The sequence below is a fragment of the Callithrix jacchus genome, chromosome 1, assembly GCF_049354715.1.
Source record: "Callithrix jacchus isolate 240 chromosome 1, calJac240_pri, whole genome shotgun sequence".
NCBI lineage: Eukaryota > Metazoa > Chordata > Mammalia > Primates > Cebidae > Callithrix > Callithrix jacchus.
Genome location: NC_133502.1, coordinates 95,626,516 through 95,860,518, shown reverse-complemented (window position 1 = coordinate 95,860,518; position 234,003 = coordinate 95,626,516). Strand labels below are relative to the sequence as shown.

The following is a 234,003-nucleotide window of genomic DNA, read 5'->3' as shown; positions in this document are numbered from 1 at the left end:
TGCCTACAGAAAAATACTGAAATGCTGATCAATGATATACAAAACTGGATACATACAAAGAGGTGCATTTCATGTTAAAAAAAAAAAAAAGCAAAAAACTGGAAATAATCCAAATGGCCAACAATAGAATTGTCCACTTATGAAGCAGTCATGGAATATACTGTTCTGTGGTTGTGTGCACCAAGCTTTAACTACCTTGTGTGCCCAGTCATAACCACCTGAGAAATGTTGGTGATAGAATGCTAAACAGAAAAAAATAGGAAACAGAACTACAAACATAGTACACTCCAGGGATCATACACACAGACATCCACAAATACATCTTGGAGAAAATGCCCCCAAATTATCTGAGGGATGGGATTATGGGTAATTTTAATTTTCTTTTCCACATGTTTCACTTTTCTAATGTTCAACAAGAAGTATTCACACTTCTATGATTAGTAACTGAAATAAAAGTTGCATTTAAAAATAGGAAGGCATGTACAAATCCAACACAAAGAAAATTATGGATTGCAATATATTCCTTTTTATTAAATTATAAAACTGACTGCTGTCAACACAACAGTTGTATTGACAAAAACTTTCAATAGCAATTTTTTGGTCTTCAAACTATTATAGCCAAACTATCAAGTACAGTATGATATATACAGTCAGAATTTATGGAAACTATTACAAAGACAAATGCCTGGAAAAGATGACACAGTGCAGGGAAAGCTATAGCTATTAAGCTGGTGTAAAAACTTAGGCAAATGTTTTAGTCCATTATGGCTCTGCCTAAAGCTTCAAAGGAAGAAAATTTAAGACACTTCTCATCCAAGGCACTTAAGATAGTTGCAATAAAGTACTTCTTTGAATGTAGTTTGAGTCCAACAGTACTTTTTATTCCTTTTTCACATTCTGCCTCACATTGAAACAGTCCCTGAAGGCAGCTATTAATGAGGAAAAATAGTTATTGCTTAACATACATATTAAAAGTACGCATACAGAATACAGATTTTGGTCCTCTGAAGAAAGTAACAGGATCTGACTGTAATGTTCTGCTTAATTCTGAGCGAAAAGCCACAGACTCCTCTAACCCAGTCCTAAAAACAGAGCCTTCATTTCTGAATTTGCAGTGGCTATCCCCTGGGTTCTCCATGAGGACACATGAGCTGGAGTCCCACCACGTCTCCACGGTGCACTCTTAACTGGAGAAGATCCATCCCGGCGGCCTGGTGGGAGCAGCTACTCTTGATGCCGTGGCAGGCAGGCCCAGAGGAGTCCATGCTCAGACATCTATAATTCCGTGTCCCTATATCGGGCAGACTGCCCATAGTAACCACGCTTGGAGTGTTCCGACAGCTGCTGACGGTACTCCTCCTCCTCGGCGTCACTGCCATAACTTCCTCTGGTATCCTGATAAAGCCTGGAAGGAGCTTTCTGTGGCTCAGGGGGTCTGGAACTAATAAAGAAAGGGTGTTAAAGACATTCCAGAGCATGTCCATGTCCTCTGCTGCCCAGAGAGCATGGCTCTGTGCACAGCAGCTTAGCATCCTGAGCAGATCACTTACCTCTGAGCCATATTCTACTGAGCAGCCAGAGACATTCCTGGCCCTGCTCCATGTTCACAGAGTGGCGGAGGCAGGAACAGCAGTAATAGGTCAAATCCGCTGCCCACTTGGGTGGTGTGTGAGGAAGCCAGCCAGGTGCTCCCTGTTGGACAGGCGGCCTCCCAACCCCTAAGCTTCCTGGCTAGTCTCACCCAGCAGTGAGAGTTCTCTGCCAGTTTCAGTCCCTCATACTCTTTGTTGCTAGAGGCAACCTGGTTGACTGTGTTGCCATTCAACTGGTAAAAAAGAAATTTGTTTCCAATTTTCTATTGCTGTAAAACAGACTTCGGCTTCCAGCTAGAATGGCCACAAGAGGCCAGGTGCAGTGGCTCATACCTGTAATCCCAGCACTTTGGGAGGCCATGGCGAGCAGACCACCTGAGGTTAGGAGTTCGAGACAAGCCTGGCCAACATGGCGAAACCACATCTCTACTAAAAATGCAAAAATTAGCCAGGAGTGGAAGTACACAGCTGTAATCCCAGCTACCTGGGAGGCTGAGGCATGAGAATAGCTTGAACCTGGGAGATGGAGGTTGCAGTGAGCCAAGATTGTACCGCTGCAGCCTGGGCAACACTCTGTCTCAAAAAAAAAAAAAAAAAAAAAAGAATGGCCACAAGAAAATGTGACCTTTTTTTTCTTTCCTATTCTCAGAAGCAGTAAGCAATCCAGTATAAAACCTCAACAGGAAGACACTGTGATCATTCCTGCTGTTTGTGTGTGGCATTTACCAAGACTGCTCATTTGCTTGTCACAGTCCATTTAGACCTCAGGGCAGCACAAGTGGTCTGACTTTGCTGGGCGATGCAAAGGAATTAAGGAGTTTGGCTGAGAGTCAGCAAACAGCAACAAAACAGGTCTAAGCCCTAGGAATTCTGTTCACATGCCAACCATGTGCAGTGTAACATAACCAGGCTCCAACGTTCAAAGGGTACTGGCTTGAAACATCAATCACTACACTCTGTCAGAGTTTTCGCACATAAGCAAACTATGCTAAAGTTTTGATTCTGTAATCTTTATAATTAAATGTGATGGAATGAGTAAGGCAAACAGACAACCAGTGGAAAAAAGAAATCTTCCTGTTACTCTGAAATCTGGTTAAAGGAAATTCTTTCTTCAAGCCCCAGTCCTTGAGAAGTCCCCACCTTAAATCTATACCCACTGGGCAGCCCTTACCTCATGTGCTGGGGCAGGTCAGGGTCTGGTTTGTGTGTTTTGATTGGAACTGCATAGATATCAGGATGCTTCTGGGCAATTTCAATCTGTGGTAATTAAAAAAGGAAAGAACAAGAGCAAAAGAATGAACCACTGGGCACTCTGCTTGCTGATTTCCTGCTGGTCCCACCCTTTCCCTGTATCCTACTTATTTTCCCATCCCATTTCAAGAAGAGGAAACACAGAAGCAGCTTTCTCATTTCCATGGTTATGTGTGGTACCCATCAAACTGGAAAATTGTTTAAAAGAAATGAAACTCTGACACATGCTACAACCTGGATGAATCTTGAGGACATGATGCTAAGGGAAATAAGCCAATCACAAAAAGACAAATCATGTTTGATTCTACTTCTAGGAGGTTCCTATACTGTCCAATTCACAAGAAACAGAAAGTAGAAGGGTGGGTGCCAGGGGCTGCAAGGAGAGGAGAATGGTGAGTTAGTATTTACTGGGTACGGAGTTTCACATGGAAAGGATGAAAAAGTTCTGGGCATGGGTGGTGGTGATGGCTGAACAGCGATGTGAAGGTTCTTCATGCTGCTGAACTGAACACTTTAAAATGGTTGAGGCTGAGTGCACTGGCTCATGTCTGTAATCCCAGCACTTTGGGAGGCTGAGGAGGGTGGATTGCTTGAGCACAGGAGTTTGAGACCAGCCTGGCAACATGACAAAACCCTGTCTCTGCAAAAAAATAGGAAAAATTAGCTGGTTGTGGCAGTGTGTGCCTGTGGTCACAGCTATTCAGGAGGCTGAAGTGGGAGTATCTCCTGAGCCTGAGACGTCGAGGCTGTAGTGAGCTGTGATCATATCACTACACTCCAGCCCAGGTGACAGAGGGAGACTCTGTCTCAAACAAAACAAATAAAACAAAGTAAATAAAAGAAAAATGGTCAGCTGTACTGCTGTTGTGCTAGACTTGAAAGAAAACTCCCACATCTACCTGGCAAATATGCTCCACAGACCTTTAAATTCTTCTTAGACATTTGAAAGGTTCTATGTGCATATGGTATACAAATTCAAACAGCTTAAAAACTACAATCTATGGGCCTTACTGTTTTAACACCCATTTGGGCCTTACTGTTTTAACACCCAAAGTCTGCTTTGTTTCTATGGCAAATCTGGGAGCCAATGAAGACTCCGTTAAGAGAAAAAAAAAAAATCATGTTCTAATTAAAATGATTTCTGAGAGGCACCGATTCTCTCATCACCCTTCCTCCTTGCAGAACCCTATACAAAGTTCTGTGTATAGACGGCAGAATCTTCTTCCCCTATATTGTCAAGTTTTCTTCATCGGAAGAACAAGGGACATGCAGGGAGCTGGCAATCTGAAGTGACACACACAGCACATGCCTTTGTCACATCTGCAGCAGTGGAAAAGAAGCTATGTGCTGTTACACTGAAATCAAACTTATTTAAAACTCGGATTGATGACGTGTAGTTTAAAAACAATTACCCTTGCATTCTGTGCTTCTTGGAGCTCTTGCATTCTCTGTAATCTGGCCTTGTGATCCATCTTCTCAAATATTTTGACTTTGCCCAGGACTGATTTGGGAGCGTTATCTTGCTCCTCACTGCTCTCTTCCACCTCCTCACCCTCTGGGGGAGGGAGAGGAGTGGAGGGCTTCAGTATAGACCGCCCAAAGGCAGGTTTTGCTGCAACAGGAGGAGGATAACCTTTGGTAGATCCCCCAGGAATTTCATTACCAGCCATGGCAGAGGGGTTTGACTTATAATCATAGGATTTGGAGAAGTCAAAGGATTCTTCTTTGTTCTGGGTTTTGGCCTGCAGAGAGCAAGGACACGTTTTTATCTTGGGCTTTTAGTTTCTTTTCAAATCTATATTAGTGATTTAATACACTCCATTTCCTGATCAGTTTCCAAAGGCGGTCAACAAATACCATTCTGACAAGGAATATAATACAGCAGGGCAAACAGCCACTGGCCGGGCTTCCTGAGCCCTACCTCCCTTCCTGCACTAGAGTATTAGGAATACCAGAAAGCCAAAAAGGTGCAGGGAAAGAGCTTGGAGGGCTGTGATTGCCAGAGGTAAGATCAGACCTGGAGTGATTTTGTTCTAGAGGAGATTAGCATCTTGAAGATGATCTCAAACAATTTAGGCTTTGAGATTGGAAGAGTGGAACTCTGAGGTCAGATGCACCAAGGGTGCATGAGCCGGCCCAGAGGTGAGACCCAGGTCAAGCTGAGGAATGAGACTGGGGTGGGGAGCAAGGAGAGCACGGCTTCACACTAACAGCGACTTCTCCTTCATACTTCCAGTCTTGTCTGGCTTGTAAATTTTCACTGATGCATTTTATGAGGTCATATTATTATTACTCAGGTCACTTATTATTATTATTACTCAGAACCTATCATATTTACTACTTCTGACAGCTCACAAAATCAATTATTGCTTTCTTCTTATCTAAATTATTGAGTTAGGCCGGGCGTGGTGGCTCATGCCTGTAATCCCACCACTGTGGGAGGCCAAGATGAGTGGATCACCTGAGGAAAGGAGTTTGAGACCAGCCTGGCCAACATGTCAAAATCCATCTCTACTAAAAATACAAAAATTAGCTGAATGTAGTGGTGTATGCCTGCAAGTCCCAGGTACTTGGGAGGCTGATGCAGAATAATCACTTGAATCCAGGAGGTGGAGGCTGCAGTGAGCTGAGATTGTGCCACTGTACTCCAGCCTGGGCAACAGAGTGAGACTCTGTCTCAAAAAATAATAATAAATAATAAAATAAATTATTGAGTCAAATAGATTTTATTTGTTTATAAGGAAAAGCATAGAGTCATTGCTCTGATTCTGACTGAAGGTAAATAATATTTTGATTACATAAAGACATAATCTTTGTGTCTTTATATTGATTCTGTTCTTGGTAATAATTTATTAAACAAATAAGCAGCTCTCTTAACAAGAGGCATTGCAAGCAATGTTGATGATATTCTCTTTAGCAAATCACCAGTAAGAATTATCTGGTGCATCTAAATCAGTCTGTGGGCAGAAAACTTTAGCTGGACAGCAAAAGAAAAACAGATTCTGCAATTGGTGATTCTGGGCATGCAGCATTTTTAAAAATCTTTGTCTTTACAATCTTTTTTTTTTTTTTTAACAACAAAAAAAGTAGATTAAACAAACACTAACAGTCCTAAAAGTATGTGCTCTCCTAGTATTGCCTTTCCTTCCTTTTTTGCCCTTCCCTAATTTGAGGGTTCACCCAACAGGCCAAAAGACTGACTAATGAGTTACAACTGTAATTAAACACCATCTTATCAGGCATGCTCCTCCCTGGCTGTCCAGGACCCCAGAGGCACCTGCTTCCTCTTGCTTCCCATCCTCGGCTTCCCAGCCACGTACCTTGGGTGGCTCTGGCTTGAATGCTGGGGGCGGGCTATTGTCCCTAAGTTGATCGCTGCTAGCAGCCCTCCTCATCTGAGCTCGTGGCTCTGGGCTGGGTTTCCTTATGCTCTACAAGACATAAAGGTTTATTCACAACAAGAGCATACAAGCAGAGAGAACAGAGCACTCATCTGCTTTGCAGGAGTTCTGCAAACTTGAGTAAGTTCAGAAGCTGAGGTCCTGAGCCGGTACTTCTTTACTGAACAGGCAGACACCATCACCAAATGCTTCAGACACATTTTTAAAAAGTGGCTGCATCCAATGTAGAATCTTTTCCTTTAAAGCACATTTTTCAAAGAACCCTCCAAAAGCCTAAAATCTCTTGTGTCACTAACAACATCTAGTCTATAGACATCTGGGAGTTAATTTATTCTTTATAGTTTGTCTAGCATAAACTAATTTGTTGCTGTGGTGATGGTGTATTTTTCCCCCCCTTCAGTTTGTTGTTGTTGGGTCTTTTTTTTTTTTTTTTTTTTTTAAATAGTTCTATTTCAGAAAGAAAAAAAATCATTGACTGGAACGAGCTAAATTGGTAAAGAGAAATCCACAGCAATAATTATCCAAATATACGCCCAATCTCATCTACAAAGATCATTTTATTCCAACATTCTCTGAGGTGCAACTAATAATTGCTCTGGTCCTAACCTGGCGGTGACTTTACAGTGTCTCTCAATGTATAAGGATCCTGTAAACTGTTTAATCACAGTGGATGCACAGTACATGTGATCAGATGAATGTCTGATCATGAACTCAATTAAAAAACTGAAATATAAAAGAGAGAAGGAAACTGATAGGGAAATACTCAAGAGCTTTGGCAAGATTAGAAAGGTTAAAGGCAGGATGGGGAAGGAAAGCAAGGACATCTAAGAGTACAGAGAGAAACCTAATCAAAGGTTACAAGCACATACAACAATACTGCATGGGAAGGAATGTTCCTCTGGTAATTTGGACAGCTGACACATAAAGCCATTCTGTTTATCCATCACGCCTGAGGGCGTGGGTGTGAGGAGTGCTGACCACTCAAGCTCTTCTGAAACCCACCTGCCTGCCCCACTCTCCCACAGACTGCAACCATGCCAGTGTGGACTCAGAGCGAGATACCCTGGAAGTCATCTGCTCCATCCCTTAGGAACGCCTTCCACAGCACCCTGAACACACAGCTGTCCATGAGAGTGCAAGGAAAACACCAGGCTCTCCTGCTCCTGCCCGTGGCCTGCCTCGCCTCACCTCCTCGTGCTGCACCGGCTCGGAGGAGCGGGTGATGGACGACACCAGCGGCTCCTCGGCTGGCTCATCCAGCTCATTGTCAGTGTAGGCGCCTCCTTCGCCGTCCGTGTCTTCAAAGTCACTGATGAGGCGGCTGTCGCAACTCAGATAGTCCGCGCCCATGGCAGTTAAGTAGGACATGCGGTCTTCGGGGTCATCATCCATCCCTTCCATCTAGAGGAATTTGTGTCGGAGGGTCAGTGGGGTCTGACATGGCTCCAGGAGTGTGGCCTCAAGAAAATTCCCAAGGGCACAGCCAAGTGACTAAAACCCCAATGTGCTCGCCAGGGAAGGCATCTTTCATTTTTCTCCCTGAAATCACTTGGCGGCTTTGGTACTATGCTCATTTTTGTGCAGGAACTCGAATTAGGGGCCCGGTAGCCTGTCTGTGCTACCATCCATACTCCATACCACGGCTGAGCCATACTCTCTCAGACTGTCTTGCTTTTCTTCTGAATCCAGCTCCTCTGCAGCCTGTTCTTCTGGGACCACTCTCCTAGTAATATTAACACATGCACACTGCCTTGTGTACACCCCCATCCACGACTCTACAAGATTCTCAGCCCCTCAAAGGCAGAAGCTATGTCCTGCTCAACTTGCTCTCCCCAGGGAAGCTTGTGAAGAGTCATCCAAACTGGAAGCATTCCATAGATGCCCGATACTTTGACTAAACATCTAGTTCTCAAAGAGCAAGACTTAGTCAATTCTGCAACAAAACAGTCACTGTAAAGTCTCACCAAACTACCTCAGTTCAGCTGGTGTACAGGATACTAGCACCAAAAGCTTCTAGAATAAAAGGGGCCACAGGTAATAGAATCTCCCTCTTTCCTCCCTACAGCACAGCTGCATGTTTGAGCTATCTCCACCAGGAACAAGCGATCCAATTCTAGAGGCCTAGACAAATTCCCTAATGCTCCCACATCACCCTTTCAAACTCTCAGAACAATGGCACATTCCCAACACAACTCAACTTTTATTCTAAGTAATTCCGACTCTATTCGCTTTTCTTCTTTTTATTAATTTTTAGCCATATTCTCCAAGTTGCTCAACCTCACCTCTCATCTGCACTCTAAGTTTCCCACGTCCTTAGTAAGCTGTGGAGCTCAGCATGAGATCTTGTAAGCTCTGATTAGTGTACTTGGAATACAACACTAGTTACTACGTTAGAAGTAAAAGGGAAGTGAATGTAGGGCTGCACACATCACATTCTGCTCTTCTTTTAAAAGTCCCTTCATTTTTATTACTTGGTCAGAGAATTTATGAAATTTCAAACTTGATTAGGACACATGTGAGCATCACTTCAAATGGGAATGGCTTGACTACATTCACTGCCCTCTTGAGAAAGTTTCAGAACAGGGACTCTAACCTTATAGCAGCGTATCTATGCCACATACCTTTCCTTCAGAGACCCAAACTGCTTCTCCTTGCTGATGCTGAATAGTGTCCTTCAAGCTGCCAAACCAGCTATCATTGGCTGAATTTAGGTTGATTGTAGCTACAGAAATGTAAACAAAAATGTCTGCATTAACTTCCAAAGCCAAATTTATTAAGGATGTTATTTGACATATAACTTATACTCAGTTCTGTCATATTTGAATTAAGACTTGAGCAGACACAAGAAAATGTCTGCACAACTTTGACTACTAAACCCCTTTCAATGAATGCAATTAAAACTACTAACCATCTAGCTGTTTGAGTTCACATTATGGGTGGATGTGATAAAGCTAAAAATAGATTTTCAGAATGTTTATTTTCAGAAAAGCTAACTTTACGAAATGTTTTTTTACCAGGCGCAGTGGCTCATGCCTGTAATCCCAGTACTTTGGGAGGCCGAGGCGGGCAGATCACAAGGTCAGGAGTTCGAGACCATCCTGGCCAACAGGGTGAAACCTCATCTCTATTAAAAATACAAAAATTAGCTGGGCACCGTGGCATGTACCTGTAGTCCCAGATACTCGGGAGGCTGAGGCAGGAGAATTGCTTTAACCCAAGAGAGGAAGGTTGCAGTGAGCAAAAATCATGCCACTGCACTACAGCCTGAGTGACAGAGGGAGACTCCATCTTAAAAGTAAAAAAAAAAAAAAAAAAGTTTTTAAGAAGGGTGTTTTTGGCTGAGTGTGGTGGCTCACATCTGTAATCCCAGCACTTTGGGAGGCCAAGGCAGGCAGAAGACTTGAGGTCAGGAGTTCAAGACCAGCCTGGCCACATGGTGAAACCCTGTCTCTACAAAAATATAAAAATCAGCCGGGTGTGATGGCAGGCAGGTGCCTGTAATCCCAGCTACTAAGGGAGGCTGAGGCAGGAGAATTGCTTGAACGTGGGAGGCGGAGGTTGCAGTAAGCCAATACCATGCCATTTAACTCAGCCTAGGCAAAAGAGCAAGACTCCGTCTCAAAAAAAAAAAAAGAAAGAAAGAAAGCAAAAACAAAAAAAGCATGTTTTCAGGAAGAAGGATACATCTAAAACAAATATAGGCAAGGTGGCATGGCTTATGCCTGTAATCTCAGCACTCTGGGAGACCTGGGTAGGTAGATCACTTGCGGCTAGGAGTTTGAGACCAGCTTGACCAACCCAGTCTCTAAAAAAAAAAATACCAAAATTAGCTGGGTGTGGTGACGTACATCTGTGGTTCTAGCTACTCAGGAGGCTGAGGCATGTGAATTGCTTGAACCCGGTAGGCGCAGGTTACAGTGAGCCAAGATCACACCACTGCACTCCAGCCTGGGTGACAGAGCAAGACTCTAAAGATCATTTATATAGACATGTATATTATAAATAAGAAAAATGTACACTAATATACTGTTGGCTACTTCCAATAAAATATTAAAAGTAACACTTAAACCCTTTGTATCTGTAGAGGATTGATTCCAGGACACCCCCAACTTGGATACAAAAATCCACAGATGCTCAAGTCCCTGATACATAATGACATAGTATTTGCATATGACTTATGTACATCCTCTTATATACTTTAAATCATCTCTAGATTACTTATAATTCCTAATACAATGTAAATGCTATGCAAATTGTTGTTATACTATATTGTTAAGGGAATAATGACAAGAAAAAAGCCCTGCATATATTTAGATGTAACCATCCATTTTATCCCCCAAATATTTTCTATACATGATTAGCTGAATTCATGGATGTGGAAACCACAGACAGCATCATTTTGATAGACATACACATTTTAGAATATACATACAAATTAAACTCAACCAGTGTGTATTCAAAGAATAAACATTTTCTACTCAGAACGAAGTATATCTTACATAGTAGCACTTGCATCAGTTATTTCCAAGTACCTTACCTGGATTAGTTCATTTTATGATTACACAAACTTTGCAAGGTAGGTGCCCTTTGCAAGGTGATGCCCATCTTATAGATGAGAAACCAAGGCAGAGTAGTGAAATTAACTAGCCCAAGGTTGCACACCAAGCAAGTGTGAAGCTTGGATGCAAGCTCAGAAGTTTGCTCCCAGAGCCTATGGCCTCAGCCACCATACTACATGGCCCATTAAAAACAGAAATTGACAGCACAGATATAAAATACCAACAAAGTACAACATATGCCATTTCTTCAGCAATATGTATCATGGACCTAATGGAGATAAACTAGACAAGCAAGTCGGTCCAAAATAACAAGTTCAATTGTGCCTAAAATTATCAGACTGCAGGTAAATTATGATTTCCTTTAAAGTACATTGCCGTGGTGTTTTGTATTGTATTATCACATCTGAAGCAAAAAAGAACCATTAAGCAAATTTTGTAAGCAATGATGCTTCAGGTTTTCTTCCAAGTAACATAGCTTTCTTCCATTTAAGAAGTTCTAACAGTGACCTTGGAAAATCCTGAATGAGTTTACAATTTCCTTGGTTATTAATTATTTACAGCATTGAAATAAACTGATCCATAGGACAATCTGAAGCAAATTAACTTTGATTTCATGGACTTCTGTATTCTTATCATGGTATTCTGCAAAGATGACTGTGCTCATCTCATAGCTAAAATATGATACTTAAACATAGAAGTGAGATTTTGTACCCCAGTTACAAAATGAGTGATTTATATTAAATATACACAAAATATTAAGCAGTCTTTTAAAGCTTTATGTTGGAGCTAAGTACAGTCTGTATTCATCCTAAAGAAAATCTAAAGTTAAAAGGGCCATTTATGAGATACAGGAAATATGTTCTTGCCCCTTGATAAAGAAAATCACAAAACCTCTTACTGAATTCACATTAATAGTCAATTTTATGAATAAAAATTGAGAGCTTCACAGCAGCTAATTTCCTAAGCTGCATATAAAGGTAATATCCAACTCATGCACTTGACCTCTTTTTAACAGGCAAGTGCACAGACATGAGGCTGCCTTCCCTTGACTCTGCTGAATTAAGTACTTTTGGCTTATTATTGGAGTCTCTCATTTGGCTTCTCAGATTCTTTGCCTTGGGGCAACACTAGTTAATTATCTGTTGCTCCCAACCTCAGGGCTATGTCTATATCCCCTCGGATAGACTTCATCTATCTTTTGAGCTCACAAAAGTGAAATACTGAAAGGATGCTCACTCAGCCACTGCCTTAGTTGGGAGTACTGAGGTTCTGAGGGCCCAGCCCTGACATGTATGGTCAGTGCAACTTCCTCCTCCCAGCCAAGGGCGTTTGGAGTCAACAAAAGCAACTGTAAAAGGTAATATCTAAGACTAGAGGGTTTAGGGAAAGGGAAAAATGGGGAATGACTGCTAAGGTGGGGGCTATCTTTTGGGGATGATAAAAATGTCCTAAGATTGATTGTGATGACAGCTGTACAACTCTCAATATACTAAAACCTACTGAATTGCATCCTTTTTTTTTTTTTTTGGAGACAGGGTCTCCTTGTTTTCCAAGCTGGGGTGCCATGGCACAATCTTGGCTCACTGCAACCTCCAGCTCCCAGGCTCAAGTGATCCTCCCACCTCAGCCTCCTGAGTAGCTGAGACTATAGACATCCACCACCACACCTGGCTGATTTTTGTATTTTTAGTAGAGATAGGGTTTCACCATGTTGCTCAGGCTGGTCTCAAACTCCTGGGCTCGAGTGACCCGCTTGCCTTGGCCTCCCAAAGTGCTGTGATTACAGGTGTGAGCCAGTGTGCCCAGGCGAACTCTATACTTTTCAATGGGTAAATTATATGCTATGTAAGCTAAATCTCAATAAAGCTTTTCATATGCCTGGGTTAACAGTGGTGCACTAGACCCTCTCTTAACGGGTAAGCAACAGCCGAAGTACCCAGCTAGGAAGCTCAGCAACTTCCTTCTGTTTTCTGTGGTCAACTACCTAGTCTACATTCCCTTGAGAAATCAGGAATTAAAATTCCACAATGTAATATAAAAGGGTAGCCCCATTTGTAATTCAACTTGAATAATCTTCGAACCATGAACTAAGTGCTTTGAAGACTACATGAAAATATGTAATTCAAAGTTTGTTTAAAAAAAAATAATTATGTGATATTATACATGCAAATGTATTTTATAGTAAATTTTTAAAAATTGGTAGTGGGGGAGGCAAGCCTAACACTTAAACTTATTATGACAAGTCAACTTGCTTTTGGACAAATCTCAGAATAAAGCTTCTCTAGTTTAACTGAAAAGTACTGTAAGACGGTAAGGAGAACCATTTTCATATTGTCATAACTGAACGCTTGGGAGAAAGAGGGGCTTTCTTACTACTTTGCAAAAAGGAAAACAAAAGAGACTAAAGAGACTACATGTAACATAAAGCTTGACTTCAGATTACTTTGTTCATCAAAGCACTCTATTGTTCTCAATTATTAACTCATAAAAATGCCATACACTTAAAATCGTTTTAAAAGCCTATAAAATAGGCCAGGTATGGTGGCTCATGTCTGTAATCCCAGCACTTTAGGAAGCCAATGCGGGTGGACTGCTTGAAGCCCAGGGTGGGCTGCTTTGAGATCAGATTGGGCAACATGGTGAAAACCTGTCTCTACAAAAAATACAAAAATTAGCCAGGCGTGGTAGTGTGTGCCTGTAGTCCCAGCTATGCCAGAGGCTGAGGTGGGAGGCTTCCCTTGAGCTCAGGAAGCAGAGGTTGCAGTGAGCCGAGATAGTGCCACTGCACTCTAGGTTGGGCAACAGAGGGAGACTCTTGCCTCAAAAAGAAAAAAAAAAAGAAAAAGAAAACCTATAAAATATTAATTCTGCCTGAAGGTTCTACTGCTCAAATGTGAAGACCAGTGTTGGCCGGGCACGGTGGCTCATGCCTGTAATCCCAGCACTTTGGGAGGCCCAGGTGGGCGGATCATGAGGTCAAGAGATCGAGAACATCCTGGCTAACATGGTGAAACCTCGTCTCTACTAAAAATGCCAACATGGTGAAACCTCGTCTCTACTAAAAATACAAAAAAAATTAGCTGGGCATGGTGGCGCGCGCCTATAGTCCCAGGTGCTTGGGAAGCTGAGGCAAGAGAATTGCTTGAACCCGGGAGGTGGAGGTTTAGTGAGCCGAGGTCACGCCACTGCACTCCATCCTGGTGCCTGGTGACAGAGTGAGACTCTGTCTCAAAAAAAAAAAGACCAGTGTTTCTGGCCATGGCACACAACCTCGAGTCAAAACCTCATCAAGTTGAGTGGGACGAGAGTGAGATGGGGAATAACATCAATTAGTGCAGTCACCCATACTGCAATCTTGGCTCACTGCAACCTCTGCTTCCTGGGCTCAAGGAATCCTCCCACCTTGGCCTCCCAAGTAGCTGGGACTTACAAACACACACCACACAGCTGTAGGGAGTCAAACTTGAAGTCTGGAAGAGTACTGTAAAAGACCATTTAATAGAAAATTGGAGCTTGCTGGTCAAAGTTGATCGAGACCCTGCACCATCTATCATGAAGACTGCACAATTCTATATAAAAGATTGGCAATTTATGGTGAGGTAAGATCATCACTTCAGCATTCCAGATAAAACCCAATGCTCATAGTGTATGTTTCCATTCCAACCTCTGACCTGAGTTATTCTAAAACTTTCAAGTTCCTGATGAGTTTAGGCAAGAAATGGCTTGGTATACCAGAGGCAGTTCTAACATAAGTTACAAACATTTCTTTGTCCATGTGCTAGTCCTGATGCTGGCCTCAGGAACATAAACACTGGAAAATGTTCACGCTCTGCCTTCAAAGCTCTTGTAATCCATTTATGGAGCTAACTGAGGAGTTGCTAATCCCTTCCATACACATGGACCACTCCAGATCCTCACCCTGATTTAGTCAGCTACTGTGGCCTGTGCTCCCAAGAGCAAATGATGCTGATTCAAGGTTAGATCAAGGGAGAGCCCCAGTCACTGGCTGCCTTCTTCTACCCTGCTGCCCTCATCCAGCCACCTTCAGCCTAGTTCTTCCTCTACAATGCACTATATTTCCCTTCCTGATTTCATACATCCTCACATGAACCCCAAATTTGACTCTGAGAAAAGACCCTAGCTATTAAGTGTACTCAGACAAAGGCAGGAAGGAAAATAAAGTGGGAATAGTTTTAACTTCATTTATAATCACTTCAGCCTCGGTTTTTTTAATCTGTCAAAAGGAAAGGCTGCATTACGTGACTCCTTTGGACATTAGAATATGTCTGTGCTGTGTAACATATGCACAATATTGGACAGTGAGGGACATCATAGTTTAGTCTGGGCTCAGTCATACACCAGAATTGTGACTACGCAAAAGTGCAGGCCTTTCTTATGGCCTTAATAAAACAGCACACGTGAAAGGCTGTACCATTGTTCACTGTTGCTGTTAATAGTCAACAATAATAATAATTATAATAAATACTAGTAAATAGGACAGAAAAGACATTCATGAATATACCAAGTGTATGAGTACTTAAGACTCTATATTCACAGAAATATAGTTTATGATGGACCACTTCCTCCTCTGCATTTGGTTAAACTATCTCTCATTTGGCCAAGTGGTAAGCAGTGCATCTCTCTTTAACAAGAAAAACCAAGTTACACTAAAACGAGTGTCTAATGTGAACACAGTCATTCACCCGCTTCCTCCCCAGTATCAGAGATATGCTAAAAATGACACGGGTGGGTGATGACGGACAATAAACTCAATGAGCTGTCCTCACCCTGAGGATATCATATTCTTGCATTCTCCTCATGTTGCCCCCACAAAATAATGCCCTGCATGACCACAAATTTTATGTAACCCTTTCAGACTCTTAATAATCCCATATTAACAGAATTAATCATTTATATAGGTAGTGTATATATTGTTTCTAAAATATGTCATATTCTTAGACCATTTTACTTTCATGATTAATAGAAACAGGTTTTCATTTCATGGACTTAAAAAATATATTCTATTAGGTAAATCTTTTAACATGTACAAAAGAACAGATAGCAGTTTAATGAACTCCCATGTATATATCAACCAGTTCAACAACTAACAACTATTAAGTCTTGGCCAGTCTTGTCCTGTCTCTATCCCACCTACTCCCTTCACTGCAGACTATTTAGGCAAATTTCCAACATTGTATTTTATGTCAACCATAAATATTTTATTTAGTATGCATTCCTTAAAGAATTTCATTAAAAAATAAATCACAATATTATCACACCTAACAAAGAGTAATAAATCTTTAAGTCATCCAATATTTAGAATGTTCAAGTTTCTATTAAAAAAAAAATTTTTTTAAGAGACAGGGTCTCACTCAGTCACCCAGGCAGAAGTGCAGCAGCACCATCATGGAGCAACAAGGAGCAGCTTTGAACTCCTGGCTCAAGCGATCCTCCCACCTCAACCATAGGTATGCACCACCATGCTCAGCCACTTTTTTTTAAGTGGAGATGGTATCTCACTATGTTGCTCAGCTGGTCTCGAACTCCTGGGCTCAAGTGATCCTCCTGCCTTGACCTCCCAAACTATTGGGATAACAAATGTGACCCACCATCCTGGACAGGGATATTTTTAAATAATGAAACCAAATTCCTTTTACTTTGTAAGTTAGTGCATGTATTGAAGGGGAGTAGAGAACAATGACACAATCTCTAGAGAGATGAAGGTGTTCTGCCTGGCTCAATCACTAACTGTACAGTCTAACAGGAAAATCTGAATTTCATTGAAATGGCTAATTATTACTATATTATGGATCTTTATGATCATTTTCAAATAGATAAAATTACGAAGTTCAATATACAAATGCCATTGGCCTAATATTTTATTTTATAGGATTAACTATTTTTCAAGGAGTCATGAACACAATTTCAAATTCTCCATTCAGATTAATTTGTTATTTCTTTTATTCGTCAATTCTCTGTTTCTCATTTTTTAGCAAAGAGACTACATTTACATTTCACTTACCTGTAAAAAGGTGTGGACAAGTTTTTTTAAGCTTGTTGGCTTGATCAAATAACTTTCGAGAACTTTTGTTGGATGTTGGATTTAACCTTTGTCTCATGGTTTTGACACCTTGTCTGGAGTCTGGGTTGAAAAAAATCACAATTGGGAACCACTGGGTGTAATTCAACAGGTCCACAGCTTTCGGAGTCACATCCAGTAGTGCATGCTTATCCTGTTACAAACCAGGAAAAGTTATATAAATGGGTATATAAAGTAATATAGCATCAAATACTTTCTTTTAATAAGTAAAGGCTGAATGAGATATATCTTGTTCGTTTGTTTATTTCTTCATTTACTTATTTGAGATGGAGTCTCGCTCTGTTGCCCAGGCTGGAGCTCAGTGACGCGATCTCGGCTCACTGCAACCTCCACCTCCCAGTTCAAGCAATTCTCCTCTCTCAGCCTCCTGAGTAGCTGGGATTTCAGGCACCTGCCACCACCACGCCCAGCTAGGTTTTGTATTTTTAGTAGAGACGGAGTTTCACCAAGTTTGCCAGGCTTGTCTCAAACTCCTGACTTCAGTGATCCACCCACCTTGGCCTCCCGAAGTGCTGGGATTATAGACATGAGTTACCATGCCTGGACTACCTTGTATATTTAAATAAAGAAGCAGAAAACATTTCCTTTCACTTAATGCCCACTTCAATATTACCAATGTGTTAGAACTTCTGATCAAATGAATCAACACATTCTTTGGTATAATGCTGAGAACTCCGAAAAAAACAATGTTCCTGCCAGAGAACAGTGACTGATTTCCACACAGTGAAATGGTTTGCATTTACATTATTATTTTTTTTTTTTGAGATGCAGTTTCTCTCTTGTGGCCAATCTTGGCTCACTGCAACCTCCACCTCCTGGGTTCAAGCCATTCTCTTGCCTCAGCCTCCAGAGTAGCTAAGATTACAGGCAGCTGCCACCATGCCTGGCTATTTTTTTTATTTTTAGTAGAGGCAGGGTTTCACCATGTTGGCCAGGCTAGTCTCAAAGTCCTGACCTCAAGTGATCCACCTGCCTCAGTCTCCCAAAGTGCTGGGATTACAGGTGTAAGCCACAGCACCTAGCCAAATTTTTATTATAAACATTTAATGATTAAAGTACAGATACTGTTCTAAAAGTGACTGCAGCAAACCATGACCCAATCCTTTCTGAGAACATGGCTGGAGGATGAATTTTCTCACCTGTTCAATAATTTGCCTCACGGTATTTAACCGGACCACTCCCGTGGACTTCTCAGATCCTGCATCTTTTGGTTCCGTTTCTGCAAAAGCAAAAACAGGAGCTAAATAACTGTTGGGAAATGGTGACAACCAAATACTTCCACCTAGCATCAGCAATGATGGCACACCTGACATTAGGTGTCTCCTAACGAGATTCAGTGGGAAGAACCCACACAACGTGTTTAGCGGAAATATAACTGTGAAGAAACGGTTAGGCCAGCCCAACAGGAAACATTCTAGGAGAAAACTAGCTTGGAGTCTTCAAAATATCAGGGTAACAAAATAATTTAGAAAAAAAGAGGTGACTGGAAAGGCATAAAAATCACAAAAAGACATAAAAATCAAATGTCATGAATAACCCTTGGTTGTTATCTTGAATTTTTTTTTTAAAAAAAAGCTATGGAGGACATAACTGGGACAATTGAGAAAATGTGGCAAATGGACTATAGACGAAATCACGCTGTATCAATGTTACCTTTCTTGGCTGTGATAAAGGTATTGTGGTTATGTGGGAGAAAGTCTTTGTTCTTAGGAGATTCACACAAGTATTCAGGGATAAAGTGTTATAAATGATTGTGCAGAAATTTTTCTGTGTGTGTGTGTGTCTATGGTGCAAGCAGTGGGTGAGAGAAAGTGTGTGACAAAATGTTAACAACTGGTGATTCCAGGTGATTATTCTTCCAACTCCTCTATGTGTTACATATTTTTCAAAATAAAATTTGATGAGAAAAAAAGAAAACACTGACAGACTTACTAGCAGCTTGAAACAAGTCAGGTAACTCATTTGCCAATTTTTCCATTGCTATATCAGCTATGGGGCCGAATAAGACCACAGGTCTCTTGAAACCAGCTGAAATGACAAGAAAGGCCATTATAGCATACACACTTGTCTAGCTATTAAGATAAACAGCAAAAGTAGTGTATGAGCTTTTGATAACACAACTAAATGAAAGAAACTGAGGTTTCTCCCACCCCCAATTCAGCTTGGCTCTGTTCTGAAGACTATGCCTTCACTATCCTCACCATTTAAAACAGTCTTTTTCTTTTCATTCAACCCCATACTGATTTTTTTTTTTAAGAAATAAGATCTCACTATGCTGCCCAGACTAAACTCAAAACTCTCAGGCTCAACTGATCCCCCTACATCAAGCCTACTGAGTAGCTGGGACTACACTGCCTAGCTCCTCACAATTTTTTTTTTTTTTTTTTTTGAGATGGAGTTTCACTCTTGTTACCCAGGCCGGATTGCAATGGCGCAATCTCGGCTCACCGCAACCTCCGCCTCCTGGGTTCAGGCAATTCTCCTGCCTCAGCCTCCTGAGTAGCTCCTCACCATTTTTTAAACACAAACTTCGCCACTGGAAACTTTTTCTATTTTTTTATAGAGACAAGGTCTTACTATATTGCCCAGGCTAGTCTTGAATTTCTGTGCTCAAGTGATCGTCTCACCTTGGCCTCCCAAAGTGCTAGGATTATAGGCGTAAGATACAGTGCTCAACCAATATGCAAAAACTTCTGAACAGTGGCATTAAAATGTTTTTTAGGTTGCAGAAATATGCCTCAATTTAGGAACTGGAATAGCTCACTTTTTATAAATCATGCTCCTTGTTAGAATTTTATTTCAACTCTATAAACTCTTTTAATAACACAACTAAATGAAAGAAACTGTGGTTTCTCCCACCCCCTAATTCAGCTCGGCTTTGGCATAACTGAGATACATAAGTTAGAACTTGGCCAAAAGTCTAAAGATGAAGGTGAACAGGCTCAGAGCCTAATAGGATCCTTTCCAGGCTCCATGTGGCTTCCTCACCTTCTCGCAGCAAAACCCTCTCATAAGCCGGGAACTTGGTGCTGACAGACACAACGGCCGTTAGGTCTTCCCGACTTTTCCTCAGATTCTTCTTCGCCCCAGACCTCTGGCCACGGGTTCTCCAGAAATCTGCCCTGTCCCCAGCGTTGTCTCTCTGGGCATTCTGAACACTGGCCATTTGTTCAGCTCTGAGAAGAAACCATGGGAAATTAATCTCTAAAGCCAGGGAACACAGCAAACATGCATTTTGTTAATAAAATCTAGCCAATTTTACTTCTGAGCTCAGAGAAGACTCGGCTTGACAATGAAGAAGTTTCGGAGGGTGGGAAATGTGGAGACTTTGACTTCTAAATGGGAACAGTAAAAAGCTGGGTCTCTATGAAATCTACCAGAAGTGGCTCAGCAATAAATGTGAAATTTGGCTCATCCTGATATGCCGGTACACAGTACACACACCTGGAACTCCTGATCAAATGCAGGTCTCTTTTCTAGATTCCTGCACTGTCGGCCAAACACCAAGTGTTTACTGAGGTGCATAAGCTTTTCCAAGGATGAAGACTGGGCACCAGACAAGGGTACCTTGTCTCTAAGAGGTGTGCTGGTGTGCTACGGCCATTCAGTATCTCTCTTGTACACGGTGCAAGGCAGTGGATGCTCCTTAGGAAGTTGTTCAAACAGCCACATGTAACAACCAACGACATGATGCTAAATTTACTCACAACCAACCGGCTGGTGGCTATTTACAGTTCAGGCTGCTCCCCATAAACAAGAAATAGATGACAAGTAATGAACTCATGTGGGGTTTCCTTTTGAGTGTGTGTGTGGGGTTTCTGTAGTTTTCTGCAGGGGGAAGTATTAAAAGGGATGTGTGAAAACAATCTCTGTTACCTGCTCTTGTTAGGGATTAAGCCTTTCTCCAACTCGTTCCCAATCCTCACAGCCAGCCAGTGGCCCAGCTTGCCATCATACAGCGTGTCTACCACTCGGAAGACCTCCCCCCTGGTGAAGGCCAGGCTCTGTGGAGTTTCCTTCTCACATTCAAAGTGACTTCTTATAAAAAATGAATCCCCTCTGCCACATGCCAGGATGTCTCTATACACTGAAAGATAAAAGCATCGTTTGCTGCATTCAGCTTAGTAAAAGTATTAGATGCTCAACACAGCCTCTCCTATCTCTGATCTCCCTTTTACCTTCCTTCCATTCAGTACACAAGCCCTACGGGAGTCACAGCTCCAACAGGAACAAGGACGAATAACTAACTTCATGGCTTGCTGCAATGGTTAATTTTATTTTAACTTGATCAGGCCATGAAATGACCAGATATTTGGTCAGACATTATTCTAAGTCTTTCTCTGAGGGCGTTTTTGAATGAGAGTAACATGTAAATGGGTAGACTGAGCAAAGAAGAGCGCCCTCCCCAATGCAGGTGGGCTTCATCCAATCAGCTGAGGGCCTGAAGAGAATAACTATCAGACCCATTCTCAGTTAAGAGGGAACTACTCTTTCTGCCTGATGGCCTTCAAAAGGCGACATGAGCTCCTTTCCCTGCCTTTCTACTGGAACTACACACCATTGGCTCTCCTGGTTCTCAGGCCTTCGGACTGAGACTAGAACTAAATCACTGGCTCTATTGAGTCTCCACCTCGCCCGTTTTCACTGCAGATCTTGGCACTTGCCAGTCTCCATAATTATGTGAGCCAACTCTTTATAATAAACCTCTTTCTCTCCTATTGATTCCAGTATCTCCTACTGGTTCTGTTTCTCTGGAGATCGTTGATTAACACAGTTGCCAATCAAGCTCTGAAGCAAAGAAGATACAGTCAAATCCCCATTTCATAGATGGGAAAAGCCTGGAAAGGTGAAACAACTTGTCAGACTGGCCAGGGGTGACAGGGGCACCAGCCAGCAGCCACGGTCTTTGCACCTGGCATATGTTAAACTCCAGGCAGAACGTAAGGCTGCATCACTGCTCAGGAAGGCAGTTTTATTCCAAATAGACACACCTAATAAAATTATTTCAGCGCATGCACAGAAAACATTTTTGCGGAAAGTTAAATGGCACCCACATTTTCTTTACACATCTAGGACCCAAGGATTAGGTATTGAGATCCATCTCAACTTTTAAATACCCAGATTTGCCTATTCTAGTACCAAGGCACCTCTCTCATCCTTCCTACTCCCCACCCCAGCTGAACTAAAAGACCAAACATGCTCACCATCGGCTCGGCTCTGAGCTAAAATGGTCACCATTTCACCTTTAGGGATTTCTAACAGGTAGAGAACAGCATCCTCCCGCACTAGTCCTCTGAAATCCTGTGTGTTCACCTATTAGGAAGGAAAAACAGAAAAAGAAAAGAAAAAACAAGACATTTATCGTAAGGTACCACTGAGCCTTTTGTTTGTTTTCATCAGGGCCTGCCCAGAGCAAAACCAAGATGTAAATGAGTCCTTAATGTCATTATTCAAGCCCTCTGCCCAGCACCCTGCTATGGGCCTGGGTATGTGGGCATCACTAAACATTCCTTCCTCCCCACACTGCCAACCGCACCTTAGAGATACAACATTGAAGCAAGGATCTGTCACCAGATCAGATTAGAATTGCTTGTGGTTGTTTCTATCTTTCTCCCTTCTGTGAGTCTCTCACAGAGGTGGCTGGGAAAGTAATACACAAGTATGAAACCAATAACTATAGTACAATAGGGAGGGGCAGAGTCTGTGGCAAATGAGCATGCTGGCCCAGCATTCATGCTAATTTTAAACTGGTTCAAAGAAAAGTGTGCAAATAAAGATTCTGACCAATTCCACCTTTCCCCTACAGCTTCTATCACCTAAAAGTGTTTAACGTGTTTATAAAATTGAAAGGCCTTTATAAAATTAAAGAGCATCAGCCTTATAGTTAGAAAGCAAGTAAAATTGAAATGTAGCACAAAGAACAAGACATTTTGAAATCACAGTTCTACATCTTTAAACTTGTTTTAAAATAGAATTATAAATAAGCAAAATGCAAAAATATCTTAAAGTACCTGATATGTTAATAATATTTTGTAGAAATGAAAAGAAAATATAAAATTCCTATGAAATATTTTCTTCAGTCATTGACAATTACAGAATCCTTTTAATCACAAGAGTAATGCTTATTAAAGAAGAAACTTAGGCCTTAATTAAGGCCAAAATTTATGATTATGTGAAAGTAGGCATTAGACTAAAACTAATTTGGTGCTTTTAAAATAAAGTGATTTGCTAAAGCAATTGAGTTAACTTTTCCTTTGAAACATATTTAGTATTTAAGGTACCGTCATTTGTACCTCTCTGTCCCCTAATTAGGAATCAGCCCATTTTGGTATCCTTTTTGTGTCATTTGTTTGTCTACATCTGTATCTATATATGGCCATATGTCTATTTTTATATGTACTGTATATGCTTCTATTTATTTATTTAAATAACATGGGGCCACAAGGCTGGGGGAGGACCTTGGAAGTCCTTCAGTCCATCTCCCCGGACACGAGAGATTGATCTTCAATCAGTCTCGATCACAGTCTTCAACAGCCAAAAACTATAATGGGCAAAATCAAAGCACACATGGTAGCTACATTTTTAAAATCTGCATGGTTAATAACCAAACTTAGAAGGCTTTTTTTCTCTTTTCCATCCCATAAAAGTTTCTGAAAGAGAAATGACAGCTCTATCAGATAAATGATAAGCAAAGAGGTAGTTAAGCCAAGCAGGAATAAGCAAAAGCACATTATTGATAAGGAACATACATATCCTGCTTTTGCCTTCATTCCACACTTCAGGCTATCACCTTTGCAAGACAAAGAACCACACTTAAAACTCCACAACAGAAGAAAGCGATTAGCACATGTATAAGGCTCACTTTATATATTCAATTTGGCCAAGAAAAGGAGCATTGAAACAAATTAAAGTGAAAAAAGTCTAGGGCAGCACTTTTCTACTTGAAGGTTACATTGAACAGTCCTTTCCAATAAATATCCTCTTTGATTAGCTGTTTAGTAGTCTACAGGGTCTAGCTGTGTCTGCTGTGAGACTGAAGACAATCCTGTATCGCCACAGCTTAGTACTGTGCAGCAGCTCTCTGACCTGGTAGGCAAACTCAATCTTTTTCACCCCTTTCTAGAACTGAAAGCTTCTTTTGTAATCAACAGAAAATTTATTCACACCCAAGAAATGAGGACCATCTATTGCCTGACCTCCAAATGGGATGACTGCAGAAGAAATCAGTTCCCAGAGTTCCTTCCTTGTTGCCAGGGTGATAACAGGAAACAAAAACCTTAAGTGTATATGCTGATACCATGACTTTTTAATCCAACTGAAAGCGACTCTCCCCTTCTAACAACAACTTACAGAGAGGTCTGATGCCAAGGCTCTAGCTTAATTCACTACGCTTCTTCCCGGAAATTTAGAAAATCTCCCACCCTCTCAAAGTACAAAAATATTTTATCGTTGAACCTTAATGTATAAAAGCTCCAAGTTTCTAGCTGTCATTCTATGGCCTCACAGTAGTTGGGAAAAATATTTTTTCTTCATTAGCATATATGCCAAGAGTAAACTGGTATGAGCAGGCACTCAGATGGGGTTTTCATTGGTAACATTTGGTGAGTGGTATTTCCTAGGATCATGCAGCACCACGAGGTTGCACAGGTACATTTAGTCTTCTAGGATCCTAACCAGGGCCAAGGAGGGTCTAGAATTTCACTGGAAAGCTTTTGCAAACCTCATGATTAAGGTATGCCCTTCATCTCCTCCAGAAATGAAATCTGAACTCCTGCAATGGGGCCAAGAAGGAAGGGGACCACCTGTTTTTGTACTTTGCTGCCTGCATCCTTGAGAATTCTAAGAACTTTTTTCTCCCACCTCCCTGGAACCTGGAAGCCCCTGTCAGACCCTTCAGTTTACAACCTATGGACTTTTTACTAATATTAACAAGGAAAAAACAAAACAAAACTCATACATATATAAGAACTGCAATTTTGCAGAAGCAGAAAGAAATTCCAAGGAAGGCAGTTTCCAGCTCACCCCTGTAATCCCAGCACTTTGGGGCACCAGGGCGGGCGAATTTCTTGAGCTCAGGAGTTCAAGACCAGCCTGAGCAACATGGCTAAACCCTGTCTCTACAAAAAAAGACAAAAATTACGAGTGCACCTGTAATCTCAACTACTGGGGTGGCTAAGGATCAAGGAGGCAGAGGCTGCAATGATCTGAGATAGCACCACTGCATTCCAGCCTGGGTGACAGAGACTGTTAAAAAAGACAGTTCCCTAGTACTCTATATTTTTATTATAAGGAGATACTTGATGTTCTTGAAATTTATTCTGAAGTCAACAAAGAATGCCACACACACACACACACACACACACACACACACACACACATAAATGTCAAGTTGAGTTATTTTTTAATTCTTTAACAGTTACAAACACATAGTAACTAAAGTATCAATATTTGATTAACCAGGAATTCCCTTTCCTGGACAGTTCTAGATGTAAATAACATTGAGTAGCAGCTATTTGTTATCTTCCAATAAAAAAAAGAATAGACAATAACCTTCAGGTATTCTGTGCCAGGGAACTCTGCTAGGTGCCTTTTAAGTGTCACCTGGTCTAATCTTCCCAGGGTCCCTGTGAGGCAGGTATTCTCATCCCCATTAAACAGATATAGAAACTCAAGTCTCTGGGTGAACCAGAGTCACAAAACTAATGAGAGCTTGAGATGAAATTCAAATCACCCAGTCTGATGCCAACATCCACCTTTGTTCAATTACAGGACACTGTCTTAAGAGAGACAGCAGGCAGAGGGAACACAGTGAAAAAGCAAAAGTTAGAAAGACCTTTTTAAAAAATCTTTCCTGTAAGTGCTTACTTAGAGTCTCAGTGTTTTCACGTTAATCAAACTAAGTTTAAACACTATCAATTTTCACAGATACATGGATGAGTTCTGGTTTCCAGGACTGAGAAGACAGGACCCATCTGAGGAATATAGAGACTTTAATACTGGGCATCAACAAACTGGCAGCTGCTCTGTTTCACCAGCTGAACCACTTTCTCTTCCCTTACGGAAAGAAAACCCAGAAAAGCACACTCCTTACAAGTAACTTCTAGAAACGGAGCTGGGCTATTCTTACCTTCAGAATCTGGTCTCCTTCTTGAAGGCCCTCTTGCTCCGCCGAGGTCCCCTCTTGAATTCCAGCAACAAATATCCCAACGTCATTGCCACCAGCCAGCCGGAGGCCCACGCTGTCTCCCTTCTTGAACCTTATCATTTTGGTATTAGGGCTGTAATAAGTTTTGTTTCAGAAAAGAAAGATGGGAGGTATATTTTAAAAAGGAAAACAACATTAGTAAATGAGAGATTTAATTTATTCTAGCTACAGAGTGACTTACAGTTTACAAAGCCCTCTTGTTTTTCTCATATATCTCATATATCCTACCATTTTATCTCTCTTAGGACCATGAGATGAGTATCAGTAGGTCCCTGTTAATGGTGAAGGCACAGAATTATAGAATCTTTATAGCAACTCATTCAAGATGAGAAAGTAAATACAGGACAGTTAGGGCTAAAATTCTTTCAAAAGAAGGCCTGGTTGCACTGCATTCTTGTCAAATAAAGACATAGTCTGGGAACAAAGAAGCAGGATCCTAATCCATAAGCCTGCTGGCCTTAAACCCCGCTGAACCAGGAGTTCTGAATATCAAGTGTAGAGCACAGCGTCACTCCTCCTCCCTCCCCCACACAGACTGATCCTGGGACCATCACATCTGTGCAATCACAACTGGGCACCGTAGTTTAGCAATACTTCACCTATTTGGGAGTGAATTTATCTGGCAAACAAAAATATTCAGAGTATCACTCTGGAAAGGCAGCTAGACAGGCAGATAAACAGACATGAACATCACAAAATTCACCCACTTCCACAGTTTGCTGTTCCTACAAATGATTCCTTTTTCTCATCAGCACTAGCAATAGGGGTTGGTTAAAGGTGGCTGATAGTGTGCCAAATCACCATCTAGTCAAAAATCCACTCCTCTTCTGGATTTCAGTTAAGGAGGCAGAGCTATAAGGAAGAAGGGAAAGCAAAGAGAGACTGAAATACATACCCATAGATTGCTTCATCTTCAGGACTAGGACGAAGAAAAGTTCTCGGGGCTGCTTTTGGTTGAGGAACTGTGGATTAAGAAACATCTACTGTTATCAATCTGGACTAGCAGAAGTGTGTTTCTAAATATAAAAATCAAAAAATCCCCCAAAACTGTAAGTCTATGCCACATAGTTGTCATCACAAACAAAAAGAAGTCTCTAAGGTGCAGTTTAACTCTGAAGCATTAGCAGGTACCAACAGTTTCTCAAAACACAAGAGATAAAAAAAAATGAACCTCGAAAATGCAAGGTGTACAAGAACATAGAATTTTTAATTACTTAAAAAACATAGTAATGATAGTTTCCCCTTAAATATTTATGAATATAAAATTATGATGATAATTGTAGGGTGGGGAAGGGTTAGGTGAAGAGGTCAGGATTGAGAATGGGAGAAGAGAATGACCTCAACTTATCAAATACGACAACGTGTGACCACTTCTAACGGCATTTAGACAAGGCTATTATTTTTTATTTTTTCAACATCAAAAGAGGGAAAGGAAGGTCTTCCATATATAATTTTTTATTTCTCTCTTCCCTTTCAGCCACCCTCTGGAATTAAGTACAACCTTATTTATATGTGCCTATATACATGTATGCACATATGTGTATGCAAACACATATATACATATATATGCATACAGATAAACTACACATATGTATACTATATATGTGTTTACATATATATTTATAATTTCAACTTTTATTTTAGATTCAGGGCATACACATGCAGGTTTGTTACAGAGGTATACTGCATGACGCTGAGGTTTGGAGTACAACTGATCCTGTCACCCAGTTGTGAGAGTGGTACCTAATAGTTTTTGAACCCTTTCCATCTCCCCCTCTAGTTGTCTCCCCCTTCTAGTTGTCCCCAGTTTCTGTTATTGCCATCTTTATGTCCATATGTTCCCAGTGTTTAGCTCCCACTTAAAAGTGAGAACATGTGCTATGTGGTTTTCTATCCCTGTGTCAATTCGCAGAGGATAATGGCCTCCAGCTGCATATCCATGTGGCTGCAAAGAACATGATTTCACTCTTTGTTATGGCTATGCAAGCACACACTTCTGAACACAACTGGTGAAACTGAGTGGTCTTAAAGGCTGACCTGGGGAGTCCTCTTGGTATGTGGGTTCCTTCTTGGTCTCTGTGACAACTGCAGCTGCAATATCCCCTGTGGACTTAAAGGGAGTGGGTGTTGCACCCATCCTGGACAATCTGCTCGGTGTGTCCTCTCTGGAACTTAAGCATATGTCACATGTTAATGTCTTATGAGATAACAGTTTCATAAATACATACGTGTGTACATTCACAATGACATGTACAAGGGAAAACACATGTCACCTTACCTTGGCCTTTCCTTCAGCTTCTCACTTGAGGAATGATAATCATAATCAGAATACTGCTGGCGTCTCTCCTCTGGAGAAAATGATCGGTTTGACTCTATTTCTGATATATCTGGTTTCAAAAATAAGAAAAGACTTTCAAATAAAATATTTAAAATATTCTCCTACCCAGAGAAATTGCACTATTCTCTAGGTGGGAAACCTGGGAAATGGAAGTGAGGTAGGCAGGAAATGTGCTATTAGTCTAATAATCTTCTCCCAGTGAAAAATGTGCTCGTTTTAAGGGAAAGGTATTAATTAATAAAGGGGAAGGCAAAGTTAGAATTGTGTATTTCTCTTTTGTCTCATTTTCCATCAAAACTGCTATAGAAGAATCAAAATTCTATTATGAGATCACAGATGTATATGCTGATTCTTCCCAAGCAGCCCACTGCTTCTCAAACTTCAAGATGCACACAAATCACCCAGGGACCTTGTTAGTACGCAGTTATTGTGGGGCGGTGGGGGGAAGACTGAGATTTAGCAGTAGCATCCAGTTCCTCGATTATGCAGATGCAGCTGGGTTCAGGGATTGCGGGGAGGACCACATACTGAGTAGCAAGGAAATAAACGGTAAACCCCCTAATATGCTGGCATTACTCCTCATGATCTTTTTGTTTTTCTGCACTGCACCATAACAGTGATCAACAACTTTTGATACACTGGAAACTGAATTAAGTTTTAAGGTTTTATAAAGAAATTCCTTAAAAAATAAATGAACGAAAGCCTGTTTTACAACTTGGTTAACTTAATATTTTCTAAACTTTTCTGCATAAAAGCAACAGTAGATGGTTCAGTAGGATATATTGTAATTATTTTTATAAGGTTAAAATATTATCCTATGTAAAATTCATATTCAAAGAATGAATATAGCTCTTTACAAGGGAAAAGGTGATATAGACTGCTAACTAATGAATGCCACAATATTAGCCATTTTGGTTCTTTTTTAGCATCTACCTGCTTTAGCTATCCTCCAAATTGTCTTCTCTGTTAGAAATATTAATAGCCACTTTTAAGAATGAGCAATTAAGGCCGAGCCCGGTGGCTCATGCCTATAATCCCAGCACTTTGGGAGGATGAGGTCAGGAGTTTAAGACCAGCCTGGCCAACATGGCAAAATCCCATCTCTACAAAAAATACAAAAATTAGCTGGGTATGGTGTCACACGCCTGTAATCCCAGCTACTCAGGAGGCTGAGACAGAGAATCAGTTTAACCAAGGGAGGCAGAGGTTGCAGTGAGCCAAGATCGTGCCATTGCACTCCAGCCTGGGGAACAGAGCAAGACTCCATCTCATAAATAATAAATAAATAAAGAGCAATTAGCAAATATATAAATGATATGTTTAGTTCTTGGAACCACTCAAACACCCATTTTGTTTTTTTGCTGACCAGTTTTGCTTTCAGTGGCCTAATCAACAGTTCTCTGAGAGTTTGCAAGTGCACCAGAATTTTATATTGAAAACCTAATTTCAATAGGCACATTAATAAGCAAATAACAACAAACAGTGACCTTTGAGAGATAAGGTTTAAAGGGATGCTTTCCTTGGACATTTAACTTCCAGCTGGATAGCTACACTAAATAGAAGAATGAGGAAACAATGGTCTTCCTTACTTCCAGCTAAGCTTACAGCCTCTTCCTTTACCTTCTATTTCTGAGTCACTGTCATTTAATGGCGGGATGTTGATGAGGGTCTGCTGGCTATCTCTCAACACCACTAGCTGCAGTTTTCCTCTTGACTTTTCTATCAATTTTCGAGCATCCGTTAAAGACATGTTCTCAGTTACAGTCCCATTGATCTGTGGATATGAAGAAAGGTAAGTTAAATGCAATAAAATTACTCACAGTAGAAAATCTATATTTTCCCCTTCTAAAAATGTAAAGGCTTTGCTCAAATATTCAGATATTGGCTTTAGGATGAGTCAATAAAAATGAATTGTCCTTTAAATTAAATATAATCCTGCATGCCTGGATCCCAAACACAGGTACTCTGCTAATTTATTTAAGTTCCAAGCTCAAGATGATGGTTTCCTGACTGGAGAGGTTTGCAAGACCTATTAATTATTCAGCATTCATATACAACCAACTTGCCTTCTCCTCTTTCCTTAGTTTAGGGAATAAGGACCTAAATTTTAAATAAAGAAGAAAGAAAAAAATATTCATGGAGTTTTTTGTTTTTGTTTTCTAAACTGACATTCGACTGTTACAACCCTCCATGTCTGTTTTTTCTGAAAAAATAATCTCATTATGCTGTTCTTGCCAGCTCTGTCTTATCACTGACTCTCATCACAGCTAAGTCTCACTGTGTTGGTGCTTGAATGTGGAAATGTAGGCTATGAACGCCAGTATGTGCACTATTGTTCTCTGCCCTTATCTACCCACCTTGAGAATTATGTCTCCTTCGTGAAGGTTGCCATCTTTAGTTGCCAGACCTGTTCTGGTCATTTCCTTTATGAAGATCTGACTCCCAAGCCGGAGACCATACTCTAAGAAACAAACACATAAACATATACGTATGTCGTCAACTTGTTCAGAAAATTTAGTCTGGTTTATAAGACTATTTTAAAACAAGTAATAAAAAGTCAATTTTGTATCTAGGAAATTTTGTATGATGACCGAACTCTTCAAAAAAGACAATGCCATAAAAAACAAAAGACATAGAGGAACTGTTCTAGATTCAAAGAGACATAAAAACCAAATGCAATGTATGAACCATCACAGATCCCTAATCCAGTAGGGGGTAGGAGGAGGGGAATGAATTAGATGATTTTGGAGCAATCTGAAAATAAATTATAATATATGAAAGGGATATTAATGTTAACTTTCTTAACTGTGGTAATGGTATTACAGTGACTGATGTAGGAGAATATTCTTATCCTTGGAAGATACCTCTGAAATATGTATAGGTAATGGTGAGTTGCTGCAACTTACTTAAATAGTACCAAAAAACCCACGGAGAGAGATACAAGAAGGGTGATAGAGTAAAAGGAAAGAAAAAAAAAAAAAGGAGTAGAAAAAAAATGTGGCAGAATGTTAACAACTGGTAAAACGAGGTGAAGGTTATATGTGTATTTGCTAAAAATTACCATTTTTCTTTTCTTTCCTTTTTTTTCTTTTTGTAAGACAGAGTCTTGCTCTGTCAACCAGGCTGGAGTGCAGTGGCGTGATCTCAGCTTACTGCAACTTCCACCTCCTGGGTTCAAGCGATTCTCATGCCTCAGTCTCCAGAGTAGCTGGAGTTATAGGCACCCGCCACAATGTCCAGCTAGTTTTTGTATTTTAGCAGAGATGGGGTTTTACTATGTTGGTCAGGCTGGTCTCAAACTTCTGACCTCAGGTGATCCACCAGCCTCAGCCTCCCAAAGTGCTGGGATTATATTCACAGTGCCTGGCCAAATTAACACTTTTCAAATAAAATGTTCGGGAGAAAAAAAAAACAATTCAGCACACCTTAAAAGGCATGTTCTGATGGCAGTGAGGCTGTCTACAGGAAGGCACTGCAAATGGCATAATCTAGCATTTTAGATTATATGGAGTTTGGCACTGAAAGGAATCCAGTAGGCAAAGAAAAGGGGTAGGCTGGGCGTGGTGGCTCATGCCTGTAATCCAAGCACTTTGGAGACCAAGGCGGGCGGATCACCTGAGGTTGGGAGTTCAAGACCAGTCTGACCAACATGGTGAAACCCTGTCTTTAAAAAAAGAAAAAGAAAGAAAAGGGGTAAAGAAGTCAGGCAAAGCAATTAATAAAGCATTTAACTAAAACCAGCATAGCTTTGAGGGTTTATGGACTCTGAATTGCTATCAAAAGAAAAAACACTGTAATTACAAAGTATGCATATTTTTAAATACTTTCAATGCCATTTAGACTATTCTGGTTTTCCTTAACAAACTTGTAAAAATACAATATTTTAAGAATAAATTTTCAAATTTAAGAAACTACCACAACAGAGCAGGGTTTTTGTTGCTGTTGTTGTTTTTGAGACAGTCTTGCTCTGTCACCAGGCTGGAGTGCAATGGCGCAATCTTGGCTCACTGCAACCTCCGCCTCCTGGGTTCAAATGAGCCCCCTGCCTCAGCCTCCTGAGTAGCCACAACTACAGGTGTGTACCACCGTGTCCGGCTAATTTTTTGCATTTTTTAGTAGAGATGGGGTTTCACCATGTAGGCCAGGATGATCTTGATCTCCTGACCTCATGACAGAGCAGGTTTTAAAACATACACCTTCAAATTTTGTATTATTGTTCAGACTAAACATCTTGTAATTACAAAACAAAGTAACTTCTACAATTCAGGCAAGGTATGAAGTCGATTTTAAAATAAGTTTCAAATGATTTACGGTAAACTTGTCAGCCAGATCTTACCACAATGATTAGAAGTGTGTGGTCCATGCCTAGCCCTCAAGGAAGCAGATAGTCAAGAAAGGAATAAGGAAAAGGGCAAAGCTACTTTCATGAATGGTGACCCCCTAGTGGTCAAACAGCCTCAGAGCCCAGAACAGAAGGCTGGGTGAGACAAGCTTGGGTGATAACGTCTCTCTGGCATTTTCCTCTTAAAAAATGCACTCATTATAATTTTGAAAATACATCTACTGATGTGTATATGGGCATTTCACAAATGAAGATAAAAAAATCAGTTGACCAGCTTCTAAGAAAGACAACTGATGCTGTGAAATGTAATAGCTGGTCATATGAATGGATCATATTTTTTCTTAATCAAATGCAGGTCTCACTATCGGATTTCCTTAAAGATTAATTCTTATACAACCCTAGACAATCACAGCCAAATGATTGTGCAATCTTAACAAAAGGTAGAAAAAATTTTTCTTTTATAAAGTGGAACTGGCCGAGCACAGTGGCTCATGTCTGTAATCCTAGCACTTTGGGAGGCCGAGGTGAGCACATCACCTGAGATCAGAGTTTGAGACCAACCTGACCAACATGGCAAAACCTCATCTCCACTAAAAGCATAAAAAGTAGCCAGGCCTGGTGGCAGATGCCTGTAGTCCCAGCTACTTGGGAGGCTGAGACAGGAGAATGACTTGAACCCAGAAGATGGAGGTTGCAGTGAGCTGAGATGGTGCCACTATACTCCAGAAAAAAACACTGTGAAATTCTTACACTTCCTAAGATTCACATTCTTCAGGGAGATACTGCAATCTCAACATTCCCATTTATTTCCATGGACTGGACTCCAGGTATCTCACTATTCACATCTTTGCATTATTCTTCAGTTATTTCAATAGGCACCTAGCAACATAACTCAACTCTTCACAAAAAAACAAAGAAAACAAACTCTCTCATGTAATAGGCTATCAAAATCCAAATCCCAAACCTAAAACATCCTTTGCATCCTCAGGTGCTCTTTTTTTCCTCTTAGAATGAGAACAATTAAGAGAACAAAAGATTAAAAATGTTACATGCTACAAGGAATCTTAAAAGTCAGAAGACAAGTGGCCGGGCGAGGTGGCTCACACCTGTAACACCAACACTTTGGGAGGCCGAGGCGGGCAGATGACCTGAGGTTGGGAGTTCGAGACCAGCCTGGCAAATATGGAGAAACCCTGTCTGTACTAAAAATACAAAATTAGCTGCATGCCTGTAATCCCAGCTACTCGGGAGGCTGAGGCAGGAGAATTGCTTGAACCTGGGAGGTGTAGGTCACGGTAAGCTGAGATAATGCCATTGCATTCCAGCCTAAGCAACAAGAGCAAAACTCCATCTCGAAAAAAAAAAAAGTCAGAAGACAAGAAATGATGGTAGGACTATTTTAACAGTAGGCTCAAAAGCCCTGTTCACTCACCTACTTGTTTCCAATCACCTATTTCCAGAGGACGGAGTTTGGGTTTCAGCTCCACCCTTATTTACTGGCTTCCAGACATGGGCAAGTTATTTCCCCAGTCTGAGTTTCAGACTCCTCACCTATAAATGTTCCCTATAAACTCTGTATAGCTTGGCATGGTGGCTCACATCTATAAGCACTTTGTAATCCCAACCAAAGCATGTGGATCCCAGACTGGACAACATGGTAAAACCCCGTCTCTACCAAAAAAAACCCAAAAAATTACTTAAAGTATAATAATTATAATAATAACAATAAATTAGTGAGGCATGGTGGTGGTGCATACCTGTAATCCCAGCTAGCTACTGCAAGTGGGGGAAGCTGAGATGGGAGGACTGCTTGAGCCCAGGAGGTGGAGGTTGCAGTGAGCCAAGATCATGCCACTGCACTCCAGCCTGGGTGACAGAGTGAGACCCCCTATCAAAAATAAATAAATAACTTCCCTGTGTATCATGGTATTCCTCACTTGTAAAACAGGAAAGAAACCTCCTAACACAAAGGGTTCTTGTGAGGACTAAATAAGAGAATATTTAATATAGCCCCTGGCATAGAGCAGAAACTCACTCATGATTAGGCAAAGTACTGTCCTCCACTGTGGTTTTCCACTTGAGATACAGCAAGGCCACTGGGAGAGCTTATTAACACAGAAACTCTGGGGTTCCACCCCATGGTTTTGTTTTTTTTTAAGACAGAGTCTCTCTCTGTCAAACAGACTGAGTGCAGTGGCACAATCTCTGCTCACTGCAACCTCCACCTCCTGAGAAGCAAGGCTTATAGGCACCTGCCATCACGCCCAGCAATTTTTGTATTTTTAGTAGAGATGGGGTTTCATCATGTTGACCAGGCTGGTCTCAAACTCCTGACCTCAAGTGATGTGCCCAACTGAGCCTCCCATAGTGCATACCTCTAATCCCAGCTACAAGGGGAAGCTGAATCAGGAGAATTGCTTGAACCTGGGAGGTGGAGGTTGCAGTGAGCTGAGATTACGCCACTGCACTCCAGCCTGGGCGACAGAGTGAGACATGAGACTCTGTCACAAAACAAAACAAAACAAAACAAAACAAAACAAAACAAAACAAAAGAGCTAGCTATTCCTGGCCAGGCACGGTGGTTCAAGCCTATAATCCCAGCACTGTGAGAGACCAAGATGGATGGATCACTTGAACTCAGGGGTTCGAGACCGGCATGGCCAACATGTTGAAACCCCCCTCTACTAAAAATACAAAATTAGCTGGGCATGGTGGTGGGCATCTGTAGTCCCAGCTACTCAGGAGGTTGGGACACAAGATTCACTTGGACTTGGGAGACGGAGGTTGCAGTGAGCGCCACTGCACTCCAACCCGGGCGACAGAGTAAGACTCTATTAAGAAAAAAAAAGAAAGAAAAAAAAGTTGGCTATTCCTATTACAACGGTGCTTTTCTTCCTGCATCAAACATGCCTACCTTCGTTCGCTCTGCTTTTCATCAGAAGGACCCCGATGGGCCCCGGCTGCCCCCTTGGCTCGGTGCTGGGGCTGCGTGAGTGTGGGAGCTCGCGGCTACGGCTCCGGGGCCCCCGGGAGCCGACATCGTAAGGGGCCCCGCGCCTGTACTCTGGGCTGTAAGCCCGGTCATAGTCCGGGTCGTAGGCCTGGCGATAGGACCGCTCGTAGTCCTGGTCAATGCTCCGGCCGCGGCTGCGGTCACGGTCGCGGTCCTGGGATGGCCCAAAATCGTGGTCCAGGCCGCGCTCCAGGCTCCGGCCACGGTTGCGGTCTCGCGCGCGACCATGGTCGTGGTCCAGGCCCCGCTCCAGGCTTCGGCCGCGGCTCCAGTCTCGGCTGAGGTCCCGCTCCCGGCTCCGGCTCCGGGCCCGCTCATGGGGACGTCCCCTTTCCGGGCTGTCCTCCCAGCTGCGGCTGCGCTCCCCATGGCTGCTCAGCCGGCTTCTCTCGCTATACCCACTGCGGAAACTTCTGCCGTCAAACTCGTCCATCACTTCAAAAGCCCGATCATCCTGATCCACGGGAGGGCTGGCCTGCAGCGGGGCCACCTGGACCTTCCGGGGCCTCTTGACCACCTGTTATCAAAACAAACTCAGTGTGGACACAGGACAATCATAACTGAACGTGGAGAAGGCAGTGGTTAAGAGCCCTGGTTCTGCTTTCAGTGAAACTGTAATCCCTGCGGACTCACTAAGGTTCCGGTTCCTCATCTGGAAACGGAGAATAAAAATCTCACAGGTTAGAATAAGACAATGATGGTGAAGCTCTGAGTACAATGCCTTGAATTAAGGTAACAATAATTAGTACCTCCAAATCTGCTTCTACACAAGTTTGGAAAGCCTCAGAGGCCCAACCAAACCACTAAGTTATAAAACTCAAACAAAAATTCAGAAAGTGTGACATTCTATATATAGCTGCCTAGGGGGAGTGGGGGATGAAGAGACGTTGATTGATGGGTACAATACATGGTCTGACAGAAGAAATAAGACCTAATGTTAGCTCTGTAGGGTGACTACAGCTAACAGGAATCTGCTGTACATTCCAAAACAACTAGAAGAGAATAATCTGAATGTTTGTACCATAAAGAAAAGACAAATATTTAAGGTGATGAATATTCCAAATACATTGATTTGAATTTCACAAATCATATGAATTACTAATCACATCCACCTTGTAACTATGCATTACGCATAAATTTTAAAAACTGTAAGGAAGAGAAGTCAATGCCATTTTTATTTATTTAATTTTTTATTTTTTATTGAGACAGAGTCTCACTCTGTTGCCCAGGTTGGAGTGCACCAGCTCACTGCAACCTCGGCCTCCCAGGTTCAAGCCTCGTACCTCAGCCTCCCAAGTGGCTGAGACTACAGGCGCACACCACCATGCCTGGCTAATTTTTCTATTTTTAGTAGAGACAAGGTTTCACCATGTTGGCCAGGATGGTCTTGAACTCATGACCTCAGGTGATCTGCCCACCTCCATTTCCCAAAGTGCTGGCATGAACCACTGAGCCTGGCCCAATGCCATTTCCAAAGTGGGGAGTGGGGAAGAGAGGCAAGGGGAAAGAAGGACTCTTCTAGATTAAAAGAACTAAAGAGATAATGATTATATGCAATGAGTGAACTTTGGATCCTCGATAGGGAAGAAAACAACATCTATCAAAGACATTTTGATGGCTAGGTGTGGTGGCTCACACCTGTAATCCCAGCACTTTGGGAGGATGAGGTGGAAGGATTGCTCGAACCCAGGAGATCAAGACCAGCCTGGGAAACACAAAATCCCATCTGTAAAAATGAAAAGGACATGTTGAGCTATGGACTGCATATTAGATGACACTGTAAAGTTATTACTTTTCTTAGATCCAATAGTAGTATTATATAGATGAATGTCCTTATTCTTAGGAAATGCATGTGAAGTAAGTAGAAATGAACTGTCAGGCCTATAACTTTCCTTCAAAAGGTTGGCCAAAGAGATATGGGTGTTGGCTGGGTGTGGTGGTTCATGCCTGTAATTCTAGCACTTTGGGAGGCCAAGGCAAGTGGATCACCTGAGGTCAGGAATTTGAGACCAGCCTAACCAACATAGAGAAACCCTGTCTCTATTAAAAATATGAAAAATCAGCTGGGCATGGTGGCACATGTCTGTTATCCCAGCTACTTGGGAGGCTGAAGCAGGAGAATCACTTGAACCTGGGAGGTAGAGGTTGCGGTGAGCTGAGGTCTCGCCATTGCACTCCAGCCTAGGCAACAAAAGTGAAACTGTGTTTCAAAAAAAAAGGCATCAGTGTTTATATACATACAGAGACCAAGTAAAGACAGCAGAATAGTAATGTTTTAGAAGAGAAGTGCTTATTACACTGATCTTTCCACTTTCCTTTTTGTTTGACAATCTTCATAACATAAAGTTGAAAAACACTGAATACCATATATTTGGGTATATCCCTACTAGTATTGCCCCTAAGCAACTTTATTACCATTCTCATTTTGCATGTCTACCTGCCCCACTGGAGTGAACACACCTTGCAGCAAAGATTGGCCTCAGGGCCTAGTAGCATCCAGCTCATAGTTCTCAGCCGATGAATGAATGAGTGAATGAATAGATGAATGAAGACTACAGACTGTCTTCTAATGAAACTCTTAGTCTCTGAGGATATAACACACCTTCTTGTTGCCCAGGCTGGAGTACAAGGGTGCGGTATCGGCTCACTGCAACCTCCGCCTTGTGGGTTTAAGCCATTCTCCTGTCTCAGCCTCCCGAGTAGCTGGGATTACAGACATGCGCCACCGTGTCCGGCTAATTTTTGTCTTTTTAGTAGAGACAGAGTTTCTCCATGTCAGTCAGGCTGGTTTCAAGCTCCTGACCTCACGTGATCTGCCCGAATCGGCCTCCCAAAGTGCTGGGATTACAGGCGTGAGCCACCATGCCTGGCCAATTAATACTGTTTCACCGGTATTCTGAATCTAGCTAATCCTCTTAGGGAACAATTGCCTAACTTGGTTCCTAAGGAAAACTCACTTAGATCAGAGAATCACTGGCCTCAGGAGAAGACACAAGGAAAGGCAGGAAGGATAACTTACACACATCTTCACACCCTCCAAAAGTATTGAGGATCTAAGAACTGCAGTCCTTAGGTTACGTAATTCTGTCAAATGCTTAAAAGCAAGGGGTAATTTTCTTCTAGGCAAAAAACAAATGCTATTGAGGCGAGCTGAAAGCAAACCCAGTACTTACAATAGCAGCGACCTTCCCACTTTTTCTGAGCTGCTGAACTGCAAACGAATGAAGCACATCCTCCATGGGGGTGCCGTTGACCATGACCACTCTGTCATTTTCTCTGTAAACAAGAAATAAAAATAGGTCATGAAAAACCCCCATTTATTCATTGTAAATCATTTATCTAGGAACAAACAGAAACAGCAAATCGACCTGAAAGGCTTTCTAAGGGGCTCAGTGTTTGGTGGCGCCCAAGGCCCAGTCAACTTGGACTGAGATCATCCAAGAAAAGGAACTGGGAGCCACACAGTTTAATTTTGAGTGTCTAAATGGAAATCATCCGGGAAGAGACAGGCCTGATTTCCCGAACAACAGGGTCACACCAGGAGGTACTCGATGATGGTCTGAACATAAAAAAAAAAAAAAAAAAAAAGTCCCCTATTGCCTGGGGTGAACCATGGGCTTCAGAAAAATCTAAAAACACTTCCTCAAAGTAGGTGTATATCCATTTGTGCTTTTGTGCAGGAAAAGGGCCAAGAGCTTGTCTCAGACTCTTAAAGAAATTTTGAGATCATAGAATCCTATTGCTCCAGTTCATCCCAAACATTACTTTAAAATTTTGCATTTCTCCATATGAAAGACTACTAACTTTGATAAGACTATAGAGGCTTTCTTAATTATAATTTTATTTTTTAGGAGGCATGCTTTCCCTCTCTCCCCCAGGATGGAGTGCAGTAACATGACTGATCATAGCTCACTGCAACCTCAACTTCCTGAGCTCAAAGGATTCCCCACCTCAGCTTCCAGAGCAGCTGGGACCCGAGAAGGCGCATGCCATCACAACAGGGTCTCACTATGTTGCCCGGGATGGTCTTGAACACGTGGCCGCAAGTGTTCCTGGTACCTCAGCCTCCCAAAATGCAGGATTAGGCGTAAGCCACTGTGCTTAGCTCACAGAAGCTTTAAAATCAGTAGAACCTAAACTTTTGAGCTATTTAGCCAATGCAGCCATAAAGTTAGCTTTCAATTTTGTCCTAAGAAGTTATCCTGTGGGAATCAGGCATGCATCATTTAAAATGGCATTTACCAGCCAGTTGTGGTGGCTCATGCCTGTAATCCCAGCACTTTGGGAGGCTGAGGTGGGCAGATCACTTGAGGTCAGGAGTTAGAAACCAGCCTGGTCTTTTGGATTTTTAGTAGAGAAACCCTGTCTCTACTAAAACACAAAAATTAGCTGGGTGTGGTGGCAGGCACCTGTAATCCCAGCCACTTGGGTGGCTGACGCAGTAGAGAATCACTTGAACTCAGAAGGTGATGGTTGTATGAGCTGAGATTGCATCACTGCACTTGAGACTGGGCAACAGAGAGACTCTGTCTCAAAAAAAAAAAAAAATTAAATTAAATGGCATTACCTCTTCAGGCCAGAAAGCTGGCAGTTAGAAAACTTGTGGTTTTCCTATAGCAAAATTTCCCAACTTCCATATCCCTCTTACAAATAAGATAATCAATAAACCAAAGTCTCCTCATTACATTCTTAAAGAATATAAATTAAGGCTGGTCCGACGGTAGTGGGTTATCAGAACTTATTAACATTAGTGTCACTAAAGTTGGTATACAACCCTCACTGCTAAATTTGACTGGCTTTAAAATATATGTATATAAATTAAAACAAATATAAACAGTGTTGGGTAAACATTAGGGGTAAGAAGCATGCCAATTTAAAACTCCATGTGCAGAAATGATTCCCAAACCTAGGAGGGATGTTAGGAACTATCTTCCTATGGAAACAACCGCCCTCCTTGCTCCAAAGCTGGCGTATTCCCAAGGTTTGGATATTGTTCAAACATGGTATGTGATGGCTTCCATTCCAGCTTGAAGACTTTTCAAATATTATATAAAAGTGTGTTGCTTTCTCTTTTTTTTTATAAAGTGCATACCAACGAAACATCCTGTCTAGGGCCAACCAGAGGGGCTGGCAGGGGCAAGGGCAGACACTCACTGGAGCAGCCCATCGGCAGGCCCACCCGGCAGTACATCAGAAATGACAATTGACGTCTCTCCATTTTCAAAGTGGGGGTTGTCTCTGCCTCCAGACACTGCAATTCCAAATCCTCTTTTGGAATCCTGTACATCAGAAAGGAGAAATATTAAAAATCCTTCAATAACTGGCTTTCAGGATTTATTACAAGCACTCAATAAAATAAAGGTCAAATCAATAAGCAGAGACTGTTCAGGAACAGATGGGCTTACAGAAACAAATGAGAAACAAAATAGAGCATAGTCAGAGTCAGCTCACAAGTTTATAAAGGGAAATTCCTTATCTGAAAGAAACAGCCTGTGGAGGCTGGAAAGGATAGATAGTGCAAACTGGAGTTATCACTAGGAGCTGGCAGGGATAGGAAACAATGTCTTTGGTCCAAATAGGGATGTACTGTTTGAAGTGTCAACTGTACTTCTTCGCATCATTGCTGGCCTGAGCTGGAACAACTTCAGTAAAAACGAAATCTGTACTAAAACTGTATGTTTTTTAACTTTCAGATTTTCTTATTGCCTTTTTTTTAAGAGACAGAGTTTGTATCTGTTACTAGGCTGGAGTGCAGTGGTTTGATCACTGCTCACTGCAGACTCAAATTTCTAGGCTCAAATGAGCCTCTTGCCTCAACCTTCCAAAGCCCTGGGATTACAACAGGGAGCCACTGTGCCTGGCCTGTACTATAAAGATTTTTACTTCTTCTGTATGTTATGATGGTTTGACATCTTAAAAATAAAACTTTCTGCCTAGGCACATGGCTCATGCCTATAATCCCAGCATTTTGGGAGGCCAAGGCGGGCAAATTATTTGAGTCCAAGAGTTTGAGACCAGTCTGGGCAACATGGTAAAACCCTGTCTTTACTAGAAATACAAAAAATTAGCTGGTCATGTGCCCACTAAAAAATTAGTGGTGTGTCCCAGCACACCTCATGGGAAGAAAAGAAAGGCCTTGCCAGCACCTAAAAAAGAAGAAAAAGAAAAAAAAATTCGTGGTGTGCACCTGTAGTCCCAGATATTGGAGAGGCTGAGGTGGGAGAATCACCTGAGCCTGTGAGGTCCAGGCTGCAACAAGCCAAGACAGCTTCTGCACTCCAAACTGGGCAACTGGAGTTGTCTCTAAAAAACGAAAATACCCACAACTTTCTAGCTGGAAAGAGACTACTCTTCCCAGTGCTAGCCAATCCTTTTTAATTTTATTTTTATTTTAGATGTGGGGTGCAGGTGCAGGTATACTGTCCGATGCTGAGGTTTGGGTTTCTAATGATTCTGTCAACCAAGTACTGAACACACAGTACCCAAGAAGTAGTTTGTCAATCTTTGCTCCTTTCCCTCCCTCCCTACTTTTGGAATTCCCAGTGTTTATTGTTCTATCTTTGTGTCCCTGTGTACGCAATGTTTAGCTCCCACTTCTAAGTGAGAACATGCGGTATTTAGTTTTCTACTTCTGCATTAATTTGCTTAGGATAATTGCCTCCAGGTGCATCTGTGTTGCTGCAAAGGACATGATTTCATTCTTTCTTATAGCCGTGTAAAATTGTGTTTTTCAAGTACACCTTTAACTTTAAAGTAGATAGATGAGTTTAGTTTCATTTCAACATACAATGAAAAAAAAGTAAATGGAATTTTTTTTTATTTTTTGAGACAGAGTCCAGCTCTGTTACCAGGCTGGAGTACAGTGGCTCGATCTTGATTCACTGCAACCTCTGCCTACTGGGTTAAATTCTCCTGCCTCAGCCTCCTGAGTAGCTGGGACTACAGACATGTGCCACCACGTCCACCTAATTTTTGTATTTTTAGTAGAGAGACGGGGTTTTACCATATTGGCCAGATTTTTAGTAGAGACAGGGTTTTACCATATTGGCCAGGATGGTCTCGATCTCCTGGCTTTGTGATACATCTGCCTCAGCCTCCCAAAGTGTGGGGATTACAGGTGTGAGCCACCGCACCCAACCCGTAAATGGATTTTAAAGATAAAATTTGAACATAAAATATGTGTTGAGATCTCATGAGAAAGCAAAGCATTATACCTTTTTCTACATGCATGGAAGACGGAAAATACAGATTTATTACAACCATGATTGGTGCACACAATGGTGAGCAGAGATAATACATAATCCTAATTCATTTGTGTTTTAAAAGGCTAAGCCTGGGCCAGGCGAAGTGGCTCACACCTGTAATCCCTGCATTTTGGGAGACCAAAGCAGGTGAATTGCTTGAGTCCAGGAGTTCGAGAGCAGCCTGGCCAACATGTCAAAACACCAAAAATTAGCCAGGCATAGTGGCAGGAACCTGTAATCCCAGCTACTCAGGAGGCTGGGGCAGGAGAATCGCTTGAACCAGAGAGGCGAAGGTTGCAGTAAGCTGAGATCGTGCCACTACACTCCAGCCTGGGCAATGAAGTGAGACTTGGTTTCAAGAAAAAAATCTAAGCCCAGTTTTATCCAGATGATATGGATATATGTGACTGAATATTCTTAAGTTTGGGTTCGATTATATAAAAATTTACTCCAAGGCTAAAAGAAAATCTTTCCTCTTAAGAAAAGTTTCCCATGTGGGGCCCACTCTGCTGACTAATTATAAACAATTACTAACTCAAAACAGGTTGGGGGTGTTGTCTATTAATCACATGGCTTTGAAGTTGGCAGCACCACTAGCTGGCACCTGGTTTTAGACAGAGGCAGCTCCATCCTCTATGCCAAGCACAAAAAAAATCCCTGACCTCTGCCAATTTGGGGTCCACAACTCAAGGAATGTATGAAGTGCTCAGGGAAAGGGCAGAGGAGAGTGAGAAAGATGAGAAGAGTTGAAAAATAAGACCTATACAGAAAAAACCTCTCAACTGAAGAAATCGTGATTACTGATCTGGAAGTTTGGGCACCTGGGCATTGAACCAGAGACATTTTTTTCTACCTGGATTAATTTGATAAACATTAATTTCAGGAATGCCTTTAATATTCATAGAAGACAAAACTCGAAGTTCACAGTTCTGAGGATCAAAGGAAAACTCTCCTTATGAGGAACATAACAGTCCCTCTATGAGATAACAGACCCTGGGGAATTCACAGCCAAAAGAAGCTCCCTGCAGAATCCAGGAAAATCACAGTGATGATGACTGGAAGGCAGCTTGATGGAATAAAAATACAGAAATATGAGTGCAGCTCTCCAGCTCAGCCTTACACAAATGAGGATCTACACTTTTTAAGAGTTGAAAGATATGTATAATATGTCATAATTAAAATTACAGGGCCAGGTGTGGTGGCTCATGCCTATAAAGGAGGCCAAGGCGGGCGAATCACCCGAGGGCAGGAGTTCGAGACCAGCCTGGCCAAAATGGTGAAACCCTATCTCTACCAAAAATACAAAAATTAGCCAGGTGTGGTGGTGCATGCCTGTAATCCCAGCTACTCTGGAGGCTGAGGCAAGAAAATTGCTTGAACCTGGGAGATGGAGGTGGAAGTGAGCCAAGATCAGGCTACTGCACTCCAGCCTGGGCGACAGAGTAAGACTCTGTCTCAAAAAAAAAAAGAAATTTCAGAAGTTGTAAAAAGTTCCCTCAACATTCAAACAGTACAGGTCATTTTCATTCTTCCCTTTCTTTTCTCTCTTTCATAACCTGTTCCATCTGGAGGTAAGTGTATGCACTAAATAACCTCTAAAATGTTCCAAATTAAACAGTTCTTAACCAAAAAATATAATAGCATGCAAATCTTTGTTAACATAGTAATTATTGCCAGTTAGTATCTACAATGGATTATGCACCTCAAGGGTAAAAAAAAAGGCCAAAACTGTGTGTAGGCAAAAATAAGTAAGATCCATGATCTGTAAAATCAAGAGCATGACTGTAGAATACATGAAATGTGCAGAACTCACCTTTTGCAGGGTCACAGTGTACTGTTCCCATATCAGCTCTTCCATGCCTGGGGCCTGTTTTAAAACAGCAAAACCAATCTGATGAAAACCACGACTTTTTCAATGCCGGAAATGAAATTGTATTTCAAAATGCCTCAACATAATGTCCAGTTCACACTTTCTATACCGAAGAGTTAATATTTGTTCATTATGCTACCTATTTTCAAACACACTCTCCTTCAATGAAATGAAACTAGAAACAAAACTTGAAAGGTAAGTGAAATATACAGCGAGAGATAGACCCTAAAAAGAATAGAATGTTAAGTGCTGAGTCCTTTTATTATCACTATTCCAAAACATTGTCATCATAAAACCCCTTCAAAAATATCTAGTTTTAAATAGATTCTTTTTTTTAAAATCATTCTCCCCCTTCTTCCTGTCAAAGGTGACCTTGTAGGCAAGTTTTCTGCATGTTTATGTCTAAAAATAGCCTTATCATAGGGTATTGCCCAATTGGGTGATCTGTGAGAGCTTTTGGCTTTTTCTCCATCTGTATTGCTGGGTATGAAAGATGAAAATATTTTCATAAATGGACCACTGGGCCTTCCATCTCTGATAATGTTCCAAAGTAGGTATCCAGAAAAAACTAAAACTGGTGGTATCATTTTAAAAATAATAATCCATTAAATGCGGGCTGCCTGTGAGAAAGCAAGAAATGCCAAGAACGCTGAGAACTACAGAGATAAGCCACACTGAAGCAGGCATGTAGAGGAGGCTGGGGATCCAAACACGGGAGAGAGCAGGTCTGGGTGGATGTATTAGGGGACAAAAATACCAGCACACAGACTGCAGGGACTGTCTCATCCACAGCTACAGGTAGAGTGGAAATAACTAGAAATAAAACCCTGGAGAATTTCTATCAACAGACACGTATTCACACAGGTTTGGGCATTCATATTACAGATGTGACCATACCCTGCCAAACACTCATGCCTACAGTGGTTCTGCACTGGCCAAACCACCAGGTACACAGAGGCAGATGTGAATCCTCTCCAGAGATCACATTCAAACACAGCCTTCAAAGACTCTCCAGATAGTATGTATCCGAGGAAAGGAGTCCAAAATTTCAACATCTGTATCACCATGAGTGAGAGGTAAAAGAAAACATAAACTGAAGAATCAAAGACTTTAAATATTTGAAATACCAGCCACAGACAAAAATGGAGTATCTACAATATGTGCATGTTTTAAGAAATTAGAAGAAGAGCTGGTGCAGCGGCTCACGTCTGTATTCCCAGCACTCAGACAGGCTGAAGCAGGAGGACTGCTTGAGCCTAGGAGTTCACAACCAGCCTGTGCAACATAGTGAGAGACCCCCTGTCTACAAAAAATTTCTTAAAGTTAGCCAGGCATGGTGGCACACGCCATAGTCCCATCTATGCAGGAGGCTGCAGCGGGGTAATCAGTTGAGTGCAGGAGTTTGAGACCGACCTGGGCAACATAGTAAGACCCCATCTGTATACTAAAAAAAAAAAAAATCAGCCGGTTGCAGTGGCTCAAGCCTGTAATCCCAGCACTTTGGGAGGCTGAGGTGGGTGGATCACGAGGTCAAGAGATCGAGACCATCCTGGTCAACATGGTGAAACCGTCTCTACTAAAAATACAAAAAATTAGCTGGGCATGGTGGCTCGTGCCTACTCAGGAGGCTGAGGCAGGAGAATTGCCTGAACCCAGGAGGCGGAGGTTGCGGTGAGCTGAGATGGCGCCATTGCACTCCAGCCTGGGTAACAAGAGTGAAACTCCGTCTAAAAAAAAAAAAAATCAAAATACTTGAGAAAGGACAGAATGAGAGATCTCTACTACTAGCAATCCTGGGACTCGGTAGTGAATGGTGCCCGGGGTGCCAGGGACACAAGCATCCCCAGAGTGCAAGATTTAGGTTAAATGAAGGCCCATCAACACAAGGAAATATGTAAACATTCCATAAGATTATCTAAATTATGTAAAATTCCCAAATTACTTAAAATCTGTTCACTGTGACAACTGTTCTTCAATTTAAAAAAATAAAAGTGAATTTTCAGGTGAGATTTTTATATCCTACTCATCTTTGTCCCATTATCTGCTAGAACAGTGTCCGGCACACAAAGTAGGCACTCAAAGTTTTTTCTTTTTAATACATCAAGAGATGGATACACTATTCATTCATCATTCAATTAGTAAGAGTGAAGCACTGATTACTGTTACTTACAAATTTTATTTTTTTGAGACAGGGTCTCACTCTGTTACCCAGGCTGGAGTGCAGGGGTATGATCTAGGGTCCACCTACTGGGTTCAAGAGATTCTTATGCCTCAGCCTCCCGAGTAGCTGGGATTACAGGTGTGCGCCACCGGGCCCAGTTCATTTTCTTGTATTTGTGGTAGAGAGAGGCTTCGTCATGTTTGCCGGGCTCGTCTCGAACTCCTGACCTCAAATGATCTACCTGCCTTAGCCTTCCAAAGTGCTGGGATTACAGGTGTGAGCTACCATGCCTGGCCTATAAATTTTCTTAAAGGAAGTTTCTAGGGAATTTGTGGCTCTCTGCTTCTTTGATAGCACACGTGAGGTGGGTGGGCTAAAAACTCAGGTGCCCATGGTCTGACTTTCTAGATGTACTCTACAGCCATTTCTCTCTGGAATTTTGTCTGTTATCTAAAACAGCATTTTTCAATATGTGGCAGTATAACAAATTTCCCAAGATTTTAATGAAGTTATTCATATACTTTTAAAAGTTTTCTTAAAGGGAAACAGAAAGCAAAAACCTGACCGGGCACAGTGGTTCATGCCTGTAATCTTAACACTTTGGGAGGCTGAGGCAGGTGGATAACTTGAGGCCAGAAGTTCAAAACCAGACTGGCCAACATGATGAAACCCTGTGTCTACAGACACACAAAAAATTAACCAGGTGTGGTGGTGCATGTCTGTAGTCTCAGCTCCTTGGGAGGCTGAAGCAAAAGAATCACTTGAACCTGGGAGGTAGAGGTTGCAGTGAATAGAGATTTCGCCACTGTACTCCAGAGCGAGACTGTCTCAAAAAAAAAAAAAAAGAAAGAAGAAAGAAAGAAAGAAAGAAAGAAAGAAAGAAAGAAAGAAAGAAAGAAAGAAAGAAAGAAAAAGCAGCAGCAGAAACTCAACTGAACTCCTGCAGTAAATCTGAATTGGTTGCCCTTTTCCATTTCCATGGAACACTGTACTAACTCCCTGCCAACTTCAATTTTAGATGTGGCCTTAGTAAAACCAAGCCACTACCACCCAGAAATGACCTTAGGAGCATGCGCACTTCTCCAAGCTCATCTTCTCAATGCTTTCTTATACCTTCAAGCTGTCAAATTTCAACAAAGTGAATTAATCTAGAATTTGCGGCAAAATAAATATATTTGCTAACTCTTCTTTGGATATAGTCATAACCCCATGAATTAAGGGGGAAAAAAAATCACATGGGACCCTCCCCACAAAATTTATTTTAAAATTATCAGGAAAAAACTAACTAGAACTATGACAATCATCTCCAGGATTGGGCAATGATACATAGCAAAAAATGTTAAATATCCCAAGGAGCTGTGGTATTATAGAGAATATTTTCATAAGTATATTACTTTTAGAATACATTTCTATTTTACAATTTAAAACTACAAACTCTTCTTTTTGAAGTTTTGGATTTAAATTTGTTTATCATTTAGCCAAATAAATTAGTTCCTGCAAAATGTTATTTTTTAAATGTGGCTCGAGTAGAATGAATCTGGCTTTTGAAATTCACAGCCCTTCAATAATGAGATGATACGATCTTTAAGTGCTCCTGTGCTGCCTGCAAGGGTAATTTAAATTAAATTTGTCAGAGAGAGGATTAATCTCCTACCGCTACCACCACCAATCAGACTTTGCTATAAACTTGCCTGGTGCCTGAAACCAGTCAGACTCTGCAAGGCTTCTTCTTACCTATTGTTAACAGGTAGTAAAATTAACCATTAGCTACTTAATGTAATATTCAAAGAATACATGCTCTGCTAAGCCAACTGATAAATAGAAAATCTTAATTTTAAAGGGAGGGAACCATAGTAAAAATAATTTTTAGTAGCTCTATTGAGCATTAAAAATATACCATAACTATGTATATTTGGCCTACAGAATTGTGACTTTGGGGGAAAGTCTCACAGAAAACCTTTCATTATTCACTCTTTTGTTCATTTATTCAAAAACATTTATAAGCATCCACTTTCTGGCAAGCATGTGGTTTGTGGCACTTCGGACCCACCGGTGAATAGAATTGCCAAAGCCTTTGGGCAGCTTACCAACTAACTACAAGTGTACCCAAAGAGCAAACCGCAAACCACTGAGTACCTTTCCTGCCTCATTTACGCATTTTTTTTTTAGAAACACAGAGCACCCTACCTAATCATCCTGATTCCATCAGCTCTGGGAACATCCCTGGGCACAGGCTGCCAGGGTACAGCAGCTTAGCTGAGAGCTGTGGTCATTACATTCAAACTGGGCCACTGGGCTCTGGTCCCACCCAACTTGTGCTTGGTTAGGCGCAGATGAGACTTGCTAGCAATATCCGACCTTTCTCTGAATGACAGCAGGCACCCACTTACACTGGGGCTGGTGGGGCGCAGGGAGCTTTACAGGGAGCCCCTTAGAAAGAGCACACAGATATCAGAGTTAAAGGTATGCACATTCCACAACACAGTGATTCCTCTACCCCAGCAGAGGCCCTACAGAACGGTGTGACTATGTGCACAAGGATATGTGTATAGAGTATTCATAGCAGCACTGTTCTCAAGAGCCAAAACCTGGAAAATATCTGAGTATCTATCAAGGGCAGGATGGACAAATGGATACATTATTAAAATACAATATTATCCTGCAGAACAAACCACAGTCACACAGACTGCCACAAAAGGGATGCATCTCAAATAGAAAGTTGAGTGAAAAACACCCCAGAAGGATCTGTAGAGTGTGATACCATTTTTACATGGCTCAAAAACACCAGTGTTTAAAAACAACTTGAATATACTTAACACTAATGAACTGTACACTTAAATATGGTAAAGACAGTAAATTTTACATTACACATTTTTTACTGCAGTAAAAAAATTGCCAACAAAATTAATCTATTGTTTAGTGATATATGTATGTATGTATGTGCATGTGTGTGTGTGTGTGTGTGTGTGTGTGTGTGTGTGTGTATGCAATGCACGCAGTGAAAATATAAAGAAAAAGCAAGGGAATACAAAATACAACATTCAGGATGAGGTGACCTGGGCAGGAGGCAGAGCATGGTAGGAGGCATACAAATTTCCCTCGTGTTTTGTCTTGGTGAGGGTCTGCAGACATGTGTGATGGGCACGTGGTATTTGTTTAATTATTATGCTTCAAGATTTAGATATTTAATTCTTTTATGGTACCAAACATTTCATAAGTTTAAAAACAAGGAGACAAGTGGGTGAACATCAAAATGAATACTGATTCCTGGTGAAGGATCTAATATCAAGTGGTACAGGTGTATTTAATAGCAAATTTTTCAATGCACTTCAGGTTTTGCAAAGTGCAGAAAAGGGTATAATCATTCCAACTAGAGGGAGGGCGAGTTGAGAGATGGTAGTAATTTGAAAGAGGTAAGGGAGGCAAAGCAAGGCAGGTGCCATGAGCAGGGTGGGGATACAGGTTAGGTCTGGAGAGTTGGGGGGGGGTGTGTACAGAAAATGCCAAGTCACCTTTTTAATCCAAGTGTCAACATTCTATCTATCAGGGGGATCCTCAATGTGATTTCATCATCTTTCCCTATCACTTTCACTTTTCCTGTAAGTAGTGTTCATGACAACTCCCTTTATATCATAACAGGTTATTCTTAGAACGCATGGAAAGTTAAAAGTGAACTAATTTTCCTACCATAAAAATTCGTTAACAGTAAGGTTTTTGTGTGACAAAAGAAGAGAAAGGAACTAAGGCAAATAGTTATTTGTTATTGTTCTTTAATCTTCTACTTTTTATAAAGCTTCTTTCCTTTGAAGAATCTAGGCCAGATAGGTAAAAATCCCATATATTTTACATAAAGAATGTAGAAACATGTTAAAAACCAACCCCAAAACAGATACCGAAGTGTTCATTGCCCAAAGTCCCCCTGAACAGGTGGCTTTTAGATTCTCTATCCACAGGCTGCTGCTGCCCAGTGACGGAGGTCAAAGCTAAAAACCGAAGATTAATCAAAAGCTGTCCACATAAGGGACAGGCTTCATAAAATCTCAAGCCATTAGGGTAAACCCTCACACATGTTCACACTGTAAGAGGAAAAAAAGAACATGTGAAAACATTTTTTCTTCTAAGTTAGGAGCCTAGACATAATAAGGATGTAGATTTCTGCAGCGTAAGAAAGCGAAGTTTTATCTCAAAGCAAGAAATTCTCAAACATGAGCAAATACAAAAGGCAGTAGGTTAAGCTCTACCCAGGAAGCAAAACCATTACAGATTCCTAGCACATGGAAAACAGCAGTCTCTGATCCACACATCCAGTAAGAGGCTATCAGTTTCACACAGATCTGCTAAAAATAATACGAGTATTTTTTTAAAACCCACCATTGACTACAGCCTACAATCACAATTTGTCACTGGAAGCTGCCAGAAACAAATAAATCTGAGAATAAAGGAGTCACTGTGAGTGGTTTTGCTTCCCTCCCCTTCCCACAAAAGGTTGGGGAAAACAAGGGGAGAGCTTGCAGAGGGACTCACGTGGCCTTTCCATCTCCCCAACTTTTTAACAGCCTGGATCCACATCCTATGAAGGACTTGAGCAGTCTTCATGGTCTCTGGAGATGCATGGGCCAGGCCACCGCCTACATCCTAGGCTGCTCACCCATTTCCATCACTCCACGTGGTTACGTAAGGCGGATACAATAGTGGCCCACATTCCCAGCAAATCCTGTTGTCATCTCACACAGTAACACATCCATACGGCAGGGATGCCAAACGCTTTGAAAAGCACTACTTATGAGGAAAAAGAAAGCAGTTTGGATCTGCACCACTTTAACAGCTTTCTTTTTCTCCCTCTCTTTCCCTTGCCAGAGAACTAGAGCATCAAAACAGATATTTCTTTTCAGCACGTAAAATGATTCAGCATCTAAGTTGAAAGTATTAAGTAAATGAGACATTTTAGAGCAACGCTATGGAAAAGAATATTTCGAGAAGTACTTATTTTTACAGTATTGACCCCTGTTACACAAACACACACACACACACACACACACACACACACGTATTAGCCAGCTAGAAATAAAGTAGCAATGTTTTAGGTCAACTGAATGGCTAATGTTACACAGAAATTAAAAGGCATGAAGAGAAAATGTTCTAAGTTCTTGGAGATAACAAGAGGAAGATAAGACTTAGTCATTTGGTGCTGCTCAGAGACAACTCAGGGACAGAATGCTTGTTCAGCAAAGTTTCACTTTCTAACCTTTTTGAAAACTTAGCAGATAAAAGAATAACAAAGAGCCCTGCCGTCTGTTTCTTTGTCTTTACCACGTGGAGAGAAGGGAGGGGTGGAGAAGCAAATTTTAGGTTGCTGAACATCTACCAGAGATTTTATGGGATGCCTGGGGCTTGGAAGCTGGGGTTGGGATTTCAGAAGCCTGGTCTTGGGGAGCCTCTGGCCAACGCTCGCTACCATAGTGTATGTTATATGCCAATGGGCTGCGCCAAGCAGCTTGCAAATGGAAAGTGCGCCATTTGATTTGAGGCTGAGCTGTGTATCAATCTGGACCATGAGATGGCCACCATCTAGGAAACAAGGCGAAGCAGAGCCAAGAAAGTGATTTTTAAAGTCACAAGATCTGGAGTGGGATCCTTGTCCTGTCACTTAGCTGTGGGGCCTTGGATACACTATACCTTCTTTATACAGTGGAGATAAAACCATCTACACCTCAGAAGGGCAATCTCGGCAAGAAAAGAGGCAATCTCTACAAAGCATTCATGCTGGTACTGGATAGGCACAGGGAAATGTGTGTGTCCTTCCCTAAGAGTCTCTGAGAGTAAGTTCTCAGTTGAGTTCTTCCAGAGTATTATAACAACTAAACGAGATCAAAAGTGAATGAAAGTTTATGCTTCAAATCCTACACTTTGCCAGGTGCAGTGGCTCATGTCTATAATCCTAGCACTTTGGGAGGCCAAGATGGGCAGATCGCTTGAGCCCAGGAGTTAGAGACCAGCCTGGCCAACATGGTAAAACCCCATTTCTACTAAAAATAGAAAAATTAGCTGGGCATGGTAGTACACACCTGTAGTCCCAGCTACTTGGGAGGCTGAGGTAGGAGGATCACTTGAGCCCAGGAGGTGGAGGTTGCAGTAACCTGAGATCAAGCCATTGCACTTTAGCCTGGGCGATAAGAGCGAAACTCCACCTCAAAAAAAAAAAAAAAAAAAAAAATCCTACACGTGAAGAGGGCAATAGGTACAAAGGAGGACCCTTGGAATCTGAGCAAGCATCCAAACCTCAACCTAGGCTGTGTAGACATGTGCAGGCTCTTACACACCAGCCCCAGGTTCAGCCCATGGCCTGGCTCACCAGGCCCCAGGTGCAGAGGAGCATGAGAACCTAGGCAACTCAGGGAGGGTTCAGGTCAGCTCACTCCTTCACTCTGACAGTCCTAAGGAAAACACCAGAGCTTACCATGATGCAGAAATAAATACTTCTTTGCCTTAAGTTCATGCATACTACCCAGAAATCAGAGGTGTCCTAGAATTTAAGAATTCCAGATTCATCTACAATGATTTCCAGAAGTCATAGTTTCTAGAAGCACTCATTTTATTTTAATTGTGCTAAAAAGCATATAACCTAAAATTTACTATCTTAACCATTTCTAAGTACAGTTAACCCTTGAACAACAAGATCTGAACTTTCCTGGGTTTTTTTTCAATAAAGTTGTACATTGTGTGCCTGCCTCCCATGCCTCCCCTTTATCTCCTCCACCTCCTCTTCCACCTCTGCTGCTCAGGCACAGCAAGACCAAACCCTTCTCTTCCTCAGCCTACTCATACTCAACATGAAGACAATGAGGATGAAGTCCTTTAGGGTGATCCACTTCCACTTAGTGAGTAGTAAATGTATTTGGTCTTCCCTAGCTTACTATTGTGAGAATACAGTATATAATACATATAACATATAAAGTATGTGTTAATTGAACGTTTAAGTTATGGTAAGGTTTCTGGTAAATAGCAGGCTATTAGTAGGTAAGTTTTGGGGGAGTCATGGATGTTTTTACTGTGTGAGGGTCGGCATTCCTAACCTCTCATTTTTCGAGGGCATACAGCGTAATAGTTGCTAAGCTTGAATGTATGTGTCCCACCAAAACTTATATGCTGGAACCTAAGACCCAATATGATAGTGTTAAGGGGTGGGGCTTTTCAGAGGTGATTAAGTTAAGAGGGTTCCACCCTCATGAATGGGATTCCTGTTCTTACAACAGGGCTGGAGGGACCCAGCTAAGCCCCCTTGCTCTTCCATCTCTTCTGCCATGTGAGGATACAGCGACAAGGCGCCATCTTGGAAGCAGAGAGCTGCCCTCACCAGATGCCAATTCTGCTGTTGCCTTGATCTTCAACTTCCCAGCCAAAACTGTGGGCAAAGAAATTTCTGTTTTTTATAAATTTCTCAGTTTCAGGTATTTGTTACAGGAGTAGGAATGGACAAAGACAGCAGTATATTCACACTTCAGAATATACTAAACTTAACTCTTCATCTTGGCCAGGCAACTCTTCATCTTGGCCTGACACCTGTAATCCCAGCACTTTGGGAGGCCAAGGTGGGTGGGCAGATCACAAGGTCAGGAGTTCGAGACAACCCTGGCCAATTTGGTGAAACCCCGTCTCTACTAAAAAATACAAAAATTAGCCAGGTGTGGTGGCAGGCACCGGTAATCTCAGCTACTCAGTAGGCTCAGGCAGAAAAATCGGTTGAACTAGGGAGGCAGAGGTTGCGGTGAGCAGTGATCATGTCATTGCACTCCTGCCTGGGCGACAGAGAGAAACTCCATCTCAAAAAAAAAAAAAAAAAAAAAAGAAGAAGAAGAAGAAAGTCTTCATCTTGCAAAACTGAAACTCTTACCTATCAAACAACTCACCATTTCCCTCTCCCCACAGCCCCTAGCAACCACCATTCTGTTTTGTGATTCTACAAATTTAACTACATTAGACACATCATACACATGGACTCAGGCAGGATTTGTCTTCCTGTGGCTTTACTTCACATAGCATAATGTCCTCAAGGTTTGTCTATGTAGTGGCATGTGTCAGGAGTTCCTCCCTTTTTAAGGCTGAATAATATTCTAATGGATGTATATGACACATTTCATTTACCCACTCATCTGTCAACAGACACTTGGGTTACTTTCACCTCTTAGCTATTATAAAAAATGGTGCCATGAACATGGGCATGCAAATATGCCATCACCAATTCTTTTTTTTTAAATTTATTGCATTTTAGGTTTTGGGGTACATGTGAAGAACATGCAAGATAGTTGCATAGGTACACACGTGGCAGTGTGATTTGCTGCCTTCCTCCCCTTCACCTATATCTGGCATTTCTCCCCATGCTATCTCTCGCAACTCCCCACCCACCGTTGTCCCTCCCCTATTCCCCCCAACAGACCCCAGTGTGTAGTGCTCCCCTCCCTGTGTCCATGCGTTCTCATTGTTCAACACCTGCCTATGAGTGAGAACATGCAGGCCATCACCAATTCTTTACTCATTCATTCCACAAATGTCGATGAAGTGCAGAGTGCTCTGAGGATCAAATGAAGGGCAAAAAAAAAATACAGCACTGCCCTCAGGAAGCTTTGCAGGAGCCAGCATCTGATCAAGGCAGGTTGGCCAGGGATGGTTTCCAAGAGCCAGGGACACTGAGATGAAGTCTGAAGGAAAGAGGATTGGGGTGTGGGGAGAAGAGTTTGTTCAGGGTCCAAAGAACAGCACAGGGCCTGACAAAGAAAAGGGGGAGGGGACAGTAGAGGATGGCCATCAGAATGTAAGAACAAACACAGCCTGCTCCAATCAGCACATCTTCTACCACTGGCATCAGAAGGATGTTTTGTGGTGGACAGCTGCCTCCATGAGAAGAGCTTATGGGTTTAAGGGTGTGCCTTCTCAAAGATTCCTAGCTTCCATACTCATAGATCCAAAAGCAACCATGCACCTGGCCCTGTGGAAGGAAAAACAAATCACCCCAAGTCCTGATGCTAAGGAAGTCACACAGCCCCGGGGGGAGGTGGGATGCAGCAATTACAACTCACTGTAAGTACAAGAGCCGACCAAGAGGCTCATTCATTCAACATAAACTCCCTGAGTATTTACGCCGAGCCAGTCACTGCCAGGGGATATGTGCCAAAGTCCTTTCCTCACAGGGAGGATTTTAACAGTGGAAGCAGACAAGAGTCAATATATATCATCATTTCAGGAAGTAACAAGTGCCATGGGATGGGAGACTGAGAAGAATTAATCCTAGGAAAATCTGAACAGCTCTCCAGATTGCTGATGGAACAGCAAATGCAAAGGCCCTGTGGTGGGAAACAAACATAGCACATTTAGGAATGAGAAAAGGCCACATGGGCTGGAGCAAGGTGAGTGATGGGGTTATAGCAATTACATGAAACATGAAGCGAGGCCAGCATGGTGGCTCAAGCCTATAATCCCAGCACTTTAGGAGGCTGAAGTGGGAGCATCAGTTGAGCTCAGGAGTTCAGGACCAGGCTGGACAACAAAGCAAGATACTATCTCTACAAAAAGAAAAAATTTTAAATCTAGTCATGTGCAATGGCCTGTGCCTATAGTCCTCGCTGCTCAGGAGACTGAGGTAGGAGGATCACTTGAGCCCAGGAGTTGGAGGCTGCAATGAGCTATGATTATGCCACCGCACTCCAGCCTTGGCAATACGGTGAGATCCTGTCTCTAGAAAATTAGTTAAAAAAAACACAGAACAGTGAAACTGATGGCACAGGCAGGTTGTTAACTGGGGATGAGAGGCCTTGGGTGGAGGGAGGTATGTCCCAACCACAGGGAGGCTCCCTCTTCCACAGCTTCACGCTGAAGGATGACTAACTGGTCAGGTGGGTGGGCATTCTACATAGAGGGAACAGCACATGTGGCGCCAGGAAAGATAATCTGCAAGGTGTGTTCAAGACATTGCGAGTACTCAGTGTGGCTGGGCAGTAAACTGTTTAATAACACACACAGGATTTTATGTTCTCAGCAGGGACAGACATGTCAAAACAGCTTGATCTACCGTTTGGGAACCTTAAAATGCATACTCACCCCAGAAATAGGAGACAAGATGAGTGTGAAAACTGGAAAGAAGTCATTAACTTTTGGCAGGGCACCACACCAAGTACTCAATATACAATTTTTCACTGAATGTCTACAACCCTATGAGTTATCAACCACCATCCCCATTTTGCAGATAGCAGAGCTAAGACCAGAGAGTGTACACAGCCCACCACTGTCGGAGATGGGATCTGAACTGCTGCTGACTCCAGACCCAATTCCTCTTCTCCATGAAGAATGTGATGTGAAACCTTGGGAGGGCACCATCTAGTAAGTGGGCCAACAGTTTTCTGCATAATGTTTCCCTCTGATGTGTGAGGTGTGTGTGTATTTGACACAGGTTCTTGTTCTGTTTGGATATGTGTGTGTGTATCTGCGACAGGCTCTTGTTCTGTCGCCCAAATGGGAGTGCAGTGGCGCAATCAGGGCTCGCTGCAGTTTCAACCTTCTGGGCTCAAGCAGTCCTCCCACCTCAGCCCCAGAGCAGCTGGGACTTAAAAGCACATGCCACCACACCTGGCTAATATTTTTTAATTTTCGTAGAGAGGAAGTCTTGCTACATTGCCTAGGCTGGTCTCAAACTCCTGAGACTCCTCTCGCCTCGGCCCCCCAAAGTGCTGGGATTACAGATGTGAGCTGCCATGTTCAGCCCCCTCTCGTATCATTTTGTGTCTGCTATGTCATTTTAGAGGCCAACTCAAATACTTAGAAAGAGACAGTGTAAAGAGATGGCTAGCTAGCCTACCTCCAGATGAAAATAGGGCTTTTATAGTTCCCCATCTGATGCCAGGAAATTGGTTTTATTTTTAGCTATTGTGAAGAATTTAGTCAAAATTCTGCTCACTGGACAAAACTTTGAAACAGACATCTAATAATAAAACAGAAAATGCTTTTTCCCAGAGAAGGCAGAAAATGAGTTCGATTCTTGTTCTTCCAAAAATGGATAATTTTTAACATCATAAACCAAGTCCTTTTCAGGGCACTTACCTGTGGTCTATTCAAACTTAAACCCCTTCTGGTACCCATAAACTAGTCGCATGGAATCCGACAATCCCTTACATAGTGTTTGTTTTACAAATAAAACTCTTTCATTATTTATTCTACATTTCACTTTTAGATGTGACTTCACCAGCTCCTTACCCTCCCTTCACAAGGCGCTAAGGTGAGTGCTAACAGTGGATGCTTACATCTAGTGTACACACTGTGCTCACAACACACACTTCACAATGGACACAGCCTGGTTATGACCAAATTGTATGACCTCAACCAACTTGCTTTACTTCTGACACTGTGCTAAAAGCTACATAAATAAGCTTAGAGAGGGGTTTGTGATAGGTCATTAGAATTAATACAACTGGATCCCAGACCTACTGCTGAAGAGTACCAGATTTACTGAGTTGTGTTTTTTAACCATATTGTCCTTTATTTACCTAAGGTAAATTTTTAGAATGCATTTAAAAAATAATAAAGAATTGGGAAAGGTGGCTGGGTGTGGTGGCTCAGGCCTCTAATCACAGCACCTTGGAAGGCCGAAGCACGCGGATCACCTGAGGTCAAGAGTTCAAAACCAGTCTGGCCAACATGGTGAAACCCCATCTCTACTGAAAAAATACAAAAATTAGCTGAGCGTGGTGGCAGGTGCCTGTAATTCCAGCTACTTGGGAGGCAGAGGCTGCAATGAGCTGAGATTGCACCACTGCACTCCAACAGGGGTGACAGAGCAAAACTCAGTCTCAAAAAAAAAAAAGACTTGAGAAAGGATGATAGGGTGCCAGAGGCAACCTGTAGCTTTCAAAGCAGTTGTGCTGAAATGCAAATGTCAATAAACTTAAACTCCAAAAACAGACGTCCTGCCAAGACTGCACCTCAACTCACCGGTGAGCTTGGGCGCTCATTAAATTCCACTGCCACTTCATCGAATAATGCCATCATCACCCATTTCACAGTGTGAAACCATGCAAACCCCATGAAAGCGCTCTGTAAAATCCAGGCTGGTAAACCTTCAAGTGGGAGGTGGACAATGGTGTCCACATAACACAGCGGTAGTAGCTCTGGAGACCATCACACACAACTGGGTCTAAGCTCAGCCCCTACACACTCTCCAAGCTCTGTTATCTGAACAGTTCACTTGGTAAGGCTCAGTTGCCTCATTTGCAAAATGGGGTCAAGATCCTTACCCTGTAAGAATTGTGAGGACTGAATAAAGTAATGCTTGTGGAGTATTCCTCAGTGCCCATCACAGGATAAGCACTCTTGATCAGGGTTTTCCATCATTAATACTGCAGTAGCAAGTAAGCTGACCACTCCCAAGTAAGAAAAGTCTGTTTTCTTCCTCTCAGAAGAGGATTAGCACATGGTAGAAAAAAGAAAAAGAAAAACAAAACCAACAGGTACATTACAGAACCCAAGATAATTGAAAATACATGTGTACACAACTTGTATACTAATGTTCATAGCAGTATTATTTAAAATAGCAAACAAGTGGAAACAGCCCAAAGGTCCATCAACTGATGACTGAATAAACAAATGTGGTATATCCATACAATAAACTGTTACTCAACCATAAACTGGACCAAAGTATCTACACACGCTACAACATGGATGATCCTTTAAAATAATATAAGCAGGGCCAGGCCCAATAGCTTACACCTGTAATCCCGGCACCGTGAGAGGTCAAGGTGGGTAGATCACTTGAGTGGAGCAGTTTGATACCAGCCTGGCCAACATGGTGAAACCCTGTCTCTACTAAAAATACAAAAAATTAACTAGGTGTGGTATCAAGCGCCTGTAATCCCAGCCACGGGGGAGGCTGAGGCAGAAGAATCACTTGAACCAGGGAGGTGGAGGTTGCAATGATCCAAGATCGTACCACTGCACTCCAGCCTGGGCAACAGAGTAAGATTCTGTCTCCAGAAAAAAATGTCTGTGTGTGTGTGTGTGTGTGTATGTGTGTGTGTATATGTGTGTGTGTGTGTGTGTGTGTGTGTGTGTGTGTGTGTGTATATATATACATATATGAAGCAAAAGAAGCCAGAAATAAAATGGCAAATATTATATGATGGCATTTATGTGAAATGTCAAGGAGGGGCAAATCCACAGAGGCTGAATGATCACTGGCTGCCTAAGGCTATGGGAGTTTGGGAGAAATGAGGAGTACTACTAATGGGTATAGAGCTTCCTTCTGGGGTGAAGAAAATGTTCTAAAATGAATTGTGGTGATGGCTGCACAACTCTGTGAATATACAGTACTAAAAACCATTGGTTGCATACTTTTACTTACAGTATATGAATTATATCTCAATAAAGCTGTTTTTTAAAAAAAGATTGCATCATAGACTCTGTAGTCAGAAAGTGTAGATTCAAATCCACGCTCTACCATTTACCTTGGGCAAACTGCTTAATTTCTCCTTGCCTCAGTTTCCTCCATCTGTAAAGCAGAGGCAGTAGCAGTAACAAGACCCACCTCTTTAGGGTTATTGTGAGAATTTAATCAGACAATGCATGTACAGAAATCAAGGTAATGCCTGGCACATAGCACATGCTCAATTTTAGCTATTATCAATATCATTAATAGACTCATTTTACAGAAAGGACACTAAAGTCAAAAATAAAGTAAGCTGGCTGAGGTCATAAAGTTAAAAAGTGGCAGAGGACAGATTCTAACAAAAAGTGGCAGTGCTGTGGCTAGAAATCTTATATCCTTTCCATCAAAGAACCCTGCTTCACCACTACACACCTCTTGTGCCTTCCAAAACCTACTAGTGACTGGTCACTGGCCTTTAAACCAGAAGAAATCCCAGCTGGGTTCAGTGGCTCATGCCTGAAATCCCAGCACATTGGGAGGCAGTGGAGAGAGCATTGCCTGAGCCCAGGAGTTTGGGACGGCAGTGAGCTATGATGGCACCACTGCACTCTAGCCTGGGTGACAGACTGAGACCCTGTCTCTTAAAAAACAAACAAACACACAAACAAAAACATGATTGTTGGTGCTTGGGCACCAGACCAATCATGGATCCAGTCACTCTGACAACTCAGAACATCTTCACAAGCATGACAGCTATTTCCACGCCATTGGCCTGGGTCTGGCTGACTCAGCTCAGTAACTCTTCTGCAGTGAGTTGGTAAGAAGATGGTGTAGGAAGGGAGTCGGGTCAGATTTTATTTCTGGCTCGTTCAGTAGTCAGTTTTGGTATATACACGCAAGTTGCCTAATGCCTGTGCCTTTGTGAACACCATGGAAAAGGGGGTCTGAAACACATCACCACTGATTGGATGTTAACAATACACCAGACACTGTGCTAAGTACTTTATGGCTATTGCCTATTAATCCTCCAAAAACCCTATACCCTACTCCTGCCTTTTCACATACAAAAATAGAAGGCGTGATATCTCAAGGAACTCACCCATGGCAAGGCCCCACAGCTAATAGGTGCCTGGTCACAATTGGAATGCAAACTTGCATAAGTCCATTTTTGATAAGATATGAGGCAAAAAGAAAAAAAAAAATCAGCAGATAATTACATTTAAGACCTCTATCTCTATTCCTAGTTCTGATACATTAAGCTATAAACAGACTATTCTTATTTGTAATTACAAAGAAGCCATTAATAAGCCAAAAGGAAGGTGCTAACTTGGCAACACAGACACAGCCCTGTCTACCCCATGATTTTAAACCTGACTAAGCTCATATAACACTAAAACATAGCTTCACTTTAAGAAAACAAACATATATACAAACTACCACCCCCATAATAGGCACCAAGATAAAGATAATTATAAATGGCTTTGTCAAAAGGCAGGTTGGAAAAACAATTATTAGAGCTGCTCAGCTAAATGCCACCATCAGGGTTGGCCCCATATGAAACATACAAGGTCAACTGTTCCCTCCCAGACCTCAGGCACCATCAAAGGATGGTTCCCACAGAAAAGAGGGACACATTAGTGCCATACAGCAATGAGCCTGGTTAATCCCATAAAGTCAATGAGCCTACATACGGAGTCCTGAGCTTCAAACACATGCCTTTCCTATTAGAATTGGAGAATAAATGCAAGAACCTCACCCTTTGGGTATTAGGTAGCCAACCCCTGGGAGCTTGTTAGAAATGCAGAATCTCAAGCCCTAACTTGGACCTTCTGATAAGAATATGGATTCTAACTAGCGCCCCTATGTGATTAATATGCACATTAAAGTTTGAGAGGCACCTCTCACCAGGGAAGTGGAGGGAAAAAAATAAAGTTTGCGAAGCACCTGTCTAGCATACTCTCCAACAGAAGTTTCTGCCACGGCAACAATGTTCTGTGGTCGTGCTGTCCGACACAGCAACCACTAGCCATATGTGGCTACTGCAACTGAAGAATGCAGTGTTTAACTTTCATTTTAGTTAATTTAAATTTGTAAATAGCCACATTTACTATATAATTACCCATATCCTAGCAGTCATTTAAGCCATTTCAAATATTTTGCTAGTATGACTAATGCTATGGCAGACACTGTGTGCATATAGCTCCCCCTCCATATTTTGTAGTTAATTGTGGATTCAAGGATGTAAACATTTTTAAGCCTCTTCATGTGTAATGACCTGTAACTTTTAGCAATTTACTGTGCTGCAACCATGAGCATAATGCCAGGTTTTCAGAAGAAAAAATAGTACTTATTTTTAAAAACAGTGAAACTCATTTGTATACTTTAAGAATCCTTTTGGTAATCTTTAAAATTTTTCCTGGAAGGGGAAAAAAAAAGGTTGTGGGAGCACATGGGAAGAGTGTGAATTCCTGATAGGGGCACATGACAAAACTTAGCAAATTGATACTTTGAAAATACTGATTTAACCAACTGTCAATAAGAGATAGATATAATAATTTTATTTTAAACCATTAATCTATGGATAAAGCTAAAACTCTTAGAATTTATGGTTTCCACTGCATGTTACATATTTAAAACATCATAAAGGTGATAACTGAATGTGTTCTTGTGTGGTACACTTAGCACAATGACCAGTGCCCACTGCACCTAATGGAAATCAACCAAGAAAACAAGCAATTACGCCATCATACTTGAACCCACTCCATCCAGGCAGTGGGCAGCAAAGACAAGAGACAGGAAGGGGGAGGGGGAGGTTTCTTGTATCAAATGTGGAGCCAAAGCCAAGCTACTAAAAATAATGAAAATGCAAATCAACAAGCTCTCCTAATTCTTTTGACTTAATAATGAAACAGAGTAGATGAAATTGAAGCAAGTTATATGCTCCCCAAAAAAATTCACGTGTTTGAAATAGCCTTGTTTCTAAACTTAGAAAAAGAAAGACCTTGTTCTTCGATCTAGTATCTTGTATGCCATTATATAAACTGAGTGAAACTGACAGTCTGAATCGTTATCCTTTACCAGTGACATTGGAAACTTCAGCTATGGACTAACATTTTTTAAAATTCTGAATTAAACATTTATATTAAGCTCCCCTGAAAAGTCCATACTTGTCTAGTAACAAAAATTACTGGCAGAAACTGTATGTGATTTAAAAGCTATAAAAGGCACCCAACTTTCCTTTTTGTACAATTTGTTGTTATCAGGAAATCATCAGAGGCCCCTGCCTGGTAACAGATGTATTATCCACTAGGTGGTGCAGTGATACAGAAATAAAAAGGGAGAGGCTGCTGGTTCCCCACAAATTGAACATTTCAAAACATAACTTAGAGGAAATTAGAAATAGACTTTTAAAATTACAATAAAAGCCAGGTGCGGTGGGTCATGCCTGTAATCTCAGTACTTTGGAAGCTGAGGTGGGTGAATCATCTGAGCTCAGGAGTTCAAGACCACCCTGGGCAACATGGTAAAACCCCGTCTCTCCTAAAAATACAAAAATTAGCCAGGCATAGTGGCGTGTGCTGTAGTCCCAGCTACATGGGAGATTGGGGTGGGAGGATACCTTGAGCCCAGGAGGCTCAAGTGAGCTGAGATTGTGCCACTGGACTCTAGTCTGGGTGACAGAGTGAGACTACATCTCAAAAAAAAAAAGAGAGAGAGAGAAGGAAGAAAGGGAGACCCTGGCACTGATTGTCCCTGCGATGATGGCTCTCTCAAAGTTACTGAAGCCAAGGGAACCAGCTAAGGACTTGGCACCAATCAAGATTCCCTTGTCACTGTGATGAGTGAATAAAGCAACCTATAATATCTACACCAGTTCCCAAAGCCATTGCTGCAGCACATTACTGAGGAGTAGGTAAGAAACTGGCATTAGGGTATGCAAGAGAAATGTTTACTAAACATTCTGAGAAATGGATGTACACAGTGAAATAAGAATATATTGAGGGAAGAAACTGCACTATCAAGAAATGTTTATCTGAAGGACAGCAATAAACTACCACCAAAAACTGTCTATTAAAAGAAAATCCAAGCAAGAACTTCCACTGCATTTGCCAAGATGAATTAGGTTTTTGCTTCCCCTTGGGGCCTGGGGACCAAGAGGTAGACAATTTCAAACACATCAAGCTTTCTCCAACTGCTCCAGCTTACAGGTAGTTCAAGTTCCTGGTATGTACTAGCCAGCTGTATGATCTCTAGGTTCTCTGAACATCCAGTGGATAACACTCATTTCACAGGGTTCTTGGTGAGGATCAAGTGAGAATTTTATATGAAAGTTTGTTTTCTTTTTTTGCTATGTTCTTGCTTTTTTTGCTAAGTTCTTGCTATGTTTTCTAGGCTGGTCTCAAACTCCTGGGCTCCAGCAATCCTCCTGATTCAGCCTCCTAAGCAGCTGGAATTACAGGCATGTGCTACCATACCCAGCTTTATGTAGAATTTGCTACAAACTGTAAAGTACTATTTAAATGAGGGGTGTTTCTAATATTAATATAAACCCCACTCTAGCAAGGGCAATCAACAGTGGTATAAGTTTAATATAAGATTTTAAAAACACGGTCATGGTCACTCACTCCTGCAATCCCAGCATTTTGGTGAGACAGAGGCGGGTGGATCACCTGAGATTAGGAGTTTGAGACCAGCCTGGCCAACATGGCAAAACCCCATCTCTACTAAATATATAAAAATTAGCTGGGCATGGTAGCACATGCCTATAATCCCAGGTATTCAGGAGACTGAGGCAGGAAAATCACTCCAACCTGGAAGGTAGAGCTTGCAAACCACTAGCCAAGATCATGCCACTGCACTCCAGCCTGGACAAGAGTGAGACTGTCACAAAAAAAAACAAAAAAAAAACAACAACAACAAAAAAAAAAAACCACGCTGGGCATGGTGGCTCATGCCTGTAATCCCAGCACTTTGGGAAGCTGAGATGGGATCACCTGAGGTCAGGAGTTTGAGACCAGCCTGGCCAACATGGCAAAACCCCGTCTCTACTAAGAGTACAAAAATTAGCCGGGCATGGTGGCACGTGCCTGTGGTCCCAGCTACTTGGGAGGCAGGAGAATCACTTAAACCTGGCAGGCGGAGGCTGCAGTGAGCCGAGATCATACCACTGCACTCCAGACTGGGTGACAGAGCGAGATTCTGTCTCTGAGAGAGAGAGAGAGAGAGAGAGAGAGAGAGATTTAAAAACAAACTGCATTCAGTCATTGACCATTAAAGTCCCTACTGTACATCAGGCTTTGAAAACAAAGACCTGTCAACACAGGACACAGTCCCACCAGCAAAATGATGTTGGTTTTCAGGACACAGAAAAGCCTAGATACAGCTAATGGACCTGAGGTAGCAGTGACTGATAGGTACATTCATTCACTCAAAGCCTTTCTGAATCTTCTAAGCCAAAGTAATCTCACAAAATTTCTCCACTGCTTTTCTTTTCTCCAAGCCTTTGAACCCACACCAGCACTTTATTGTTACTCCACATTTCCTCTGACAGGAAATAAGGAACTGTCTGGAACTGAAATAGTCAACAACTCAGAAATACAACAGCACATGTTGCAAAGTTGAAATCCTGCAATCCGGAGAAATAAGAACATCCAAAACATCCTAAACGCAGACAGAAATGTTTGATGATAGAAGGACATTTCAGCTTTATGGCCCTTCTATATCCTAAAAACAAAATGTGTTTTTTCAGTCACCACCTAACCCACAGGAAATCTGCACTTATAATTTCTCAAGCAGCCCTTGTGATCAGGTCACCTTCGTACATTGAAACCAGAAGCAAACCTTCCTGTCAGTGCTCAGATCTAATTCCTTTTTCTTTTTGCTTTTCCAAGCTACGAGTGACCACAGGCAGGGGCATCTCATGCAGCCCACATCTTCCCACAAGTCAGCATCCTGATCTACTATTCCCAGATTGCAGAACAGGAGACATCGAGCCAACACCCAGTTTCTGGGAGGTCTGAGGCAGGAGCCGGGAAATATTTTCTCAAAAGGCCTGATAATAAATATTTTAGGCTTTCCACTACAAGAGGCAAAATCAAGGAGATCATATAGATACTTATATAACCATTTAAAATGCAAGAACAGTTCTTAGCTATTAGGCAGAAAAAAAAAAACAACAAACAGGCAGCTGGGTGTATGTAGCTTGCAAACCACTAGACTCAGTTTATGCAAAAGTTAGTAACAGAAGACTGATGTGCAGGGGCCACGGGTCCTTACCTGCAAGAGGCTCACACGCATGCTGGTGCAGGCAAACACACATCTCAGCTCCTGGTTTCTTTTGCCTCATTTTTCACTTCTATCCTCAACAAATTTTTGAGGTCTGTCCTTAGCATCCAGTACACCATTTGGGGATAAACTTGTTTTAAGTGTTTTTATTTGGTTATTTCTTTCCTCGTATTTGTTTAATTCATAAGAGATAAGATCTTAGTGAGTACATAATCCAAAAGTTAGGTCAACTCAAAGTGAACTATGCTTGGTAGCAACTTCTCTGGTTATATGTTTACCTAAACTAAAATCTGAACTTGTTCGCAGTTTCCAATGACATACTGCAGGGGAAGCTGATCTAAGGTCAAAATCTTGCTTCAGATAATCTTCAAAGAAAAGAATTAGCTATATCTGTCAGTTTTTTCAACACATGCATTGAGCAAGACACTGCGTAGAAGAATTGCGTTGGATACAGATAAGTAAAAACTTTGGTTCCCAATCTCAACTGTTACTTGGAGCTTACTGCTAGGATGCACCCACAACTCAAGGCAAACTGCTATAGGAGAAGTTTTTTAAAGGGAGGGGATAGGCAATGGAAGTTTCCCTTGCCCACCATGAAGTCCCCTTTAGAATCCGGTCAGAATCATATATCCACCATTTGTCACAACTGAGTTAGAATCAAGAATCAACTTTTCTTTTTCTTTATTTCTTCTTTTCTTTTTTTTTAAGGTGGAGTCTCCACTGTGGTGCCCAGGCTGGACAGCAATGGCTATCCACGAGAGCAATCAGAACTCCCCGTAGCCCCCAACTCCTGGGCTCAAGTGATCCTCTTGCCTGCCTCCATTTCTGAGTAGTTGAGACTACAGGTGTATGCCACCACATGCAGCAAGAATCTGAGAGAATCTAAAAATGTTACTAACATTTTAAACAGTAACAGAGCCTTAGACTGACCACAGAAACTCAACTAACCTATCAATTCTGGGTCCTGGGGGAAGACAGTGATGAAAAGAAATAAGCACTCTTCCTAGGGTTCCGTGGAGAAACAGGAGAGAAGGAAAGTATGTGGAGACTTCCTAGGTCTTTCTACCCCTTGCCCTGGTTGCTCTGGTTGCTCTGGTTTTCAGTGCCCTCCTCCTCCACCCTGTCCCAAGGCCAACATCTCTGCATTATCTGCTCCACCATCACCAGAATGTTCTGGCTTCAAAATTCCCTATCTTCATACCCTAACAAAATGATCTCTTTAGCAATGCGTATGGTCTCAGCTAGATAGTAGAAGAAAACTGACTGGTCTACTCCACACTGAAGTGTGACTATCTGATAGCCTAAAACCTCTCAGAGGTATTTGTAGGAGATGTACTTTGACCCTAAGGACACTTGCAGTGGAATTCCAGTCCTCAAAAGGCAAGTTCCCAAACACAGCATATCTAAGTTGTTCTTTTTAATTCTATAATCCTGGTGTTTGAAACCACAAGCTTTTCCTGACATTAATAATAGTTTTTGAGGGAAGGGGTTGATGGGACAACATAGTCACTTCTAACTAGAGGCTATGGACTTGAAGAAAGAACACTTTCACATGATAAAACGTATTCTATAATAAAGCTGTGTATGTAATCTATTAATACTTCCCTGTAAGGCTGTGTCTTACAAGTAACTTAGAGTCTTTGGGGTCTCATACAGTAACGAACACACAGAAGTCCCCTTGAATGAATGAAGACATGTCTTGACAACATTCATATGTTACTGTTACTCAAGATTCCCTGGGGGTACAAATATTTCCATGCACTTTCAGCAATGATGTTTAAACTCCTAATAATCAATACAGGGCCTTGAGCTTCTCTTATTTTCTTGCCACTCAGTGTGATGCTAAAAAGCAGAGACTGGTAAAGTTGACAGAATCTACAGATTTCAAACTAGTCAAATGGACGTTGGCTCAAATCCCCTCCCTGTCACACGAGCAGTGAGACACTGGGCAAGTCACTTAAAGTTTCTGAGTCTCCGTTTTCTCACCTATAAAATAGGGTTATCACTTACCCCTAGTCGACTGGGAGAAGTCAGTGAGATCTACACCAAGAGCCTAATTCTACATCAGCTCTGTGAACTCCTTCCCCAGCTTTGCTAGAGAAAAGCTAACCAAACATGGTCTTACAGCAAAACAAATCACACCTTGCTTTGTCTCATGGGCTCCCCTATGGTTAGGCATTTCACAGATCAGGAGTTCCACTTAACACATGGGAACTGAGCGGGAGTGAGTCAGTCCCCAACACACCTCATCATATTTGTAGAACTAAAGAACACATTCTCAGAGCAGTTCTATAGGCTCCATTAATGCATATTTTGGACTTGTCGGTACAATAACACAAAGCCACAGGTTCAAAAGACCTCCACATTTCCTGCAAAGCACTTTTTTCGGGAGGCAAGGAATACTCTAAGAAAGGGGAGAGAATACACACCCAGTGTGATAAACATGTGCTTATCACACTGCAGTCCTTTGAGACTCAGCTTCACCCTTCTCTTCCTTTAACCTTCCCATATTTACTAAGCAACTCAACACCATGCCTACCTGGGAATGCAAAGAACCAGCCCTGCCCTCAAGAGCTCACAATCAACACCCCCTAATGTTAAAACCGATTACCCATCCAACAAGAGGGGGAATCCAGGCCAGTGGGTTTAGACCCTCAATGAAAACACATTGATCTTCTGAAAAGATAAACACATCCACTGAAGGCTGTATCTAACTGAGGACATTTTTTAACAGCTCACTGTTTCCAAGCATTTCCTTTGATTACGCTAATCTCAATCAAAAAGCTTATGTTGCTGAATGATAATGGACTATCCATGTAGCAGACAACACTAACATAGCCAGTATATTTCAAATTGGAACAGATGAAAGAGACAGAGAAACAGAAATGACAGCATCCCAGTTTCCACGACACTTAAATATAAAGCCAACCGAGTAAGTCTGGTAACTGTCTGGAGTGGTATGTTACAGCTCTTTTTTTAGGACATGTTCATTGCTGTGATATAATCCAATCAGGTCAACATTTATATTTAATCATCCAATCACACTCAAAGACAATGCAGAACAACAATGCAATTTTTACTTGGAGCTTACTACTAAGCTAAATGAGATGTTTTTCCCCCACATAGACATGTGTACGTTCCTCCTGTTCTATTAATAGGCGAGAGATATTCTTTCAGGCTGTGCATGCTGACTGCAAATATTCTCTCTCTGTGGTAATAAAAAGGAGCAAAAATATTGCCAATTTATGTTTCCTGGAAAAGCAAATCACAAACATGATACTTAGAGGTTTAGCAATGCCTGAACTGATTTTATTTTTAGCCCAGTCCTGTTTCCCCACATTTTTCAGCAGAAACGCCCACAGAGAAATTTATCTTTAAAAAGCAGGTGACTAACCAATTCCTAATTGCAGGGAGGTTCCAGGGACTAAGGAGGAAACTGATGGAATGTCAGCTGCCTCTCTTAACTTTCCCTAACTTTTGTGGAATATTAATTCACTTGACAATTTATTTCTAAAGAATATTGTCAAATAAAAATAAAGGCTATACTTTATAAAAATACACAAAGCAACACCACAGGTCCCTTCCATCAGCTGTAACACTACTAGCTGAACAATTTATAGATATTTGGGTTAGAAATATGTATATTGATTTAAAACCAAGTATTTTTGTCAAAAGGAGTGAACTAGGTCAATGCCCATAAGAAGCTCCCCTCTGGCTCTATTTTCCAGTCTCCAAACAGTCAAACCCTTTGTTCATTGTATATCAGCCCTGTAAACTGTTTAGACATCCATTGTTAGCCCTGGCCGACTAAAAGTCTGGAGAAAAAGAGATAAAACCAAATTCTGTCAATATATTTCTAGCACATTCATTCACTAAGCAAGCTTTAAAAACAGCCAGCTCACTTGAACTGCTAAACCAGTGGCTGAAATAGTCACTGGTTATACTTATCTTTGCACTTAGAATATTTGCTTTCCTTATCACTTGAAATTTCTCTGCAAGGAGCCTTCACAAGTAGTACTACAGGAGTAAGCCTAAATGTTATGTTAATCAACACATCTTGACCACTCTGTTTCTAGCAAGTCACCTTAGGGCAGTAATAGTAGAGTCCCTGGAAAGTAAAATAGGTCTGGGTTATAGAAAAAATTATTTGAAGGAGGAAAATACTCACATTCTAAAGTTAAGAAAAACTCAGTTCTTTCCACGTGTGACATCATTACAGACAGATGTTGCCAACACTGATTCAAGACTTTTAAATGTCTTAAAAGCACTACATTATAGCTTATGTCACATAAAATAAGCTCGTAACAGGACAGACACTTCTGTTTTGGTAGACTACAGTGCTCCCTCTGCAAGACATTTGAGGTACGAAATATGATAAAAATCTAATCTCTTTCCATCTCATTTATCAAAAGACAAAGGAAGTTAAAGACAGAGAAAAATGTAACCCCATCTATAAGCAAGATTTATATATTACCTTTTACTTTATTAATAATAAATTGGAATAACTTCAAAAAGAAAACACTGATTAGGTTCCACAAAATTATACATCAAAGCAGCAGCTCTTAGAATTAAGTCACCTTACAGTTCTACATTAACTTATAGGCTTGAAAACTCATTTTTCAAACTTATTCCCATAGAAAAGTACCTGGAATCACAGAGTAATAGATGCAGAATCTGAGGCCCTTCCAGAAAAACCATACCTTATGTGGCAGGGAGCTCTTAAGAGTGGCATCCCTATGACTATACAGTGAAAAGACGGACTGTGAACATGCGTTACAGAAATCAGTCCGGGTGACCCAGTATGGTGACTCACGCCTATAATCCCAGCACTTCGGGATGCTGAGGTAGGAGGATCACTTGAGCCTAGGAGTTCAAGACCAGCCTGAGCAACGCAGACCTCATCTCTACAAAAGATTTAAAAATTAGCCAGGTGTGGTGGCATGTGCTCGCGGTCCCAGCTAATCAGGAGGCTGAGGTTGGAGGATCACTTCAGCCAGAGAAATCAAGGCTGCAAAGAGCCATGATGGCACCACTGCACTCCACCCTGGGTGACAGAGCAAGCCCCTATCTCGGGGGGAATAAAAAAGGAAAAAGAGAAAAAGTCTGAACTGCAGCCGCAGCAGTTCTTAAGGAATAATTATGAAAATAATAAGTTATAACCACTGCCATTTACTGATCACCTCAAAGCAACACCAGGTGGTATCTATGCTATTTCTTCCTTGTTGGCACTGAGTTTCTGTTTCTACCAGAGGGCCCCCCAACTCTGTTGCCAACTGGGTTCTGCCAGCAAGGTACATGTGTTTAAGATCTGGAAGGGTGAAGGAAAGCAGAAGCCATTTGTTTTTCTTCTTCCTACAGTCAGCAGGAGTAGCAGGCAAAAGCTGGATTCCTCAGACATGAGCTTTGCAGCATGCCCAGGTTCCCTGCCCTTTCTCGAGCCTCAGGCTGGAGAGGGTGAGAAGGTAAAAGGTCTTGGCTCTGGGTTGCAGCAGCTTTCTAAGTTTCTTTGGGGCAAATCAGAAAGCTAGCAGTGGGCTTCCATTTTTTTTGCGCCTCTCACCTTTTCTTTGTTCTGAAGGCAACTATTGAATCCCCTTCTCCTTGAAATAGCTAGAATGACATGTTTTCTTGACTGAACCATGACTGATAGGGTATGCCCATTTTACAGCTCAGAAAACAGAACATGAGAAAAAGGTAAATTGCTCAAGGTCAAGCAAGCACGTGGCAGGACAAAAAAAAAAAAATCACACCCAGGTCTATCTGACTTCAGAGGTAAAGAATCAAAATTAAACATCTGTAACACTTTGGGTGCGGTGGCTCATGCTTGTAATCCCAGCATTTTGGGAGGCCAAGGCGGGCAAACTGCTTGAACTCAGGAGTTCAAGAGAAACTTGTCTCTACTAAAAATACAAAAATTAGCACAGTGTGGTGGCACATGCCTGTAATCCCAGCTATTCAGGAGGCTGAGGCAGGAAAATCGCTTAAATCTGGGAGGCAGAGGTTGCAGTGAGCCGAGATCACACTATCACACTCCAGCCTGGGCGACAGAGCGAGACTGTGCCTCAAAAAAAAATTTTTTTCAATTTAAATTAAAAAAAAATTTTTTTTTAATTCCTAACCTATGGTGCTAGGAATTCACCCAAGAAAAATAGGGGCACATGTCCACAAAGCAATGTTTAGGTGCTTTTCATGGCAGCTTTATTCATAATAGCAAAAACACTGAAAATAACCTAAATACCTATCAACAGAAGAGATAAGCCAATTGTGGCAAATACACATAAATGGAATACAACTCAGCAGCAAAAAAGAACTACTGAATCTCACGCAACAAACATGGATGAATTTCACAGAGATTAGGTTGAGTGAGAGATGACAGACACAAAAAGTTGAATTTATTTATATGGGTCCTCTCTCGAGTTCAAGCAAAAGTATTCCACAGTAAGAAAAGTCACAAGAGAAGTTCCCTTGTGGGTAGGTATGGTAATCATTGAAAAAGTAACAAGAGAGAACTTTCTATAGTGATGGAATATTCTAGTTTTTCATCTAGGTGATAATCACACAGATGAATATATTCATGTAAAAATTCATCCACCTCTGGAACTAGAGCGTGATGATGGTGTTTACAAAACACTGTGAGTGTATTAAATGCCATTGAATTTTATACTTCAAAATGGTCAAAGTAATAGACTTAATGTGATATGTACTTTAACACAATAAATAAAGTTCATCAAGCTCTCTACTTAAGATTTGTGTATTTTATTATACATATTATACTTCAATGAAATTGATAACACAGAAAAATCTTCATTATCAACAAGCAGGCTCGTAACAGATGACATGCTACTGCTTCTACAGGAAAATTTTCTCCATGGAAACATACCAGGCAAATTGAGTCTATCTGTTCTGCCTCTTCCTGGTCCTTCACTCCCCAAAGTCATCTGCCAAACTGTGCCCTTAAACAATATTAAGTAGACTAAATATTTCTCTCAGACCTTCGATTAAAATTCAATCGAGGCTCAAAAAGAACTTGGGGCCTCTTCCTTTCAATGTGCTGCCACTGGCCCATGTTTTTAGGCTTCAACAATAGCACCAGAATGAAAAGCACAAATGTTTCCCGTTATATTTCTGGAAAATTTCAGTTAGGGTCTAAGATGCCACAATCTCTCTGTCCTCTTAAAACTCACCCAGACACTAAACAGACCAGCCCAAGGAAGGCAAAGTGCTCTGCCTGAGGTTATGTTGAAAAACTCCAACATGCCTGAAGTTATGCTGAAACTCAGATGACAGCAGTGATTTTACACCAGTGAACAATGCGGTTTTGCAACAGTGACCAGTAGGCTCATCTTCAACACTTTTGTGAAGAGCACATCAGAAAGGGCTCCCAGCTGCAGGCCTGCCTCTTCTTCCAAGTGTATGCCCCAGGCAATGTGGCCCTGGGGAGAAGTCCATGGTGAAAAGAGGGGCATGTTGGAAGCTCCAGTATGCTACTTTTACTGGGAAGAGTGGAGAGGAAGAGGAAAAGGAAGAAGGATTCTCAAGAAGCTCTGCAAGATGGTTGCAGTTGCTGGCTGAGGCTGCAGAGTAAGGAAGAGAATCCAGCACACTGTGTGGTACATAATTTAAGCTGCAACTGAATAATAGATCTTTCGATCACTTCATGAGCAAAACAACTAGCAGCCACTCTTGGGCTCCCAGTTTGTCTTTTTAAAAAAATGCCTTTCAGAGAGAATTCATTAGATCTGTTTTTAACAGGAAAAAAAAAAAAAAAAAATTGAAGAAAACAAAAACATAGCTTAAGGAGCACAGAAACATTTTAAGATGCTAAGAACCAATAGAAATCATTTAAAATGTTCTCCAGGCTTTATACACTAACACTTACAACCCTCGGAATCTTAGGCACAAAAGACTTGAAGACGATCAACTGTAACGACTCATTTTCCGATAAAGAAATTGAGAACTAGAGTTACAAGACAGCAAAAGTCACTCAGCTAATCAATGGTACAGCTGATGCTGCTTCCATGCCATAACAAAAAGGGTCTGGATGAAATTCTGTAATTTTTTTGAATAAAATTTTCTCTTATTCCTATCCAACAAGCCTTCCCCAAATCAAGTCAGTACACCATTTAGTGGATATGGTTGGTGCTCTGTCAGCTTCTGGGGTTACCAAAATGACTCAGACCAAGGAGGGGCTCAGGGCTGATGGGAAGTGATAAGGGCTAGAATAAATACTAGCATGTGTATCCTTACCAATCATAGGCAAAAATGCAATTGATTCAGCCAGACTGCAGAAGGGTAAGGGAGGAACCAGGCTGCTAAAACTGAGCTCACCAGGAAGTTCCTTCCAAATGATTCATTCTTTTCAAAAACAGAAATGTTTAGTTTTGCTAATTAATTCCCTCAAATAATTTCATCGGCTTTGCCAGATACACTTAGGAACTGTCTTCCAAGGACTGAAAGCGGAATGGTTGTCTCTCTCGAAACCTACGTTACTTACGACCTTGTTCCCATTGCAGAGCTCCACCCAGGGTCTCAGGTGCGCTCCCCTCTATAAGGCATCAAAGAATAAACACATCCTAGAACTCAGAACACTTCCCTTAATACTCTGATAACAAATGACTCTCAACAAATGGAAACAAACAGCTCCAAGGGGAACATTATTTCCCCCTCAGAAGAACCTAGAAAATACTTGAAGCTACATGTCCTGGAAGTGTTCATTAACTCCTTTGGATGACTAAAAAGTACTGTTGTCTCTGTTTACCTTCAACTCAAGTGACAAAATCCAAAGTATCTACAATGTTCTCACATATCTCCATCAAAGCTGTTAATATGATGGTAAAGGCGTAAGTGGATTTTAGTCACAATCTATTCATTACAGTCATAACTGTTACCTACCAGTAAGAATAACTATTCTAATAACTCTCTCCCACAATGGGTTACAAACATTCCCTCCAAATGCCTGACTTGTCACTACCTCATATATTTAGTCCCATAGTTATATCGGGTGTCTATAATATGAGGCATACTATAATTAAAGTTTCCAAAGATGATACCATGTTTTCTCTGTGAACATAATACATATATTTAATGTGGCTGATTAAAACCTACAATAGAAATAGTAATTATCACACAAATTAATTCTGCAGTCCATGTTCACATACACATACAGGTAAAATTTTGTAAAGATGTATATTCAAGGATGTGACATAAGATATTTGCCATGATTCATGGTATGATTTGAAATCTTTTGGTCAGCCTAACTTCCTAAAACACAAATATTTGATTCATGGAAGATCCATCAAGAAATTCACTTTCACCACCACTGCTGTTACTGCACCCCCATATAGTAACTAGAGGAAGAGAAATAAAATAGAAACCATAACACTGATATTCTAATTTGGCTAAAAGTTAAACATTCATTATTACAGAGTGTATCTGACCATGGTCTGCAATACACAATGGTGTGTAAACGGTTAAGGAAAGCTACATTATGTTTTTCAGGTTTAAAAACCTGATTTAACTTTAACCATCTGGCAGAGGCACTAAACAAATATCTGTGCTGATTTTAAATGACTAAAGTACAAGTTACTAATTGAAAGCTTGGGATTTCTCATAAATGCTGTGAACACACATATCACTAGAGATTCTGGTGACTGAAACAGTATTTTCTCTTCTCCTTGTTTTATTCACCTGCCATGAGCATGCATGCTCTAGGTCAAAGCAGGGCTACTTTTTTACCTCAAGGCTTCCAGTTCCTACGAAAATGTGAAAGCCTATTTTACAGACCAATATGAGCTTCATATATAGATGTATAGACATATTAAAAAAAATCACCTTATCCAGTTGGCATTTTTTAGAAAGACTTTGATAAATGTATTAAGGTAAGGCTGTTTTGCTGTCCACATTCTTTGGCAATGGATCATGAGTAAGAGTCACTTGACAATAGAGTTATGTCCTTCATCAATGCCAAAATATTTCCTCCCCATCACTCATATCAAAAATGTCACACTGACAGACCTTTAAAAACTGCAGAATGGCTTGTGGGAGCAGAGAAAGGAATGAGAACTGGGCCAGACATTAAAACAGCTCCACAACTGTTTTAATAGCTCCACAATACTGTCTGCCACCACACCTAAGAGATCTGAGTGGATAAGAGGAAGATGCACATGCTTAAGACAGAAAGTCCATCTTTCCTTCCTTCCTTCCTTCCTTCCTTCCTTCCTTCCTTCCTTCCTTCCTTCCTTCCTTCCTTCCTTCCTTCCTTCCTTCTTCTCCTCCTCCTCCTCCTCCTCCTCCTCCTCCTTCTTCTTCCTTTCTTTCCTTCCTTCCTTCTTTCCTTCCTTCCTTCTTTCTTTCCTTCTCTCTCTCTCTCTCTCTCTCTCTCTCTCCCCTAAGAGATCTGGGTGGATAAGAGGAAGATGCACATGCTTAAGACAGAAAGTCCATCGTAGGCCATTCCGTGTTTGACTTTCTCGAAGGTATGGTCGAGGTATGCCAGGCTCTCTGTAAGTAAGGGATACACTCATTTTAAGCAGTATTGTGCACACCTCAGATGTCAAGGGCTATCTTTACCATTTTTGCCTTAGCCTCATGTTACTCATTCCCAGAGTTGATAATTTTTCTTAATGCAAACTCACTGCTTTATTGAATGCTTATTTTTCTCTCATTCTAAGCAATCTAGCCATGAAATAAATGAATGTGGTAGCTGGCTTTATGTGTTTTATTCCTAACATATAATATTCATGCATCATAATTGAAAAATAGAATATGTGTCTCTCTGCACCACCTGTAGGTCTGTCTGTATACCAGACTTTGGAAAGCAGTGTTTTGGGGATAGCATAAAAGGTAGAGAAAATGCTTAATTAAATGATTAGGTATTTGGGGGGTATGACAGCCCTTAGTCTGTCTCTTCTGAGAGTTCACAGGTTATCCAGAATGATGAAGCTTTAGTTGTTTAATGCCCAGCTGGATGATGGAGACACTAATCCCTTTAAAAAAATAGAATGGAGCTGTTACTGTTATGGGTAGCCATTGCCCCAGTTTGTGCGGGCCTTCTGGGGCTCTAGCTGTCAGTTACCAAATTCTAAGAAGTGCTTCTCCTAATCAAATGGAAAAAGTGGGAGCAGACACTCTCCAACTTGGAACTCTGCCTCTCATAGTACAATTTATGCAGCTTACTAGCTCAATCAACTGCTTTCCTAGGTACCATCCAAAATTAAAACCAGTGGCTGGGCATGGTGGCTCACTTCTAATAATCCCAACTACTTGGAAGGCTGAGGCAGAAGAATCACTTGAACCTTGGAGGCAGAGGCTGCAGTGAGCCAAGATCATGCCATCACACTCCAGCCTGTGAAGCAGCAAGACTCCATGTCAAAAAATAAGAAAGAAAGAAAGAAAGAAAGAAAGAAAGAAAGAAAGGGAGAGAGAGAGAAAGAAAGAAAGAAAGAAAATTAAAACTAGCTATTGCAATACTGCATACTGGAGTTCCATGCCTTAATTTTTTCCCACTGCTATTACATAGTCTTTTCAAAAAGTTTAATAGTAAGTAACACCACCTTAGACCCTCCCAAATTTACTTTCTATATGGGCATCTACTAAAAAGACTGATGGCAAAAACAACCCACTAAATGTAGGTGAGGGTGAAATAGGCCCTAGTTTTTTAAACCTTAACAAAGTTCATATAACCGTTGATGGGTTTAACCCACTAAATGGGTATTAAATCTAACCTCTGAGTCTATGTTTCTGACCCTGACCCTTGGATTTAGGATCAAGATTTTGGATTTACAAACTCAGTAAAACACCAGAGAAAATTGTTCTGCTTCCCCCCACTCCCATCTGGGGCAATCTCACCCTCAGACACTACCATATCCCAAGTCATGTTCTCTGGGAAATCAAGGCTGGTTGGTCCAAGGCCACTCTAGTCAGCAACTGTTGGACCCCTGATTACTGCTTAGAGTCAAATCAATGAGGCATGTTATTGGGAATCAGCTCTCAACCTAGATAAATTCATCTGCAGCCATGACTGGTTAATGGGATTCGTTCTAGAGATTAGGCAAGGAATTCCCTGGTGGCTCATATTCTTGGTAGAGTATACTGAAAGTTTCAGCAGTGGCCAGGTGCAGTGGCTCACGCCTATAATCCTAGCACTTTGGGAGGCCGAGGTGGGTGGATCACCTGAGGTCAGGAGTTCAAGACCAGCCTGGCCATTATGGTGAAACCCCATATTAAATAAATAAATAAATAAATAAGAAAGTTTCAGCAGTGACTGGGAACCCTTCTACCTCTTCACCCCGCCCCCACCACACCCACACCTCATGCCACACCCCAACCAAATCTGCATGACTTTTTAAATTACTATTTATATTACTAAACACATTATTGTAAACAGGACTAAAGTGGCCCCACCTAGTTTCAAGAACTGTGTCTCCTAAAAGGATAACCTTCTTAAGGAGAGAAAACCTTGCTAACCTCAAAATCTCCCTTGCCTTCAGTAGCATGCAGAAAGTTCTCACAGTTGTCCTGAAGAGAAACGGTTGGCTGTGAACTTTTGTCGATGTACAAAGAACTAGATCAAAAGTTAAATGTAGGCAGAAGTCATTGCAAATGCAATTCCCTGGGGCATGATATAAAAATTCATTGGTCTTAAGCCTATGAATGTCTCAAAAATAGTTATGGGGTGGAATGTTTACTGGGAAACTGGTTCACTTCTTTTATAGGGAAAGTCAAGTTATTAATACATTAGGGATTTCTATGACTTCCCCTCACCCAAAGTTTTGTTGTGGCATTCAAGGCCTTTCAACAGAGTATGAATGAGAGCTCTTTCAGTTTTTTCCTGGACACCTACCTGGCATCTCCTACTTGTACCTCTAGATCTCCTCTCCCTTATCAACCCAGGACCCAGCACTTAAGAGTTTTCAGTCCCCGTTTTGGTTCATATTACTAGCTACCATTTTCTTGGCATCCACTACACGCCTTGTAGTCTATGTCATTTCACTCAGACCTCGCTCAGCTCCGTGAGGTGGGCACATTACTGGCCCCCTTTTCTACAGTGGTTTGCACGGTGAACCACTGTAGAAAGTGCCCTTCATTCCCAGCAAGAGTCCCTGAAGGGAGTGCATATAGGACCAATCCCACCCTTTGCTGAATTTCCCTATTGCAGAGTGTGCATCGGTATCAGTATCGCACGTTCCCCTCCCTCAGCCTCAGGAATCCCGACAGAGATAGCAGAGTAAAGTCTGTTTCAGGTCCACTAGACTCTTAAATGCAGAAACTGCGTCTTGTTCCTCTTTGTATCCCCCCACAGTGACTGGCACGGGTAGGTCTCATTCAGGATTATAATAGCTAGATGGTACTGAAAAAGTTACACCAGCATTTCAGGGGGGTAAAGTTCCCCTTCATCAATCTGCAGAAGTAGCTCTGAAAAACCACAAGAAACACCTCAAAAGTCACCGTTGCCTTAGTAATGCACACCCACTTCTGCCGTCTCCCCACAGTGAGGAAGCTCCAGCACCCTGTCCATATTTCTAAATTGCACTCATCGGATTCTTAATTGCTTCCAGGCTTTCCCAACGGGACTGTGTAGCAGAGGCACGCTCTTGCCCATCTCCGTAATCCCCACATTGAAGTGGAGTTGTTCATGAAAACTTACTGAATAATCCAATTTCATTCTCTCAAGCAGGATATAATGTGGTACTTTGCTACTAATACCTTTACCACTACGAATTTCTCACCTCAAGAGATCTCCCGCCCAGGTGTGCTCTCTCAAAAAATTACATCTCTCTCTGAATTATGCTGACAAAAGTGGACGTGTTTTCTCAGAAGGACCGTCAGCACACCCAGCATGGACCACCTGGGGAGCTGATGCCAAGGGCCTGCCTCCTCCCCTCTGGGATTCCCCGGGCTGAGCTGGAGTGAGCAGCGCGAGGCAGTTTCTATCATGGGATGACTCTCCTCTGGGAAGTTCAGGGAAACCACAACCATCATTACTCAGGCCAGCCAGCTGCCAGAAAAGCAGCCCAGCCTAAGAACTGAAGCTGAAATAGAGGTGGGAGGCTGTATTCCCTTACTAAGCCCGGGAGTACTCACTCCCAAGTTTGTCCACATTTCAAGACTGTTAAAACCCTGTGGTAGAAACCCCTGATTACAACTTAAAACTACCGAGTAAGGGCGGAAATTCGACAAATGAAGACATAAAAGGAACTGGTGACAGGTAGGATAGTAATAGAATACAAAGCATTCATCACACTCCTTTTGTGGGTTCTTCCAAATTTCCATCCCCATTCCCTAATTAAAAAAAAAAAAAACCTTTTACTTTTTTCACGTACACAAGCCTGTAACTTTGCATCACTACAGAGAGTGGTTTGAAACAGAGAAGGAAACACAAAGGCATACAAGCGACACAACAAGCACAACGAGACGCCTCCAAGCCGGCAGAAATCAAGGACACCGGGTTCAAGACAGTGTCCCCTACTCGCGCCTTAATCTCCTGCCCAAGTAACTTCAGAGTAGAGTAAAGGTTCCAGGAGCCCCGGAGGCCACGAGCCATCAACCCGGCCGGTGAAACCTACCGCTCCCCTGCACCCCACATCCGGGTGGGAGAATCCCCGCTTCCTACTGCTCATCGGAGAACAACTTCAGAGCATCCCAAGAGCAGAGCCCACCCGCCCCCCGACGCTGACGCTCGCGACCCTCCTCCCAACCGCGCGGCGCAAGGAGGCACTTACGCGGAGCCAACCTGACAGCTCCCGCCGGGGCTGAAACCCGCGATCTCCTCGTACCGGCATCTCGGTCGCTGGTCCCGCGTAGGCGCGCGGCTCTGGGCCCAGCTTCTGCTCTTGCTCCTACACCTCCTGGGCACCAAGGGCCAGCGCCCTGACCCACAGCCCGGGCCGCCGAGGTGCCAACCCGCGGGGACCCACCCCTTTGTCCCTCCTCCCGCGGCTGCGGCGGCGTCGGCCCGCCCCCGCCCCAGCGTTGCGCCTCCGCGCCCGCCGCCCGGCCCGGGAAACTCTCAAATCGGCCTCTACCACTTACCCACCCGTCGGGGGAGGGCTCGCCGGCGCCGCGCCTCCAAGATCTTCACTGCGAACCGCGTCAAGCGCGACTCCCGGCCGTGGGGCGGCGGCAGGAGAAGTCCGAGGTCCGAGAAGGCAGCGGCCCCTACGCCTGCACCCCTCCACCCCCGCCAACCCGATGGTTCGCTCCTAGGCGCGCACTGGAGCAAGAAGGTCCCGCTCCGAGCGCGCGCGTCCCGGGAAGCGCTGCGAGTTTGGAGGGTTGGAGTGAGGTCGGGGTGTTGCTGGACAGAGTGTCCAACACAATCAATACATATGGCCTTGTGCCCCAGATTTCTCGGCCCAACAACTGCTTACTCGAATTCCGGGGGTATAAGATGTTCGTGTTAAATATTAAAACAGGACTTTCAGGACAACATACTCCAGGTTATCTCTTTGGCACATTTCCAACAACTCCAAAAGAGACTGGAACTCCTCTCCCATCATCAGCTTATAAAACGTTGCCAGTAGGTCACCAGTGCTTATCGGATAGGATTCATCTAATGCAACTCAGTGTACTTATTCGTTTCAAAGTCCTCTATGTGAAAAGAATTGTGCAGTTAGTTTAAGTCTATTTTAGGAGTATATAAATTAATTTGGAGAATCCAAACAAGTACCGATTTAAAATATAACTCTAGGTTTGAAATCTAAAAAAAAGGAAAAAAATCTTGTAGGAGAACAGTTTTGCCTACACTGCTCTTCCCTAAATTGGAAAGCAAAATTGGACCTAGGCTCACAAGCAGAAGGTAAAAGGTGTGGTCCGCCCCAGAGGAGATGTGGATGCTAGGCTCTCTCCCTGAAAAGTTGCTTCACTTCCTGCCTGATCAAAACAAGTCTAGCAGTTTAGTGGAAAAACAAGTCCAGCAGATGCGTCTCCAGAAGTGTTAAGCTTCTGGCCTTTGGAGTAACTAAGTCCACGCCTCTGAATAGAAAGCACTGTGAGTAACGTTTCCCATTTTGCCTCAAGTCTCCAGACTTAGACATTTTGGTTGTTTTCCTGATGTAAGGTGTTACTTTCCTGATCTAGGCACCTATTTATGAAATGTTTCTCAAATCTGGCCAGGCACAGTGGCTCATGCCTGTAATCCCAGCACTTTGGGAGGCCAAGGCAGGAGAATCACTTGAGCCCACAAGTTTGAGACCAGTCTGGACAACATAGCGAGACCCCATCTCTATTTTTAAAAAATTGTTTTAATTTTAAAAAGGAAAAAATAAAATAAAATGTTTCCCAAATTGGGTGGTGCTAACTAATAAAAATGATAGCACTTGACAGCTGGCCACACATTAATGAGGTAGGCTTAGACTCATTAGTATTTAAAAAATAATCCAGAATGTGGCAGTTACGTCTGCTAATTGATTTCCTTTTTTCTCTCTAGAGCTGCAGCGTTCAATAAGATGACCACTTGCCACTGGAGTGTTTACATTTACATGTAAAATAACTAAAATTAGGGGAAATGAGAAATTCAGTTCCCCAGTCACACTTGTCTCACTTCAAGGGCTCAGAAGCCACATGTGGCTAATAGCTACCCTATTGGACAGTGCAGATATAGAATATTTCCATCACTGAAGAAAGTTCTGTTGGACTGCGCTACTCAAAATAATGAAATATCTGAATTCCATTCTTCTGGCACAACACCTGAAAAATGATAAGCATCCAATAAATGGTTGTTAGAAACATGCTTCAATTGATATACTGGCTTTTTTGCTGGTGGCAGTGTAAATCAATACACCTCTTTGGAGAAGCAATTTATTAGTCATATTCTTCACATGTGGGTTTGCACATTTTAACCCCACTCCTAGAATGTGTTTATCCAGAGAACTTCTACCCAACAGGTACTTACTGAAGACCTCTGTCAACTCCTTGATAAAATAGTCAGGATCCTGCCTCAGGGAACCCTGTCTGTTGCAGTAGACAATCAACAAGTAATGAGAAACTGTGTAAGTACTGAGATTCCTGGCAGGCTCAGAGTGGTCTGGAGGGAGAGAGTTAGGGAAGGCTTTCCAGACATGGGGTTGCTTATGTATTCTAAAAGAGGGTGGAATGAGTTTTTGAGACACACAAAAGGAAAAAAGCCTTCCAGGTAAGGGGAATAAATAACACTGAGAGAAGTAAGGAATAAAGAGACAGTAGGTTTATTCTTGAGGTTCCAGGAGGTGAAGTTGCCCAGGCAAGTGTAAAGATGGATTTAACAGTTGGTGGGGGGTGGGGGTGGGAAGTGGAGGGAGGAGAGTGTTAGTAAGAATGACAAGACCGGCAAAAATGCATTCTTGTGGGAATGCAGGTGAGAGATGACGTGGCTATGAAGTTAGGCAGCATTAGACAAAAGGGAGTCAGATTCTAGAGAAACTAAGGAAGTACATCAGCAGGCTGGATGACTGCCTGACTAGACAGGGGGAGACACAGAGGGAAGTGAGCCTAGGGTGACTCTCAGGTTTCTGACTTACTTAAAGGAGATGACGGTGGCTTTTATCAAAACAAAGAACACAGGAGTGGGAGCAGACTTTGGGAGGAGCTTGAAGAAGGATGACAAGTTTATAGACTGATTTTCAAGTGCTATGGGTCATCCAGATGAAGATGTTCAGTCATTTAACAAACATGTATCAAGTGTCTACTATGTGCTAGGCACTAATGAGTATTTGAGTAGAGAGATTTGGGATGGAGGAAGTGATTTGGGTATCATCAATGTATCATAAAATTTGAAGTATTGGGAGGGGACAATCCCACATTCAGAGACGTGATATAGATTAAGGCAAGAGAGGACTAAGGACAGGACTCATCTCTGGGAATGCCAGTATTTAGGGGGCAGACTTAAGTCACAGGAAGAGAGACCAAAGAGAAACTGCCAGAAAGGGAAGAAAAAGCCTTCTGGAGGAGAGTGTCCTAAAAGCCAAGGAAAGAACAAACTTCAGGAAGGAGTGAGAGGCTAACAACATGGAATGTTGAGGAGGTCAATTAAGGTAAGAACTGATGATGTTCATTAAATAGAGGACCACTACTATCTTGGCCAGAGCTGTTTCAATAGAAAGATAGGACTGAAGGTTAGATTACAGTGAGTGACTAGGTGTTAGGCAGCACTTCATTGTATGCCTATATCTAATAATGAACGGTGGAAACCACCGATGTCCAATGATGGGTGGCTGGGCTATTAAATTACAGTAAATCAATTTAATTGGCATTGCAGACCATCATTTAAAATTGTAATAAGGAAATCTATATGACAAGTAGAATGACAATGCTATAATCATCAACAAAAAAAGAACACCAATTACATCTAACATAAGATGATGACAGTGACAGAATTATTTAAAAAATAAAACAACTTGCAAGTATGCAAAAACTGATTTCATGAAAAGATAGAATTGTGCATATATTTTTCTTTTTAAATTTAGTCATTGTGCAATAGACAATTTTTTTCAACACTTTTCATGTGCCTTACAATATATAAGGTCTCTGAAATAGGTTGGTCAGCTGGGTGCAGGGGCTAATGCTTGTAATGCCAGCACTTTGGGAGGCTAGACGGGAGGACTGCTTGAGCCTAGGGTTTTGAGTCCAGCCTGGGCAGCATAGTGAGACCCTGTCTCTACAAAAACTAATCATAAAATAAAATTAGCTGGGCATGGTAGCATGTGCTTGTAGTTCCAGCTACTTGAGAACTTAGTGGGAGGATTGCTTGAGTCCAGGAGTTTGAGGCTACAGTAAGTTATGATTGCACCGCTACACTCCAGCCTGAGTGAGAGAGCGAGACCCGGTCTCAAAAAATAAAATAAGAAATAAGGTGGTCAGAAGAACTCAAATTAATGTCATAAACTAAATGCCTTTTAGTCATATTTTCTCAAGAATGTAGAGATTCTTGAGAAAGACATATGTATACATGTGTGTATATATACATCTCTATGGGGAACTGATGATGTTCATTATGATGATGATGCATTTTTGTGGGAATGCAGGTGAGAGATGACATGGCTATGAAGCTAGGCAGCATTAGACAAAAGGGAGCCAGATTCTAGAGAACCTAAGGAAGTAGATAAGCAGGCTGGATGACTGCCTGACTACACAGGGGGAGATGCAGAGGGAAGTGAGCCTAGGGTGACTCTTAGGTTTCTGGCTTACTTACAGATGACATTGTGTATATGGAGATGTATACATATGCATACCTATACACATATATACATAGTATGTATACATCTGCAATATGGTTATAAAGTATCATCAACTGGGAGCAAAGAAAACTAACATTGAAAAGTTTATAGGTTCAGCCAGACATGGTGGCTCACACTTGTAATCCCAGCACTTTGGGAGGCCAAGGTGGGCTGATCACTTGAGGTCAGAAGTTCGAGACCAGCCTGACCAACATGGTGAAACCCCATCTCTACTAAAAATACAAAAAAATTAGCTGGTTGTGGTGGCGGGTGTCTGTAATCCGAGCTACTTGGGAGTCTGAGGCAAGAGAATCACTTGAACTCAGAAGATAGAGGTTGTGGTGAGCCGAGATCATGCCATTGCACTTCGGCCTGGGCAACAAGAGTGAAACTTCGTTTCAAAAAACAAAAGTTTACAGGTTCACCGAACAATTTAGTTAACATGGATACTGTAAGGTAGACTGGAATTATAACCTTTAACAAACCTTTCTTGAGTGCCTACCACATACCCTGGGGTAGCTATGGAGAAGATAAAGACTACTTATAAAAGGGAGCTTTTATAAATAGCTCACCGTGTGATGAAAACAAAGATATGTAAACACGTACTGACACATCAGGAGAATTGCTCAACTACATGTATGACCAAAGTGCTGAGGCAGCAGCCAAAACTCCGACCGAGAGACCTGCCGTTTTTTCAGTAAAGGCCTAGTGTCCTCTCCCTCTTCCCTGCACCTGCTTCCCACTAGCTTCATCTCTTCTCCCATTTTCCTCAGTCCAAACACCAGCACCCCAGTTCACCTGCAGGCTTCCTCCCACAATAACCATACCACTCCACGGCCCCTCAGATTACTTCTGGGAGAGCGACATCTAATGTTCCGCTTATCCCCTTATGCTTTCACTTTTAATTATTATAAATTATTCACTTTTTTTTTAGATGGAGTTTCTCTGTTGTTGCTCAGGCTGGAGTGCAATGGCATGATCTTGGCTCATTGCAACCTCTGCCTCCCAGGTTCAAGTGATTCTCCTGTCTCAACCTTCCAAGTAGCTGGGTCATCCCACCACCATGCCCAACTAATTTTTGTATTTTTAGTAGAGATGGGGCTTCACCGTGTTGCCAGGCTGGTCTTGAACTCCTGACCTTAGGTGATCCACCTGCCTCAGCCTCCCAAAGGGCTGGGATTATAGGCATGAGCCACTGTGCCCAGCCCTCATTCTCACTTTCAAAGTTTGTTAAAGTCCTCTTCTTTTTTGGGGTAGGGGTAGTTAACTTGTATGCTTCCCAGATCCTAAATGGCTACAAGACTGCTTTCAGTTGTATACAGAGCTGCTTCTAATGCCATATGCCCTCTGATGCCTACCCCCAAGAAAAGACAGACCTCTGAATTGAGATGCTCCTCATTCAAATATATGATGGTTCTAGAAATAGGGAACAAAGCTGACTTCATGGCATTCATAGATTTGTAAAGGCTACAAAGACAGTAGAGTATTTTCAAGCTATTTTCCAGCACAGATGAACACATTCTAAACCACTGTAAGAACTCTCAGGCCTCCTCCATCTTTTGGGCAACTGAAGAGTCTTGCTTTTCCTTTAGAAACATTCTGGGGATCACTCATAAGCAATTTTCAGACTACCTGTCTTCAAGATTGTTTCCATATTTTGATATTACATAGAAAGAGTAGTAAGCTGCTCGAAGTTGCTACTTTTCAATTATTTTAGGTTGGTACAAAAGTAATTGCAGTTTTTGCCATTAAAGCCAATATGCTGGTATCTACATTTCTAGTATCTCAAAGAACAGAACAAATTTTCACATAAACCTCCTCCTCCTCCTCCTCCTCCTTCTCCTCTTCCTCCTCTTTTTCCTTCTCCTTCTTCTTCTTCTTTCTTTTTTTGACAGACTCTCGCTCTGTTGCCCAAGCTGGGAGTGCAGTGGTGCAATCTTGTCTCATCACAACCTCTGCCTCCCAGGTCCAAGTGATTCTCGTGCCTTAACCTCCCAAGTAGCTGGGATTACAAGCATGTGCCACCATGCCTGGTTAATTTTTGTACTTTCAGTAGAGATGGAATTTCACCACGATGGCCAACCTGGTCTCAAACTCCTGGCCTCAGTTGATCTGCCTGCCTCAGCTTCCCGGCCTCCCAAAGTGCTGGGATTACAGGCATGAACCACCACACCAGACCAGGTAGACAGTCTTCTATTTAGTAAAAGCAGGTAACTTAAGGTGTAATGCTATTTACATTGTTCCACAGTTACTAAAAACTATGTTTATTTTTGTTAATTTTTAGACCACTAGGTTTATAAGTTGTTCATTATAAAGCATTTGAGCAGTTCATAAGAGTACAAAGAAATTTAATAACTAAAGTCCTAATATCTATCTTTAACATTAGGTGAACATTCCAGACATATATACAGACTACATGGATGACTACCAAGAGACCAAAAATGTTTACAAAAATGAGATCCTATTTTTGTACGTGTCCTGTAGGATGCGTCTTGGCTTTTTAGGACTGGAGCTGGGTTATGCTCGGCCTCGGCCGCAGGAGGAGCACCACCATGGCCTCTGCCCACCAGACTGAGCACACCCAGATCGGCCCTATAAGTCATCTAGGGGTCTGCATGTGGTCAGCCTAGATTATGGCCGTCTCCTTCCAACCCAGGACTCTCCCCGCACACCAGTCTAGAGCACCTCAGCTTCTTAATCCGTTCAGGCCACAGCTGACTCTGAATTGCACAGCTAATTCTTTTTAATTTTTTTTTTGAGACAGGTCTTGCTCTGTCACCCAGGCTGGAGTGCAGTGGTGTGATCTTGGCTAGGCAACCTCTGCCTCCCAGGCTCAAGCCATCCTCCTGCTTCAGCCTCCCAGAATAAATATTCTATTTATTTATTTACTTATTGGATTTTTTTTTTGCTTTTTGTTTTTTGAGATGGAGTCTTGCTGTCACCCAGGCTGGAGTGTAGTGTCGTGATCGCAACCTCCGCCTCAGTCTCCCAACTAGCTGGGATTACAGGCACCTGCCACCATACCTGGCTAATTTTTTTGTATTTTTCGTAAAGACGGGGTTTCACTATGTTGACCAGGCTGGTTTCAAACTCCTGACCTCAAGTGATCTGCCCTCCTCGGTCTCCCAAAGTGCTAGGATTACAGGCGTGAGCTACCATACCCAGCCTATTTTATTTATTTTTGGGAAAGGGTCTCACTCTTGCCCAGGCTGGAGTGCAGTGGCACAATCATAGCTCATAGAAACCTCCAACTCCTGGGCTCAAGCAATCCTTCCACCTCAGCCTCCCAAGTAGCTGGAACTACAAGCCCACACCATCAGACCTGGCTAATTTTTTTTTTTAATTATTTTTAAGGCTAGGTGCGGTTGCTTACGCCTGTAATCCCAGCACTTTGGGAGGTGAGCAGATCACTTGAGGTCAGGAATTCAAGACCGGCTCGGCCAACATGGTGAAACCCCATCTCTACTAAAAATACAAAATTTAGCTAGGCATGGTGGTGCATGCCTGTAATCCCAGCTAGTCAGAATATATATTTTATTTATTTATTTATTTTAATAGAGATGAGGTCTTGCTATGTTGCACAAGCTGGCCTCAAACTCCTGTCCTCTAGCTATCCTCCCACCTTGGTCTCCCAAAGTGCTGTGATTACAGGCATAAGCCTAGGTGCCTGGCTGTGTGTTATTTTTATTAAAAATAGTAAATAAGGTCAGGCATGTGGCTCACGCCTATACTCCCAGCACACTGGGAGGCCAAGATGGGAGGACTGCTTGAGCCCAAGAGTTCAAGACCAGCCTTGGGCAACAGAGCAAAATCTGATCTCTACAAAAGAAATTAGCTGGGTGTGGTGATGCATGCCTGTAGTCCCAGCTACTTCGGAGGCTGAGGCAGGAGGATGGCTTGAGCCTGGGAGGCAGAGGTTGCCTAGCCGAGATTGCACCTCTGCATTCTGGCCTGGGTGACAGAGCAAGACCTGTCTCAAAAAAAAAAAAAAAAAAAAAGCTGTGCAATTCAGAGTCAGCTGTGGCCTGAACTAATAATTAAGAAGCTGAGGTGCTCTAGTCTGGCGTTTGGGGAGAATCCTGCGTTGGAAGGAGATTGCTGCAGTCTAAGCTGACCACATGCAGACTCCTAGGTGACTTACAGGGCTGATCTGGGTGTGCTCAGGCTGGTGGGCAGAGGCCATGGTGGTGCTCTTCCTGGGGCTGAGGTAGAGCATAACCCAGCTCCAGTCCTGGAAAGCCAAGACACATCCTATGGTACACAGTCTAGTTTAGACGTACCTGCTGCGGAGAGTGCTCTGCAACATGGAGGAACACTTCTTCCTGGCAGGATACCCTGGTCCTCAGAGGCATTTCCAGGTGCTCTGAGGTATGACAGCTTTTATCATGTTACTGCTGTTTACACTGCAGAATATATGAAAGCCACATTCTCTTTTCAGGGATAGAGACCCCTATTAACCCTCCACTGAGAAACAAAAACACAGAAGCAAAAACGCTGATAAACAATGATTGATTAAATGCATATTATGCACCAAGAGCTTTTCACATACTATACTAAGTCATTTAATGTAGTGACTACATAGTTGGTATTATTGCCTCTGCTTTATACATAAAGAAACTATGCTTCAGAGAAAGCAGTTTGCCCAAGGTCATCTCCCCAAGTAGATGGTGAGTAGAGAATCCAAACCCACCAGGCATGGTGGCCACATCTGTAATCCCAGCACTTTGGGAGACCAAGGTGGGAGGATCACATGAGTCCAGGAGTTCAAGACCAGCTTGGGCAACATAGGAAGACCCTTCCTCTACAAAAAATAAAAGTAATAAAAATAAATTACACGGTATGATGGCACACCCCTGAAGTCCTGGCTACTCAGAAGGCTGAGGCAGAAGTAATACTTGAGTCCGGGAGGTTGAGGCTTCAGTGAGCCGTGACCGTGCCACTGAGCCCCAGCCTCAGTGACAGAGTGAGACCTTGTCTCAAAAAAAGAAAGAATCCAAGCCCAGTTCTGTCAGATTCAAAGCCCATTTACTTCCTGGCATTTTGACTCCTGTAATTCTTTGCCTCTACCGAGTAAAACAATTGCATGGGGTGGGAAGAGAGATGTGGTTGTTATTATTGCTTTCCTTTTAGCTCCTTTTAACAGAATACATGATAATTTTTGCTCTCGCAGCAACTGAGGCAAGTTTTATACAAGCAATGCTGGGGAATCAAGTTTGTGAAACTCTTCCTATGAAATAGTAAAAAGGTCAATGCCACAAATGCAATTTGACTCCCTTAAGCGAGAGAATCATTGATTCAAATGTTGTTCTGTTGTCTAACTGAATTTCAGCGCTCCCTTCACCCCCAAAATACTTTAAGAAAAACACTTCAATAAACAAAAATTTTCACTAAATAAAAAGGCGCTCCTCTCAGGGGCTCTAAGAGGGAATCCAAGGTGAGCAAGGCCCAGGGGACTGTCCAGTACTCTGGGGAAACCGGAGGGACCTCTGTACTCCTGAATTGCTTTAAAAACTTATCACTAGAATCCACTAGCTCTAAGAATTCAGGATCCCCGATCAATACAGATTGAAAGTTGCTGAAGAGTCTCCTAGATTCACAAAGAATTTTCAGATCTGAAAATGGCCTTAGAAAAAAGTAGCAAACAAATACCTTTCCAGGGTAGGGATGCAAGTTATCATGGGCTTTTTTTTTTTTAAAACGGAATTTCGCTCTTGTTGCCCAGGCTGGAATGTAGTGGTGCGATCTCGGCTCACTGCAACCTCCACCTCCTGAGTTCAAGCAATTCTCCTGCCTCAGCTTCCTGAGTAGCTGGGACTACAGGTGCCCACCACCACGCCCAGCTAATTTTTCTATTTTTAGTAGAGACAGGGTTTCGCCATGTTGGCTAGGCTGGTCTTGAACTCCTGACCTCAGTGATCCACCTGCCTCAGCCTCCCAAAGTGCTGGGATTACAGGTGCGAGCCACTGTGCCCAGCCAGGCCTCTTTATTTTTTTTATTTTTATTTTTTGAGACGGAGTTTCGTTGTTGTTACCCAGGCTGGAGTGCAATGGTGCGATCTCAGCTCACCGCAACCTCCGCCTCCTGGGTTCAAGCAATTCTCCTGCCTCAGCCTCCCAAGTAGCTGGTACTACAGGCACGTGCCACCATGCCCAGCTAATTTTTGTATTTTTAGTAGAGATGGGGTTTCACCATGTTGACCAGGATGGTCTCGATCTCTTGACCTTGTGATCTACCCACCTCGGCCTCCCAAAGTGCTGGGATTATAGGCATGAGCCACCGCGCCCGGCCAGCCAGGCCTCTTTAAACAAAGGAAACTGGCCTAGAAAAGGCACCTCCAGGAGATGTTCGCTAAAAATTGAAAATGTGGCTCATAAAATTTATGGTTCGATAGGACAGTGTCCTAAATTTCTCTGATGATAGGAATCACCAGAGGCACTTGTTAAAACCAGTGTCTTAGGTCCCTTCCTAGAGATTCCGATTCAGTGAGTCTATGAAGGGCATGTGAACTGACAATGTTCTCATCATGGGAGAGGGACATTTTTATAGTTCTCCGGCACAAGACAGATTACAATTTTGAAGCCAGGTAAAATATTTTGAAGTTTAGAAAATAATTATTTGCAGCTGGGTGCGGCAGCTCACGCACACTTGTAATCTCAGCACTTTGGGAGGGCCAAGGTGGATGGATTGCTGGAACTCAGGAGTTTGAGATCAGTCTGGGAACCACGGTGAAACCCCGTCTCTATCTATCATCTATCTATCTATCATCTATCTATCTATCGATCTATCTATCTATGTATTTATTGAGACAGGATCTCCCTGTCTCGTCCAGGCTGGTGTACAATGGCACAATCTCGGGTCACTGCAGCCTCCACCTCCAAGGCTCAAGTGATCCTCCTACCTCAGCCTCTCAAGCAGCTGGGAACATAGGCATGCACTACCACACCCAGCTAATTTTTGTATTTTGGGTACAGATGGAGTTTGCCATGTTGCCCAGGCTGGTCTTGAATTCCTGAACTGAAGCAATCCTTGCCTTGTCCTCGCAAAGTGCTGGGATTATAGGCCTGAGCCACCATACCTAGCTAAAAATGTTTTAAAATAAAGATACTTTTTAAAAAATAATTATTATTTGCAAAATGTTGTCTACACTTTTCAAAAGAAAAGGGTCTGGTCTCACAATTCTTTTTATGTTGTCTGCATATATGTTTGTACAAACACACACATATTTGGATTTCAATTTTTAATGTAAGTGATCGTTGTTCATTCACTCAAACTATACAAGCAGATCATCAAAAAGTGGTCAAGTGCAACTAAAATGTCACCATCCAGAGCCAACTATGGAGTACCTTTCCAGGGATCTCTCTGCACAGATAAGTAGGTACATATTGTACACAACTTAGATACCTGGAATATACACTTGTTGTATACCAGATATGCTCTTTTGCAACCTATTTCTACATAAGAATATAGTTTGACTACATGTTTCATGAAATAAATCTACATCGTCATTTTATCTAACTACATAATATTCCATTTGTATGAATATACCATAATTGGCTGAATAAATACCTTTTATAAAGTTCTCTTTCAAACTAGTATAGAGGACAATTTAAAAATCAGATGAATGAAACTCCTGAGATGTATTTATCATAGATAATGAGGAAATAAGTAGCTTGTCAGACTCATGCAGAATTCATATGATGTGTTAAGTGTAGACAGTAAGTTGTAAGACCTATAAGATAATAACCTGTGAGATATGTCAACAATAAACAGAATAGAATATTCGTGTGTTAAATATGGATTAAAAGAATGAAACAAATGAGAGTTTTACTTATAAATACAAAGGAATGGAGAATAAAATAAATGTTAAATCTTATAAGATTTACTTAATAGAATAGTGAATTTAAGGCTGTGCACGGTGGCTCACACCTGTAATCCCAGCACTTTGGGAGGCCGAGGTGGGCAGATCACGAGGTCAGGAGTTCAAGAACAGCCTGGCCAACAGAGTGAAACCCCATCTCTACTTAAAAAAAAAAAAAAAAAAAAAATTAGCTGGGCATGATGGTGCACACCTGTAGTCCCAGCTACTCAGGAGGCTGAGGCAGGAGAATCACTTGAACCCAGGAGGTGGAGGTTGCAGTGAGCCAAGATTATGCCATTGTACTCCAGCCTGGGCAACAGAGTAAGACTTCATCTCAAAATAAATAAGTAAATAAAAATAATGAATTTAATAAATATTTATAATTGTATTTTATATATAATATATAATATAAAATCATATATTTTATAATATATAAATCATATATGTTCATATATACTGTGAATACATTATATATAATATATAAAATTATAATACAATTTTATAAGGTATAAGTTATATAATTATATACTTTTTAAAACTTTTTTTTTTGAGGTAGAATTTTTGGTCTTGTCAAGCAGACAGGAGTACAATGACGTGATGTTGGTTCATTGCAAGCTCTGCCTCCTGGGTTCAAGCGATTCTCCTGCCTCAGCCTCCCAAGTAGCTGAAATTATAGGCATGTGCCACCACACCCCCGCTAATTTTGTATTTTTTAGTACAGACAGGGTTCTACCACATTGGCCAGGCTGGTCTTGAATTCTTGACCTCAGGTGATCCACCCACCTCGGCCTCCCAAAGTGCTGGGATTACAGGCCTGAGCCGCTGTACCCAGTCAATTGTATACTGTTTAAATAATTATATAATTATATATAAAATATTTTTCTAGATTATGATTTGCATTGTTAATAACACTTCATAAATATTAATAATACATAATAGCGCACAGCTCGTGTTACCTCAAGATTGACAGCTATGCCATTCCTAAATTGATCACCCATCAGTGACATCCATCATGTTCAGTTCTCGCCCCACATATACTCTGCCCCAAAATATAGATAAAATACAGATCACTAGTGGGGCATGGTGGCTCATGCCTGTAATCCCAGCACTTTGGGAGGCCAAGACAGATGAAGTCAGGAGTTCCAGACCAGCCTGGCCAAAATGGTGAAACCCTGTCTCTACTGAAAAAAAAAAATTAGCCGAGTGAATCGTTTGAACCCAGGAGGCGGAAGTTGCAGTGAGCCAAGATAGTGCCACTGCACCCCAGCCTGGGAGACAGAAGTGAGACTCTATGTCAAAAAACAAAAACACAGATCACTGATGAACTACAGCTATTGGCCAGGCATATTGCCTTGCATCCCTCCAGCAGAGCGAGCTGACTTCAAATACTTTCCATCTGTCAAGGCCTTGTTCAACCTTAATTTAGGTTTTTGTGACCACACCATCAGCAAGGAAAGCTGACACTGCAAGCACAGCGTTTTAGAAGTGTGGATCTTGGATCTCTCACCCACCTATATTAGTCTCCATGATATGTTTTGGCTGTGTCCCCACCCAAATCTTGAATTTCCACCTATTATGGGAGGGACCTAGTGGGAGGTAATTGAATCAAGAGGGCAGGTCCCTCCCATGCTGTTCTCCTGATCTGATGGTTTTCTGTTTTTTTTTTTTTTTTTTGAGACAGAGTCTCAATGATTCTATTCTGTTTATTGTTGACATATCTCACTGGAGTGCAATGGCATGATCTTGGCTCACTACAACCTCTGCCTCCTGGGTTCAAGTGATTCTCCTGCCTTAGCCTCCCGAATAGCTGGGATTACAAGTGCCTGCCACCATGTCCAGCTAATTTTTTGTATTTTTAGTAGAGACAGGTTTTTACTATGTTGGCCAGGCTGGTCTCAACCTCCTGACCTCATGATCTGCCCTTCTCGGCCTCCCATAGTGCTGGGATTACAGGTGTGAGCCACCATGCCCAGCTGAGATCTGATGGTTTTAAAAAAGGGAGTTTCCCTGCACAAGCGCAGTACTCTTGTCTGCTGCTATGTGAGACTTGCCTTTTACCTTCTGCCATGATTGTGAGGCCTCCCCAGCCATGTGGAACTGTAAGTCCAATTAAGCCTCTTTCTTTTGTAAATTGCCCAGTCTTGTTGATTATGTCTTTATCAGCAGTATAAAAATTGACTAATACATGATCTCTTTCCCCTTGCTTCTCACTATGTTTCCAAGTTGAGTGAATCGAGTGATTTTAACACCTGGCTTTGGTTTCTGAGCCTTTCTGTCCCATGATCTCTGGGAGAGTTTGCTGGTACCCAGGAATACATGCAGCTAAACTTTCCCAGACTCCTAGAGTAGTGAAGGAAAGCAAGTAGGGTGGGCAGTCATAATGAATAAAATCAGGTTTATCAAAGGTACATCCAATTATTTGCTAATGTAGGATGCAAGGGTCAGATTAAACACAAAAGTGAAATCTTTCATTTAATATCAGGAATGTATGGGGCTTTCAGCTTTTCCTACCTCCAATGTCATGATCTAAGTTTTTGTTTGTGTTTTGTTTGTTGAGGTCTCTCACTGAGACATGATCTAAGTTTTTAAACAATCAGGTTTATTTCCAAGAGATTCAGATGTCTTTCAGATTTACATTGTAAACACCAAATCACATAAGCAGAGTGTTTTTCTACTTATTTTTTCCAGAGCCAATCCTGGCTATTATTCCCAATGACACTTTATTTTTTACATAGCTTTTCCTTTTGATTAAGTTCTGCCTTTGCTTGAATCATCCTTCAGTTACTACATTATTTTGATTTCTTGTTCTAAGTCTTGGGAAACCATCCTTCTTTACTGCCATATTTATTCTGCTGAGTTACAGCTATCAGAAGAGACAAATTTAACTTTAACCATTTACAAAGCCTCCTTCAAAGTGTATTGACAGAGTTAATTATTTTAAGTAACCAGTCTTAAGATGTGAAGTCAAAATAATTTTATATATGCATAAATATTTTGATTACTTGAATATCAATAATTATATTTTAAATAATATCAAACAGCAATAATTATAATAAAAATTGTGTATATTTTTTCAAACATCACTTTTTTTGGTTTTTGTTTTTGGAGACAGGGTCTCACTTTGTCACCCAGACTGGAGTACGGAGGTGTAATCTAGGTTCACTACAACCTGGACCTCCTAGGCTAAAGTGATCCTCCTGCCTCACCACCCCCAAGTAGCAGGGACTACAGGCACCTGCCACCACACTCAGATATTTATTTTTTCGTGTTTTTTGTACAGACAGGGTTTCGCCATGTTGCCCAGGTTGGTCTTGAACTTCTGAGCTCAAGCTATCTACCCACCTTGGCCTCTGAAAGTGTTCAGATTACAGGTGTTATAGTGAACCTCAAGTTTCTCTTCAAAGAATCAGTATGTCAGTATGGTCAGCTCTCTTATTCTTTAATTCTCTATTTTAAAGTTTAACTTCCTTGAAATTCCAGTAAACAATCTTAACAGTTCTAATCAGTAGTTCACATCTGTTCCCCCAGACCCCAGCTCCATCCTGACTCATCCCGGTCACCTGCTCCAGTCACCCGCTCCCATCATCTTCTTTGACCTAGGTCACCGCTGGCTACCTGCTCTGACCCACCCATAACCACCCTTCCGCCAAAACATCCACCCTGCCACTGCAGCTCAGAACCCTGCTGCTCTATTTAAAATAGCCAATCAGGATTAGTCTAGCTTGTGCAGTCTAACCCTAGCCTATAGGGGAACTACACAGCAGTAGGGGTGACCTTCGTCAGGCATTAGTACCCCTTCCCCACCTTGTCCAAGCATGTGGCCACCATTGCTACACCCTTCTATAGAAAGAAGTAAACTGTCTTGCTGAGAGGATTTATCTTCAAGTGCTGTTTCTTTTGTAGCATCACAATTTTGCTTATAACACAGGCATAAACCACTGTGCCTAGCCTACTTTTTTCAAAAATAATTTTGACGGCAGTGGGTGGTGAATCTTGCCCAAGGGGATTGCCTAATTTTACTACACAGATTACCTCAAATGAATAAAAATTTCGACTGAACTGAAAAGTTCTGTCATCAACCATTCAACTGATGTGAGTGAAGAACCAAAATCAGAGCTTCAGTAATGCCCCCACCTACCCCCTATTCCAGCCAGAACTAGACACAAATTCTTCATCTCAATTTTATAAGATGAAATGGGAATCATAAGATCAGCTTCCAGCCCAGTGCAGTGGCTCACACCTATAATCCCAACACTTTGGGAGGCTGAAGTAAGAGGACTGCTTGAGGCTGCAGTGAGCTATGATCATGCCACTGCACTCCAGCCTAAGGAACAGAGTAAGACTTGAAATAATAATAATAATCTTCCTTAAACAGTAACGAGACTGGTGATTGCCAAGTAGACTACAGTTCCTCCTAAGGGAAGAGGTTTTATTTAGTGCTGTGCCCAGCCCACAGGACACCTAAAACCACTTACTGGGCCTCTAAGTGTCTGGCATAGGTAGAGGAGAAAGTGTCAGAAGGGCAGGTGATAGTGAGGAAAAGGAACAAAAAGCACAGATAAACCTTTTAAGAAATTTGGCTGTGAAAAGTTAAGGGATCTAGGGCTCTGGGTCAGCTTTCTTTTTTTTTTTGAGACAGAGTCTTGCTCTGTCCCCCAGGCTGGAGTGCTGTGGTGCAATCTCGGCTCACTGTAACTTCCGCCTCCCGGGTTCAAGTGATTCTTCTGCCTCAAGCTTCCCGAGTAGCTGGGATTACAGGTACGGCACCATCACGACCATTTTGTTTCTGTTTTTTAGTAGAGATGGGGTTTTGCCACGTTGTTCAGGCTGGCCTGGAACTCCTAACCTTTGGAGTTCTTGACCTCACCGCCTCACCTTCCCAAAGTGCTGGGATTACAGGAGTGAATCACCGCGCCCGGCCAGCCATCGCGCCTGGCTCTGGGTCAGCTTTTAATTGTTTGGTTCTGTATTCTTTTAAACATGCAGGAGTATAATTAATGTTTCAGAACCTGGCTTGAGTATTACTCATCTATATGCTATGCTTAAAATGTCCACACATTGCAGATTCCCAAGGATAGGCCAGATAACCAGCACTCTGTCTTGTTGGTTCATGAGTAAAGAAGCACACACTCTAATTTCTGTTTCGAAAACATGTTTAACTTTAAGGCATTAGAAAGTAAGAAAGAATAAGGACCAGGTGTGGTAGCTGACGCCTGTAATCCCAGCACTTTGGGAGGCCGAGGCAGATGGATCACATGAGGTCAGGAGTTCGAGACTAGCCTGGCCAAAATGGGGAAACCCATCTCCACTAAAAATACAAAAATTAGCTAGGCATGGTAGTGTATGCCTGTAATTCCAGCTATTCAGGAGGCTGAGGCAGGAGAATCACTTGAACCTGGGAGGTGAAGGTTGCAATGAGCCAAGATCAAGCCACTGTAATCCAGCCTGAGTGACAGAGTGAGAAAAGAAAAGAAAAGAAATCAACTCAGCAGACACCTTGAGTTCAGACTTCTAGCGTCTAGAACCATGAGACAATAATTTCTGTTAATTTCTGTTTAAGCCACCCAGTTTATGGTGCTTTGTTACTGTGGCTTCAGCAAACTACTAAAAATGGGGATTAGAGTTGGACCTCTACCCCATTGGATGAGTATCAGAATTAAATAAGATGATGCAAATAATATGTTTAGCACAGTGCCAACTACATAGTAAGCACCCACATGTCATCATTATCACCATACAGTTGCATCTTCATTTCATATCTATAAACCAAAAATAAAATTTGAAGGCCCTCTGTAATCATCTGAATGGACTTTGTGCTCGGCGAGGGCACCCTAAAATTTAACCTCAAAGACTGGTTCGGGCCATGAGGGGAAGTGGGGGTTGGACATGCCTCATCATACCCCTCCAATATTAACACCAACACAGACCTTAAGTCTGATAAGAAACATTTACTATTTATTCTCTAAAGCCTGCTACTTGGAGGCTTTAAAGTAGCAGTACTTATGACCTGGCAGCCCTTAAGTACCCCTAGAGTAGAGTGCCTATGACTTGGCAGCCTCTCCACCCCTTTTGAGTTGTCCTGCTCTGCCAGATGGAAACAATGTAGTAAATCTTACATGCATTGATTGATGTATTATGTCTCCCTAAAATTTATAAAAGCAAGCTATACTCTTACCATGTTGGGCACATGTCATCATGCCATGTTGGGCATATCCTGTAACCTTGGCAAAATAAACTTTCTAAATTGTTTTTGAGATGGAGTCTCACTCTGTCACCCAGGCTGGAGTCCAGTGGCAATCTCAGCTCACCGCAACCTCTGCCTCCCAGGTTCAAGCAATTCTGGTGCCTCAGCCTTCCAAGAAGCTGGATTACAGGTATACATCACTATGCCCAGCTAATTTTTTTTTTTTTTGAGACAGAGTTTCGCTCTTGTTGCTCAGGCTAGAGTGCAATGGCACCATCTCAGTTCACTGCTACCTCCTCTGCCTCCCAGGTTCAAGTGATTCTCCTGCCTCGGCCTCCCTAGTAGTTGGGATTACAGGCCTGTGCCACCACGCCTGGCTAATGTTGTATTTTCAGTAGGAATGGGGTTTCTTTATGTTGGTCAGGCTGGTCTCGAACTCCCAACCTCAGGTGATCTGCCCGCCTCAACCTCCCAAAGTGCTAAGATTACAGGCATGAGCCACCGCACCTGGCCTAACTTTTGTATTTTAGTAGAGATGGGGTTTTGCCATGTTGGCCAGGCTGGTCTCAAACTCCTGGCCTCAAGCAATCTGCCGGCCTCAGCCTCCCAAAGTGCTAGGATTACAGGGGTGAGCCACCCTGCCTGGCCAAACTCTCTAAGTTGATTGAGACTTGTCTTTGATACTTTTTGGTTTACATATCTGAATCACAGTGGAATTCTCGGGACAAACACAAATCTTTTCTTCTCACCTAGTGCAGCATCTCCAGACCGTTTACGGTACAGGCTCTGCTCCCTGAGTTTCTCTTCCCCTGTATGCTCACACAGCTAATAACTTTTTAATTCTCAGGTTTCCTTTCAAATATAACCTGCCCCAGGAAACCTGCCCTGACTAAGTCACTGCTTCAGGCCTTCTGCCGTATCCACTTAAGGGGGTGAGGGCCGTACTTTACACACAGCAATGCAATTTACTGATTCCAAATTAGGCTCCAAAATCTACCAGGGACGAGGTTAATATTCCTCTAAATTTCCCTCAGCAGTGCAGTGTGAGATGCTCATTAAATATTTGAGGAAAGGAGCCCTTCACCACAGATAGAGAAAGTGGCCACACATACCATCTGTAAACAAGCTCATGCTCTAAACTGGCCATTAAAAATACTCTCAAAGTCTGGTGTGGAAACCAGACATGCAAATTCCTGGGCCTCATCCCAGATTGCCTGAAGCAGAAACCCTGGGGGTGGGGCCCAGGAATCCATGTTTTAACACACCCTCCAGCTGGTGCCGATGTGCTGCAGCTCTAGGTCTGTCTATCTGAGTATGGAAGTTTAGCTGCTAAAGTGATTCCCCTGAGAATTCCTGTAAACTGAGGAGCCCCTAGGGAAGAGGGAAAGAAACTACAGAGGGGCTCCCAGGTGCACAGAAGTAAAAGTTTTGAGGTTTCACCTTCAACTCACTTTTCTTTTTTTCTGAGATGGAGTTTCACTTTTTTTTTTTTTTTGAGATGAAGCCTTACTCTGTCACCCAGGCTGGAATGCAGTGGTGCAATCTCGGCTCACTGCAACCTCTGCCGCCCGGTGCAAGCAATTCTCTTGCCTCAGCCTCCGGAGTAGCTGGGATTACAGGCACCTGACACCACGCCAAGCTAATTTTTGTATTTTTAGTTGAGACAGTTCACTATGTTGGCCAGACTGGTCTCGAACTCCTGACCTCAGGTGATCCACCCGACTCAGCCTCCCAAAGTGCTAGGATTACAGGTATGAGCCACCACACCCAGCCTCAACTCACTTTTCTAAGCCTATATGATGAGGTGAGTCAGTGATAACTTCAAGATATCTAAATTGCCTAACGAGATTCCATATCTGAGAAATGAACTGCTTCACCAGACTATTATCATCTTTTTATTCATTATTAATTTTTTACATAATTTTAAAATTGAAAGAGATAGAGACAGGCTTATATAGCCCAGGTTAGTCTTGAACTCCTGGGCTCAAGGGATTCTCCTGCCTTGGCCTCCCAAAGTGCTATGATTATAGGTGTGAACCACCAGGCTTGGCCTTCTTCTTCTTCTTCTTTTTTTTTTTTAATAGAGACAAGGTCTTGCTACATTGCCCATGCAGATCTTGAACTCCTGAGTTTAAGCGATCCTCCTGCCTCGGGCTCCTAAAGTCTTAGCATTATTTCTGAAGGCAAAGATTATTTTGCCAAGTCAGAAAGGTGATAATCAAAGCCCCTTAAAGTAGCAAAAATCCAGAGAGGATCCAAGATAGCTGATCACTAACAGTTTGGGATTGTAGCTCCCAGTGAAAGCACAGAGAACAAGAGGATGCCACACTTTCAGACGAATTTTCATCACTCATGGACCAGAAGATTCCCAGTGTAGGGGCCACACGGGTCGCCAGTGCGACTCTTGTGGCCGGCGCAGCGGTTTTGCCGGCGCCTCAGCGTGGAAGCTCTTGGTGCAGAGTAAACGGGAGGAGATTCCCGGGCAGAAGAGCACCATCAGTCTTATCGCTGCTGTTTTGGCCGGCGCAGTGGGTTGCTTGAATTCCAGCGCTGGGAATCAATAAACTGGGCATCCACTCAGAAACCCAACTAGAAAGGCAGTAATTGTAAAGATGACAGATGGATAAATTTATAACAAAGGGAAGAAACCAGCCTAAAAAGGCTGAGAATACCCAAAATCAGAACCCCTCTCCCTCTACAGGGGATTACAGTTCCTCATCAGCAACTGAACAAGCCCTGATGGAAAAGGATTCTGTGCCATTATCAGAAGGAGGCTTCAGAAGGTGGATGATAAAGAAACTTCTGTGAGTTAAAATCACTTGTTCTAACCCAATGTAAAGAAACTAAGAACTTTGAGGAGAATGATCCAAGATGGCCGATCGCTAACATCCCGGGATTGCAGCTCTCAGGAAAGGCGCAGAGAACTAGAGGACGCCACACTTTCAGACAAATTCTGGTCGCTCACGGAGCAGAAGATCCCCCAGTGGAGGAAACACACGGGTGGCCAGCGTGACTCTTGTGGCCGGCACAGCGGTTCCGCCGGCACCTCAGCGCGGCAGCTCTCAGAGCAGAGTAAACAGGTTTGGAGGACCCGCACGGGTCCCCAGCAGGACACTAGAGCCCGGCGCAGCGGCTGCAATGGCACCTCTACGCGGCAGCGCTCGGCGCAGAGTAAACGGAACCGGTTCCCCTTCTGACGGAGGTTTGGAGCCCTGGGAAGGCAGAGTCGCCTACTACGGACACAAGAAAGAAGCCATACAGGAGAATCCTGGGCAGAAAAGCACCGTCAGTTTTAACGCCGCTGCTCTGGCCCTGGGAACTAACAACTTGGACGTCCACTCAAGAGACCTAATCTGAAAGTTGGTAATTTCAAAGAGACAGGAGGATAAATTTACAATGACGGGAAGAAACCAGTGTAAAAAAGCTGAGAATAGTCAAAGTCAGAACGCCTCTCCCTCTAAAGATGATCACAGTTCCACATCAACAATGGAGCAAGGCTTGATGGAGAACAAGCGCATCCTGATGACAGAATCACTCTTCAAGGAATGGATAATAACAAACTTCGGTGAGTTAAAAGACCATGTTGTAGCCCAACGTAAAGAAACTAGGAACTTTGAAAAAAGGTTTGATGAAATCCTATTGAGAATAGACAACTTAGAGAGGAGTATGAGTGAATTAATGGAACTGAAGAATACAATACAGGAACTCTGAGAAGTATGCACAGGTTTAAACACTCGAATTGTTCAAGAAGAAGAAGGGATATCAGAGGTCAAAGTCCAACTTAATGAAATAAAACGTGAAGAAAAGATTAGAGAAAAAAGGATAAAAAGGAATGAGCAAAGTCTCCAAGAAATGTGGGACTATGTGAAAAGACCAAATTTACGTTTGATAGGTGTACCTGAATGCGACGGAGAGAATGAATCCAAGCTGGAAAATACCCTTCAGGATATTATTCAGGAAAATTTTCCTAAACTAGCAAAGCAGGTCAACATTCAACCCCAGGTAATACAGAGAACACAACAAAGATATTCCTCAAGAAGAGCAACCCCAAGGCACATAATCGTTAGACTCACCAGGGTTGAAACGAAGGAGAATATACTAAGGGCAGCCAGAGAGAAAGGTCAGGTTACCCACAAAGGCAAGCCTATCAGATTTACAGCAGATCTCTCAGCAGAAACTCTACAAGCCAGAAGAGAGTGGGGGCCAATATTCAACATTCTCAAAGAACAGAACCTTCAGCCCAGAATTTCATATCCAGCCAAACTAAACTTCACAACTGAAGGAAAAATAAAATCTTTTATGAACAAGCAAGAACTCAGAGATTTTATTACCACCAGGCCTGCTTTACAAGAGCTTCTGAAAGAAGCATTACACACAGAAAGAAACAACCAGTATTAGCCTTTCTAAAAATACACCAAAAAGTAAAGAGCACCAACATAAAGAAGAATTTACACCAACGAATGGATAAAACAGCCAGTCAACATCAAATGGCAGTAACCCTAAATTTAAATTGACTAAATCCCCCAATCAAAAGACACAGCCAAAACCCAATGGCATGTTACATCCAGACCTGTTTCACATGCAAGGATGCACAAAGACTCAAAGGGATGGAGAAAGATTTACCAACCATATGGAGAGCAAAAATAAATAATAAATAAATAAAAAGCAGGAGTTGCAATTCTCGTATCGGATAAAATAGATTTCAAAGCAACAAAGATATAGTGGTAAAAGGATCAATGCAACAACAAGAGCTAACGATCCTAACACCCAGATACGAGACTTAGATTCAATGAGACAGAAAATTAATAAGGATATCAAGGACTTGAACTCAGATCCGGAACAAGTAAACTTAATAAATATTTATAGAGCTCTCCACTTCAAATACACAAAATATACATTCTTGTCAATACCAAATCACACCTACCCATAAGCTTAAATGAAACATTGATTGGCCATCATTAATACCCAATTTTTTTCAAAATAAAGCAATATTTCCATTTACTCTCCCTCTTTCTCTTTCTCTTTCTTCCTCTCCTTTACTTACTATTTTTTTTTTCTTTCCTTCTCTCAAAAAAAAAGAAATCAACTTGTAAACCTCTAGATCCAGGTCAGCAATGTCTCTCTCATTGCTTGATTTCCTTCCTTCCCTTCCCTCCATCCCTCCCTCCCTCCCGCTTCCTCCTTTCCTTCCTTCCTTCCTTCCTTCCTTCCTTCCTTCCTTCCTTCCTTCCTCCCTTCCTTCCTCCCTACCGTCCTTCTTCCCTCCCTTCCTGCCTTCCTCCCACCCCAAAAAAAGAAAAAAAAAAAAAGAAACTAAGAACTTTGAAAAAAGATTTGATGAAATGCTAACAAGAATAGACAATATAGAGAGGAATAGAAATGAACTAATGGAGTTGAAAAACACAACACAAAAACTTAGCGAAATATGCACAAGTTTGAATAGCCGAATTATCAAGCAGAAGAAAGGATATCAGAGGTCGAAGACCTACTTAATGAAATAAAGCGAGAAAACAAGAATAGAGAAAAAGGGATAAAAAGGAATGAGCAAAGTCTCCAAGAAATATAGGACTATGTGAAAAGACCTAATTTATGTTTGATAGGGGTACCTGAATATGACGAAGAGAATGAATCCAAGCTGGAAAATACCCTTCAGGATATTATTCAGGAAAACTTTCTGAATCCAGCAAAGCAGCACAATATTCAACCCCAGGTAATACAGAGAACACCACAAAGATATTCCTTAAGAAGAGCAACCCCAAGGCACATAATCGTTAGATTCACCAGGGTTGAAACAAAGGAGAAAATACTAAGGGCAGCCAGAGAGAAAGGTCAGGTTACCCACAAAGGGAAGCCTATTAGACTTACAGCAGATCTCTCAGCAGAAACCCTACAAGCCAGAAGAGAGTGGGGGCCAATATTCAACATCCTTAAAGAACAGAACTTTCAGCCCAGAATTTCATATTCTGCCAAACTAAGCTTCACAACTGAAGGAAAAATAAAATCTTTTATGAACAAGCAAGTACTCAGAGATTTTAATACCACCAGGCCTGCTTTACAAGAGCTTCTGAAAGAAGCATTATACATAGAAAGGAACAACCAGTATTAACCTTTCTAAAAATATACCAAAAAGTAAAGAGCATCAACACAAAGAAGAATTTACATCAACGAATGGATAAAATAGCCAGTTAACATCAAATTGCAGTAATCCTAAATTTCAATCGACTAAATCCCCCAATCAAAAGATACAGCCAAAACCCAAAGGTATGCTACATCCAGACCCATTTCACATGCAAGGATACACAAAGACTCAAAGCAAAGGGATGGAGAAAGATTTACCAACCAAATGGAGAGCAAAAATAAATAAATAAATAAAAAGCAGGAGTTGCAATTCTTGCATCTGATAAAATAGATTTCAAAGCAACAAAGATATAGTGGTAAAAGGATCAATGCAACAATAAGAGCTAACAATTCTAACACCCAGATACATAAGACTCATAAAGAGATTTAGACTCAATAAGACAGAAAATTAATAAGGATATCCAGGACTTGAACTCAGATCCAGAACAAGTAAATTCAATAAATATTTATAGAGCTCTCCATTTTAAATACACAAAATATACATTCTCCACCTTAAATACACAAAATATTGATTGGCCATTATTAATACCCATTTTTAGAATAAAGCTACATTCCCGTTTTCTCTCCCTCTTTTTCTTCCCCTTTCTTCCTCTCCTTCACTCCTTTTTTTCTTTCTTTCTTTCAAAAAAAAAAAAAAGTAACAAAAATCCAGCCCCAGGCAAATAGTGCTCTCCAGAATGATAGAATAGGGCAGAATGGGTAGAGGCTGATAATTAGAAATGACAAGGAAATCATTTAAAATTTTTGAATCTCAGGTTCTTTATTTGCAAAAGGGAGCTAATAATACCTTCTTCTTGCAGTTGTCCTGAGGAGGAACAATATCTGTGAAAGCACCTTGCCCCTTGCCTGGCAAATAAAAGGCCCTTAATGAATGTTTGCTGGATCTGAAACTAGGGCATGTGGGATGCCTGGGGAAAATCCTCTTCACTCAAGCTCGCCTAAGGCTAATTCGTCCCAGAAAGCCAAGCTTGTGTTTACACATGAAAGAACTCTGAAGCAAGGCATTGACTCAGGCAATCAAATTGATGTTGCGGGGGGGGGGGGGGGGGGGGGGGGATACAGAACAAGGGAGATATGTTATGAGGAGGGGCTAGAGTCAGAAAGAGCCTTTCCTCCACCAAACAATGCTAGTTCCAATCTCTCTTTGCCATACTCCACAGCACCCCTCCAATTTATTTGAATAATCAACAGATCCTATCTAGAAAACTAGTAAGATTTTAGGAGACCAAATTTTTTTTTTTTTTTTTTTTTTTTTTGAGGCAGTCTATTGCAAGGCTGGAGTGCAGTGGCACAATTTCAGCTCACTGCAAACTCCACCTCCTGGATTCAAGTGATTCTCGTGCCTCAGGCTCCCAAGTAGGTGGAATTACTGCACCACCACACCTGGCTAATATTTTTTTTATTTTTTGCAGAGATGGGGTTTCGCCATGTTGCCCAGGCTGGTCTCAAACTCTTGGGCTCAAGCCATCTGTCCACCTTGGCCTCCCAAATTGCTGGAATTACAGGTGTGGAATTACAGGCACTTTGCCCAGCCAAGGAAAACCATTTCTGGAGTCTGAGCAGGCATCTGTCTTCTCATGTTTGGGGCTTTTTTTGTTGCTGAGACAAAGTCTCAGTCCGCTGCCCAGGCTGGAGTGCAGTGGTGCACCTTTAGCTCACTGCAGCCTCAAATTCCTGGGTTCAGGTGATACTCCCACTCAGCTTCTCATGTAGTTAGGACTACAGGAGCACACCACCATGCCCAGCAGGTTATTATTATTATTATTATTATTTTCTAAACAGAGACAGGGTCTCACTATGTTGCCCAGGCTGGTTTCAAACTCCTGGCCTCAAGCAATCCTCCCACCTCTAGTTTCCAAAGCACTGGAATTATAGGTGTGAACCACCTTGCCCAGCCGGGACCTTTAAGAGCTCCATAGAAAACATTTCAGTAAACAAAACCCACATCCAGCCCTGTTAATTCAGTGGAAAATGAGGACTTAAATGTCCTCATTTGGACAACTAGACACTGAGAAAGGCCTTAGCATGAGCCTGGTACTTACTGGGCGCATTAACTCATTTAGTTTCATGTTGACATTCCCTTTCTACAGATGAAGAATCCGAGGCTCAGAAGCATTAAGACATGTGCCCAAAAAAAAAAAAAAAAAAAAAAAAAGACATGTGCCCAAGATCACACAATTAGAAGGCAGCAGAACTAGGATCTGAATGACTCTCTGCTCTTCTGGAGCGTGCCATTCACATGCCACTAAACTCCAGTTTGCACATGTATCTGGAATCCAGCCAGGTAGGGGCTACCAGCTTCAACAGACAGGAAGTACAAAACAAGCATATGAAAAAAATTCCAACCCCATTCCAGCCAGCCATGGACTGGCCTATAAACAGAGGTTAAAGTGTAACAAAAAGCATTCCACATCTGTCAAAATTTAAGACCTTGTAAATCTCATTTAATTCATTCTTAAAAGTGAATCAGTAAATAGATAATACTCGCTCCTAGCTCTTTCACTAAAAGCTTGGACATAATTAATCTTTAGAAGCCAGCATGACTGATGTCTTTCATCTTTTCAGCAAAGTGCTTACCACTGTTACATAATTTTCTACCTCAATGATAATGGAAAAAACATAACCTATTAAAATGACCTCCAATCCCAGACATCATCAGCACCAAATGCCAATTTAGGCATTTATTTTGAACCACAGAAGTTGTACTTACATGCCAGGAAGGTCATCCTCAATAAGCATTCACCAACCATGGCAAAGTTATACCTACCAATTCAATCCATTAATGCAGGTAAGATGTGTCTGTTCTTTGGTACTTTGGACATTACCATTAAATTTTCTATGAAAGTGTCTAGATCAGCAACAACAAAAATGGTAACTCTGACTACCTCTAGGATGTGAAAATGGTAACTCTTACAACAGATTTTGGGGCAGACCAGTGACTAGGCTGATGAGAGATAAAATAAGCAAATACCTGGCAACGTGGGCCGTGTACTGGCACAGCTCTGTGCTTCCTGGAGTACTTTCGCCTGGAGCTGCAGCCGGGGTGCCAGTTCCACTCACAGGGAGAGGACAGTAATGTGGTACTTCGCACCCTGGAAAAGGCAGTGTTGTTAAAAATCCAACATGCTCATTCCCTGCATGGTAAGATGTTGGGAAATGCACAGAAGTTCACATACCATACAATTTGCCCATTTTCAGGATGGCTTTTAGTACCTTCACAGAGTTGTACAACTGTCACCATAATCCATCTTAGAATATCTTCATTACCCCAAAAAAGAAGCCCAAACCTCTTAGCCATCATTCCCCGAGCCCCAATTCTTCTCTCCCTGCCTCTTGGCCTTAGGCAACCACCAATCTAATTTTTGACTCTATAGATTTATCTCTTCTGGATATTTCATATAAATGGGCTCATATGATATTAGACCTTTTGTGACCACCTTAACTTAGAATAATTTTTCAAGGTTCACTGATGTTGTAGCATACATCAGCATTTCATTCCTTTTTTATGGACAAATAATATTCCATTGTATGGTTATACCACATTTTATTACTATTCATAAGTTGGTGGAGGTTTGGGTTGTTTCTTCTCTTTGGCCACTATGAACACAAGTGTTTATATGGACATACATATTCATTTATCTCAGAAATAATGGAATTTATGCCCCTAATGTTTTCAGTTTTCAAAAAATGGAGAAAGTGAGTTGCCACCTAAACTTTGGTATCACCGGTCTACCTGAGAGTCACTCTGAGAAACAAGATCTTATAAGAATTTGTGGCCGGGCACAGTGGCTCACACCTGTAATCCCAGCACTTTGGGAGGCTAAGATGGGTGGATCACAAGTTCAGGAGTTCAAGACCAACCTGGCCAAGATGGTGAAACCCTGTCTGTACTAAAAAATACAAAAATTAGCCGAGCATGGCGGCAGGTGCCTGTAATCTCAGCTATTCAGGAGGCTGAGGCAGGAGAATCGCTTGAACCCAGGAGGCAGAGGTTGCAGTGAGCCAAGATTACATGTCACTACACTCTAGCCAGGGCGACAAAGTGAGACTCCATCTCAAAAAAAAAAAAAAAAAAAAAAAGAATTCACCTTTCAGGTTAAACAGGTATTTAGCAGGTGAGAAAATAGCTAGAAAAAATTTTTTTTAGGCCAGGCATGGTGGCTTATGCCTGTAATCCCAGCACATTGGGAGGCCGAGGCAGGTGGATCACCTGAGGTCAGGAGCTCCAGACCAGCCTGGCCAACATGGTGAAACCTGTCTCTACAAAATACAAAAATTAGCCAGAAGTGGTGGTGGGCACTTATAATCCCAGCTACTCGTCGGGTTGAAACAGGAGAATCACTTGAACCCAGGAGGCGGAGGTTGCAGTGAGGCGAGATCTCACCACTGTATTCCAGCCTGGGTGACAAGAGCGAAACTCCGTCTCAAAAAAAAAATTTTTTTATTTTTATTTTTATTTTTTTGAGACGGAGTTTCGCTCTTGTCACCCAGGCTGGAGTGCAATGGCGCGATCTTGACTCACTGCAACCTCCGCCTCCTGAGTTCAGGCAATTCTCCTGCCTCAGCCTCCTGAGCAGCTGGGATTACAAGCACGCAACAGCATGCCCAGCTAATATTTTGTATTTTTAGTAGAGACGGGGTTTCACCATGTTGACCAGGATGGTCTCGATCTCTTGACCTCGTGATCCACCTGCCTCAGCCTCCCAAAGTGCTGAGATTACAGACGTGAGCCACCACGCCTGGCCAAAAAAAAATTTTTTAAAGCCAGTAAAATTCAGCAGTGAGGGGCTGTATACCAACTTTAGTGACACTAATGTTAATAAGTTCTGATAACCCACTACCATTGGACCAGCCAGAAAGAAAATTTTCATTATGGTAAAATACACATAAAATTTACCATTTCAAAGTGTACAACAGAGAAAATATTTTAAACTAAGAGGGAATTTGTTTTTCATAGCATTTGTAATACTGGCTTGTGTTTATTGTTCTTTTTATTTGTTTAATTATTATTATTTTTTTCTTAAGGTTATACCTGGATTGTTTTGTTTTTTGAGACAGAGTCTTGTACTGTTGCCCAGCCTTGAGTGCAGTGGCACGATCTTGGCTCACTGCAAACACTGCCTCCTGGGTTCAAGTGATTCTCCTTCCTCAGCCTCTCAGGTAACTGGGATTACAGGTGTGTGCCACCTGTAATGGTTTTTAGTACCTTCAGAGAGCACGGCTAATTTTTGTATTTTTAGTAGATACAGGGTTTCACCATTTTGGCCAGGCTGGTCTCAAACTCCTGGCCTCAAGTGATCTGCCTGTCTCAGCCTACCAAAGTACTGGGATTTCAGACATGAGCCATGGTGCCTGGCCTGGGCTTCTGTTTATATTGTGGGTTGCCCACCATCAGGAAAGACGGCAAATATTTTCTCCTTTTACACCTAAGTCCAAGAAAACCCAAGAAATACACCTTCTGCACATTCTCATGAAGGCTGCATGTGCCTTTCAAATACCACAAGGAGGCAAGCTCCTTTCTGGGTTGATCTTGTGAAGGCAGCTTCACTCAGGCAGTCACAGGAAAAATTTTCAGTGGGAGGAAGAATGCAGCCTCTCACCAGTTCTGGACATACTCTTCTGTTTGCTAGACAAAGTGATATTGTGGCATCTGTGCAAAACACTCTACTCCCTACACGATGAAATAAAAAGAAAAGATGGTGTCAATTTTATTTGTACAGGCGGGAGGCACATTTCCCTTCTCCCAGGATCAGCAGGAAATGTAGGCAAAGGCTAAAGCTAGGCCATCTGGACATTCTACAAAGCAAGCAACAGGATTAGAGCCCAGCCCATACATGGTTTCTATTATTACTTCCAAAGATAAATAAATGGCTTACAAATCGAATGTGCTTGCTTATGCTTTTGGCCTTCATATGCAAACTTTTCTATAGGTATCAGCTCCAAAAAGAGCTTATTTCTTTTATTAAAATGGCTTGCTTTTTAATTCAAGCAGTTTTCTGCATATCTAAGGCATCCTGGCTTTAGCTTTCTCTATAATAGTCCAGGGGGTTTTGTCATGTATACAAACCCCCAATAACAATCAGTTGTTTCTAAAATATACTATTATTGAATTGGACCTCTAAGTTAAGCAAACACTTGGCAGAAAGAAATACAATATATCCTTGGACTTCAGGAGTATTGACGAATATGTAAAATTGTCAGGTAACATGAGTTAAAGCTGAAAAACTTTACAGATTGCAAAAGGAAGATCCATAGGTGGCTGGTATTTTTGTGTTTGGGTGTCAATTCTTTTTATTCTATCTTTCTCCATTTGTGGCTATACTGACACTGAGTTAGCACTGGAAAATATATCCTGAGCACCTACCATGCGCTGGGCAATGGGCAAATATGCACATGTATAAGTCATCCAATTTCTATTTAAATGAACTTGCAACACTCAGTCAATTGTTGGTTGGTGGCTGCTCATTTTGGCCAATCATGTAACTGTACAGTTTGCAAAATAGAACCATAAGCATATCCCTGCTTGCAGACAGCAAGAAAAAGTATTACAGAGGGGGACCAAGTGCGGTGGCTCATGCCTATAATCCCAGCACTTTGGGAGGCCGAGGCAGGTGGATCACTTGGGGTCAGGAGTTTAAGACTAGCCTGGGAAACATGATGAAACCACGTCTCTACTGAAATACAAAAATTAGCCAGGCATGGTAGTGAGAATCTGTAGTCTCAGCTACTTGGAAGGTGGAGACAGGAGAATCACTTGAACCTGGGAGGCAGAGATTGCAGTGAGCCAAGATCGTGCCACTGCACTCTGACCTCCTGAGCAACAAAGTGTGACTCCCTCTCAAAAAAAAAAAGTGTTGCAGAATGGGAAGCTTGAGAGGAATTAATGAATTCCTTGAGGCTTTAAATACTGGATTATAAACTGACTTCAAATTATGTTTTGTTTGTTGTTGTTGCTGCTGTTTGAGAGAATCTCATTCTGTCGCCTAGGCTGGAGTGCAGTGGCAGGATCTCGGCTCACTACAACCTCTGCCTCCCAGGTTCAAGCAATTATCCCTGTCTCAGCCTCCAGAGTAGCTGGGATTACAGGCATCCACCACCACACCCAGCTAATTTTTGTACTTTTAGAAATGGGGTTTCACCATGTTGGTCGGGCTAGCCTTGAACTCCTGACCTCAGGTGATCTGCCCACCTCTGTTTCCCAAAGTGCTAGGATTACAGGTGTGAGCCACTGCACCCAGCCTCAATTGTGTTTTAAAATGCAAAAGCAGCTGCTCCTAAAAACTATGCAGTATTATATGTATGTTGTCATAATCAGAATACTTCTTGAAAAGAAAGAATGAGACAGAATTCTTGGAAGAAAAGAATCAGCCTCACTAGTCCACCAGGCCAACAGAAATTTCTGGTTAAAATGTTCATAGGACAACTTCTTTCCATAGAAGCTCTGTCTGAAAGCCACCCTCTCGATCAGAATAATCTACCCTCCTACTGCTGATATATTTAACAACTGTTGAGAGGGGAGGTATTGGGACTAAAAGCCATCAGGAAGATCAGAAAGTGCCAGATTAATCAGGAGGGATCGACTGGCCCCCGGTTGGAAACAGAGCAGGTCAAAACTTCTGGGCTTATTAATGGTGAGATCACACCTATGAATAGCCACTGCACTCCTGCCTGGGCAACACAGTGAGACTCTCTCTCTATTTTTAAAGAAAGAAAGAAAGTGAAAGGTTAAGAGAAGTTAAGTAGGCTCTGGTGGAAAGTACTTCTCGGGATGCTTGATCTTTAAAGTGTGGATCATGGACTGAGCCATCAGCATCATCTGGGCTGAAGCACTACCTGGGAGCTTGTCAGAAATTGCAGAATCTCTGGCTCTGCTATAACCTACAGAATCAAAACCTGCATTTTAACAGCGATTCATATGCACATGAAAGTTTGAGAAATAAGAATTGATTAATAAAAATTAACACATCTCAGTAGGAGGAAAAACACTTGTAGGATACCCGAGAGGAGAGTTTACCATAAGCTTATTGAGGGATGTGAATACGTCCAAAGGAAGGCTAAGGTAAGAAGGGGGTCAGCAGACAAAAAAGGGAGGTCAGTGAAATAAAGTTTCATCCCTCTGTATTTGCAGAACTAGAGTATTATAGATATAAGGAAGATCTTATTGTTTTCTGATGCAGTGCTGTTTCATCCAGCTTAAGGAATGGTCTCTCTCTCAGAAGAAAGGCACATTCCACTTCACTTATTAAGGGTCACTTTGTAACAAATAATTTGACTTCTGTTTGGTTTGGTCAGGGGAAATGAGGAGAGGCAGAGATCTATTTAGGTCTATTTAGGATATTAATTCCAATTGCTAGAAGAGGTTACCTCTAAACAAAAATTAATAATCTAACAATCAGTTTGCACATCTGAATCATGTGAGCTTGTTCAGGGCGAATCCCTTCGTGAATGACCCTGTGGCAGAAACTAAGAACTTCCCGTCTCTGTCTGAGAGCCACGCTCTTGATCAGGATGACTCCAATGAGGCTGAGTTTCCCACTTGTAAAATCCAAACACGAATCTAGAATTCAGGAATGGTAAATGTATGGGCCATGTGTTGCATTTCCCCAGTTCCCTAATCATAGGTTCAGACCAAACATCCCTAATCAGTTGCAATATTCCTTTCCTGCTAAGCCCAGGTTTGGCCTCAGGGTCCTCCTAGCTAGATACTCCATGCACCCAACCATCAACTGGCACCTGCCTTCCACATGAAACCTGTTTGCCATCTCTGGCAGAGGTTCTCCCAGTTCTAAACTTCTGTTGTTCTAAGACAGAACTAGGCTTAGAACAGAACTAGGCTAGGCTACAGCAGCCCAATCTCTAGAGGTTACTTGGAGAATCACAGTTTAGTCATTACAATGTTTTCCATAGACCCGGCTGACCAGCACTAACCTCTGTGGACTCTGATAGAGTCTCTGCATGCCCCCTACCCTCTCCACACATATACATACTTCCTTTTACTTTCAAGACAATAACAGTAGAATAATAATAATAAAATTAAAGTGTTGCCTCAGAATTCCATTCTAAAGCATCCCTGAAAGTTCCCAAAGAAATATTTATTTATTTTTTCTAATAAAATGTACCCTTTTACAGACGGGAAGAAAATCTATCAAATGTCTCACCAGCGGCACTACTGACATTGTGGGCTGGAAAATTACTTATTGTAGGGGGCTGTTGGGCAGTATTCCCAGACTCCACCTACTAGACCCCAGTAGCAACCCCTGGGCTATAACAACAAAAATGCCCCCAGACATTGAGAGTTGTCCCCTGGGCAGCAAAATTCCCTATTTCCACCTCCCCATTGAGAACCACTGACCTAAATGCTTCTAGTAGTTCTCGTGGGGAGATAAGACTATGGGTAATTTTCCCCCTTATTTTTCTGTATTTTCTAAATCTTCTATAATGAATGTATGTTGTTCATATGATAAAAACAAGCTAGTAACTTTCTAAATATTAAAAAGAAATATTTGCTACACAGATACAAGTTGATCAGTACATGCTACTGTGTGACTTATTCAGTTTAAAAATTAGTTCAGACCCTAAAAATACTGTCTACCATACAGGAAGCTTAAATTCAACTTCTCTTTAATGTGTGAAAAACACAAAGAAAGACTTCAGAGAAGAAATTTAGAACTAAGACTTCTAGCAATGCATAAAAAACTTCTAAACTTTTCTTCATCGTGGTATACCAGTGGGGCTGCAGAAAGAGATGTTAAATGAAAACCGCTGTTTCAAGAAAAGTATTTCCCCCAAAACAGTCTACATGTACACCTCAATCAGAAAAACACTTATATTGTTGAAAAAAGTTATAGTAATAAGACATATTTTCTTTATTCTTAAGAATTGCTACATTTGTAAACCATGAAAAAAACACTTTCAAAATCAGAAAATTAAACATTCAGATTATCAAAATGGGCTGTAGACACACCCATTCATCTTCTTGGGTATTAGAATATTATCCAAGAATGTCATTCCTGTTTTTAAATCAGTCTAAGAATTCCGTCTCCACCAAGAAGAGACAAGTTCTCAGTGAAGAACTCGTCTATTATCCCCACAAGACAGAGGACCTTTCTTTCTATCTGGGTCCCCAAAACAGCCAAAAAGTACATCTATAGTGAAAAGCTTCCACCCTCCTCTGCTTACCCAGGTTGTTGCCAAAGGTTCACATGTCTTCTGCTCTCAGGTAGAAGTTCTCTTTTGTTAAGTGGGGTAATACCAACTGCTGCTTCCAGAATACCGATATATTTCTTGTACCTCATCCTGCAAATTTCAGTCACTGTTCAGCTGAAGCAACTGAACTAATCTTTACTGAAAGCTGCTGTTCCTTTAGATGTTCTCTATGTAGCTCTAGCTAGATCTATTAAACACAATGGTGGTGATGGGGAGCAGACCACAAATAAATAAAGAAAAATGTCTTTCAGATTTCCCTGCAATGGCAGTATTATATGAGGCTAAAGAATTCTGAATAAAGCACTAATGAAAATGATTTGCAGGAATGACTGCGGTTTTAAACATAGCGATCTAATGCACACTCCAATTAATCCGCACATAAATCTTTGAGGCTGCTAATCCTTCAAGAACTAATGGCTCATGAGGTGATTTATCTCAAGGTCTGGTAATAATTGGTCCAAAAAGCCTGGCTGCTGCTGGATGGACTAAAATCAGAAGCAGATTTGCTCTTTCTACAAATATGTCTCTCTCTAAAAGACTGTGATTTGACAAATGAGGGAGGAATTCCAGTTGTCATTTTATAGCAATACATTTCTAAATACTATAAACTCCTTGCTTGGGTCAATAGCGAAGATTAATTAATTAAGAAAAAATTTGGTGGGTTTATTATTATTAAAAACACCTTTTTAAATACCTCTAGAACCCAACATGTGCGAGCCCTGCTAGCATGAAAATATATTGTTTGGAGAGGTTCAGAGTCTACCTCAACTCCATTTTTTAAAGTCTCCTTTTGGCTTTGAAGAGCTTCCCTACCTTTATCCATGGGTAAAGGACCACCATCATGGTGGCCCACTCAATGGGCCATGGCACACATGATCCACATACTGGGTCAACTAGTCTTCCCTGGGGTGAACATATGACCTTAGGAGGGAAATGTCCTCTTTCCACTGGATTTGCTGACCAGGGCTAGTAGAAAGTCGGAACTCTTAATTGTCATGTGCCCCACCACATGGAGAGGGCTCTTCACTAGTAACATAATAGCTGAGAAAAATAGTACCAAGAGAAATGTCATGACATCACTTGAACTTCTGGATCCAACTATGCCGAAGGCCACTGTCAGTCACCCTAGGAGATCTCAGTTATTGTTTTATTCAAGCTAATAAATTGACTTTTGTAAGATTTAATTTTAGTTGAGTTTCTGTCACTCTGAAAGAGTTCTGACTTACATAGCTCCTTCCTCACCAACTTCTTCAAGCTATTTTTTTTCTAATTGATATGCTATGGCAACATACAAGAGTCATGCTGCTCCTTGACTAAACAAATGCGCACATAAAGGGAAGTAAAATAGAAGGGAGTCATTATGCAGTAACTCCAATGAACCTATATATCCAAAATGAGTGTCCCAAACCTTTCCCCATCCCCCTAAATCTTGAACCCTACTTCTACAGATTCTCTTTCCTCAATAGCAAGTTTCTTTTTACCTAAATGACCTAAATCTCCAAAGTGGGGTGCACATACCAACAATCTTTGGGATGTGGGAAGAAAGTATTAAGCATCTCCATCCTCTTTTCTTTTCTCATGCTTTAAAAATTTAATTGTTGCTGGGCACAGTGGTTCACATCTGTAATCCTCGCACTATAGGAGGCTGAGGCAGGAGGATATACATATAATTGTGTCATTTTATTCCAGCCTGGATAACAGAGAGATACTCTGCCGCAAAAAAAAAAAAAAAGGAATGTTTGCGTTTTAAATACTCATAATATTTACCTTGAGAACTAATATATTTTAACTAGGAAGTTGGAGCTCTTGATAGTCATGTGCCCTGCCACCTGGAGAGGGCTCTTCACTAGCATTATAATAGCTGAGAAAACCAGTACCAAGAGAAACGTGATAAGGCACATTATTTATGACCTAATATATTCATGTATATGATAGAGTGTACTCAAAAATGTGATGGGTATATGAGCAAAAAAGTTTAAAGTTCGGTGACTTTAAATAACCCTTCAACTACTCCCTAAACCTCAATTTCCCCATTTATAAGATGAGAGGACTGAATAGATGAAGACTAAGTTTTCTTCCAAAAACAACAGAAGACAGATCTCCCACATCACTTGGCCTGATTAGTATAATCTGACCACAGTAAAGTAAAAAACAAAGGCTAAACCATTTGGTCTTGGAATATTTCATTTCCATAGTATTCGTGAATATTACTCCCACTGGTTGTTCTACAAACAATTAGTACCAGTTAGTCCCAGGAATTCTTTTATAGGCTGAACTTGGTTGGCTACAGCTGCCACCTCTGAGTAAAGGTCCCATACAGCCCTCATTTAATCACACAGGAAGATGTAATTACACTCACACAACAGTCATTGTTCTAACAAATTGTATTTCAGATGACGCATGATAAAAATTACTATACAACCCTCTCAAATAAGAAACAAAGCCTTAGCTAACAATAAGAAAAAATCAACTTAAACTTGTTACCCATTGGAAGCTGTTCTCCTGCAGTGAAAAGTGACATATTTTGCAAATAGGATGTTTTAAAGTTTTATTTTTATGGGATTTTTTGATGCATTTAACATACAGCTCTTACTAAGTGATTCTTATCTATGATGATTTCATATAAAATTAAAATTGGGTCTTTCATTAGGAAAATAATTCTGCCTCAGCACATACAGAAAGAATTTGCTTTTCTTCCCTAAATGAGACTGTTCAACTTGCTAATTAATTTATTCATTTTTAAAAATTGTCATCTTTGTGTCGAATCCCTCATAATTGTATATAAGGATAACACAGGAAATAAAAATCTAGCTAAAATATCCCTTCCAGATATGACTCTTTCTTTACAATTCTACAGATTCTTTAGAAATATGCATCTATTTGGTTAATTGCCTTAGAGTTCTAGAAATTCTTTACAGCTGCAACTATAAACTAAAAATCATTTGTCTATTAAAAAATGTTTTTAAATATACATGATCCAAAAATAGCTTTTAAGTCAGGATGCTCAAGTTCTCTTTCTGGATGATTAAAATTGAACATAAATGAGACTGACATTTATGTTGAATTAATGTTTCTACTTTATTTGAAATATAATATTTCAAATAATGTTGAACTAATTATGTTGAACTAATATTTCTACTTTATTTCTTCTGGAGGAAAACAGTGGCCATGCTTCTTCATTGGGTGTTTTAACAGTTACTGTGCTTTAGAAGTATAAAAATGGAAATGAACTAATGCCCTGTACAGTCTGTTTCATAGGGTGTGGTCTGCTTTTCAGGAGCTGCAAAAAGCTTTAACTAAAAGTAGAAGAGTTAGGGAAACAGTTTTTTTGTTTTTGCTTTTTTAGCTCTACTGAAAATAGCCCATTTGTCTTTATGCAAGCATTTCATTTTTCTCCTCAATATTTCCATAAATAATATCTTTACATATTTGCTACTCAGATGCCCCACCAAAACACAGTAAAAAAATCAGATTACAGGATGTAAAAGAATTACCAAAGAGGGGCCAGGTGCCTCAAGCCTGTAATCCCAGCACTTTGGGAGGCCGAGGCGAGTGGATCACGAGGTCAAGAGATCGAGACCATCCTGGTCAACATGGTGAAACTCCATCTCTACTAAAAATACAAAAAATTAGCTGGGCATGCTGGCGCGTGCCTGTAATCCCAGCTACTCGGGAGGCTGAGGCAGGAGAATTGCCTGAACCCAGGAGGCGGAGGTTGCGGTGAGCCAAGATCGCACCATTGCACTCCAGCCTGGGTAACAAGAGTGAAACTCCATCTCAAACAAAAAAAAAAGAAAGAAAAGAATTACCAAGGAGTTAATAAAGCTTAGTGTGGCTCTTTTAGACTTACCCGCTTCGGCCCAAACTAGCCTTCTCTCTTCAGAGTCATTCATCAGAACATATTCACTACTGGGTTTAAACTATTACCTTCAACTGGATGTCATCAAATCTATTGTTCCAATCCCGTCCTCCAGCACAACTCAGTCTCTTTTGGAAATAACCCATGTTTCCCGCCCCATCTGCAGTGCCCTTCACCTTTTCCTGCTTCTGTGCATCCACCCCCTGGTTCTCCCAGCATGAGAACTTGAAGATAACTTCACTCATTCCTGTACATCCCCAGTGATACCACCCCCATGACACAGGGGAAAGAGAGCTGTGGTTCCATGAGAAGACTTGGTTTGAATCCCAAGACTTGGTTTGAATCCTCTACTGTTTAAGACCTGGTGACCTTGAACAAGTTACTGACCTTTCTGAACCTCTGTTCCATCATCCATACAGCTGGACTAAGACCACAACACAGGGGTTGATTTAAATAATAAATGCAGCCAGGCAAGGTGGGTGGATCACATGAGGCCAGGAGTTCAAGACCAGCCTGACCAGCATGGTAAAACCCCGTCTCTACTAAAACTAAAAAAATTAGCTGGATGTGGTGGCAGGCAGCTGTAATCCCAGTGACTCAGGAGGCTGATGCATAAGAAATCTCTTGAACCCAAGAGGTGGAGTTATGTAGTGAGCCTAGATCATGACACTGCACTCCAGCCTGAGGAGATAGAATAAGACTCCGTCGCAAAATAAATAAATAAATAATGCCATAATGTGTGTGTATATATATATACACAATAGATATCATCCCACCCTCTCTCCTTTCCTTCCTCCCTCCCTCCTGCCCTCTCTCCCTTCCTTTCTTCTCTCCATCTGTCCTTCTTTTTCCATTCCTAATGCCTCTTCGAGAAGAGTGGTCCTTGTGGGGAAAAAAATGAGACTGAAAGACACGCTGGCTAGAGGGTACAGGGACCCAAGGGCTGGAGCGAGCGGTGGAAAACACCACAAAGAAAGGAAAACAGGCTCCAGAGTCCTGCTGCGAGTAGCAGAGGAAAGGGCCTGGCTCCAGTGGGCCAAGTCAGGATGCCTTCCCTTGTGCTTGTGATACTTCCTAGATTTTTAACCTCTGCTACTGAATAGTTAAAGCCAACATTAAAATTGCTTAATTGACTGCCCTTCCCAAACAACCTGTATGTATATAATAATTCAGAGATTCTTTGGGTATTCTCAGTCCTAAGAACTAAAAAACTTTCGAGCCGGGCACGGTGATTCACGCCTGTAATCCCAGCACTTTGGGAGGACGAGGTGGCCAGATTACCTGAGGTTGGCCTGGCCAATACATAGTGAAAACCTGTCTCTACTAAAAAATAATACAAAAATTACTGGGCGTGGTGGCACATGCCTGTGGTCCCAGCTCCTTGGGAAGCTGACGCAGGAGAATCGCTTGAACCTGGGAGGCAGAGCTTGCAGTGAGCCAAGATTGCACCACTGCATTCCAACCTGAACAACAGAGCGAGACTCCATCTCTCATAAAAACAAAAAGAAATAAAAACTTTCAACTCCTTATGTGAAGGAACACCGCTCCCTGTTACTGTTGGTAGAAATTGATTTTATGCTCTTTCTACTATGAGCCTAGAGTGTAGGATTCTAGCAGTTCCCTTGCCTGGGAGCACATGAGCGATGAGCTATTGCACAGAATTCAGAATCTTGGCAGGAGCTGGTTTAAGACAAGCGTGGCTTGGCCATTGACTGGGTGAGGGAAATATCAGTCACCTCTGCTCTGGAATTTTAGGAAAGGAATACCCCGCACATCACAATCAGGAACTTGCTAATGACTACACCGGCTCTGATGTGTTGAGATACAGCAGTCGGTTGATAGCAGCTGGAGAGAGTAGTTCACACGATCCCATGGTGCACCTGCTGACACATCCCTCCCATTCTGTAGCTTGAACTGAGGGGCCACAGTGCCTGGGACTAAAGTCCAGCTCCATCACTGACTAGCTGTTTGACTTTGGAAGAGTCAATGTCTCTTTGTCTCAGTTATCTGTAAAGCAGGGCTAATAATAGTGCCTACCTCATAGAGTTGTTTTAGAAACTAAATCAGTTATTGCATGGAAAGCACTTAGCACACATAACATCCAGCACATAATTTACGCCATGTAAATATAAGTTAATTTCCTTGCTGACTAGTTGTGGCTTCATTTCTTCCAGAAAGCTTTCTTTGGTTGAATCCCCAGACTGGTTTTGTGTTTCTATTCTGCCCTCTCACATACTTTGAGCTTCATCTATTAAAACTGGAACCACGATGACTTAAAATGTGTTTAAGCATATTTGGAGGACAAGGTGGGCGCTCTGACCTCATGGAAGACTAAGCAGAGGAAAGGAGGCTGGGGCAGCTCTGAGGGTGTTTGAGTTTCATACAGATCTAGGCCTGCCCCCAGCACTCTTGGCAGCGGTCGCCTGCTTGCTCTAGATAAAGGTTGGACTTCAGGCAGATGCCTGCCCAGTGACCACTGGCCCAGCTGGGCAGGAAGGCCCCAGGGGACTCTGTAGCAGCATAGTGCCCTATGGGGGAACTTTGTCCTGCTACAGAGCTGTGCTCTTGGTGAACCCAGGAGACATTGCTGAGTTTGAGACAGAAGGATCTGGCTATGGGAGACCTGGTCTTGCTCTCACCACTCATCAATGGGAAATGGTGGCTGTGCCATGAACTGCTGCACTAATAGCTCTCTTGGCTTTAGGTAGAAGTTCTTATTCTGCCTGAAGTAGTTTCCTGGGGCTGCCGCAACAAAATGCCACAGACTAGGTGGCTTAAACAACAGTAATTCATTATCTCATGCCTACAAGTCCAAGACCAAGAAGATGGGAGGGTAGGTCCTGCGAGGGCAGTGAGGGAAGGAGCTGCTCCAGGCCACTCTTCCTGGCTTGCGAAGCGCCATCTTTTCTCTGTGTCTTCACATCACCCTCCCTCTGTATATGTCTGTGTCCAAATTTCCTCTTCTTTTAAGAACAGATTGGATTAGATCATAATGGCCTCATTTTAGCTTGATTGCCTCTATAAAGACCCTATCTCCAAATAAAGGCACATTCTGAGGTACTGGGGGTTAGGACTTGAACACATAAATTTTGGAGGTGGGAAATACAATTCAACCCATAACACTGACTAAAATAAAAACATTTTTATTTGGTTGGTTGGTTTTTTGAGATGAAGTCTTGCTCTGTCACCCAGGCTAGAGTGCAGTGGCCAGATCTTGGCTCACTGCAACCTCCACCTCTCAGGTTCAAGCAATTCTCCCACCTTAGCCTTCCCAGCAGCTGGGATTACATGTGCGTGCCACCACACCCAGCTAATTTTTTTTGTATTTTTAGTAGAGACTGACTTTTACCATGTTGGCCAGACTGGTCTTGAACTCCTGACCTCAGGTGCTCTGCCTGCTTTGGCCTCCCCAAAATGCGGAGATTACAGGCCTGAACCACAGCACCGGGCCCTTTATTTGATATTATTTTATTTATTTATTGAGACAGAGTCTTGGTTTGTCTCCTAGGCTGGGGTGCAGTAGCAGGACCTCGGCTCACTGCAACCTGTACCTCCTAGGTTCAAGCTATTCTCCTGCCTCAGCTTCCGGAATAGCTGGGATTACAAGAGCCCACCACTATGCCTGGCTAATTTTTTTTTTCCTTCTTGAGAGCTGCACTCTTGTTGCCCAGGCTGGAGTGCAATGGCGTGATCTCAGCTTACTACAACCTCCACCTACCGCATTCAAGTGTTTCTCCTGCTTCAGCCTCCTGACTAGCTGGGATTATAGGCATGCGCCACCACACCCAGCTAATTCTGTATTTTTAGTAGAGATGGAGGTTCTCCATGTTGGTCAGGTGGTCTCAGACTTCCAACCTCAGGTGATCTGCTCACCTCAGCCTCCTAAAATGCTGGGATTACAGGGGTGAGCCACCATGCCTGGCCCCCTTTTTTTTTTTTTGTAAAGTTCTCATCCAGTTTTGTCCTGTGACAGAAAAAGGTGAAAGCCCAGAAGTTCCTGATGGCCTGGATCTGTCCAGCCCTGTGATTGAGCCCCTCACATACTTTATAGCATGCCAGCTAGGAAAAGAAAATCCTCCACCCTCACAATGAGCTGATGTCTGATATGTGGGAACAATCTAGGCCCTGGCAGCAGAAGCCAAATCCATCCAAACTCTAGAGGAAGAAGCTAAAACACACTTACAACTATTATGAGCAAATGAGAAAGACATGGGACCTCCAAACAGCAATGAGGGTCTGGGTATGGAACAGGTGGAATGTTGGTTCAAGATGAGAGAACTCCCAGTTCCTCTTGGAGAAGAGAACAGGGCTGATAAGTTGGAATCAGGGGATGGAGACCTTGTTGAAGACAGGCAGGATGATGAGGCTGGAAGTGATTGATGTTCCAAAGTCAAGCATGCCTCTGACCAACCAAGTGGGAGAGAAAAACCAATTCTCTGGGGTTTTTCTTGTTTGTTTTGAGACAGATTTTTTCTCTTGCTGCCCAGGCTGGAGTGCAATGGCAGGATCTTGGCTCACTGCAACCTCCACCTCCCAGGTTCACGTGATTCTCCTGCCTTAATCTCCTGAGAGCTGGGATTACAGACATGCACCACTATGCTCAGCTAAATTTTTTTTGTATTTTTAGTAGAGACATGGTTTTTCCATGTTAGTCAGGCTAGTCTCACAATCCTAACCTCAAGTGATCCGCCCGCTTCAGCCTCCCAAAATACTGGGATTACAGGTGAGAGGCACCGCGCCTGGCTGAGAGAAAAACCAATTTTATATTAATGCTGTGGAAGAACAGAATAGAAAAGCAGATCCAATAGGTCATCTTAAAGATGTCCAGATTCGGCCAGGCGCGGTGGCTCACGCCTGTAATCCCAGCACTTTGGGAGGCGGAGGCGGGTGGATCACGAGGTCAAGAGATCGAGACCATCCTGGTCAACATGGTGAAACCCCGTCTCTACTAACAATACAAAAAATTAGCTGGGCATGGTGGCGCGTGCCTGTAATCCCAGCTACTCAGGAGGCTGAGGCGGGAGAATTGCCTGAACCCAGGAGGCGGAGGTTGCGGTGAGCCGAGATCGCGCCATTGCACTCCAGCCTGGGTACCAAGCGCGAAACTCCGTCTCAAGAAAAAAAAAAAAAGATGTCCAGATTGAGCAGCCCAAAGTCTTTGGAGAGAGGAAATGAATGACTACCCGTTGTCACAAGAAAGAAATGGAGCTTTCTAGAATATTACCTGTCAACGTATAGGAAGAGGAGGAAAGATCTGAGGCAAACGACAAGATGAGCTGTGATCATGAGGATCTGGGGACCCACAGAAAGAGATTCAAAGACCTGGAAGAAAAGCTGGAAAGTCTCTTTCTTCTTCTCAAGGCCAGATTCTGTCCCTTGAAAAAAAAGAAGCTCAGCTGGGTACAGTGGCTTAAGCCTGTATTCCCAGCACTTTGGGAGGCTGAAGCAGACGGATCATTTGAGCCCAGAAGTTCGAGACCAGCCTGGGCAACATGACAAAACTCCATCTCAATGAGAAAAACAAAAATTAGCCGGGCCTGGTGGTGTGCATCTCTGGTCCCAGCAACTCATGAGACTGAGGTGAGAGGATCGTTTGAGCCTGGGAGGCAGACATCACAGTGAGCCGCGATCGCACTACTGCACACTCCACCTTGGGCAACAGAGTAAAACCCTGTCAAAAAAAGAAAAAAGAAAGGAAAAGAAAGGGAAAAAAAACCCAAGAAGCTCATGATCATTGGTTGAAGAGTATGGTCAGCTGGACAAAACCTCAGCTCATGATGGGAGGCTGCAGACCTGAGACAGAGAACAACCAACAGAATAATGAAACTCAAGCCACATAGTTCAGGGGATCAGGCAGAGCTAAGGAACCTGCCTTGGATCGCACAGCTCCTGCACGGCAAGGCTTTCCCTTTCTACTCTTCTCAGTGCCTTCTGGAAGCGGATCCTCTAGCATCTGATGATACACACAGAGCACTGCTGTGGGTGCTGCCTCCTCAGAGACAGGAGGGTCCCACACCCCCACCTTCCTCCCTCTCCTCCTTCTCTTTCCCAAATCTGTTTTCAGTGAATCTAAATGTGGAGGTCATGACAAGAGGATATCGGATATCCTCTTCCTTCTCCTTCTCCAGGAAGCTTGAGTGAACACCCCCCACCACGATCACCAGGCTTCTCACCAAGGGGTCACTGTCCTCCTCATCCTCTCCCTCTCCCTCATGGGCTGGGTTTTTCCCAGACACCCCCATCTAGGAAATGGATGTGAGTTTCCTCCTGCATTCACGGAGCCTGCACGTGACACTAGTAGTCAAGATCCAGAAACACTGCAAGGCCTTTAAGACATTTTGTTCTAAATTATCCTACAAAGTATTTCCAAATCAACTACATTTATTTTTAGTTAAAAAAAATTTTTTTTACATAAGTAGTTCTACCTTTTCTCAAACTGTATTACAATTTGATTAGTATTATAAATTGTAGGATACCTTTTACCATCATACTGAAGTTATTCTCATTATAGTATACACTCTACTAAAATGAATTGTACATATTAATTTGATGACTCAGCCCATTCTTCTTCTTTTTTTTTTTTTTCTAGTAGAGACAAGGTCTCACTATGTCACCCAGGCAGGTCTCAAACTCCTGGGCTCAAGCAATCCTTCCACCTTGGCCTTCCAAAGTGCTGGGATTGTAGACATGAACCACTGCACCCAGCCCAGCCATTATTCTTAAAAAACATATTTTTTTTGTCAGCAGTTCAACCACGAGACACATTTGAAATTGCAAAACACTTTCTTCTACTATTGGTTCTATGGAGCACAGTTACAAGACAAAGATAAAAGTTTCTTGGTAGTATAAAATTTGAAGTGACATTACAAAATGATGTCTCTTGGGCCAGGCGCTGTGGCTCATACCGGTAATCCCAGCACTTTGGGAGGCCAAGGTGGGCGAATCACCTAGGTCAGGAGTTCAAGACCAGCCTGGCCAACATGGTGAAACCCCGTCTCTACTAAAAATACAAAAATTAGCTGGGCATGGTGGCGTGCGCCTGTAATCCCAGCTACTAGGGAGGCTAAGGCATGAGACTCGCTTGAACCCGGGACGGGGAGGTTGCAGTGAGCCAAGATTGTACCACTGCACTCCAGCACTCCAGCCTGGAAACAGAGCAAGACACTGTCTTAAAAAAAAAAAAAAAAAAAAAAAAAGACATCTTTTTGAGCATTCTGAGATAGCCTAAATGGTAGGTATGATGTCATAGTCATCCTTCTGTCTTTAATATCTCTCCTCACTCAGGAACTAGCACTTGACAGATGCCCAATAATATTAGAGTTTACTTCTTAATTAAGAGGCAGGTGGGCATAATGATTAAGTTCCTAGGCTTAGCTGGTCGGGGTGGCTTACGCTTATAATCCCAGCACTTTGGGAGGCCGAGGCAGATGGATCACATGAGGCCAAGAGTTTGAGACCAGCCTGGTCAACATTGCAAAACCCCATCTCTACTAAAAATACAAAAATGAACTAGGTGGGGTGGCATGTGCCTGTAGTCCCAGCCACTCAGGAGGCTGTGGCAGGAAAATCACTTGAATCTGGGAGGTAGAGGTTGCAGTGAGCCAAGATCATGTCACTGCACTCCAGCCTGGGTGACAGAACAAAACTCTGACTCAAAAAACAAACAACAACAAAAACCTAGACTCTAGAAGCAGACTGCCTGGGTCAGAATACCAGCTTCACACCTAATTAGCCGTGTGGCCTTCAGCAAATCAGTTAAACTCTTCAGGGCCTGGGTTTTCTCATCTATAAACTGAGGATAATAATGGCACTTACCTAGTGAGATTGTTTGAGAATGAAATTTAATGACTATATGCAGAACACTTAGGTCCTGGCCTGTCCAAAGTGCTATTAGAGTGCCAGCCATGATTATTTACTCAGCAAACAGTTATTGGCCTGGGTTGCTAAGGACTGAGTGTTTGTATCTCCCCAAAATTCATATGTTAAAGCCCTCATTCCCAGTGTGATGATATTTGGAGACAGGACTTCTGGGAGGTAATTAGGTTTAGATGAGGTCACGGGGGTGGGAACCTCATGATGGGATTAGTATACTTAAAAGAAGAGGGAGAAGGAGAGAGACAGATCACTCTCCCTCTCTCTCTCCATACTCAGTGCACCCAGGAAAGGCCATGTGAGCACACAGCAAGAAGATGGCTGTGTGCAAGCCGGGAAAAGAGCCCTCACCACAAACCCGACCATGCTGGCATTTGGTATCAAATCTTGTGTCTCCAGAGTGCTGAGAAACAAATGTCTGTTGCTCAAACCACCCAGTCATTGGTACTTCATTATAGCAGCCTGATCTGACTAAGGCACAGGTCGTAGGTCCAGCTCAGACAGGTCTTTCAGCTTGCTGGGTCGTACTTCCTGTATCGACCCGGGGTTCCTTGACTTCCATTAGTCTTGCTTGAGTGGACCACTTCAGCCTTCCAAGTGGACACTCAGATCTTGCTGCAGTTCTGCCCTCTGGCAGCTGAGGTGCCAGTGACCACTGCTCCACTATCCACCTCCGTCTGGAGGACTCCTAGTTCTCCAGGTGTGCACCCCACATGACCAGCCCTTCAGGCCTCCACCACCACCCACACTCCAGACAACAACCCCACATTGCCCAGGGTATCAACATTCCAACCTCCCATTTCTCCCTCTTCCAGAGAGAGACTCCCTGCACCTGCTGCTGGAGTCACTGCCCAGTCTCTAATTGTTATACTGATGTTTACCTGTTCACCATCTGTGTCCTCCAGACTGTCAGCTCTGCTCTGCCGGCAGAGACCTGTTTTGCTGACATTTTTTGTATCCATTTCATGTTGGGTTTTCTAGTCCAACTTCACACTCATTCATTCACTCCCTCCACATCCCCTGAGCTGCTCCTTATCAAACACTCTGACTGACACTGGAGATTTAAATAACACCAAACCATCTTGCCCTCAAGAATCAGGGAGTCTAATGGAACAACAAGCAACTGCAAAGCAGCATGCTGTAATACAGATGTGAGTGACCATGGATCCAGGGTAGGACAAAGGAAAGCATGAACAATCCTGTCTGAGGGGCTTGGCTTGGGAAAGAGAAAGAGAGAAAAGAGAAAGTACTTGAGTTGGGTCTCAATAATAGGAGTACACATTCTTTAGGCTGACAAAAGAAATCTGGGGCACCCAGGCAAAGAGAAAAGTGCCTTCAAGAGCCAGAAAAATGAGATGGCTTATGCCTATAATCCAAGCACTTTAGGAAGCCAAGGTGGGTGGGTCACTTGAGGTCACGGGTTCGAGACCAGCCCAGGCAACATAGTGAAACCCCATCTCTACTAAAAATACAAAAGTTAGCTGGGCATGGTAGCACACATTGTAGTCCCAGCTACTCAGGAGGCTGAGGTAGGAGAATTGTTTGAACTCGGGAGGCAGAGGCTGCAGTGAGATCTCACCACGGCACTCCAGCCTGGGTGACCCTGTCTCAAAAAAAAAAAAAAAAAAAAAGGCCAGAAAAATGAAACAGGAGAGCATTCTTGGACCAGTAAGCAGAGCAACATGGCAGGAATGCAGGTTTGTGTGCACCTATGAGCCCAGGGCCAAAGGGAGGCAGGGATGCCTCTGAAGTGACTTGCAGAGTGAGGATGTAGCAGATGCCAGTCTTTCCAGTGAACACACAACTGTCCTTTTCTAGGTGTCACTAAGCCATTATTTAGCGAACATTTCTAATGTGCCAGCCCCTGAAATAAGGACTCTACATATATGGCCTTTAGTTCTCACAACAACCTTAAAAGAAAGGCTGGGCCGGGTGCAGTGGCTCACGCCTGTAATCCTAGCACTTTGGGAGGCCAAGGTGGGTGGATCACTTGAAGTCGAGAGTTTGAGACCAGCCTGATCAACATGGAGAAACCCCGTCTCTACTAAAAATACAAAATTAGCTGGGCGTGGTGGCGCGTGCCTCTAATCCCAGCTACTTGGGAAGCTAAGACAGGAGAATAGCTTGAACCTGGGAAGTGGAGGTTGCTGTGAGCCAATATCATGCCATTGCACTCCAGCCTGGGCAACAAGAGCAAAACTCCATCTCAAAAGAAAGGCTGGGTGCAGTGACTCATGCCTGTAATCTCAGCACTTTGGGAGGCCGAGGCAGGAGGGTTGCTTGAGCTCAAGTGTTTGAGACCAGCCTGGGCAATATGACAAAACTCTGTCTCTACAAAAAATAAAAAATTATCCGGGTGTGATGGCACATGCTTGCAGTCCCAGCTATTTGGGAGGCTGATGTAAAAAGACCGCTTGAATCCAGGAGGTGGAGGTTGCAGTGAGTTGAGATTGCGCCACTGCACTCCAGCCTGGGTGACACAGTGATATCTTATCTTTAAAAACCACTATACATTCTCTCTGTTGTTAGATGAAGAAATGAAGAAATCTAGGCATCAACTGACTAAGAAGCTTGCCCAAGGCACACAGGTAATAAATAGTAGAGGTGTGATTCCTACCCAGGTTGGTCTGATTATAAAATTCATGTCTTCTGACACCCACTAAGCCTACCAGGTGGGTACCCTAGGGCCCTTGGTATATATCCACATAGCAATGAATGTAACTGCTGCTTTCCTCATGCATTCCCTCTAGAAGTGGGTCTCATGAGGGCAGAGACTTTCCATGCTCATCATGGTATCCCTAGCACCTTGGCACAGTGCCTCAAAGGGTATAGGCAGTGATAAGACCCTGTTAAGAATGAATAAATGGGTTAATGAACGCACAGGACTTTGGACTCTTTTCCAAAGCTTGAACCTGGAAAAGTTTTCAACCTTTCCTTATCCTTGTAGTGCGGAAATCCCAGTTATCATTCTGAACCCAGGATCTAGGTGCAAAACCCCAGTTCACTTCCACCTTCTCCTGCAGTACCAGGCTCTGAGGCTGCATTAACAGATCCCTTCCCCAAGTTCAGAGGTCCCCACCACCATTCTTATCTGCCAGTCTCATCCCCATCTAAAAAGTAACATAGCAAGCCTGACTGTAATCTTTTGAAAGATCTACTTACAAGGGGGCTCTCAGCTGATGCCTGAGAATTTGGATTCCCACCATTGTCAGGACTGGTAAGAGTCTCACACTCTCCCTAAACTGTACAAACCATGTGGTTTATGCTGAACAGCTGCTTTGCTTATGTGAGTCTGAAATTTGGGTAGTTGGTAGGAAGAGGACACCAGTGTGACAATCCCCCAGTAAAACTTGGGGCAATGAGTCTCTAACAAGCTTCCCTGGCTGATAACATTTCACACGTGTGGTCACAACTAGATGCCAGTGAATTAAGCACATCATGTTTACACATATCTCCACTGGAAGAGAAGCCTTGGAAGCTTGTGCCTGCTTTCCTTGGACTTTGCTCCTGTACTTTCCCCCTTGTCTTATTTTGCTTTGCATCTTTGAGCCATAATAAATCATAGCCATGAGTACAACTCTATGCTGAGTCCTGTGAATCCTCCTAGTGAATCACAGAACCTGGGGGTGGTCTTGGGGATTCCAAGACACTCCCTCTCCACAGACGCAGGGTTGTGAAATATTTCCTGTCCAGTCCTGTCCATTATCCAGAGGAACCATACACCCAGGGCCTACAGGGGCCAGCAGGAATGTTCATGTGTGCAAAGGGCTGAGTGGGATCAAGGGTAGGTTGGAAAAGTCTCAACTAAGCAGCTGCTACTCAGCTCCTGACCACACAGCAAGTCACCCAGCAGTTGGTTTACAGCACTGATATTAAATCACCTTGCTCTCTGCTAACAACAGGTGCCCCAAATGATAACAGAGAACACCTTGGGGCAAGCTTTAACCTCTTTCCAAAACCCAAGAGAAATCTTTTACATCCTCAGAGACGATGAGGATTCCTTTAAAATGAAATACACAGTCAGATTAGGGGATGTTTCTCTTAACTTTGTGACATGAGCGGGAAGGGTAGAACACAATTCACTTTCAGAGGACCCAACACCAGTGGGCCACTGCCCTTCTTGGATTTCTTTTCTGTAGCAAACCTCCTGACCTTCACAATGTGGATTGTAAAACACCCTTCCTTATGTCAGCACCTACTCTCAGAATCGGCTTATATCAAGTTATGCTAAGAAGACTGGATGCATGGGAGCACAAATCTCTAAAGCTATTAAGCTGAGCAGTCAAATGCACACAAGGACGCAAACTCCAGTTTTAGAGATGACAGTCACTCCTCGCACAAAGGAATCTTGCTTCTGGTTTGCAAAACTCATCTTGGTTTTATGTTGATTATCACTGAGAGGCAGAAAGAGGGAGAAAACTTGGTCATGACCCCTGGAACTACGGCTGGAAAGACTGAAGTAATTCCCTTATCATACAGGAAAGTCCACATGTGCCCCTGTGGCCGCAAGCAGCACATCCCAATGCCTGGGGCTGAAGTGCAGTGGCACCATCTCAGCTTACTGCAACCTCCACCTCCTGGGTTCAAGCGATTTTCCTGCCTCAGCTTCCTGTGTAACTGGGATTACAGGCACGCGCCACCACTCCCAGCTGATTTTTGCATTTTTAGTAGAGATGAGGGTTTCACCATGTTGACCAGACTGGTCTCAAACTCCTGACCTCAGATGATCCTTCAGCTTCGGCCCCCTAAAGTGCTGGGATTACAGGTGTGAGCCACGGAACCTGGCTTTGGCCTTGAATTCCTGACCTCAAGTGATCCGCACGCCTCAGGCTCCCCCAGTGCTAGGATTGCAGGTGTGAGACATCACGCCCAGCCTTAGTCTACTCTTCTTTTGGTAGTACTTGAGAATAAAATTAAAAGTACCCTAAGAAAATATATAAACAATGTATTAATATGATTTTTAAAGTATATTATTGTATATTTTAGTAAGTAGAATTGATGGTTTTTTTTTTTTGGTGACAGGGTCTTGCTCTGTCACCAAGGTGAAGTACAATGGTGCAATCACAGCTCACCGCAGCCTCAACCTCCCAAGCTCAAAGGATTCTCCCACCTCAGCCTTCTGACTAGCTGGGGGTTCAGGCAAATGCCACCATGCCAAGCTAATTTTTCATATTTTTAGTAGAGACTGCGTTTTACCATGTTGGCCAGGCAGGTCTCGAACTCCTGGATTCAAGAGTCCTGCCCACCCTCAGCCTCCCAAAGTGAGGCTGAACCACCTCATCTGGGTCTGACAGATGTTAATCAATAAATATTTTGGTGAAAGTGTTTCAAATGTCCACCATGTGCACCAATCCATTTGTGTGTGTGCAATATTAACAATCTCAGTGTAAAATTTTTTTTCATTGGCATTAAAAGCAGGTAGAATAGTAAGTCTCTGCTTACTTATTCACCATCAACCCCAAGAAAGTATGTATTCATTAATTCTTCATTCAAATCTTCAGGAGCATCAGGTATTACACTAGGCCATGAGGCCCAAGTGGAAATAAATTCCAAAAGAGCAAAGGGCTCAGTTTACATTTTCAGTATTTTTCTAATCTAATCATTGAAACTTGGGAATCTATTCAAAACAGAGTTTCCTCTTTCCCTGTGTAATTTTTCCCTTGGAAAAGAATCAAGAAAAAAGTCCAAGAAGAATGGTCTAGTAAGCACACCAAAACATAGATATTCAACATCATTAGCCATCAGAGAAGTAAAAACCAAAACCACACACCAACTAGATGGTTAAAGTGTAAAAAGACAGACAACAGGGCTGGACGTGGCAGCTCATGTCTGTAATCGCAACACTCTGGGAGGCTGAGGCGGGTGGATCACGAGGTCAGGAGTTCGAGACCAACCTGACCAGCATGGAGAAACCCTGTCTCTAGTAAAAATATAAAAACATTTAGCTGGGCATGCTGTTGCATCCCTGTAATCCCAGCAACTCAGGAGGCTGAGGCAGGAGAATTGCTTGAACCCAGGAGGTGGAGGTTGCAGTGAGCCATGATCGCGCCACTACACTCCACCCTGGGTGACAGAGCAAGACTCCAACTCAAAAAAAGAGACAGACAACAGTAATAACATATGTGGATGAAGACATGAAATCAGAACCCCGAATACCTGGCTGGTGGGATTGTAGTAAGGTCTAGCCACTCTGGAAAACAGTGTGACAGTTTCCAAAAATATTAACTATGGAGTTACCATATACTTTCCACTTCTAGGTATGTACCCAAGAAATGAAAACATATGTCCACATAAAAACTTGTACATGAGTGTTCATACCAACATTATTCATAATAGAAAATAAGAACAATCCAGAGGCCCATAATGGGGGAATGGATAAGCAAAACATGACATGTCCATGCAATGGATGATTATTCAGCAATAAAAAGAATAAAGTACTGGCCTGGCATGATGGCTCACATCTATAATTTTAGCACTTTGGGAAGCCAAGGCAGGATGATTGCTTGAGGCCGGAAGTCCAAGGCTGTAGCAGTGAGCCTTGAACCTCTGACCAAAGTGAGCAATGATTGTGCCACTGCACTCCAGCCTGGGCAACAGAGCAAGATCCTGACTCAAGAAAGAAAGAGAGAGAGAAAGAAAGAGAGACAGAGAGAAAGAAAGAAAGAAAGAAAGAAAGAAAGAAAGAAAGAAAGAAAGAAAGAAGAAATAAAGAAAGAAAAAGAAAAAAGAACAGATACATACTACAATGTACATAGCCTTTAGTTTTTGTTTTGGTAGAAACAGGTTTCACTATGTTGCACAGGCTGGTCTCAAACTGCTGGACTCAGGTGGGATTACTGATGTGAACCATAGCTCCCGTAGATAAACCTTGCAAACATGCTAATTGAAAGAAGCCAGACATGAAGTACCACATATTCTGTGATTCCATTTATATGAAATGTTCAGAATAGGCTAATCAATAGAGACAGAAAGTAGATTCATGGCAGCCTGGTTGGGGGGAAGAGGGGATATTGACAAGAGCCAGCTAAGGGGTAGAGGGGATTTCTTGGGGAAAATGTTCTTTGCAGGGCATTAAAAATGTCTCTCCTTATTTTAATGCTTATTTTTATTTTTGAGACAGGGTCTCACTCTGTCACCCAGGCTGGAGTCCAGCAGCATGATCATAGTTTGCCAAAGCCCCATTCTCTTCGGCTCAAGTGATCCCCCAACTCAGCCTCCTGAGTAGCTGGGACTATAGGCATAGACTACCATGCCCAGCTAATTGTTAAATTTTTTGTAGGGACGGGGGTCTCCCTATGTTGCCCAGGCTGTACTTAAACTCCCAAGCTCAAGCAATCCTCCCACCGCAGCCTTCCAAAGTGCTGGGATTACAGGCATGAGCTACCACACCTTGCCTTGAAAATGTCTTCATATTGATTGTGGTGATGTTAACAACTCTGCGAATATACTAAAAGACACAGAATTATAGACTAAACAGGTGAATTCTGTAGTATGTGAATTATATATCAATATAACTGTTTAAAACAAAAATGGCCAAAGCTAAAACAGAATTATGAACAGACTCAGTTAGCTAAAAAGTAAACTGAAAAGTGCTAGGTAAATGTATGGCTTTTCCTATTTCCGTTGCATTATAAGTTTCTCCCAAATGGAGGTGAGTAGCCTTTGTTATCATTTTACAGTTTACAAGACCTTGTACAAATAAGGTCTTTTTAAGTCTTCACTACAATTCAAGAGCAAGGTAATTATTTCCTTTATTTTATATACCAGCATGTGGCAGCTTATGAGACTTACTATGGTTCATTCAGCTGGTTGTAGCAGAGGTCAGTTCTTCTGCATGGAAATCCTGGGTCCTTTCTTTTACACGGTGTAGCATTTCAGGGTGCCAGGTAGGTACTATCATGCAGAGATGACACTTCTGACCCATCTCAATAAGGAAAATGCCCATGACTTGATTTTTCTGGGGACCTGGTCTAGCCAACCTAAGACCCCATTCAAGTATAATCTAATTTATTGGAGGTCTTGGGGTACCATGGAAAGAACCCTTTGCTGTTGAGTCCTTTGCGCTTTTGAAATTTATTTCCATTTTGGCTCATCTTTTAATTTGCCTCAGGGCCTAGCACAGCACCTGATGTTCCAAAAGATTTGAATGAAGAATTAATGAATACTGTGCATAGCTCATAGTGAATTACATTTCAATACAACTGTTGGAGGTAAAGGGGAGTGAGTAGGTAGGAATTTATTATTCTGCATGGAAGGACCATGAAAAGAACTATAATTTCAAGCAAGAAGACCAAAGTGGCCTCAATTTTCTCTTCCATAAAATGAGAAAAAAAGAAATACAATGCTCAAGGTTGTCATAAAGATTTAATGACAATATATTGGAAAAATCTCTGTTTCACAATGGGCACACAACTAATGTTCACTGATGCTAAATCAAATACTAATCCAGTACCTTGATGTCTCCTATGGAGACCAGTAGTTCTGGACACTCAGTGATGATCAATATCAAAAGGTTCTGATTAAATTTGCCAAACTCGACCTGCTTACCTAATTTTAAGAAAGAAACTATTGTTAATTTAATTTCATGTTGTATATAAAATTGTGTTCTCTTGTAACTTCAGATTAATTTCATATCTTGGTTCGCACTCACACAAGTGTGTGTGTGTGTGTGTGCATGCCTGTTTATTCTAGTGACCCCCAAACCTAATTACATAGCAGAATCAAGGTGAGCCAGGCTCAGTGGATCATGCTTGCAATCCTAGCACTTTGGGAGGTAGATGCTGAGGTCGGCAGATCACTTGAGGCCAGGTGTTTGAGACCAGCCTGGCAAACATGGCCAAACACCGTCTCTACTAAAAATATAAAAAATTAGCTGGGCAAGGTGGTGCATGCCTGTAGTCCTCAGCTGCTTGGGAGGCTGAGGCACAAGAATCACTTGAACCCAGGAGGTGAAGGTTGCAGTGAGTTGAGATAGTACCAGTGCACTGCAGCCTGGGTGACAGAGTTAGACTCTGTCTCAGAAAAAAAAACAAAAAAAAAACACCCAGGGTGCTATTAAACACACAGTTTATAGTATAAAGATTTTGACTTGGCTAGGTATGGTGGCTCACACCTGTAATCCCAGCACTTTGGGAGGCCAAGGCGAGTGAATAACCTGAAGTCAGGAGTTTGAGACCAGCCTGACCAACACGGCGAAACCCTGTCTCTACTAAAAATACAAAAATTAGCCAGGTGTGGTGTCACATGCCTGTAATCCCAGCTACTTGGGAGGCTGAAATCCTCAGCCTTTCCTGCTACTTGGGAGGCAGGAAAATTGCTTGAACCCAGGAGGCGGAGGTTGCAGTGAGCCAAGATCGTGCTATTGCACTCCAGCCTCGGTGACAAGAGTGAAACTCTGTCTCAAAAAAAAAAAAAAAAAAGAGTTTGACTTGGTAAATCTGGAATATTTGGAGAGTTTCCAGTTTTACTAAGCTACCAGGTGATTCTTCAGTCATCAATGAATCACTTATAAAACTATTCACTGGACATTTCCTAAGAAATGTTTTCTTATGTAGACTGCAAAATAGCATCCATTTACCAAATTAAACTCTGAACTATATTGTTATTTCAGAAAGAAACACAGTATAGGAGGGTAAATCTTTTCTCTCTTGCCTTACTAGAATTAAAAGGAAGTAATAACATTCTGAAATTCTGTGAATGAAGGAATCTTGAGAAGAGAGAATGTTCTGCCAAATCTTGCCATTTGAATTATCTTCATTCACCATTTCAAAGGCACTCTCTGATGAAAGTCACAATACAAGAAGAGTCAAGCGTCAAGAAAAAAAAGCAGTGGCTCACACTTGTAATCCCAACCCTTTGGGAGGCCAAGGCGGGAGGATGGCTTAAAGCCAGGAGTTCGAGACTAGCCTAGGCAGCAAAGCAAGCAAGAACCTGGTCTATAGAAAGAAACAATAATTTAAACTAGCCTCTATAAAAATAAACCAAATTAGCCAGGCGTGGTACTATGCACCTGCAGTCCCAGCTACTCGGGAGGCTGAGGTGGGAGGATCGCTTGAGCCTGAGAGGTTGAGGCTGCAGTGAACCAAGACTGCACCACTGCATTGCAGCCTGGAAACACAGCAAGAGTCTGTTTCAAAAAAAAAAAAAACAATGAAACCCAATATCAACAGGACACGGAAAATGAGGCCAGTTAAGAGTAGTGCAGAGTTAGAGATCATCAGGCATCTATGCTTGCTTAGTGCAGGTTGAGCACTGGGTAACTCCATTCCATTTCAGCCAAAAGATAAAGGAAACCCTTGTGGGTTCACAGTTGCATCTATTAAAGAAAGTACATGCACTGTAAGAACCTTGAGTTATAGTGCTTTGTCTACCCAGGAATTCCCAAATGTTTGTTCATATTCTGTCAACATGATTCTACTACACATTTACTATACATTCTCTCTCTTTTTGAGACATTTACTATAAATTCTTAGTCAACATCTTCTGTTCCCTCCAAAAAAAAAAAAAAAAATTATAATAGTAATTAAAAGTACCCAGAAGCCCAGAGCCTGGGGAAAGGAGGGAATGGAGCATTCTAATGTCTTTCTGTTTGAGATGATGAAAAAGTTCTGGAAATGGGTAGTGGTGATGGTGGCACAACCTCCTAAATGTACTTAATGCCTGTGAATTAAGGGTATATTTTTAAATGGTTAAAATGGTAAATTTTATTTTATATATATGTTACCATAGACTAATAAAAAAAATGGGCCAGTATGTAAATCACATTGCCAAATCTTGCTAAGGAATCTGTCACCTTGGGGTGCAGGTGCTGGGACACATGTGACTGTAGAGTGTTTGTCGTGGTGGGCAAAACAAAGATTCAAATACATAACTGGATGGAAATGTAAAGCACTCCTTGACACTGGACAGAAGACTTCACTCCAACATACCTAGGCCAGTGTTTCTCAGACGTTAATGTGCAAACGGATCCCCAGGTGATCTTGATTCAGCAGACCTCTGTGGCGCCTAAAATCCTGCGTTTCAAAAGGGCTCCAGGTAATGCGTGAACATGAACCTTACTTAAAGTGGCAAGGCCAGGGCCGGGCGCATTGGCTCACGCCTGTAATCCCAGTACTTTGGGAGGCCCAGGCAGGCGGATTACGAGGTCAACAGATCAAGACCATCCTGGCCAACATGGTGAAACCCTGTCTTTACTAAAAATACAAAAATTAGCTGGGCATGGTGGCGCACACCTGTAGTCCCAGGAAATGAAGAGGATACGTAGTATCTCTCAGGTGAATTGGTTAAGGGCTTAACGCTTAACTTACCTACCGACCACGTTTGTGGAAACGCGTTCAGAAACCTGAATAGAAGGTCAGCCTGCGGAGGCCTCCCTGCGGAACCCGCCCACCTCCAGAACTGGGAAGCAGCCACAGACAATAAGGATAGCTGAGACACTGAGTTGCGCAGAAAGCCCTCGTGCAAACTTCAAAACAGTCTTGAAAATACCCTTCTCAAGCTCGAAGAATGCCTGGAATTCAGTGGCCTTTTTCCAACATAAAGATCTCCAACCCGGTTTTGACTGAGAGAACCCTACAGAAGAACTTTGCAGTGCAGCCTTGGAAAACTGACAACGCCAGTATATGCTGACAAGCTCGTCCCCTCCTTTACAAACGGGTCAGAAAGTGAAAAAAAAAATTGTTTAAATGTTTTCTAAGGCTCTGTCGCGTTAGGCTGGGGAGATCCCCGTAGTGCGGGCTGCGCGGGCAGGCGAACACCTCCGGAGCGGTACAGTCAGGCTCTCCGGAGTGCGGAGTTTTCAAGCCCCGCGGCGGAGGCTTAGCTGGCACTCAGGCAGCCCCACCAGCTTCCAATAACCAGCGCCGCCCTCCGCCCGCGTCACGCCAAGGCACCGGCTCCGGCCCCCTCCAGATACGACTGACTGAGCCAACAGAAACTCAAAGGCCCTTTTAATCTGGTAAAAGAGAAGCTCAGCAGAAAGTGAAACAGTTTCCGTCCCTTGAGTGAAAGGGTGCTAGGCCAGGGAGGAGGAAGAAGGTGGCTCCCAGACACCTGTGGCTGCCTCAGGGGCGTGCCCAGCCTCACCTGTTGATGATTCCCCCAGAGAGACCCTGTGAAACGCTGCCGCCCCCGGGGCGATGGGGAGGCAAAAGCCAGAGAGAAAAAGTAAATGCCGGATGAAGTACACCGCACACTGCAGAGAGACCTAGGGGACGTCAACTCCTATTTACTCGCGCTGCCCCTCTCCCCGACCTGCACAAACGATCCAGGGCGCCAGCGCGAATTCGCTTCCCGCAAATCCTTCCCTGGCCAAAGTCAGGACTGGAGGGAAGGCATCCCGGTGACGCCCGGGCACAGGCTGTAGCGCCTCGGCGGCTCTCCCAGGGCGCGCGGCAGGCAGCACCCGGGCCGGGTAGGGCGAGGGAGGAGGGTACTTGCCTGCAGCGGTGGCGGCCGCGGCCGGCAGTATCGGGCGCTGGGCGAAGGCGAGGACGGCTCTTTGGGGCGCCGGGCTGCGCGGCGCTAGCTGCTGGGCTGTTGTCCCCTGCGCTCCCCGAGCGCTTGGCTGGCAGCACTTCACCCGAGCCTGAGTTTGGGAGGCTCCTCGGGGATGGGCGGACGCCAGCGGCCTCCGCGGCTGCTCCTGTGTATTATTGTGACTCGGGCTATTTCCTGTTTAGAGGTTTGAGAGAAGGGGGGAAAAAATCCAGTGTGGGGGCAGGGGGAGTTGGGCGGTGGCGAGCCGGAGAGCCGCGGCCGGGAGGGGAAGGAGGTGGGCGGCGGTCGTCACCTGCTGCCTCGCGACTGGAGGGTTCTGGACACCCGAGCCCGGGGAGGGAGGCGCAGCTGCTTGCAGTGCTACTTTAGGGTGTCGGGAAGGGCGGCGAGGGTGGGCCTGCACGCACGCCACCCAGCGGCAGGGCAGGGGCCGCGGCCGCCTTGGCGACCTTTGTCACCGGAGGCCGCGCGCCCACTTTGCCGCCTCTCTTCTTGTACACAGAACTGCAGCTGAGCTTCCTCCCAGAGCGGGTGCAAGAGGAATTTGCTGGGCTTCTTTCTCTATGCGTGACCAGGTCCGCTTCCTGAGCCTCTCCAGGGTGTGGGCAAGGAGGAGGTCAGCTTCGCTTCCCTTCAAAGCCCCCAGGAAGCATGGTTATGGACCACTGCGGGTGCGCGGGGGGCTGGGACGGGGGAGGTGCCACTACTTTTATGGGGGTGGGGGAAGACAGGTTAATGATTTTAGTGGAAAGTTAACTTTTGCGACCAGCTTCCGTTTTCCTCCCCCCAGCCTCCGCTTAGCCGGGATCACTGGGTCCGAGGCCCCAATCCGGAAATACCGGTTCCTCCACCGGGACAATAGGTGAGGGTGGAGCGCTACCCAGGGAGCCTGCTTAGTCACTTCGGGAGTCCCTGTTCAGTCCGCAGGGCGGAACCTTCCCAGTACCCAGGCCTCCACCTGGCAAGCAGGTGCGCCTTCTGTTTAGCGTGGTCTTGTTAAAAACCCTGGGAAGAGAAAGGGGAGTTACTGTACAATCAGTAGAGTTTCTACGTCAGATGACAAAAAGTTCTGGAGATAGAGTGTGGGGATGTTTGCACAACAGTGTTAATATACTTAATAATGCTGTAACCAGCCAGGCGCAGTGGCTTACATCTGTAATCCCAGCACTTTGGGAGGCCGAGGCACGCGGGTCATTTAAGGTCAGGAGTTCAAAACTACGCTGGCCAACATTGTGAAACTTCGTCTCTACTAAAACTACAAAAATTAGTCTGGTGTGGTGGTGGGCACCTGTTATCCCAGCTACTTGGGAGGCTGAGGCAGGAGAATCGCTTGAGCTCGGGAGGCGGAGGCTGCAGTGAGCCGAGATCGCGCCGCTGCACTCCAGCCTGGGAGACAGAGTGAAACTCCATCTCAAAAAGAAAATACTACTACTACTAATGATGATGATGGTGTAACCGCCCAGTGGGTTCACCTTATCGGCTGCCTAGACAGAGCCAATTTATCAAGACAAGAGAATTGCAAGGCAAAAGAGTAATTCACGAAAAGCCAGCTGTGCAGGAGACTGGAGATTTATTATTATTCAAATCAGTTTCCCCTAGCATTCAGGGATCAAAGGTTTTTGTTTGTTTGTTTTTTGCTTGTTTTGTTTTGCTCGGCTCACTGCAACCTCCGCCCGAGTTGAAGCGATTCTCCTGCCTCAACCTCCTCCGGATTAGCTGGGATTACGGGCTCGCACCACCACGCCCAGCTAATTTTTGTATTTTTAGTAGAGACAGCTTTCACCACTTTGGCCAGGCTGCTCTAGAACTCCTGAGCTCAGGTGATCCACCCGCCTCGGCCTCCCAAAGTGCTGGGATTACAGGCATGAGCCACCGCAACCTGCACAGTTTTTAAAGATAATTTGGTGGGTAGGGGCTTGAGAAGTGGGGAGTGCTGATTGGTCAGGTTGGAGATGGAATCACAGGGGGTCGAAGTTAGCTTTTCTTATGTCTTCTGTTCCTACCTGGGATGGCAGAACTGGTTGGGCCAGGTTACTAGTCTGGGGGGCACAGCAGATTTGTCAAGTGCAGGGTCTGCAAAATATCTCAAGCACTGATCTTAGGTTTTACAATAGTGATGTTATCCACAGAAGCAATTTGGAGAGGTTCAGACCCTTGGAGACAAAGGCTGCATGACCCCTACATTGCAATTTCTAATCTTGTCGTGAATTTGTTAGTGGACCTCCAGCAAGAAGGGGGTCTTTTTAGGAAAGGACTGTGCTCAATTTTTTTCAGAGTCAAACCGTGGACTGAATTCCTTCCCAAAGCTAGTTCGGCCTACACACAGGAATGAACAAGGACAACTCAAGGGTTAGAAGCAAGATAGACTCAATTAGGTCTGATTTATTTCACTGTCATGATTATAGTTATAGTTTTGCAAAGGCCTTACACTGTACACTTAAAAATGGTTAAAACAGCCAGGCTCGGTGGCTCACACCTGTAATCCCAGCACTTGGGGAGGCCGAGGCAGGCGGATCATTTGAGGTCAGGAGTTCGAGACCAGCCTGGCCAATGCGGTGAAACCCCATCTCCACTAAAAATTCAAAAATTGTCCAGGCATAGTGGTGCACGCCTGTAATCCCAGCTACGCAGAATGTTGAGGCAGGAGAATTACTTGAACCTGGGAGGAAGAGGTTACAGTGAGCTGACATCATGCCATTGCACTCTGCACTCTGTTGCCTGGGCAACAGCGTGAGACTCCATCTCAAAAAATAAATAAAAAGGTTAAAATGGTATATTTTATGCTGTATATATTTTACCACACAGACAAAATCCTGGGTAGAATGCCATTACTTACTCCAGACAACTTTGCTTAGGACTGCCAAACCCTTCCCCTCCACACAAACCTTTGCCAGAAGTAATAAAATGAATAACAGTACTTTTTATAAAATTTAGGTTCCGGCCTGACATGGTAGCTCACACCTGTAATCCCAGCACTTTCGGAGGCCAAGGCAGGCGGATCACAGAGTCAGGAGTTTGAGACCAGCTTGGCCAATATGGTGAAACCCCATTTCTACTAAAAATACAAAAATTAGCTAAGCATAGTAGTGCGCGCCTGTAATCCCAACTCCTTGGGAGGCTGAGTCAGGAGAATTGCTTGAACCCAGGAGGCAGAAGTTGCAGTGAGATGAGATTGCACCACTGCACTCCAGCCTGGGTGACAGAGCAAGACAATGTCTCAAAAGAAAACAAAAACTTCTGATGATACCCATCAACAGCTTACTTCAACAAGAGGGAAGACCCAGCCTGAAGGACACTGCAATTTTAAGAAAGATGAACAGGGCCAGGCGCAGTGGCTCACGCCTGTAATTCCTGCACTTTTGGGAGGCTGAGGCGGGTGGATCACAAGACAAGAGATCGAGACAATCCTGGTCAACATGGTGAAACCCCGTCTCTACTAAAAATACAGGAGGCTGAGGCAGGAGAATTGCCTGAACCCAGGAGGCGGAGGTTGTGGTGAGCCGAGATCGCGCCATTGCACTCCAGCCTGGGTAACAAGAGCGAAACTCCGTTTCAAAAGAAAAAAAGAAAGATGAACAATAGTTTGTCAGAAACTAAGGTGTTAACAAAGAAATAAAATTGTTTATAGGATGTTACTGTTTCCCTAGGAAAGCAGGAACACACATAAGTGCATTTGCTTTTTTTTAATGAAAGGATAAATTATTAAATAAAATGGAAACCTGTAAGAGAGGGAGGGACCAGGATGGAAGTGACAAGGATCAAAGCTAGACTTCTCAGAATATACCATGATTTGGCCAGGCACCTGTAATCCCAGCACTTTGGGAGGTCGAAGTGGGTAGATGACAAGGTCAGGAGTTCAAGACCAGCCTGGCCAAAATGGTGAAACCCCGTCTCTACTAAAAATACAAAATAATTAGCCGGGTGTGGTGGCAGGCACCTGTAATCCCAGCTACTCAGGAGGCTGAGGCAGAGAATTGCTTGAACCCCGAAGGCAGAGTTGCAGTGAGCCAAGATTGTGCCACTGCAGTCCAGCCTGGGTGATACAGTGAGACTCCATTTCAAAAAAAAAAAAAAAAGAATATACCATGTTTTGTGGATTGACTTTGAAATGATATAATTGTTTTACATTCTTATGAAACAAAATTAAAACAAAATGCAACATACAAACACTGGTATCTAGTCCATAGCTTGACAGTGTAAAGGGAAATTATATAAAGTGACTTTAAAACAATGATTGCCAGGCGCAATGGCTCATCCTGTAATCTCAGCACTCTGGGAGGCTGAGGCAGGAGGATCACCTGACATCAGGAGTTGAAGACCAGCATGTTCAACGTAGTGAAACCCCATCTCTAGCTGGATGTGGTGGCGCACGCCTGTAATTCCAGCTACTCAGGAGACTGAGGCAGGAGAATCACTTGAACCCAGGAGGCAGAGGTTGCAGTGAGCCCAGATCACACCACTGCACTTCAGCTGGATGACAGAGCAAGAAAACCCACAATTATTTGACTCTATATCCTTTGGAGATATACTAAGGACAAAGAGAATTTTAAGGAAAAAAAAACTATAACCTTTTTCAGTAATCATAATGTTAGCAGTAATTATGTTAATATCCTTAGAAATCAAGATTTTTTTCAGTGTAAAAGATAAATATAAAATCAAAGAAGTTGAGAAATATTAAAATTTGAGTTAGAATTATTATTTAGAACTCATGATCTAATTTTCTTAAAATAAATAAATAAATGAAATGAATAAAGTCCAAGATCTACTCACTGAAAACAAACAATAACAAACCTGATAGGAATAGGTATCCTTAGATCCCACACTATGCTCTCAAAATACCATTTTCCCTTAAAAGGATCTAGCTCTCCTTGGAGATGTGGTTGATAATAGGTCTAGACTAAGAAGTATGCCAAATAACCCTGGAATATCTTGTCAATTCAGAAAGCAAGGGAGCTCTCAGAAACAAATAAATTTACTTGAAATGTCACCCAGAATCATTTTGTAGAAACTCCCACTGGCCAAAGTGGAATAAATTTGAGCATCAATAAGAAAATTAATAGCAATAAATTGAGATATATTAAATATTTGTATATCCATGAGTCATAAGGATACTTTAAAAAAATTTTTAATTGCTCAACTTTGGAAATACAATAAAATGAATTCATTATTTTGAAAGCCAGTAAATGGTAAATAAAGGCAAAGAATTGCACATTTTGCCTGCCTTTTCTGGAGCTAACATTTCTTATGTACCATTTCAGATCTTCTTGGCCTTGCCTGTCTTATTCCAGCCATTAGTGTAGCAACAAGTTCCAGGTGGGCTCGGACCAGCTTCATGCAGGGGCAAACTTTAAAAACCTTATCTTTTGGCCTGGCGTGGTGTCTCACGCTTGTAATCCCAGCACTTTGGGAGGCCAACGTGGGCGGATCACAAGGTCAGGAGTTTGAGACTAGCCTGGCCAACATGGCGAAACTCCGTCTCTCCTAAAAATACAAAAATTAGCCAAGCGTGGTGGCGGGGGCCTGTAATCCCAGGGGAGACTGAGGCAGAAGTATCGCTTAAACCCAGAAAATGGAGGTTGCAGTGAGCAGAGATCGCACCATTGCACTCCAGCCTGGGCAACAAGAGCAAATCTCAAAAAACAAAACAAAAGAAACCTTACCTCTTTTTTCTTTTTTTTATAAAGATGAGGGTTCACCATGTCAGTCAGGCTGGTCTTGAACTCCCAATCTCAGGTGATCTGCCCGCCTTGGCCAAAATCTTACCTCTTACCTCCCATTCCAGGGGTTCTCTCTTAATGACAGTGTGGGGATCCATGGAAGCTATCTGGGTACCCATGCACCCACCACCCTGAAGTGTGGGTGACTTAATGTTTCATGGTCTAACCTTTAACCAGTGGGGGATAGGAACTGATAAACCTTCCTTCCTTTTCCTCCCAAGATTAAAGAGCCTGAGACTCATTCTATACAATTCATAGGGTCACACACAGCCAACCAGTCAGGAACCAGAAGCAGCAGCCTACTCAGTGAGGATCCCTTGAATTGGTTCTCCTGCTTCCCCATCCCTCACTTCTTTTCCTAGGATAGCATTCCCTAGTCAAGCTTTTCTTGCTAGACTCTGCTTCCTGGAAGACCCAGGCTAAGATGTGTATGCACCACCTGTATCTCAGGGTAACTGAAGGGTATGAGGAAATTATGTCAGCCAATAAATAAGGAATGACAACATTTGAATGACCAGCATTTTGTAAAACTCTAATAAAATAGTGGATCCAGGCAGTGGTCTTCATCAAATAGCCACTCACATCACAGAAAAGGAGATCGCCAGGTGCAGTAGGTACCATCTGATAGAAATAAACAACTACAAGTGAAATATTCTTGCCAAAAAGTACAAACTTGAGTCTGACCCTGCATCTATATCCAACTAACTGTTTAGAAAAAGTCTTGGAATCAAGGAATGTGTTAAACAACACTACATTACTGCTAGGTACAATAAACGAAATCCAGGATGTAAGAAACTAAAAGGCAAATCACCCAGGCTGGGTGTAGTTAGTGCATGCCTGTGGTCCCATCTACTTGGGAGGGTGAGGTGGGAGGATCACTTGAGCCTGGGAAGTTTGAAGCTATGAGTTGTGATTACGCCACTGTGCTCCAGCTTGGATGAAAGAGTGAGACCCAGTATCAAAAAAAATAAATAAATAAAAAGACAAATCACCCAGTTTCCTCATGTAGCAAGGCATTAAAAAAAGATGGAGGAGAAGCCTACAGATTAAAAGACTCAAGAGAGATCAGTGAAATACAATGTATAAATTTTGTTTGGATCCTGGTTAAAAAAAGCCAACCTCTAGAAAAAATTATGAGATATTTGAAGAAATAGTATATTCCCTAAGTCGGTAAAAATTTAGGAAAATTATTTAATGGCATGTTTTATTCACATACCATTGATTTAGTGTATAGAGTTGATGTTGCTACTACATGTGTTTTAGTGGCATATTTCTTTATTTTTATTTTTTTGAGACAAGGTCTCACTGTCACCCAGGCTGAAGGGCAGTGGCATGATCTCGGCTCACTGCAACCTCCACCTCCCAGATTCAAATGATTTGGCTGCCTCAGCCTCCCAAGTAGCTGGGATTCCAGACACCTGCCACCAAGCCCAGCTAATTATTTGTTTTTAGTAGAGATGGCATTTCGCCATGTCGGTCAGGCTGGTCTTGTACTCTACCTCAGGTGATCTAACCACCTTCAGACTCCCAAAGTGCTGGGATTACAGGTATGAGCCACTGCACCTGGCCTTTTTTTTTTTTCTCATGGAGTCTTGCTCTTTTGCCTAGGCTGGAGTACAGTGGAGAGATCTCACCTCATTGCAACTTCCACCTCCCATGTTCAAGCGATTCTCCTGCCACAGCCTCTCGAGTACCTGGGGATTACAGGTGCCTGCCACCACCCCTGGCTAATTTTTGTATTTTCAGTAAAGTTAGGGGTTTCCCCATGTTGGCCAGGCTGATCTCAAACTTCTAACCTCAAGTAATCCTCCTGCTTCAGCCTTCCATTGTGCTGGAATTACAGGCGTGAGCCACCGCACCCAACCTTGTCTAATTTTGTTCTGTATCTGAAATAAAATGAACATTTCAAAGAAGACTTGGATTGTTCTGGAATGTGTTCAGGTAGAAAGAAGGAGACTCTGGCGGTCGGGTGCAGTGGCTCACGCCTATAATTCCAGCACTTTGGGAGGCCAAGGCGGGTGGATCACGAGGTCAAGAGATCCTGGTCAACAAGGTGAAACACTGTCTCTACTAAAAAATACAAAAATTAGCTAGGCATGGTGGCGCACGCTTGTAGTCCCAGCTACTCAGGAGGCTGAGGCAGGAGACTTGCTTGAACCCAGGAGGCGGAGGTTGCGGTGAGCCGAGATCGCGTCGTTGCACTCCAGCCTGGGTAACAAGAGCGAAACTCCATCTCAAAAAAAAAAAAAAAAGAAAAAGAAAGAAAGAAAGAGAGAGAGAAAGAAAAAGAAAGAAAGAAAGAAAGAAAGAAAGAAAGAAAGAAAGAAAGAAAAGAAAAGAAAGAAGAAAAAGAGAAAAGAAAGGAACTCTGGCAAGCATAGGTGGTAACTGACATCATCTTTGTTTTTCTTGTCATTGTAGGCGCATGCTGCATATATTTCCTTGTCTATATTTTTCTGTAATCAGCAAAGCAGCATTTTCAATAGCTAATAAACATCTCCACTTTGACAACTGAGCATTTCAAAATCTGCCCAGGGAAATAAAATGGTAGGCCTCTTTGGGTTACAGGGGCAGTACTAGAAAAATGGAGCAGGAACTCTGAGTTCCGACTTGGTGCTCAGCAGAGCCTCCCTCCCTGATACTGACACCAAGGCAGTCCCATAGAAGCAATCAAACCTTTTTAGGAGACAAAGCTCTATTCTGTGCCTCTTATGACAGGGAGCTCTTGTGTTCTGTGTCCCAAGGTTCTGAAATCAATACTAAGCTTCACCTGCAGGCTGGATAACAAGAAAGGGAAAGAATCAAATCTAAGTGGAAAGTGGGGCACTTGCCTTGACAGGACTAATGTTTTCATAGTTTTTTCCTTAGAAACGGAGTCTTGCTATGTCACCGAGGCTGGACTTGAACTCCTGGGCTCAAATGATCCTCCTACTTTAGCATCCTGAGTGGCTGGGACTATGGGCAACACTGTGCTGGGCAGGACCAATGTTTTCTTTTTTTTTTTTTTTTTTGAGACGGAGTTTCGCTCTTGTTACCCAGGCTGGAGTGCAATGGCGCGATCTCGGCTCACCGCAACCTCCCCCTCCTGGGTTCAGGCAATTCTCCTGCCTCAGCCTCCTGAGTAGATGGGATTACAGGCACACGCCACCATGCCCAGCTAATTTTTTGTATTTTTAGGAGAGACGGGGTTTCACCGTGTTGACCAGGATGGTCTCAATCTCTTGACCTCGTGATCAACCCGCCTTGGCCTCCCAAAGTGTTGGGATTACAGGTTTGAGCCACCGTGCCCAGCCAGTGTTTTCTTTACTGGCAATTGGGGTAATATGGAGCCCCAGAAACAGCCCTGTTGGCTTTGCCACCTGCTGCCTGTGTGATGTGAGTTATGCATTTAACTTCTTCAAGTTTCAACTTCAGTCTCCTCATCCTTTGACTCAGCAACTCCAGTCTTAAGCATCTATCTCAAAAAACAATACTCACACAAGTATTGAAAGAGATAGACCTGGCATGGTGGCTCATACCTGCAATCCCAGCACTTTCGGAGGCCAAGGTGGGTGGATCACCTGAGGTTCAGGAGTTCGCAACTAGCCTGGCTAACAGGGTGAAACCCTGTCTCTACCAAAAACACACACAGATGGGACTTTGGGAGGTCGAGGCAGGTGGATCACAAGGTCAGGAGATCGAGACCCTCCTGGTCAACAAGGTGAAACCCCATCTCTACTAAAAATACAAAAATTAGCTGGGCATGGCGGTGCGCGCCTGTAGTCCCAGCTACTCGGGAGGCTGAGGCAGGAGAATTGCTTGAACCCAGGAGGCAGAGGTTGCGATGAGCCGAGATCGTGCCATTGCACTCCAGTCTGGGTAATGACAGCGAAACTCCGTCTCAAACACACACACACACACAAATAAAAATTAGCTGGGCATGGTGGCAGACACCTGTAATCCCAGCTACTCGGGAGGCTGAGGCAGGAGAATCGCTTGAACCTGGGAGGCGGAGGTTGCAGTGAGCTGAGATCACACCATTGCACTCCAGCCTGGGCAACAAGAGCAAAAGTCTGTCTCAAAAAAAAAAAAAAAAAGAAAGAAAGAAGGAGATAAATTTAAAAATGCTTATTCCTATGTATCTGAAATAGCAAAAATTAAAATTAGATTTTCAGCCACCAAAAGAATGGCTAAATAAACAATAGTACACAATTTCATGTGTTAAATGTCTTTCTGTATGGACTATTCAGATGTTTGCTTTGGTTCCAAAATGAATATCCAATTAAAGTTACAAATCTAAAACTCTAGTTCTCTAGGTTTTATCACATTTGCTTGATTATTCTATTTTATAAAAGTAGCATTGTTTCACTTACATTATTTTATTATGCAATATTTGATATATATAAAATAATATAAGTACCATCTATGTAAGCTTAAGAGTATACAATAAAATGAATACATGAACTCACCATGTAATTTATGCAGAAAGCATTGCCATTGCTTTTAAAGCCGCCATGTATCTTCCAAATCCTAAACCCATCTTCTTCATCCATTTCGAGGTAACCACCATCCTAAATTATGCATTCATTAAAAAAAAAAAACGGTTTTAACAAATATGTACATCTTCCTAACCAATACGTTGTTTGGATTAGCTTGGTTTTGAGCTTCTGTATAAATATGGAATCACATATAGTCTTCTGCAGCCAGGTCTTTTCACTGCAAATTATATTGCCAAGATTTATTCCAGTTGTTGGATTTATTTTTTTTTTTAATGTTTTTCATGGCTTTTTATGAAATGGAGTTTCACTCTTATCACTCAGGCTGGAGTGCAATGGTGCAATCTCGGCTCACCACAACCTTCACCTCCCAGGTTCAAGTGATTCTCCTGCCTCAGTCTCCTGAGTAGCTGGGATTACAGGCATGTGCCACCACACCTGGCTAATTTTGTAATTTTTTTAGTAGAGATGGGGTTTCTCCATGTTGGCCAGGCTGGTGTCGAACTCCTGTCCTCAGGTGATCTGCCCGCCTTGGCCTCCCAAAGCGCTGGGATTACAGGCGTGAGCCACCAAGCCCAGCAGATATAGCTGTATTTCATCCAATTTTACTGCTGTATGGTATCCTGGTTTTGTGTTTTTGTTTTGTTTGTTAAGATGGAGTCTCACTGTGTCACCCAGACTGGAGGGCAGTGGCACGATCTCAGCTCACTGCAAGTCCCGCCTCCCAGGTTCAAGTGATTCTTTTTTATTTTTTGGGCGGGAGGTAGGGGGCGCTGAGTCCCGCTCTGTCACCCAGGCTGGAGTACAGTGTTGCGATCATGGCTCACTGCAACCTCCACCTCCTGGTTCAAGCGATTCTCCTGCCTCAGCCTCCTAAGTAGCTGGGATTACAGATGCCTGCCACTACACATGGCTAATTTTTGTATTTTTAGTAGAGACAGGGTTTCACCATGTTGGTCAGTTTGGTCTCAAACTCCTGATCTCAGGTGATCCACCCACCTCGGCCTCCCAAAGTGTTGGGATTATAGGGGTGAGCCACCAGGCCTGGCAGGTTCAAGTGATTCTTGTGCCTCAGCCTCCGAGTAGCTGGAATTACAGGTGTGCACCATCATACATGATTAATTTTTGTATTTTTAGTAGAGACAAGGTTTTGCCATGTTGGCCAGGCTGGTCTTGAACTTCTGGCCTCAAGTGATCTGCCGGCCTTGACCTCCCAGAGTGCTGGGATTACAGGCATGAGCCACCACACCTGGCTGATGTCCTGCTTTTATATTTGATTTAAAATCTTTCTTTGGGGTCAGGCACGATGGCTCATGGCTGTAATCCCAGCACTATAGAAGGCAGAGGAAGGAGGATTGCTTGAAGCCAGGAGTTTGAAACCAGCCTGGGGAACAAAGCAAGACCCTGTCTCTACAAAAACACATAAAATCTAAATATAAATAAATAAATAAATTTTCCTTTAGATAAAAAGATGCCCACCTTCTAGTGGATGATTACTTTCTTTTTTATTGTATTTTTGAGATGGAGTCTTACTCACTCTGTTGCCCAGGCTAGACTGCAGTAATTCCATCCCGCTCACTGCAACCCCTGCCTCCTGGGTTCAAGCAACTCTCCTGCCTCAGCCTCCCTCAGCTGGGATTACATATGTGCACCAGCACAACCAGCTAATTTTTGTATTTTTAGTAGAGACAGGATTTTGCCATCTTGACAAGGTTGGTCCCAAACTCCTGACCTCAAGTGATCCACCCACCTAAGTAAGCCTCCCAAAGTGCTGGCTTTACAGGCATGAGCCACCACTCTCCGCCAGACAATTACTGTCTTAGTGAACTTTGGAGAAAAGATCTCAGATGACCTCAAGATCGGATTTTGTATACCGTTGGAGTGAGTTCTTTTCACTCACCAAGGAAATACATGTATCATTCCAGTCATTTGGGGTTTTGCTTTCTAAGTACGTTTGAAGTTGCACAACTACCAGCAAATACATCTGGCTGGAACTCACTAAACTCTGTTGGTACTTAAATCATTTCATAATTTTAAGAGGGGGTAAACATATAGCCCATACTCCAGGATTTCTAATTTGGTTTCTACTCAGAAATTGGTACCCTCCATGAAGGTCAAACACTTGAACAGATTTTACCTTCCTTTGGCTCTTATGATGTGGTAATGTCTTTTCTTTTTTTCTTTTTTTTTTTTTTTGAGACGGAGTTTCGCTCTTGTTACCCAGGCTGGAGTGCAATGGCGCAATCTCGGCTCACCGCAACCTCCGCCTCCTGGGCTCAGGCAATTCTCCTGCCTCAGCCTCCCGAGTAGCTGGGATTACAGGCACGCGCCACCATGCCCAGCTAATTTTTTGTATTTTTAGTAGAGACGGGGTTTCACCATGTTGACCTGGATGATCTCAATCTCTTGACCTTGTGATCCACCCACCTCGGCCTCCCAAAGTGCTGGGATTACAGGCGTGAGCCACCGCGCCCGGCCCCGGTAATGTCTTTTCTTTCTAATTCTTAATACTTTGAGACTTGATGAGTTCTGCTTCTTTTCATATGCTTCTCATATTAAAACCACGTAACTCTAGCAGATATTAATGGCAGCCAATGAATGTGGTAACAGCCTAGTGGAAAGTATATGGACATTTACTAATCTTTCCACTATTTTGTATGCTTGAAATTTTTTCTATATAAAAATATGGGGATTTATCCTGCCAGTAGCCAAGTCTACAACATTGAATTCAACCCTCCCAAGACTGTGGGCATTGATGATCTGACTGGGGAGCCTCTCATTCAGCATGAAGATGATAAGCCAGAGATGGTTAACAAGAGATTAAAGGCTTATGAAACCCAAACAAATCCAGTCCCAGAATATTACCAGAAAAAAAGAGATGTTGGAAACATTCTCCAGAACAGAAATCAATAAGATTTGGCTCTATGTATATGCTTTTCTACAAACTAAAGCTCCACAAACAAGCCAGAAATCTTCAGTTACTCCATGAGGAGAAATGTGTGTAACTATTAACTGTAAGATGGGCAGACCTCCTAGTCCTTGCATTTAGAAGCTACTTTTCCTAAGACTTCCAATATGTATTAATTCTTTGAAAATTATATTACTTTTATTTCTACTGATTTTATTCTGGATACTAAGGATGTCTCGAATGAGTCAGATACTAAGATTCATCCTTTGAAATCAACTAGTGTGTTTTATACAATTATCCTCAAAACATCAGTGATGACTGAACTTTTAAAACATGTGTTACAGCAAAATTAAAAGAGTGTTTGGTAGTAATCTAACTTTTTGTTCAGGTAAGTAGTTGATAAAGTTTTCATATTTTTCTGGGAAAGTTAAAAAACAGTTACATGTCATTTGGCGAAAATATGTGATCAGAAATTTTTGCATAGATTGATGCCAAAAAAGACATTTCTAGCATTGTGGAACATGGTGGGACACTATATAAATTCCAGAAAGAAAGCAACTGGATTTACAGATTTGTTGTAAAACACAAATTCACTGCTGCCTTTACACTAAGAAATGCATATGCTAACTATATATGCTGTTTTTATTTTGTTGTTATGCATACTTACACTTTACTCAGAATTTTCAATTAGCTAAAAAATGTATCAATTAACATAGAGAAAAATATTACTTTAAGATGGCTTGTTTCTTTTGAAAATACATACGTACTGAGGGTCATGATTTATGTCAGAAATTGAGATTAGAAGGCCGGGCGCGGTGGCTCACGCCTATAATCCCAGCACTTTGGGAGGCCGAGGCGGGTGGATCACGAGGTCAAGAGATCGAGACAATCCTGGTCAGCAAGGTGGAAACCCCCTCTCTACTAAAAATACAAAAATTAGCTGGGCATGGTGGCACGTGCCTGTAGTCCCAGCTACTCGGGAGGCTGAGGCAAGAGAATTGCTTGAACCCAGGAGGCGGAGGTTGCAGTGAGCCGAGATCGTGCCATTGCACTCCAGTCTGGGTAACAACAGAGAAACTCTATCTCAAAAAAAAAAAAAAAGATAAAGAAATTGACATTAGAAGTCCTTGGATAAGCATTAAAGTTGAATGAATTTTCAACAAAATGTAATTAAAGTCTATATGTTTTCAGATGTTAAAAAAAAATTTGGGGAGGGGGATTGAATTGCAATGAATTTTAGATGTCTTTAGTGGCTTCTTCTGATTTGGGGTCACAAGTTTTTAGCGTATTTCTGCCAACCAACTCTAAAGAATGCTCTCCATTAGTTAAAAAGGGTAAGTTAGTCCATATGGGCCAATATGCAAAGTTCTTCAAGACACATAGGTAAGGAAAAAGGCAACTTGCAAAACAATACATATACCTGTTTATGTAGTAAATACACATATATGCTAATAAGTAGAAAAAGAGCTGGAAAGAGGCTCAGCATCTTGGTAACAGTGGTTAACTGGAAAGGTGAGAGAGGTTATTTAGGGGAGGGAACAGTTGTAAAGACAAACTTGTACTTTTTTTTTTTTTTAATGAGGACAGGGTCTTGCGATGTTGCCCAGGCTGGTCTCCAACTCCTGGGCTCATGTGATTTACCCACTTCTGCCTCCCAAACTGCTGGGATTACAGACATGAGCCACCACACCTGGCCCACACCTGTACTTTTTAATGTACTCTTTTGAATTTAATTAAAAACCAAATACATTAAAACAAATACATGGGGTGGACTAGAAGATCTGCCAGATACCACTGGCTGACAGTTGTAGTGATTCTAATGGGATGGAGAAAGTCCCAAAGGGGACCCAGTGAGAGGTTGTGGTCAGGGTGTTCTGGTACTTCCTGAAGATTAAATAGGGCCAGCTGTACCTCTCAGAAACAGGATGGCCAAGGTTGCAAGGGTCATGTGACTGCTGAGTACTCTTTTGGCACTCCTTACTCCTCCCCAGCAACACCTGCCTGGCCTGAGGGCAAGGCTGCTCCTGAGCCTGGAGAAAACCTGGGTCCCTCCACCCAAAAACCTCCACCTTCTTTCTGAGCAGTGCCACAAATAGGTAAACATCCAACCTGTGGCTACCAGTCAGGTGTTCAGAAGAAAGGAAAGAGGAATAGCCAAGGACAGTCCCTCCTCCATGCTCAGCAATCACTGGGTTAAAGATTACTTTGGTCCTCTTTAGCACACTTTACGCCACTCTACTTTGGCTTGATGTTGTAAGTCATTCCATTTATAACTCTCCAAGGACTTTAGCGTTTACCTCTAGATTCATGGCTAGAATGGCTTTAAAGACATTTTTAACAAGCTTTTTTTTTTTTTTTTTGTATTTTAAAGCCATTTTTAAAAAGCTTTTCTAAGAAAATATCAGTTCAAGACAGTGGCACACTGTTTGCTTTATGGCGTTTGGACTTCAGCAAACAACTCATAAATAAATCTTTTATGTTGGCCATTTGTTAACAGTCCAAAGATCACTGTCGTTTTATTTAAGCCTCTGGCAAGTACAACTAACTTTAAATTCACATAGAAAGACATAGTTTATCTGGAGTTGAAATTACCTATGAATTTCCAATAAGAATGCTACCGCTATACATGTAGATATAGACATAGATAGACATACATATATTCATTGGATGCCTTCATAGAAAACAAAGGTATTATTACTGATGGTGCCTACTGTAAAAATCGACCTGCTCATTGTGATGTTGAAAGAGCTGTGAACAATAATGTAGTTCTGTAAGAATACAATTGGTATTTATATGTATAGATTAATTGAACTTAGAGATACAGCTGAATTGCTCCTTTGCTTATTATGCATTGGGTAATAGAGATAGTAGGGACATGACCAAAATAATGGGCTTACATTTTAACGAGTATTTGTTTAGCACAATATCCCTGTGATATAAACTGTGGTTATATAAGTAGGTTAATTGATTAAAAAATTCTTTCACTTAAATCAGTAATAGCAATTGAAAAACACAACAAGACCAGTCTCGGTGGCTCATGCCTATAATCCCAGCACTTTAGGAGGCCAAGGCAGGTGGATCACCAGGTTAGAAGTTCAAGACTAGCCTGGCCAATATGGTGAAACCCTGTCTCTACTAAAAATACACAAATTAGCTGGGTGTGGTGGTGTGCACCTGTAGTCCCAACTACTCTGGAGGCTGAGGTGGAAGAACTGCTTGAACCTGAGATGTGGAAATTGCAATGAGCTGAGATCATGTCCATGTACTCCAGTCTGGCCGACAGAGCGAGATTCTGTCTCAAAAAAAAAAAAAAAAAAAAGACACAAAAAACACAACAAAAACACCAGGGCAGGTGAAGGTGTGGTGAAACTGGTAAATGGCTATTGCCCATTGCAAACTGTCCCAGCCATTTTTTTTTTTTTTTTTTTTTTTTTTTTTTTTTTTTTTGAGATGGAGTTTCGCTCTTGTTACCCAGGCTGGAGTGCAATGGCGCGATCTCGGCTCACCGCAATCTCCGCCTCCTGGGTTCAGGCAATTCTCCTGCCTCAGCCTCCCGAGTAGCTGGGACTACAGGCACGCGCCACCATGCCCAGCTAATTTTTTGTGTCTTTAGTAGAGACGGGGTTTCACCATGTTGACCAGGATGGTCTCGATCTCTTGACCTCGTGATCCACCCGCCTCGGCCTCCCAAAGTGCTGGGATTACAGGCTTGAGCCACCGCGCCCGGCATTTTTTTTTTTTTTTTTGAGACAGAGTCTAGCTCTGTTGCCCAGGCTGGAGTGCAGTGGTATCATCTTGGGTCACTGCAACCTCCGCCTCCCGGGTTCAAGCGATTCTGTTGCCTCAGCCTCCTGAGTAGCTGAGATTACAGGCGTACATCACCATACCTGGCTAATTTTTCTATTTTTAGTAGAGACAGGTTTCCCAACGTTGGTCAGGCTGGTTTCAAACCCCTGACCTCGTGATCAGCCTGCTCCGCCACCACACCTGGCCAACTGTCCCAGATTTTTTAAAAAGTATTTTAATTTAAAATGCATCAAGACTTGTAAAACTGTTCAAATCATTTGATCCTGTAATTTCACCCTGTCTTAAGACAGTAGTCAAGGACCGGTGTGGTGGCTCATGCTTGTAATCCTAGCGCTTTAGGAAACTGAGGCTGGAGAATCACCTGAGGTTAGGAGTTCAAGACCAGCCTGGCCAACATGGTGAAACCCCATCTCTACTTAAAACACAAAAATTAGCTGGGCGTGGTGGTGGGCACCTGCAGTTCCAACTACTTGGGAGGCTGAGGCAGGAGAATCACTTGAACCTGGGAGGCAGAGGTATAAATGAACCAAGATTGCGCCACTGCAGTGCAGCCTGGGCGACAGTGTGAAATGCCATTTCAAAAAAAAAAAAAAAAGACAATAGTCCAAATGCAGAAAAAACTATATACACAAATCTTTTAATCAACATATTATTCATAAAAGCAAAAAAATGGCAAATGAAATATCCAATGACTAGGAAAAGTTAAGTAAATTAATGCACTAAAAAAATTTATATGAATATGTATATGTTAATCAGGAAGAGCCTGTAACAACATTTATTCAATCAGCAAATATTTATTGAGCCAGCTTTACTACACCATGCTAAGTACAATGGTGAAAAAGATGGAGAAGGGTTGGTCCTTTTGGAGCTTGTAGATAATACTTATAATGCAATATTCAGTTGAAATTACAGAATACAAAATTCACCCCTATGATTACCACGATGCAAAAATGAAATGCATAGGCAAAGGACAGGAGTAAAATAAGCCCTAGTGCAAACTGTATTTTATTAATTTGGGGTACTGACAATACTAATGACTATTCTTCCTTTTTCCATTTTAGAACTTATGGTAGATGTTTTTATTAAATATTAAAATGATATAAAATATAGAGAGACATCAAGAAATAATATTGCTACATTAAAATAACAGAATATAAGTAGAATAGCTGCATAGTATATCTGCAACTCTCCAATCAGATGAACGGGGATTGAAATCAATCATGCAAAAAGGAAAAGTATTATGAAAAATAGTAGGATCTGAGCTAATTTATTTTGCTTTAACAAATGCATGTTAATGATAGTTCAGGCCGGGCAAGGTGGCTCACGCCTATAATCCCAGCACTTTGGGAGGCTGAGGCGGGTGGATCACGAGGTCAAGAGATCGAGACCCTCCTGGTCAACAAGGTGAAACCCCATCTCTACTAAAAATACAAAAATTAGCTGGGCATATGGTGGTTCGCGCCTGTAGTCCCAGCTACTTGGGAGGCTGAGGCAGGAGAATTGCTTGAACCCAGAAGGCGGAGGTTGCGGTGAGCCTAGGTGGTGCCATTGCACTCCAGTCTGGGTAACAACAGCGAAAGTCCCTCTCAAAAAAAAAAAAAAAAAAAAAAGATAGTTCAAGGTCTTGTAATAATGTGAACATGTATTTATTTATTTATTTATTTATTATTTTTGAGACAGAGTCTCACTCTCTTGCTCAGGCTGGAGTGTGATGGCAATCTTGGCTCACTGCAACCTCCACCTCCTGAGTTCAAGCGATTCTCCTGTCTCAGCTGGGATTACAGGCGTGCATCGCCATGGCTGATTTTTAGTAGAGATGGGGTTTCACTGTGTTCCCCAGGCTGGTCTCGAACTCCTGAGCTCGGGCAATCCACCCTCCTCGGCCTCCCAAAGAGCTAGGATTACAGGTGTGAGCCACCACACCTGGCCTTATTTATTTTTTTGAGACAGGGTCTCTCTCTGTCGCCCAGTCTAGACTGAGGTGGTGGGATCACCACTCACTGCAGCCTCAACCTCCTGGCTCAAGCAATTCTCTCACTTCAGTCTTCCCAGTAGCTGAGACTACAGACGTGCGCCACCATGCCCAGCGAATTTTTGTATTTTTAGTAGAGATGGGATTTCATCATGTTGGCCAGGCTGGTCTCAAACTCCTGACCTCAAGTGATCCACCCACCTCAGCTTCCCAAAGTGCTGGGATTGATTATAGGCTGAGCCACCGCACCTGTTCCCTATGTGTACTTTTAAAGCAAATTTAGAGGAGCTTCTTCTTCCCATTCAAGACCCTTGAGAGAGACATGTGGTACAAGAGTAAGCATGAGCACTGGAGTCCCACAGTGGGTATAAGTCACAATGTTTTCACTTTTTAGTTATGTGACTGAGGTAATCTCACTGGATATACCTGAACTTGCTTTCCCTTTCAAAAATGAGGATAGCCGGGCATGGTGGCACGTGCCTGCAGTCCCAGCTACTTGGGAGGCTGAGGCTGGAGGCTGAGGCTGGAGGATGGCTTGAGTCCAGGAGATCACTATGCCAATCGCCCTGAGTGTCTGCATTAAGTTCGGCATCAATATGGTGACCTCCCGGGAGCCGGGGACCACCAGGTTGCCTCAGGAGGGATGAACCGGCCCAGGTCAGAAATGGAGCAGGTCAAAACTCCCTTGCTGATCAGTAGTGGGATCGCGGCTGTGACTAGCCACTGCACTCTAGCCTGGGCAACATAGTGAGACCCTGTGTCTAAAAAAAAAAAAAGAGGATAGACTTTCCTGACACCTAGGATGAGATAGAACATAAGGAATGTCCTAGCCAGTTCGAGAGTTCACCCTGTGATAGAAGCCCTGCTGGACAGATAAGTGAGAGTGAGGAACTTGGAAAACCTGGATGAATGAGCACTTCCTTATAAGATATCCACCCACATTGCGTGGCACAGCTGAGGGCAATCTTTTTATGGACCTGTGCTGTCACAGGAAAGGATCCTTCTAGGTATCAAAAGCTGTCCATAACTGGGCATGGTGGCTCATGCCTGTAATTCCAGCGACTTGGGAGGCCAAAGCAAGAAGATTGCTTGTGCCTAGGAGTTCAGGACCAGCCTCGGCAAATAACCAGATTTCTTTCTTTTTTCTTTTGAGACAGAGTTTCGCTCTTTGTTGCCTAGGCTGGAGTGGCATGATCTAGGCTAACTATAATCTCTGCCTCTCAGTTTCAAGCGATTCTCTTGTCTCAGCCTCCTGAGTAGCTGAGATTACAGGCACGTGCCACCATCCCCAGCTAATTTTTTTGTATTTTTAATAGAGACGGGGTTTCACCATGTTGGCCAGGCTGGTCTTGAACTCCTGACCTCAGATGATCTGCCCGCCTCGGCCTCCCAAAGTGTTGGGATTACAGGTGTGAGCCACCACGCCTGGCCTGCCAGATTTCATTTTGTCAAATAATTAAAAAATTAGGTTTAGTGGTGTGTCCCTGTGGTCCCAGCAACTCTGGATATTGAGGTGGGAGGATAGCTTGAGCCCAGGAGGTTGAGCTGCAGTGAGCTGTATTTGTGCCCTGCACTCTAGCCTGGGCGACAGAATAAGATCCTATCTCAAAAACAAAGCAAAACAAAACAAAAGCTGCCCACCAAGTATTTCTTGGTGGATTTTCTTTTTTTCTTTTTTCTTTTTTTTTTGAAATAGAGTTTCACTCTGTGGCCCAGGCTGGAGTGCAGTGGTGTGATCTCAGCTCACTGCAACCTCTGCCTCTCAGGTTCAAGCGATTCTCCTGCCTCAGCCTCCGAGTAACTGGGATTATAGGCATGCACCACCACGCCTGGCTAATTTTGTATTTTTAATAGAGGTGGCGTTTCTCCATGTTGGTCAGGCTGGTCTCAAACTCCTAACCTGAGGTGATCTGCCTGCCTCAGCCTCTCATAGGGCTTGGATTACACGCATGAGCCATTGTGCCCAGTCTTCTTATTTTTTTCATAAAATATCTGGAGGCAGACTGTCCAGTTTTGGTACAGCAACTCTAAGATAACAACAGGGGAGAAGAATTTCCCAACTTTCTGCTATGCCATTTTTGCCTGTGACTTTGACCCTCATGGGTCCAAGATGGTTCTTCCACCCACAGGCATCTAGTACATTGTCTAGGCAAAAGCCCAGGCCAGCTGAGCCTGCCCGTGTGCTTTACTGCAAACTTTCCTGCTTAGCTTACATGAATCAAAGTTGGGTTCTAAGGCAATTCCTAGTTGCAAAGAATTCTAAGAAAGGTTTTTTGTTTGTTTGTTTGTTGTTGTTGTTTTTTAAACTGGGTTTGTTGATTCTAGACAAAATTGTGAATATGTTAGAAAGACAGGAGAACATGGATATTGGGGTAGGTAAGTAGCAGTGCTTGTCAGCGACATACCAAAATGGTAACAATAATGCTCTCAGATGGTGTGATTGTGGATTTTTTTTTTTCTTATTGAAAGAGGGTTTCACTCTGCCACCCAGGCTGAAGTGCAGTGGTACTATTTGGGCTCACTGCACCCTCAGCTGCCTGAATTCAAGTCCTTCTCCCGCCTCAGCCTCCCAAGTAACTGGGAGCACAGGCAAGCACCACCACGGCCAGAAAATTTTTTTCATAATTTGTAGAGATGAGGTCTCACAATTTTGCCCAGGTTGGTCTGTAACTCCTGGGCTAAAGTGATCCTCCTGCTTCAGTACCCCTCCACCCCCAAAATGCTGGGCTTATAGGCATGAGCCACTGTGCCCAATCCTCCCACCTCAACATCCAGAATTGCTGGGACCACAGGGACACACCACTGTGCCTGGCTAATTTTTTTATTATTTGTATTTTTAGTTTTTTCAAATATGCCTCATCTGGCAGCTGATCGGGGAAAAAGCACTGAGCAGGTTTTACCAGTTGCCTAAGAGTTTCTGAGACAACCCTCTCCATCACTGAAAACCATTGGGTTCACAATTGATTTAATATTGTATTATATCATTATCAGTGTTGTTTTCAGGTCTGTCAACAGTAAACCCAGGTTTGTAGTCTTGGAGTAATATCTGCATGCTTTCTCATTGTAATAGATATTGTTGCTGTCCAGCCTTGCTTCCTCCTGGATCCTTCCCTAACAGAGCTTTTTTTTTTTTTTTTTGAGTCTCACTCTGTTGCCCGGCCTGGCTCTCTGCAACCTTCAACTCCTAGGTTCAAACAATTCTCCTACCTCAGCCTCCTGAGTAGCTGGGATTACAGGCTTGTGCCACCATGCCTGGCTAACTTTTGTATTTTTAGTAGAGATGAGATTTTGCCATGTTGGCCAGGCTGGTCTTGAACTCCTGACCCCAGGTATCCACCTGCCTCAGCCTCCCAAAGTGCTGAGATCACAGGCATGAGCCACTGCACCTGGACAGAGCTTTGATTTTTCTCTTGTGTATCTACTCTCCTTTCTGCAGCATAGGGTCTCAGAAAACTGTGACCTACTCCCAGCTCCTGGGACAATTAATGATCATTCTAGGTGGGGTCCTACTTCTCCAACTAGTAATTGGCTCAAGCACTCATTCTTCATCAGTGACCTTCCCCTAATGATGGTTTCCCAGCTGAGCCAGGGACCTAATTTCTATGGATGAGACTCTAGGGAATGTTTGTCATGGACTTCTAGTTAGGATGTTTCCTCCCTCTTAAGGAGTTGGCTGTTGCAGTGGCTTACACTTATAATCCCAGACCTTTGGGAGGTCAAGGAAGAAGGAATGCTTGAGCTCAAGAGTTTGAGACCAGCCTGGGCAACATAGGGAGACTCAGAAAAACTAGCTAAGTTTCGTGGAATGCACCTATAGTCCCAGCTACTTGGGCAGGAGGATCACTTAAGCCCAGAAAGTAGAGGCTATAGTGAGCAGTGATTGTGCCACTGCACTCTAGCCTGGGGAAGAGAGTGTAAGACCTGGTTGAAAGAAAGAAGAATAGAAAGAAAGAGAGAAAGAGGAAGGAAGGGAGGAAGGAAAAGGAAGGAAGGAAGGAAGGAAGGGAAATGGGAGAAAGGAAAGGGAAGGGAAGGAAGGAAGGGGAAGGAAAAATGGCAGGAAGGAGGGAAGGAAAGAAGGATAAGAAGGAAGGAAGAAAGGAGAGAAAGAAGGAGTTGCATACACAAGGGGCTTCCGAGATGCTGACAATGTCTTGTTTCTTCATCTGGGTGACGATTCCATGGGTATTTATTTATTTATTTATTTATTTTGGAGGTTTTCTGGAAAAGGCTAGGAATAGCACAGTAGGAAGGAGCAATCTGAGTGGGACTTGAGCCCAGGAGTTCGAGATCCTATGCGTTAAAAGAGAGTGGGGGGCGGGGGAAAGAGAGAAATTAGTTGTGTGTGGTGGTTCATGCCTATAGTGTTAGCTACTCAGGAGGCTGAGGTGGGAGGATCACTTGAGCCCCGGGAGTTGGAAGCTGCATTGAGCTATGATCACACCACTGCACTCTAGCCTGGGCGGCAGAATTCGACTCAGTCTCTTTTTTTTTTTTCTTTAAGAAGGAAAGGGAAAAAAAAGGAGTGAAGGAGAGGAAGAAAAGAGGAAGAAAAAGAGGGAGAGAGAATGGAAATGTTGCTTTATTCTAAAAAAATGGGTATTAATAATGGCCAATCAATATTTCATTTAAACCTGTGAGTAGGTATGATGTGGTATTGACAAGAATGTATATTTTGTGTATTTAAAGTGGAGAGCTCTATAAATATTTATTAAGTTTACTTGTTCCGGATCTGAGTTCGAGTCCTAGATATCCTTATTAATTTTCTGTCTCATTGAGTCTAAGTCTCTATGTATCTGGGTGTTAGGATCGTTAGCTCTTATTGTCGTGTTGATCCTTTTACCACTATATCTTTGTTGCTTTAAAATCTATTTTATCAGATACAAGAATTGCAACTCCTGCTTTTTATTTATTTAGTTAGTTTTGCTCTCCATTTGGCTGGTAAATTTTTCTCCATCCCTTTGTTTTGAGTCTTTGTGTATCCTTGCTTGTGAAATGGGTCTGGATGTAGCATACTGTTGGGTTTCGGCTGTATCTTTTGATTGGGGGATTTAGTCGATTGAAATTTAGGATTACTGCCATTTGATATTAACTGGCTGTTTTATCCATTCGTTGATGTAAATTCTTCTTTATGTTGATGCTCTTTACTTTTTGGTATATTTTTAGAAAGGCTAATACTGGTTGTTTCTTTCTATGTGTAATGCTTCTTTCAGAAGCTCTTGTAAAGCCAGCCTGGTGGTAATAAAATCTCTGAGTACTTGCTTGTTCATAAAAGATTTTATTTTTCCTTCAGTTGTGAATCTTAGTTCGGCTGGATATGAAATTCTGGGCTGAAAGTTCTGTTCCTTAAGGATGTTGAATATTGGCCCCCACTCTCTTCTGGCTTGTAGAGTTTCTGCTGAGAGATCTGCTGTAAGTCTGACAGGCTTCCCTTTGTGGGTAACCTGACCTTTTTCTCTGGCTGCCCTTAGTAGTTTCTCCTTCATTTCAACCCTGGTGAATCTAACGATTATGTGCCTTGGGGTTGCTCTTCTTGAGGAATATCTTTGTGGTGTTCTCTGTATTACCTGGGGTTGAATATTGTCCTGCTTTGCTGGGTTAGGAAAATTTTCCTGAATAATATCCTGAAGAATATTTTCCAGCTTGGATTCATTCTCTCTGTCGCATTCAGGTACACCTATCAAACGTAAATTTGGTCTTTTCACATAGTCCCACATTTCTTGGAGACTTTGCTCATTCCTTTTTATCCTTTTTTCTCTAATCTTGTCTTTTTGTTTTATTTCATTAAGTTGGACTTTGACCTCTGATATCCTTTCTTCTGCTTGATCAATTCGAGTGTTTAAACCTGTGCATACTTCTCCGCGTTCCTGTATTGTATTATTCAGTTCCATTAATTCACTTATATTTCTCTCTAAATTGTCTATTCTCATTAGGATTTCATCAAACCTTTTTTCAAAGTTCTTAGTTTCTTTACATTGGGCTACAACATGTTCTTTTAACTCACAGAAGTTTCTTATTATCCATCTTCTGAAGCCTGATTTTGTTAATGGGATGCACTCGTTCCCCATCAAGCCTTGTTCCCTTTAGAGGGAGAGGCATTCTGATTTTGAGTATTCTCAGCCTTTTTACGCTGGTTTCTTTCCATCATTGTAAATTTATCCACCTGTAGTCTTTGTAATTACCAACTTTCAAATTAGGTCTCTGAGCGGAGGTCCAAGTTGTTAATTCCCAGGGCCGAAATATAAGCAACCCACTGCGCTGGCCAAAACAGTGGCATTAAGACTGATGGTGCTTTTCTGCCTGGGAATCTCCAGTCTGGCTTCCTTCCTGAGTCCGTAATAGGCGACTCTGCCTTCCCGGAGCTCCAAACGTCAGTCAGAAGGGGAACCAGTCCCGTTTACTCTGCACCAAGAGCTGCCGTGCCGAGGTGCCGGTAAAACCGCTGCGCCAGCCACAAGAGTCGCGCTGGCGACCCGTGGGGCTCTTCCACTGGTTCTTCTGCTCTGTGAGTGACAAAAATTTCTCTGAAAGTATGGCATCCTCTCGTTCTCTGCGCTTTCACTGGGAGCTCCAATCCCGAGATGTTAGCAATCAGCCATCTGATATCCATGGTATTTATTTTGTAAAAGTTAACTGAATTGTAATTAAATTTGTTTTGTCTGTTTTTTTTCTCTGTCAGTCGGTCTGTAGCACAGTGGTGCAGTCACAGTTCACTGTAACCTGAAACTCCTAATCCTCCTGCCTCAGGCTCCCAGGTAGCTGGAACTACAGGCATGCATTAGCGCCCAGTTCATTTTGTAATTTTTTGTGGAGATGGGATCTCACTTTGTTGCCCAGGCTGGTCTTGATCTTTTGGCATCAAGTGATCATTTCCCTGCCTCAGCTTCCCAAAGTGCTGGAATTAGAGGCATGAACCACCACCTGGTCTTAAATCTGTTTTATGTACTTTTCCATTTGTGTGCCATATTTTACAACTTAGAAGGGTTTTTTTTTTTAAAAATGACATTCAAAAAAGGGAATGAAACCTGGGCACAGTGGCTCATGCCTGTAATCCCAGCACTTTGGGAGGCTTTGGTGGGTGGATCATGAGGTCAGGAGTTTGAGACCAGCCTGACCAGCATGGTGAAACCCTGTCTCTACTAAAAATACAAAATTAGCCGGGCGTGGTGGTGTAGGCTTGTAGTTGGGAGGCTGAGGCAGGAGAATTGCTTGAACTGGGGAAGTGGAGGTTACAGTGAGCTGAGATCCCACCACTGCACTCCAGCCTGGGTGACAGACTGAGACTCTGTCTCAAAAAAAAAAAAAAAACAAACAACCAAAACACACACACACACACACACACACACACACACACATATATATATATATAAGGGGATGAGCCAGGAGAAAAGTCCATCTCTTTCCTTTCCTGGGTGAACTGCTGTGCAGTTGTGAAGCCAGCAATTCTATAGCATTTTAACCATTTTATTACCATGTTGGTGAAGCTGCCTGAGGATGCAGATAACGGCAGCAGGGAAGTGCAGGGAAATGGAGCCAGGCTCCTGGATTAGACTGATGCTGAAGCCTGCCTCCTTTCTGGGCTTGCATTTTCATCAGCCAATCAATGCCCTTATTATTTAAACCAGTTTGAGATTTTTCTGGTCCTAGCAGGCAAAGGTGTCCAATCTAACACACTTTTGGCCCATTTTCAATCAGTTATTAAGTGTCAATTTTCTGCAGTGCCCTTACTTCCATTAACTTCTCTTATTCTCCTTGCCCTTATATTATATCTTGTTCTGCTGACTTTGAGAGCTTCTCAACAGCTTCTCAACTTCAAGTCTATCCACACACAGCTCTTCAGCTCTGGCCACATCACTTTCTAGTTTAAATTCCATTGAAAAACTTCTCCAGGTTTTGTCTCTTTCTGCCCTCCTAGAAGAAGGTGAAGCCCCTCAGCCTAGCACTCAGGGTACATAACAGCCCAAGGCATTTTGCTATTCATGTGAATCTACAAACTACCCTCTGCCAACCTGGACCTTTCTCCCAGAAGAACTCATGCTTTTTCATAGGGATGGCTTTACTAAGGCACCCTCTTCCCTCTAATCTAGCCGTTAAAATCTTTTTCACCAGTGCTGGGTGCAGTGGCTCATTCCTGTAATCCCAGCATTTTGAGAGGCCAAAGCAGGAGGATCACTTGAATGCCGAAGTTTGTGACCAGCCTGGGCAACATAGCAAGACCGTATCTCTAAAAAAAAATTTAGCAGGGTGTGGTGACACATACCTATACTTCCAGCTACTCAGGAGGCTGACGTGGGAGGATCGCTTGAGCCCAGGAGGTCAAGGCTGCAGTGAGTCCATGATTGCACCATTGCACTCCAGCTTGGGTGACAAAGCGAGACTGTCTTAAAAAAAAAATCTTGTCCACCTTTCAAGGCCCATCTCTAAATTCACTCAGATTATTCAAGTCTCTCCTGATCTCACCCACTAGAAATGGTCCCCACTCCATCCTCTGATTCTCTCTACTGTACCCATGGCTTGCTCTCTTGCTAGGCTGTTGCGTAGATTGCCTATGTAGTATACCTCTGGGGCTTGTCTTCCTCTTCTTCCCTATGAGTCCCCCTTGTTATACACACTCACACATCCCTCCCATACACATGCTCCTCCCAAAATCTTTTTAGACAGAGCTTGTATCTGGCACACTGACTCACAGTATGTTTTCAATAAAAAAATACTGTGTTGAATTGTCTCCTCAGCAGGGTATGATTTCCTTCCTTCCTTCCTTCCTTCCTTCCTTCCTTCCTTCCTTCCTTCCTTCCTTCCTTCTTTCCTTATGTTTTTGAGACAGGGCCTCAGTCTATCACCCAGGCTGGAGTACAGTGGTACAATCACAGCTCACTGCAGCCTTCACTTCCTGGGCTGAGGTGATCCTCCCACCTCAGCTTCCCAGGTAGCTGGGACTACATCACACTGACTACTTTCAGCTAATTTTTTCTATTTTTTATAGAGATGGAGTTTCACCGTGTTGCCCAGGCTGGTCTTGAACTTCTTGGCTCAAGTGATCTGCCCACCTTGGCCTCCCAAAGTGTTGGGATTATAGGCGTGTAATCCCAGCACTGTGCCCAGTCAAAATATGATTATATGAATAAGTCAAAAGTAAAATATTGGCTTTTCAATATGGTCATGGTCTCTGATGATCCAAAAACATTAATTTCTTCTTTTTTTTTTTGAGATGGACTCTCACTCTGTCACCCAGGCTGGAGTGCAGTGGTGCGATCTTGGCTCACTGCAACCTCTGTCTCCCAGGTTCAGGTGATTTTCCTGCCTCAGCCTCCCAAGTAGCTAGGACTACAAGCATGTGCCACCATGCCCAGCTAATTTTTGTATTTTAGTACAGACGGGGTTTCACCATGTTGGCCAGGCTGGTCTTGACTCCCTGACCTCAGGTGACCCACTCACCTTGGCCTCCCAAAGTGTTGAGATTACAGACATGAGCCACCACGCCCAGTTTAAACATTAATTTCTTGACTTCATATGACTAAATGTTCCTGTCAAGAATGTTCTACAGGTTCCTTCACTGATACACATCCACTGTAAGGGAAAAACAGCCACTCACCCAGCTCTCAAGCCATCTTATGAACACAGTGTCTGGGTTGCTTTGTCGCTCATTTGCTGATTAGAATCCCAGGAGACAGAAACAGAGGTAGTCCAGGTATAGCCTGTTTGGAGAGCATGGTCCTCACTCTCCCTCATGGATGAAACAGCCACATTAACTTTCCAGGAGAAGGAGTGTGTCTTGAGCATGGGTTTGGCAACTGTTAAGGAGCCATGCCTGCAGATAAATTCCATCTTGAACTGAAGAGTCGCTAACCGAGGAGCTGAATTAATTATTTCTGCCTGTGGTTCCCAAGGCTATAGCCCCCTTAGGATGCTGGGTAATAAGATCCTTTCAAACTCACTTGGGAGATATTGGTTGTCTGTTGCTTGCAGCTGCTCCCTGGATATGATTGATAGAGTTCCTGTCTGCTGGACAGCCAGAGAAAGTAACCAGCAAAGATGTATTAGCTCCTACCTGGTGTTTTCAGGCCCCACTTACGTACTCTAAAAACTTCCAGCTAACGACCTTTTATTACGGACACATTCACTGTGTGTGGAAGGATGTGATGTTGAATTCATCTGCCAGAGAGAACTGGCCTATGAGGAAACAGAAAGAAAGTTCTCTCTCTCTCTCTCTTTTTTTTTGAGACAGAGTCTCGCTGTGTTGCCCAGCTGGAGTGTAGAAGCATGATTCGGCTCACTGCAACCTCCACCTCCCGAATTCAAGCAATTCTCAAGCCTCAGCCTACCAAGTAGCTGTAGCTGGGATTATAGGTGTCTGCCACCATGCCCAGCTAATTTTTGTATTTTTAGTAGAAAAAGGGTTTTGCCATGTTGGCCAGGCTGGTCTTGAACTTTCAACCTCAAGTGTACTGCCCATCTCGGCCTCCCAACGTCCTGGAATTACAGGTGTGAGCCATCATACCCAGGTGGAAGAAAGTATTCTCTATATTTCTGTATTCACCTATTGGAGACTTCTTTCCACAGGTAGCCAAGACTCAGAAGCAAAATGACTAGAAATCAAATGTGGACATTAAGAGCACATCATCTTCTTCATCAATTACTGATAACTGTTACTCAGGTATGTAACTTGTAGTCAAGAGATCTCTGCTATGCCAAGGGCATGTTGGCAATTCGTTCCCGCCCAGATCCAGATTCTTGATTCCTAGAATCACAGCTACTCATGGGACTGGTTCATGCAATTGCTTGCTTTTAGGGATTATAGGTAGGAGGGTTACATGGGTCCACAATCCCATAACACAATTCTAAAATTTCAGTTTTGTCTCTGAAACCAAAAGTCTGATGCCCAAACTAATTTGCCAGCAAAATCTGACCCGAGATAATGTAAGTCTGTTTATGATTCTTATTTCTTTTACTTAGTATAAATAGTCATACATTTCACTGGGATATATTGATGTGTTTGTTTATAGGATGTCACTCCAAGTCTTTCTTGGAGGTATTATGTCATAATATACAGTAAATGCAACATATTTCTGAAAAAATTCTAAATTCCATAACACATAGCCCAACCTGTAAACTTAAACCTCAGGTTGATGAACAATAACCAGAGCGAACTATCCAGCATGTCAAACTGCAGTTGTTGCTGGGTGCAGTGGCTCGCTCCTGTAATTCCAGCCCTTTGGGAGGCCAAGGCGGATGGATCATTTGGGTTCAGGAGTTTGAGACCTTCCTGGCCAAAATGGTGAAACCCCACCTCTATAAAAATACAAAAATTAGCCAGGCATGGTGGCACATTCCTGTAATCCCAGCTACTCAGGAGGCTGAGGCAGGAGAATCACTTGAACTCGGGAGGTAGAGGTTGTAGTGAGCAAAGACTGCACCACTGCACTCCAGCCTGGGTGACAGAGCAAGACTCAGTCTCAAAAAAAAAAAAAAAAAATGCAGTTGTAGCACATTAGAGTTTCTGCATTTCCTGCCCAAACATACATGATGACATATCTAATCCTAGCCCTAATTGCACACCATTTCAGCCTTGCAGAAAACTTTGCAAAATCATTATACACACCTCAACATTCTAACACTGTGAATTCACACTGAACTGTGTTTACAGTGGCCGCCCCTCCTTAACAGGCCAAAAAACTCCATTTCCTCTTACTGCTTTTCATATCAATAAAAAAATAAGCATCCACCTAAGGCAAACATACTCAAGTTTCTCTGCAAGTTTTCAGAGAAAGAAAATTAGGAGAGTCACTAAAAGGATGACAGTATGGTCAATTTCTTTTGCATATTACCTAATTTCCTTCAGGTGGCTGTGGCAGGGTGGAGCTTGATTTTGTGACTCTACTATGGTATCACCACAGCAAATTAATCTTTCAAATATCCAGGTAAGTCAGAGATCATGATTTGGGTCTTTAATGGAACAGGAATTAGGTGCAAGATGTCTAATTCAGAACACCTGAAGGTTTTTTTTTTTTTTTTAGATGGAGTCTTGCTGTGTCGCCCAGGCTGGAGTGCAGTGGGATGATCTCGGCTCACTATAACCTCCAACTTTCGGGTTCAAGAGATTCTCCAGCCTCAGCCTCCTGAATAGCTGGGACTAAGGCATGTGCCACCATGCCGGCTACTCAGGATGCTGAAGTCTGAGAATCCCTTGACCTCGAGAGGTGGAGACTGCAGTGAATCAAGATACACCACTGTACTCCACCCTAAGCGACCAAGTGAGTCTCAAAAACGAAAAAGTAAAAAAAAAAAAAAAAAAAGAGACTCAATGTACAAACTACTATTTCTCCTGCCCAAAACTCTGCCAAGTTTGCATTATAAAGGAGTAACCTTTTTTTACTTTTCAACATCCTAGTTCCTCACCTCTACTCAATACATTCCTCTGAACACCTGATTCCTTGTAATTCTCCCGTCCCACTGAAACCTCCAATCCATTAAAAAAAAAAAAGGAGTAACCAAGAGAATAAAAATTTAAGTTACTTGAGAGTTATCATAGCTACCAAAAAAAAAAAAACCCCAACTAGTCCCCCAAAAATACTTCTATTGCTTCAACTGCGCTTGAAGACTACTTCTCTAAATCCTAAGGGGATGTCCTATCTTTCTCTTCCTCAATGCTCCCAAGAGTTACGTGCCAACCCTGAGCAGGAAGAACTGCAGGAAACAAAGGTGTGGTGTCAAATCAATGACCAGGAGTCCAGGAGGCCTGGGTTTTCATCCCAGATCTGCCTCTAACTGGTTATGTGATCTCCATTCACATCTCTGCCTCCATTTTCTTTTTCTTCTTCTTTTTAGATGGAGTCTTACTCTGTCACCCAGGCTGGATGGCAGTGGCTCGATCACAGCTTACTTACTGTAAACTTAAACCTCAGGTTGATGAACAATAACCAGAGCGAACTATCCAGCATGTCAAATTGTAGTTGTTGCTGGGTGCAGTGGCTCGCTCCTGTAATCCCAGCCCTTTGGGAGGCCAAGGCAGATGGACCATTTGGGTTCAGGAGTTTGAGACCATCCTGGCCAAAATGGTGAAACCCCACCTCTATAAAAATACAAAAATTAGCCGGGCATGGTGGTACATTCCTGTAATCCCAGCTACTCAGGAGGCTGAGGCAGGAGAATCACTTGAACTCGGGAGGTAGAGGTTGTAGTGAGCAAAGACTGCACCACTGCACTCCAGCCTGGGTGACAGAGCAAGACTTAGTCTCAAAAAAAAAAAAAAAATGAACCCTCTACCTCCTGGGTTCAAACAATTCTCCTTTCTCAGCATTCCAAGTAGCTGGGATTATAGGTGCACGCCACCATACCCGGTTAATTTTTTGTATTTTTAGTAGAGATGGGGTTTTACCACATAGGCCAGGCTGGTTTTGAACTCTTGACCTCATAAAGCAACTGCCTTGGCCTCCCAAAGTGCTGGGATTACAGATGTGAGCCACCACGCCTGGTCTGCCTCCATTTTCGTATCTATAAAATGGGGGAGTTGGACCAGATCAGAGTAAAACACCAACTCTAAATAGATGTAATAGGTTCTGAATCCAGATTAGCCTGGGAAATCCTGGGCTGCACAGGTTTCTGCACTGCAGGATTTCTCAGATATGTGCATTATAGGCCGGGCACAGTAGCTCACACCTGTAACCCCAGCACTTTGGGAGGCTGAGGCAGGAGGATTGCTTGAAGCCAACAGTTCAAGCCCAGCCTGGACAACATAGGGAGACTTCATCTCTATAAAATTAAAAATGAAAATAAAATAAAATGAAGATGCATTGTAACTCACCAGGAGGGAGTGTTGTCCAAGATTTACTTGACCACAGAATTCTTTTGTTCCCAGAAACAAGTGGGACACACGTGGGGATGGCAGAGTGGAGAATCTCTGTTCCCTTTGAGAGCTTCCTTTCTCCTGCTCACACCTGGCCTCACTGCCACTTCCTGGCTGGGCCCCATCTTGTCTTTGCACATGTGCCATTGTGTCCAATCCTACTTCTCAGCTCCCAGTGATCATTCTCCCAATGCAAATAAAATAACCTCATTCTCTTCAATTCTTTGCAAATCTGGATCCATCATTAATTGTAAAAATGTAAAAATGGCATGATCCTTAAAACAAAAAACAAAAACAAAAGAAGCAATACAGGAGAGTAGAAGTGAAGAAAATAAAAATTTACTCCAATTTTCACCACTCAGAAATAATTCTACAAAACACTTTTTAATTGAGTAAATTGATTCTACAGCTGGCAACAGCTTGTTTATTATTTGTTTACATAGAGCTTCAGTTACAAATTATGTGGTAAAAGAATTAAGGCCAGGCATGGTGGCTCAGGCCTGTAATCCCAGCACTCTGGGAGGCAGAAGCAGGTGGACCACCTGAGGTTAGGAGTTCAAGACTAGTCTGGCCAACATGGAGAAACCCCGTCTCTACTAAAAATACAAAAAAATTAGCCGGGCGTGGTGGCACATGCCTGTAGTCCCAGCTACTTGGAGGCTGAGGCAGGAGAATTGCTTGAACCTGGGAGGTGGAGGTTGCAGTGAGCCAAGATCACCCCATTGCACTCCAGCCTTGGCAACAAGAGCGAAACTCTATCTCAAAAAGAAAAAAAAAATGTTGAAGTACTAACCTCTAGTACCTCAGAATGTAACCTCATTTGGAAATAAGGTTGTTGCAGATATTTTAGTTAAATTAAGACAATGAGGTTGGCTGGGCATGGTGGCTCACGCCTGTAATCCCAGCACTTTGGGAGGCCAAAGCGGGCTGATCACCTTAGGTAGGGAGTTCAAGACCAGCCTGATCAACATGGAGAAACCCTGTCTCTACTAAAAATACAAAAAAAAAATTAGCCAGGTGGTGGCACATGCCTGTAATCCCAGCTACTTGGGAGGCTGAGGCAGGAGAATCTCTTGAACAGGGAAGTGGAGGTGGCAGTTAACAGAGATCACGCCATTGCACTCCAGCCTTGGCGACAGAGGGAAACTCTGTCTCATAAAGAAAAAGAAAAAGAGGGCCGGGCACAGTGGCTCATGCCTATAATCCCAGCACTTTCGGAGGCCGATGCGGGTGGATTACGAGGTCAAGAGATCGAGACCATCCTGGTCAACAAGGTGAAACCCCATCTCTACTAAAAATACAAAAAATTAGCTGGGCATGGTGGCGCATGCCTGTAATCCCAGCTACTCAGGAGGCTGAGGCAGGAGAATTGCCTGAACCCAGGAGGTGGAGGTTGCGGTGAGCCGAGATCGCGCCATTGCACTCCAGCCTGGGTAACAAGAGCGAAACTCCGTCTCAAAAAGAAAAAAAAAAGAAAAAGAAAAAGAAAAAATAATACCATGGGACCATAGAGGTAGAGATTGGAGTTATACAGTTGCAAGCTAAGGAACGCCAAAAATTATCCGTGAAACCGGAAGCTAAGGAAAGACAGGCAACAGATTATCTAGAGCCACCAAAAGAGCAGAATCCTGCTCATAACTTAATTTTCTATTTCTGCCCTCCAGAACTGTGAGATAACACATTTCTCTCTCACTCTCTCTCTCACCCATTAGGGTGACCAATCAACCTATTTCATAGGGAATGAGGACTTTCCTGGGATTCAGGGCTTTCAGGGCTAAAACTGGGAAAGTCCCTGGCCAACCAGAACAAGTTCGTCACCCTACCAGCCGTGGGAAGAGTATTGACCAGTACACAGCTCTACTGGTAAGCTTTGCAGTTTCAATTGGTCAAAGCCAAAAACAGGAAAAAAAAAAAAAAAAAAAAAAAGAAAGAGTAAGTTTTTGCTAGATAAATACTATAGTTACAAACCCAACATTATGAATTACATTTTGTTTTGCTTTTGAGATGAAGTCTGGTTCTGTGGTCCATGCTAGAGTGCAGGGATACAATCTCAGCTCACTGCAAACTCCGCCTCCTGGGTTCAAGTGATTCCCCTGCCTCAGCCTCCCGAGTAGCTGAGATTACAGGTGTGTGCTACCACACCTAGCTAATTTTTGTATGTTTAATAGAGATGGAGTTTCACCATGTTGGCCAGGCTGCTCCCAAACTCCTGGCCTCAAATGATATGCCTGCATTGGCCTCCCAAAGTGCTGGGATTACAGGTGTGAGCCCCCATGCCCAGCCCATGAATCACATTTGTAAAAAAAATTTAAGGCCGGGCGCGGTGGCTCAAGCCTGTAATCCCAGCACTTTGGGAGGCCAAGGCGGGTGGATCACGAGGTCAAGAGATTGAGACCATCCTGGTCAACAAGGTGAAACCCAGTCTCTACTAAAAACACAAAAAATTAGCTGGGCGTGGTGGCGCGTGCTTGTAATCCCAGCTACTCAGGAGGCTGAGGCAGGAGAATTGCCTGAACCCAGGAGGCGGAGGTTGCAGTGAGCCAAGATTGCGTCATTGCACTCCAGCCTGGGTAACAAGAGCGAAACTCCATCTCAAAAATTAAAAAAAAAAATTTAAATACAAAGCTAAGAGATGTCCTCTCCCTAAACTTTACCTTCTCTTCCAGCTCAACGGTATTTATTTATTTAGAGTACCAATATCAAAGTTGTTTTCAACTGGTAAAATACAATTATAAAACCTTAGAGTTGAACAGAAGTTGGAAAACGTTAACAATGGCAATTTTTAAGGCCCTAACATCCTTTTTCCTAATAACTACATAACAGAAATACAGATGCTTCACACCCTCCTATGGACTCACACACCTAGATTTAAGCCTTACAATCAACTGTACTTGTCACAATAATTTATGGAGAATCAGCAGCGACTTATTGAACATTGGCACAGTGCTTAGCCCACCATATCTGTGGCATAAACAAAATAACTTCCAGGTTGCACCCCAGCAGCAATAACACCACCTTTCTCTTCCATTAGAAAAACCGTAGAGGAATTTGAGAGTGAGTGAATCTCCACTAGATCCAGCAGCAGCCTAGAGGTCTCCCTTTCTCAACCAGGGACAAGGCATGAAGACGCTGTCAGAGGCATGTGAACCACAGCAACTTCGTCTTAAACAGGAGCTGGGTAAAATAAGGTTGAAAACTACTGGGCTGCATTCCCAGACAGTTAAGGCATTCTAAGTCACAGGATGAGACAGGAGGTGGGCATGTAATACAGGTCATAAAGACCTTGCTGATAAAACAGCTTACAGTAAAGGAGCTAGCCAGAATCCACCAAAACTAAGATGGCCAGGAAGGCAACCTCTGGTCATCCTCACTGCTACACTCTCGCCAACACCATGACAGTTTACAAATGCCATGGCAACGTCAGAAAGTTACCCTACAGGGTCTAAAAAGGGGAGGCATGAATAATCCACCCCTTGTTTAGCATATCAGCAAGATATAACCATAACAATGGGCAACCAGCAGCCCTCAGGGCTGTTCTGTCTATGGAGTAGCCTTCTTTTATTTCTCTACTTTCACTTTACTGTAGAGGCTTGCCCTGAATTCTTTCTCTCTCTCTCTTTCTTTTTTTTTGACGGGGTTTGGCTCATGTTGCCCAGGCTGGAGTACAACGGCATGATCTTAGCTCACGGCAACCCCCGCCTCCTGGGTTCAAGTGATTCTCCTGCCTCAGCCTCTGCCTCCCGAGTAGCTGGGATTACAGGCATGTGCCATCATGTCCAGCTAATTTTTGTATTTTTAGTACAGACGGGGTTTCACCATATTGGCCAGCCTGGTCTCAAACTCCTAACCTCAGGTGATCTGCCTGCCTTGGCCTCCCAAAGTGCTGGGATTACAGGCGTGAGTCACCACACCTGGGCTTCTGAATTCTTTCTTGTAAAGACCCAAGAACCCTCTCTTGGAGTGTGGATCGGGACCACTTTCCAGTAATACTCTGACAACACCCTCCCTCCCTAACTCTCTAACTCACTTGTTGCTCTCCCAGTTTATCCTACCCACTGCTTGTAGCCAGAGGATCTGTTTAAAATGTTCAGCTACTAGGTGGAATGATCTCCAAGGTATATGGTATAGTAAAACAAAAACAGCAACAAAACCTCAAGCAGTTTTTACTAGGTACTGCTTTTTTTTTTTTTTTTTTTTAGATGCAGTTTCACATTTTTTGCCAGGGCTGGAGTGCAATGGCGCGGTCTCAGCTCACTGCAACCTCTGCCTCCGGGGTTTAAGTGACTCTCCTGCTTCAGCCTCCTGAGTACTTGGGATGAAGCACCCACCACCATGCCTGGCTAATTTTGTGTGTGTGTGTATTTTTAGTAGAGATGGGGTTTCACCACATTGGTCAGGCTAGTCTCGAACTCCTGGCTTCAGGTGATCCACCTGCCTCAGCCTTCCAAAGGGCTGGGATTACAGGAGTGAGCCACCACGCCCGGCCTGTGTATTGCCTTTTATAATTTAAAAAGCAGTTTTATGGGTCAGGCTTGGTGGCTCAAGCCTGTAATCCCAGCACTTTGGGAGGCTGAGGTGGGTGGATCACGAGGTCAAGAGATCGAGACCATCCTGGTCAACATGGTGAAACCCCATCTCTACTCAAAATACAAAAAATCAGCTGGGCATGGTGGTGTGTGCCTGTAATCCCAACTACTCGGGAGGCTGAGGCTGGAGAATCCTGAACCTAGGAGGCGGAGGTTGCAGTGAGCCGAGATTGCACCATTGCACTCCAGCCTGGGTAACGAGCAAAACTCGTCTCAAAAAACAAAAAAAGCAGTTTTATATATGCTTGTACAAAGGCAGCGTCATATGCTTATAGTACACACTATGACCACAACTTTTCCCACAATGCATTTTATTGATTTCCTTTTCTATTTCTTTTCTATCTCTGTATTTCACTAGACCATGAATGAATTCCTTGAGGGGAGGGAATGTGTTTGTTAACCTTTGTATCCTAGCACGTGGCTTGGTTCAAAATAGGCAATGAATAACAGTTGGTTGAATACATGAAATACTAAATAAAGGCAAAAATACAGTCCTTAACAGTTTCCTTGTCCCAGTTAAATTTACTAAACCCATTCTTTAATATAAACACAGATCCATCAAGGGTGTGTGCCACTTCCTACCATTTTAAGTTTTTTTTTTTTAATCAGGAAGAGCCAGAGGCAAAAAGTCATGAAATTAACCACATGTGAGCACTTGCGTGAGCGCACACGCGCGCACACACACACAAACACACACACACACACATATAAACATCTAATTAGGAAAACGAAAACAAAACCAATTTACGAGCCTTGGCTCATCATCTCAATAGCTACTTGCACTAATCTTGTAATTTATGTCTCCTAAACACTGTTATTTTCCTTCTCTGGGCATTAGGCAACTTGAAAAAGGATTCCAGAAAAATTTCAACACTACTGACACTCATGATTATTAATATTATTAATGCTGTTTTCTTTTTAATGGCCAGTCTTCTAAATGCTTGTATCCAACCTTAGAGAAGAATGTATTTTATAGAATTGCAGCCGAATGCGGCCCTGTACACTATCTACTAGGAGTCTCCAGCCTTCCAAGTACTAACCTTGCTTCCCAAAGACCCTTGGCTCACTGCAACCTCCGCCTCCCAGGTTCAAGATCTCCCTTCTTTCCAAGGGGCCCTTGGGATTCCTTCTCTTTTCACAGCTCCTTGTCACCGACACACCCTTGGAGCAGGAAGAGGGAAGTGGCCACCTAACCTACCTTCCTCCTTTCTAGGAGGGCAGGGGTGGGGGTGGGGGTGAGGGGTCTGAGGAGGGGATGCGGTGGAGGGAGAGTTAGTGCCTGATCCTGCCTTCCTCCCTCCCACCAACCCAGCGGATTTCCTTCCCAGGGCAGTAGCCACTGGCGCCAGGAAATAATTTCCCTTATCAGCCCTCACCCTGAACAGCAAGAAAGGAAAGGTCTTGATTCTTCCCTGAAAACGAAGGGAATCTAGCTTTACTTTTGGTTTTTCAAATAACCTGTCTTAGCACCCCTAGGGTTCAGCCTAACACCTCCAGGGCTCTTGATTTCTCTTTTGATGCAGTTCTTGGATCTTAGTTTACATAAGAATTCCCCCCATGGAGTTACTCAAGGATGCAGCCCTGGAGTTTATCAGGGGTTTGCATGGTTAAATGACACTCCTTAGGAGTCTGATGACTTTGTTTGTTTGTTTGTTTTTTGTGTTTTTGAGACAGAGTCTCAGAATCTTGCTCTGTTGCCCAGGCTGGAGTGCAGTGATGTGATCTTGGCTCACTGCAACCTCTGCGTCTCCGGTTCAAGCAATTCCCCTGCCTCAGCCTCCCAAGTAGCTGGGACTACAGGCACATGCCACCACACCAGGTCAATTTTTTGTATTTTAGGAGAGATGGGGTTTCATCATGTTGACCAAGATGATCTTGATCTCCTCATCTTGTGATCCGCCCACCTTGGCCTGCTAAAGTGCTGGGATTACGGGAGTGAGCCACCGTGCCCGACCTAGGAGTCTGATGACTTTCCACCTTTTTGTACCACTTACATTGGGCATAGGAGTGACCCTGACAACTCTTTTTGAAACTGGTGAAAAATTCTAAGCGAGAGAAGGGGAGCCAGAAGAGAAGCTGGGGTTTTCCTCCTGAGTGGTGTGAGAGCAGTGAACCACAAAGATGAAGACTAGTTCTGGTGTGAAGGGATGGAGGCTGAGTTCCATTTACGTTCCAATGAGCATCTAGAAAGGTGTTTTACTGGGATGTTTTTATGGTGCCCTGTGTTATAAGGAGAATATTCAATGCCACAAAAGAAGTAACACTCAAATATAAATTTCCTCAGGAAGGCAATTTACTTATATAGAAGGGTGTGGCTCACAGAACAATGGCGAGTGCACACCTGGACAAGTGGGGGAAGGGGTACTTATGCCCTGACGGAGGCCACCCCTACTGCTGTATCATTCCCCTATTGGCTAAGGTTAGATCGCACTGTCTGGTCTAATTCTGATTGACTATTTTAAAGGGGTACGAGCCGGAGTGGTGGGGTGGGTAGTTTAGCAGGAAGGATAGTTACAGGCAGGTCAGAGCAGATAAGCAGGGGTCAAAGCAGGTGACCAGAGCAGGTGACCGGGATGAGTCAGGATGGGACGGGATCAGGGGAACAGACGTGAACTACTGATTAGAACTGGTGGAAAAGGTTATTTACTGAAACTATGAGGAAGTTAAATTTTAAAATAGAGAATTAAAGAATAAGGGAGCTGAATATACTGAAATGTCGATTCTTTGAGGAGAAACTTGGGGTTCAGTCTAACATCTGCAATCTTTCCCTTATTCATTCTTTTCTTTTCTTTTTCTTTTTTTTTTGAGATGGAGTTTCACTCTTGTTACCCAGACTGGAGTGCAATAGCGTGATCTCGGCTCACCACAACCTCTGCCTCCTGGGTTCAGGCAATTCTCCTGCCTCAGCCTCCTGAGTAGCTGAGATTACAGGCACGCACCACCATGCCCAGGTAATTTTTTGTGTTTTTAGTAGAGACGGGGTTTCACCATGTTGACCAGGATGGTCTCGATCTCTTGACCCTGTGATCCACCTGCCTTGGCCTCCCAAAGTGCTGGGATTACAGGCGTGAGCCACCGTGCCTGGCCTCTTTTCTAAAACCCTTAAAAGATCCCACTAAGGCTGTTCTTGCCTTTAGAACTATGAACCTAGTGAAGCAGGAAAGCTTCTTTGGGAGCAAATAGCAGGGTAAAACACCCCCACCTCCACCTCGACCCATCCAGATGCTGCTATCACAGAGCAGGGGGCCAGGTTGAACATCCCCTCCCTATTCTTCCTCTCAGTGTTGGGCACACACCTGGCTGGGATAAAAAAGTCAGGTCATTTGAAAAACCTAGCTCTCTATAACCCGTGGTGGATGTCCAGGTTCCTGGCTTCTTAAACAAAGAATTGGACAAAACACATAAACAAAGCAAGGAAGGAAATAAAGGAATTTATTTAAAATGAAAGTACACTCCACAGTGTGGGATTGGGCCTGAACATAGGGGCTCAAAGGCCCTGTTATGCAATTTTTGGGAGTTTAAATACCCTCTAGATGATTCCATTGGCTACTTGGGGTATGTCCTATGTAAATAAAGAGGATGAGGTAAAGTTAAGATGTACACCCTATGAAGAGGATATTTCCTGTCATAGCTGAAGTGTGAATCAGCCTTATGTTCCCTGTCTCTAGACCCTATTTTCCTGCCTCATCTTTTTCCTTCTTCCATTCCCTGTGCCACACAGAAATGTTCCTTTGTGTTTCCAGGACTGTGAGAGGTGTCAACCAGAGTGACTCCATCTTGAATAAAGGCCAAATAAAGCCAAACCTGCTGGGTTATATTCCCCAGGAATTGGGCGTTCTTGCTCATGAGATGTTTATGGTTGAGGGAATGAGTGAATGATGCTAACTAAAGACTCAGAACTTATGGAAATGTCCCAGTATTTTAAGAACAAAAAGCATTCTTAGTTAAGAATAGGTTTTGCTTTAAATATAATAATATACTCATAAGTTATTGCTGAAATCAATAGTAACAGGAAAATAACAGTATGAATAGCATGTTACAAGCTGATCACAAGCCTTTGTAACAAAGTACACTATTCTTTTCTTTTTTTTTTTTTTGAGACGGAGTTTCGCTCTTGTTACCCAGGCTGGAGTGCAATGGCCTAATCTCAGCTCACTGCAACCTCCGCCTCCTGGGTTAGGCAATTCTCCTGCCTTAGCCTCCTGAGTAGCTGGGATTACAGGCACGCGCCACCATGCCCAGCTAACTTTTTGTATTTTTAGTAGAGACGGGGTTTCACCATGTTGATCAGAATGGTTTCAATCTCTTGACCTCGTGATCCACCCGCCTTGGCCTCCCAAAGTGCTGGGATTACAGGCTTCAAAGTACACTATTCTTACACAACCTACATAAGCAAGCACTACATTTAAAGTAGCGCTTTCCTACTGTTTTCTGAGGATGTCCTACTCTGTAATTCAGTAGTCTCTACTAACCTATCTTAACTTCATTATACGCTGCAACTCACCCTGCATTCATTCCCAGGCAAGATCCAAAAACACACTCTTGGTGGCTTGTCCCTTTTCCTATGACAGGACTGGGAACCAGATCGGGAAGAAGCAGGATTCTGCAGGCGGCACACAAAATTAGATGACAAGAATAAGGGGCCCTTAAACGGGGAAGAAATAAATGGGAAGTCCAAATGGAGAAAGATTCCTTAGATGATAGCTGGGGGATACTCTAAGGGGCCCTTGAGGGTTTAGAATAGGACTCTCCCACCCAAGGGGAGAACCAGGATGGATTACAGAGAGTTAGTAGACTAGGAGAGTACAGTGGTTCTCTTTCAAAAAACATCTTAGGACCCTTTATATTCTTGAATTATACAGGGCTCCAAAGAGCTTTTGTTTGTTTGTTATAGCAATTCTTTTTATCATATATAAAATTAAAACTGAGAAAGTTTGAAAAATGTCCATCTGCTCATTAATTTAGAAATAATAGCTGGGTGTGGTGACTCATGCCTGTAGTCCCAGCACTTTGGAAGGCTGAGGCAAGAGAATCACTTGAGCTCATGAGTTTGAGATCAGCCTGGGCAATGTAGTGAAACCGCATCACTACAAAAAATACACACAAAAAAATTAGCCAGGAGTGACTTCATGCGCCTGTATTCCCAGCTACTCAGGACACTGAGGTGGAAGTGTCCTGACTTGAGCCTGGAAGTGCAAGACTACAGTGAGCCATGATAATGCCACTGTATTCCAGGCTGGGTGACAGACTGGGACCCTCAAAAAGAAAAAGAAAAAGGAAGAAAAGAAAGAAAAAAGAAAAGAAAAGAGAAAGAAGAAATAACAGACAGACCCAAGATGGCCGATTAGGGGCAGCTCAGGAATGCAGCTCCCAGCAAAAGCACAGAGGGTGAGTGAATGCTGCATTTCCAGACAGATTTTTATTGCCCACAGACCAAGAGATTCCCAGGTGGAGAAGCCCCATGGGTCACCAGAGTGGCTGTTTTGGCCGGTGCCATGGTTCTCTGCACAAAATACATGGGTCTGGGCACCATTTTGGCTGGCAATTGGAGCTCCTGGGAGACAGAGTCGCCCATTCAACAGGTTAAAAAGGGGACTGAAACAGGGAGTCAGGCCAGGAGATTCTTGGGCAAAAAAGCACCACGAATCTCAGCGCCACCGTTTCAGCCGGTGCAATGGGTCATCACACAGGAAATCACACAGATCCCAGTGCCTTCTCAACAGGTGATTGGGACACCTGGGAGACGGAGTCACCCATTGAACTAAAAAAAAAAAAAAAAGGACTCTGAGGCAGGGAGCGAGGTGATCAGGCTCGGCTGGTCCCACCCCCACAAAAAAACAGCAATCTGAAATGCTCTGGATTGAGAGTTTCACAGCAAGCACAGCTGAACCCAGGACGGTCCAGCTCTGTGTGGGAGGAGCGTCCGCCATTACCGAGGCAGTCCACCACTACGGAGGTAGTCCACCATTGCAGAGGCAGCCCACCATTGCCAAGGCAGCCCACCATTACAGACAAAGTCTGCCATTATAGAGGTGGGCCACCATTGCCGAGGCAGTTCTAACTATACCCATACAAACAGGACTGCAGGGAAGTTCACACAGCAGCTGGGTGGAGCACACAGCAGCTCTGCAAAGCCTCTGCAGGCAGACAGTGACTAGGCTGCCTCCTCGCTGGGCACGGCAGCCCTGAAAAAAGGCAGCAGCACAACAGAAACTCATAAATAAAGCCCAGCTCCCAGGAACAGAGCATCTGGCAAAAAAAAAGTGGGGGGGCTTATGAGTTCGCAGACTTAAATGTACCTGCCCAGCAGCTCTGAATGAACAATAAAGCTCACAGCTCAGCACTTGAGCTCCTATAAAGGACAGACTGTCTCCTCAACCGGCTCCCTGACCCCCGTATATCCAAAGAGTCACCTCATAAAGGAGAGCTCAGACTGACATCTGGTGAGTATTCTCCTGGGACAAAGATAGCAGAAGAAGAAACTGGGAGCAACCCTTACTATTCTGCAGTGACTGCAGGGGATCCCCAGGCAAGCAGGGCCTAGAGTGGACCTCAGTAGTCCTACAGCAGAGGGGCCTGAATGTTAGAAAAAAACCCAAGAAACAGAAAGAAATAACTTCATCATCAACAAAGTGGATGTCCACTCAGAGACCCGATCTGAAAGTCAACAACTACAAAGATGACAGGTGGATAAATCTACAAAGATGGGAAGAAACCAGTGCAAAAAAAATGAAAACACCCGGAAGCAGAACACCTCTCCTCCTACAAGGGATCACAACTCCTCACCAGCAAGGGAACAAGGCTGGATTCATCACACAATGAGTGTGATGAACTGACAGAAGCAGGCTTCAGAAGGTGGATAATAAGAAAATTCTCTGACCTAAAACATATTCTAACCCAATGCAAAGAAACTAAGAACCTTGAAAAAGATTTGACAAAATGGTAAAAAGAATAAACAACTTAGAGAGGAATATAAGTGAATTGATGGAGCTGAAAAACACAACATGAGAACTTCATGAAGTATACACAAGATTCAACAGCTGAATTGACCAAGCAGAAGAAAGGATATGAGAGGTGGAAGATCAACTCAATGAAATAAAATGAGAAGGCAAGATTAGAGGAAAAAGGGTAAAAAGGAATGAACAAAGTTTCCAAGAAATATGGGACTATGTGAAAAGACCTAATCTACATTTGTTAGGTGTACCTGAATGTGACAGAGAGAATGAATCCAAGCTGGAAAATACTCTTCAGGATATTATCCAGGAAAACTTCCCCAACCTAGCAAGACAGGCCAATATTCAAGTCCAGAAAGTACAGAGAACACCACAAAGATATTCCTCAAGAACAGCAACCTGATGGCACATAATCATCAGATTAACGAGAGTTGAAATGAAGGAGAAAATGCTAAGGGCAGCCAAAGAGAAAGGTCGGGTTACCCACAAAGGGAAGCCCATCAGACTCACAGCAGATCTCTCAGCAGAAACCCTACAAGCCAGAAGAGAGTGGGGGGTCAATATTCAACATCCTTAAAGAAACGAACTTATAATCCAGAATTTCATATCCAGCCAAACTAAGTTTCATAAGTGAAGGAAAAATAAAATCCTTTATGAACAAGCAAGTACTCAGAGATTTCATCACCACCAGGCCTGCTTTACAAGACCTCCTGAAAGAGGCACTACACATAGAAAGGAACGACTAGTACCAGCCACTCCAAAAACATACCAAATGGTAAAGAGTATCAATGTTATGAAGAAACTGCATCAACTAATGGGCAAAACAACCAGCTAGCATCAAAATGTCAGTATTAAATTCACACATAACAATATTAACCCTAAATGTAAATGGGTTAAATGCCCCAATCAAAAGACATAGACTGGCGAATTGGATAAAAAGCCAAAACCCATTGGTGTGCTGTATCCAGGAAACCCATCTCACATACAAAAATACACAAAGGCTCAAAATAAAGGGATGAAGGAAGATTTACCAAGCAAATGCAGAGCAAAAAAAAGCAAGAGTTGCATTTCTTGTCTCTGATAAAATAGACTTTAAACCAACAAAGATCAAAAGAGACAAAGAAGGACATTACATAATGGCAAAAGGATCAATACTACAAGGAGAGCTAATGATCCTAAATATATATGCACCCAATACAGAAGCACCCAGATACATAAAGCAAGTTCTTAATGACTTACAAAGAGACTTAGACTCCCACACAATAATAGTGGGATACTTTAACACCCCATTGTCAATATTAGACAGATCAACAAGACAGAAAATTAACAAGGATATCCAGGATGTGAACTCAGACCTGGACCAAGCAAACCTAATAGACAGGTTCAGAACTCTCCACCCCAAATCCACAGAATATACATTCTTCTCAGCACCACATCACACCTACTCTAAAATTGACCCCATAATTGGAAGTAAACCACTCCTCAGCAAATGCAAAAGAACAGAAATCATAACAAACAGTCTCTCAGACCACAGTGCAATCAAGTTAGAACTCAAAACTCAGAAACCAACTCAGCACCACACAGCTTCATGGAAACTGAACAACTGGCTTTTGAATGTTGACTGGATAAACAATGAAATGAAGGCAGAAATGAAGATGTTATTTGAAACCAATGAGAATGAAGATACAACATATCAGAATCTCTGGTACACATTTAAAGCAGTGTCTAGAGGAAAATATATAGCAATAAACACCCACATGAGAGGCAAAGAAAGATCGAAAATCAACACCCTATCATCAAAATTGAAAGAGCTGGAGAAGCAAGAGAAAAAAAACTCAAAACCTAGCAGAAGACAAGAAATAACTAAGATCAGAGCAGAACTGAAGGTGATAGAGGCACAAAAAAACACTTCAAAAAACCAATAAATCTAGGAGCTGGTTTTTCAAAAAGATCAACAAAATATACAGACCAGTAGCCAGATTAATAAAAAAGAAAAGAGAGAATAACCAAATAGATGCAATAAAAAACGATAAAGGGAATATCAGAGAGTATTACATACAACTCTATGTAAATAAACTAGTAAACCTGGAAGTAATGGAAAAATTCCTGGACACTTACATCCTCCCAAGCCTAAACCAGGAAGAAGTTGAAACCCTGAATAGACCAATAACAAGGTCTGAAGTTGAAGCAGCAATTAAGAGCCTACCACCCAAAAAAAGCCCAGGTCCAGATGGGTTCACAGATGAATTCTACCAGACATACAAAGAGGAGCTGGTACTATTCCTTCTGAAACGATTCCAAACAATCCAAAAAGAGGGAATCCTTCCCAAATCATTTTATGAGACCAACATCATCCTGATACCAAAACCTGGCAGTGACTCAGCAAAAAAAGAAAACTTCAGGCCAATATCCATGATGAATATAGATGCAAAAATCTTCAATAAAATACTGGCAAACCAATTGCAACAGTACATCAAAAAGCTTATCCACCATGATCAAGTAGGTTTCATCCCTGGGGATGCAAGCCTGCTTCAACACACACAAAGCTATAAATGTAATTCACCACATAAACAGAACCAAAGACAAAAACCACGTGATTATCTCAATAGATGCAGAGAAGGCCTTTGACAAAATTCAACAGCGCTTTTATGCTAAAAACCCTCAATAAACTAGGTATTAAGGGAACGTATCTCAAAATAATAAAAGCTATTTATGACAAACCAACAGCCAATATCATACTGAATGGGCAAAAACTGAATTATTCCCTTTGAAATCTGGCACTAGACAAGGATGCCCTCTCTCACCACTCCTATTCAATATAGTATTGAAAGTTCTAGCCAGAGCAATTGGGCAAGAAAAAGAAATAAAGGGTATTCAAATAGGAAAGGAGGAAGTCAAATTGTCTGTATTTGCAGATGACATGATTGTATATCTAGAAGACCCCATCATCTCAGCCCAAAATCTCCTAAAACTGATAAGCAACTTCAGCAGTCTCAGGATACAAAATCAATGTGTAAAAATCACAATCATTCCTATACACCAATAACAGACTTAAAGAGAGCCAAATTGAGAATGAAGTGCCATTCACAATTGCTACAGAGAATAAAATACATAGGAATACAACAAACAAGGAATGTAAAGGACCTCTTTAAGGAGAACTATAAACCACTTCTCAACGAAATAAGAGAGGACACAAACAGATGGAGAAACATTCCATGTTCATGGTTAGGAAGAGTCAATATCATGAAAATGGCCAAAGTAATTTACAGATTCAACGCTATCCCCATCAAGCTACCAATGACCTTCTTCACAGAACTGGAAAAAACCACCTTAAAATTCATATGGAACCAAAAGAGAGCCTGCATAGCCAAGTCAATTCTAAGCAAAAAGAACAAAGCGGGAGGTATCACATTACCGGACTTCAAACTATACTACAAGGCTACAGTAATCAAAACAGCATGGTACTGGTACCAAAACAGAGATATAGACCAATGGAACAGAACAGAGGCATTGGAGGCAACATAGCATATCTACAACCATACAATCTTTGATAAATCTGACAAAAACAAGAAATAGGGAAAAGATTCCCTGTTTAATAAATGGTGTTGGGAAAACTGGCTAGCATGTGCAGAAAGCAGAAACTGGATCCCTTCCTGACACCTTACACTAAAATTAACTCCAGGTGGATTACAGTCTTAAACATAAGACCTAACACCATAAAAACCCTAGAAGAAAATCTAGGCAAAACCATTCAGGACATAGGAGTAAGCAAGGACTTCATGACCAAAACACCAAAAGCATTGGCAACAAAAGCCAAAATAGACAAATGGGACCTAATCAAACTCCACAGCTTCTGTACAGCAAAAGAAACAGTCATTAGAGTGAAGCAGCAACCAACAGAATGGGAAAACATTTTTGCAATCTACCCTTCTGACAAAGGGCTAATATCCAGAATCTACAAAGAATGATAACAGATTTACAAGAAAAAAACAAACAAGCCCATTCAAAAGTGGGTGAAGGATATGAACAGACACTTTGCAAAAGAAGACATACATGAGGCCACGAAACATGAAAAAATGCTCATCATCACTGGTCATTAGAGAAATGCAAATCAAAACTACATTGAGATACCATCTCACGCCAGTTAGAATGGCAATCATTTAAAAATCTGGAGACAACACCTGCTGGAGAGAATGCAGAGAAATAGGAACACTTTATACTGTTGGTGGGAGTATAAATTAGTTCAACCATTGTGGAAGAGTGTGGTGCTTCCTCAAGGACCTATAAATAGAAATTCCATTTGACCCAGCAATCCCATTACTGGGTATATATCCGAAGAAATATAAATTGTTCTACTATAAGGACATATGCACACGAATGTTCATTGCAGCACTGTTTACAGTAGCAAAGACCTGAAACCAACCCAAATGCTCTGGACAGGGAAAATGTGGTACATATACACCATGGAATACTATGCAGCCATAAAAAATGATGAGTTCATGTCCTTTGTAGGGACATGGATGAACCTGGAAACCATCATTCTCGGCAAACTGACACAAGAACAGAAAATCAAACACCGCATGTTCTCACTCATAGGTGGGTGTAGAACAATGAGAACACATGGACACAGGGAGGGGAGCATCACACACTGGGGTCTGTCAGGGGGAAATAGCGGAGGGACAGTTGGGGGTGGGGAGTTGGGGAGAGATAGCATGGGGAGAAATGCTAGATATAGGTGATGGGGAGGAAGGCAGCAAATCACACTGCCATGTGTGTACCTATGCAACAATCTTGCATGTTCTTCACATGTACCCCAAAACCGAAAATGCAATTAAAAAAATTTTAAAAAGAAAACTTCAGTATTAAAATCATGACATTTCACTTCACATAATGTCAGCATATTCAATACACTGGCTATATTTTTGAGATATGCCCTTTGAACAACTCACTCAAAAAATAAATAAATAGTCTTTAATAGTTAAAAAAAAGAAAGAAAGAATAACCATAAACTCATCTGTTTAAATGGTTACAAGAAAACCTCAGACAAATTAAATTTAACAGAATTTAATTGAATAGTTTTCAAATTGGGCAGCCTCCTCAGCCAGAGTAGGCTCAGAGACTCCATCACAGCCACGTGGTGGAAGAAGATTTATGGACAGAAAAAGAAGATTGGCAAACAGAAGTGAGGTACAGAAACAGCCAGATTAGTTACTGCTTTAGGTTTGCCTTCTTTGAAAAGAGTATCAACGGTTTGTCACAAGAGTAGGTTACAGTCTGTTTACACATCTAGGTAGGTTAGACTTCACTATGTACAGAGAAGCTTTTAGGCCAAACTTAAACCATGTAAGGAGGCAGCTTTAGGCGAAATTTGATTTAACAATATTAATGACATATTTATGATAAATAACTATATTTTCAAAACAAAACATACTTGGTGAGAAGAATGAACTTGTTGCAGGACTTTTCCTTAGTTCAGCTAAAGACAAGGTTCTTGTCCATCGCAGTTCTTTTTTTTTTTTTTTGAGACAGTCTCCTACTGTTGCCTGGGCTGCAGTGCAATGGTGTGTTCTTGGCTTACTGCAACCTATGCCTCCTGGGTTCACATGATTCTCCCACCTCTGCCTCCCAACTGGGATTATAGGCACATACCACCACACCTGGCTAACTTTTTGTATTTTTAGTACAAAAAACACAAAGGGGTTTCACTATGTTGGCCAGACTGGTCTAGAACTCCTGACCTCATGATTCACCCGCGTTGGCCTCCCAGTGTTGGGATTACAGATGTGAGCCACCACGCCCAGCCAGTTTTTATCAATCCCAAGGCCACAGAAACTTAGGCTTGCAGACAGTTTAAAGGATGAGTAAAGCAGGGTTTTATTTTCTGAAAAGGGTTAAAAAAAAAAGGTGGTGGTAGGGGAGGAACAGGGATCCATCCTCTGCAAGGCCAGAGTCCACTGCTAAAGTGCTTTCTGCCAGGCTGGTTGAATCTCAGGTTCACACAGGAAGAACTAAAACTGGCCTGTTTGGGATGTGTCTATCATTTCTCTCCCCTAATTTCTCAGAAGGTAAGTAAGATAAACTACTTAGCTTTGGTTTGGTAACATGAAACTTTAGCAAGTCACTCCATTTGGTTTGGTCTACTTGGGCCTAGTGCAGGAGCACAGTCCAAATCAATGGCCTCCTACAAATTCTATTTGACATAAATAACAACAGTTCTCCCCTCCTCATGGGCAACCATTTTCAATTTTTCTAGCTGATTAGTTTGAGAAAATATCTAAATAAAATGTTTGAGTTTTGGGGCTGGATGTAATGGCTCATATCTGTTATCCCAACACTTTGGGAGGCCAAGGTGGTTGGATCACCTGAGGTCAGGAGTTCGAGACCTGCCTAGCCAACATGGTGAAACCCCAACTCTACTAAAAAAAACAAAAGTTAGCCAAGCATGGTGGTGTGTGCCTGTAGTCCCAACTACTCGATAGGCTGAGGCAGGAGAATTGCTTCAACCCGGGAGGCAGAGGTTGCAGTGAGCTGAGATCATACCACTGCACTCCAGCCTGGGCGACAGAGTGAGACCCCATCTCAAAAAAAAAAAAAAAAAAAAAGTTTGAGTTTTTTTTAGTTCATTTTAGGAATTACCAGCCTCCTTCCCACTCTAGATGATGAGATTTTGTCTTTTTAACCATTTTTCTCCTCATATTCTGGCCATAAACATTCGCATCCCTCCAAATGTTTAAACTGGATTGTTGGTCAAATCGCTATTTAGTGTTTACATTGTAATAATGATGAAACAATACCCACCGTTGAGGAGTGTAGCATAACTGAATGTTTCCTATCTTATAAGACTCCTGTGTTTCCTAATGTTATTTATTTTTTTTTTGGGGGGGGAGGAAGGCAGGAAGGGAGGGAAGAAGGACGGTAGGGAGGAAGGAAGGGATGAAGGAAGGAAGGAAGGAAGGGAGGAAGTGGGGAGGGAGGGAAGAAGGATGGTAGGGAGGAAGGAAGGGATGAAGGAAGGAAGGAAGGAAGGGAGGAAGTGGGGAGGGAGGGAGGGAAGGGAAGGAAGGAAATCAAGCAATGAGAGAGACATTGCCGACCTGGATCTAGAGGTTTACAAGTTGATTTCTTTTTTTTTGAGAGAAGGAAAGAAAAAAAAAAATAAGTAAAGGAGAGGAAGAAAGAGGAAGAGAAAGAGGGAGAGTAAATGGAAATATTGCTTTATTTTGAAAAAAATTGAGTATTAATAATGGCCAATCAATGTTTCATTTAAACTTATGGGTAGGTGTGATGTGGTATTGACAAGAATGTATATTTTGTGTATTTGAAGTGGAGAGCTCCATGAATATTTATTAAGTTTACTTGTTCCGGATCTGAGTTCGAGTTCTTGATATCCTTATTAACTTTGTCTCATTGAATCTAAGTCTCGTATCTGGGTGTTAGGATCATTAGCTCTTGTTGTTGCATTGATCCTTTTACCACTATATCTTTGTTGCTTTAAAATCTATTTTCTCCGATACGAGAATTGCCTCCTGCTTTTTATTTATTTATTATTTATTTTTGCTCTCCATTTGGTTGGTAAATCTTTCTCCATCCCTTTGTTTTGAGTCTTTGTGTATCCTTGCATGTGAAACAGGTCTGGATGTAACATGCCATTGGGTTTTGGCTGTGTCTTTTGATTGGGGGATTTAGTCAATTTAAATTTAGGGTTACTGCCATTTGATGTTGACTGGCTGTTTTATCCATTCGTTGGTGTAAATTCTTCTTTATGTTGGTGCTCTTTACTTTTTGGTGTATTTTTAGAAAGGCTAATACTGGTTGTTTCTTTCTGTGTGTAATGCTTCTTTCAGAAGCTCTTGTAAAGCAGGCCTGGTGGTAATAAAATCTCTGAGTTCTTGCTTGTTCATAAAAGATTTTATTTTTCCTTCAGTTGTGAAGTTTAGTTTGGCTGGATATGAAATTCTGGGCTGAAAGTTCTGTTCTTTGAGAATGTTGAATATTGGCCCCCACTCTCTTCTGGCTTGTAGAGTTTCTGCTGAGAGATCTGCTGTAAGTCTGATAGGCTTGCCTTTGTGGGTAACATGACCTTTCTCTCTGGCTGCCCTTAGTATTTTCTCCTTCGTTTCAACCCTGGTGAATCTAACGATTATGTGCCTTGGGGTTGCTCTTCTTGAGGAATATCTTTGTGGTGTTCTCTGTATTACCTGGGGTTGAATTTTGACCTGCTTTGGTAGTTCAGGAAAATTTTCCTGAATAATATCCTGAAGGGTATCTTCCAGCTTGGATTCATTCTCTCCGTCGCATTCAGGTACACCTATCAAACGTAAATTGGGTCTTTTCACATAGTCCCACATTTCTTGGAGACTTTGCTCATTCCTTTTTATGCTTTTTTCTCTAATCTTTTCTTCACGTTTTATTTCATTAAGTTGGACTTTGACCTCTGATATCCCTTCTTCTGCTTGAACAATTCAAGTGTTTAAACCTGTGCATACTTCTGGGAGTTCCTGTATTGTATTCTTTAGTTCCATTAATTCACTCATACTCCGCTCTAAGTTGTCTATTCTCAATAGGATTTCATCAAACCTTTTTTCAAAGTTCCTAGTTTCTTTACGTTGGGCTACAACATGGTCTTTTAACTCACCGAAGTTTGTTATTATCCATTCCTTGAAGAGTGATTCTGTCATCAGGAGGCGCTCGTTCTCCATCAAGCCTTGTTCCATTGTTGATGTGGAACTGTGATCATCTTTAGAGGGAGAGGCGTTCTGATTTTGAGTATTCTCAGCTTTTTTACGCTGGTTTCTTCCCGTCATTGTAAATTTATCCTCCTGTCTCTTTGAAATTACCAACTTTCAGATTAGGTCTCTTGAGTGGGTGTCCAGGTTGTTAGTTCCCAGGGCCAGAGCAGCGGCGTTAAAACTGATGGTGCTTTTCTGCCCAGGATTCTCCTGCCTGGCTTCCTTCTTGTGTCCGTAGTAGGCGACTCTGCCTTCCCCGGGCTCCAAACCTCGGTCAGAAGGGAAACTGGTCCTGTTTACTCTGCGCCGAGCGCTCTCGCGCTGAGGTGCCGTCACAGCCGCTGCCGGGCTCTGGTGTCGTGCTGGGGACCTAAGCGGGTCCTCCGAACCTGTCTACTTTGCTCCGAGAGCTGCCGCGCTGAGGTGCCGGTGGAACCGCTGCACCGGCCACAAGGGTCGCGCTGGCCACCCGTGTGTTTCCTCCACTGGGGGATCTCCTGCTCCGTGAGCGACCAGAATTTGTCTGAAAGTGTGGCATCCTCTAGTTCTCCGCGCCTTCCCTGAGAGCTGCAATCCCAGGATGTTAGCAATCAGCCATCTTGGATCTCTCCTCCTAATGTTATTAATTACTTTTCTGTTTTGTTTTCTTCCTTGTTTTTTGAAATTATTTTTTTTTTTACTTTTTTTATTCACCTGGGTGCACGTGGGCTGAGGCAAAAAAGGGCATCAGCCTTTCCTTTGTTTCTTATTGAATTACATTTTTTTACAATGTTGAGGCTAGTTTTATTAGAGAATGTCCCTTCACCATGTAGGAGAGGAAAAATTTTTGTTCTACCTTCTTAAGTTTCCAGCTAGGCCTAAGAATTAAACTGATACAAGATACAGGAGTGTTATCGTGAACCCCAAGTTTCTCTTTAAAGAATCAGTATGTCAGTATGTTCAGCTCTCTTATTCTTTAATTCTCTATTTTAAAGTTCAACTTCCTTGTAAATTCCAGTAAACAACCTTCTCCACTGGTTCTAATCAGAAGTTCACATCTGTTCCCCTAGCTGCTGGCTTCATCCTGACTTTTCCTGGTCACCTGCTCTGGTCACCTTCTTTGACAGATCACCCCTAGCTACCTACTCTGACCCGTCTGTAACTGTCCTTCCCACCAAAACACCCACCCTGCCACTCCAGCCCAGACTGCTACTCTCTTTAAAATAGCCAATTAGTCTAGCTTGTGCGGTCTAACCCTAGCCAATAGGGGAATGACACAGCAGCAGGGATGACCCCCATCAGGCATAAGTACCCCTTCCCTGCTTGTCCAAGCATGTGACCACCATTGCTCCATCCTTGCAAACCATACCCTTCCATAGAAGTAAACTGCCTTGCTGAGAGGATTTATCTCTGAGTGCTATTCCTTTTTGTGGCATTGAAATTTTACTTATAACAGTAGAAAAGCATACAAGTCTTACTACAATTTTACATGTACCTGGGAGTCCTCACAAGCAAATGTAGACCCAAAGAAGTCACTAGAGCAGACAATTTTATATATGTTTTAGACAAAGAAATGATAAATTTGTGAAGAAATGACAAGACAAAGGGGCCTGGGGAAATTACTAAGAGCCATACTGGGGATAAGTAGTGGAAGATAAGGGTTGTTCTAATAAGTTTGTTCAGATCCATTTTGGCATTGATTCCTTATTTCTGGTGATAAGGATGTTTTTCTCTTTTTGGTAGAGGGAGGGCACCTTTATCATGGGACATTTTTGAGCATGTTTTTAGGTAGAAAAGAGGTTTGAAAGCTCTTCCTGTAGAGTCTGCTGTTTCTCAAGTGCTTTCAGCTAATAATAATCAGTATGCCAAAGTGGCATATTTTTGGGTGATACCATTGTTGGAACTGCTTCAACCAGAATTTTTTTTTTTTTTTGAGATGGAGTTTTGCTGTTGTTACCCAGACTGGAGTGCAATGGCACGATCTCAGCTCACCACAACCTCCACCTCCTGGGTTCAAGCAATTCTCCTACCTCAGCCTCCCGAGTAGCTGGGATTACAGGCGTGCACCACCATGCCCAGCTAATTTTTTGTATTTTTAGTAGAGACGGGTTTCACCTTGTTGACCAGGATGGTCTTGATCTCTTGACCTCGTGATCCACCCGCCTTCGCCTCCCAAAGTGCTGGGATTATAGGCGTGAGCCACCGCGCCTGGCCTCAACCAGAATTTTTAAGGTTTTGCTACTATCGAGAACTATGAAGCTATTGTGATGCATATTACTTTGTATATGATCTATTTATCTCATTCTGTTTATTTGTGTATTTTTTCCCCTCTCTGGTTACTTGTATTATCTTCTTTTGTCCCTCATGTTACGAAAATTCATAATGATGTGATTTTGTATAGGATATTTTTCTATACATGGAATATACGTGGAATCTCATGCTCTTTATTTTGAGAATATTTTCTTGAATTATTTCTTGATAATTTTTTTTATCTTTTCTGTTTTCTCTTTTGTGATTCTTCTTGTTTGGAAGTTGACTATTTCCTATCTCTTGATATTTTTACTGTAATTTCTGAACAATTTTGACTCTATCTTCCAACTCTTCCATTGTATTTTTAAAATTTCTGCTTTTCATATGTTTAAATCTAAAGACTGTTTTTTTTTTTTTTTTTGCTGTTGTTCTCTAAAAAATTTAAGAGGCTGTAGTCCCAGCTACTTATGAGGCTCAGATGGTAACACTGTTTGGGCCCAGGAGGTTGAGGCTGCAGTGAGCCATGACTGCACCCCTGCATTCCAGCCTGGTCAACAGAGTGAGACCCTGTTTCAAAAAGAAAAAGAAAATATAGCTAGATAGACATACAGTATATATATATATATATACACACACACACACACACACACACACACACACAAACTTAGGGAATGACTGAAACTTCATTGCCAATCCCCTTCCTTATAGGTTCGAAGGCAAAATAATTGGAAGGAGGGATTATTATGGCACTAAATGAAGAGTAGTTGAGTACAGGCTCCTTAGAATTTGAGAAAGGGGACTGCCAAGGCTGTACTAAGAGAGGGAGTAAAATATAAGCATGGTAAGGCACAAGAGAAATTGTTCCAGGGAATCAGAATCCAATATGAAGTTAAGTAAAATGAACATTTTGATTAAGTTCAAGGTTGAGTAGATAATGTCATCCATATTTTGGAGGAAGTCCTCCAATGTGAATATGAAATTATGCTATGCATATGAGAACAACAGTTTTCATGAATTGAGTGCTTATCAGGACTGTGTTTTGCCTGTGGGCCTAGGCTCAATATATTAGATATCTCCATTTTATAGATTAAAAAAAAATGAGCCCAGTGTCTACAAACAGTAAGAGGCATAGTCTGGATTAAATTCTAGAACTTGTGATTCAAAAACCCAGGTTCTCTTTTATATACCCCATTGCTTCTTTGTAACCTCAGAAAGAGCTAAGTAAGTCATGCTGAAAAGTTTTATTTTCTATGTGGCTGAGGGTCTACCCACTTAAGAAGATAAACATAATAGAAAAAGCTTTCAGATGCACACCTATGGTACACATCTGCAATCCCAGCATTTTGGGAGGACAAGGCAGGTGGATCACTTGAGCCCAGGAGTTTGAGACCAGCCTGGGCAACATGGTGAAACCCAGTCTCTACAAAAAATACAAAAATTAGCCAGGTTTGGTGGCACACACCTGTGGGACAATTGCCTGAGCCCAAGGAGATCAAGGCTGCAATGAGCTATGATTACACCACTGTCCTCCAGCCTGTGCGACAGAGATCCTGTCTCAAAAAAAAAAAAAAAAGTTAAAGTTTTCTTAGATTGTATTATGCAATTCCTCACATCCTCCAATATGTTACAGTGAACATTTAATAACTTTTTCCTGGAAATTCATCCTTCACGTGGATGACTGGCCCATACCATAAATGAGGCGATGCTCTCAGGTTCTGCGGTGGGGGGGCTATTGGCCCACACGGTGGTACTTTTCCAGTTTACTTGTCAGAATATGATTTTAATTTTTCCCCTGGCTCCTGTTCATGTGATGGAGATACTTTTCCTTCCTTTTTTTTTTTTGGAAACAGAGTTTGTCTTTCACCCAGTCTGGAGTAAAATGGCACGATCTCATCTCACTGCAACTTCCACCCCCCCGCCCAGGTTCCAGCAATTATCCTGCCTCAGTCTCATGAGTAGCTGGGATTATAGGTGCCCACCACCATGCCTGGCTAATTTTTTAATATTCTTAGTAAAGACGGTGTTTCACTATGTTGGTCAGGCTGATCTTAAACTCCTGACCTCAGGTGATCCACCAGCCTCAGTCTCCCAAATGGCTGGGATTACAGGTGTGAGCCACCATGCCCGGCCCCTTTTCCTTCCTTAAATGAGGATCTCCCACTGCCTTGGGAATTAGATAAACCAATTAGAGCTATATGTAAAGTAAAAGTAAATAGGCCTGAAGTGCTGGCCTACAAGAACCCCATAAGAAACTAGATTCCTTAACTTCCACTTTCAAGTCACAGCAGCCCCACTGCATACCTCTTAAGTTTGTGCTGTGCCCCAGATAAAGGAGTACATCAAGTCACCGAGTTCTAAGTAAGTGGGGTGCAATGAAACTTTCAGTAGAAGTGAAGCAAGAGCAGCTACGAGAAACAGACCTCTTGGACACCGAAATACGAAGGAACAGGTGATTTGTTCAGCTGGGGGCAAGGCGACATAGTTGTCTAACAGCCAAGCTCATCTAACAAAGAGAAGCTCTGCCTTTATATAGGCTTACAACTCTAGATACTACACGTGAAAGGGTCTTGGGTTTACAGCCTTAGAAATTACACATGAAAGGATCTTGGGTTTACAGTTTTAGAAATTACATGTGAAAAGGTCTTGGTCCATGGAGTAGGCATGGGGTTGGGGTTTGATCTTGTTTAAGTAAAAAGCATGTCTTCCAGAGAAATTCCCCCATACTATGCCTGCTATCTATAGGAAAGTGATTAAGGAGGCACCGGTTGGCCAGCCTTTTCTTCTATTGAAATGCAGCGTGGAAGCCAAGGGGGAAGGGATCCTAGATGCTTGGGTCTCTTTCCCCAGAAGCAAGATGTAAATAACACACACACACACACACACACACACACACACACACGATTTTATTTTCTCACTGGCAATGGCCTACTGCACTTAAACATTTCCATCAGACTCAAAAAATAATTTTATTTCAGAAGAAATAAAATATTTTACTTATTTTAAATATTTTACTTATTAAGAGTTTTTCTTTTTTAAAAAAGATATAGGATCTTGCTATGTTGCCCAGGCTGATCTCCAATTCCTGGCTTCAAGCAATCCTCCTGTCTCAGCCTCCTGAGTAGCTGGGACTATAGGTATATACCACTACTCCCAGCTTGACTTGTTTTTATTCACCCATTGAAAAGCCTTTGCTACATATTAATATAAACTTGTCACTAATAAATCCTTCCTTTCGCCGGGCACGGTGGCTCATGCCTGTAATCCCAGCACTTTGGGAGGCCAAGGCAGGTGGATCACGAGGTCAAGAGGTCGAGACCATCCTGGTCAACATGGTGAAACCCCGTCTCTACTAAAAATACAATAAAAAATTAGCTGGGCATGGTGGCGCATGCCTGTAATCCCAGCTACTCAGGAGGCTGAGGCAGGAGAATTGCCTGAACCCAGGAGGCAGAGGTTGCAGGGCACCAAGATTGCGCCATTGCACTCCAGCCTGGGTAACAAGAGCGAAACTCTGTCTCAAAATAAATAAATAAATAAATAAATAAATAAATAAATAAATAAATAAATAAATCCTTCCTTTTTTTTTTGAGACGAGTCTCACTCTGTTGCTCAGGCTGGAGTATAGTGGCGAGATCTTGGCTCACTGCAACCTCTGCCTCCCAAGTTCAAGCGATTCTCCTGCCTCAGCCTCCTGAGTAGCTGGGATTATAGGCATGTGCCACCATATTCAGCTGAATTTTGTATTTCTAGTAGAGACAGGGTTTCACCATGTTGGCCAGGATGGTCTCAAACTCCTGACCTCAGGTGATCCACCCACCTTGACCTCCCAAAGCGATGGGATTATAGGCGTGAACCACAATGACCAGCCACTGATAAATCCTTCTTTAAGTAAGAAAATAATATAACATGAGCATAACTTTGCATGAGTTTTGATGTCCTGGAGCCTTGTTATTTCACATATAAAGTGCAGGTCAGTAAAAATTAAAATGAGGTAATATGGTATAATAGGCTTAACCCACTAAGGGTACAATAAAGAAGGGCTATTACTTTAACATGAATTCAACTGAAATCCTGATAGGTCAACACCAATAACAATGTTTCCCATATAGCTTAAAAACTGTTCTTTGTCATTCCCTCATCTACCCAATGGGAATGAGAGTTAGCCTGTTAGGCTGCTTCCAGGACCACTGAATGCTGGGAATCAACCATGCTATATCCTCTCATTTAACAGATGGGGAAGCAGAGTTCCAGGGAGTTTGGGAAACTTGTCCATAAAGGGGCAACTGCTCTGGGGCTGCACTATGTCTAGGAACAGGGCTCTTTTTATCAACATGAGTATCTCTTTCCTTTATATGCCCCTTCAGGTTTACAAGGCACCTCCTCAGCTCCATGATTTTGTTTATTACACTATATCACTCGGCTCAGGAAAATGGCTTTTTTTCCTCCTTTCTTGTCTTTGGAAGATTTTTTGCATTCTTGTAGCAGCTGATCCCATACTAACCCTTAAACTAAAAAAAGAAAAAATATATATGTATGTATACACACACACAGAGATATGTGAATATGTGGAAGAAACAGCACTAGGTCTCCCTGGACAACCCAGTGCCGGCCACACCCTGGCAGCCACAAAGCACAAATAAGAAATGGGCTTCTCATGTGCGTTGCTTTTGATACTTCAATACTAAAGAGCTCAGAAGGGCTTACACTTTGAAAGAAGCCACGGAACGTTTGCAGACTACACTTTAATGTGTCTCATTTTGAGACCAAACAGTGAGCAGGTTGACCAGCTGCTCTTCATGTACTTCTTGCAGTAAATCCTTCAAAAAATGAAGAGTTAAGACAACTCATTTCTTCTCCTGGAATTTTTCCTTCTTATTTTGCTTTTTTAAAGGTTAACAACCTTAAAAATATTCAGGTAGAGGCATAAGACATTATAAAAGATAAGGGATGTCATGTGAGGGAGAAAATCAGACAATCCAAAAAAATCTTCCATAGAAATTAAAAATCAGAACTTGGGGGCAAAGTAAGAGGCAACACATTCTTTCCACAGAACTGTGACACATAGTCCAACTGTCCTTAAAAGCAGGAATGAAAAAAAAAAACGAAACAGAAAAACAGACCTCAGCTGTATAATGAAGCTGGGGTCTTGGCCTGACAGCTTTTAATGTCCTTAAAACTGAGCTGGGCATCAAGCGTCTTTTCCGGAATAGGCCAAGTAAGACAAGTCCAGTTTGGTTTTTAAGGCTTTAGTGAGCTCTGCGGCCAGAAGCTCATGGAGGGACACGCCGTCGTGGGAGTATACCCAGTTTTTCCCAGTCCAGTCGTAACGCTTGGGTCCACTGGAAGACAAAAACAAATACATGGTAATTCCACAGCGCAGCCCCTCAGATGAACCACTGATTCCACAAACGCTGCCCCCATGAAATTGACTGGAGTAAAGCCCCAGAAAATAACATGAATTGAACTACAGTATATACCTGATTTCTTTCTTTCTTTCTTTTTTTTTTTTTTGAGATGGATTTTTATTCTTGTTGCCCAGGCTGGAGTGCAGTAGGGTAATCTTGGCTCACCGCAACCTCTGCCTCCTGGCTTCAAGCGATTTTCCTGCCTCAGCTTCACAAGTAGCTGGCATTACAGGCATGTGCCACCACACCTGGCTAATTTTGTATTTTTTTTTTTTTAGTAGAGATAGCTTTCATCATGTTGGCCCGGCTGGTCTTGAATTCCTGACCTCGTGATCCGCCTGTCTCGGCTCGGTCTCTCAAAGTGCTGGGATTACAGGCATGAGCCACTGTGCCCAGCCCTAGTTTCTTATCGTAGCATCTAAGAAGAGTTATACAATATATCTTCTGGAACAATTCCCAGAATGAGTCTCAAAACCTGAAAAATCATTTGACTTTTACTGATAAAGTCTCCAGGTATCACACTCTGATCTCTAGCTTTTGCTACCTTACATATGATAACTGCTATGCTAGAGCAGTGTTTTAAAAATTAGGGCCATTTTTGTGCCTGATGCAATTTGTGCCTTACCTATACTGTTATTAGTTGTTAGAATGAAATTCACGTAAAATTAACCATTTAAAAATGAACAATTCGGTGGCATTTAGTACATTTACAATGTTGTGCAACCACTACCTCTATCCAGCTCCAAAACATCTGCAGCACCCCAAAGGGAGACCCAGCGCTGTCGTTCCTTGGTATCGATGGAGAAGGGGTTCCAGGATCTGCAGATCCCCAATCTGTGGGTACTCAAGTCCCTGATATGAAATGGTACAGTACTTGCATCTAACTTAGGCACATCCTCCCGTATACTTTAAGTCATCTCTAGATTACTTATAATGCCTAGTACAATGTAAAGGCTATGTTGATGGTTTTTATATTGGTTTTTAATATGTATCATTTTTGTTGTTTTACTATGGTTTTCATTTTCAAATATTTTGACCCATGGTTGGTTGGATAGCAAATGCAGAACCCACAGATACAGACAGCCTACTATACCCATTAAACAGTTATTCCCCATTCCTTCCTCTCCCAGCACCCCAGCAATCATCTTTTTTATGAGATGAAGTTTCACTCTTGTTGCCCAGGCTGGAGTGCAGTGGTGCGATCTTGGCTGACCAAAACCTCTGCCTCCCAGGTTCAAGCAATTCTCCTGCCTCAGCCTCCTGAGTAGCTGGGATTGCAGGTATCCACCACCACGCCCGGCTAATTTTATTTTTAGTAGAGATGGGGTTTCTCCATGTTGGTCAGGCTGGTCTCAAACTCGCGACCTCAGGTGATCCGCCTGCCTTGGCCTTCCAAAGTGCTGGGATTACAGGCATGAGTCACTGAGCCCGGACTTAAACTTATTTTTTAAAAAACATTTTTCTTAATTCAATGTTAAATTCATGAAGTTGAGAGCCTGGTGGGCTAGTTCATCTACTTCAAGCTCATCCAGTGAACAATGGCACATGTACTTCACCATTGTGTGAGCAGATTGGAGGCTGGCTTCTGCCATGTCTTGGTATTCCAGATGTACATTCCACTTCCTCATGGCTTTGTGGATGGGTGGCCATGGCAGCAGATAACGCTGGTGCATGTGGTGCCCTGATGAAGGTAAGAGCAGAGTGCACAGGAGCCCAGAAGAAAGGGCACCTGAGTCTGCCTGAGCACTCAAGAAGGGCTTTTCCAAAGACCAAGGCTAGGAGGAACTCACCAGGAAGGGAAGCTTGGGCTATAAAGCATCAAGAATTCCTGCATTATTAACCAAATGCTGGGGCTAGAACCTCTTCCCAATATGGAGATTAAAAAATGAGTGAACCACATCAGGTGTGGTGGCTCAAATCTGTAATCTCACCACTTTGGGAGGCCGAGGCAGGCAGATCATGAGGGCAGGAGATAGAGACCATCCTGACTAACATGGTGAAGCCCCGTCTCTACTAAAAATACAAAAAATTGGCCGGGTGTGGTGGCATGCGCCAGTAGTCCTAGCTACTCGGGAGACTAAGGAGAATTGCTTGAACCCGGGAGGCAGAGGTTGCAGTGAGCCAGGATTGCGCCACTGCACTCCAGCCTGGTCTAAAGAGTGAGTCAGTCTCAAAAAACAAAACAAAACAAAACAAAAAAATGAGTGAAGCTAACCATCAGGGTCACATAAAAAGGACTAATAAACCACACCAAGCCCAAGGACCGTCCCCTTAGCTCTATGCTCCGATGCTACTATCAGGTTGCCAGCCAGAGCCTGAGTAACCTCCAGACCCCTCTACACTGCCTGAGGCACTCTGAGCACAGGAACTGATGCCCAAGTGTCCCTAGAACTCTCCTTTATTCCATCCTGCAACCTCCTTAGGGTGGGCAAGGTAGGAGGAAAGACCGCTGATTCCACAGGACCTGAAAAGTTGTCAACTTAAGAAAAAAACAGGCCGTTGCAGTGGCTCACACACATAACCCCAGCACTTTGGGAGGCTGATGTGGGAGGACTGCTTGAAGCCACAAATTTGAGACAATCTAGGCAACAAAGTGAGACCCCGTGTTGACAGAAAGAATTATTTTTAATTAAAACTAAGCAAAATGAAAAAAAAAATTAGAAATGCAGCCTGATGGAAGATATTTTAAACCAATGTGAAAAACCAATTTTTTAAAAAATATTAAACAACCTTTATTTGAAAAACAGTGCCTTCCTAACACTATCGATCAAACTTCAATAAGAGCAAGTCAACTAATAATAGTTGCTAAATTAACAAGAGATCAATCAAAAGTGCTTCAAAGGGAGCAGGACTGGCTGGTGTTCCGCTGAGTCTCTGGGCATTCAGGGCCCAGCCACAGGGAAAATAGAATCAAACTGGCTGGAGCCCTGGACCCAAGCCCTCCCATTGTGACCTGCCTCTCTCCTGGGGTCCCTGGCAGCCCATGGTCCCAAGGGCACTTCTGGGCTCCTGTCAGCTATGGGTGGTGCCCCAGGAGCCAAAGGCCACTTGGAAAAGGCTGGAACTTGGCCTCACAGTCAGCTGGTTTCTGCCTATTGTGGTCATTTTCTTTCTGGAGTGTCTGGAGCACTCTCTCAGCGGACACGGTGGCCACCAGCCTTCCTGGGCTGTTTTCTTTTCTTTTTGAGATGGGGGCTCACTCTGTCACCTAAGCTGGAGTGCAATGGTGTGATCTCAGCTCACTGCAACCTCCGCCTCCGAGGTTCAAGCAATCCTCTCATCTCCGCCTCCCAAGTAGCTGGGACCACAGGCATGCACACCATGCCCGGTTAATTTTTGTACTTTTGGTAGAGACAGGGTTTCATCATGTTGCCCAGGCTGGCCTTGAACTCCTGAGCTCAAGTGATCTGCTGCCTTGGCCTCCCAAAGAGCTAGGATTACAGGCATGAGCTACTGTGCCTGCCCCCTGGGCCATTTTCTTATAGCAGAGGATCTCCCCCTGACAACTGGAAGTGTCTTTCTTTAATTCCTGGGCCAGGTTTTGGGCCAGCTTCTTGGTCATGGGTGTGACACATGCAGTTGAAGTTTTTATGCACTTTGTTTATTCTCTGGTAGAGGTCTGGGCAGCAGGTCTTTGTGGACTCCCGCTATGGCCTCATTAGGTTTTTGGTGCAGTTCAGGCAGAGGCCGCATCAGCTGCAGCCTCGGGGGCTCTGTCTTCCACTGTGCCCTTGCGTCCTACAGAGGCCTACTCCCCGAGCAGAGTTTGGACTTGAGCTGAGTGTTATTTGGTTTGCTTCTACAATCTTCCCCTCAGGACATTTGAAAGATGCACCTAAGTCACGATTGTCATCCACACTCTTCAGAGGGACTTGTGGCTGGGATGCTGAGGGACCACCATGTCCAGCTTCCCTGTTCCCTTTCACTGGCAAGTCCCCATCACGCTTGAGCAGAGGCAGGACACTCAGCGGGGTGTGGGGCAGGGAGGTCAGTTGCTTTACTCCAACATTCATGGCCTGTTTCATTCCTGCCTTGGTCTTTCCTTCTCCTTTTTTGAGACAGAATCTTGCTCTGTCACCCAGGTTGGAGTGCAGTGGCACGATCTCAGCTCATTACAACCTCCACCTCTTGGGTTCAAGCAATTCTCCTGTCTTAGCCTCCCAAGTAGCTGGGATTACAGGTGCCTGCCACCATGCCCAGCTAAATTTTTGTATTTTTAGTAGAGGTATTTGGTATTTTTAGGGTTTCACCATGTTGGCCAGGCTGGTCTCAAACTCCTGACCTCAAGTAATCTGCCTGCCTCGGCCTCCCAAAGTGCTGGGTTTACAGGCGTGAGCCACCGTGTCTGGCCCTCTCCTCCTTTTCTGCCTGCAAGCATTGCTTCTGTCTTGCAATTTCTTGGTCAGGCCGCTCTGCAGTTTGCTGACGGTCAGCGCTGTCATTCAGATCATCTGCGGTTTGCCCCTGAAGAACCTCTCCATGGTGCTGTGAAGCATGCAGGACGTGCTTTGCATTAGTCACTCAGGAAGTTCAGGAGGCCTGCTTTTCATGCTTTTTCAGAAACTAACCTAGGCCCTGACAGGAGGACCTGCTCATTTCATCTGGAACCCTTGAGAAGAGAATTTGGAGCAGTTAAGGACTGGCCTCCGGCATGGTCAACATAAGGCCATCACCAGCCTGAGGCACTGGCTGCATCTTGGCCCTGGCCTTTCTGTGAACCTCACTCTGGGCCAATTCTCCCCTTCTCAGGGTGTCATCTCCTGACAGTAATGCATGCCTGGGTCACCCAGGGTATCCACAGGTTTGCTAGCACTAGTCCCAGGATTCTGCATATCACTAGCACTGCCACCCACAGGAGGGCCAGCAGCAGCTGAGTAGCGTGTTGTGGCAGCCAGCAGGCCCTCTGTGGCTCCCCAGGGCTCCACAGCTCTGCCTCCACTTGCCAGTGGTGTGTGGGCCACAAATGACCACTTGGACTCTGGGGGGTGTTCTGTCTCTAACACAAACCAGGGCCCATCATCATTGTAGACCTGTTGGGCTGGGGGGAGGGGAGGCATCCCTTGTTCTAGAAAATTGTATCCCTGATTTTGCTGTGTAAACAGAAAGTAACATTATGCAATGCCTTGGGGGAGTAGAAAGAACTCACAGTAGCCCCTTAGCACTAGCCACTCCAGGCCCCACCTGGCCCTACAGCATAGCTAGTGGGTCAAAGCAGGGCCAGGATGTAGCCCCGTGTCCACATGTGATCCTCTCAGGGCAGTGTGGTTGCCTGCCTCTGTCTCTGCTGAGGCTCATTACCGACTTCAAGTTTCCTTCTGCTGCAGGGAAGCCTGGTCCCACCTACAAACAGTCTGTCTCCCTTGCTAGATTAAGCTCCTTGAAGATGGGACTGTGTTTCCTTCATCTCCCTATCTCCAGTAGCTCATCAATGCACGTTATACACTAGAGGCTCAGTCATTTTTTGTCCTGTTTTCTTATTGACTCTACTCCGACTTAGGATATGTCACTTTCCCCACTGGACCTCCATATTCACATCTGTGAGTAAAAGTAAGTGGGTAAAGGCCCTTGTAGCTTTAAAACCCTTCCAATACAGAGACCTCTGAAATTAGAAGCAGAAGCTGAGGAGTGGTGAATGGAGCATCTTCCTGGCTTGATGGCAGGGGCCTGCAGATCTGGCTATGAGGGTGGCATCTTGCTAGTTGAATGCCTCTGCAGAATTCCACCCTAGTTTCCAAATCAGACTCAAGGATGATCTTTATTGTTGATAATTTTTAGGGTTTTTTTTTTTTTGGAGGCTTTGTTATTGACACAACAGCTTCTGGAAATCTTTTCCATAGAGAGTATGGGGGCTTCCTTGGCCAAGTCGGGCGGGTGCAGGCTCCCACTGCCCGGCAGCCACTGCCTGGGCTGCAGCATGTCCACAACCTCCTGCTCCTCTACAGAGGTTTCTCCAGACATTACCAAGTCTGGTCATGTCATTTGCCACAGGTATAAAAATGACAACAGCCCAAAGCCACGGGATCCTGCTGTGGAATCCTGCACAGGATTCCCTCACAGGCACAGCTACATGGTGCTCCAGTGCTCCAGCCTGCTCCTTCCAAGAAGACAGGTGTGGGATGACCAGGGTCCCGCTAGCTCTTCCAGATACTGAAGTCTGTGTGGGCAGCAGGCCAGGAGTGGGGCGAGCCACCCTGGTGGTGAGGGCCCAGGGTGGAATGGCTATGTTAGACAGGCAGCATCCTGGCCTCCAGTGACCAGCAGAGTGGCTCGGCCTCCATCCCCCACTTTTCCACAGAGGTACTGAGAGCTTGTGCTCAGGACTTGCTTCTCCACCTCCCTTTGCCCAACTCCTACTGGAGGTGGCCTCTGGATCTGTCAGAATCTGGGTGCAGGAAAAGGAGGCACCTGAGGTGGACGGGGAGCCTGTGGTCTCTGGGTCTGGCCTGTTCTGGTGGAGACACCTCTTTAGTCTCACCCTGGCCCCCATATATATATATATATATATATTCCCCCCGCTTTTTTGAGAAAAATAGTATTTATGACAGTAAATGGCTTGCTCAGCAGATCTTTCCAAATTCCCATATGAATGACAGATTTTAAAATAGAACACCTGAATTTCTAACAAATTATTATCCAGTAGCATATGTTTCTGAACACAGCTAGGGTAGGAGCCTCAGCAATAGCTGAGCAGAGTGTCCAAATACCATATGGACATTTTCAGACTCCAGATATGGAGAATATTCTTTTGGGATAATGAAGAAATTAAAACAAGACAAAGTTAGCACTTTGTCATCATTGCTTCATGTTTTATCTCAAAACTTGCCATTTCTACAAGTATACAATAGACACCATAAAAAAAGTGCCTGCTCGATATCTACAAAGCCACTGATAACCAAAAGTGATTGCTGGACTGAGCCAATCCACCTCGTTCCCAGGAGTTGAAGGATTAGAATGCACAGGCTCAAGCATGGCCAGGATCAGGAAGAGTGACTGAGGCTACAGAGGCTAACTGGCCCACAGAGATTACAATCCTTCAACCTCTAGTAAGCTAACTGGGTCTAAAAACCAATACGATCTGTGAATTAGGGCCTTCCTAGAATGACAGTGATTTCTAGTGCTTTCTGTTGAACTCTAGCGCACTTCCTGGATGAGAGTGTGGAGAAAGGAAGCATAACACTATTTATTCTGAATAAAGCATTACAAATCACAGAATGATAAATGGTATAATAATGCCTAAAATATATATATATATATATATATATATAATAAATGCCTAAAAAATGATGTCAATATTAGGGGGCAGAGTAAGGATATAATTTTTTTAAAATGCAAATACCATTAGTCTTTCAAAGAGTTCTATGCTGGTTTTATCTGGCCCTTTCCCAATTCACAGTCAACATCTCTCTTTGGAAATGCTAATGAATGACTGGATCTGAGAGCTTTGTGAGCATTTCTCTTTTACTTTCTTACAACCACTTCAACAGCAGCCAGGCTGATGAGGGATGACGGACGTCTTGCCCTGCATGTTCTCAGGCTTTCAGATGCTATGCAGTCTACATTGTGTCTCCAACACAATCTTTTTTTTATTCCTCTAGATGGAAAGTACATTAATGGAAAAGGCAGGAGGGATTAAATGCTCCAGAGCAGCAGTATAAAACACTCTCCCACCTCCACAGGGTACACAACCCAACCCTGCAAAGGGAATTCAAATAACCCTTTACCTGAGATGCTCAAAACAAGTAGAGGTCAAACTTTCACTTGCTTTGAAGACAAAGTGCAACTGTTCAAATGCTACAAGATCAAAAGTAGCTTTTTCTGAAGTCGGCAATGATTTAATAGATGAAAACTGTCTAGGCTGGATTTGGAAAAGTTACAAACTACTCACTTCAGACCTTCTTAATATCCTGATGCCTGCTTACAGTAGCCAAATTGTCAGCAGGGAGAAGTTATATAACTAGAGTAAATTTTCCTACTGAGAATGAGAGAGGCTGCAAAATATCAGAAAAGGTCCACTTATAAGGATATTAACATACAAAACTGACTTTTTTTTTTTTTTAGATGGAGTCTTGCTCTATTGCCCAGGCTGGAGTACAGTGGCGTGATCTTGGCTCACCACAACCTCCACCTCCTGGGCTCAAGTGATTCTACTACCTCGGCCTTCTAAGTAGCTGGGACTACAGGTATGTGCCACAACACCTGGCTAATTTTATATTTTTAGTAGCAATAGGATTTTGTGACATTGTCCAGGCTGGTCTCAAACTCCTGAGCTCATGTGATCTACAGGCCATGGCCCCCCAAAGTGCTAGGATTATTGGTGTGAGCCACCATGCTTAACTGTGACTTTATTTTTCTTTTCTTTACAGAGACAGGGACTCACTATGTTGCCCAGATTGGTTCTGAACTCCTGTCCTCAAGTGATCCTCCTACCTCAGCCTCTCAAAGTGTTGGGATTACAGGTGTGAGCCACTGTGCTCAGCCGACATTTCTTAGATGGTCCACAATGTCACACTGTGGAAGTCTTTAAGGATTACAGATGTTGACTTCGGAACATACCTGGATGGAGATGATAGCCAGATTTGCTTGTTTGGCGTCTGCTTGTTGATCACATAAGTTCCGAGATCTCCACCCAGTTTAACAGTTAAGACACCACTCTAGGGAATTCGGCGGAAAAAAGCATGAAGAAATTAAAACAAGACAAAGTTGGCACTTTGTCATCATTGCTTCATGTTTTATCTCAACACTTGCCATTTCTACAAGTATACAATATATACCATAAAGAAATGTGTTTAATTTAGCATTTAGAAATAGGAGTTTGTGTAGAAAGAGCTTTGCTTTCAGAATCAGAATAGGATTAATCATAATAATGTTGTATCTTATAGAGCTTTCTCTGTTCCCTGTGAGGTCTGCAAAGTGAGAATGGTGATGAAGCTTGGAGACCTTAAGTGACTTGTCTGAGGTCCTGGTGCTGGCATCTGGGACTGGTGGTTTGTTGCCCTGTTATCAACCAGAACATACCAGAGGACAGTAAAAACTGCAGACTCTAACTCTATTAGAGTATCACATCAGCTCAAACATCAGACATGACAAGTCTATAACAGAAGAAGTAAAAGGAAGGAAAGAAGGACTCAAACCACCTGCTTTGCTTGTCTTAGAAGAGCATTAGCTTCAGCTCTGTTGGTAGAAGGCAGAAACTCCAGATTAAGTTTTTTATCTCCAGACCCTTCCCACGAATCTAACAAGCTACTCAGATACTCCTCCAAGGCTTTATTTTTCTCTAAAGAGCCTTGAATTTTTCAAAAGACTGGTTGGTCCATCTTTGACCAATAAACGCTCATTTAAATTTGAAAACACTCTTTCAACAAGAGTCCTTTACTCCTAAGGCCTGTGGTCTCTTTGGAATGGGTGGGATGTGAAAGAGACAGCTGCAGGGCTCAGTTCTCTGTATTGGAACTGGTAAGCAGGAGGGAGCCTGCTGTTCCCCATCTTGTGCGTGACTTGCAGAGATACACAGTGGCAGCCTTTTTCTGTGCATTCTAGAGTCTCCATCCAATTGAGAGGCCCTGAATGATTCTGACAACACACTTTTGCAAACACAGAGAGCTATTTAGGCCAGGCTTGGTGGCTCATGTCTGAAATTCCAGCACTTTGGGACGCCACGGCAGGCAGACTGCTTGAGCCCAGGAGTTTCAGACCTGCCCGGGCAACATGGCAAAACCCTGCCTCTACTAAAAATACAAAAATTAGCCTAGTGTGGTGGCGTGTGCCTGTGGCCTCAGCTACTCGGAAGGCTGAATTGGGAGGATCACCCGAGCCCTGAAGGTGAAGGCTGCAGTGAGCTGAGATCACACCACTGTACTCCAGACTAGGCGACAGAGTGAGACCCTGTCTCAAAAGCAAAGCAAAACAAAACAAAAAACCCCAAACACAAAGAGGCTACTTGTTTGTAATGCTCTTCTAAGACAAACGAAGCTATCTAAATGCCAGAGCGTAGTAACAATAATAATATAACTGATAGGAATGTGACAAGGGGTACTACTGGGTTATTTTTTTAATAACATTTTTTTCTGATTCAAAAAGAAATGTATAGAAATGATACAGATGTCAGCAACGCAGATAGCATAAAGAAAATGAAAACACTGATAAAAACATTAACCACTATTTACTCAGTTCCTGCTGTGCCAGGCTAGGTGTTTGGCACTTTGTGTAAATTGTTTCCAACTTGACTACAATTGTTGGAGGTAGAATTTATTATTCCAGTTTCACAGATGAGGAAAACAGAGGTTCACAGTATAGAGTACTTAGTAATTGGCAGAGCTAATCCAGGTCTGTATGGGTCCAAAGACACAGTTCTTTCTATAACACAAAGCATTCTCTCGATCCCATTATCCAGCAATAAAAGATATTCACTCTTAGGTATCAGCTGCCAGTTTTTGTTTGTTTTTTACAACAGGGTCTTGCTCTGTTGCTCAGGCTGCAGTAGTGCAGGATCATGGCTCACTGCAGCCTCAAATCCTTACGCTCAAGTGATCCTCAGCCTCAGTCCTTACCTCTGAGAGCTGGGACTACACGGCAGCTGGTAATTTGAACATTTTTCTTTTGTAGAGATGGGATCTCGCTATATTGACCAGGCTGTTTACAAACTTCTGGCCTCAAGTGGTCCTCCCATCTTGGCCTCCCAAAGTGCTGCGATTACATTACAGGTGTGAGCTACTGTACTTGGCCCCATAAAAAAAAAATTTATTACCGTAAAAAAGCATATAATGTTAAATTTGCCATATTAACCATTTTTAAGTGTAAAATATATTCACACTGCTGTGCAACATAACTCTAGAACTTTTTTGCAGAGATACACAGCAGCAGAGATACACTGAAACCCTATGCCCATTAGAAACTAACTTTCCTGCCCACAGCCGTTAGTAACCACCTGTCTACTTTCTGTTTCTATGATTTTGACTCGTCTGTTTTTTTAACTAACAAATAAAAATTATATATTTGTGGTGGTGTTTCTATGATTTTTGACTACTTTTGACTACTTCATGAGTGGAATCATAAGTATTTGTCCTTTTATGACTTGACTGCCAGTTTTTGAAAGGATTTTTTTTTAAAAGGGCTAGGATTGCTGGGTGCAGTGGCTCCTGCCTATAATCCCATTAGTTTGGGAGGCTGAGGCAGGTGGATCGCCTGAGGTTGGGAGTTCAAGACCACTCTTACCAAGCAGAGAAACCCCATCTCTACTAAAAAAAAAAAAAAAACAATTAGCCAGGCATGATGGCAAATGCCTGTAAACCCAGCTACTCAGGAGGCTGAAGCAGAGAATCCCTTGAACCTGGGAGGTGGAAGTTGCGGTGAGCTGAGATCCCGCCATTGCAGTCCAGCCTGGGCAACTTTGTCTCAAAAAATAAAAAATAATAAAAGGGCTAGGATTATACTATACATAAGTTTGTTTAAAAAACATTTTTTTTCCCTGAAATCCATTTTTACTGTTCTAGTATGACCATATTTCATTTATTGAACAGTTTCTTAAAACTGAGGCTGCATGTAGTGACTTATGCTTGTAATCCTGGCACTTTGGGAGGCCGAGGTGGGAGGATTGCTTGGGCCCAGGAGTTCAAGACCAGACTGGGCAACATAGTAAAATCTTGTTTTTACAAAAAAATTACAAATTCACTGGGTGTGATAGTGCGCACCTATAGTCACAGCAACTCAGTAGCTGAGGTGGGAGCATCGCCTGAGCCTGGAAGATTGAGGCTGCAAAACTAGTGATCACGCCACTACACTTCAGCCTGGGTGACACAGAGAACTTGTCTCAAAAATAAATAAACAAATATTTCTTAAAACTGTACACTTCAGGAGTTTTTAGTATTTCACAAAGTGTGCACACATCACTACTATCTAATTCCAGGCTATTGCCATTGTCCCAAAAAGAAACCCCGCATCCATTAACACTCCCCATTTCCCACTCAGCCCATACACAGAAAATTTTTCTTTTTTTTTTTGAGATGGAATCTCACTCTGTCACCCAGGCTGGAGTGCAATGGAGTGGTCTTGGCTTACTGCAACCTCTGCCTCTGGGTTCAAGCGGTTTTCCTGCCTCAGCCTCCCAAATAGCTGGGACTACAGGTGTGTGCCACCATACTAGGCTAATTTTTGTATTTTTGGTAGAGACAGGGTTTCGCTTTGTTGACCAGGCTGATCTCAAACTCCTGACCTCGTGATCTGCCTACCTCAGTCTCCCAAAGTGCTGGGATGACAGTGGTGAGTGAGCCATAGTGCCCGGCCAGAGTTTTATAAATTATTTTTCCATGAGATAAAAAGCTCAAAGAATCAACACACAATCATTGGTAATCTGTCCTCTTTGGGGATCCTAAATGACACAATTGTGTGTTGCACCCTATACTAGAAGGGCCACCATTTAGCAGAAAGGGCAGAGGATTGAGTACAAGAGGCGAGTTCCAGGTCCAGTCTCATTGCTGATCAGCGGTGGGCCCTGGGCAAGTCACATTCACCATGCCTGTCTCCCATGATCTCTCTCCTGCCTCCTTTAAGGACTCAGGGCAAGAACTTGGGGCTGATGCGAGCTCAAGGGCTCCATTCTTGTGTCCATCGCCACAATGCCTCAGCAGACAGTGAATCAGGGGGTGCACATGCAATCACTGAAGCCAAAACTGACTCTTTCCTATTAGAATTCGAAATCTTTTGAGTGACTCCAGGCATCAGGCCAGTCTTTCCCAAAGGGTATTTTTTTTTTTTTTTGGAGACAGAGTCTCATTCTCACCTAGGCTGGAGTGCAGTGGCTCAATCTCAGCTCACTGCAATCTCTGCTGCCTGGGTTCAGGTGATTCTCCTGCCTTAGCCTCCTGAGTATCTGGGATTACAGGCTCCTGCCACTGTGCCCAGCTGACTTTTGTATTTTTAGTAGAGATGGGGTTTCACCATCTTAGCCAGGCTGGTCTTGAACTCGTGACCTCGCGATCCACGCACCTTGGCCTTCCAAAGTGCTAGGATTACAGGCGTGAGCCACTGCACCTGGCCTTTCCGCCACCACAAAGGGCATAGTTATAAAACGAATGTGGGCCGGGTGCGGTGGCTCATGCCTGTAATCCCAGCACTTTGGGAGGCTGAGGCGGGTGGATCACGAGGTCAAGAGATTGAGACCATCCTGGTCAACACGGTGAAACCCCGTCTCTACTAAAAATACAAAAAATTAGCTGGGCATGATGGCATGTGCCTGTAATCCCAGCTACTTGGGAGGCTGAGGCAGGAGAATTGCCTGAACCCAGGAGGCGGAGGTTGCGGGGAGCCGAGATCGTGCCATTGCACTCCAGCCTGGGTAACAAGAGCGAAACTCCGTCCCCGGGAAAACAAAAACAAACAAACAAACAAACAAAAATGTGAGAACCCATCTAGCTCCACAGCTCTCAAGCTATTTCCATCCACTGGCACCTTCTCTGCAGTCCACTTCCTCCCTCTCCACACAAGACCCGCTCACCTCTACCCTGCTGCCCCTCTGTGGGTCCCACTGCCTCGTGGTGCTTCCTGCCTCTGCATTCAGAGCTGCCTGTCTGCCTGCTTGTTCCCTGGCCTCCACTACTTTAAGCACCTTGGTGGCAGGAGATTTGTCTTTTTATGCTAGCATCTCCAGGTCTAGCACCTCCATTCCTCCTGCAAAAAGGACATTTGTGGATAAATGACCAACTGGTCAAATGGTGAAAGAGTGGATGATGGTGGATGATGACCACGCACTGTGATGCCATCTGCCCAAGTTAAGGGCAAGTACACAGGGCAGAAAACCCCAATGCTCAACTTCCTCCCACCAGTCCACTCACTATAATTAGAATTTTCCCCCCACAGATCTTGGAACTATTTTGGGAGGAAAGTGGCAACAGGAAAGAAACTAGCTGCATTAGTTCAGCAGAAATTCTTAATGCTTTTGGAACTGACTAAAAATAGACCAGATAAAGAGGACTTTCTCTTCATTATTATTATTACTTAGACAATCTGAGTCTATTTTGGGAGTGTGCATGGCCTTAAGTGCAGGGGGATTGTTAAAATATGTAGCAGCTGCTGAGACACAGGCACTAGCCAATCAGCACAGGCAGTGGCCACAGCTTATAAATCTTATTGACTCCTCCTAATTAAGATCAGCCCTACCTAGCAGGAGCAAAAATAGTGATTCTACAGCTCACTTGTAGAAACAGACACATATAAGATGGCATGTTGAGTCAGGAGACTCACACACATATGACTTCCTACATTTCTAAAGTAGATACCAACTTGCTAGGATGTACTTTTACCTATGTCATTTTAACTGATCCTCATATAAACCTGAAGAGTGGAGGTTAATGTCATTCATTTCATAGCATGTGTGGGCAGAGTTTAGCCTGAGACTTGGTTTCCCTGCAGTTACTACAGGCTGTAGTAGAGGCTAGGGGAAGAGAAGGCCCTTAACTCTCCCACCTCTAAGCCTGTGGATGCTCAAGTTGGCAGGTTAGTTTGTAAGGGTTCCCAGCCCTCTAGGGCTGTCTGTGCAAGCACTTTTAAAGCCCTACCTAGACATTTCCTGGTATTAGTTAATTGCCATCAAGAGGATTAACATCTTCAAGGGGCCTGGAGTAGTGGCTCATGCCTGTAATCCAAGCTCTTTGAGAGGCTGAGGTGGGAGGATTGCTTGAGTTCAGGAGTTTGAGACCAGCCTGGCCAAACATGGTAAAGCACTGTTTCTACTAAAAATACAAAAATTAGCTGGGTGTGGGGGTATGTGCCTGTAATCCCAGGTACTTGGGAGGATGAGGCAGGAGAATTGCTTGGAACCCGAGAGACAGAGGATGCAGTGAGCTGAGATCGCGCCATTGCACTCCAGCCTGAATGACAGAGAGAGACTCCATCTTAAAACAAACAAACAAACAAAACCATCTTCGAGGGATTTTCTCCCACTGGCAAAAAAAGAACTACTCTAAGGCCTAAGCGATAATTCTAAACCAAAAGGCAGACCCTTGCTCAAATCTGCCACCTGGTGGCCAGTCGATAAAGAACAACACTTCCCTGGCTTCTAGGATCTGGGGCTAATGTTTCATCCAACTTAGAAGTTCTCACACCAGGCTGGACTTGATAGCTCACGCCTGTAAGCCCAGCACTTTGGGAGGCTAGGGGAGGGCAGATCATTTGCAGTCAGGAGTTCAAGACCAGACTAACCAACATGGTGAAACCCTGTCTCTACTAAAACGCAAAAATTAGCTGGGTGTGGTGGCAGGAGCCTGTAATCTCAGATACTTGGGAGGCTGAGGCAGGAGAATCATTTGAACCCAGGAAGTGGTGGTTGCAGTGAGCTGAGATCATACCACTGCACTCCAGCCTGGGTAACAGAGTGAGACTCGCTCAAAAAAAAAAAAGTTCTCATACTAGCTGCACATTAGAATCATCTGTGGAGCTTAAAAATCCATGCCCTGCTCAGACCATGCCACACCCCAGACCAAGTAATCAAAATCTCTAGGAATGAAACCTAGGGATACATATTAGAATTCCAGGTGAGCTTTTCAAAAATATGCTTCCCAGAAATGTACCCTGACCTACCCCATCACTGTCTCACAGAAGCAGGGCTCAAGTCCTTGTAATCTGAATAACTTGGGCAATTATCTTACCCCTGCTGAAGAACTATGGGTCTAGTTTGGTGTTCCTATGCACGCCTGCTTGACAAACACACACTCAGGCCCCTTTCTGATTTGTCTTCATGGTATCCAGTGAAGCTGGAAAATGAGGCTAAGAGAGGCTGAGTGACTTGCCCAGCATCACAACAAGCCTGGTAGAGGTATGCTGCAGCTCAAACCCTAGTATTTATTTTTTTTTTGAGATGGAGTTTTGCTTTTGTTGCCCAGGCTGGAGTGCAATGATGTGATCTCGGCTCACTGCAACCTCCACCTCCCGGGTTCAAGTGATTCTCCTGCCTCAGCCTTCTGAGTAGCTGGGATTACAGGCATGTACCACCATGCCCGACTAATTTTGTATTTTTAGTAGAGATGGGGTTTCTCCACATTTGTCAGGCTGGTCTCGAACTCCCGACCTCAGGTGATCCACCCACCTTGGCCTCCCAAAGTGCTGGGATTACAGGCGTGAGCCACTGCACCCAGCCAAACCCTAGTCTTTTAATCCTACCCACAGCTCCATGCTACTTGATGCTTAGCTCTGCTGGAGGGGAATTCTTCATTTGAGTAACTAAAATTCTAGGGGAGAAACAGAAAAATTAAAAGAAGTTGACAGGTACCCCAAAGGAAACATCATAGTCTTCAAATGTGTATGGCTTGTCTGCAAGGTCTTCAAAAAACTCTGCTAAGGAGTCCAGCGTTTCCTCTGCTAGTCTTTCATAGGTGGTCTCATCTAGAGAGCTGTGGGAGAAGCACAAAACCCAAAACATATGATTACCAAATGCTTCCATTTTGTTAATATCAAATGTATACTTTTGTTTTTTATTTAAATGTATTGAATTGATGAAAACAACTTGCAAAAAGTAAAAAAAAATTTTTCAAGATGGAGTCTCACTCTCTCAGGCTAGAGTGCAGTGGCATGATCTCAGCTTACTGCAACCTCTGCCTCCCGGGTTCAAATGATTCTCCTGCCTCAGCCTCCCAAGTAGCTGGGATTACAGGCATGTAGCCACCATGCCTGGCTAATATTTGTATATATATTTTTTTTAGTAGGATGGGGTTTCACCATGTTGGCCAGGCTGGTCTGGAACTTCTGACGTCAAGTGATCCATGCGCCTCGGTAGTGGCACCTGGATCCATGTGCCTCTTGAAGTGTTAGGATTACAAACGTGAGGCACCTTGCCCAGCCAAAGTAAAAACTTAAATAGCACAGAAGGGATTACAGAAAGAAGCAGGCAGCCCCCATCCCCAGATGCAACTACAATTAATAGTCTTTTCTGGGCCAGGCAGGAAGGTGGCTCACACCTGTAATCCCAGCACTTTGGGGGGCTGAGGTAGGCAGATCACCTGAAGTCAGGAGTTTGAAACTAACATGGCCAATGTGGCGAAACCCCATCTCTATTCAAATTCAAAAATTATCATGTCCTTTGCAGGGACATGGCTGAAGCTGGAAATCATCATTCTCAGCAAACTAACACAGGAACAGAAAACGAAACACCGCATGTTCTCACTCATAAGTGGGAGTTGAACAATGAGAACACATGGACACAGGGAGGGGAACATCACATACCAGGGGCCTGTCAGGGGTAGAGGGTAAGAGAAGGGAGAGCATTAGGACAAATATCTAATGTGTGCAGGGCTTAAAACCTAGATGACGGGATGGTAGGTGCAGCAAACCACCATGGCACATGCATACCTATGTAACAAACCTGCACGCTCTGCACATGTATCACAGAACTTAAAGTATAATTTTAAAAATACAAAAATTAGTTGGGCATGGTGGTGTAACCTTGCAGTCCCAGCTACTCGTGATGCTGAGGCACAGGAATTGCTTGAACCTGGGAGGCAGAGGTTGCAGTGAGCTGAGATCACGCCACTGCACTCCAGCCTGGATGACAGAGCCAGCCTGTCTCAAAAAAAGAGTCGTTTCTGTATCCTTCTATCTTCATATTCTTTTTAATACACAAATGAAACATTTTGCATTTTTCACTAATTCTGTCTTAGAAATTGTTCTATATAAGCACCTATGGATTTTTATAATATTTAATTTTATGTTATTTATCCAGTTCTCTTCAGCCGGATACAAGGGATGCTTCCATTGCTTTTGTTATTAAAGTTTTGCTTTTGCCCAAATTTTGTTGGGCAAATCACAAAGTGGGAGAAAATATCTGCATTACATACATCTGAAAAATGATTCATCCAGAATATATAAAGAACACCGGCTGAGTGTGATGGCTTACACCTGTAATCTCAGCACTTTGGGAGGCCGAGGTGGGCAAATGACCTGAGGTCAGGAGTTTGAGACCAGCCGGACCAATATGGTGAAACCTTGTCTCTACTAAAAATACAAAAATTAGCTGGGCATGGTGGCACACGCCTGTAGTTCCCGCTACTCAGGAGGCTGAGACAGTAGAATGGCTGAAATTCTGGAGGGGGAGGTTGCAGTGAGCCAAGATTGTGCCACTGCACTGCAGCCTGGGAGACAGAGTGAGACTTCGACTCAAAGAAAAAAGTAGCTGGGCGCAGTGGCTCATGCCTATAATCCCAGCACTTTGGGAGGCTGAGGCAGGTGGATCATAAGGTCAAGAGTTCGAGAGCAGCCTGACCAACATGATGAAACCCTGTCTCTACTAAAAATACAAAAATTAGCCAGGCATGGTGGTACGTAATCCCAGCTACCCAAGAGGCTGAGGCAGGAGAATCGCTTGAACCCAGAGGTGGAGGTTGCAGTGAGCCGAGATGGCGCCACTGCACTCCAGCCTGGGCAACAGAGCTAGACTCCATCTCAAAAAAAAAAAGGTAATTTGATTCAGTTAATGCTGTCGCTGTTTACTTCTGCTAAAGATATGATCAGATTTCATTAGTAATGTTCAACTTTTCACAAAGATGGTGAATGCCATCTTAAAACCTATTGGAGATTGTTTTTATATTTAGATTTATATAACTGGTTATGTAAATATATTTAAATATTGGGGGAAATTCCACTATCTCAGAACCAGGCAAGATTCCATGCATTTTGTGTTTATTTGTGTCTTAAAGGCAAGGGCTAAAGGTAAGGTAGCAATGTCTACTTTGTAGTTTTGGCCTTAACTGTACCAATCCAATTAGAATTTTCTGTATCTAATTGGTTCATTTTACTTATTGAAAGACATTTTAGTGTGGTTTATGTGTAATATCAAATAAATATTATTTAACACTTCTCACATTAAAAAAAGAAAAAGAAAAAGACAGATTATATCAAGAGGTGGCCATGGGCTGGGTACAGTGGCTCACGCCTGTAATCCCAGCACTTTGGAAGGTCAAGGCAGAAGGATCACTTGAACCCAGGAGTTTGAGACCAGCCTGGACAACAGAGTGAGACCCTGTCTCTACAAAAAACTGGAAAATTAGCTCAGAAGCCTGAGGTGGGAGGAATCATTTGAGCCAGCAATGTCAAGGCTGCAGTGAGCTGTGATCACACCACTGCATTCCATCCTGGGTGACAAAGTGAAACCCTGTCTTTAAAGTAAAATAAAATAAAATCAAAAAGAGCTGGCCAAGCAAAGAAACAACTAGACTTTTCAGATACTGCTGATAGGCAAGTACATTGGACAATCACTTGAAAAACTGTTGGACAGTATCTACTAAAGTTGAATGCATTTACAAGCTATGACCCATCAATTCCACTCTTAGGGGGTACACCCAACAAAAATGTGTACTCAGGTTCACCAAAACACATGACTATACTAAAATAAACTATCCTATAGCACCGAACTGGAAACATCCAAGTATTCCTTTGCAATACTGTAGAAAAATAAACCGTGGTATACTCATATAATGGAAAAGTACACTGCAAAATAGAACTGTCTATAGGAACAGTATGGATGAATCTCACAAACATCATTGTGATAGAAAGAAACTATACACAAACATGTCTATACTTAATGAGAGTTTATATAAAGTAAAAAGCAGGCAGAACTAATCTATGCTATTGGTAATCAGAATAGTAGTTATTCTGAGGGTTAATGACTAGAAGGAAGAGAGGGAAGGGTTGATGACTAGAAGTGAGCAGGCAGCTGGCTTGCAGGGGCTGGTAACATTCTATTTCTTGAGCTTACATGAGTATGTTCATGGGAACGTTTGGTTTTTGCAAATTCATCAAGCTGTATGCTTGTGACTGGATACATTTCCTTATAGATACTATTTTTCAAATTTAAAATTACTTTAAATCCACAGAGACAGAAAGTAGATTAGTGATTGCTGGGTTCTAGGGAAAGGTGGAATGGGGAGTGATTGCGAATACAAATAGGGTTCCCTTCTGGAGTAATAAAAATGTCCTGAAATTAGTGGTGACACCTGCACAACCTCATGAATGCACTAAAAACCCTTGTATTATTATACATTTTAAAATGGTGAGTTGTATGGCATGTAAATTATAACAAAAATATTATTATAATAAACATTCTTATAAAAGCTTTTGTGCCCATGTGAGGATGTATTAATATCTATAGGTTATAAGATATGTATCAGACAACTCTACTAACTGAAAGTTTCCAAGGGACCTAACGTAAAATACCAGGAGCTGCTGGACAATTACTGTAAGACTTGCTGGACAATTACTGTAAGATGTGCCATATGACTCCCTTCCCCACTCAGTCCATTACCCATTTCAAGGAAACAATGTGGGGAAGGCTAGCTGATTGGATTGGTGAGGGGCTGTCCTTTAAAAAGAGTGGGTGGCCTGATATGGTGTGTTCTGAGAGTGAGCTGGACAGAATGGGTAGGAGAGGTTGGTTGATATGTGTCTTGAAGAATCTGAGAAACATAAAAACACAACTAGCTTTATACCTGACAGTTATAAAGTCCAAAGTAAAGAGGTTGGAGGTTACCTGCCAGCAGACAGTTGGGCCCTGGCAGAAGCAGGTTATCTTCCTCCACATGGCAGGTCAAGGGTGTGCTTCCCAGAGGCCAGAGGGAGCTGGACTTGGGGCATCCTGCAAGGGCCCTAGCCAGCCTCCCAGGACTGCCGGAAGGGGTAAGGGGAAAGAAGCAGAGAGTCTGCTGGGGGAGGAATGCTGGAAGCTGGAGCTGGAAATGGGTGCCACCAAAGCAAAAACCTCAAACATGCAGCATGCAGTGCCCCTTTGAGACTGTGGCAGGGTTGATGAACAGACACAGCAGGCTGGGAGGCTCAGAGGCTCTTCAGACCTTGTGAGTCATGCATAGCCCTCTGGAAATCTGAGTCTCAGATAACCTGGAGGGTCAGCAGAATGCCTACTGAGCATACAGCTCTGGGGACAGTTAGAAGGTTCCTGAATATGGGTGGCTTCTTATTGCTTTTAGCAGATGCAACAAGAAAAGAGGAAGCCAAGAGAACGCTGCACAAACATAGAAAGTCAAAGGGAAAATCCAAGGCTTTTTTTTTTTTTTTTTTTTTTTGAGACGGAGTTTTACTCTTGTTGTCCAGGCTGGAGTGCAATGGTACGATCTCAGTTTACTGCAGCCTCCGCCTCCCAGGTTCAAGCAATTCTCCTGCCTCAGCCTCTTGAGTAGCTGGATTACAGGTGCCCACCACCACTACTGGCTAACTTTTTGTATTTTTAGTAGAGACAGGGTTTTGCCATGTTGGTCAGGCTGGTCTTGAACTCCTGGCCTCAGGTGATCTGCTTGCCCCAGCCTCCCAATGTTCAGGGACTACAGGCATGAGCCACTATGCCCAGCCAGAGAAACTAAGGCTTTGAACAGCAAAGGCCAAACAAGGGACCCAATCCTGCTGCAAAAACCAGGTTGAGGGCATTGCTGGTCCCCAATCTTATCGTTTAACAGAACCTCAAGGTGCCTGCCCTTAGGCTGACAGAGCTGGGCATGGGAGCATGCAAGGAGATAAGGCAGCCTGAGGCTCCCATCCAGGGAGGAAATTTGGATGTGGTTCCTGGCACATAGGACTGCCTGAGGGAAAACTCTACTCTAAAAGAAAAATGAGTCTGTGCTGGGCGTGGTAGCTCATGCCTTTAATCCTAGCACTTTGGGAGTCCTAGATAGGTGGATCACCTAAGGTCAGGAGTTTGAGACCAGCCTAGCCAACATGGTGAAATCCCATCCCTACTAAAAATACAAAAATTAGCTGGGTGTGGTAGTGTACGCCTATAGTTCCAGCTGCTCAGGAGGCTGAGGGAGAAGAATTGCCTGAGTCTAGGAGGCGGAGGCTGCAGTGAGCTGAGATGGCACCACTGCACTCCAGCCTGGGTGACAGAGTGAGATTTCATCAAAAAAAAAAAAAGAAAGAAAGAAGAAAAATGAGTCTGGCCCAAAATAGCCTACTGGAGTCTTAAAACAGGCTGTAGAACCCCAAACTGTTATCAGCATGAAGTAGACAGGGAAGGCTGCTCTCCCCCAAGGAGGGCACACTTCGCACTGGCTGCCTCCCCTGTGGCCAAGGAAAGTAACAGACAAGCAGGAGCCGCCAGGGAGGCTGAAGCAGGGATTTGTGGAGGAGCAAGCTCTGCTGTCCAGCAGGGCTCCACTGCTGCGGGGTGGAGGTGGGAGCCAGGCTGTGCCTCTTTTCTAAATAGAGTTACAGTTGCAGACTGTCTCTATCGTGTGCGTGCGTGTGCGTGTGTGTGTCCCCGTGTTTCTGTGTGTAGCGCAGAAGACGTCATTCCTAAAGTTGAGAAAGAGGAGACTGACTGTCACCTGGAAATCTTGGACTCGGAGGTAGCTGCGGTGACCACATGGCCATCGGTTGGCTTTCTTGGGGCTGGGGGTAAATGCATCTGAGTGTGGAAGGAGGGTCCATGCAGATACTGGTTGGCAGGGGGTAGACTGCAGCCGTGCCTGACAGCTTTCCACGGGGAATCATTGCTGGCTTCTTCCAGGGCACTCATTAGACTATATTTCCCAGCCTCCCTTATGGTTAGCTAAGGCCATGCCACTAAAGTTCTTCTCACCAGAATGTGAGTGAGGAACAAGTGGCACTTCCAGCCCTTCTGTGCTTCTAGCCCTTCTGGGAAATGGAACTTGGACAAGGTGACTGAGACTCAACAATGTAGAGGGCAGTAAGGCACTGACAGATAAGGTCTGAACCGGCAGCTGGAAGGAGTGTAGTTCCTAATTCATTTTTTTTTTTTTTTTTAATAAAAAAAAAAATTTTTTTAGAGATGGGGTCTTGCTATATTGCCCAGGCTGGAGTACAGTGGCTATTCACAGGCGCGAATCCCACCTCTGATCACCACGGGAGTTTTGACCTGCTCTGTTTCTGACCTGGGCCGGTTCACCCCTCCTTAGGCAACCTGGTGGTCTCCTGCTCCCAGGAGGTCACTGTATTGATGCCAAACTTAGTGCAGACACTGATCGGCATAGCGCACTACAGCCCAGAACTCCTGGGCTCAAACAATCCTCTCACCTCAGCCTCCTGAGTAGCTGGGACTACAGGCACACGCCACCGCACCCAGCTCCTAATTCATTTCACGAGGGATGCCAACCCTGGACTGGCCAGAGAGGAGGACACAAACATTGGTTTGGGCCATTATATTTTTGGGTCTAATGTTAAAGCAGCATGGCCTGCCCTAACTATTAGGATATTGAATAAAATGGTATCAAAACTCTGGAAACAACCTGAATGTCCAACAATAGGGGATAGGTTAAGTGGATTACATCACATACATACAAACTAATACTATTTCGTAAAAAATTATGTGGAGGATACTCAGTCACATAGAAAGACACCTATGATTGTTACAGTCAAAAGAAAACAGGTTCTTATGGGAGAGGAAGAGGAGGGAGGAAGACATCTCTGACGTGCAAGGTGTTTCATCTTACCCTGGGTGACCCAAAGTTCCCGTTTTCCTCAAATTCATCAAATAGGCACTCTGCTTTTTGACATTCTGAATCTGGTTGAGACCACGGAGATTCAAACTCTGAAAGTCAAAGTTAAGAAATACGTTACTATTTTTCAGTGAATTACAATCCATTAATGCATAATTTATATATTGCTACTTCTACATACAAGAGTGCCCAATTTTTTCTAAGAAAAGGAGAATGTGTTACTTTTCTTTAAAAAATGTATCCTCTCTTCTTTTCTTCTCTCCCCTAGCTCCCAGTTTCCTTCTTAGCCCTTCAGCAATGCAAATATAACCTTTCACTTCCCCGTCAACAGACATTCCCTGCAGGGCAAGCTTTTCTAACTGTGTGCTCTTCCAGAGCGCAGATCTCTCCTCCAATTGACAGTAGATTTGCAGACCAAAGTAATACCACCTTGGAACTTTCATCTCCAGGGGGTGGCCTGGAACTTCCACCCTCAGGGATGCCTCAGTGCATATACTGAAAGCATGCCCACTTGGCCACTGCTACAGCTTATTTCTACCCAGAAAGGTGCCAAGTCAACTGTCCTATAGTGTAGGCATGGAGCTAGCAGAGGGACCCCCGTCACTTGCCCTTGCGCCCTTCCCCTCCTATCTTATAAAAAAGTGTCCACTTTCTGTTCCAAAGGGGAAGCAACACTTTTAAAGAAAGGGAGGACACTTTGTACCCTTTACCCAAGTTTCAGAATAAATTCACTTTTTTTTGGTACCAGGCCTTGCTCCTGTTGTTAATTGGACTCTGCATCCCGCGAGCAACTAAGCTGCGTTTCGGTTACATAATCATGCTGAAGTTTTTTTTTTGGTTTGCTTTTGTTGTTTGTTTCTGAGACAAAGTCTCGCTCTGTCACCCAGGCTGGAGTGCAGTGGCACGATCTCAGCTCACTGCAAACCCCTGCCTGCTGGGTTTAAGTGATTCTTGTGCGTAAGCCTCCCGTGTAGCTGGAACTACATACAGGTGCCCGCCACCATGCCTGGCTGATTTTTGTATTTTTAGTAGAGACGGGGTTTTACCATATTGGCCAGTCTGGTCTCAAACTCTTGGCCTCAAGTGATCTGCCCTCTCAGCTTCCCAAACAGCTGGGATTAACAGGTGTGAGCCACTGCACCCAGCCCTATGTTAAAGTTTTTCAGGAATATTTCTTAGGATTTTTTTTGACTTTGTTTTAGGGCATTACGGTGAGTTCTCCCTGTGTCTCTCTAAGCCCGTGTTGTCCAACAGGCTAGCCAACAAGCCACATGTAGCTATTTACATTTAAATTTTTGTTGGAGATAAAACAAAACCAAATCAGCTCCTCAACTGCACCAGCAGTTTTAAGAACCCTGTGGCCACAGGTGGCTAGTGGCGCAAACACAGCATTTCCATCACATCAGAAAGTTCTCCTGGGGGGCTACTGCAGGCTGTTGAGGCTACAGGGTGGTTAGCAGGAGGCTGGGAGGCATCCACAATGCTCTTAAAAGGTCACTAAGAGAAGCAACAGGAAATAGCAAGAGGCAGAAGCCTGCTGAAGTCCAGAAGATTGGCTCGGACTGCTGACTGCTGTCTGACAGATCTTATTAGCATGATCTGCAGGAGAGAATGTGACCTGTTAATTGTTTTTAGTCCCTAACTGCTGAACATACAGACGACAGGGTCTGAGTTGATTACCATCAGCTCTGCTGACCAGCAGGGGAGATGAAGGAAATAATCAGACAAGAGCCAGTGGGGCACAAGAGTGGTGCAGCTGGAGTGGAGAGATGCAGGGGATGTGACAGCGGACTTGATGGAGTGAGGCGGGGGCGGCCTCGGGCCTTGCCAAGGACCCCAGCTGGACGTCATCCTGGGAAGGCACCAAAGGGCTTTAAGAGGTTGGTGATAAGATTTACATTCTCCAAAGGTCACTGGTTGCCATGGAGAGAAGGGGTGAGAGACTGTTAGTTACTGCTCTTGAGCCAGCAGTACCCTTGGCAAACTCAGAAAAGAGAAGGCAGAAGGCACAGGGCTGAGAAGTGAGTGGAGGAGGAAACAGGCTTGGGGGCAGAGGAAGGGGAGGTGGGGGGCAGAGCGCAGACCTTAGAAACACAGGGCTCTGAAGGAAAAGTGAGAGTGCAGCTCCATGATAACCACCGTTAAGCTATCACACATTCTAGAGTGTTCTCCATCTGCTTGACACTGCTCTCAGCCTTTACATAAATGGACTGTCCTCATTACAATCCTGTGACGGACATACTCTTATTACAGTCCTTATTCTTGATAGTTTTGTGCTAGAAAGTTGCCACAAACACTTAATGAGCAAATTACTTATAGGAAAAATACAAGGCTAGGTCCCTGTAAGCCACTGGTCACAACATTGTTACCAATCGATCAATACATAACCTTATTTCTGTTTAAGGACATCTTATGTGTGTGTATATATATATAGTTGATCCATTAACACTGATCTTGGCTGGGCATGGTAGCTCAACCCTGTAATCTCAGCACTTTGTGAGGCCAAGGTGGGAGGATTACTTGAGCTCAGGAGTTTGAGATCAGCCTGGGCAACACAAAAAGACTTCATTTCAACTTAAAAAATCAAAAACATAAGGGTGGGCATGGAGGCTCATGCCGTAATCCCAGCACCTCGGGAGGCTGAGGCGGTGGATCACTTGAGGTCAGGAGTTCTAGCCTGAACAGAATAATAAAACCCCATCTCTACCTAAAATGCAAAAATTAGCCAGGCATTATGGCACATGCCTGTAATCCCACCTACTCAGGAGGCTGAGGCGGGAGAATTGCTTGAACCTGGGAGGTGGAGGCTGCAGTGAGCCAAGATTGCACCATTGCACTCCAGCCTGAGTAATAAGTAAAACTCTGTCTCAAAAATAAAATAAAATAAAAAACATTAGCTGGACTACACCTGTAGTCCCAGCTACTCAAGAGGCTGACGCGGGAGGATTGCTTGAGGCAGAGAAATAGAGGCCATAAGTGAGCTATGATTACACCATTGCACTTCAGCAGCCTGGGCAACAGAGCCTGTCTCAAACAACAGCAACACATTAATTGCTCTCAGGACAACAGCACCTTAACTCATGCCTGAACAAAGCTTCTCTAACACATGCATTTTCTCTGTGAGGAACATCACAGCCTCTTCATGCTGAACTTTGCATTGCACTTGGAGACAATTTTAACCGACCAAAAAAAAAGTACAAAAATGTGAAAAACATGGCACTAACCAGACTGTGAAAAGGACACTTGCTTGCACTATGACAGCTGATATAAGAAGGCAGGGCAGCACTTTGTCGGACCTTGGCTGGGAACACGCACCTGGTGGAGCTCACATTTTTTTGCTGCTCTGCACATATCTTTGAAGCAACCACAAAAGGGCCAGGGGTATTGATTTTGGGGTAATAAATTTTAGCAAGTCGCAAATTCACAAATACAGAATCTTAACGAATGAGGATCAACTATAGTTGTGTTTTACAGATGAGGAAACTGAGGCACCAAAGGGTCACGTGCCTATACAGATACAGAGATATCAAGTGGCAGGGCTGGGACCGAACCCAAGCTGTCTGGCCCCAGAGTCTGTGCACAGAGAAAGGAATTGTTTTTCCGGGAATCAGAGCAGTGCTCGAAACATCCAAGAAAAAGTGTCTGAGAATGTTGGGTTCACCTTGGGGAAGTTCCCTTCTCTCCAGGATCCCGGACCCTTGAACCTTAGATGTCTTAGTTATCTTAGCTGATACCTTCACACAGCTGGTTTTCGTTTTCTTGTTTTTTTTTTTTTTTGAGACAGAGTTTCGCTCTTGTTACCCTTACCCAGGCTGGACAGGCTGGAGTACAATGGCGCGATCTCGGCTCACTGCAACCTCCGCCTCCTGGGTTCAGGCAATTCTCCTGCCTCAGCCTCCGGAGTAGCTGAGATTACAGGCACGCGCCACCATGCCCAGCTAATTTTTTGTATTTTTAGTAGAGACGGGGTTTCACTATGTTGACCAGGATGGTCTCGATCTCTTGACCTCGTGATTCACCTGCCTTGGCCTCCCAAAGTGCTGGGATTACAGGCTTGAGCCACCACGCCCAGCCTACTTTTTTTAAAGATGGGGTTTCACCATGTTGGTCAGGCTGGTCTTAAACTCCTGACCTCAGGTGATCCGCCCGCCTTGGCCTCCAAAGTGCTTGGATTACAGGTGCGAGCCACTATGCCTGGCTTGTTTTGTGTGTGTGTTTTAATTTAATAGAGATTTGATGGTTGTTATTGGTGGGAGGTTTGGTCAAATGTAGGTCAATGTAAGTTACTCATTCACAGCCAGAAACAAGTCTTTCTTCGACTGTGTTTAATCATAAAAAAGAACCATTGCCAAATACTCCTTACTTTATATCTTACCTGCTTTTGCCAATTTAACATTCCTTGGGCAACTGCTAAGCCTTTTGGAACCTCAGTTTCCTCCTCTGAAGGGATCATGGTACTCACAACAAACCTTGTAACTGTGAGCATAAAACAAGAGAACAGAAATACCCCGAATACAGAGCCTGAGGCTGTTCAGGTTCTGAACAAAAGCATGGAGACCTAGGTCAGAGGTACACTTTAGCTTCCGCCTAAGGGAGGCTCCATTCTGTTCTGCTTGAGGGAGGCAGAGCTCAGAGGTTAAGGTCATAGGATGAGTGTTGTTTTTAAAGTCACCCAGCAGCCACCTCTCCCTCTAACTCTAGGTCACCCATGAGCCTTGGACCACATGTCATGGTAGGCTTGCCTACCTTGAGTCTTCAGATGTGTGTGCTCATGCACACAGTTCTGGCTCATGGGATACATTTGAGGAAATAGTAGATAGTTTCTGGGCCTAAACTCTCAGGCCCATGGGTCAGGAACTACCTGACCCAATCATTTCCTGACCCAATCATCGCCCACTCCCTGATAAGGACTGGCCTTGGTGGCCAGCTTTCCTTCCCAGATGTCCCTTTGTATCCCCAGCCCTGTCAAACCACAGCACTTGAAGAGCGAATCAGGACTCATGCCTTGCAGGGGGAGGATGAACTGGTACAGATACTTTTGGCATCAAATGAGTAATTATTGGCTGGCCCTTTGCCTAGCAATTCCATTCTGAGGAATTCACCCGAAAGGAACTTCTGTCCATGCACAAAAACACTCACAGCAGCACCATCGTAACAAAAGAACACCGCAATCAACCAAATGTCACCTAAAGGAGCCTGGATAGTGTGATATATTCACCCAAATGGATACTCCAGCAATGAAAACAAATAAATGACAACTGCATACATCAATGCTGACGATGTTCAAAATCAGTATTGAACCGATTTTGTGTTGAACTCCCCCTGTAAGGCATAGTCCCGATTCATTCTTCAACTGCTGTGGTTTGACAGGGCCTGGGCAACAAGGGGACACCTGGGAAGGAAAGCTGGCCTCCCTGTTGGCCACCCAGGCCAGTCCTTACTAGCCATAGCAGAATTGATACAGCAGAACGCCTTGTATATAAATAATACATAGCTTGAGGGAGATACAGAGAAGGTCAAACTCTAAGAAAAGGAGGGTATGATTAACAGAATTCAGGCGGCAGATTCCTCCAGGGAGGATGGGGCAGTGATGGGGTGAGCACAAGGGCCTCCTGAGGAACAAACAAATTCTATCTCTTAACCTGGTATTATGGATACAAGTATTTGTTATTTTCTTAGCTTGGATGCTATAACAAAATACCAGCCACTGGGTGGCTTATAAACAGTAGAAATGTGTTTCTCGGAGTCCTGGAGGGTGGGAAATCCAAGATCAATGCACCAACAGCTGTGGAGTCTGGTGAAGGCCATTTTCCAGATTCACAGATGATGCCTTATCACTGTGTAAGGGTGAACAAGCTCCCTTGGGCTATTTTACAAGGGCACTAATCCCAATCACATGGGCTCCACCCTCAAACCTCATCACCTCCCAAGGGTCCCATCTCCTAATATCACTTTGGTGACAAGGTTTTAACATGTGAATGATGGGGTGACACAAACATTCAGACCATAGCATTTATTATTAGTTTTAAGCAGTATAAATATTTATATATCTTTTTAAATGTATAAACTTGTGTAATTGTCTGCAAGGCAGTAAAAATGATTTGAAAGTGAGTGAGGTTATAACCTGCTTATTAGGCCTAAAGTCAAAAGGTCATAGGGTCAGGGTGATGGTCTTGTCCCTCTAGGAAAATGGACAGATGTCTAAAAGCTGTCCAAGGCATGCAGAATTGGATGCCTCAGGAACTTACTGAGTTATATATGAGGCCGTATGCTACGGTCTGAATGTCTGTCATCTCTGAAACTCATGTTGAAACACGATTCCCAATGTGGCAGTATTGAGAGTCGGGGCCTTTAAGAGGTGACTGAGTCATGAAGGCTCTTCCCTCATGAATCGATTAATCCATTCATCGATTATCCAATAATATTAATCCAATAATTAATCCAAATATTAATGCATTCATAGATTAATGGGTTATCATGGGAGTGGAACTAGTTAGGCTTTATAAGAAAAGAAAAAGAGACCTAGGGAGCACACTCAGCCCCTTACCATGTGATGCCCCGTGCCGCCTCAATACTCTGCAAGGTCGCCACTAGCAAGAAAGGCACCTTGACCTTGGACTTCTCAGACTCCAGAACAATAAGAAAAAAATTCTTTTTCTTTATAAATGCCCAGTTTCAGGCATTCTGTTATGAGCAACAGAAAATGGACTAAGACACATCCAGTTTTCTCCTCATCGAAGGTGTCTCTAGTATTTAAGGGGAAACGTTAATGAAGCCCCTGTCACATCCCTCCATCAAAAAACACAGGCTGTCTCTTGGAACCAGAGTCCTTCCCAGCCTCCGGTGGGTAAGCCTGGGGCTGGGGACTGTGGAACTGTGCTCTTAAAAGCCATTTCTGTGGATTCTGGGTTCTGCTGAGTAGCCAGAGCTGAGAAACAACGATCAGGCACGAAATATGCTGTCCTGTGTGACGGTCAACAGCCCTCATGGTTACTAGAAATGTGGCTAGTGGGACTGAGGACCGGGATCTTCAATTTAATTTTAATTATTTGAAGTGATAATAGAGTTATTAGGAGATTTTTCTTCTTTTTTTTAAGATGGAGTCCCACTCTGTCATCCAGGCTGGAGTGCAGTGGTATGGTCTCGTCTCACTGCAACCTCCACCTCCTGGGTTCAGGCGATTCTCCTGCCTCAGCCTCCTGAGTAGCTGGGATTACAGGCATCAGCCACCACACCCGGCTTATTTTGTATTTTTAAGAGAGACGGGGTTTCTCCATGTTGGTGAGGCCAGTCTCGAACTCCCGACCTCAGGTGATCTGCCTGCCTCAGCCTCCCAAAGTTCTGGGATTACAGGCGTGAGCCACCCCACCTGGCTATTACTATGGTTTTTTTGTTTGTTTTTTGTTTTTGAGACGGAGTCTCGCTTTGTCAGCCAAGGCTGGATCTTGCAGTTAGCGACGATCTTAGCTCGCGGCAACCTCTGCCTCCTGGGTTCAAGCAATTCTGTCTCAGGATTACAGGTGTGTGACACCACACCCGGCTAACTTTTTTTTTTTTTTTTCTTTTTTGGTATTTTTAGTAGAGACAGGATTTCACCATGCTAGCCAGGCTAGTCCTGAACTCCTGACTTCAGGTGATCCACCTGCCTAGACCTCCCAAAATGCTGAGATTATGGGCGTGAGCCACCGCGCCCTGCTGGGAAATTCATTTTCTAAGTCCCAACTTTTAAGCACTGGCAACGAATCCCAAAGTTTCTTCCAACACAATGTGGGCCAAATAACACGCGTCAGTGGGAAGTTTAAGCCTAAAGTACAAACTCCGGAGCCCAACACAAATATGGGTTGGACATAGCCTGCCTCCTTCATCTCCCCCAATACATGCACGCACCAACTACTCAGAAGGGATCCCCTTCCGCCTTCCTGGCCGTTGTTCAGACCGTTCCCTCCTCGTGGAACACTCTCCACCCTTTCCTTGGTATCTTCGAGATCCTCATTAAATACTATGTCCTCCCTTTGAGGAATCTTCCTCATCCCCACAGCCATTCTTTGGGCGTCCTCCTTTGAAGTCCTGGCATAACTAGGTCAGATATTTCTTTGTTTCCCCAAGGGAAGAAAGGGGAACTAATTTGAAGTGCTGAAGACTTCATATATGTTATTCCCATATAATACTCACACCAGGTCCGCAGCATGGGCGTCACCTTTATCTTCCCCCTACAGAAAACAAAGCCACGCCTCAGAAGTTAGGGGATCCCCCAAGGTCACACAGCTTTGCTGAGTGGGGCAGAATTTGGAAGTCAGGTCGGGTCATTTTCCAAAAGCCAGGGACCCTGCTGCTCTAGCTACTCTGTAGCACTGAAAGTTTCACCTCGCTCCATCAAAGTATTTCCTTAAAAGAAAAAAATCCAGGCTTGAAAATATGTGCGTGTGCGTCCGTGCGCGCACACACAAGCCCCCCCCATATAATATGTAGATATATACACACACATTATGTACGTGTGTATGTATATACTAGCAGATATCATATATTAATATTACTGAAACGACTTCTCGCAGAGAAGTGACAAGCATGGAGACAGCTGCAGACTCCTCGGAACCGGCCCCCTCCACCAGCCTGCCAGGCCTTAGCCCGTGCGGTGCCTCGCAGTCGTAAAGCAGGACAAAACGTCCCTCTTTCCACCAGAAAGCAGAAGCCAGTGCAAATAAAACAAGGAGAACTAGCGAAGGGGCTTGCAAGGCCGCTGCCGCCGGGCCCGTAGGGAGGGCATTCGCCGCTATGCCCCCGAGGCATCGGAGCTGGCCGGGTATGGGCGGGGGGGTGGGGCGGTGAGCGTCCCGGGCGTGCGCGGCGCCTCCCTGCGCCAGCGTGCGGCGTGCGGCGTGCGGCCGGCGGCGGTGGCCGGCGCGGATACTCACGGCGTGGCGGGACGCGCAGATCTTTGCGATTCCGGTGTGCAGGGCGCGGCAGTCGCAGAGCTGGGCCAACTCCCCCGGCCGCGGGGCCCGGGTGACAGTCTGGACCTGGGCCGGGCTGGTGTACGACGGCCAAAGTAGGAAGCCCGCGGCTGAGCGGCGGCCGAGAGTCCACATGCTGCTCTGGGTCTGCGGCCCGCTCCGCCCTCCAGCGCGGGGGCGCTGCGGCGACCCCTGGTGGCCACGGGCCGCAGGCGCTCTTCTGTGGGGAAACAGCCAGACGTTAGATAGACCTCAGGAAGAACTTCCCAACTTAGCCCTATTCGTGTATTTAACAAAAATGGAGAGCCTGCCTTGTGCAAAGCACGGAGTGCAATCACGACCCCTGACCCCAGGGAGACTGCAGCCTGGTGACCCGCCGCTTAAGAAATTCTAAATAGAGGCCCGGCGTGGTGGC

General features: G+C 43.1%; 2 protein-coding genes across 21 annotated transcripts; both read right to left on the bottom strand.

Moving 5' to 3' along the window:
- Positions 1-506: 506 nt before the first annotated feature.
- TJP2 (tight junction protein 2) lies at positions 507-179,044 on the bottom strand. Of its 16 annotated transcripts, XM_078367005.1 has the most exons (25): positions 178,921-179,044; positions 150,738-150,839; positions 109,109-109,229; positions 44,859-44,912; positions 40,956-41,080; positions 38,975-39,077; positions 35,703-36,318; positions 30,804-30,907; positions 30,067-30,220; positions 28,387-28,495; positions 28,146-28,279; positions 27,004-27,070; positions 26,031-26,181; positions 22,108-22,216; positions 20,780-20,990; positions 19,892-20,079; positions 18,836-18,931; positions 18,043-18,122; positions 16,826-17,036; positions 8,866-8,966; positions 7,433-7,645; positions 6,164-6,274; positions 4,256-4,585; positions 2,764-2,849; positions 507-1,441 (listed from the first exon to the last, which is right to left on the bottom strand). In XM_078367005.1, the coding sequence occupies exons 4-25, from the start codon at positions 44,901-44,903 to the stop codon at positions 1,276-1,278; spliced, it is 3,510 nt and encodes a 1,169-aa protein (XP_078223131.1). In that variant the 5' UTR covers positions 44,904-44,912; positions 109,109-109,229; positions 150,738-150,839; positions 178,921-179,044; the 3' UTR covers positions 507-1,275. The 16 variants fall into 16 exon arrangements, with proteins under 16 accessions (XP_078223131.1, XP_035158868.3, XP_017828624.4 ...); XM_035302977.3 differs by lacking the exons at positions 150,738-150,839; positions 178,921-179,044 and adding an exon at positions 140,513-140,956; XM_017973135.4 differs by lacking the exons at positions 150,738-150,839; positions 178,921-179,044 and adding an exon at positions 116,317-116,686.
- Positions 150,738-233,759, bottom strand: FXN (frataxin). Of its 5 annotated transcripts, XM_035302916.3 has the most exons (7): positions 233,172-233,441; positions 232,810-233,022; positions 229,013-229,113; positions 224,632-224,729; positions 217,455-217,575; positions 209,750-209,847; positions 200,519-201,130 (listed from the first exon to the last, which is right to left on the bottom strand). In XM_035302916.3, the coding sequence occupies exons 2-7, from the start codon at positions 232,823-232,825 to the stop codon at positions 200,980-200,982; spliced, it is 585 nt and encodes a 194-aa protein (XP_035158807.2). In that variant the 5' UTR covers positions 232,826-233,022; positions 233,172-233,441; the 3' UTR covers positions 200,519-200,979. The 5 variants fall into 5 exon arrangements, with proteins under 5 accessions (XP_054110997.1, XP_035158807.2, XP_035158805.1 ...); XM_035302927.2 differs by lacking the exons at positions 229,013-229,113; positions 232,810-233,022; positions 233,172-233,441 and adding exons at positions 205,761-205,764; positions 233,550-233,759 and having other exon boundaries at positions 200,976-201,130; positions 209,746-209,847; XM_054255022.2 differs by lacking the exons at positions 200,519-201,130; positions 229,013-229,113; positions 232,810-233,022; positions 233,172-233,441 and adding exons at positions 150,738-150,839; positions 233,550-233,759.
- Positions 233,760-234,003: the final 244 nt, after the last annotated feature.

What these genes read in the sequence shown, in the direction of transcription:
- TJP2 (XM_017973135.4), bottom strand. Translation starts at nt 116,432, where the DNA reads ATGAGGTACAAGAAATATATCGGTATTCTGGAAGCAGCAGTTGGTATT. An exon ending in CCTGCCGATGGGCTGCTCCA is followed by an intron (nt 39,078 to 40,955) that starts GTGAGTGTCTGC and finishes TCTTGTTTACAG; the next exon opens with AGAAAATGACAGAGTGGTCA. An exon ending in GACCTGCCCCAGCACATGAG is followed by an intron (nt 1,442 to 2,763) that starts GTAAGGGCTGCC and finishes TTTCTTTATTAG; the next exon opens with TTCCAGACCCCCTGAGCCAC.
- FXN (XM_035302914.3), bottom strand. Translation starts at nt 233,723, where the DNA reads ATGTGGACTCTCGGCCGCCGCTCAGCCGCGGGCTTCCTACTTTGGCCG. An exon ending in TCTGCGCGTCCCGCCACGCC is followed by an intron (nt 224,730 to 233,549) that starts GTGAGTATCCGC and finishes TTTGACTTTCAG; the next exon opens with AGTTTGAATCTCCGTGGTCT. An exon ending in TGGCTATCATCTCCATCCAG is followed by an intron (nt 201,131 to 209,749) that starts GTATGTTCCGAA and finishes TTTGTCTTCCAG; the next exon opens with TGGACCCAAGCGTTACGACT.